Source organism: Anabrus simplex, chromosome 2 (genome assembly GCF_040414725.1).
Source record: "Anabrus simplex isolate iqAnaSimp1 chromosome 2, ASM4041472v1, whole genome shotgun sequence".
Classification (NCBI taxonomy): domain Eukaryota; kingdom Metazoa; phylum Arthropoda; class Insecta; order Orthoptera; family Tettigoniidae; genus Anabrus; species Anabrus simplex.
This window is the reverse complement of record NC_090266.1, coordinates 241,906,083-242,194,440: the sequence shown is the minus strand read 5'-3', so window position 1 is coordinate 242,194,440 and position 288,358 is coordinate 241,906,083. Positions and strand designations below refer to the sequence as shown.

Below are 288,358 nucleotides of genomic sequence, written 5' to 3'. Positions count from 1 at the left end.
GGTACTTTTCATCACAATATTTTAAATATGTAGCCTATCATTATTATATTTATTATTATTATTATTATTATTATTATTATTATTACTAATTTTGAATAAGTTCTTATAATAAAAATACCGCAAGTTAAATACCAATACAGGTGGTATATGCCAATAAATTAGGCCATCCTTCCAGTATTGAGGCACATACACCTAATACACTGGGTAATATCGTCCCAAAACTTTCCACATGAATCCTAACTTACTGCCACTTAACAATAAACACTAAAGGCCTGAGGTCACCTTTACCTACCGTGAAACACTAACACAAATTTAATAAATGATTCACTATGAGTAATGAGGCCTGTTACAACCAGTACCTCCTGACAAGTACCCATGAATACGATTACCTGAAGGGTATCGATATTCATTTTTCCTCAGATTTGGGAAAAACATTTTATTGTTTCCCGGGATTTAATTAAATCCCTACATGATTTTGGGTACCTCAATTACTATGAATGACTGTCCTGGTTATCGTCACTTAGACTATAACCACGACTATGTTTTCATTTTGCCATAAATATCACATTAATTTTAATCTGTCATTCACTTCTCATACTGATCCAATTATCAGCATCCCATAAATTGAACAACTATCGTGTTCCTTCATATAATAATTGGTCAGTCCTATATTCCTAAATATGGCATTACCATGCCTGACGCCCATTTTCGCAAAAGTTATCATTTGAAATTATCTCTATCGAAAACATCGAAAAATTCTGAAAATGCCGAAAAATTCAAAAAATTCCGAAAATGCCGAAAATGCCTAACATTGTAAATGCCTAAAAATGCCGAAAAAGCCCCACGTTGGGCGCCAAATGGAACCTGTCCACCCCACGCCATTCGCCGCATAGAACCAAATGACTGCATGATAATCCCTAAAAAATCGGGATACCGCCATATAGCACCATACGCCAAAGCGCCTGATGGAAAGGGACCTTTTTAGTCTAGAGTCAAATGCCACCTCATCAGGAAGGAACAAAAAAATTCAGAATGATGGGTGAGCAAATGCTCTTCCGACCGTGCAAGGGTCTACTGCACCCTTCCGTTCCAAAGAATCAAACCACCGACCTCCCAAGGCCATGGTGCGTTCGCGGCAGAAGATCAAAGAAAATATCACATAACTAGCTTAAAGGCATAAATGAACGGAAGGAAACCTGGGATACAATGTTATTCGGCAAAATGACAGGCAGACAAAAGTTTAAATACCTATTTATTGAGCCTTGATAAATCAAATTAATTAAAGGTTGATCCTGAATATTTATAGTATATCAATGTTGAATATGCAATGTCCAACGGACTAAATACAAATTGTAAAGTGTCAAAAAAAAAATTATTTCTCCTTTACCTCTTTCTTCTTCCCGACATGATGATAAATATTACATTATAATTTGTATAACATACATTATTTTAAAAAGTCAGAAATATCCTTATAAATGCGACGGTTATCATTAATAACTTTCTTCACTATCAGAAGAAGCAATTATTTATACAACAAATTAAATTGAAGATAACTTGAAGTGGTCACCTAGCTAAATTAATTATATTACAAAAATAAACAAAGAATAAATGAATGCTAGTCGATATAATCCTAATCAAAATAAAATGACTGATGTCGGGTCCAGAAATCGAACCCACATCCCAATGAATCCAATGACAAAAATTACGAAAATAAAACTCGATTTGTCATCCACATAAAGAGTGAAACACGACTAAAAGAATGTATAAAAAAGGAAAATATGTACACAATATGAAAAATAATCAATAACAATATACACATGCAATTGGCTGTATATATTAAAAAAATGTGACAACAAAAATCCATGGTTGCCTCAGAACTCGAACCAATGATATCCAAGATGGCATCGACAAACGGGACTAATAAAACTGCCTTTCTTAATTAATCATATGGTCAACAAATAAATGATAATACTGGCGTTCCAGTTAGTTAAATATTATTATAAGATCATACATGAAAAAGTCAAAGAACCCTTTAAACAATAATCGGTATCGCACAGCTTTCATTCTAAGTGGAATAGCTCGAACAATACAGCATACGGTAACCCTCTACAAGAGCCAAGCCCCTTTTCACTCTCCCCTCATCGTAAATCTCTGGACGTCAAAGCCCGGCTAATAATGGCTCGGTGTGGCAGAAATATCCTTTCAACATCTCAAGGTGAAAGCAAATCGTTTCCCTTGGAACACATATTTGTTAAATAATCTTATTTCATTATATATTCTCATATCATATTTCCTAAGCTCCACTGGCTTATAAATTCACTGTCCTGCCACAATTATATAATACAATATCAATCCACTGTTCATTGTCTCATATTCACATCCATCAACTCAGAATGACCAGCTTCGATTCCATCCGATTACAGAATACAGCCTAGGTTTTTCCTACATTTTAAAATCAAATCAATAAAATCAAATATGGATTTTAAACATATCCATAAGGATATTCTCATATTCAGAAAGGGAAATTATTCGACATTAAAGGAAAACGCTAATCTCAATAGGAAGGCGTCTGTTCGATGTCTAGGCATGTCACAAGTTACGCATATAATTAATACAGCCATCTACAAATATATCATCATGCGAATTACATGAAAATAAGAGTGCCTTGCTATCCTAATGTTAACAGTCGATAATCCATTTTTACAAGCATAATCACCATGCATTATCATAATAAACTTGGATATCACGTAAATAAATTATACAAAATTACGGCTCGGCTCAGTGCCAAAAACAAATCCACTATCTATTACATTTACCTAATCTAAGCACTCTGACTAACTAATATTTTATCATCACGTCAAATACATGCATTACGTTAATTATATATATATTTAAGCCCATGGAGTAGACTATAAATTCCATGAAATGAACATAAATGAATATGAAGACCACTCACAAGTTCTCTTTCTAATTAAAAAAATACATGCAATTTACATGTCTAACCTAATTTACGTGATCTGCATAATGAATAACCGCGCATTTATTAAAACATTATTTCATTTTAGTACTTATCATCATGTCGTAACAATCCAAGGTTCGGGTCCCGGGTAAGACCCTCATTCTTTCCTTTTAAGCTTCCATGGTGTTGACGTTGGTCACGGGTTCATGTCCGTTGCTACTCCCGCTGAGCACGTTCATATTCCAATGGTAATCTTCTACACTTATAACAGTTTTTATGAGATTAAGACTTGTTGCGTCACTTTAACACACAAAATACAATTAATTGCACTATAATGAAATTAATACTTGTTGCATCACTTAAAAAGTTACAATTATACCGTTCTTGCGATCACATAACTTCAACCTGTTTTTAAATACTATTGTTTGTAGACAATTACAATATTCTCGAAGATATAAACTGTACATTTACAGCCTGAAACACTAAATAGATCAGAACACCATCAAACCGTGGTTCTGCTTTGGATCCTTCGCGTGAAATGGATACTGTTGTCATCATCTGATTCCTTTTATAAACTTTCCCCCTTCCATGCAAGAGACAATGGATAGTCCCCACTACTTTTTTTAATTAATAGTTCCACGTGTCGTATGACATCGGTGATACACTCAAACGTGTGACTCAGATTCTTAAGTAGTCTGGTTATGTGCGGAACCTGAAATGTTCGGCCATTTATTTAAAATTAATTATCAAAATAATGCCCCAACAATGTCTTCCATGAGGGTGCTGCGTACAAGGGACGCTTAGCTTGTTATATAATGCAACGATTGCGTATTCTTCCACACGTTAATATATTATAAAGAATTAGAATTTTGGCAGATGTCTATAATTAAATCATATCACATCCCGAGGTTTCCCATATTAAATATTATGCATGTCTCGAAATCTCATCATAATAATGCGATTCGCGAGCTGGCAACATCGTGTTCGGCCATTTTTTCTACGGGTGACGGTATCATTATCGATTTTTCTGGCTTGAGATTTTCTTCCCTCTCTCTCTATCTGTGTATCCTTTTAGTTAAGACGGAGTGGTGTTTAGCAGGTTACAAAGGTTGTGTAAGCATGTGCAACCTAATGCAACTTTTTGTAACAAGTACGAGGGAGCTTTACAAAGGTTTTTCACTGCCAAATAATTAATAAATAAATATGTACATGACCGATAAGGTCACAATACTATCACAAAATATTTTTATCCCTAATATTTCATCCCTTTCATCGGTAAACCATTCATGTGGACAATAAGTTTCCTTCACCAGAATTAACACCTCCCCTCCCATTTTATCTCCTCGGTCTCTAAGATAGACTGTATACCCTTCTGGAAATACTTCTCTATTACTCACCCCTTTTCTTAATCACGATTCCAATCCTATCACCAAATCAGTCTCATAAGATTCCATCAATGTACCAAATTGTAATAATTTATTTACTACATTCTGACAGTTTACCAAGAACAATCTCAGACCCCTTCCTCCCTAAAACTTGACTGTTGCAATTGGGTAACATTTTACTCATTAGTTGAAAACTTCCCTGGAACCCAGATCTTTGTACCTAGATCTTGATTTAAGGATCTGTTTTCTGGAAAGTTTCCCTATAAATGCCAGTTGAGTGGTGTGGGGTTTCTTAAGTGCAGATTAGTTTGCAAATCTCTGTTGATAATTGTAGCAATTTGTCTACAGAGAGTTGCTTTTCCATTTCCATTCAGATGTAACCCATGACTAGTGAACATTTGCCTGCCAAGACCTAAAATATCTACTACATAGACATTTCAAAAACTCTTACATAATCTCTTGATTATTATATTTACATTATGCACAGCTTTGTTCACACATGAGTCCTCTAATAGGTCATACCTGAGTGGCACATTAACTACAATTACTTTTGAGTCAGGTAGTTTGGAAATTTACCTCTAAGGGTCGTAATTATTTCCTCACCTTCATTTGCCGGAATGACATTTGTACCACTCATATTCACCTCATAATTGTCCTTCTCTAACACAGGATCACAACTTGAAAGGACGTCCTCAGTTTGGCACCTAGTATTATTAGTCCTAAAACCTCAGTCTTTGGATTCTGCAGCTCATCCTTGGTGCCTTCTGCCATACCCCGCCCTTGACTGTCTGCGTAGAGATGAACTTTTGGTGATCTTGACTTTCGGTTGGTTTTCTTCTTCTGTAGGTTACCTCCACTGGATTTAAAATTATTCGGAAAACTTGATGTGTCTTCTTCTGGAACTTGTTGCAATGACTGAAATCTATTTTGGCACTGCAAAGAGTTTTTTCCGGTTTTAAGTTGTACGTACTTTCTCCCATATGTTTAACACTAGGCCTAAAATGGCTACGCGTCACTTTCGTCCACGGCGATCTTTCTTCTCCAATGTCTTCTATATCTTCCAGTTTCTTTATTCTGTCCTTTAAGCTTTCATTTTCAAGTTTCAGAGCACATAAGTCTTCTTGTAGCACTCCTAAAATCTTAAGTATAGTTTCGTCTCTCTTTCTTGTTGTTCTGCCTCACTATCAGTTTGTTTACACTCGGGACACGGCCACACACTTTCTTCAATATCAGTCCTATTTACAATATTTGCACAACGAAAATGGTGCCGCCGGGCTGAGTGGCTCAGACGGTTGAGGCGCTGGCCTTCTGACCTCAACTTGGCAGGTTCGATCCTGGCTCAGTCCGGTGGTATTTGAAGGTGCTCAAATACGTCAGCCGTGTGTCGGTAGATTTACTGGCACAAAAGGAAACTACTGCGGGACTAAATTCCGGCACCTCGGCGTCTCCGAAAACCGTAAAGGAGAAGTTAGTGGAACGTAAAGCAAATAGCATTATTAAATTAAAATAGGACCATTCATCACACTTGCGACACTGAATCCCATTTTTAACTACTCTTCTGCATTTGCCACATTTTCACTGCATCTTACACTATTATCCACTACGGATATCACAGACTCACACATAGTAGTCGCCATCTTGTTACCAGATGTTGAAGAAAGTAGAAGAGAAGGAGGAGGAAAGGAGAAGATGGTAGTGTTACCCTTTGGCATCAACAACGTAAGGCAAGAAGGTATAAGTACCAAAATAGCTGGGGGTGTGTTCGATCTGGTAAATGTAGCACGGGTGAAGTTTAAGGAAGCGGAGATTGTTATCAGTGGAAAACTGTGTAGGAGGGATACTGACCAGAAGGTGGTTGGATATTTAAATAGGACTATGTAGTGGGTAGGTGGGAAGCTGGGAGTGAGTTTTCTAGATTCTAATTTGTGTGTGAGAGATAGTGGTACATATAAGTTAGGAATTTTGTTTAGAACTGTTATAGGAAGGTACATTCTCTGAAACGGGGTGGTCTAGGGAGCGGTGATATGGGTACAGGGATCTGGAAGTTAAATAGGGATGACATAAAAATGTTAGTGTTGTAATAGGAGTTGAATAATGGCAGAAAAATTATATAATGGGTGCAGAACTTTTCTCACGGAACTGGAGTGTATCTTAGGATGGGAATGGTAATAGGGGAGTATTGTTCCCATCAATTTAGTGCATAAATAAGCATTTATTTGTGTGTCCGCAATGGCAAGTATCATTTACTTCATTGTGAGTGGCATGTTAAATTTTATTCAATAGTGAGCTGTGTTATCATTCAAAAGTGGTTTGACATGTTTCTGACAAGTGCAGAGTATTGATTTTCTGCTAGCTCGTCGATCGCTATCATGTGTCAACCACGTGACAAGGTATAATTTTTCAAGGATGCTCCGCCCGCTCGCTGCGCGTGTCCCAGCTCACTTTAAGTCGAGTAACTTCTAGCATGATTTTGAGAAATAACAAAATATAATTACGGGCCAATTAAGAGTTAAGTTTGTGCCACACCTCCAGACGGGAGGATATAAAATCTCGGGACATTTATTAATCACCCCCTTTGTAGCTGCAATTCTACGAGAGCCTACAAGTTAAGTTTTCCCTTCGACATAATTATTCAGCGTGTTCTGGCTTGAACCGATATTAAAGATACTTGTGTTAATTTCAGCTATCATCTAACTCTTCAAGCAGGAAGAGGACCTTAACAGTTGTGACTGCAGTGACTGAGAGTTATGTGTCGCCAGTTCGTCGTTGCTTGCCGTGCGGTACACTACCTCGGTCGTGAGTGTCAGTTGAGTGCGGCAGTGGTGATTAATTGTGCTTAGTGAGTGTGTGGTGAGGGAGTAGTAAGCCATGGCTGCCGCTAGTGGAGGGCCATTGACGGTGACAGGGGCTAAATTAATAGTGGAAAGTGAAATTGGGCTTCCCATCGAAGAGGAATCCATGTCCGATACCTCTATAAATGCTGAGCAACAGCAGGTATCCCATTCAACTAAGAGTGACCAGCGACGACTCAATACAGAAGTCTCAACTCGTTTCCATAATGAACAATCTAATCACGATCTAGCAGTGCAGCAAGCAGTACCTACACCGGAGTATTATAACAGGTTTCATCATGGACCATATTTCGTATTTGTAGAATCTACGACCGATCAGATTGTTGGCAGTTTGCATCCCATGGCCCTTGGTCGCCGTTTCTATGAACAACAGTTAAATGCTGCAGTCGCTTAAGTGCGGCCAGTATCCAGTATTCGGGAGATAGTAGGTTCGTATCCCACTGTCGCCAGCCCTGAAAATGGTTTTCCGTGGTTTCCCATTTTCACACAAGGCAAATGCTGGGGCTGTACCTTAATTAAGGCCACGGACGATTCCTTCCCACTCCTAGCCCTTCCCTGCCCCATCGTCGCCATAAGACCTATCTGTGTCGGTGCGACGTAAAGCAACTAGCAAAAACATTCAATTCAGCGAAAAGGCCGAAACCGAATACAGGTGACCTTTAATACTGCTGCGCAAGCCAATGCTTTTTTGAACAATCCCATCTTAGAAACTTTGAAAATTAAAGTCTATATTCCCTCCTCCCAAGTTCTGCGAGTGGGAATAATACGCGGGGTTGATAAGGGTATTTCAAATCAGGAAACTCTTCAGCATCTCGAATCTGTGGCTCCAGTTAAATTCGTGCGAAGGCTAAATCGCAGGGTTGTCCAAGACGGTGAAACACAGTATCTCCCTACGGGTTCCATTAAGATAGTGTTTCGTGCGCAAATGCTCCCTCAACAAGTTGCTTTATATAAAGTTTATGTGGAGGTTGAGCCTTTTATTTTCTCTCCTATCCGCTGCCGAGAATGTCAGCGATATGGACATACTATCAGACAATGTCAGGCAAAAAATTCCCGATGTGGCAAATGTTCCCAACAACATGAAACTAATACCTGTACTGAACAATTCCTGCAATGTGTATATTGCAAGAAAGACCATATTACGGGCTCTCAGGATTGTCCTGAGCTTAAATACCAAGTCAAAATCAAACGGCTTATGAGTACGGAATATCTGTCATTTCCGGAGGCAAAGGCTAGAACAGCGCTTCCAGTTTATTACCCTGACCAACAGGCAAACCAATTTCCCCCCTTACCAACAAATACTCAATCTCCACCCACCAACAACCCACGAAAGCGCAAGTTTACCCAAGTTATTTTACAATCTCCACACCCCCACACCCGAACCTGGATACGATAACCAGGGATATTTAGCCATTCTTAAGAATGAGCACGCCGCTTCAGAACGTCCTACTCAATCATCGAGTTCAACGATAACAGCTGAACCAGTGTTACATACACAAACTTCGCCACAACAACGTGGAGCAGCGGAATCCTTTGGCCCCCCAAGCCACAAGTTCTATCTCCATGAAGGAATACCTTCAACATGAAATTCAACGTATCCTCGTGATGTTAATTCAACATTTAGGTCACACGAGCCACAATTAAGTAATGTAATCTATAAATTGAGGGATCACATTATGCATATTACTACATGATCAGATTATTGAAATGGAACTGTAGAAGTGCCACTCCCAAGCAACACGAATTACACCTTTTAATAAATGCGACGCAGGCTAATCTTATTTTTCTGCAGGAAACCTGGCTTCAAACACATTTTTCCTTTCGATTACGAGGTTATCACGTTATACGCCATGATGGTAACGGTTATGATGGTGTAGCCACGTGCATTCAAAAGACTTCAAGTTATACCACGATAACTCTACAATATCTTATCCCACATACTTATGCGGTAGGGATAGTCTATAATAATATTTGTTTTCTGAATATATATTGCCCCCCCTCAAATTTATATTACCCAAGGACAATGGGCACAATTTTTTGAACAATTTACACACTTTCAGCATCTCTTCGTTGTCGCCGACTTCAATTGTCACCTCACCGAGTGGGGTTGTACAACTGATACAATAAAAGGATCAAATTTACTTGTCACGTAAAATAATCACGACCTTTTTATTTTAAATGATGGCTCACCAACACGTCTTACACCTCCCGGATCTCCACCAAGCGCGGTGGACCTCACGCTGTGCCGTCTGAACATGGTTCCGTTTACCACGTGGCATACCGTACCAGACACTTACACCAGTGATCATTTTCCCATCATTATAACGTATGGTAGTAGCCCATCTGTCTCCAAATCATATGCCACACACCTAGCAAGTAACGTACGTTCATACAAAAATTTTAATATCCAAACTTATCAAGCATATATTAATCATATTCTCCAGCATGAATGTGGCACCCCTATTACATTTACAACTTTGGTTACTTATTTAACCCATTACTTGAACATGTTTCACCCGTGCAGGCCTATCAAAGCATCGAGTCCTCCCCACGTTCACGAAATTAAATGGTGGGATAAGGAATGTCATGAACTAATCAATAAGAGGAAACAGTTATTTAAGCAATATCGTCAATCCATGACACAACATCATTACCTACTCTTACGCAAGCATATCGCAAAAACAAAGCTCATTTTTAACTCCAAGAAACGTAAGGCTTGGCAATCTTTTATTTCATCCTTAACCAATCAGCTACCTGCCGCGAAATTCTGGAATGTTATTCGTATGATAACTAGAATGCGTCAATATCAACCTCAATATTCTTTTTCTCGAACGGTTTTAGAATAATTACTCAAAACAATCACCCCAGACTCAGCAATTCCTCCCTTTCTACCCTCATCAACTGGTGATTCTCGCCAATTTACTATTTTGTTACAACCAATCAACTATAATGAACTTCAACCTGTTCTACATAATGTCAACAGTTCCTCGCCAGGACCAGATGCTATCATGTATATTATGCAAGTAAGTAAAGTAAGTAAGTAAATGACTTCATTTTCCTCCGATCTACAGCACTGAAGCCTTATTTATCTACTAAGGAGAAAAATAATAATGCCCAACCTAGGCAGCTTAATCTAACATACACATATTATAATTCCTGTAAAATAAACATATCTGACACCAAAGGAAGCAAAAAAGCCATATTGATATAAATAATAATAATAATAATCAAATGGCAACGAGGCTGAATGGTCTGTTGTCCCTGGTATAAGACAGTATGGCAGTACGGCAATGAAAAACTAACTGGTAACATATTGCTATGTAGAGTACGATGTTGTGTCAGATTTGCATCTGCACTTTAAACAAGACAGTATGACAGTATGGCAATGAGAAGCTAAACTGGTAGCATATTGCTATGTAGAGAACGATGTTGTGTCAGATTTGCATCTGCACTTTAAACAAAGAGTATATCATTTCCGGCCGGGTTCGCACTCAGCATATTCTTTCTTGAACACAGACCTCTCTGGTTCTCTACTTAAGTTGCAAACCTGGCTTCGTATTTCCTCCACTGTAGTGCCGGTGTGCAATTTTTCACCTTACGTTTCGTTACTGTTGACCACTATTTGAACTCTATTGTCTCACTATATTTATTATATTTAGAATCCAGACAAATCACTACCTCAACTGAAAAAATATTCGCTCACCATTAACTTGGACACTCAGCTCACATACCAACCATCTCCACATATTAGCTTTATCCTTAACACCTATCCAATTTACAATCACTCTCTTCCTCATTCACTGCACACTTTACCGCCTACGAATTTAGCTATTTAATCACTCTTGTCGTAGTTACGAATAACACACAAACTCCGCAATCCTCGTGTGCACACCAATTTACTTTCTACTGCAAATTGCCTTTTTTGCTTCTTGTCACTATGCCTTCGTCCAATTTGTTCTTCTTACCCCATATCTCCCTTAGGCTCAAACTTCTCCCTTTCGCCAGGTTACCCCTTGCTTCTTCTTCCTGTCTCCCAGCCGTAATTTCATTTCCTTTGTGTGCTCTTGTCACATCTTGTGTTTCCGCCCCCACAATCACTTCCTGTATCTTCCTATCTTCTCTAGCACAGGCCTTCGTCCTCTGCTCCTTAAATAATGCCCTGGTCTCGCTTGTTTCCTTCCTTATTTCCCTCCTCATCTCAGCTGTTACCTCTCTCGCTCCTTCTTCGATTGATTTGTAAATAGCTTCTATCAAGTTAATTTCTTCTTGCTGCGAGCTTTGGTCCAGTGTCTTATTTTCTTTGGTTCTTTCGTTATCTCCAGGTCCGTCTTCACCTACTTTACTGTCTCTGACTTGCCTTTCTTCCACTCTCTTCCCCACTACCCCTTCGTTCTTCCTATTTTCTTACATTTCCTGTAATTTCTTCGCTGTCCACACTCTGGTCCATAGTCCATTGGATACTACTAACTGTTGCCCCTTAATGTAGGCTCTTAACCCTTGTATTTTAGCCCTAACTAAATGTTTTTCAGGGTGTTTATATTCTTTACCCCTTCTCTTCGCATGTCCCTTTTAATCCATATTTTTGTGCTACGTATATTATCTGCGCCTCTTATCACTACTTCCGCCATCAGGGTGGAAAACAACTTCAGTTTTATCGGCCTATCACCCCCTTTTTTATCTATCCTTTCCACATCATCAATATCAACTTCACTAAAGTTAATTTTCATCATTTTCTGAATAACTTCCACAACTTTGTAGGTTGTCAGCACTTTGTCTTCCCCTTTGTCTTCCGGCACTCCATATATAAATAAGCATTTCTTCCTGCGTTCTCGGTTGCTGTCTTCAATTTCTGCTTTCAGCTTCACCACCTCTTCCTCCATCTCCTTTATTTTTGCCTTTAGTAATATCATTTCTCTCTCGCTGTTTTCCACTTTGTTCATTGTCTCGCCTGTTCTTTATTCTGTATCTAACGCCTCATATGTTCAAATTCCTTCATTTGTTCTTTCATCATATTTTTAATCTGCTCAAACGGGCATACTTCTTCCACCACTTCTTTCACCACTCTTCTTATGACCTCCACGTCTTCCCAGTTCATGTTGCCACTGGAAGTCGGGCCGGGGTTCGCCTCCACACGTCCTATGGCTAACAATACCATAATCACCGCTGCCACCAGTATCATCTCGCCCATCATTCTTGTTTCCACTTTACCTCCTTTATTTCTAACTGTTTCCTTTTTCCATCTCCCCTGCCATCTTCCAATAGCTGCACGATATTGATCCACACCAATCATCTTCCTCTTCCCTCCCGTCTTACTTTTCCACTCACCGGTCACACTCCACACCGGCTCTACCGGCACCTCACTCAGCACGTCCGTCACCGAACGCTGACTAGGTTAGACTGCACGTATATTATGCTGAAATCACTTCCTTCGTAAGCGCAAGTTTATTTACTACACTACTATAATGATATTCTTACGTCTCTACAAGTGCCAATACAATGGAACAACTTTTTTATAACCCCCATATTAAAACCCACCAAACGACCGAATGCACCCGAAAAGTTTCGAGGAATTGTATTAGGATCATGTATACGTAAAATATTTTGCAAAATCCTAATGAAAAGAATTGCGTGGATTTTAAAATATTATTCCTTGTTCCCTAAGTACCAATTTGCTTTTATGCGCGGCCGCAGTACGCAAGAACCCCTTACCATCCTAATACTTGATATTTTATTAGCTAAATGGCGGAAGCAATCTGCTCTTGCAGATTTTGGGACATTAATGGTGCTTATGGTTCGGTTTTATTACATATCTTATGGGAAAAATTTTCTACTTATGGCTTCCCCTCCCATTTCATTTCTATTTTACACCAATTATTCACCAGCCGCATTTTAACAATTAAATCAACCCAACATCAAATTGACAGTCTACATACTTCACAGGGTTTACCGCAGGGATCTATACTGAGTGGAATCTTGTTTTCTCTCTATATGAAGGATCTCGAATCTATTGTAACACCGTATGCCCGGATATTAGCTTTTGCAGATGATTATGTCATTTATTGTTCACATCCTAACATTGACAATTGCAGAAACACAATATCCCATGTTCTGAGTATTGTTTTTTGGTGGCTAATGTCTCATGGCCTTCATCTTTCCTTACCTAAGTGTGCGGCAATGGTTTTCACTCATAAAAGAGTTTTTGATAAAAGTCCTATCATCTTCGATGATTACAGCATCCCCCATGTCCCTCAACATTTATATTTAGGCATATACATAGATCAAAGGTTAACATGGAATCATCAAATTCAGCGTTTAATTAGACAGTCCGATCGCTATATCAACATTTTGAAAACAGTAACGAAACGTACGTGGGGTGCTGATCCCTTGTCAGCGTTACAGTTATACCGTGCTACCGTTCGCTCTACCTTACATTACAGTGCACACATAATAGATTTAGCTTCCAAACAAAATCTTTTAACATTAGATCGCATGCAATTTTCCGCTTTACGTATAAGTGTTGGTGCTCTCAAAACACCACCGACTAACGCTTTGTTAGTTGAAGCCACAGAAGAGCCTCTTCATATTCGCCGGTTAAAAATTGCGAAAAAAATTCTTCTCAAGCACATCAGTAGATCGAAGTCTATTATATTTCCTAAATTGAAATTACTATATGAATACTACCAACAGCGTCCTCCAAAGAATCACCGATACCCTTCAATATATACGGCATACGTTGAAATGCAAAATATTCACGATTCCATTCTACGAACACCGCGTTTCATCATGTATTCATACATTTATGACATTATCATATTCCGTCCATCCATAATTATAGCTTCTTCTTGTCCACCTACCCAATCTTCACGTGAAATTAACTCGCAAAATTTTCTTCATAAGAGATTTAAAGGTTTATTACATTCCCAAGATTATCATATATTTACCGATGGAGCAAAGTCGTCTACTGGCGAAGGGGCAGCATTCTTTGATCCCCAAACCCACACAAGTTTTAAATATCCGTTGCCGAATATTCTAACTATATTTACAGCGGAACTCTATGCCATATATCAAGCACTTGTATATGTTCAACAACTGAATTCCCGAAGAATAAATATTTTTACCGATTCCCAAAGTGTGCTTCAGGCTCTACAGTCTTTTTCACAAAGTTACAATATGTATGTATACGAGGTTAAATACCTTCTTTTTCAACTCGGGAAGTCTGGTTTTTCTATAACGTTACTTTGGATAAAAGGACATAGTAACCACGTAGGTAATGATACAGCCGATTTAGCACCCAAAGAGGCAAGTACTGATATCGCACATTTATTGCAAATTAAAATCCCGGTTTCCGATTTCTTCTCACGTATAAAAAGGGATGCTCAACAAGCGTGGAATACACTATGGCGACTTTCTGCCGGTATGAAGGGACAACACTATTATCAATTGCAGCCCACCATTCCGAAACAACCATGGTTTGTCAATGGTACGTACACGCGACGCCATATTATTAATATTATAAAATTACGCTTTAATCATTCGCTCACCCCTGTTTATCAACATCGGTTTAACATAGCAAATAGCCCATCTTGTTCTTGTGGATATAATAATGGAGACAGTGAACATTTAATTTTTCAGTGTCCCCAATATGCGCCTCAACAGAGACTCTTAGTGAGGAAATTAATCAGACTTCACGTACCTTTGCCCACGCGAGTTTCAGTCTTGCTATTCCAACCTTCACCACAAATCATCACTATTCTTAACGATTATATTGATTCCACTCAAATAAGGTTGTAATTACGCTATAGTCATTCAGTTGTTTCACGACTACCTGGAAGTGACACATCTATAAGTTGCCAGTGCATTCCTCACATTTCCTTTTTGTAGGTCATATAGCGTTTTCTTCTGTTGCATGCTATTACGTAATTTAGTGGTTCTAAAGACTATTAGTGATGCGTGTGTAACCTAAAAGTGAATTAAGTGCAATATTAATAACGGCTTGTGACTGGAAGACAGAACATTCAATCCCAACCAATCTCCTCAAGAAAAGAAAGAAAAGACCTCAACAGTTCGAGACCATCGTACACTCCGGGATGCTTCGCCTACCTTCAAGAGGAGCAGCTTATTCACCATTGGAAATAGACTTTGCTGTCATCATGCCCTGCTAAATGTAGGCATTTTCTAATATGAGAGGAATCACAGGAAGGGCGATCTTCGAGATGAGAGCAAAATAGACCGCTCCACGAGATCGAGTTCCATCACAAATGTAATAAAATATTTATGATAGTTTTCTGTTCATCTATGTAGAAAATAATACGATTCTCTTCATTTGATAGACATTTCTGTTAGGATAGTGTAATTTTGCAATATTTACATACTTTCCTCTTGTGGGATCATGGTATTTTTGAACATGTGAAAGAATGTGATTTGAAATCTATTAGAGTAGTTTGCTGTAGATTGTCTTCCGAGTTAATTTCCATTTTCTAGGCAATTATTTAGACATGATATTTAAAAATAATTGACCTCTCGGATAAAACAAAATGTAATAATAATAAATTCAGACTTGTGAAACATAGTGGGACAGAATTTGGGTTGCGTCTCACTTAATGGACTTTAGATTGTGTTTCATCTAAATGCATTACTTTGCAATTATGGAGGATTGTGTCATCTAATTCAAAGATAAATTCAGATTGATTGTGGATTTAAAAAATCGATAATAATAATAATAATAATAATAATAATAATAATAATAATAATAATAATAATAATAATAATAATAATAATAATAAATTTTGAGATCGGGTTAATACGAATTTAATGGTCATGGGTGATAAATGATATTAGATTATATTCTTGTGAAATACTTAATGTGTGATCTGTTATTGTATGATGGGCCTGGAATATGGCTATCCTGCGGGATATTTATGGAATTATTGGGAGCATGTGTCTTGGGTTACCATGCGTTCCGTGATAATTTGGAGTACGTATTGAGTTGTATTCAAGATTTTTAGGGATAATAATAATTTATCGGCGCTCATTGACCACGTGTCCGATGACATTAAATCTTTAACACAGTTCCTCTGACTGTAAAATTTTGAATTTCGACATATTGACGTTGTAATGCTCACACGATGTTCTTTAAAGTGACTGCTCTGATTCAGTCACAAGCCACTTATTTGTTGGACTTTACAACTGATAACAGAAGGTCATCTGCCTACTCCATTTGAAACGACGTTGCGATAAAAATCATAAGAAAAATATAAGTCATAGATTCCGTCTGTGAAAATTGTAGATAAAATTCGTGTACCCTATATATGTGTGTGTGGAGTGTATGATATAGTTAGCAATGTTTTTCACATGTTATTTTTGAAATGTGGTTTTGACCTGACCGCGTGTTCCCCACGGTGCATTCAAGTTATTTCAGCGTTGTTTGTGTTGGTTTATTTTGTTGAAATGATTACACTTAGTGAAATTTATGCCTGATTTAAATATAATTAAACTATGAGTTTCGAGTCCCCCCCCCCCCCCATTATTTTATCTGTTTTGTCAGCTCCATCTTCTGTAAACAGTATGAGCTACCTCTCCTTGCGCATCTGTGGTTATTACACCTGCTAACGGATGTCTCGCTTACTACGCTATCTAGGCATTGAACCATAAACTACTGTTTTCCTCCTTTCCCCATAGATTGCTCTGGAGTAAAGGGACGATTTTTTCTCTATTGAGTAATACTTCGCCAGAGGTTGGCCATCATGTAAAAAACATCGTTTGCCTTCATTCCTTCATAGCAACAAGCTACGCCTACCCTTAGTTATAAATAAGAGCCCTTCCCTGGGTCTATGTAAACTGATGCAGTTTCCCCTGAAACTTTGTCTTGGAATCATCATTAGGGGCTAGAAGGACTTCCTGTGATTTTAATGCGGGCTTGCCCGCCTGAGGCTTGCATTGCGGGCCACTGAGTCATGAAGGTAAGACTCTAAAGTCAACTCGGGAGTTTTAAAAGGGGATGATGGGAGGTGCTTCATTTTATGGAACGTAAGGTTGTGCATGAGTGTACCTTCGAAACCCCTTCTGCAATTTGATTTCTCAGTGACTAGATTTCAAATTTCGTTGTCACCTTTCAGTAGTTAATTACCCTAGTTACTCTGTAGTATGGATTAGTCACTGCTTCAAGGGCGTTCTGTCGTTCAAGTTTTAACCGGCCTTATTTCTAATAGGATAGCCTAGTTGCATCGGCATTCTAGCCTTCTGTGATTTACGGCTTATTAAAATAACCCTTTCTAGTTTCTATTCTTATGGCCGCTTAGCATGGGTTTGTGCCCCTGTAATATAGATCTGTGAGCCGAGAAAGTTAAAAAGGACCAATGTCGTTTATTGTAAAGTGCCAGTGCATTCTGGAACTCTTCCGGTTCTTTTCTTATTTTCAAAGTTTGGCCGTGCGGAACGGAAGCCCTGTGCTTGCTGTGGTTTCCTTTTCTTTCGCTGATTACCTCCCTTATGAGTTTAAGTACCTTATAAAGGTTTTCTATTTTGTAACTTTTTTGGCCTTCACGTTTGATTTGTATGTGTATACTGTCCAGAACTATCTGGTACTGTTTTGAGTTAGCTTCAATCCCTGTACTCTAAAAATTTTGGGTCTTTCTAAATTTTGTTTTATTTTCCTATTCAACTTTATTTATATTATGGCTACTCGTGACATGTCATATCCAGGGTCCTTACGAAAGGAGGAGATACTTTACGAGTTGGTTATTCGTAATTTAGAATCAAAGGAGACCCTAAAGGTGATGAAGTTCTACTTAGATCTAATTTATGCATAACTAATTCCGTGCCCCGTTATACCGAGAGCGCGGTTGGTAATTCGGTGTCTCTGATTGAGGCAAACCTAACTGAAATTGTATCTGTCTTGGATTTCTTAGAAAGTGACGTAGCTTCTCTTCACCAGCTGAGAAGAGTCCAGGATCGATTGACACATTATTTACAGCGAACCGTAGATCTGCTAACTTTAGAGCTTAAGGAAGACCTTAAGAACAATTTGAGGCCCTCAGAGCTAAATCTTCTAAATTATTGGAAAATATATATTCTTGGTTTTTAGGGTTACTACTAAATTTTAGTCCGTGCCTCCTTCTACCGTCCAAGTAGAAGAAGAGTTAATTAAGTCTGCCTGTAGTACCGAGTTAAATGGGTAGAAAGCTTTGCCCAAAAATGAATAATTTATACCATTAAATCCTCTCCAGTGGCTCAGCGTAATGTTCAACAGCCTAGTTTTATTCCTCATAGTCCTTGTTTTTATAATTTTCCCCATCAGTTAAATTTAATGTTGAAAGGTGCCCCCGTTACTCAGTAAATTCAGCGAGTGATGTTGTTTCATTTCTTCATTTTCTTGTTGAGTTTCAAGATCATGCTTTTTTTGTCACATGCTCAGATTTTTCAATGTATTTACCCTTATGCAATTGGAGTGCTTTCTGATAAAATAGTTAGTGCTATGACCGATCAAACATCCTTACACTATTTTCACGCCCATTTGTTAACACACTTTATTCCTGTTCGCGCCTTCGACTTTCTAATCCAAAAATATTATATCAGGGTCCAACGCCTAGATGAAAGTCTATCCGAATTCTTCTTAGACATTAAATTTTATCCCAGAGATTTTTCCCTCCATTATACGGAGGAGCAAATGGTTTCCACTATTGTAGAGGGTATCTCTCCGCCCTACCGGTCTTATTTGTGTTTCGCTGCCCAGCCCCGTAATTTTTCTGAATTGGAGGCAATGGTAGTATCCGCTGAGGGAGTTCGCCACGCCTATTCTCTTCGGGTGGCTAGTGTACATCCCCCTGTTAGGGCAACTGACCGTCCTCTTGCTAGAAAACCTGCATCCTCAAGAAAGTACTATGCCTGAGGGTTGCCTGATCATCTGCGTAACCGGTGCTCCTTTCTATCTTCTAGCACGCCACAGCCTTGTGTCCGTTCTAGCACTAAGTGTAATCCCAGGCCTGCTATTAACGCGTGTTTTCGGAGTGGGCCCATAGGTCATCTGGCAAGGTATTGCCCTAGAGCGTCTAGTAACATCTGACTAGACAGGGAGATAATGTCAGCTGGTGCCACCGACCCAGTCCTTCCTGAAAACTGTGAAAGTTATTTCTTTACTAGTCAACCTCTATCTACTTGCCGCGCAGAATATTTAAAAATATCCGCTGATATTAATGCCCTCGCCCCTTTCAATAAAATAGAAGTAAATAATGAACATGTTTCGGCCCTGTTACACTCAGGAAGTATAGTCTCTCTTATTAGTGAAACCTGGTTTGCAAATTTGCAAGTTTGTAAATTTTCTGATTTTGAGCCCGTCTCCCTCTCCTGTGTTCCGGCCACCTCATCCTAAATTGGGATCGTGGGCGTTGTTAAGTGGAAAATCCGTATTTTCAATTTTTCTTGGAAATTCTCCCTACATGTAACTAAAAATTTGTCTTGTCCCGTTATTTTTGGGTCTAATTTCTTCGCTCATATGCAGAATAGACTCTGCTGGTTTAAATTTTGTGACTCCGTAAAAAATCCTTTCCTTATGAGTAATTCTGCGTTATCATGTGCTGTGTCGCCCCCTCAGAGTGAAATGGTGTCAGACCATAGTCATTTACCTGAGGACCAGGCTGTGTGTGTTCGGAATATTTGTAATGATTTCCCAAAAGTTTTCACCGAAAAATAAGGAATAACTAATATTTTATGTTATAAGATTGACGTCACTGATTCTATCCCTGTTAGATTTCCACCTTATCGTCTGTCACCTCCAAAATGCAGGCATTGAAGGAGATTATTAATAAAATGGTAGACGATGGGATTTCACGTCCTGCTACATCTGCCTATTCTTCTCCTATTTTATGTGCCCAAACCACAAGGCGGTTTCCGCCCGGTGCTGGATTATAGGGTCTTAAATAAGAAAGTATTATTACAATCCGTACCGCTTCCGGATTTGCACACTTGTTTTTTGTGGTTTAAAAGGGCTAGGTACTTTATTTCATTAGATTTATACCAGGGCTATTACCAGATCCTCCTAGCTGAATAATCTCGTGATCTGACAGTTTTGCTACTGACTAGAACCTATACGAATTTTGTCGCGTGCCCTTGGTACTTTCTACGGGAGCCGCGGTGCATACCATACTTCTAGACCACTTATTTTCTGACGTCAACTTCAACTATGTCTATCATTACATAGACGACGTCGTCGTTCATTCAGAGACCTTCGCAGATCATTTTCAACACATCAATGAAGTTCTGTCGCGCCTTCGTAAAGCCGGCCTCACTGTTAAATTGTCTAAGGTATCTTTTGCTAAGCCCCAAATGTCATTTCTTGGGCACATTATGTCATCCAGTGGCGTCTTAGTCGACCAGTCCCGAACTCAGGTTATTCGAGATTTTAGACCACCTAAGGACGTTAAAGGTGTTGCCCGTTTCAAAGGAATGACTAACCTTTTCAGAAAGTTTATTCCTAATTTTGCAGTCGTGCTTCCCTTTTTAACTTACTTCGTCGTAAGAGTGTTAAGATTGAGAAGGGTACTTCTCAGCAAACTGCTTTGAGGATTTGAAGCTAGCAAAATCTAAAGCGCCTGTGCTGGCTATGCCAGATTTTCCCCAGACCTTTATAGTCCAAACGGACGACTCTTCGTCCACTGTTGCAGCTGTCCTATTGCAGGACTCTGGATAAGGAAGTTGTCCCATTGCATTTGCTTATAGGTCTCTTTCCCCTCAGGAGTCAAAATACTCGGTATATGAGCTCGAGGATTTAGAAGTTTTGTTTGCCCTAGAGAAATTTCGCATGTACCTACAGCATGTTAAGTTTCAGCTTGAGACTGATAATCAGGCATTGAGCTGGGTCCTAGGAAAACCTAGGGGAACTGGTCGTCTAGCCCGATGGGCAATTAGGATTTCAGCTTTTCAATTTTATGTTCGCCACACTCGCGGATCAGAGAATGTGATGGCCGATTTTCTCAGCAGAATGATTTCTGGCGATACTACTCATAATTGTGTCCGCCTCCGTAGCGTAACGGTTAGTGTTATTAGCTGCCGTTCTCGGGGGCCCTGGTTCGATTCCCGGTACTGCCAGAAATTTAAGAATGGCAGGAGGGCTGGTAAGTGGTCAAAATGGTACATGCAGCTCACCTCCATTGGGGGTGTGCCTGAAAAGAGCTTCACCACCTCGGGATGAGGACTCGATTATATATATAGGTAGTTTACTACTCATAATAGTAACTTTCCTGTTTCTGAACCTTCTGTCCCGTTACCCTTGTCCAATGCTATTCTTTCTGATGCCCCTTTTTGTTCCATGACATTGCTAAATTTCAAAAGGAAGATCCTGAATTAAGACATACTATTCAAGATTTAAATAATGGGAAGATCATTGCCCCTTATGTTTTAAGAAATGGTGTTCTTTGTTGCCGTTCTCTTCATGACCAGAAGATGAAGATGGTCTTACATTCCGCACTAGTACCCATGATTTTCAAGTATTATCATAAAATTCCTCTCGTTGGCCATCAAGGATTCTTTAAGACTAGAGAAAAAAATCAGGGAAAGTTTTATCTGGAAGGGGCTCGATGGAGAAGTTCGTGTGCTTGTCAAAGCATGCAAGACCTGCATGATCAGTAAACCACTGTTAAACGCCAGGTTAGGTTGCTGTCTTCCAACCAAGCTACTGGCCCAATGGAGCGGTTATATATAGACTATGTGGATCCCTTCTGTAAATCGAAAGGAGATGGAAATAAGTTAATACTATTGTGTGTTGACGGGTTTACCCGATTTTCTTGGTTATTCCCTATTAAGTTAGCCACTGCTGAAACTACTATCAGGTGCTTGAAATCTATATTTTAATCCTTTGTTCCATGTCAGTTTTTCGTATCAGATAACGCTAAAGCCTTTACTTCAAATCTATTTAGAAAGTTCTGTTTTAATATCTCTATTTCCCATGTAACGACGTCAGCATACTATCCCCAGCTTTCGTATGCTATGAGAGTAAACCGTAACCTCCGCCCCGCCCTTATCGCCTTTCATCATTATGACGTCTCGAGGTGGGACACCTCATTGCCTTGGCTAGCGTTTGCTTTTAATTCAGCTATGCATGAAGCTCATAAATGTTCTATTTCTCTTATGTTTTCTTCTGTTCCGAACTCCCCTCTTTCCAACTTGCGGAATATTAACAAACTCCTGCCCGAAACATAGATCCCCCTAACATTAGGGCTATATAGAAGAAAGCCAAATATAATCTAAAAGGTGTCATATGAGAAGAAGAGAGAATGCTATGATCAAGGGCGCCGGCCTCCCAACTTGGCAGTATAAAGTTTTTATAAAAAATCTTTGTTGCATCTGGGAAAATAGCGCCCCGCTTTTGTGGTCCTTGTACCGTTGTTGATTTCATTACTCCGGTCACCTTGCTGGTGAGTGATCCTGCGACCGAGAAAATTTTTAGTGTTCATCTCTCTCAAATTAAATCCGTTTAATGGTCTGCTTATTTGGTGATGCCCATAACAGCATATTTGTTTAATATTTCAAGTTATTCAAATTTCTGTTTGGTTATTTCCCTTCTTAGAATTAGTTTGTATTTCCATTAATTGTTTGGGGCGCTAAGCCTCTATTGGTACAGTTCTACAGTATCTATTTGTTTTTTCTCTTTATTATATGAATCCTTGTGGATTCCCCTCTTGCCTTCATGACTCCCTCACCCGTGGCCCTGCCTCTGCACAGTCCTTGAGCCTATTTCATGCCACTGATCTCCGAGCTAAAATAGTTGTCATAATATTAGACGCTTTTTCTGGCTCTCTCCGTTTGGCTTGCAGCTCTTAAAAGAAATTTAGCTCCGCCTGCAGCCCCGTAGTGGGCCCGTCATCGGAGCTAGCCCCTCGGCATACATCGTCTCCTCGAGCCAATCCCCCTCGGCTGATGGCTGCATATGATCAACGGACGGTGAGCGCTCCGCTCGCCTTCATGGATTCCAGACTGTCATCTGGCTTCTCTCTTTGGTAGCAAGCGTAAGGCTTGCTTTCTCACTGTCTACTACCATACCAGTAGGATGGTATCGTATTGAACGTTGGGGATCCGACCACGCTGGATCACGAGCTCGGACGCCTTGGCCGGACTTGCAGCCACCATCTTACTATGGACTTCTGCATCTACCTTCACGTCTTGTGTTATACCGGGATACATCTCATCAAGATTATATATTAATGGACACATTATTTTAAGAGAAGCATATATACTTAATACTGTAATATTTAACATTTCGTCAGGATGTATTTATCCTCTTCAATATGTATCAAGTCAACCCAGAAAAGTAGATATGAACTCTTGAATCGAAGAAGATTTCCACTTTTGGGAAAAAGCTTTTTGTTGTAACCCCAAGTGTGTGTTTTGGGGGGATCTGAGCCATGAGTTTCGAATCTCTCCCTCATTATTTTATCTGTTTGGTCAGCTCCATGAACTCTAAACAGTATGAGGTACCTCTACTTGCTAATCTGTAGTTATTACACCTGCTAACGGATGTCTCGCCTACTAAGCTATCTACTGTTTCCCTCCTTTCCCCATGGATGGCTCTGGAGTAAAGGGAAGACTTTTCCTTTTATTGAGTAATAGTTTGCCATAGGTTGGCCATCGTGCAATAAATATTGTTTGCCTCCATTCCTTCATAGCAACAAGCCAGCCTCCCCTTAGTTACAAATACGAGCCCTTCACTGGGTCTATATAAACTGAGGCAGCTTCTCCTGGAAAGCGTAAAAACACTAAAATTTTAACAATGCAAAATCAAAGGTAAAATTGGCATACAATCACCATCAACTCTCTAAAGGTCAACGTAAAAGTCAAAATCGTATTGTAAACCTGTCAAATCAAATTGTAAAAACATATATGTCAACCAAAAACACAACTGTAAAATTTAAAATCCAATAAAGAACTTAGCCAAGAGGTCGGGGACCCCCCCCCAAGCTCCTTCACCGAAACAAACCCCCAGCCCCCTCCTCCAACTTCATCAATCCACCAAACTCCCCAATTCTCCTAGCCAGAGTGAAGGCGTCACCTTGTAATTGGCCCGCCCCTCCCTTTCCGGAAGGGGAACGAAAAGCTTTCCTAGGTCCTGGAACTTTGTCTTGAAATCGCCGTTAGGGGCTAGAAGTACTTGCTGTAATTGTAATGCGGGATTCCCCACCTGATGCTTGTATAGAGGGACACTGAGTCATGGAGGTAAGACTCTAAAGTCAACTCGGGTGTTTAAAAAGGGAATGATGGGAGGACTTAAATTTTCTTAGCGTGTGAATTCATAGGCGGTGCTTCATTTTATGGAATGTAAGGTGGTGCGTGTGTGTGCCTTCGAAACCCCTTCTGCAATTTGATTTTTCAGTGACTAGATTTCAAATTTCATTGTCACCCTTTTTAGTTAAGTATCCTAGTCACTCGGCAGTATGAATTAGCCACTGCTTCACAGGCGTTCTGCCGTTTAAGTTTTAACCGGCCTTATTTCTAATAGGATAGCCTAGTTGTACCGGCTTCCTAGCCTTTTGTGATTTACGGCCTATTGAAATAGCCTTTTCTAGTTTCTAGTTTCTATTGTGGGGCCGATGACCTTCGATGTTAGGCCCCTTTAAACAACAAGCATCATCATCATCAGTTTCTATTGTTATGGCCGCTTAGCATTGGTTAGCGCCCCTGTATTATAGATCTGTGAGCCGAGAAAGTTAAAAAGGACCAATGCCGTTTATTGTAAAGTTCCAGTGAATTCTGGAACCCTTCCGGTTCTTTTCTTATTTTGAAGTTAGGCCGTGCGGAAACCGAAGTCCTGTGCTTGCTGTGGTTCCTTCCCTTTTGCTAATTACCTCCTTTGTGAGTTTAATTACCTTCTAAGGCTTATCCATCATGTAATCTTTAATGGCCCTTGCGCTTGATTTAAATGTTAGAGACGCGTCTCCCTGTATTAATTAGAAGCCCAAAAAGCTTCATCCTGTTAATTGTTATTAAATAGAAGCCTAAAAGCTTTATCTTGTTAATTGGGATTGGTCCCTGCTGAATTCTGAACACTGATAGCTTAAAGATATTTATATTATTATATTCGATTACCTTAATGTTTTCGTATTTATATTTTTGAAAGCAAAAACGAAAAAAGGAAACTTGAATTAAAATTAAGGTGAAACTTGTAATACTTGCGCTTTCTGTGTCCAGATCCAGGCCCGCACCCATTTTTTCCTGCTACCCGGTAATAGCCGGAAAAATAGTTATGGGTTGGCGTGATTTCAAAATTCAATAGGATCATATCATTTTCAAACCAAGCACGAACAAGATTAAGAAATGCAAACTTTAAGAGATTTTTGTAACATGAATTCAAACGACATGAATTATTCCCAGTCATACAGTTATCATTTTTCGGGAATAATAATTAGAAAATCTTAAACGACATAATTATCAGTGATTGCATTAATTAATGTATTTTTCATGAGTATGAGGCACTCGAATTTTCAAATGAATTATGTCAAAATTGTCAAAAATATTATCGGTGATTAAATAAAGAAAGTAATGTAAATATTGTTTAGTGAGAATTTTAAAGTGGTGACCATTATTCACCAATTTTAATTAAAGGAAAATTTTCATTTTGATTTTTTGATTTCTTACTCGTGTCAGAAGTATACTTAATCAAACAGTTAAAATAAAATTATAATTACACTATTTACAAAACTTACAAAAATGAACAAACAAAGGAAAATTGACCAAATTTACTATACATCTAGATGGTGTTTTTCCAAAACTGAGCCACACCTATGGTATTGTCATCAGCAGGCATTAAATCTTGCTCTGAGCAATAAAATGGGCAGAGAGGACATTTATACACGTGATTCACTGTTTGTTCTTCACCGCAGTCGCACTTGCTGTCCTCTGATGTGAAGCCCTATAACTTAAGTGAGGACTTAGCCTTGCCGACACCAGTTCTTAATCGGTTAAATGACCTCCAAACACTCCAGTCTTCATTGTAGCCAGCTGGAAAATGTTCACGCGGCTCCATCCATTCTTGCTGCTTAGATTTCCACAAGGAAAGTCTTGCCTTATCTGGTGGTCCTTTCAAGTGTTTTGATGTCTGGAGGAAACTTTTCCTGGATTTCAGCCTAGATTGAGATTGATGATGACCAAACAACGGGTGAGCTTCAACGTTCTCAACCTTCAGTCGCTCTTGATCAGCAGCGATTTTTCGATGAATACTTGGAGGCTCAACGCCAGCCAGCTTCTCAACAGGGGTAGGTTTCAGGAATCCTGTGATTAATCTACAAGCTTCATTCAGGGCAGAGTCCACAGTCTTGGCGTAGGATGATCTATACCACACAGGGGATGCGTATTCTGCAGCAGAGTAACACAGAGCCAATGCAGTGGTTCTAAGAACTTGTGCCTTTGCACCCCAGTTTGTACCTCTCAGCTTCCTCAGGACGCTGTTTCTGGCACTGACTTTGTGTTTGATTTTGGAACAGTGTTTTCTGAAAGTGAGAGAGCGGTCCAGCGTTACCCCTAGGTACTTTGGGGTGAAAGAATATTCCAAGAGTGTTCCATTCCAGGAGACATGTAATTTCCTTGATGCTTCTCTATTTTTGAGGTGGAAAGCACAAAGCAGAAATTTTGACGGATTGGGCTTTAGGTGGTTAGCCTTGTAATATAGACCTAATTCCTTCAGAGCGTCGTCAAGAGTGAGTTCTACCTCTTCAAAAGATGCTCACTGGCAGGCTAGTGCAAGGTCGTCTGCATATATGAAACTTTTTGTTTTGTTAGGGAGTGGTTGGTCATTGGTATAAATATTAAATAGCAATGGAGCCAGTACGCTTCCTTGGGGCAATCCATTTTTCTGTGATCTCCATCAGCTTCTTTGTCCTTGAAAGTCAACAAAAACCTGCGGTTCTGCAACAAGGTTGACATCAATCTGGTAAATTTCGAATATTTCGTGAGTGTAAATACCTTCTGAAGCAGTATACGGTGGTTCACTGTATGATATGCAGCACTGAGGTCAATGAAAGCTACCTCTGTAATTTGTCGATTTTCAAAACCATCCTCAATGTACTGCGTGAGGTTGAGAATTTGTGCAACAACATTCTTGCCTGATCTAAAGTTTGCCTGTTGTGGAATGAGGTTCTTGTTGATAGTCTGGATGAGTCTGTTGAGTATCATCATTTCGAAAATCTTATACATGTGGCACAGGAGAGATATTGGTCTATAGTTCCTGGGGATTCTGCTGTCCTTTCCAGGTTTTAGAACAGCAATTACACGTGCTTTTCTCCACAACTTTGGAATCTTGTACATCTGTAGGCAGTTATTATAAAACTGTAGCAACAATTCTTTCGTGTTTCTTCCTAAGTTCTTTATTTGCTCAAATCGCATATCATCCAAACTCGAAGCTTAAAATGGTACAAACGAAACCCAAGCTTCAGTTATGATTAAAGCTCAAGATGAATTAGGATGAGGTTAACCCTGTGTAATTTCTTATTTATGAACCAGCAGGAGGCTCATGTTGGATTTATTTTGTTATTCCAGATTAAATTCAATTGTCCAGATGTAGAAGATCAAGATTAATACAATTTTTTAAAAATAATTTAATCTCGCGAGGAACGAGAAACAACAGCAAGAGATCTTTTGTTAAATAATTTTTAATTTTGTTGTGCTTAATATGGTAATAAATGTCAAGCCTTTGTTTTAAATTGTTCCTTTCTCTATTGTCGTCAGTCCTTATCCTTTAAATGCCTCTAAAATTAAGAGAGCCATCTAACGAACGGTCCACCTCTGGATCTCCCGTGCAATGGCTGAGCTTATCCGGGAAATAAGGGGACAGTATTCATTCTCGTGAAAGAAGAATTTGTAAGCTACTAAAGTGATAAAGACGACAAATATGGAATTCTAGGTGTAAGGCTCTTATCTAAGGAAAATAGGCAAATTGATGTCTTTGGAGTGTACAGATGGGAAAAGGATAGCGCTGACACTGTTAGAATTATTTGATAAGATAATCATCTATGTGAAAACGACATGGAAAGGAATGTGATTGTAGCCAGAGATCTCAATTTACCAAATGACAGTTGGGAAGGTAATGCGAACGACAGGAAGCATGACCAACAAATGACAAGTAAGTTAATACGGGAAGGACAGCTGATTCAGAAAGTGATGGAACCAACAAGAGGGAAGAACATACTGGACGAGGTGCTAGTGAAACCAGATGAGCTCTATAGAGAAACCGATGTAATAGGTGGTATTAGTGATCACGAAGCTGTTTTGATCGTAGTTAACAATAAATGTGATAGAAATGAAGGTCATTGAAGTAGGACTATCAGCCAGTACCATATGGCTGATAAAACAGGCATGAGCGAGTTTAAAAAAAGTAAATATGATCGATGGAAAGCGATAAATAAAAATGTAACCAGACTCAGGGATGGGTTTAAAGCAATTGATGTGGAACGTGAAAACAGGTTTGTACCTTAAAGGTGGTAAGGAATGGTAAAGACTCACTTTATTATAACAGAGAAATAAAGAGACTAAGAAAGAGGTGCAGATTGGAAAGAAATAGAGTAAGAAATGGCTGTGGAAGTAAGGAGAAATTGAAGGAACTTACTAGGAAATTGAATCAGGCAAAGAATTCAGCTAAGGATAAAATGATAAATGGCAGTCACATAAATTATAATTAAAAATGGTAGGGTACGTACAGGTACTTTAAGGCAGAAACAGGTTCCAGGAAGGACATTCCATGAATCATTAATGGACAATGAGAGTGTATGTGAGGATCTTCAAAAGGCAGACGTATTCAGTCAGCAGTATGTAAAGAGTTTTAGTTACAAGGATAAGGTACAGATAGATGGGGTGACTAATACTAAAGAAGTATTAAAGTTTACCTATGATAACAATGACCTTTACAATAAGACACAAAATTTGAAAACTAGAAAAGAGGATGGAATTGATAAGATATCTATCGATATACTAAAGACAATGGATACCATATCTGAAGTACGTATTTGATTACTGTTTGCATGACGGAGCTGTACCAAATGAATGGAGAGTTGCTATAGTAGCCCCTGTGTACAAACGAAAGGGTGATAGACATACAGCTGAAAATTACAGGCCAGTCAGTTTGACATGCATTGCATGTACACTTTGGGAAAGCATTCGTTCTGATTATATTAGACATGTTTGCGAAATTACACTTAAGAAAATGAAAATTGCAACACCATGAAGGCATTGGTCGTTTGTGTTGATTTTCAAGATATGGAACGACGCCATGTAGGTATGTAAAACAATCAAAGTTTCAGACCCATTGGATTGTTGCTACAGGTCTCCCCACATGATTGGTCGCGGGGAATCAACTCCAGAATACGGACTCTGGTGTAGCGTAGTTGACTTGCAGTCTGTGCAGTGAAGTGTTCGCCGTGAATCATGCCTCGACGGCAGAGAAGAGCACGCTATCAACAATTGTCGCCGTTAGAGAGGGCTCGGATAATTGGGCTGTGTGAGGGCTGGATTATCGCTAAGGACTGTCGCTGCACGTGTTGGCCGACAGGCATCTACGGTACAACGTGTATGGCAGCAGTGGTCAAATGAAGGTACCCACACTCGTAGACCTGGCACAGGCTCAGCGCGACAGACAACTGTGAAAGAGGATCGCCGCATCATTCGGATGGCCCGGATGGATCCCCATGGAACAGTAGCGCAAATTCTAGCAGCTGTGGCACCCCACGTTACACAACAAACACTTGGTAATCGCCTTCGTGCACCTGGCTTACGAGCCCGTGTCCCTGCAGAAGGTGTTCCATTGACCCCACAACAGCGACGTGGAAGGCTGGCCTGGTTTCGAGAAAGATCGACGTGGGTCGACGAATGGCATAGGGTCGTCTTTAGTGATGAATCGCGCTTCTGTCTTGCCCGCAGTGATCGCCGAAATCGTGTGCGCCGACGTACCGGGGTGAGGGGCGCCCAGATCTTATTGTCGAGAGGCACACATGGCCAACACCAAGCATGATGGTCTGGGGAGCTATTGGCTTTAATGTGAAATCACAATTAGTGCTTGTTGAGGGCACTATGACTGCTCGACAGTACGTTGATAGGGTACTCAATCCTGTGGTTGTCCCTATGATGGCGAACATTGCCAATGGGTTGTTTCAGCAGGACAATGCCCGGGTTCACACTGCACGCATCTCCAGAGAAGCTCTCCACGACATCACAACCTTAAAATGGCCCGCCAGATCCCCGGACCTCAGTCCTATTGAGCATGTGTGGGACATGATGTGTCGACAACTAGCCAACCGTCCTCAGCCCCCCACAACTCTGGAAAACTGACCCCAGCAGTGGAGGAGCATGGGCCACAATACCTCAGGAAGCGATCCAGGGCCTTATTGACTCCATGCCTCGACGAATTCATCAATGTATTGCAGCTCGTGGTGAGCACATCCTGTATTGATTGTTGTCCAAACTTCCGGTCAGACGGACCTGAAAGTATAATAATCGAATCAAAACCGAACACTCGTCCTGCATGTTCAATTGCAGCAACGTAGCACCACTCCTTCTGGGTGTTGCAATGTCCATTTTCTTCAGTGTAATAACTGGTTCAATAGAAGGCATTTCGGGTTTAGGAAAGATTATTCCACTGAAACTCAATTTGTAGGTTTCCAGCAAGATATAGCAGATATCTTGGATTCAGGACGTCAAATGGTGTGTATCGCGATTGACCTGTCTATGACTCATATCAAAAATGAGTGTAATTGGACTAGACAAAAGAGTGACTGAATGGGTTGCTATATTTCTAGAAAATAGATCTCAGAGAATTAGAGTAGGCGAAGTTTTATCTGACCCTGTAATAATTAACAGGGTAATTACTCAAGACTGTATTATTGGACTTTTATGTCTTCTTATCAGTGGCGGCTCGTGACAAAATTTTTAGGGGGTTCACAACAACATTTTTGTTCATGCCTCAAATCAGCAAAAAAGTAACATAGATACATAAATCACTTCACTAAAAGTTCCTTGTACGGTTCCTTTTTCACAGATTATATGGTAGAACCTCTGTAACCGAGGATACATAAAATTTTTATACTAGACTAATCTGTTAGTGTAGAACAAAAGTAAAATTCATAATAACTTTACTACACTGAGAATATCGAAGGATGAAGCACTATTCTTGGTTTTTAAATAGCACGAAGTTCACCTGTGTGTTAGTGTAGAACAAAACCAAACCCCATGGCCTACCAAGCGCCCCCTGGTCAGCCCGGTGGCCTGTAGATTATGAGGTGTCGGGTGGTCAGCACGACGAATCCTCTAGTCCGTCATTCTTGGCTTTCTAGACCGGGGCCGCTATCTCGCCTTCAGACAGCTCCTCAGTTGTAATCACGTAGGCTGAGTGGACCTCGAACCAGCCCTCAAATCCAGGTAAAAATCTCTGACCAGACCGGGAATCGAACCCGGGGCATCCGGGTAAGAGGCAGGTGCGCTACTCCCACACCACGGGGCCGGCTGTGTTAGTGTAGAACAAAAGAAAAATTCATAATAACTTTACTGCACTGCGAACATTGAAGCATTTGATAGGGTGGATCACGGGAGACTACCGGCAAAAATGAGTGCAATTGGACTAGACAAAAGAGTGACTGAATGGGTTGCTATATTTCTAGAAAATAAATCTCAGAGAATTAGAGTACGTCAAGCTTTATCTGACCCTGTACTAATTAAGAAGGGAATTCTTCAAGGCAGTATTATTGGACCTTTATGTTTTCTTATATATATAAATGATTTGAGTAAAAGAGTGGAATCAGAGCTAAGGCTTTTTGCGGATGATGTTATTCTTTATAGAGTAATAAATAAGTTACAAGATTGTGAGCAACTGCAAAATGACCTCGAAAATGTTGTGAGATGGACAGTAGGCAATGGTATGATGATAAGCGGGGTTAAAGGTCAGGTTGTGAGTTTTACAAATAGGAAAAGTCCTCTGAGTTTTCATTACTGCGTTGATGGGGTGAAAGTTCCTTTTTTGGGCATCATTGTAAGTATCTGGATGTTAATATAAGGACAGATCTTCATTGGGGTATTCACATAAATGGGATTGTAAATAAAGGATACAGATCTCTGCATATGGTTATGAGAGTGTTTAGGGGTTGTAGTAAGGATGTAAAGGAGAGGGCTTATAAGTCTCTGGTAAGAGTCCAACTAGAGTATGGTTCCAGTGTATGGGACCCTCACCAGGATTACTTGATTCAAGAACTGGAAAAAATCCAAGTAAACGCAGCTCGATTTGTTCTGGGTGATTTCGACAAAAGAGTAGCATTACAAAAATGTTGCAGAGTTTGGGCTGGGAAGAACTGGGAGAAAGGAGACGAGCTGCTCGACTGAAGGGTATGTTCCGAGCTGTCAGCGGAGAAATGGCGTGGAATGACATTAGTAGACGAATAAGTTTGAGTTGCGTCTTTAAAAGTAGGGAAGATCACACTATGAAGATAAACTTGGAATACAAGAGGACAAATTGGGGCAAATATTCTTTTATAGGAAGGGGAGTTAGGGATTGGAATGACTTACCAAGGGAGATGTTCAATAAATTCCGTATGTCATTGAAATCATTTAAGAAAAGGCTAGGAAAACAACAGGTAGGGAATTTGCCACCTGGGCGATCGCCCAAAATGCAGAACAGTAGTGATTGGTTGAGGATGCGAGAACTATTCTTGGTTTTTAAATAGCACGAAGTTCACCTGGGTATGACGAGAAGCGTAGAAATAATGTGTACTTCATTTACCGGTCGATTTCTTAAAATAATTGTTTCCGTATTGACCCCAATAGTCTCCATATTATCTCGGTTTATCAGGGTTCTACTGTATCACATGTTAAATATTCTCGTCTTGGAAATTATAGCACTAGCATAGGGAATTCAATAGTCACGTTTTTGTGTGCATGAGCATTTTCATGTTAATTTGTTTTTGCACTCAAAGGAGCAAGGTCTGTGCACCCAGCTAAATTCCATACACTTCTTTTTTTTTTTTTTTTTTTGTTGAACAACAAACAGGGCGAACAAAAGAGCGCACTCCTAGACCTACATCTACAGCCACTTGCGTGTTTCGTACACTTCTCTCTTAAACTTACGCCTATACTCGTGTTTGTCAGTTTTTGTTGCGTTTCCGATAACCAAATCTGGTCCGTCGGGTCCATGCCTTTTAATTTCTAACTTATCCTGATAGGTTAATAATTCTTTCTTAATCTGTTTGCCTTCCAGGATTGGTTTCTCCCTCGGTTTCAGCGAGGGATCCCACCTCTACCGCCTCAAGGGCAGTGTCCTGGAGCGTGAGCCATTAGGTCGGGGATACAACTGGGGAGGATGACCAGTACCTCGACCAGGCGGCCTCACCTGCTATGCTGAACAGGGATGGGGCCTTTGGTGGGGGAGGGGAAGATTGGAAGGGATAGACAAGGAAGAGGGAAGGACGCAGCGTGGCCTTAAGTTAGTTACCATACCGGCATTTGCCTGTAGAAGAAGTGCGGAAACCACGGAAAACCACTTCCTGGGTGGCTGTGGTGGGAATCGAACCCACCTCTACTCAGTTGACCTCCCGAGGCTGAGTGGACCCCGTTCCAGCCCTCGTACCACTCTTCAAATTTCGTGGCAGAGCCGGGAATCGAACCCGGGCCTCCGGGGGTGGCAGCTAATCACACTAACCGCTAAGACCTGCACCACAGAGGCGGACGGTTAATATTTCGCTGGTTAAAATTACCTGAACTGAATTCATTTCCTTTTACACAAAGAATACCATGGTTACAAACCATACAAACAAAGAAGCAAAACACAACACTCAAATAAATTTCACTTGAAAAGATTTTCCAATCACATGGTAAAGCAAACTTCGTCCCGCGATTGCGAACACCTGTTTACAACGAGCTAGAAAATGCCTATTCAGGATTACTAGCGAAATCTGCCGGTAATGTAATGCAATAATAGCTCCTGCGAGGCTGAGGCTAACCGTAATAGGGGAGGTGGCGGACCCTTGTGTAATACTGCCACTGGTTTGAGGATTGCTCTAGCCGGCAAGGCACGTACCTTACCGTGCTCCTCGCTAATGGAAATATCAGTGCATAAACTAAGGCTCTATAAGATGGGTATGCTTAGCCGCCATTTTGATTCATACATGAACAATTGGCCATGTGATCAAACTCTAGTTTCTCCTACGTGCGCTCGCTTCGTCACGTTGAACGTATTGCTTTAATCACCGCGTGCAGGAACAGAATAGTGCTATATTTGTGTGGATGTTTACTACATAATGGTGGGTTGTTCTGCAGCTAATTGTAGTAATGTCTCTACTGCGGTATACAGGTTGTTTAGACTCTCTTCTGGCCTGCATTATGCCTCCACTGCCTCTTCTACACCTTCTACTTCAACTGCTGACTTAAACCTGCTTCCAGCTCCCGCTGACGTTACTACATCCCTTAATTCAGACACATTGATCATTCAATCTTCAGTTCTGCCCCTAAAGTCCGGCAATAGGAGTTCAACATCCAAACACCACAGTTACAATATTTGTCAAAACTAACTTCATATGGAAGAAATAATTTTTCTAACGTTGGTGGTAATACAATAAATGGATTTTTGTAAACCAAGATCTGTGGTAGGCCTAAACTATAAGCTTTCTGAGTCAAGCTCTGAAATATTCGTCTTTTTTAACATTGGGGTGATCTAAAGAAACGAAATTGTGAATTTATGAAATTAATTTGTAACTGTGAGGTCTACCGGTACTATAGGGACTATAAGCATTATATAATGCAAAATGGTGCAAATCCTGTAACGGAGAAAAATTTGAATGATAAATGTAGCAGTACATATTCTTCAACATGCTGTAACTTAAAAGAAAAAAATGTTAGACACTTCTTCAAAATTCTATCCTATATTGTTGTGGACTTTAAAAAAAGTATGGAAACGAGGTAAAATGTATGGAACTGCTTCGGAAAAGAATAAAAAATGTAAGCAAGGAATGGAATGTTATTGTTTTGTAAATACTGTAATAAAAAGAAGACAGTAAATTTGTAAAATATTACTCAAATAACTTTTTTATGTGCTGCCTGAGCAAGTTAACCAATGTTGCAACCCTTTCTTTCTTTTTCTTTCTTTCTTTCTTTCTTTTCTAATCTGCTTACCCTCCAGGGTTGGTTTTCCCTCGGACCCAGCGAGGGATCCCACCTCTACCGTCTCAAGAGCAGTGTCTTGGAGTGTGAGGCATTGGGTCGGGGGATACTACTGGGAGGATGACCAGTATCTCGCAAGGCGGCCTCTGGGTGGGGGATGGGAAGATTGGAAGGGATAGACAAGGAAGCGGCCGTGGTCTTAAGTTAGGTACCATCCCGGCATTTGCCTAGAGGAGAAGTGGGAAACCACGGATGGCTGAGGTAGGAATCGAACCCACCTCTACCGAGGCTGAGTGGACCCCGTTCCAGCCCTCGTACCACTTTTCAAATTTCACGGCAGAGCCGGGAATCGAACCTGGGCCTCCGAGGGTGGCAGCACACTAATCACTGCACCACAGAGGCGGAATGTTGCAACCCTTTGAAATTTAATAAGGTGAGTCTTCTTGAGAAATCATACTATTACTCCTCAAAGAAGAGGAATATCTGTAATAAAGTACTGTTAACTTTGCCAAAGTCAAAAATTTTCAATATTCTCCACAGCTCGTAGGCCACTCCCCTTACAAGTCACTGGTAACTGATTATCAGTGCAATACTTCAGGTTGGGGGAGAAGATTCAGCTAGAGAAGTACTTATCTATTCCTATTTTCTTCCCGAATGTAATTATTTGTTTCATGAATGTTCGGTTAAACAAACTAAAATCCTCTGTTCGTTACAACTGCATAAGCTGATGAGATTAATAACACTCACCAAAACCGAGCTCGATAGTTGCAGTCGCTTAAGTGCGGCCAGTATCCGGTATTCGGGAGATAGTGAGTTCGAACCCCGCTATCCGCAGCCCTGAAGACATTATTCCGTGGTTTCCCATTTTCACACCAGGAAAATGCTGGGGCTGTATTTTAATTAAGGCCACGGCTGCTTCCTTCCCACTCCTATCCCTTCCCTGTCCCATCGTCGCCATAAGACCTATCTGTATCGGTGCGACGTAAAGCAACTTGTAAAAAAAACACTCACCAAAAATAAAGTTTATTTTGCACAGAATGTTTTTAAATACTCGTAAATAAGAAAACGGACTGAATTTTAGAAGAAAGAAATAAATTTTAAAAATCCCAGGTACTTGGGGGTGTGTTCGTCTTCATACATCACATTTCAGCGTTGTTTTTGTTCGAAGAATATTTTTCTTATTATTTCGACAACATTGAAAATAACGCTGAACCAATTTTACGCAAGTATGAAATACCGACTGAGATCATGTGGTACCAAATCTTCTATCACAATTTATATATCTTCAACACTGACCGATTCCCACTTCAAATTCCACGATTTAAGAATGACAGTAGCCTATATCAATACCACGATGTCCCTCATTTGATTAGACGGTACCGCGGCGCATAGCTTACGAACAACCTATCTACTTATCAATAATATAATTGTTGGGAATGCACTTCGAAAACGATAAAACACGGGTACAATTCCACAATAATCGAACACATTTATTTTAATACACATATATACATGAAGCCATCTTGAAAACAACAAAAATGATACCAAACTAACTTGAAGTGTGTTTCTTTGCTTATTTCAAAGCTCACGTAAACAAATCTCAGGAGTAACAAGAATCAAAGAGGTTACACTAACTGATCTCACACAACATCCTCCCACCTAAGTCAAATGAATGTTAACATGAATTGACTTACACCCTTTATGCACAAATTGCCACTTTCATAAAATAGTCCTGAAACAATTACAAAATGATAAAATTCAACAATATAAACACAAATAAATATGTTAATTGACACATATCACAAATTTAACTTTTCTGGCTTGTGAATCAATCGTCCTAGACGAGTTATTTTCACTGTCTGCTTTGAAACTTGAGGACCATCTTCAGCAGGAGTAGAAGAGTCACATGCTCCGGCCTCGTGATTATCCTTTATATTTTCCTCACTTGGAACAAAGTCTTTCCTTAGGTGGTTTCGGATTTCCTGGGTATCCTCAGGTGGTTGAAACTCGAGTTCTAGTGGGTATATTCTTTGAACTGGCCTTATAAGCTCGCCTGAAGCAGTGACGACACGAACTACTCTAACATTGCCATCCTTTCCCTTAGCAAGCTCGACAACTCGTCCCAATGGCCAATCCATTCTTCTAGTGTCATCATTGCCAACCAAAACAATTTCTCCCAGTTTGAGATCATGTGGCTTATCCTTACTGGCGAATAACTTCAACTGACCTAAATACTCAGTACGAAATCCTTCTCTAAGATTCTTTTTCAACTGAAGGCGATACTGCAGTCTTTTCCGAAGGTCAGTTGCTTCGAACAGGTCATACTCAGGTACTCCTACTTCTTCTATGTCGTGTAGAAACATGTTTGGAGTTAGAGCAGCCAGATCTGATGGGTCGTCAGACAAATAGGTTAATGACCGAGAATTTTTGACGGTTTCGCAGTCACAGAGGATTGTCTGCATCTTTTCATAGTTGACAGATGATCAACCAAGCACTCGACGGAGAAGAGTTTTGAGCATTCCTACTAGTCGTTCCCACCAACCTCCCCACCATGGCGAAGCTGGAGGATTAAAACGCCAATCTATCTTCCGCGCTGAACTGTATTGTGAGATTGCATTCCAGTCCAGTTTGTGACAGGAGTTCTTAAACCCAACAAAATTTGTTCCCTGGTCACTGTAGACAATGACAGGTCTTCCTTGTTTGCTGCAGAAACGTCTGAAAGCTTGTAGAAAGCTATCTGTTGATAACGAAGATACCAGTTCCAATCGAACTGCACGGTAAACTCCAAAAGTGAATAAGCAAACCCATGCCTTCTTCGAGGTTCCATCATCGGCTTTGATGTAGAAAGGACCAGCAAAATCAACTCCAGTAACTTCAAAAATTCTTGCGTCACGCACTCTACTCTCAGGTAAAGGTGAAGGATGAGCTGCCAACTTCTTTGAACTATGACGTTTACAAATCATGCAGGAGTTAATAACAGCTCTAATTGTTTGTCTACCTCCTAGAATCCAATACTGTTGCCTCAGAAGTGACAAAAGCATCTGCGTACCAGCATGACAGTTGCTAAGATGGGCATCCATAATCAGTCGCTGAACGACTGGGTGATCAGCCTTTGGGAGCACAATGGGATGACAAAAGTCCCTGACATCATCCCGGTTTGATATCTTGGTCATCAAACGAATCAATCCCTGTTCGTCAACAAACGGAAGTAAGCTCTTTAGTTTGGAATTGAAAACATCTATGAACACTTCCTCCTGCACCCACCATAAAATCTTCCTTTCTGCCGTGACAAATTCCTCACTTGTCAGGTCACAATGTATGCGTTGAGCTTTGCTGATGCGACAGTTGGTCAGAAAGCGGAACATCCAGCCTACCATCCTTACAATTTTCTTGTACTGAGAAAAGTGTTGGTAATACCAATCTTTACCGATGTCTTCTGAATTACTTGATATCAATGAAACGACATTCTTCCTTCTCTCCGAATTTATCTCTTCCTCATTATAAGAAAAGTCAGTTTGTGGCCAGCAGTCTGGATTTTCTCTCAACCAACCAGGGCCTTCCCACCAACGGCATTGTATCAACTTCTTCACAGAACATCCGCGTGATGGAAGATCTGATGGGTTTTCTTTTCCAGGAACATGTCGCCATTCGCAACCAACTGACAGTTCTCGTATCTCTTTAATCCGGCTCATGACAAAAGCATCCCATGCTTCACTTCGCTGAATCCAAGCGAGAACAGTTGAAGCATCTGTCCAAAAAATTGCCTTAATATCGGGAATACAATAATCCTTTACAATCGATGCATATAATCTCGTTGCTATTGAAGCTGCTAAAAGTTCTAACCTGGGAATGGTCAATCCCTTGCCTGATTTTCCAGTTGGTGCAACTCTTGACTTGGCAGCCACCAAGTGAACACTCACTTCACCCCCTTGCTCAACACGCAGGAATACAGCTGCTGCATATGATGTCTGACAGGCATCTGAAAAAATGTGAAGTGTCCAGGAGTCGTCTGGGCTGTTGCAGTTAGACAACCAACGAGGAATCTTGACTTGAGCTAAAAGAGGAACTTCTTCAAGCCAACTCAAGAATTTCATTTTGATCTCTTCATTGACTTCTTCATCCCATGTCAAACCTTCTCTCCAAGTCTGTTGAAGCATCAATTTTGGTATTAATGCTACACTACATGTGACACCCACCGGATCAAAAATTCTATGGGCAGCACTCAAAATAACTCTCTTTGTTATTTTCTCGAAGCTAATCGAAAGAAGGTTATCTATGTTGATTGCTAGGGAATCGTCGGACTTGTTCCATAGGAGTCCTAACACATTGGTAGGTCCGGAAACATCATTACTTCCGGTCAACTCCCACCCTCGAAGACAAAATTGCCGTTCCCTCATGACACCTGAAGCTACATCAATAAACTGTTTAGCTTGTTCTTCATCGTCCAAACTGGCAAGGCAATTATCAACATAGAAGCTATGGGTAAGAAGTTCCACAAATGACTTGGGCTATGGTGACTTACCTTCCTAACACAGTACTAATGTATTTTCAAGGTGAAGTTTGATGCATGATTCTAATAGAAAAGGACTTGGAGAGACTCCAAATACAACACGACAATGTCTGTATGTCTTGAGACTTCCATTTCTGTCTAACCACAAGAATCTCAAAAAATTTCTTGCATCCGGGAGATAGTAGGTTCGAATCCCACTATCGGCAGCCCTGAAAATGGTTTTCCGTGGTTTCCCATTTTCACACCAGGCAAATGCTGGGGCTGTACCTTAATTAAGGCCACGGCCGCTTCCTTCCAACTCCTAGGCCTTTCCTATTCCATCGTCGCCATAAGACCTATCTGTGTCGGTGCGACGTAAAGCCCCTAGCAAAAAAAAAAAAAAATTCTGTCTCTCTCACGAATGCTGATCTGGAGAAAAGCTCTTCTTATGTCTCCAATAACTCCCACCTTCTTCAGTCGGAAACGAGCCAACACGGAAGGTATTTTCGCAATTAAATTAGGGCCTTTCTCAAGACATTGATTGAGGCTGGGCTGTTTATCTTCTTTAGACGAGGCATCGAACACGGGGCGCACTGGTGTTGTTGATCCAGGTTTCACAACGTGACGATGAGGCAAATAGTGGCAATGAACATCCATTTCCTGAGGAGGCACTTCTTCTATCACCCCTTCCCTCAGCCAATCATCAAGTATTTCCTGATAAGCATCATAGTAACCTTCAGTCTTCAATCTCTTAACAGTAGACATCAGTCTCTTCAGTGATAATTGGTAATTATCAGGCAGTGGAGGATGGTTCTCAACCCATGGGAGGTGAACTTCAAACCGCTCTTCTTCATTGACTGATACTGTATCAAGGAAATGTTGCTGTGTAGTAGACTCAATCTCAGATCTGCTGCGTTTCTCAGATGGATCGCTAATCCCTAAAGTATCTAGAATCCACAAATCTGTGATGGTGGCTTCTCTTGTTACCATAGCAGTCACCACCATAGCCATACTTTCCTCATTCCTATGTTCTGAAGGTACTTTGCCCATTAAAATCCATCCCAAACGAGTTTCCATGGCCACTAGTCCAGTACTTAGTATCTTGTGGCCTCCTGTAAACAATTTGCCTGCAACAACAGCTCCAATTAATATTTCTATTGGTCCATAAGATTCGATGTCACTCAAAACAATGTTCTGACTACTTAGTTCTTCAATCCAAGGACCTTGCTGTACTGAAGGTATGGCACCACAAATTCTTGTTTGGTCTAATGCTTCAAAGTGACAGTTGTAGCTACCATCCAGACTAGAGAGATAAACAGTCTACACACAATGATGGTATACTCCAGTGGTTGTACCTCCAAATAGCGAGTGTTGGATATTTTCCTGTCTGCCAGTTTGATATCCCATTTCCGTGGCTGTACTCTTCAAAATGTAGGAACGTTGTGATGCTGAATCAATTAATGCTCTTACAGTCCGCTCAATTCCTTGGCCCCGAACCTTGACAACTAGTGTTTGCATCAGCACCCCACAATGGTTCGACAAACTAGCTAAAGCTTCATCTTTCTGGACTTGCACACTAGAAGCCATCTTGTCTCCTGTTGAGTTCGGTCTCTCTACGGCTGAGTCTACCTGGGTTTGTGGCAACTTATCACACATAACCACAAAGTATCCTCGACTACAAATGATGCACCTAGGCCTATTTCTACATTTCTTCGCTGGATGCCCGACCTTGAGACAAGAAAAACAGCATCTTTTAGTCTCAAGTGCAAGACGACGTTCTTGCAAAGTCATCTTCTGGGCCTTAATACAGTCTTGAGACTTGTGATTAGACGAACAAAAGACACACCCTGCTGTTTCTCTACCAGATGCAGTAAGGAGACCTGCTGCTGTGGGAATGTTCTCATTCGGATTAGTGGTGTAATTCACGCTCTTTTCCTTCTTCTTTGCACCTCCCTTGACAGCTACCGAAGACAAAACACCAAACCCTGACATAGCCAAAGTAATCTTCTGTTCCTGTTCTACTTCACATCTAAGAAATTGCATCAAACTGTCTAAACGATTCTTGGAATTCACACTCTGGTCACCGACACTAGCCCCCCCCTGGTTCAACAGCTGAATTTGAAGAGGACTGGCCAATGAACGCGATTGAAGAAGTTCTCTCCCAAGTTCTTAGAATGTCCTCAGGCAAACATGACTCTACTAGTGGTAAAAGCATGGAATTACACTTGTCCGTTGTGACACCTAAGGTTCCTAGGGCTCCTATATGGCTCTGAAGCTTATCATAGAGGGATGATGAACACACCTTATTAGGGCTCACAGCATTCTGTAAGATTAAACTTAACAACTCCCTAATGTACACTTCTACCAGCAAATCATCCTTCCCTTAGCGTGCTTTGAGACTTGATATAGCTTTACAATAATTTTCTCCGGTAGCAGGAAAGCTCTCAACTAAATCTCTTGGTCTGGATCCAGAAGTGGTGGCCTGTATGAGGTATTGGAATTTATCACTAGGGTCTAAAAGAGGGTCCTCATCTATTTTCTTAAATTGTGACCAGAAAGGAAGCCAATCTTTTAGTTCACCTCCGAACTTTTTCAATTCCAACAAAGGCAGTTTGTATGAACGCTTAACTTGGAGTGACGAGTTAGAATTAACTGATACTGCAGTAGCTTCTGAGTCCGGTCTTCATTTAATAATTTCGTAACAACAGTCTTAACCTTATAAAATTTGAACTTATACTCGTCAGCCATACTGATTTCTTTGTCTAACTCGTCATCCCTAACCTCTACGTTCTCAATTATATTAGTGAAGATAAGAGTATCCATACCTGTTAATTCATGAAATTTTGTTTCTAATAGATCCATATGTGCACTAATACTTTCCGTATCTTTCTCCGGCATCTGTAGTAACGCGTCGAGCTCATTGTAGATCTTGGTTATTGATCGCCGTAATACCGCTCTTGATTTCTTTGTCACAGCTATATTCACTTCCATGCTTGAAATACTACGTATGAAACTGTTTATATGATTATATTACTGTCTAATGTCCTGTCACGGTCGCCAAATGTTGGGAATGCACTTCGAAAACGATAAAACACGGGTACAATTCCACAATAATCGAACACATTTATTTTAATACACATATATACATGGAAGCCATCTTGAGAACAACAAAAATGATACCAAACTAACTTGAAGTGTGTTTCTTTGCTTATTTCAAAGCTCTCGTAAATAAATCTCAGGAGTAACAAGAATCAAAGAGGTTACACTAACTGATCTCACACAACAATAATAATAAAACACCGATTTATTGTTAAACTATTTTTTCTAAGATTTCTCCGGTGAGAGTACAACCCTAGTTTGTTTGTTTATTAAAAGGAAAATTATCAACGGCGTTGCTTTTACAATCACCGTCTCGAGTAAAATTACACAGTAAGGTACGAAATATACTAATATTTATGTTGAGTAATCGTTTGAGTAATACTGAGAATGAGTATTTTTACAGTATGTTAGTTTAGCATTATTTTCTAGCGTCGAGAACAGTAAAAAAGAGGGATATATAAGGCTGGAGCGGCAAACTGCCTTAGCAACGTAGTACAGGAATGAACCATAATGGCGGGCGAGCATGCATAAACCATGACGTCATCTGCTTTGCGCATGCGTAAAGTCTTCCGCACAATAGCGCATTATCCAGTGTGCTCGCTGCACTGTCAGTCAAAACGATCAACTGTCGGTGAAACGGAGCTTCGATATGAGTGGAATGCTTTCGATCGATTGTTGAAATCAGGTCGAAAGAAAGGAAAGTTTTGAATTATCCATGAATGCGTAAAGTTGTATTAAAACTAGCTGTTCATGTGCTCCTAAGAGCCCACCGCCACTGCTTCTTTTATATATATATATAAATTATATGAGTAAAGAAGTGGAAACGAGGATAAGGTATTTCGCGGATGATGGTATTCTGTATAGAGTAATAAATAACTTACAAGTTTGTGAGCAACTGTAAAATGACCTCGATAATATTGTGGGATGGACAGCAGGCAATGGTATGGTGATAAACTGGGTTAAAAGTCAGGTTGTGAGTTTTACAAATAGGAAAAGTCCTCTTCGTTTTAATTCCTGCGTTGATGGGGTGAAGGTCCCTTATGGTGATTACTCTAAGTACCTAGGTTTTAATATAAAGAAAGATCTCCATTGCGGTAATCACAAAAATGGGGCTGTAAATAAAGGGTACAGATCTATGCACATGGTTATGAGGGTGTTTAGGTTTTGTAGTAAGGATGTAAAGGTCAGGGCATACAAGCCTCTGGTAGGATCTCATATAAAGTATGGTTCCAGTGTATGGGACCCTCACCAGGATTACTTGATTCAAGAACTGAAAAAATCCAAAGAAATGCAGCTCTATTTGTTCTGGGTGATTTCCGACAAAAGAGTAGCGTTAAAAAAATGTTGCGAAGTTTTGGGCTGCGAAGACTTGCGAGAAAGAAAATGAGCTGCTCGGCTATGTGGTATGTTCCGAGCTGTCAGTGGAGTGATGGCGTGGAATGACAGTAGTAAGCAAATACCGTTGTAAGTTTGAGTGATGACTTTAAATGTAGGAAAGATCACGTTATGAAGATAAAGTTGGAATTCAAGAGGACAAATTGGAGCAAATATTCGTTTATAGGAAGGGGAGTTAGGGAATGGAATAACTTACCAAGGGAGATGTCCATTAAATTTCTAATTTCCTTGAAAGCATTCAAGAAAATTCTAGGAAACAACAAACAGGAAATCTGCCAGCAGGGTGACTGCGCTAAGTGCAGATCAGTGTTGATTGATTGATTGATTGATTGATTGATTGATTGATTGATTGATTGATTGATTGATTGATTGATTGATTGATTGATTGATTGATTGATTGATCGATTGATTGAGCGCTGGAAAGCAATCAGCTGGCCGTTAGGATGGAAAGTTAACACGTGACTTATTTGAGTTGCGTGTGAATTCGTCGCTGTTTTACTCAATTTTTGACGTTGGCCGCATGTTTACATATATATATTAGACTGAGTGGTCATCGACTGAATTATTGACTGAAAAGTCCGTAAATAGTGAAGAAAAGGTAGTGTGAGCGTTTATTCGTGTGCGGCTATAGGTTAAGAAGATCGCTCTGCAATGTTTTAATTGCGTAGTTTCTTTCTTTCCTTTCTTTCTTTCTTTCTTTCTTAATCTGTTTATTGTCCAGGGTTGGCTTTTCCCTCGGACTTAGCGAAGGATCCCACCTCTACCGCCTCAAGGGCAGTGTCCTGGAGCTTCAGACATCGGATCGGGGGATACAACTGGGGAGAATGATCAGTACCTCGCCTCACCTGCTATACTGAACAGGGGCCTCCAATATTTGTGATTCCTTCTGACGAAGAAATAGTTAGATTATGGAAGAAGGCTTTTCCTAGAGATAATTTAATAGGTTTTTTCTATTTGTTCGGGGCGTAGACCCATGTGGATCTTTTGCCCCTACTGGCCACATATTGTATCAACCTGGGTGCAATTGGAAAGGCGGTAGTGTGGAATGTTGTGTGTGAGGAAAGGAACATTAAGGACGTCACAAACACCCAGTCCGCAGGCCAGGGATACTAATCATTAGTGTACCGGGCGGTACACCTCCACGCCGCTAATTCAAAATGTGCGCCAGTTGAAACTCCTCTGCTGGAGGAAGTCTGAACTTTATTGACGGTATTAATTTTCTACTTTCTCAGAAGATGTCACTACCTGGAAATTTTGGAGTTTTTGAACTGTGTCATTTTCGACGTATTTTGTTTTGCTTGTAGTAAGAAGTGTGAACTTTCTCTTCTAGAGGACACTACTGAAGATCAACAATAGTGCACCCTGGTGGGAAGTGAAAGAACTGGTTTTTTTGGAGAAAATGTAATTTCAAAAGTTTGTTCTTTGCTAAATTTCTTTCAGTCATTGGTTAAGTTGGCAATATTAACCCTTTCTTTCCCCTTGTTTTAAATCTAGCCAATCCCGAATTTCTTAACTTAATTTTCCACCAATAATGTGTTTCTTCTTCATATGGTGTAGGGGTTTTATTTATCCACCAATAAAGTGATTTTGGGAGGGTGTTCTCATTCCCCTAACGCCTCGAACCTTCCGCGACAGGATATAAACTGCTGATTTTAGGGTCTTCGGGTCACTTCTGTTCCATCTTTCAGTGTGTAAAGTACCTAGCAGGGGGCGGGAAGCGCCTCTTTCTTCGGCGGCGGTCAACAACCAGGTAATGGCCGATTAATTACTTCTTTTCTTGCTTGCTCAGCAGTTTAACTCTCGGGGCGGGTCCGAAGTTTTTCCATTATGTAACCTTCCTTAAAATGTAAAGAAACTTGTATCTATTCCATCTTTTAAACTGCATATCGGGATAGAGAGTGCTTAACCCTCTCGAGCTCCCAATCATATTGTTTTGAGGTGAACTTATTTTTCTCAACCTATTCTTCGTTAATGTAATGTAAATTGGTCTTCTCTAAGTCACCTCTGTAGTATGGGATTAGCCCTTGTATTAGCGGCCTAGAGCCCGATCATGTTTTAAACGAATGTATTAGGAGAGCAGATCGCCTCCTCCCAAATTGTTATTTTAGAGGCCATGTAATTTTCCTTTTTTTAATTAATAGGCCTCAGTAGGTTGGGTTTTTTACCCCTGTGTCTAGGTCCGTAGAGGACAACTTGAAGGTGGAGTTTGGTGGGGCCTTTGACAGGCTTAAAGTTGAGAGCCAGTGGCTCTTTTTTGAAAACTGAGTGTTGTATGCCTCGAGGAGGCTTTACTGTGTAATTTGGAGCAAGTGCTCCAGGGTTCGATTGGGGTCTTCTGCCCCGTTGTTGAAATTTGTATATCGTAAAGTTGGGCTAGTTGCTCAAGAATTGTGTTTTCAGGGCTCGAAGCCCAAATCCTGTAAATACTGTAATGGTACTTTGTTGCCTTGCTACTCCGTACCTGCCATTCTTGTTATTTCTGAATTTTGAAAAGAAAATATAACCTTGTTAAATTTTCAAACAATTTTACTTTAGTAGCTTGAGACCTGTTCACCACCCCGCACCTTCTTTCACCTCTAACTACCGCTAAAACACGGTAACAATTAGAATAAAAAACGCCTGACCCGGCCGGGAAGATTGAAAGGGATAGACAAGGAAGAGGGAAGGAAGCGGCCGTGGCCTTAAGTTAGGTACCATCCCGGCATTTGCCTGGAGGAGAAGTGGGAAACCACGGAAAACCACTTCCACTCCAATATTTGTGATTCCTTCTGACGAAGAAATAGTTAGATTATGGAAGAAGGCTATTCCTAGAGATAATTTAATAGGTTTTTTCTATTTGTTCGGGGAGTAGACCCATGTGGATCTTTTGCCCCTACTGGCAACATATTGTATCAACCTGCGTGCAGTTGGAAAGGTGGTAGTGTGGAATGTTGTGTGTGAGGAAAGGAACATTAAGGACGCCACAAACACCCAGTACGCAGGCCAGGGATATTAATCATTAAAATAAAAAAGCCTGACCCGGCCGGGAATCGAACCCGGGGCCGCCGGGTGACAGACCGACGCGTTGCCCCCCTACACAGCGCGGCCGGAGTAATTTAATAATTAATCACCATACAATTGTGTGTATCAACCGCTTTCCTGAAGACCAAATTCTGAAGGAAATAAGTGTGTCTCGTCTAGATGGTGAGTTCAAATTTCTTATTATGTCATAAACATGGGTAACATTATGTATATTTTATGTAATCAGACTTACGGTTTATTTCAATCCGGTGTATTTGTAAATTCTACTTTTTCTAGTTGCTTTACGTCGCACCGACACAGATAGGTCTTATGGCGACGATGGGACAGGGAAGAGCTAGGAGTGGAAAGGAAGCGGCCGTGGCCTTAATTAAGGTACAGCCCCAGCATTTGCCTGGTGTGAAAATGGGAAACCACGGAAGACCATTTTCAGGGCTGTCGACAGTGTGGTTCGAACCTACTATCTCCCGAATACTTGATACTGGCCGCACTTAAGCGACGGCAGCTATCGAGCTCGGTATTTGTAAATTCCAGTCGAATTTATTAATTTCAGAAATGTAATTTTTCCTATCAAACTTCATATCGTCCGCCTCTGTGGTGTAGTGGTTAGTGTGATTAGCTGCCACCCCCGGAGGCCCGGGTTCGATTCCCGGCTTTGCCACGAAATTTGAAAAGTGGTACGTGGGCTGGAACGGTGTCCACTCAGCCTCGGGAGGTCAACTGAGTTGAGGTGGGTTCGAATCCCACCTCAGCCATTCTGGAAGTAGTTTTCCGTGGTTTCCCACTTCTCCTCCAGGCAAATGCCGAGATGGTACCTAACTTATGGCCAAGGCCCCTTCCTTCCCTCTCCTTTCCAATCTTCCTATCCCCGGCCAAGGCCCCTGTTCAGCATAGCAGGTGAGGCCGCCTGGGCGAGGTACTGGTCATACTCCCCGGTTGTATCCCCCGACCAAGAGTCTGAAGCTCCAGGACACTGCCCTTGAGGCGGTAAGGTGGGGTCCCTCGCTGAGTCCGAGGGAAAAACCAACCCTGGAGGGTAAGCAGATTAAGAAAGAAAGAAATTTCATGAAATCAATCAATCAATCAATCAATACTGATCTGCATTTAGGGCAGTCGCCCAGGTGGCAGATTCCCTATCTGTTGCTTTCCTAGTCTCAAGCATAATATCTAACAAGCAGAGGCCAGACCCAGCGGTTAACCTGCTTCAATGTACCTGTGAGGGGACACTCAACTCGTGTATGAGGTCAAATGTCATGACACAGAATCCGCTTCGGACAAAGTAGGCTACAGGTGATAGAAATGTTGTGTAGTGCTCCTTGTAATTTTCGCCCAATACAGGTGATAGAACACTAAGAGGCGAACAAATTTTACTTAAACATGCCAGGTCCGCTACCTAATAATTTCTGAATAATTGATGAATCCGGAATTCCAATGCAACGCATATATAGGGGCTACTGGGCGTTACATCACAGATGTGAGTTCGAGTTTCGTCGCAGCTGTAATTCTTGTAAAAAGTAAATTCATATTTGAGGTAACGGGAAGATAAAAATGGGAAAAAATGTTACGCAAATTGCAGTTAACTGTAATTTTCTACCTCTAATTCATATAGACCTAAACGTTCTCACAGTTATTGCTTGATCTCTCTCTCTCTCTCTGTATATATTAATTTGAGGTAGAAAAATGAAGTTCACTGCAGTTTGCCTAATATTTTACTCGCGTTTTTACCTTCACGTTCCCTCAAATAATAATTAATGTGTATAAAAAGTATAGCTATGGCGAGAGTCGAACATACGTCGTCACATTCCGTAGAAAAGTACGCCAACCACTCAGCCACCGGTCCGCTTTACTTTGTTGTAGCTCTTCAAGGAAATACGCGTTGGATTGGAATCTGCGGATTCATAAATTTCTCGGGAATTATTAGGTTGTGGACATTTTAGTTCGCCTTTTAGTGTTCTATCACCACCACTTGGTCTGAAGCGGATCGTGCCTTACGACATTTGTCCTTAATTATTTCGAAAACGAAAGCGTATTAACCTAAACCCCCAACACGTACATTAATTAGCTCGTTGAAATCGATTGGACACAGGGTCTGACCTCTCCTTATAAAAACTATAAGCTACTGCTGCACTGGGGACACTGATGAGTTTCAATCTGATGGAAACTCTAACCTATTTTCTTCTTCTTATTCTACTTATCCTCCAGGTTTGGTTTTTCCCTCGGACTCGGCGAAGGATACCGCCTCAAGGGCAGTGTCCTGTAGCGTGAGACATTGGGTCGGGGTATACGACTGGGGAGGATGACCAGTACCTCGCTCAGGCGGCCTCACCTGCTATGCTGAACAGGGGCCTTGGTGGAGGATGGGAAGATTGGAAGAATATATATGTAAACACAATATTACTTACATTTTCTTGTCACGAGTTAAACGAAAGAAAGACCGCGCGTTCTTGTCTACTTCATAGTTGAGAGGAGATATCAAGGAATGATACGCGCTACTATTTAATTATGTCAACTCACTGAAAACGCATAAATAACACCAAGAACTACACCCACAAATACATGTGCTCTTATGTCAGAATCAGTAGTTCTCAGGTCCATCCGCTAGAGAGCTCTAATAGCTGTCCCTCGATATCTCGCTGAGTGTCGCGTATTGTCTCTACTGTTTTTTTTTTAGATAGTAACATTTCATTTCAATAAAACAAATAACACAATGCATGATTAATTTTTTATTCGTAGTATATCCACATTCACTTCATCTCCGTGATCGTCAGATTTTATGACTATTCTTTTGATACTAATATATTGGCAGACTTGTTAATACATATGAAGCTTTGACAAAGGAACTGAAATGGCCGTGACTGAATGACTGGCGTTTGCTTTCTGTAGCATAGGACATAACCTTTTACCTGTGTGTTCTCGTTTGTTACATTGAACTGCTATCATGAATGAAAACAAGAAAAATGATACAAAATCCAAGAAAACGGAGGAAGAGAGTACAGAATTGGTAAGCAGAATTGTATTGTTTGTTTTCTGATATATACGTTATGTATTAATTGTAAATATACCAACTGGACATTCGGCTGCAATAAGATTTTGCGAATTTGCGATTAATCGGTGAAAAATGATTGTAATGGAGTACATGTTTCATTGATGAATCTGTATCTAATTAACACAACATCATAAAACTACTTGAAGCTCGGAAATTTCTCATTTATCTTGCGAGTTGATTCCTTTGTAATTAGGGATGCGTGTGGTTTGATAAGTAATTATTGCATTCTTCAGTGTAGAAATGAAATGGCGTATGTCTTTTAGTACCGGGAGTGTTCGAGGACATGTTTGGAACGCCAGGTGCAGTTCTTTTGATTTGACGGCCGTAGGCGACCTGCCCGCCTTTGCTGGCGGGACGTAGTGTTTACAGTGCACTCTGTCTTCTGGTATAGGCTAGAGTAATTTTGTTACTTTCCTTGACCTGTCTGTCTTATCCTTGGCTTTGAATATTTGAAAGTGACTTGAGTTATCAATGCTAGTAATGCCATTCCTTATGTAGCCAGTCCCCGGTATGAATGATGTGAAAATGTTGCTCATAGGGTCGGATGATGCATGCATTTCAGTGGGCTTGGCAGACTGATATGTAATAGCAACTTGTGGCTCGGTGGGGAAAGCAACGGGAAACTACCTCACTCCTCATTTCTCTAGTATGCCTCTTCAGTGATGCCTAGGCCATCTATGACAGCTGATGGCAGAGCTGTTGAGGATCCAACCAGCCTTAGGGCTGAGGACCGAACATGCAGGCGACCTGCGCGTCGTCATGATGAAATGATGAAGAAGACGACATCTACACCCAGCCCCTGTGCCAGCGGAATTAACCATTGATGGTTAAAATTCCTGACCCTGCCGGGAATTGAACCTGGGACTCTTGTGACCAAAGGCCCGCCATAGAGCCGAACTTTATTATTATTATTATTATTATTATTATTATTATTATTATTATTATTATTATTATCATCATCATCATCATCTGTTTACCCTCCAGGTTCGGTTTTCCCCTCGGACTTAGCGAGGGATCCCACCTCTACCGCCTCAAGGGCAGTGTCCTGGAGCTTCAGACTCTTGGTTGGGGGATACAACCGGGGAGTATGACCAGTACCTCGCCCAGGCGGCCTCACCTGCTATGCTGAACAGGGGCCCTGTGGAGGGATGGGAAGATTGGAAGGGATAGGCAAGGAAGAGGGAAGGAAGCGGCCATGGCCTGGAGGAGAAGTGGGAAACCACGGAAAACCACTTCCAGGATGGCTGAGGTGGGAATCGAACCCACCTCTACTCATTTGACCTCCCGAGGCTGAGTGGACCCCGTTCCAGCCCTCGTACCACTTTTCAAATTTCGTGGCAGAGCCGGGAATCAAACCCGGGCCTCCGGGGGTGGCAGCTAATCACGCTAACCACTACACCACAGAGGCGGACTATTATTATTATATGGAATTAAACATAATAATGTCATTGTTTTTACATCCCACTAACTACATTTGACGATTTTTGGGGGCTCATAGGTGCTGGAATTTTATCACGCAAGAGTTCTTTTACGTACCAGTAAATCTATCGACACAAGGATGACGTATCTGAGCACCTTCAAATACCACCAGGATCAAACCTCTCAAGTTGGTGTCAAAAGGCCAATGCTTCAACCATCTGAGCCTCTCATTAAAAAAATTTTTTTACAAGTAGCTTTACATTGCACCGACACACATAGGTCTTACGGCGATGACGGGGCAGGAAAGGGCTAGGAATGGAAAGAAAGTAGCCTTGGGCTTAATTAAGGTACAGCCCCAGCATTTGCCTGGTGTGAAATTGGGAAACCACGGAAAACCATCTTCAGGACTGCCAACAGTGGGGTTCGAACCCGCCATCTCCCAAATACTGGATACTGGCTGTACATAAGCGACTACAAGTATTAAGCTGTCTGAGCCACTCAGCCCGACATGGAATTAGATGACATTGTTTTAATACATATTTTTGTAGTTGTAGGTACCATATTTCCATTGCATTGCCTTCACCTATCAGTAAACATAAATTACAACATAAATTACAGAATTTATGTTGTTTTCACTCTACCAGTGGGTGTGATTGTACTGACACTACTTCATAGATTTATTTAAAGACAAGTGTTGCCTGATAACTTATTGTTTATCAGCAGAAGGAACTCGTACATTATGTTGCACCTTCATACCTACACTAGACATGAACTGAAGCGTTGGGACGATGGCACCTTTGAGCTAGATGCTTGTCACTTCTAGCATACATCCTATCATTTGAGAGTTGGGGACTTTCTTAGGAGTAGAATTGATGTTTGTAGACAGAATTTGTTTCTGTCCATTTCATGTTTCAGTAGATACGTTGCTTCATCTAGCTTTTAATGCAGGTGTGAGGAAGGTAATGTTGTTTGCTTTCATTTCCAAATCAAATCAAAATATTGCTTGATTCCTGTACAAGGGTCTAGCATGCAGTTGAGTTATTGGACACGTTGGATATTGAGGATATGTGAACAGTTTGGAGTATCATGTATGTATGTACGTAGAGATGTGGAGAGTTCTCATTCTGAAGACTGGTTTTGTTGAACATAATTTGTTTCTTTGCGTTCTTTTGCATTGTATCACTGTAGGGGGGGGGGGAGGTTTGGGACACAAGCGTTATTTTGGATTTGGTGTGCAGTTGGATGTTCTTTCCACTTAGAGATATCACTAGGACACGCTTTTCTTTCATGTAATACGGTAGCACTTAGTAACTTATGTACTATGCATATTTTACATTTTTTCACTTTCAGAAGTAATATTTTGGTTGTGATTATAAGTCATTGTTGAGTCTTAGTTCTAAAGGTATGTATTTTATATTATGCACAAGGATGACTTTTTATTTATGATTAAATATAACTTAACCACATACCAAGCAAGTTGGCCGTGCGATTAGGGTCTCTCAACTGTGAGCTTGCATTCGGGAGATAGTGGGTTTGAATTCCTTTTTTGGCAGCCCTGAAGATGGTTTTGTGTAGTTTCCCATTTTGATGATGATGCTTGTTGTTTAAAGGGGCCTAACATAAAAGGTCATCGGTCCCAGTTTCCTATTTTTCCACCTTAATCAAGGCCATGGCCGCATCCTTCCCTCTCTTAGCCCTTTGCTATCCCATTGTTGCCAAAAGACGTGTCTGTGCAACGCTAAACAAATGGTAAAAACTTAACTTCATGATCATCTTTTACATCTCTGACAGTTTTTTTTTTCTTTCTTTCTTTCTTTTGGCATGTGTTGGAGGAATGAGTCATGTTCCAAACCAACTGCAGTGATTTAATGTAAAGTGTGTCTTTGTTTAAATTTTAAGCTAAGATTCAGATTTTAAGTGAGGTGTTTATATGCCCAGAATTTGGTCTACGGTACATCAGATTATAGATGACTCTAGATCATTTCAAAGCATGCCACAAGAAATTTATACTGCAAAGTTATCTAATAATCTTTACTAGCTTGGCATGTGATTGCATTCAGTTGATTAAGGTCTAGAAGATAACAGTGATTTGCAAAATTTATGTTAGCAGTAGTCAATAGGTTGCATAATCGTACATCATGACAGAGCACTTAAGCCACGGAATGGACATACATCACCCACTATGGTTGGGGATGCAGACGCAGAATACACCCCAGTATCCTCTGCCTGTCGTGAGAGGCGACTAAAAGGGGCCCCACAGGCTTTCATCTTGGGATCGTGGGATGGCGACCATTGGGACCCTTAACTGAGTTCAGGCATTGCTTCCACTCACTTTGGCCAGGTTCCTCACTTTCATCTATCCTGTCTGACCTCTCGTGGTCACCTCTTGTTCTTTTTCTGGCCCTGACTGTTAGAGCATTCAAGGTCTAGGGAGTCTTTCATTTTTACTCCGTTCATAGCCCTTGTCTTTTCTTCATTTTCTGAAGTGTCAGATCCCTTCCATTTTCTCTCTCTGACCCCTGTGGGTGGGGGACACATGACGAAAACACCCACAGTATCCCCTGCCAGTTGTAACAGGTGGCTAAAAGGAGCGACCAAGGGATGGTGAAATTAGAACCATGAGACCACTTGTTATTAGTACCACCATGTGAGGAACACCATGGATCTATGTTACCTAGGAGCAGTACCATTTTGTGCGGAACACCGCGGGTCTGGGCGTTGCATGTGATTAATACCATCGTGTACCTCGGCGGTGGGGCAGCGGGCGTGCGGCTGTAAAGACTAGCATCTAGCAGGAATGTGTGCCAAGCGCTGCGCTCGAATGGGTTGGTTCCACTGTGTTCAGAATGGGTCTGCGTTACCTATGAGTGGTAGTATCCTTATGTGAGGGACAGCATGGGTCTGTGTTGCCTGTGGATGGTACCATAATGTGTGATACACTGTGGGTCTATATTGCCTATGATTAGTACCACTATGTGAGGAACACAATAGATCTAGCCAGCGCCCGTGATTAATCCCAGTATGTGAGGAACACCATGTGTCTGCTTTGCTTGTGAGTTGTACCTTGTACGTGCCCTTATGTGAGGAACACCATGGGTCTGTGTTACCTGTGAATGGTGCCATTATGCGTGACATACCATGGTCTACATTACCTGTGATTAGTACCACCGTGTGAGGAACTCCATGAGCCTATGTTACCTGCGGTTAGTACCACTATAGGAGGAACACAATGGTTCTGCTTTACCAGTGATTAGTACTATTGTAAGGGGCCAGTGACCTGGATTTTGGACCCCCTAAGAATACAAGCATCATCCCAGAAAAACAACGCATTGTGAATTGGATCCACTGATTGTTTTGGATTGGTCATTTTGAAACATTGTTTGTAGATCCTAGTCAGTAGATACATTTTAAAGTTTTAATTATAGTTTCATTTCATTGCAGCTTGTACCATTAGAGGCCAATGACCTAGCTTTTAGGCCCCTTAAACAACAAACATCATCATCATGGACACACATCAGTGATCTCAGTAGGATGCAGGAGCTGAACATCTTCCCACTTAACATCATATTAACATCACCTTTGATTAATTCTGATGATTGATGGATTAAGTTTGACAGCGTTACCCTATTTGTAATCATTTCAACCTCCTGCACAAAGATATTTGTCCATACTGTGATGGAGGTGCTAGACAAGAAAATTCAGCATGTGGAAGAAAATGGGTGAGAACATTGCTTCTTTTACACTCCAGACAAGTAATCCATTGAGGAATCAGCCTTACTCAAGGAAAGAAAGAAATTATAAATACCAAAAATGATTCTAAGAAATATCTGAAATCTGACAGTGATAAATTCAGTTCTGAAGAGGCAGAATATATTGGTCTCTTAGATGATAACCATTTTGAAGTAGAGGATGTAGATGAATGTTGGGTATAACAGCAAAGATTTTGAAATTAGTGACTTAGGGCTTGTTGGATTTCAGGGTAAAAGGTCTCTTATTATGTTGGCAGGGTGGAAGATGTAGAAAATGATTGAGCTGTAAATGATGATGAGGAAAAAAATACTAGACTTGAAGGAATTAATATATCCAGAAATAGTTATGTCAGTAGTGCACCAGTGATTGATGTAATTCTTAAGTTGCTACCACCAGCTAAAAGCATAGATTCTCAAAGAACCAGGTATGTATACTCATCTGGAGTGAGCTTTTGTATGTTTAATGACGTCCATTAGTTGATGTCCCGAAGTTCCTACACCCTGTCCCTTACCCCTTACTCTGTGGGAGGAATGGGACAGCAAACACTAGGGGAGAACATGCTAATTTAAAGAAATTTTTGTGTCAGGTAATTCTTACTCTGCAGGAAGTGAAGAAAGTGAAGTTTAAATTGTAATACAAATAAATCTACATTCTGTTTATTTTCTTTGATGTACACAGTATTCCAAAAGACGTTACAATTCTACCCACTCTCCCATATTCCGATCTGTCATGAAAACAAGAAAAATTATACAAAATCCAAGAAAACAGGAGGGGAGAGTGTTGAAATGGTAAGCGGAATGCCATTCTATGATTAGAGTATGATAAGTTGTACTGTTGTGGATTCAGGTTTTCTGTAGCTTTGAGATGTATTAAGGACTTACTTCCCATTGGAGAAATTCTTTCTGATAATGTATCTGTGTTTTTTCCTTTCCTGATAATATGAATTGGGCTAGGTGATTTTTTTATTTATATTTTTATAAACATTTGTTAGGTTTCTTAAACAGTATGTGGCATGGAGTTATAGTTATGCTTTGTTGTGAGTTTACCAAGCATGGTGGCAACGCGATATGGGTCACGTAGCTATTAGTTTACGTTTGGGAGATAGTGGGTTCGAACCCCACTGTTTGCAGCGCTGAAGATTGTTTTCCATTGTTTCCCGTTTTCACACCAAGCTGCACAGTAATGAAGGCCACGGACACATCCTCCTCACTCCTAGCCCTTTCCTTTCCCAGTGTTGCCATAAGACATGTGTCAGTGCAATGTAAAGCAAATTGGAAAAAAAAAATCTATCTTCAATGGGGAAATCACATTAACGAGGTGGTAAATAAAGATCACAGATCTTTTTATATGGTTATGAGGTTACTAGGTGTTGTAATAAGGATGTGTAAAGCAGGGGTGTCACTGATAAGACCCCAATTAAAGTATGGTTTCAGTGTATGTGACCCTCATCAGGATTATTTTATTCAGGAACTGTAAAGATCCCAAAGGAAAGCTTGTTAAGAAGAAAGCCATACTTTCCAATGTCGACTCGATTAAATGTAACTAAAATATACCTGTAAAATAATACTGTTAAACAAGGAATAAAAATATACACTATTAAACAAAGAATGACATGTTTTTTCCTTAAAAGATCACCAGATTCTATCAAATCACACTTATTATTATTTATGTTTATTTCTGTCCAAACACCTAGTAATTTGAAATTTGGAACTTACCTTAACCCGCGAGTGGTCGCTGTATTCGATTTTCTCTCACATTATTTTGTGTTGTGAGTTTACCTCTCAGTGATGCAAGGTAGGTGGCTGTTCCCTCTTCTAGCTGAGTTGATAACTGTTGTGAGTAAGGTGATTCACATTTGAAGGGTAAGCATCCCCTCCTCTTGTCGGAACAACGATTCGTATGAGTTTGTGCGCCCTGTGTGAGAGTTTCTCTCATCGCGCGACCAGTGGCGTTGGTGTTATGTTGAAGTCGAGAGGGGGAACTTATCCTGATGTAAGCAGTAGTATTTGATTAAGTCACATGCGAAACGTTCTCCATTTCCAGTTACTGATAAATGAGTCTTCAAAAATTATGAGACGAGGAAGAGTGCTGTTACAAACTCCAGCTAACTCAAATGTTACGAGAGAAGACCTATTGTACTTTAATCTTGCATTCGTATTGCGTCTGTCAGAAAGTTCTAAATTAATAACAATGTTATTGGTCTTACGTCCCAGTAAATACTTTTTACAGTTTTCGCAGATGCTGAGGTGCCGGAATGTTGTCCCACAGGAGATCTGTTATTTTTTTTTACTTTTTTTTTTTTTTTTTTTTTTTTTTTTTTACATGGTGATGTATCTGAGCACCTTCATATACCACCGGACTGAGCCAGGATTGAACCTGCCAACTTGGGCTCAGAAAACCAGCACCTTAACCATCTGAGCCATTCAGCTTGACACTCTTGTGAATATTACGTACTGACATGTGACTGAACTAATTACTAATTTCCATTGAATAGTAATTTATTTCTGCAATATACAGCTAATCATTTCATTTAAAAAAAATCTAAAATGTATAACACAGACTTTGCATCTCATTTCAGTAATTCATTTCACTCTTATGTGTGGAAGATATATTTATTTTAAATGAAGTTTAATGTGAGAGAAAGTCTCACGTGCAACCACTCGTGTTGCATTACGGCTAGCGACCACTCGTGGGTTAATGAAATCCTGCTTGGTCTCCACTCAAGCGTACAATGTGAGGTGTTTGAAAAACCGTTGCTCTTTCATTCGCTGGAATCCAACTGGCTGTCAGTCCGTTAACCTTCATTTACATCACTTCCCCACCCTGGTCGGGTCAATGACATGCTGCACTTCCCTTTCACATATTTTACCCCTAGTGTTCCCTTAGTATTATTATAATTGTTGTTGGTGTTGTTTTTATTATTATTATTTTGGCTCCATGCCTAAATGGTTGGCGTGCTGGCCTTTGGTCACAGGGGTCCCGGGTGGGTGTATGTGTCGTCCTCATCATCATTTCATCCTCATCACGACACCTACGTGCATCAAATCAAAGAACTGCACCTGGTGAGCCGAAGTCGTCGGACATCTCCTGGCACTAAATGCTGTACGCCATTTCATTTCATTATTATTATTATTATTATTATTATTATTATTATTATTATATCTCGTGTTATAGTTCTTTTTTCAGAATATGTGAGTTTAAAGATCTGTGTATCATACTGGTAATATTTTTATTACTACTACATTTTCTTTAGCCGGGCTGAGTGACTCAGACGGTTGAGGCACTGGCCTTCTGACCCCAACTTGACAGGTTTGATCCTGGCTCAGTCCGCTGGTAAGGTCAACCTCTTGTCGGTAGATTGTGGCACGTAAAAGAACTCCTGCATGACTAAATTCTGGCACCTCGGCGTTTCCGAAAACCGTAAAGGTAGTTAGTCAGACGTAAAGCCAATAACAGTATTATTACTTTTTCTTTAAATTAGACAGTTCTTGTAATGATACAGATGTTGACTCCCATAAGGAATGGTGTTCAGGAACCCACCACAACCCCCCCCTCCCCCCGCTCAGAAATACATCTACTTTTGTAACTTAATGAAGAGCGGTACACACCATTTTCTGGTGCCATGGTGCATTGGCGCTGCTGGTGGCTCCAAGTGGCCTACACGGTATGCACTAGTCAGGGTCTTGGTGTCTGTGCTATGTACCAACTGATGAGCCCAGCATAGCACACGGGGGCGAAACACTGGCAACCAGGAATGAGTTAGCTAGAAAATTTATTATAATGTCCAATAAATGAAGATTTATGTTGGTATTATCAGTTCTTGTAGGATATTATTAATTTTAGTGATAAGATTGTCTTGAGTGGCAAAATTCAGATAGTTTACTGCAGGTAAGAATATCCTAACTCACATTCCAGACCTTAAGTTACAGATTACCTCCTGTGGGATTCATTAAGTGCTAATGGAAAAAATATAAATGTTGTCCAGATGTTAAGTAGGGTGATTAAGGTTTTTTTTTTTTTTTAAATTGTATGGTAATTTTCAAAAATTATGTAAGGGTTCTTAATGAGCATTTAATGGTCTACCTATTAGACTTTCATTAGATACCAGTAATACATAGACTGGGTAAAAATGGGCATCTCACTACCGTAGGTTTCTAACATTATAAGGAAGTAGAAATTAATGAAATCTTACTTGGAATGAGTGTTGGAGAGACGTGTTCGTTGTGGTGTCCAGGAACCCACCATACCACCCCCAGAAGTACATTTACTTTTGTAACCTAATGAAGAGCAGTACACACCATTTTCCGTTGTTGAAATAGCTACTTTCATTCCTACTGGCCAACTTAAAATGGGATGTGATGTCATTCCGTCATTCATGATAATTAGATTCCGTTATCAACCCCGGCAGAATAAAAACACAAATAGAACATGTAAAGGAAACAATGCTGTATACAGAACAGCAATAATATTAGATCAAGCTTACCTTAATGTAGTGGTGGGTACAGGGCTGCCGCAGCCTTAAGGAATTAGTTTATCCTGGCGTTTAAGGGGAAGGAGCTCTTAACATAATTGAAGAGGCTTTATCGATGGCCACAACGGGTACTGTCCGCACGACAAGAAAAAAGTTGTAATTCACCTTACCACTACTAGCCCACATAGAATGCGCTGCTATTGCCCTAATCCTACCCTAACCAGTGCAGACCAATGGTGTACATAGGAAACTAGAGGTCTTAGGCAACTTTACAGCTCTAACCTGAGGGCTTACGCTTCTCCCAATATCACTAGTCTTGTCTAGGCACTACCCTAACCTATCCAGACCAGTGGTCTTGTCCAGCACCTACCGTAACCAATCCAGAGCAATAACATGTACTCTTCGCACGGCAAGAAAAAATTTCATTCACGGCAAGAAAAAATTTCATTCACCTCTCCACCACTAGCCCCTTAGTTCCTAAGTAGACAGGTTGGCAGCCTTGTGCACCTTCCCACCACATCTTCTGCGAAAAGTAAACAAAGGACAGTCATTCCGCATGTATTTGTATGTGGTGAAAGTTTGGTATTGAGGGAGCAAGTATTGGATTTCCCTCATGTTTGGGTTAAAGCGTGTTATGTCTACCTTGAGTGCATTGAAAGGACCATTAAGTACATAGCTCACCTTTCAATACCATACAGTATGTTACCTGAACAATGAATTTCTTTTTTGTTTCCATCAAAATACTAATACAAGTACAGATTAGATGTACTGTAGAAGCCAACTCAAGACTACATAAAATTGATCAAGAGTCAACCTTACGATTTATCAGCATATCAACTGATCTCTTGCTAAGGTGCAAGCAAGCTTAAGCACACCATTAATAATACAGTTTGTCCTTTGTAGTTGTATGTATGTATGTATGTATGTATGAGCATGATTAAATTGTTTTTAACATTAGCGATATTTGTCTTTTGTCTTTATGCTGTATAACATAAGTGAACATTGTTAAATTGTTTTTCTGTACCGTGTATGATGCTTCACCTTTAGTTTCATCCCTCTGATATACTTGGTGTTATGGTGGGACTGGAAATTGTCAAAGCATGGGAGGTGATACTTCATGAGAAAAGGGTTGGGAAACTCAGATCTAGAATGTATAATTTTAGTGCTTGTCAATTTGTGTTCTGAGCTCTTCATTTTTTGTCAGTATTCCTTGTGTGATGTCGGTAGTTTACATACTGCTTATTATTTTATTCCATTCTCCTTGGTTTTTATTAATGGAATTTATATCTTTCCAGTCAGAAGAGGACAGGTTGCTGCAAGAGGAGCTCAATCTTCTTGTGGAGCGCTTACTGGTGAGTGCCTATTTAGATGCAATGTTTTTAGGCAATGGAATGATTAATAACTGAAACACACTTGGAATTTCATTATGGTCTGTATTGACAATGGATCACTGTCAAAGAGTAGAGAAGATTAATGTTGGTTTTATTAATGTTGGTACTAGCTTCGAACTTGTTATATTAGGTCATCTTCAGCCATGATCAAAATTGGAAATAGCATGCATATATATGAATACCAATAAAATATTACAATGATATGTTTAATATGTATTACATTATGTTGAGAACACCCATAAGCTCTGTCCAAACTGATGTTGTTATACACATGTCTGAAGTCCAATGGGGTAATGATATCTTGTCTTCATTGGTAAGTAAGGTCTTAAAACAGTGTGGATGAAATGTCAGACTACACATTTAAAAATATGGAATTAAATAACTCTTGAGTTGATCTTGGAGCTGATAATTCCATCTTTTGTGTGTATTGTGGACCCATTTGATTCACAAATTGTGCCTTAACAAATAGAATATACAAATAACATTTTATATAGCATTAGACATTCACAACTTGAATAAGTGGCCTTTCCATCCAATTAAATGATCATCAGTGTGAAGTGAATGTCCCCGTGCTCCTCGTAGTTTATGCCACAGACACGGATGGATCATCCAAGAACATTGATGTTGCAGCAATAGTCGGGTCTGTCGACAAGAAGTCATTGTTACGTGGTTGTGCTTTCTACATATGCCATCAACACACAAAATTTGTGTAGTAGCTTAGCTTTTGAAGAACACTCGTTAAGAAGAACAGCACAGGAGAACATTAATTTACGGGTCGAAACTTGCTACTCAGTTAGCAACGCATACATGGGGGATTTAATCTTTCAGCCATGCTGTTCAAGAACTTTAGAGCATGTACACTGTTATTCTTATGCCTCATTGACTTTCTAGGGTTAAACCTTCATTGATCATTCTAACCTAGGCAATTGCATTCATAAGTCTCTATTCCCAGGTATAAAATTTATGAGCCATTTTCCATAAGTCAAACTTGCGCATGCCTTCCAATATTCCAACTTTTCTGTTAAAATCCTGTGAATAGTGCTTTGGGAAATCTCAGGAACCAAAATACAGAGATCATCCAGAGTGGTCCGCCAATCTTCACGCATCGTTTGCTCAGCCTTCGTGACTGTCTCGTCAGAAATGGATGATCTCCCACTCCTTGGTTCGTCATGAATTTCAGTACGACTGGCTGTAACTCTCTACCGCATTTGCAAACATTTTTAATGTCCATGCCTTTTGAGTAAAATGAAACAATGAATAACTGTGTGAACTTCGCACTTGGTGGTGGCGTCTAACAGGAGCTCCATTCTCAAGGGCTGCCAAGACGGAGTGTTCCAGGTAGGCGCGCGCATGCTTATTTGGGAGTGCAGGGAAACACTCATCACAGCAGTGTGGCCAAAAGCTGCACAAATTTTTTTTGTGTTTATAAATGGTTAATATATGGTTCATGTTTGTGGGTTACTGTAGTCACGTCCTAGTTCGTGAACCATGGGCAACGGCTGAGTGGCCTAGTAAGTGGTCCTGAGAGTCGGGATACCAGTTGCTATGGAATGGGAGTGGGCATCTCGGACATATTCTGAGTCGTGGCCCTCCTTGTGCTCAGGCGGCTAGGACTACACAATTCACCGGTGGTCCATAACCCGTTAGAGGAGAGATCCTCACTTGGACTATGTACAAGTAGGGCAGCATCCTGCTTCATGAATTTACCGAGCTCAGAACACTTTAAGCAAGCCTCGGACCTATGGGAGTAATGGAGTCCCACTCCCATTTGACAGGCGAGGGACTCCTTGGAAACAACTTGGCGAACGAAATGGAATTCGATGGGAAGCTATCAATATTAATGGGGCTTATGGAAGAAAGAAGGTAGAACTTGCTGAGTCAGCAAAGAGGATGCATCTGGATGTGCTAGGAGTAAGTGATATTCGGGTAAGGGGAGATAAGGAGGAAGAGATAGGAGATTATAAAGTGTACTTGACGGGTGTTAGAAACGGAAGGGCAGAGTCTGGGGTAGGGCTCTTTATCAGGAATACCATTGCACGCAACATAGTTTCTGTTAGGCACGTAAGTGAGCGAATGATGTGGGTAGATTTGTCAGTGGGAGGAATTAAGACAAGAATTGTGTCCGTGTATTCACCATGTGAGGGTGCAGATGAGGATGAAGTTGACAAGTTTTATGAAGCATTGAGTGACATCGTGGTCAGGGTCAACAGCAAGGATAGAAGAGTGCTAATGGGCGATTTCAATGCGAGAGTTGGGAATAGAACTGAAGGATACGAAAGGGTGATTGGTAAATGTGGGGAAGATATGGAAGCTAATGGGAATGCGAAGCGTTTGCTGGACTTCTGTGCTAGTATGGGTTTAGCTGTTACGAATACATTCTTCAAGCATAAGGCTATTCACCGCTACACATGGGAGGCTAGGGGACCAGATCCATAATAGACTATATCTTTGAATTCAGGAAATCTTTTAGGAATGTACGAGTTTTTCGGGGATTTTTCGATGATACAGAGCATTATCTGATCTGTAGTGAACTAAGTATCTCTAGGCCTAGGGTAGAGAAAGTGAAATCTGTCTGCAGACGAATAAGGGTAGAAAATCTCCAGGACGAGGAAATTAGACAGAAGTACATGGATATGATTAGTGAGAAGTTTCGAACAGTAGACAGTAAGCAGGTTCAGGATATAGAAAGTGAATGGGTGGCATACAGGGATGCTGTAGTAGAAACAGCAAGGGAATGCCTAGGAACAACTGTGTGTAAAGATGGGAAAAGGCGAACATCTTGGTGGAATGATGAAGTGAGAGCAGCCTGTAAACGTAAAAAGAAGGCTTACCAGAAATGGCTCCAAACAAGGGCCGAGGGAGACAGGGATTTGTACGTAGATGAAAGAAACAGAGCGAAACAAATAGTTGTTGAATCCAAAAAGAAGTCATGGGAAGATTTTGGTAATAACCTGGAAAGGCTAGGTCAAGCAGCAGGGAAACCTTTCTGGACAGTAATAAAGAATCTTAGGAAGGGAGGGAAAAAGGAAATGAACAGTGTTTTGAGTAATTCAGGTGAACTCATAACAGATCCCAGGGAATCACTGGAGAGGTGGAGGGAATATTTTGAACATCTTCTCAATGTAAAAGGAAATCATCATGGTGGTGTTGCAAACAGTCAAGCTCATGGGGAGGAGGAAAATGATGTTGGTGAAATTATGCTTGAGGAAGTGGAAAGGATAGTAAATAAACTCCATTTTCATAAGGCAGCAGGAATAGATGAAATTAGACCTGAAATGGTGAAGTATAGTGGGGAGGCAGGGATGAAATGGCTTCATAGTCAAATTAGCGTGGAGTGTTGGTAAGGTACCTTCAGATTGGACAAAAGCAGTAATTGCACCTATCTGTAAGCAAGGGAACAGGAAGGATTGCAACAACTATCGAGGTATCTCATTGATTAGTATACCAGGCAAAGTATTCACAGGCATCTTGGAAGAGAGGGTGCGATCAGTCGTTGAGAGGAAGTTGGATGAAAACGAGTGTGGTTTCAGACCACAGAGAGGCTGTCAGGATCAGATTTTCAGTATGCGCCAGGTAATTGAAAAATGCTACGAGAGGAATAGGCAGTTGTGTTTATGTTTCGTAGATCTAGAGAAAGCATATGACAGGGTACCGAGGGAAAAGATGTTCGCTATACTGGGGGACTATGGAATTAAAGGTAGATTATTAAAATCATTCAAAGGCATTTATGTTGACAATTGGGCTTCAGTGAGAATTGATGGTAGAATGAGTTCTTGGTTCAGGGTACTTACAGGAGTTAGACAAGGCTGTAATCTTTCACCTTTGCTGTTTGTAGTTTACATGGATCATATGCTGAAAGGTATAAAATGGCAGGGAGGGATTCAGTTAGGTGGAAATGTAGTAAGCAGCCTGACCTATGCTGACGACTTGGTCTTAATGGCAGACTGTGCCGAAAGCCTGCAGTCTAACATCTTGGAACTTGAAAATAGGTGCAATGAGTATGGTATGAAAATTAGCCTCTTGAAGACTAAATTGATGTCAGTAGGTAAGAAATCCAACAGAATTGAATGTCAGATTGGTGATACAAAGCTAGAACAGGTCGATAATTTCAAGTATTTAGGTTGTGTGTTTTCCCAGGATGGTAATATAGTAAGTGAGATTGAATCAAGGTGTAGTAAAGCTAATGCAGTGAGCTCGCAGTTGCGATCAGCAGTATTCTGTAAGAAGGAAGTCAGCTCCCAGACGAAACTATCTTTACATCGGTCTGTTTTCAGACCAACTTTGCTTTATGGGAGCGAAAGCTGGGTGGACTCACAGGATATCTTATTCATAAGTTAGAAGTAACAGACATGAAAGTAGCAAGAATGATTGGTGGTACAAACAGGTGGGAACAATGGCAGGAGGGAACTCGGAATGAGGAGATAAAGGCTAATTTAGGAATGAACTCGATGGATGAAGCTGTACGCATAAACCGGCTTCGGTGGTGGGGTCATGTGAGGTGAATGGAAGAGGATAGGTTACCTAGGAGAATAATGGACTCTGTTATGGAGGGTAAGAGAAGTAGAGGGAGACAAAGACGACGATGGTTAGACTCTGTTTCTAACGATTTAAAGATAAGAGGTATAGAACTAAATGAGGCCACAACACTAGTTGCAAATCGAGGATTGTGGCGACGTTTAGTAAATTCTCAGAGGCTTGCAGACTGGACGCTGAAAGGCATAACAGTCTATAATGATAATGTATGTGACCGAGCTCGATAGCTGTAATCGCTTAAGTGCGGCCAGTATCCAGTATTCGGGAGATAGTAGGTTCGAGCCCCACTGTCGGCAGCCCTGAAAATGGTTTTCCGTGGTTTCCCATTTTCACACCAGGCAAATGCTGGGGCTGTACCTTAATTAAGGCCACGGCCGCTTCCTTCCTACTCCTAGCCATTTCCTGTCCCATCGTCGCCATAAGACCTATCTGTGTCGGTGCAACGTAAAGCAACTAGAAAAAAAAAAAGATAATGTATGTGTGTAATGTTATAAAAAATAGGAGACCTTATTTTTGGGATTACCCTCGTACGTAAAGCACTCTGCAGTCCTGATTTTATCAAGCCTTGTTCATCATGCTCTGGACTAATCTCACCACGTACTCAGTTGTGTACATAGAAATAGTTGCTGAATTGAGAGAGAGTTTACCAAGATTTTGAAAACTGGAAGAGGGAGAGAGATGGGAGCACATATTGTATACAAAGTTTTACACAGTTTGTGTAATTTTCTGTATGTATATTGAGTACTCAGCCTGACAGCTCGGTGATCAGCAGTTAAAGATGGTGTAGGCGTTCTGGGGAAATAATGAGTGAGGTAGTGTAGTTCCCACTGAGCTCGATAGATGCAGTTGCTTAAGTGCGGCGAGTATCCAGTATTTGGGAGATAGTGGGTTCGAACCCCACTGTCGGCAGCCCTGAAGATGGTTTTCTGTGGTTTCCCGTTTTTACATCAGGCTGTATCTTAATTAAGGCCATGGCCGCTTCCGTCCTATTCCTAGGCCTTTCCTATCCCATTGTCGCCGTAAGTCCTATCTGTGTCGGTGTGACATAAAGCAAATAGCAAAAAAAAAAGAAAAAAATGTGTAGTTCCCTTTGCCTTCCTCGCTCAGCCAGAAGTTGCTATTAGTTATCAGTTTGCCAAGCCCACTGAAGTTCACGAACCGACCAACCCTATGAACAACATTTTCGTACCCTTCATAACGGAGTGGCAGTATAAGGAATGGCTTACTAGCATCGCTCATACCTCTGTATTTTTTTTTTTTCCTAGAGGCCAAAAGAAAAATAACATGTTCATTTAATAGTCCTACCCTGTACTGGGTACAGTAGCATTGCTAAGTTTTAATATCTCCAGGGGTTACACATGTTGAACCATTCTGTTCTTCCATAATACACATCTGATTTTCAGTTGAGCCTTTTATTTTCCCTGAAGCACTTGAGATTTAATTTGGGTCATTAAGACCAGCGCAGTTAGAACGTGACATTTCTTCACCTTTCTTATACAAATTAAATATGTAAGCAGTTTTCTACTCCAGGGATATCTTCACCAGTATGAAAGCATGTAGACATATTGACAAATAGCTGAAATAATAGATACTTGCAATACTTGAACAGTTCAATGAGAAGTCTTTTTGAACTTGGGATCTGAGCAGATCCACTTTCATGTTCACCAATGTGGCCACGATTCGAATCTCCTATGATCATGATGTCATGTCATGAAAAATTACAAACTCACTTGCTTTACTTTCATGCTCATCAACACGTTGAATGCCAAAACCAAAATTCCTGGGATTGTCGTGTGGTATCATGAGCTAGTAGCTTCGAATTACTGCCTGGTGCTACAGTAAAATGTTCAGAGGAATTTCCTCATTTTGTCCAGCCTTATGTCCACCCATTCATTAAGCCGGCTTGATCTACTCGAATGCTTAGCCATTAAAACTTGCTGAGAATTACGGTTTGCTTCCTCTACCATTAAATTTATTACTTCATCTGTAACAAATAAATCATCATCATCATTCTTTCATGTATTAGTCCTATAGAAGAACTGTTACGGTCTATACAAAAGATTTGCATTTTCACGCCATCTCTTCCTGGGGCGTCCCAGAGATCTCTTCCCCACCGGGGCAGTAGTTTGACTGCTTTGGGGATCCTGCTTCTGTCCATCCTGTTTAGGTGTTCTAGCCAATTTCTCTGGTATTCATAGATGTATTCCAATATAGGTTTGCTTTTAAGGTCATTGCACACTTCTGTTCACCTCATCGTCGGTGCTGAATCGCTTTCCAGCCAAATGTTCTTTCAACGTAGGGAACAAGCGATAGTCGCTGGGCGCCAAGTTGGGGCTATAGGGTGGATGGGTGGTGATGATCCACTGAAACTGTTGCAGGAGTGCAACTGTTTGCCGGGCAACGCGCGGGTGAGTGTTGTCATGGAGAATCTTTACGCACTTCCTCAACATTCCTCTTCTCCGGTTCTGAATTGCCCGTCTTGAGATTTTTCAGGGTCTCGCAGTTCCTGTCAGCGTTAATTGAGGTCCCAGCGGGCATAAAGTCTACCAACAATACCCCTTTTCGTTCCCAAAACACAGTTGTCATGACTTTACCGGCAGACTAAGTTTGCTTGAATTTCCGCAGCTTTGGTGAAGAGGGATGCCGCCACTGGCATGATTGTTGCTTGGTCTCAGGTGTAAAGTGGAACACCCATGACAATAGGGATGTATAGAACTAGCACCGATAGAGCGCACTGCTGTTTTACTGGGTAAGCGCAATGCGCTCTTCATTTGTCTCCTGTGTACTCATGCCGCTAAATATCCACGAATTTAAGTTGCTTAAATTATTATTTTCGTGACTATGTCGAGCTGTTGCAGTGTTCCTCTTTGAAAATATCAGGGAAGCCCATTTTCGTTTCACCAGTTTCCACAAAATAAAGAAATGAGGAAGAAATTGTTACATGCTATTAGAAGGAAAATTTTCGGTGAGAAGAATCTGACCGAAAGTCTTAAAGGGTGTTCCCATTATTTTTAACCCGGTGACTTCATGAAAATTTTGTTTGGCAAGTCCCATTTACGAAGGGGAATAATTCCTATTTTCTACCGATAAACTGATTAGGCATTTCGATAACAACCACCGAATTTATGCGTTTGAATTTAAAGGTGAGAGAGCAAGATTAAAACCGGGCGCTGTTCCATCGCTTTTTCCGTCAACCACGAACACAACGAAAACAGTGAAGAGGCAATGCACCAAAAATTTGCCTGATTACCACGATAAGCCTACAATATCGGAATATGCAGAAATAACCTCCCTTGATGTACGGGAAGAAATGGTAAATATACCCAAAGAAGTGAATGTTACATTTGTGATTCCCATTTTCAAAGACACCAGCACTCAAAAAATTCTACAGGTAATTTGGTTGTTGAGCAAGCACTGCATCATCGTGATGCCATATTGCTTTATACAGGATTTGTAGACGTCCAACATCGTAATTTGGTGTTTGCTGTTCTGGGAGAAAACAGATAGAATTTACAGATAATCCCTCCTGAACCCAGACTGTGTTTCTTCTTGACTGTTATGAAGCTTAAGGACAACAAATCTGACAAAGAACTAGGCCTTAAATTCGGAATCCATAAAACTACTGTTGGGAGAAATTTAATGTTTGGATTAATTTCATGCACTGCCAATTTAAAGAGTTGAACATTTGACCTGATAGAGAAAATATCCTTGAAAACAGCCCCCTTGCTTTTAGACAGAAATGCCCCTCGACTAGAGTTATAACTGGTGCATTGAGATTATACATAGCAAAACTTGTTCCAAGTAATAATAATAATAATAATCATAATAATGTTATTTGCTTTACGTCCCACTAACTACTTTTACGGTCTTTGGAGACGCCGAGGTGCCGGAATTTAGTCCCGCAGGAGTTCTTTTACGTACCAGTAAATCAACCGACACGAGGCTGTCGTATTTGAGCACCTTCAAAGACCACCGGACTGAGCCAGGATCGAACCTGCCAAGTTGGGGTTAGAAGGCCAGCGCCTTAACCGTCTGAGCCACTCAGCCCGGCACTTGTTCCAAGGGCAAACATTCCACTTTCACAGGGCTAACTGGCCTCAACCGTTTGGTAGGGGGATGCTGAAAAGTTTATACATTTTGGCTGCATGTTTCTGAACACTGAATAATGTTAGTCTTGGACAAGTGCTCTAATGCGTAGCTTACAGCACCAATATGCTTACAACATGCCTTGGAGCCTGCTCCAGCAAAACGTTCACATTCCCCTCCTATAATATCACAACGTAATCCTAAAATAAGCTTCACATCATAGGTCTTATGGTTTGTGTACTCGGATTTCACAGCACTGCATTTTAGAATTTCAACCTTTTATAAACTAAACGAACATTCCACTGAAAAGTCTGTATCCAACATAACACAATGATTTGTAGTTGGAAACAGGTGTTCTATTTCCGATTTTCTAAATGCGAAATAATCCATCAGATGCAAATTTGTGATAGTGATCTTCACCTTAAGGCTGATGGTCAAATATTCAAAGGAACCGGCACTGGGAAACTCAAGAATATTTACATGCCTTTGGTGGTGTACAGAGGCTGTATCTGCAGTTTCATGTAAGCCATCAACCTTAAAAAAATACACGAATCGAAGTCTATAAGCAAGGGGGGGCAAATGGATGTTTAAATATCTATTTATGATTTAAGTCTTGTGGAGGTATATTTATATATTTATCAGTGTACAATACTCAAGCAAGTGTTATCTTAAGGAAAAGGCATGCCGACTCCTATCTAATTACCGCTGTACCGGTACTAATTCTTCCTTCCTTCCGCTACTTTTAGCGTTTCTGGTCCGTAGCTCATTTTGCAGCTGTTCAAGGCTTAAACGCTGAAAATCGTCCGTAACATACCAGGGGATATACCTATACAATTAATTAATATAGTCTTGTAGTAAAACTAGAGAAGATACAATCGGCTTTAGCTCAGAAAAGTCGGTCACATTCAACGACATTAAAGATATAATGTGGTTGGTCACATTCTATACATTACTCGCAGCTGACTGGGATAAACATAAGACAATCGCCTTGCGCTTACCCAGTAGTACACGAGCGCTATCTGGCGCGAACTTTCTCTGCCTACATCCCTATTGAGTCCAAAAAGTTGTCCTTTTCGGCTGCAAAGCATTGAAGAAATGCGCGGGAAGAATCAAGTCGTTGCTGCATGTGGTCTTCAGTCAGCATGGAAGTTGTGAACCTCATCTTTCACCTCATCGTCGGTGCTGAATCGCTTTCCACCCATCTTGCACACACCTTCTGGTATTTCAACTTTTCCATTAAAATTCTGTGAGCGGCCCTTCGGGAAATCTCAGGAACCAAAGTGCAGAGATCATCCAGGGTGATCCGCCGATCTTCACGCATGATTTGCTCAACCTTCGTGACTGTCTCAACGGAAATTGGCGGTCTCCCGCTCCTTTGTTCGTCGTGAATTTCAGTCCGACCGGCTGCAAACTCTCTACACCACCTACGAACATTTTTGACATCCATGCATGACTCACTATACACTTCCGTCAATTGGCGATGGATTTCAATCGGTTCAGTACCTTTTGCGTTCAAAAACCGAATAACTGCGCGCGAATGATAATTCTAAATTCCCATAGAGGGAATCAGATATTTTTCCACCAATAGAGCATATCAAACTTCGCAGTTGGCGGTAACATCCAATGATAGCTCCATTCTCAACGGCTGCCAAGCTGAGACCGAGTGCCTCAGCGCAGCGTGCGCATGTTTATATGCAAGCGTGGGAAACACTCTTTACAATATTGTGACCAACAGCCACATGAACAGAATTCTCTATTTATAAAAAAAATAGGAGACCTTATTTTTGGGATTACTCTCGTAATTGGTTTAATTTTTCAGTAGCTACAGACTCTGTAACAGACACCAAAGTCTCGGTTATAATAATTTATTCGGTTAAAACACAGACAAAATATATGAACAAAATTAAATAAAAAACTGTTTAAATAAAGCTTGAAAAATATAAAATCACACAACTGACAAGCAAAGAGAGCTTGTTGGAAGCCGAGTTGATTCATTCTTACGACACCAACTTCTTATTGGCATTATACACTGATGTGGAATAAATGTGTGACAAAAGGTTAATGTTCTGCAAAATTTGTGCATAATACTATTTTGCGTCCACTACACATCAAGGAAGTATCATTTCCTAGCTAAAATATATTTTTGTATTAATTTTCATTGTTGTAATTATTTTAAAATAATTCGGTGCAGCTATTTTCTGAGGAACCTGTCACAGTGCTGGGAGAAAAGGCAAGGACAAGTACTTTTCACAGCTGTGCTGTGTTACACTCAACACAATAAACTGCTACTAGATGCAATCAAGTTGGCAATGCCTGTGTGTAAAAATTATAAAAATACAAATTATTTCAACTGATTCTACAAGACCTCCCAGACCATTTCCGTGCAGGGTGACATTAGGCTAGGTTTTTTTTTTTCTTTGCGAGGAATCTGCAGGGCCGTTTAAAGACCCGAGCCTTCCTGCATTACAGGCTGTGACGTTATGCCCCTGGTCTTTACCATTTCCACACCAATTTCATCTATCCCCGGTGTCTTCCCCATTTTCATTTTACAGACTGCAAATTCCACCTCTAACATAGTTTTACATACCATCATCTACTGTTGATTCATCACACCATATTACTACAGTCTCCTCTCCACAAAACCTCACATTCAGCAATTTATCAAATTACTCCTTCCATCTTCTCTTTATTTCTTCTGGATGTGTTATCAGCTCTCCACCTTCCACTTTCATAAGCTTTGTATACCTCTTCCTTTCCTATTACTTCGTATAATTCCTACAACATTCTTTTACTGCACGCTTCATCTGTTTCCATCTTTTGTGTAAATTCTTCCCAACTTTTCTTCTCTTACCAATTTCTTACATTTCCTTTTATTATCAATATACTTCCTTTTGCTGTCTTCTTTGTTTATTTCTTTTTCCGTTCTTGCCATGCTTTCTTCTTTTCTTTCACTGTTTCTCTCACCTTCTCATTTCGCCACGGTGTCTCCTTTTCTTCAACTCGCATCAGATGTTCTACCACAAGCACTTTCTGCCCCAGTTACAAATGCCCTTTAGAAATTGGACCACTCATCTTCCGCATTTCCTACTTCAGTAACTGGAATTGCCGGACTGAGTGGCTAAGACGGTGGAGGCGCTGGACTTCTGACTCCAACTTGGCAGGTTTGATCCTGGCTCAGTCGGTCGTATTTGAAGGTGCCTTATGTCGGTAGATTTACTGGCATGTAAAAGAACTCCTACGGGACTACTGTAAATTCCAGCACCTTGGCATCTCCGAAAACCATAAAAGTAGTTAGTGGGACGTAAAGCAATTAATATTATTATTTAGTAACTGGAATTTGCTGTTTCAGTCTTTCCAGAAATTCTTCCTGTGCATTCTTTTCTTTTAATTTCCACACTTTTATTTTACTATTTCTTATTTCCTTTTATTTTTCCATTTTTGTCACTCTCATTTTTACTATCACAACTCTATGATCTCCATTGAATGCTTCTCCTGGTAAAGCTGCTATATCCATCAACTTTCTGTGATTTGTCCTTTCCACCAGGAATGACTGATTTTATTCTTCTGTCACCGAGCCATATCTTGTAATTTTCATGCTCTTTTTCTTCCAAAACCATGTGTTGTGCTCAATCATACCATTCCTCTCACAAAACTGAACTAGTTTCTCTCCTTCATTCTTATTCCCATAACCATATGGTCCAATCACTTTTTCCTTTTATTCCTGACTTACATTTGTGGCAAAGTTAGGGCTCACAGCCCTCTCTTACACTTAACCACTATAAACAATCAAATTTAAAAATGTAAACATAAAAGTAAGATATAGTAATTCTACAAAGAAATAATACTACAGACAGATACACTAAGACTAGGTTATAAATCAGTACAAAATTACTGTGACAGTACTAATAATATAAATAGGAATAATAATAATAATAATAATAATAATAATAATAATAATAATAATAATAATAATGATTTGAGTGCATAATAGATAAAAGAAAACTCATTCACACAACATACACACAGTGACTCGCACATCTCAGTTATATGTTCCCTGGAAAATCTTTCGGCAGGCAGATTTGAATTTTTGACAGGAAGTAACATGCCGAATGTCCATTGGGAGTGTATTCCAGCTAGATGCAGTGACTAAAAAGTAATGATTGTAGGAATTTGTTCAGTTTAGAGGAATTTCAAATAGGGAACCGGAACGGGTACTAATTTCATGGAATGAGGAAAGGAATCGAATAATAAAAGATAGGTAAGTAGGGGTGTTCGTCGAGAGTATTTGGTAAACAAGTGTCATTAGGTGAAAATTCCTTCATTCACTTATGCATAGCCATCCCAATGTTTTGAAATATGGTGTAACATGAGCGTCATGTCACAGTTGGAAGGCATATCGTATGCATGAGTTTTGTGCTCGTTGAAGTCTCAAAGTTTATTTAGCATTTAGATTGACTAGTACTGTATCACAGTAGTCTAAAATTGGGAATAGTAGTGCTTGGATTAACTTTAATTTAAGGTTTTGAGGAAAAGCATTCTTGTGACATTTCAGGGGATATAGAGCTGCATGAACCTTTTTACATACATTAGTTACGTGTTCATTCCAGGTCAGATTCTCATTGATGGAGATTCCAAGATTAATTACATTTTTAAGGTACGGTACAGCAATGTCATTGATGATTATTGCAGGAGGATTGATATTGCTTATTACATGTACGGTAACAATTTAGAGTTTCCTATGATAATACTTTGTGTTTTACGAGGATTTAGGATTAAGTGGTTGTTTTTAGAATAGGCGGTAAGCCTTTCAGTATCTGAATTAATATGCTGAATTGTTTCATATAAATTGTTAATAGTGGTGTGTTTGTATATCTGCAGATCATCAGCATATAAGTGGTAGTTACAATACTGAAGTGGGGAGGATATGTCATTAATATGCAGGACGAACAATAGGGGCCCTAGAACAGACCCTTGAGGGACACCGGATGATTTTACAGCCCATTGGGATCTTCGATTGTTTACCACTACGCACTAGCGACGATTTGTAAGGTACGGCTTAAAACAAATTAGGTTTGTCGGGCTGATATGCAGAGAGCAGAGCTCGGATAATAGTATGTCTATATTTACCATGTCAAATGCACTACTAAAATCAAGGGGTGTCAGCCATTTGTCCATTGCTAGTCTTATGTCATCTGTTACCTGAAGAAGGGATACACTGCTGGACGTAGATATCCTGGAATCTACTGATTTCTTCGACGAGGCGTATCAGAAGTTGTCGGACATCGACCATTACCCAACCGCTCATGGTTCTGGGTACAACTTCGTTGGCATCCATCGCTGGTGGTTTACGATGGCACCCTGTCAACCCAACAATGCTGTGCTGTGCCTAGCTGTATTGCCCTTTACTATATTCCTGAGAAACAATTGAATGCTCATCAGGTATGCCGTAGGATCGTGGCGTGGCTAGCGGACAAGAGGTATTTGATTTTAGACGTTAAGGTGACTGAATAACATAAGGGAATGGCATACACAAATTAATAGATTTAATTTACAGATATTTAATAAGCGCGGAAACGTTATTTATCAGGCACGAAAGGAACGTGACATTAAAGAGTATATATGCATCTTCCACTCCGATGACAAATTTTCGTTAATATCACGGTTAGATGCATTTCTCAGGGACAAGACTTGAGTAGGGATTCTTGTGCTTTGTAATACTTGCTGTCGCTACCATAATCCCAGAAAATGTTCCCGGAAAGTTTTCTCTTTACAGGGTGATAATACTGTCACCGTATGGGACAAGCTCGGAAGAATGCATAGTATAGTAATATATTAAAAGTAATAAACTTCATTGTTAGGTTCCGTATTGAGCTGAGACTATGCTTAAAGTAAATACAAAATTTTAATATTCCACCTACTCAATACTAAAAAATCATGTGATGTTTTTACAAAAACATTACAATGACATTAAAAGGTACTAGTTTCGGTCCACTGTGGACCATCATCAGCCTAGCCAAATTACAACAGTAAAAGACATAGTGATAAAAATAGTATGGAGAAATGAGAGGATCTAAAAGGATGGGATGGTGGTGGAATGACAGATAAAAGTGAAAAAACCGTATTTGCGAATAATGATAAAAGTAACAGAAGTGTTCACAATGACAAGTAAAATCTTGTGAAGTCACAGTAAAAACTCTTGATGAGATAGTCAGGTTGGCAGTTGCTCCTCTGTTGCACGATTGACATATATAACTACGTATATGCTTCTAGAAAGTTGTAGATGTAAGTTCCACTTTTGCGTAGAGGGAAGAATTGTCCAATGAGACTAGCACCAGATTAAAATTGACAAAGTTGAACCTGTTCTATGGTGGAATTAAAGGCTTTCTGTGTTGAACCCTCCACCACTTACGTCATTCCTCCCCTCCGTATTCACCTACCCCTTTCCTGCTGATCTACTCCGCGCCATGCTCACTCCGTAAGTTGCATTCAATCCAGCAAGTTTGTTCCACGCAGCGCAAGGTGAGTCATCGTTTATATTTTCCGGTGCCTCGCTTGTTCTCCATTCGATTACCCGCGTTAATACTATTTTCTTTCCCCAGGTTCATTGGGGTCCCGATTGATCTGAGACTTCTGTTCAACACAGAAAGCCTTTAATTCCACCATAGAACAGGTTCAACTTTGTCAATTTTAATCTGGTGCTAGTCTCATTGGACAATTCTTCCCTCTACGCAAAAGTGGAACTTACATCTACAACTTTCTAGAAGCATATACGTAGTTATATATGTCAATCGTGCAACAGAGGAGCAACTGCCAACCTGACTATCTCATCAAGAGTTTTTACTGTGACTTCACAAGATTTTACTTGTCATTGTGAACACTTCTGTTACTTTTATCATTATTCGCAAATACGGTTTTTTCACTTTTATCTGTCATTCCACCACCATCCCATCCTTTTAGATCCTCTCATTTCTCCATACTATTTTTATCACTATGTCTTTTACTGTTGTAATTTGGCTAGGCTGATGATGGTCCACAGTGGACCGAAACTAGTACCTTTTAATGTCATTGTAATGTTTTTGTAAAAACATCACATGATTTTTTAGTATTGAGTAGGTGGAATATTAAAATTTTGTATTTACTTTAAGCATAGTAATATATGCTGACTTTGAATCGTATATTGATGAGACGAAGCAGCATGGCCCTTTTGGGGAAGTGATACATAAAGAATTACAAACTCTGAGCATGGTTAATGACGTAGCCACCAAATTTGTTGAGTCTGTTAGGCTGTGGACGAATGACTGGTTGTCGTCACCTGGTGTGACGTCATCTGTCTAATATGCGGCAACGAGATATCAGGAACGTGATCCTGTGATCCACTATAGTAAAAATACTATAGACGGAAGTGGGGTCTCCTACCACGCACATTGTTGGCGTTGTACGGAAAATTGCATTCCGATATTCTTTCATAATCTTAAGGGGTACAATTCACATTTATTGCTAAGGGATGTAATTCGACCCTTCGGTGAATCGGTACAGATACGGGTGAAAGGGTTTGAAAAAATTGATATCCAATAGTATTGACGGATCATGTGAGATTCAAAATTTGTGATAGTTATAATTTCCTATCTACGTCCTTGTCTAACCTTGCTAAAAATGTTGAACACCGAAGGTATGCTGTACATGCAGATGAAAAAGCTGTATTTCCATATGAATGGTTTGATACAGCTGAGAAACTAAACATGCTGTATGGTTTTTCTCTTTAACAGGACAGGGACAAGATAAAACTAAAGCTTTTGCTGTTGGGATGCAAAAGCAAAAATTCGAAGAATATAATTATCTCAACCTTGATGTTGCTATATTGGCTGATGTGTTTCAACAATTCCGCACACTCTCATATCAGGCGTACGGACTAGGTTCAGTTTATTTTCAGGGAGCACCTGGTTATACATGGTACTGTGCGGTGAGCCGGAATAACCGCGATTTCAAAATTATTTGTGATGCAAACGTGTATACATCGATTCAAGACAGCATGCGCGGTGGTGTGTCTCAATGTATACACTGTTATGCGAATGTTGAAAACAAACTGGATGAGTATCTATTGTATCTCAATATTAATTTGCTGTACTCTAAATGTATGTTACATAAACTTCCAATTGAGCTTTTGTCAACAAAGACAGAGTGGACTGGGAAAGCTGGACTGACTAATCGGATAAATGCTTTTTAGTGGTTGTGAATCTTGAGCATCCTGTAGATAAGCACCATAGTCATCGTCAAATGCCTCTTGCCCCGCATCACTATCTCAAGAGACTGTGCACAACGTTGTTAAATGACAGATATATGGTGCACAATATTGCACTGAAATTCTACGTTGATAAAGGTCTGAAGATATCCCGTGTACACGAAGTATATATATTTTCCCAAGGTTTTGTCTTAAAAGGGTACGTTTAGGATAATATTGTAAAACAACGAAATGCTTGTACAAAACCGTACAGTGATTTGTACAAGCTTATGAATAATGCATTGCATGGGAAAACTTGTGAAAATGTCTTTAAATATAAGAAGTTCAGTGTTTTAAAAGCCAAGGTGAACACTAACAGTGGACGGGAAAACTCATTTTTAGTAGGGACTAAGAAGTTCCTCAAAATTGATTACTACTTTTGTGAGTTTGAGAACACAAAGATCCATTTAAACAAACCTATACAATTAGGGTTTGCGATCTTAAAATTTGCAAAATTGGAAATGTATTCTTTCATATTTCACACTTTGCAAGTATCTGGCGAGAACGCCCACTTATTATATACTGATACTAGCTTACTGTGCCATTTTCAGTCTCAACGCACGCATCCATTGCTAACTATGATGCGAAACCCATGGTTCAGCTCCAAACTGGACTTCGAAAATGCACCACCTGGCTATGTTATTAAAACATTCAGAACTCACAAAGTAGAAGGATTATGGGCAGATGTGGTAAAGTACAAAGAAATTGTAGTGTTTGTGAGGTTACGAGCGAAAACGTACGCCCTTCGTTTCCATGATGCTTCATCTACACAGAAACATAAGGGGGTACGAACAAACGCTCGCACTATTAACAGCAACTCTGAAGTATACTTCAAAGGTTATTTAAATTGTCTCTTTGACGATAAGGAATTGTTTGTGGATCAGTATCACATACGGTCTCGGCAACACATCCCTAGAACAATAAAAGAACGTTGGTTGGCACTATCATCCACCGACAAGAAGCGGATCGTGTTACCAGATCGTATAAGTACCTTGCCACATGGATATGAAAGAGCAGAGAAATAAATACAACAAATTTATGTAAATATATTTTATTACAGTGTCTGTGCAAATAAGTACAAGAAATTATATATATTTTATATATATATATATATATATTATACGAGGCATGTTTTTTAAGTAAGTACTGTTTTAAAATAAATGAAAAACAAAACAGAGATTTTTTAACAATTTTATTTTTATATGAAAGCCTGTACATTACTCTACTTTTCAACATAATTCCCACCAATATTGAGGCACTTGTCATATCATACAACGAGCTTTTGCATACCATCCTCGTAGAAGTTGGCCGCCTGATTTGTCAGCCACTGCAACACGGCCATCTTGAAACCATCGTCGTCGTGGCGTTTGCCGGCCATATATTTCTTCAAATGCAGGAACAAGTGGTAATCACTGGGCGCAAGATCGGGACTGTATGGAGGGTGATCGAGTTGTTCCCAGCGAAATGATGTGATGAGGTCTTGGGCTCAATGAGCCGCATGTGGGCGTGCATTGTCATGAAGCAAAACGACGCCCTTACTGAGCATGCCATGCCTGTTGTTCTGAATTGAGCGTCGCAATTTGTTTAACTTCTCATAATACGTTGCTGAATTGATTGTCTCACCGCGGGGCAAAAAGTCCACCAGTAACACCCCCTTTCTGTCCCAAAACACGGTACACATGATTTTCCGGGCTGACGTTTGCTTAAACTTCACTTTCTTGGGTGAAGTTGAATGTCGCCATTCCATAGACTGCTGTTTTGTTTCAGGTGTAACGTAGGCCACCCAGGTTTCATCCCCTTTTACAATTTGACTAAAAACAATCATCACCTTCCTTGTGGTAACGCTCCAGGAAAGTTAAGGCACTGCCCAAATGTTTGCTTTTGTGCTTCTCCGTCAACATTTTCAGTACCCAGCGTGAGCACACCTTTCGGTAATTTAATCGTTCACTCACAATTTCATAAAGAACACTTCGAGAAACTTGAGGAAACATGTCAGATAATGGCGTAATTGTAAAGCGTCTGTTTTCTCTCACTGCTCGGTCAACTGCCTGCACCAAATCTTCACTAATGACTGAAGGTCGCCCACTCCGTTCTTCATCATGCACATCTTTGCGGCCACCTTTAAATGCTCGAACCCATTTCCTAACCATTCCATCGCTCATAATGTTTGGTCCGTAAACTGCACAGATCTCACAATGAATATCGATAGCTTTCAAACCTTTTGCACTCAGAAAACAAACAAACCGGACTTCACATTCGGCGGGACTCTGGATCGGCGAGGCCGTTTCAAATGTTTGCCAACAAACGTACATGAGGGCGACTATTGCCGTAATGGCGTCTCGACCTTGCCAATAGATGCAGGTACACAGCGCGCATGCACGGAATGCCGACCGCAGCGCTGCATCGGCGGAATATCAAAACGGTACTTACTTAAAAAGCATGCCTCGTATATATTATATATTTCAGATCATTTAATATGTATCCTTGATAACGACTGACATGATTCTCCAAGTTCCTGTGAATGTGAGAGGGAATTTCATACAACTTCAGTTTTTCAAAGTTAACTGTCTTTGGTACGGTATATAGAAAATTGGAACGCCCACTCGCCATAAAATCTTTCCATTTTATCGCACTGACACTATCACTGTCGGAAATGGTGTACCGGTAGTTGACTGATAATTCTGCATGAAATTAATTATCTTACTCTGTTGCACAAACGAAGCCATCTCAATGGGTGTATTATTATTATTATTATTATTATTATTATTATTATTATTATTATTATTATTATTTATTTTCCTTAAATTGTACACTTAGGGGTGGTAGATGGAGAAAGGGCAAGCCCCACATACACGGAAGTGCCTCCATCTCCATATGTGTACATAACCTCTACTGAATATTTACATATAAACTTATGTAGACAATTTTAAATTTACATATTTACACTCCAAGCACTGTACCCTTAGAATAATAATTATCTTGTTTTTTCCTGAAATTATTAGAGTAAGAAGACTCAGCCATTTATACTCTCATTCATACCCCTGTATACCCACTCATTCACAACCACACCCACACGCGCACGCATACACATTCACCCACATACACCTGTACTTGCACCCATCCTTGTTGCAATTATACTTTATACAAGTTATATAAATCACTTATGGGTTTCTATTTACATATACATTTTCTTTACTTCATGGAGGAAGAGGAAGCAGCTTTACCTCAGATGGTAGAAGGTTCCAGGTACGAGCAGCCCTTGCGTAAAACCCATTTAAATATGAGGTGGTTCTAGCGAAGGGAGGGACAAGAGTAACTCCTTGGCCTCTTTTAACAGAGCGGTAATTAAGCTGCAGGCAGTGGAAAGGGGAGAGGTGTGTGTTGTCTGTCAGGGATTTCCTAAGGAAGGCTACGTCTATTTGTTTACATAACGAGTTCACTGGTGGCAATGTCCTGACTGTGTTTAAGGGGATGTGTTTGTTAATTAAACGTTTTGCTCATCGCTGAATACCCTTTAGTTTCCTCATATTTTCGGTTGTCGTTGGATGCCAGGAAGGAAGGCCATATAGTAGTAGGGGCCGCACTAGGGAAATATAAGCTGTTCGTAGGGCTTTACTTCTTCCTCCCGAGAGACATCTACGGATGAAACCTAACGCTCTGTATGCCTTACACCTCACTTCCTCCACGTGTTTATTCCATTTCAGATTGTCCGTAATGTGAATACCTAGCAGTCTGATGGAGTTAGAAGTCGGCAGTTGGATTCCACATAGAGTAGGTTGGTTCTGGAGTGTGGTTTAGCTCTGCTTACACTTCTTAATATTCATACACATTTTATTTACCTCACACCACAGAGCTATACTATCCAGATCCGATTGGAATTGTACAATATCATCACTGTTTTTCATGGCTCTGTAAATGACTGTGTCATCGGCATACTGCGCCATGGTCGAATTTACACAATTCGGTAAGTCGAGAGCATAAATCGTGTACAGGAGGGGCCCTATCACACTGCTCTGAATTACTCTAGTAGTAATTGCGGTTTGGGCTGATTTGGCTCCTCCGTACACAACACATTGCGTTCGACCCACCAAAAATAACCTCAACCATGACAGCAGTTTACCCTGAATGCCGTAGTTGCTAAGTTTTAACAGAAGTCTTTGATGTGACACCTGGTCAAAAGCTTTGCTCCAGTCCAGAGTCACACAGTCTATTTGTAAGACATCAGTCTACTCCAAAGAGAACTGCCATTCATCAATGACTTTTGTTAAAAGTGTTGTGCAGGATTTTCCCGGAATGAAGCCGTGCTGGTTTGAGTTCAACAGGTTTCTCTCCTTGAGAAAATCCAACATACATTTAGCAACTAGACGTTCCATACATTTACAGATCCCTGATGTTATAGAAACTGGGTGGTAATCATCTATGTTTTCCTTATCTCCATCTTTGAAAACCAGCAATACGTTGGCTTCTTTCCACTCGACAGGTACGGACCCGGTATTAATGGAATAGTTGAAGAGAGCGCAAAGAGATGGCGCCAAGGTGACTGCACAGTTCTTGAGAATTCTTGGTGGCACTCGGTCCGGCCCGGTCGCGGGATGAGGTCTTGTTTTCAGAAGGTTCTCCTTTACTTCATTTGTTAAGAAATACAGGTTGGTTAGAGGGAAGAGAGGGGTAGATGTTGTCCTTGAATATAGCATGTTCTCTTCCTCAGTAGGGACGGAGAAGTTCATCTAACCTTCGGCTTATGAATAAGATAGCCTAGACAGCACGGCATGATGTGCTTTATGACACTTAACATTTCGTCGTCTAACATAGCCATTAAGCCGATGGTTAATGGCAGCGTCGACAACTCTGTCGACAGTTCCTCCCATGACCGTTGGGTAAATGTGAATGTGACGTGCTTAAATGGGAGAGGCCGTTCTACCGGCGATTCACTCTCCCCAGGTATTATACCAGCCTGTCCTGAATTGCCTGTACCACCAGTGGATCCAGCTTCTCGTTTCACCCGTTGTGCCGATGGTTCCTCAACGTTGCCTTCGTCGATTGATCGTTTCCTAGCCAAAGTTCCACCCGATTTCAACATTGTGAGGTCCCGAGGATATAAACAACCCAATCAGCAGATTGGTTCGGTGTGATTTGTTTCACACACGAAAAAGGCACATGTAAATTGTATTTCACCATGGAATTAGCCAAGGCTTGCTCGTCACGTTTACCTAAGTAACCTTTACCAGAAATTCGGAATTGTTCGATATTAACACAGGTGTGCGAAGCAAATCCTGTTTTGTTGAATACTATTTGGAAATCTGAATGGGAGCACCAGCAAGAACAGATTTCATATCCTCACAAGTAGATTAGACTAAAAATGGTTCTTAAATTACAATAACAGATTTATTAAGAAAATTTTCAAATGCAAACTCTGACAGTGAACCTACACTAGAGGCATAACCAGTCACGAGGTGTGTGGCAATGCTCTGCTCTATAAAACTCTTTCCGGTGTTACTTGGTCCATAGAGAAATAGCAAATTAATCTGGGGTTGTTCCTCATTAAGAATTTTCTTAAGGTTGCAGACAAAATCAATAGGAACAATATTATTTCTGTAAAACAATTCAGATATTGTATCTCTGCTAAAGCTGGTGCCATCAGCTGCACAATTTAACAGATGTTGAAACCTATTTTTCCTTTAAGACCAAAGTTTTTCTTTAATATATTATGAAATTTTATTTTGAATTTCCCTCGCTAACACCTGGGAATAATGTCTAGTAAGGAGTGTCCATTCGTCCGGTATACATAAATCGTATAATAAACTGTGCGAGGTAGCCTTGTACTTCCTAATTAATGACTCAAGAATATTGTTTGAACCTTTTTGATGGCGAAGTACTCCCAGCTCATTGTGACGGTCCAGGGTGATGGTTGTCCAAGGGTGGTTCAGGTGATGTGATAATCCTCCTCTTCCAGGTCAGCTCCAGGAACCGCCGAGAGTCCTCCTTTTGAAGATGGATCGATTGTGGCACCACTCTGACGAACTCAGCCCATTCCCCAAATTTGTGGTAAATAGACTCACATTTTGTAGAGTACGGAAGGTGCAGAAGTATGGTATTGTCGCCCTTCAGGTCGAACTTGCAATTTGGTTGATGAAAAATACTTCGCAGAAGAATTGAGAGGTCGTCAACCAAGAGCTCTGCTAAGTTGGCACTTTGAACGAACCAGCTCGAAGGTGTCGTTAATGCAGACATAATTTAGCCGATGAGAGTCTGATGTCCTTATATACCTATGCGGGGTATTTATACTCCTTAAATTATGCAAGAAAGCTTTCTAGAAGCGTCGTTTTTACTCCGCCCATTTTTCCCTACTTTATACTACAACTGAAATCGGTCTGCGAGCAAGGCTAACGTTAGCGCAGCCCGTCGCGAGCCAGGCCAATGTCAGCGGTGACCCCAGTAGCGAGCTCGGCCCCTGTCGCCAACTGTGCCAATTATATGTATGAAATAGCCGAGAGAATGTCTTTCCCTTACCTGTTGAACAATACTGTGCGCTAGGGTCACCTCATTCCCGCTTCCGGCTGGAGGTCCCGTGTCATACCTGGTTCCCCGGGTGGCCGCATTCCTCTTGTCTCTTCCCATAATAAAATTCTGTTCATACTTACAAAAATCCACTGCACAGCACTGAGTGATTTCATGAAACAAACAACACATACTTTTAAAGTTGAGAGTCACTATTTTCGTAATGGCTTACGCCTTTACTACACCTGCTAATCAACTAAAACTAAGAGCACACTCACACACAGAGCACTAACAGCGTTCTGCCATGTTGGACTTTGTTGTTTACCACCTGTGCATTGAATTCTCTCATTATAATCATTTTTACATCAGTTATCACCTTTTCTAGTTTCTCCAGGAATTCCTCAATATCCTCCACTTTGTTCCCTGTTTGTGGTCCATACACTTGTATGAAGTCCTTCACTTCATTCCTCATTCTCAGTCTAATTTTCATTATCCTGTCGCTGATGTACTCTACCATATCCACATATTCCTACAACTGTTCTGAAATTATCAGGCCCACTCCATTTTTTGCCTCTCGGCTACCACTCCAGTATAATGTATATCTTTTCCTCATTCTCTTCTTTCCTTTCCCTTTCCATTTAACTTCACTCAATGCCATCATTCCTATACCCTCGTTCTTTATAAAATCACCACTTCTTCTGCCTTTCCTGTCAGGGTCATAAGATTATACCCACCTTCATGATGTTGGCTACTGGTCGTTTATTTTTCACAGTTCCCCCATTGCTCAAGGAGCTGCACATTGCTTGCAGGTATGCCCTAACTTTTATTTCATCCAGGGAAAATTATGGTTCATTGTTCCCAAGTTTTGCTTTGTGTCAACAAAGAACATTAGACAACAGCACCCTTTCCAGTTTTGCACTAATTGTATCAGCCATTTCACATTTTGCTTGCTTTTGATCATCCTCTGTTTGCTTTACAATTTCCAATGCATCGCAAAGTGGCAGCCCTGATCGAGCTATTAGGAGAAATCAAATCTTGTACAATTAGAAAGATCAAACTCTTGAATTAACCCTCTCAAAGGAATCGTAACTTCTGCAATAGTATTGAATATCATTGAGCTATGTCCCCCAGTGAGTAAGGCTGGGTTGAGGAGGAGGAGGTAGAGCACGGGCTGTTTCTTTCATTTTCTGTACTCAAGGTGGTGTTTTGAGGAACATTTTCTTTCCATTTGAAATTAGCCTGTTTATGTTGCAGTAGTTGATTCGAACGTCTTCTGCCACTATGCCAGCCATGTGTGAGACATGTAACATCGATCATTTTGGGGGTAAAGTACTTTAGGTTCCTTCCCTGGCTTGGTCATATATGGGGCTACATCTGTTACATACAGTAGAATATTTTCCATCTTTTCACCATCTAGTCAAGGTAGCTTTATAGCATCATCAAACAACGTTGCAATGGCAGAATGATTTACTTTCTCTAGACTTCACATGTTGAAAGAAACCCTTCCCAGGCCTGTCCTCTTTCAGTATACCAATAGCAATGTTTGCTACATACTTCTTATTTACATCAGTTGTTTCACCCATCTAAACCTATGTATTTTTGTTAGGAATTTCCAATAAGCCTCCTTTGCCCATGCTTTTACTGCTACCTGCTAAAAACAGACTAAAACTGAGCAATATTACTGCTGCAAGGAGACAACCTACCTGTTGCAGTAGTAATATATGAAAGTTTGCAACAGAAACTTGTATACAGGTGATTTAAAATTCTATAGACTATGACAAAAATATAACAATATAGAATTGAATCGGTTGGTGGAGAAAGGAACTAAGTCACATTTTCTCATTTCTTCAGGGAAAGGGAAAAATCTGTTTCCCCATTAAAGTACAACAGTTGTGTCGTCCTAATTTTGTATGCGGCAACTACTTTCCTGTTTTAATATAACAAACTGTTTTAAATAAAAATATAGTGCAACACATTTGAAAAATAACATTTTTGAAAAAGTGGACTTAGTTCCTTTCTCCACTCACTGCCAGTTTTCAAAAAAGAATTACATTCCTTTATTTTTAAGTAATACCAAAATATGTAAGTTACTGTACAGTTAGTTTCAACATGAGTCCTATTAACTAATCCTGATATATAAGATACAAAATAAACAGAATAATAATACTAAGAGTTCCATTTCAGAGGTCGCTATTTTACGACTTGTCATTGAAAGTGTCTTAGTAACTATTTTGGGCTAGAAAAAAAACCACATCTTATTTCAGCAATATTATCCCTGCAGTAATCAAACATAGATACTGAAAGATTAATGAAAATCCAACGTAACATTCAAGGTTCATTTCAGCAATAGTTATGCAAAGAGTCAGTTTCTTGATCAACTTCAGTTTACGAGTCATCCCTCTTGTGGCTCTTCGTAACTGGTCTCAGCACTCATAGTAGGCCACTTCATCATTTCATCATAAAATAACCTTGCTTCTTCACCTTGTTTGTATTTTAAAAGTTTCTTTATGTCCTCCATTTTCTTGTTAATGGGAACCTTTCCAGCAGGATATGAGTTTTTGAGGTTGATGGACAAGATTATATGTTTCTTATCTGAGTGAAATGGGTGACTAACAAAACTGTTAATGTATGGAAGAGCTTTATCTACGCCCGGCTTGTCACTGCAATACTGAAATTTCTTGAACTGGGATATGCTGAAACACTGTTTCTGAATGCGAGGAATGTCACTCTTTGCAGTTTCTTGTAGCGATGAGGCGGTGACCCTGGGCATGCTGTTGACTATTATATCCACATATTCCTTTGGAGCATATATTCGATCAGTTTTCTGGATTTTTTCTTCAATACTCCAAACACCCCTCTCATGGAAGAAAGGAATGGCCTCTTATGGAAATCGCTGAAAGATTATTTTTTTTTTTAATATTACTGACCTATGTCATCTTCAGGCACATTCTTATCAAAGTATGATTTTTGTTTTGCCCAGGTACTCCATCTGAAAAAAAGCAAAGTTCAGTTGTTTCTGTGGACAAAACTCGGGTACAATAATGTTGTATGATTGAACAAACCTAGTTTGCTCCCTTTTTGGCCTCACCCTCATGGTACAAATAAATAGTGGAATGCTTAGTTTTGAGGTCATAAGTGCAAAAGCTGTTCGCCCACTACTGCTGTATGTAAAATGCTTCCTATGCAGGCACTTTGGGTAGGGACAAATTCTGCATGAAATCAAAACATGATTTTCTGTCATACACTTAGTCTGAATTTGTTTCAGAGAATTTAAAATTTCTTGCTCCGTCTTTTGTGAACATCAAGATCTGCCTGGATTGCCCTTTTGCTGCTGTCCGATATATGGGGAGATTTATGTTTTGTTTCCAGTTCCTCACGTTTACTACATACGTCAGTCTGAGGGCAACCGAAATAGTAGTTGAAATTTTCTCTCAAGTATGACCTGTAGAAGTCATACTTAGAAAATCATGTCTTTGTATCTAAATATTATGCGTCCAAGTACTTAACTTCCTTCCCACCATAATACATACTTTTTAATGGGAAAGAGTCACTGCTCATGTATCATATTTAAGATATTTACAAGAATTTTAGACGTACATGGATTTTTTCCACGTAGATCGTTTGTAATTTTACCTTCAGTATGCATTTTCAACAAACTGAATAACTGCTTCTATGCAACAGCGTGAAAGTTTAAGTTGTTTGCTGACACTAATACGCTTACCAACAACCGTTACGAGATACTCAGATCAGTGTAGCATGCTCTTAACATTGTTTTCCCCAGTTTTCCTAGGTCTTCGTCATTTTACAATCTTAGCAACAATCAGTCCTTGTAAATACAGATCCTGGTAATCTTTTTTTGCAATATTAAAGAAATTAGCCAGAATTCCTGCCTGCTCCGTCTCACCAATATGGGAAAAACATTTCATTCGACATCTAAAAGCGAAAGACACATTATGAAGCCTACATAAATATGATTAATTGACAAAGAATGTTTGAAGCAGTTTGAAATAGAACCTGGTTACTTTTCTGCTTACCCACAGTTACTGCCAACAGCCTTTCTAGATACATAATTTGCTGCATAATTAATGTGGGGCAAACCGCGTACTCGTGCTACTTTTACTTTTTGACATTTGTGTTCACTCGCATCACATTTCCTTTTAGGAGGCATCCTTATCAAAATACATCACTACCACTTCCAAGAATAACACCAACAGAAATGCCATCAATTCGTTCCCCTTCTCAATGTACATGCTGCAACCAAACGGCAGGGAGTGCAATCACATCCTTGACCCAATTCCTGCTGCCACGGCATGGTGGAGAAAGGGACCAAGTCCATGACTTGATTCCTTTCTCCTCAGAATATACAAAATAAATTGACAAGAGGGTCCATCTTTTCAATACAATATATCAAGTAAATAATATTACACCAGTCTTGGGACTAGTTTCAGCCACTTAGTAGCCATCTTTAGCTAAAATAAAAATTAAACCGATCATGTGATAACTAAAACATATGTATACAAGATAACGACATTGTTGCAGGAATAATTATAACATTAAAATACATGTAATAACAAAAATTATGCTTGTGATCTTCTTGCCATAATATGATGTCTTTAAGTTGAATTAGGACCTTAGGCAATGAAGTAAATCTGGAAATGATAGCCAGAATTAAGAATGAATAAACAAACAGGAAAGAAATTAAAAAGGAGAAAAATTGTTTATGAGAATCACCTCTATAGTGAAATGTACTCCTCAGTCCGGAGTGAAGCTCTCTCCATTTTAACCCATAAGGAGCTGGCAGACACAGTTCCTTTCACCTCAGTAAGGTGTATCTTGCCCAGAACAACACATTTACATGAAAAAAAAAAAAAAGGTATAAAATGGACAACAGATTAAAAATGGTGAATTTCTTTCTTGAAGTTCACTTCAGTCTTACATTCTATTAATTAACTTATTAGATTAAATTACCACCTAATCGATACTTTATTACATGCCTTTGGCAAAATTATAAAAACATTAACAGTTACAGTACATGTTTCGACCACTTAGTGGTCATCTGTAGCAGTGTCCAAAAAAAAAACCTTAGATGATAATACAAGAATAGTAAGCACGTTAAAATCCTTGGATCCTTTTTCCCATGGGAACTTTAAAAACTATTGTTATTTGATATTGAAAGAGGAAAAGAATTGGGGGGGGTGGTGTTAAGAGTTGGGTAAGGAAGGATAAATAGAGCATACTTAAAATTAAACTACGTGTCTACAATATATTAAAACATATTCTTTTATTAAACATTTTTAAGAACGTCTTTTAAAATTCTATTGTGAAGCTCTTCTATACGATCACTGAGTATACAGGAAAAGCTGATCCGTATTACAGTTTAGTGTTTGTATAGTGTGTTGAAAATCTTCCTTGAAGGCTTCATTTAAACTGTACTAGAAGGCTGTGAGAAGCTGTTTGGTTTACTGTTGGCTCAAGGTAACTTCATTGTTTTGTTAGGTGGAATAACGGTCTTCTAATTGGCAGCTTGCCTCACGATCTCTTTCTAGAATGGTGTCTCTTATTCCCCGCTACCTTGGATGTGTCTGTGTACTCGATCTGGTGTCAGTGTAAGTGGACAGCTTGCAAATCTAGGTTGTTTTTTTTTGCTTTACGTCGTACTGACACAGATAGGTCTTATGGCGACGATGGGATAGGAAAGGCCTAGGCATGGGAAGGAAGCGGCCGTGGCCTTAATTAAGGAACAGCCCCAGCATTTGCCTGGTGTGAAAATGGGAAACCTTGGAAAACCATCTTCAGGGCAATTCTAGTAATTAAGTTGCACTAAATATTCTTCCACTTGAAGTTTACATGTGTGGTCTTATATTCTAATGTTAATAGTAAAAACTTCATCTATATGGCTTTTTGTTTGTGTCAGTAAGATGGGCACACATTAATCAAATATTTAGATTGGAATCTATAGTAAAATATATGTGGTTAAAATTGGTAAATGAACAATGTTATTGTGATATTTCGGTAAAATGGGTTAAAATGTACTCCACTACAAAACAGATGCTCATTGGTATAAAAGTGAGTCTGGCATCTTGTTGATACATTATCTCTTATGGTCTATTGTGGCAGGATTAGGTGAGAACATCCCTTGATATATGTGCCTTAATTGTGAGCTGTTGTCACATTTTATCTTTAGTAGTTTGAACAGTACATACATCTTAGAATAAGTAATGTTATAAAATCTTCAGTGCCGGGCTGAGTGGCTCAGACGGTTAAGGCGCTGGCCTTCTAACCCCAACTTGGCAGGTTCGATTCTGGCTCAGTCCGGTGGTATTTGAAGGTGCTCAGATACGACAGCCCCGTGTCGGTAGATTTACTGGCACGTAAAAGAACTCCTGCGGGACTAAATTCCGGCACCTCGGCGTCTCCAAAGACCTTAAAAAGTAGTTAGTGGGACGTAAAGCAAATAACATTATTATTAAAATCTTCAGTGGCTGAGGATAATATTTTATGAGATCAAAATTAGTACTGTGATATAAGGTAACCGCATACACTTCTAACTATATTAGATGGAAACTTCTAACCATATAATTCTGACTGCTGAACTATCAATATGGACATGAAAATATCATTTGATATGTAACTAGCAAAAAAAAAAATTCTTATTTGACTTCCTTGTGTAAGAGTTTTTCTTTTGTATCAGAATAATTAATGTATTTTCAGATCACAGAGCTACTATTATACAGGTATTCTCCATTGTTTATACATAATCATGTAAAACATTGTTTTACCCAACCAATTTGATCTTCAAAACTACCTTTGACCTAACCTTTCGAATATGTATGCATTGAATGATCGGTACAGATTGTATAAACTACCACAATATAATTATTCTTTGATATATTCTCTCCCAATAGCAGTATTGTTTCCCCAGGAAAACAGACAGCCTGAATACTTAAAATGATGATCTGTTATATTTTTATTGGAATATGTGGAAGATAATTTCTAAATATTCCCACTTATTCAGTTGATCGTGTGTTTTATAAACCTAGGAAGATAGAAGAATAATGTTCATTGTTCAGATATTTGTTTTCTATGAGTACTATTAAGTGTAAATTTCAATGGAATTTGTGTTGTGCAGAATTGGTTATAGAGGAAGGCATGGCAACATTTTTGAGTTTCAGCCTTGGTTATATGTTACAAAGAATAACTAATTACAAGGACTTTATTTATTGTGTGACTCAAATCTACTGTATAGTTTACATTTGTACAGTGATGAGAGCAGTGTCTGTAGAGCAAGTCTGGTAGCACAGCACTGCTTTTTGCTTGTTCTGGTTGTCATGGAAAGTATGTGGACAGTGTTTTCAGTCTGATATGTGCCTTAGCTTGAGAGTCATTTGTAGGCTTATTTCTGGATTCTTTGTTTAATGATGAGGCAAAATGTCATTGGTACTGAGAGATGTAATTAATGAATCCTTTCAAATAAACAGATATGGCTTAATGGAACCAAGGTGCTCTTATTTCAGAATAGTAGTTAGGCTTTGTGGTTGCTATTCTTTAGTGCTGCAGGAACAGATTTACAGCAATTGTTCGTTGGTGTTCTGTTCCATAATCCACATTCAATACTGATGAAAGCTGTCCTAGTAACATAGTTGAGCACTTACTTTGCTCTAAAATGTTAATAGGATTGTTGTACTGAATGCTTTATACAAGAAGTTATTCTTGTACTAGAATAATGAAAATAGTCCAGTGAGTATTCTAGGGTATAATTACTCACTCTTTTCATTTATGAACTGTAATAATGTGTATATTTTTTAAAATCTAAACACTTTAAGAAATGCAAATCTCAGTACTTGTACATAATTTTACTTTGGAGTATGGTACAGAGTTGTGTTACAAAAATATTTCTCTAGAATTCGTTGATTTTTCTAGTTTCTCCTAAACAGGGTTGTGAAGAGAACATGTTGAAGACAGTTTTAAAAATGTGTATTGTATAATATGGTGCTGTACAAATCAGCAGCCTAACATTCAATTGAATTTGTGTTCTTTTAGAAAATTTTCATTTAGAATCCAATTCATTGAGTTTACCAAAAGGGCTTTATTTATGTAGGTAAATTTCAGTTTGATTCAAATTGGATTATTTATAATTGCAAGTCCAGATTAAATCAAACTCGTTGAGTATCTACAGAACTTTAAAAAAGTTGAGATGCACGTGAATAGTCCTCAAGTTGGAGGTGTACCAGACTAAAACTTATCAATGCTCTGATCAGTGGATAGGGTTTTTCAGTTGATACTTAGCATGAAATTAAATATATCCAGATTTATGTAAAAAAAAATATCTTAATAGTTTTTCAGGATAAGACAGTCAACTTACATATCTGTTTTCGAAGGACTGTATTTCTTCAAAAAAGTATCCACCCGGTTTTATTCTGCCAAGTTGCAATATTCTGCCCTTCCTGCAGTGTAACATTTTTCTGACTAGAGGATTCTTCTCTCCACTTACAGATTGGTATCTTAAATTCTGAAGGCTCTTTTTAGGAGTGTAGTTGTCAGTGCATAAGAGACTGGCCTGCTTGGTAATGTGATTTTTTCCTTAGTGTTTATTCCAAAAATATAGAAGTACACTTTCTGACACAGAAAGTAATCGGTTTGAAATTTCCAATTCCCTGAGTACAAGTACAGTTGAAAAGGAGTGTTCATAGAGATTTATCTACACTTTGCCAGTGCCAGGCTGAGTGGTTCAGATGGTTGAAACGCTGGCCTTGTGACCCCAACGTGGCAGGTTCAATCCTGGCTCAGTTCGGTGGTATTTCAAGGTGCTCTTGATACGTCAGCCTCATGTTGTAGATTTACTGGCATGTAAAAGAACTCCTGTGGGACTATATTCCGGCACCTTGGTGGTTCTGGAAACGTAAAAAGGTAGTATTTGGGATGTAATGCAAATAACATTTTAAAAAGTTATACAATAAATGTTTTGTGTGTACATTATTCAGAATTTTAGGAAAATTTTATTTCCGTATCTGCTGTGTCCACAGCAAGAAGGGAATGCATTTTGTAATTTTCCGTCATGTCTCTCTCTGTATGTATATGCATCACAAGAAGATGTCATTGCTATGGAGAGAAAGAAATTCTTGGTCATGTCCTGGGATTCTGCACATGCGGGACGATCCTAAGAAACACGCGGCACCACCAGATCAGATCCTTCATTGCCAAAGAACTGAGAAAGAAGGGATTCAATGTACATGAGAAGGTACACGGACTGGCCATAAATGGTAGTTGGCAGAGAATTGACATCATAGCCTTTAAGGACAACAGTTCTCAAGGATTCATCTTAAGGCCGGTCTCCACTGATTAACATTTAACAATAACATGTTAAATGTTAACTGGTGACACCATCGTGTGTTGTATCAAAATGTGAAATACTGTTTCATTTAACATTGTGTCCACACGTAATAAACATGTTAAACTTGACTTCCTTTGTCTGTACACAGGTAGTTCATTATATCATTTTGTGGTAATACATTTAGTTGGTGTCTACTATTTTCAAACAAGGACAATGGACTCAGATGAAGAGGATTACCGGGCGAGTTGGCCGTGCGGTTAGAGGCATGAGGCTGTGAGCTTGCATCCAGGAGATAGTGGGTTCGAATCCCACTGCCGGCAGCCCTGAAGATGGTTTTCCGTGGTTTCTCATTTTCATACAAGGAAAATGCTGGGGCTGTACCTTAATTAAGGCCATAGTCGCTTCCTTCCAAATCCTAGGCCTTTCCTATCTCATCGTCGCCATAAGACCTATCTGTGTTGGTGCGATGTAAAGCCACTAGCAGTAAGAAAAAATATGCAGAGGATATGGCCTTTGTTATTGTCACTGTTGCTTCTTGTTAAGATTTAGAAATGCAGTTTTATTAGGCATATTTCCTGTCCTCGTCCTGCTCATTGCTTCAAAAGCAAACCACTTTGAAGTATAAACTTCGTCCGCCCCCGACTTCTGACTTTTCTGAACTTTTTGCAATTCCCGACTGTACTGAGAGCGGAGGGATGCTAGTTTTTTTTCAGTGCACTCGCAGGAACAATAGATAATTTCGAGCTCCCGTTGGCTTTCTTCTCTTTATCTCTGTATTCCTTTGATGAGACATTCCACAAGCAAGGCCTTTCTACTATATCTCCTTGTAATCTTGCTACACTCCATTTCTGACTATAAATTTTAGTACCGGTATAGTGCAGAGAGAATGGCATACATACGCGTACTGTATTTGTAGCTTATAACGAAGAGATTGAGTTTTGTAGAGTGTTGTAACTATAATCCTACTTCACGAGAAGCACGTCGTTTGCGTCGTTTAGGCAATCTGTTGCATGGAAACAACACGGAAGTTGTCGAAACTGTGCCAGCATCTCTCGAACAACTAATTGACTTGACATGTTTTCCACTTACAGCGGAAAACACGCCAACATTTAGTGTTAACGTCAACATTCTGAGTTAACATGCACAGTCAATTGGAAGACACAATCACAATATACATGTCAATTGTAACATATTGTTAACATGGTGTTTAATGTTAATCAGTGGAGTCCGGCCTTTAGATCAGACTGTCAGGTTCGAGCACCAGCCAGAGGAAGTAAATCTAGAAAATATTAAAAAATACAAACCCACTATCCCTTACTACAAATCTAAATACCACTTTCAGGAAATTGAAATAATAGGGATAATGGTCGGAATTCGCGGTACCTTACCTCGTCACTTTGCCACCACGAGGAAGTGCTTCCAACTTCCAATGAAGCTCATACCCGATATTGCGACTCTCATCCTCTGAGGCTCCATCAAGATCCTAAGACACTACCTCTATGCTACAGCTCTGAAATGCTGCACTAATTATACTGTTTCTTTATAATTTCGAATTTTCTTCAATTAATAGAACTGTACAGAAAATTTGATATGTTTTACCTTGTACCTAGTGGCAGCCTGTAAATACAGGAGGTTGTTCCTACGTAAATGGAAATGTATATGAAAATATTTATGTAAAGTAAGGAAATAAGGCACTACATTTTAGGCTATAAATAAATTTATTCATGCTTAGTGAAGTGGTAGTTTATAGGAAGGCCTTAAATTTAATTGTCAAGTATTCACGTTATTAATCGTCCTACTGATAAATACTACATAACAAAAGTTATAGAGAATACAGTTTCTGATCATGTATGTCTTACGAAGTTTTACCATACCGGCAACAATAACAGAGATATTCATGAATACAGACTTTTCTTGCTTAGTCCATAACAACATGAAAGCTGAGAAAATGGGTGTATAGAATTTAATGAAACTCTGTATGTTAAGTCTGCGAATAAGTCACTACAGTTTTACTCACTGTGAATGAAATAGTTTAGGGAAAGGCCTAAAACTTAATTCTCAATTATCCATGTTGTTATTGGTCTTGTCCATAAACACTACCGGGTGTCCACTAGCCCTTGCAATCCAATTTTATGCATCCCTTCACATTTACTACAATTCTGAAAGACATCGGTCCCTCTCCCTAAACCGGGGCGATATAACGAGACGTGTGTTTATGGGCTAGAAGACAGCAGGAATCATGGGCGCCACTATTAATTCATAATGGGTACCTCGAATGAACCCATGAAACTTGTACAGATATGCAGAACACTTACTTTAAAACAGGAGGTGGACGCACAGACCAGGAGCAGGGTACTGTATAGGCTTGGAAGTGGATGCTGTAGGTCAAGTGTTCCAGTAGCTCACATGGCAAGCGGGCGTGGAGATATGTGATAGTTGACAGTGCTCGATATAGAAGGTCCGAGTCCCACATAAATTCTTTTAACAGCCAGTTGCCTGGGACGTGGTAAGGTTGCATATTTGGTAGCTTCCAAGGACTGATTGACCCTGTAAAAGATCGTATGTATTGTTGGATTGGGTATGGGTCTGGGTTGGACGAGGTGTGGAGATGATGGTCTGAGGCCATTATTGGGTGGGAAGTGGGCATCTTAGGTCAAGTGTTGCAGTAGCTCACATGGCTAGCGCGTGGTAGGATGTGTGATAGTTGAAAGTGCTTGAGGTTGAGAAGGTTCAAGTCCCGTGCAAGTAGTTTTTTAAGCCAGTTGCCTGGGATGTGGCAAGGTTGTATACTTAATACCAGTATTTTTCACAGACTGATCTGTTTATTTGGCCCTAAAAAGGGCCATTGGTACGGAACTGGGTTGATAGTGGCTAGGAAACATGTGACAGGATTTCAATTATCCACGTCTTTTAATGCAGCACCTGCTCAATACTGACAACCTCCGTGGTCGATACAGATTTGCGCGCGATGTTGTAAGAACCGTCTTGCCCGTTGCAACATCTCTGGCGAAACAGATCGGCATGCCTCTGTGATGAGCTGTCTGAGGTGACAAGGACTGGCCGGTTCCTGTGCATACACCAGTTGTTTTACATGGCCCTACAGAAAAATTCAGGGGCGTTAGATCGAGCAATCTGGCAGACCGGGGGACAGGTCCTCCCTTTCCTTTCCATTTATTAAGATACGTCGCATGGAGTTGGTTCTGGACGACCACCGCCATGTGCGGTGGAGCTCCGTCATGTTGAAACCACATCCTGCAGTGGTCAAGGAGTGGCACATGTTCAAAAATGGTGGTTTATCTTAGACCGGGTGAGTTGGCCGTGTGGTTAGGGGCGCGCAGCTGTGAGCTTGCATCTGGGAGATAGTGGTTTCAAATCGCACTGTCGGCAGCCCTGAAGATGGTTTTAAGTGGTTTCCCATTTTTGCACCAGACAAATGTTGGGGCTGTACTTTAATTAAGGCCACGGTTGCTTCATTCTAAATCCTAGGCCTTTCCTATCCCATCGTCACCGTAAGACCTATCTCTGTCGGTGCAACATAAAGCCACTAACAAAAGAAATTTCATCTTGGAGAAACCGCAGATAGTGTTGTCTGGTCAGATGGCCCTTAAAGAAATGGGGACCGACGAGGTGATCACCCATGATTCCACACCATACATTCACGCCCCACTGTACCTGAAAAGCTGTCTGTCGCACCCAGTGGGGATTATCCACACTCCGGTAATGCATGTTATGGTGATTAACAGTTCCATTGTTGTTGAATCGTGCTTCATCCATAAATAGGAGAGTTGCTAGAAAAGCAGGATCAATGTCCACATGCTGTAGGATCCATTGACAGAACGCCACCCGGGTATCAAAATAATGAGCATGGAGCTCCTGGTGTAAGTGCAGATGGTACAGGTGAGGTATAAGTGCAGATGGTATGGGTGAAACCGGTGGGTATGTATAGTCCTGACCCTCAACGCATACCCAGGCGGTATCTTCTGATCTCAAAACTTGGCCCACCCTGGTAATAATGAGGGTTGTCAGTCTACCCGCCCTAGTGATAATGAGGGTTGACAGTCGGCTCCTTTCCTCTGGACACAAGAGGCGCATGTCGTTTAAAAGGCAAGTGAGCTCTGTCAAAAGCAAGGTTGTCATATTTTGCGTCGATTATTTAAACATGTTAACATTTAATTTATTCTCAAGTCAAAATATAAATATAAAAACTTGATAATGAACCACAGCACAAACCAATATCGCAGAATAATTTATTTCGTGCTTAACCCGTGCGGTGGTCGCAGATGTTGAAAGAAAGAAAGAAAGAAAGAAAGAAAGTAAAAACAGGAAGAAGGCATTGGCAAATAAACTCGACAAAGACTAAACTTAAATTGGTACCAAAGTAGGCCCATTAAAATATTAATTTTATGCTGCTAATATCAGTGTCTCGCTTTCAGTAAAGAAACGAAAAGTGCAACAATTTTTTACAATTTGTTTTATGTCGCACCGACACAGATAGGTGTTATGGCGACTATGGGCTAGGAAAGGTCTAGGAGTGGGGAGGAAGTGCCCGTGGCCTTAATTAAGGTACTTCCCCAGCATTTCCCTGGTGTGAAAATGGGAAACCACAGAGATCCATCTTCAGAGCTGCCGACAGTGGAGCTTGAACCCATGATCTCCCCGATGCAAGCTCACAGCTACGCGCCCCTAACCGCACGGCCAACTCGCCTGGCAAAGGAAAAGTAAAATCACGAACTAGGGACTGGAATAATAATAATAATAATAATAAAAATAATAATTATTATTATTATTATTATTATTATTATTGCCCGCCTCTGTGGTGTAGTGGTTAGTGTGATTAGCTGCCACCCCCGGAGGCCCGGGTTCGATTCCCGGCTCTGCCACGAAATTTGAAAAGTGGTACGAGGGATGGAACGGTGTCCACTGAGCCTCGGGAGGTCAACTGAGTAGAGGTGGGTTCGATTCCCACCTCAGCCATCCTGGAAGTGGTTTTCCGTGTTTTCCTTCTTCTCCTCCAGGCAAATGCTGGGATGGTACCTAACTTAAGGCCACAGCCGCTTCCTTCCCTCTTCCTTGCCTATCCTTTCCAATCTTCCCATCCCCCACCAAGGCCCCTGTTCCGCATAGCAGATGAGGCCGCCTGGGCGAGGTACTTGTCATTCTCCCAGTTATATACCCCGACTCAGTGTCTCACGCTCCAGGTCACTGCCCTTGAGACGGTAGAGGTAGGATCCCTCACTGAATCAGAGGGGAAAACCAACCCTGGAGGGTAAGCAGATTAATAATAATAATAATAATAATAAATATCGGAGTATGTATTTCGGACAAAAAATAGCCAGCAAACTTAGCTACTTTTAAAACAAATGCAGTATTAACCTTACCTCTATTCGTCGTCCTCATCATTGTCTGCTAGGTGAATTACAAATCTATCTTGGTTGCTATCCGTGTCGTGTTTCATGTACTTCTCTTCTGTCTTAATGGTGCTTCGAACACAATCAGACCACCTCTCAGGACCGATCGTTCCAGCTCCTTCACGCAGAAGTTGACACACACTAGCACTCAAAGTTGGCGTAACATTATTTTTCCTAACATACGCCTTCATTCATGTTTGTGGGTTACTGTAGTCACGTCCTAGTTCGTGAACCATGGGCAACGGCTGAGTGGCCTAGTAAGTGGTCCTGAGAGTCGGGATACCAGTTGCTATGGAATGGGAGTGGGCATCTCGGACATATTCTGAGTCGTGGCCCTCCTTGTGCTCAGGCGGCTAGGACTATACAATTCACTGGCGGTCCATAACGCGTTAGAGGAGAGATCCTCACTTGGACTATGTGCAAGTAGGGCAGCATCCTGCTTCATGAATTTACCGAGCTCAGAACACTTTAAGCAAGCCTCGGACCTATGGGAGTAATGGAGTCCCACTCCCATTTGACAGACGAGGGACTCCTTGGAAACAACTTGGCGAACGAAATGGAATTCGACGGGGAGCTATCAATATTAATGGGGCTTATGGAAGAAAGAAGATAGAACTGGCTGAGTCAGCAAAGAGGATGCATCTGGATGTGCTAGGAGTAAGTGATATTTGGGTAAGGGGAGATAATGAGGAAGAGATAGGAGATTATAAGGTGTACTTGACTGGTGTTAGAAGGGGAAGGGCAGAGTCTGGGGTAGGGCTCCTTATCAGGAATACCATTGCACGCAACATAGTTTCTGTTAGGCACGTAAATGAGCGAATGATGTGGGTAGATTTGTCAGTGGGAGGAATTAAGACAAGAATTGTGTCCGTGTATTCACCATGTGAGGATGCAGATGAGGATGAAGTTGACAAGTTTTATGAAGCATTGAGTGACATCGTGGTCAGGGTCAACAGCAAGGATAGAATAGTGCTAATGGGCGATTTCAATGCGAGAGTTGGGAATAGAACTGAAGGATACGAAAGGGTGATTGGTGAATGTGGGGAAGATATGGAAGCTAATGGGAATGGAAAGCGTTTGCTGGACTTCTGTGCTAGTATGGGTTTAGCTGTTACGAATACATTCTTTAAGCATAAGACTGTTCACCGCTACACATGGGAGGCTAGGGGTACCAGATCCATAATAGACTATATCTTAACAGACTTTGAATTCAGGAAATCTGTTAGGAATGTAAGAGTTTTTCGGGGATTTTTCGTTTATACAGACCACTATCTGATCTGTAGTGAACTAAGTATCTCTAGGCCTAGGGTAGAGAAAGTGAAATCTGTCTGCAAACGAATAAGGGTAGAAAATCTCCAGTACGAGGAAATTAGACAGAAGTACATGGATATGATTAGTGAGAAGTTTCGAACAGTAGACAGTAAGCAGGTTCAGGATATAGAAAGTGAATGGGTGGCATACAGGGATGCTGTAGTAGAAACAGCAAGGGAATGCCTAGGAACAACTGTGTGTAAAGATGGGAAAAGGCGAACATTTTGGTGGAATGATGAAGTGAGAGCAGCCTGTAAACGTAAAAAGAAGGCTTATAAGAAATGGCTCCAAACAAGGGCCGAGGCAGACGGGGATTTGTACGTAGATGAAAGAAACAGAGCGAAACAAATAGTTGTTGAATCCAAAAAGAAGTCGTGGGAAGATTTTGGTAATAACCTGGAAAGGCTAGGTCAAGCAGCAGTGAAACCTTTCTGGACAGTAATAAAAAATCTTAGGAAGGGAGGGAAAAAGGAAATGAACAGTGCTTTGAGTAATTCAGGTGAACTCATAATAGACCCCAGGGAATCACTGGAGAGGTGGAGGGAATATTTTGAACATCTTCTCAATGTAAAAGGAAATCATCATGGTGGTGTTGCAAACAGCCAAGCTCATGGGGAGGAGGAAAATGATGTTGGTGAAATTATGCTTGAGGAAGTGGAAAGGATAGTAAATAAACTCCATTGTCATAAGGCAGCAGGAATAGATGAAATTAGACCTGAAATGGTGAAGTATAGTGGGAAGGCAGGGATGAAATGGCTTCATAGAGTAGTCAAATTAGCGTGGAGTGTTGGTAAGGTACCTTCAGATTGGACAAAAGCAGTAATTGCACCTATATCTACAAGCAAGGAAACAGGAAGGATTGCAACAACTATCGAGGTATCCCATCGATTAGTATACCAGGCAACAAAGTATTCACTGGCATCTTGGAAGGGAGGATGCGATCAGTTGTTGAGAGGAAGTTGGATGAAAACGAGTGTGGTTTCAGACCACAGAGAGGCTGTCAGGATCAGATTTTCAGTATGCGCCAGGTAATTGAAAAATGCTACGAGAGGAATAGGCAGTTGTGTTTATGTTTCGTAGATCTAGAGAAAGCATATGACAGGGTACCGAGGGAAAAGATGTTCGCCATACTGGGGGACTATGGAATTAAAGGTAGATTATTAAAATCAATGAAAGGCATTTATGTTGACAATTGGGCTTCAGTGAGAATTGATGGTAGAATGACTTCTTGGTTCAGGGTACTTACAGGAGTTAGACAAGGCTGTAATCTTTCACCTTTGGTGTTCATAGTTTACATGGATCATCTGCTGAAAGGTATAAAATGGCAGGGAGGGATTCAGTTAGGTGGAAATGTAGTAAGCAGTTTGGCCTATGCTGATGACTTGGTCTCAATGGCAGACTGGGCCGAAAGCCTGCAGTCTAACATCTTGGAACTTGAAAATAGGTGCAATGAGTATGGTATGAAAATTAGCCTCTCGAAGACTAAATTGATGTCAGTAGGTAAGAAATTCAACAGAATTGAATGTCAGATTGGTGATACAGAGCTAGAACAGGTTGATAATGTCAAGTATTTAGGTTGTGTGTTCTCCCAGGATGGTAATATAGTAAGTGTGATTGAATCAAGGTGTAGTAAAGCTAATGCAGTGAGCTCGCAGTTGCGATCAGCAGTATTCTGTAAGAAGGAAGTCAGCTCCCAGACGAAACTATCTTTACATCGGTCTGTTTTCAGACCAACTTTGCTTTACGGGAACGAAAGCTGGGTGGACTCAGGATATCTTATTCATACGTTAGAAGTAACAGACATGAAAGTAGCAAGAATGAATGCTGGTACAAATAGGTGGGAACAATGTCAGGAGGGTACTCGGAATGAGGAGATAAAGGCTAATTTAGGAATGAACTCGATGGATGAAGCTGTACGCGTAAACCGGCTTCGGTGGTGGGGTCATCTGAGGCGAATGGAGGAGGATAGGTTACCTAGGAGAATAATGGACTCTGTTATGGAGGGTAAGAGAAGTAGAGGGAGACCAAGACGACGATGGTTAGACTCAGTTTCTAACGATTTAAAGATAAGAGGTATAGAACTAAATGAGGCCACAACACTAGTTGCAAATCGAGGATTGTGGTGACGTTTAGTAAATTCTCAGAGGCTTGCAGACTGAACGCTGAAAGGCATAACAGTCTATAATGATAATGTATGTATGTATGTATGTATGTATGTATGTATGTATGTATGTATGTATGTATGTATGTATGTATGTATGTATGTAACATACGCCTTCAGCTGAGACCAGATCGTTTCTGTGGGGGTTTAAAATACAGTGATATGGAGGGAGTCGCAAAACTTTGTGTCCACATGAGGCTGCGATCTCCTCTACAGCTCATCTTTTACTGATATTGGCTGATTTGATTTCCTGCAACATAAGTGCCTTGATGGGTACAGGTTTTGGCACGGGAATGTTATTGTACTCCATAAACTTAATGTCCTTAATAGCTTGCATTGTCCATCACGATTACACATTTTCGGTCACGTGGTAGGTTCTGTAGAAGATGAGACCTAAACCAGTTTTCGAAAACTTGAGCTGTCATTTCGTCATGGATATCAGCTTTGCAGTCTCCAATGTTTTTAGCCGATAAATAAAGGCAATTCTCAACCCAGCCCTCACTGCCTCCAGCATGCAATACCATAATACGCTTGCCTCGCGACGTTGGTGCTTTCAGTATGCAATTACAAGTTCCATCATCCCACCCTTTCTTCACAATGTCATGAGTATCGTACCAAGTTTCATCTAGATAGACAATTCTGCACCCCTCGGAATGTAATTTCCGGAGACGGTCTATTAATTCATATCACCAAGCTACTATTCTAGCAGATTCCATTACAATCTGTTTTTTCCTCAGAACACGGAAACAAAACCCAAGTTTTATCAACAGCTGTCGTAGCGTAGTTTTTTCATAAGGAAAGCCACACACATTTTTCAAATGTTTTAACAGTTCCTGTACAGTTTTGACTTACCTTTAGTAAAGAATGTATATACCTCGCGTCTCACAAAGTCACAGCAAAAATCATCAATTTTATTAAAGATAACCCTATTATTATCATACTTTTTTGGAGTTGTAGGTCCCCTCTTTACTATTTTACGTATAGTTTTCCTGTTAAGTTTCAACATTTTAGCTGTCTCAGAAATATAACCCCTGCGAACGTTGTTCTTCATAACGTATTCGTATGCGTTACATACAAGCCGTTGACTTTGCCTACTTAAAGTTTAGTCGCCCTTCTTTTCTCCGCGGAACGACTACTACCCGGCTGAATATCACTCGCGGGCGCGGAACCACTGCTACCCGGCTGAGTATCACTCGCGGGCGCGGAACCAGTACTACTCGGTCGAATATCACTGTTACTGGTGCTCGGTTGAACGTTTGCTTCCACTGGCATTTCTGATGCGATAATTTCCAGGTGTGATTCCCACGGCCTCCACATTACTGCATGAAGCGAAGTGAAAAGCAACACACTTCACGAATATTAATTAACGAAGCAAAGAAATAATCCAAAACTTTCAAACAGCGAACAAAGCAAGTGTGAATTGTCTTAGCTGAAAGAAGAGACTGACGACTATTTAACAAGAGGTGCATTGGCAACAGAGCTGTGAGGATTTCTGAAGGGGAATGCGAACTTGCGTTTTAAAGCCCACTGCCGTCATAAATCACCCCCTGCTAGGACAGTGAGTGGCCAGGGGGATCAAACGTTTGCCGAACTGTTTGAATGCCACTGGGTACGGGTTGCCCGTCTCAGCTATAATATCCACATAACAGACGCTCCGCTGATGTTCGTCTCCTGTGTGGTGGCCTATATGCTAGTATGAGAGTTATGCTGGACAGCATCAAACACGACCTCTTCATTGTCAGCAGACATCACGGGATGATCTCCAAAAGGCACTGTCCATCCCAGGGATGCAGTATTCCACAGGCGTCGTTCCATACTCGAAATGTCATGCCCGTCAGTTGTCTATCCGGATAGCGTTCTTGGTACCGGTGTTGTGCGTGGCATGCATTCTGTCTAGCTTCTCAATAGATAAGTAACATATCCACATACTCGCTGCTGGAATACATCTCGAGGCAGTGAATAAACTTAGTGTTGTGAATTCCTTCGAAGGAGGGGAGTTCGCGCAGCTACATACTTACCTGTCCTACCTGTGGTCTACGAAGCTTGGAACATCTCAAATACCAACATGGCCAACATGATAATGTTTTACACAAACTTCCAATTATCTCTGGAAATGTTTCATGTATCTTTTATGTCTCACACCTTTTTACCTTACGAGTTGTAATAATAGAGATATTCACAAATTTAACATTTTATTGTCCAGTCTATCTACAGCGAGAATTGCCAATAGGGAAACCTCTATTGGTCAGCAGTCATACTGGTCAACTAGTTAATGATGATGGCAATTGTTAAGATTGTTTTAAAAAGCTGCAAGTATTCTCGGTTATTGGCCAGTATTGATCAGCAGATAAAGATTGTTTTAAAAAGCTGCAAATCTTCTCGGTTATCGGCCAGTATTGATCAGCAGAAATGAAGATGACTATTGAAATGAGAAGAGAACACGATCACTCAGAGAATGGATGGGAAAGGGAATCGTAAGGGAGTTGGTTGAAAACCGAAGCCTTGAATGCTCTAATATCACTGAGCTGGAATTAAACAAAATGTGATGCCCCCATTGTCATAAGTCTGTAAAACTTATCAGCTAGAACATTACATTCACTATCGGTAGTTGAGATGCTCTGCCACTCACCTGCACTAAATGGTATTACTGCCTCAGTTATACAAACAGTAACCCATCAGTGACAGGTATGACTTCTAGTTATTTACTGTAGTTCCCTCAAATTGATTATTTTAATTTTTTTATGTGAGTTCTTACAGTTTCAACCCAGTTTGTGAACTGTGACAGTAACAAACAAAAACAAAAAAAAATCATGTAGAGGAAATGGTAACTCAGTGACAGTCATTAACTTCTAACCAAGGTGACCATGGTTCATATCTTTGCCAAAGTGACAGTTATATTTCTGTTATTTGGATTCCACATAAAACTGTTGATCCCATCGCTAATGGTCACTAGATTAATGCTGGCATATAACTGCAAACATTCTTACAAAACATGTTATGAAATTAGAAAACTTACCTGAAGGGAAGGAAAACTTTTTCTTTAATAAGTTCTCTGTTGTGCCTCCGCCTCTGAAAATTTCACATATTAGTCATCTGGTTTAATTCTCCAGGGCTTCAAGAGTATGTGAATTGTTCTTATACACTTCCTGTTTTTAAAGTTCTTGAAGGAATTGCAGCACTACGGAAATTATGTAGAGATGAGTTCGGGAGAATGGGCTAATCATATATTATCTATTATAATCTATTCTCTATTTGAAGATGGTAGGAAGAGATTTGGCTTAAGAGATGAGATTTTAGTGAGGTGCTGAAGACCCATCTCAATCCAAATATTTGAGAGCAAAATTTGCTATAGCTGTTATATGAGAGTTCTGTTTGTGAGTAAACTCTATGGGGCTACCTTCATTTTGTAAAATAAAAAAAATACCATAAAACGGGGTAACTTCAGCCCCTTTTTCGTGTATTTTGAAAATATAAACATCGAATTTTCCCTCTAATTTTCTGAAAAATATAATATAAGTTCTGCCGTATTTTTTCTTCATTGTTATGTATGTACATAATAGTAATTATAATTCAGTAATGAATTATGATTATCGAAAAAGCGGCCAGAGTTACCCCGTGTTTTGGGATAACTTCGGCCACCGTATAAATAACTCAAAAAACGAAGTTTCCTCCGACTTAGTATTACTTCGGCCACCGTAAAAGTTTTTTTAAAACTTGTAAAAAGCCCGATATCAGTAATCGGCAAACAAATTAAAACCATTCAGGGTAAAACAGACGTACAGTGATCAAATTTACAAGATATTTCCAAATAACTCACATTTTCACCCAAAGAAGAAACAAGTTTATTTAACTTAAGCCTATAAGCACTCAGTGATATAAAAATTATGCATTATATACATACATACATACATACATACATACATACATACATACATACATTATCATTATAGACTGTTATGCCTTTCAGCGTTCAGTCTGCAAGCCTCTGAGAATTTACTAAACGTCGCCACAATCCTCGATTTGCAACTAGTGTTGTGGCTTCATTTAGTTCTATACCTCTTATCTTTAAATCGTTAGAAACCGAGTCTAACCATCGTCGTCTTGGTCTCCCTCTACTCTTACCCTCCATTGCATTATATTACTCATTATATTACGTCACTAATTTTACTGGCATGAAAGATAATGAAGATAGCAAAATCATATTCTCTAGAGTCCAATGTATGAAGAAAGAAACAAGTTGAAAAAATAAAATATTTTTCGATTGTTCTCACAATACACTGGCGTCTACATTAAAATATATCTGGCCTGTCAATTAAGCACTTGAATTTGTATCGCCCACGTCTGACTGGATCCCGAACTTCCAATTTCCTCACAATATCATCTTTCTGGATGTCACATTCATCATCAATAACTGGGAAAGTGAAGTACACATCCTTTCCAGCTTTCTTCCTCAAAAACTTCACTAACAAGTGCTCTCCAGTTTCTTTAACTTCTCCAGCATAAAATCGCTGAATTTTGTCCTTGGAAAATTTTACAAGTACGAAGTTTCCTACTTCATATTCATCAGTCCCATCTACTTGCATTTCCAAACTTGCCGTCCTGTCCTCGGTTAAAATTCTCTCTCCTTGGCTGCAAAGTTCATCTGTTCCTGTTCATCTTGGGGTTGCTCTGATATGTGGTTTGTGGTTACACTTCGTCCAGGCCTCACATTCAGTCGTTTTCCTTTGAATCTGGAATTATTCTTCTCTCCTAATCGAGATGTTTCAGGAGATTCGTGAACGATTCGCACCATGACTTTTCCGAACTCTGATTTTCGGTAAAGTCAGGAAGTCTTTCTAGGACAGCATCTCTATTTAGAGGACAAAGTCCTGCAGTTCTGAAGCCAGATTTCAGGCTACTTTTCAACCTTTCATCCCCTATATCCTCCAGGGCCGCCTTGAAAACTCTGGGAAATTCTGTTTTAGGTAGGGTTCCTCTATTCTTATTCTTCCATTTGTTCAGGTGTTTCCTCCAAGACATTTTAAAGTGGACGGAAAAGTGCAACATCCAATGGCTGCGTTAGATGAGTTGAATTTGGTGGCAGGAGCACAAACGATACATTGTTGTTCTCACACTGATTACTTCCATTGACAGATGGCTGGACAGGTTGTCACCTATTATTACTTTTTCACCAGGTAACTTCTTGAGATACGGCAGGCAAATTGTAGAAAACCATTCCTCAAAAATAGCCATATCAAACCGACCACTTTCATTTCTGTTATAATGTGCACCAGTGACACCACCTTCCGTCCAGCCTGGGTACAAATGTTTGGCTCGATAGAGCACATATGGAGGCAACAACTCTCCTGAGCCTGTTCCTGCCAACATGACAGAAGGTCCACTCTTTGGTGAGTCAGTAATCCTCTCAGGGTGTTTACTTCCTCTTTTTACAATCACTTTAACTTTACCCGGATCATCTATAAAATTAGTCTCATCGTAGTTTATAATATTTTCTGGACGAATTCGGTCCAGTGTTGTTTCACTAACAAGTGCTCTTCAGTTTCTTTAACTTCTCCAGCATAAAATCGCTGAATTCTACCGATCCTACAGAGGCTGTAGCATGTTTGATATTTTCCGCAAAGCGAAACGATAAATCTCGATGTCTATCAAGAAAACTTTTGAGCCAGTCTGCACCAGGCACGTTATCTTTGAAGATGGAAGTTGTTTTTCCCTCTCTGTCTAGATAATCCTTCACCACAATTCTGATGTCTCCAGGTGTTAACTGATATCCCTATATAGCAAACGTAGTAAGTCCATGAATGAGATCGGCTTCTTCCTGAAAACAAACACCAGAGATAATAGGTAAATAAAATTTCTCGGTTAGCAATACCTCGGGGGTATAAATGAAGCAGTTACATACAAGCGTCAACGCAAACCTCAGCTGAAAGAATGCTTGGACGTCCTATTTTTCCCGTGTGCTTCTTGTTCAGCTTGTCTTGCAGGGTCGATCGCAGAACAGCATATTTCTCCGAGGCTTGCCGAATCGTTATAGTGCCTTTCCTTATCTCTTCTAATGCATTTTTAAGGTAAACGGGATTGTAATTGCAATACCCGCGGCCACCTAAAACTTTCTTGTATCTTCTTGGCATGGCCGAAGTTACCCTGGAAGAGGACAACATTTATCACAATGCTATCCATGAAAAACCTATTCGAATAAATTGCATCAAATTCAGTTAATCAGTTACCAGACATACTTACTTTCTAACACCATAAACAGCTGGAGTAGAGAATCAGATGCTGGGGCTGGAGAACAGTTTGTTTTTCAATGTGACCCAACAAGACAATAATCGGTGCTGAGAAACAAATCGCTTTACTCGACAATGAGCCCGCCTATATTCTTTGAACCAGCGAGTGTTGATAGAGCATACTATTGCGCGCGTATTTTAGTTGTTGCAAATGATTAATCTTTTATAGTATAGGGGGCAGGAGAAAATCAGTGTTGCCATGCGTCTCTGGCCGAATTTACCCTGGATGGCCGAAGTTACCCCGTTTTATGGTATGTTAGCTGATTAAAGAAAGGTTACAACATTTTACTAATGTACCTATAATAGTTAATTGTATTCAACAAGATGAAAATCTTCCACTTATTAATTATATTCTGAAGAATAGAGCAGTATTCACCCAGGTTTATAACATGAAGTCCAATGTCATGTTAGTCTGGGATTCATAAATGGCTAGTTGCTATTGTTTTTTGAGTTCAGTGTCCTCCTTAGACCTAACTAGACATCAACAAAATAAGGAAGAAAGCTGTGGGTCTGTTTCACTATCATGAACCAACTGTATACTCCCATTACAGATATGAAGTCTGGTTGCTGGATCATGTGGCTTCAGCCCATGCTCTTACCTGTTTTTGTATAGTTTTAGCTCTGTTAATTTTGTGATGATTTGAACAGATGTCTGTCCAATGCCAGTTTTCAGACCTACATATGACTGAGATTTCTGAGGTGAATGTTCCAGGTTTGTACAGATCTTGTAAACCTCCTCCACTAGAACTAGATGTTTTAAATGTTTGTCAAAAAATATTTCTCTTTCTCTTACTATAAAATGTGCTTCTGGGTAGAACTTGAATACTGAGAATTTATGCATATATCATTGTTGTATCTTGAAAAACCACTATGTGATAATATTTCAGCTTAGAGTTCTGACCAGAAAGCTTCTCTAAGGTTCAGTATTGCATGAACTATATCAAAGAATTTTTGTTCTGTGTGTGTATTTCTCCCCTCAACATTGTCACATAACTGTATTTTGAGGTGCAATTACGATATAATCATTGCTAGTTATATCAAGCATTTTACAGCTACTACAAAAATTTTGTCTCTCGTGATTAAACATATATAGCATTAGGGGAAATAGCTCAGGAAGTACCAGCACCTTACACCACATTTGTTGAGCCAGATTGTGTGCTGCTGTAGCTTAACAGACTGTTCTGCACTGAGCATGTTTGCTGAAATGAACGTAGAGCCTATAAGTGTTTTATACTGCATTGTCATATTGAGATGTTTTCTTTTGTGTTGTAGAGAGTTATCTTAACAAATGAAACATTTATACCCTATGAATTAGTGTATTTTCTGGGATGATAGCTGATAATTCTTTGTATCTCTCTCTGATATATTCCTATACTTTTTTCATTTATATAGGAGGACAATCAACAGCTGTATGCACCTGCCTTGGAGAGCTTACGCAGTCAAATTCGAGCCTCAACAACATCAATGACAAGTGTGCCTAAGCCGCTTAAGTTTATGAGATCTCACTATGATACAATGAAAGAAATTTATAAAAAGATTGATGACCCAAAAACTAGAGAGTTATGTGCAGATGTGGTATCAGTTTTGGCTATGACAATGAGTGATAGCAGGGATTGCTTAAAATTCAGGCTTGTGGGATCTCAGTGTGAAATTGGAGCCTGGGGCCATGAATATGTAAGGTGATGTATATTGTGTTTTATATTTTTATACAAGAAGTATTCAGTAAGAATACTCTTATTCATCACAGTCTTACAGATAGTTCATTACATAGTTTCTGTGCTATTGAAACTTACATGTATTTCAAGATAACCTAAAGATTGTGCTACCGAGCTTGATAGCTGCAGTCGCTTAAGTGTGGCCAGTATCCAGTATTCGGGAGATAGTAGGTTCTAACCCCACTGTCGGCAGTGCTGAAAATGGTTTTCCGTGGTTTCCCATTTTCACATCAGGCACACCTTATTTAAGGCCATGGCCACTTCCTTCCCACTCCTAGCCCTTTCCTGTCCCATCGTCGCCATAAGACCTATCTGTGTCAGTGCGACGTAAAGCAACTAACAAAGAAAAAAAAGATTGTGCTAAATTAGAATTGCCTATTGTGTGTTCTATTGGAATTGTAGAGTTATATTTCATCCTCAAGCATGGACAATGAATGTGACCTCTTGGGAAGTTACTGTGTAATGCTTTGGATTTTGGCTCTGCTACCAATCTGTAATACTCAAATGTGACACTCTCCAGATTTACTGTACAAAGAATTGTGAAGCTGTTAAGTTGGCGGTCCCTAGAAAAAGTTGCATATAGTTGACAGGATGATGACCACAAGCAGCATTTGTGTGTCTGGAGGGTCCTTAAACAAATCTCATTAACAAAGGAAAATGACGGTCGCTAAATATAAATGAGTGTAAGGATGTGAAAAACAAGACACTGAGGAGCAGCGGAAAGGCATATACAAGGAGGAATGTTGTAAAACCAGGACTGAAGCCTCCAAATATAGTAAGTATGGAAACATTGCATATCCATGAAGAAAATTAGTCCGTGTCATATCCTACGTCATCATTAATGTAGAACAGAATTTATTATTTTAGGAACTTATCTGCTCTTGCATACATAATGAGTGTCAAAAGGTTACTCTTGATGGGCGACAGCCTCTTTTTATAGAATTTTATAAGATGAACTAAAATGCTCAAAGCAAGTATCTTGCCGAAAATATGGAGATCATTGAGGCTGTGCGTCGCCATGTTGCAGCAGCGGATATCACCAGAAAGACTTGTTCATTTCAGTACTATGTGGTGAAAGTTATACGAAATTTGGTGTGTCAAAAGACATTGGCGGTAATCATCGGTGGTTCAAACGACATAGCTCACGACGACACCAAGAATGTAGGGTCACAACTTAAATATACACTAGGGAAGCTGACTCACACTAACGTCTTTGTACTGAACGTACCCACAGGCATGAATTGAGTAGAGACTCGTGTGTGAACATTGAAGTGGACAAAGTTAATAGAGATATTGTTAAAATTTGTAAACATTTTTGTAATACTCAGGTTATTGAATGCAGCAGTTTCGAGAGACACTGTTACACAAAACATGGCCTCCATCTAAACCATTCAGGTAAACGAAAGATTGCTAATATTTTTCTCGATTTTATTAATCATAAGATATGTACTTTGAAAAATGCAACTCCCTTAGGTTATAAAACCCACCAGGAAAACTAGTAGAAAGAGCCAGCTGTTCTTCAAGCTGGCTCAGTCAACTAGAAAATGTTATGAATTTTAATAGGCCATGTAAACCAAAATTAGCATCTGTGACCAAATCAAACCATTATCAAAGATAGTATAGTAAGTAACCAAACTCAGGAATGTCATTCTCCTATTCATAAAATACCAGTACATGAAACATCAGGTCAGAAATCTCCACCAGTAATGAGTGATACAAAAAGTAGTTGCTGAGAGGTAAATGGCATCCAAAAGAAGGATAGCAAGGGTAAATCTCTCAATTTATTGCAAGTGAATATCCAGTGCATTAGAAATAAGTTGTTAGAATGAGAACATTTATGCCAGGCCAGGAAAGTTGATGTGATTTGTGTATTAAAGCATTGGCTTTCTGAAAATCAAGTAGAATATTTTGTGCCCCATGGATATACTGTTGCAGATATATTTTGTAGGAGTAAAAAAGAAAAATGGGAGAGCCGGGATTGTAGTTAGAGAGTGTTTTAAATTTGTAAAGATTGATTTCAGGCAGTATTGTGTGGAATTAAAGGGAGAATTTAGTTGTGTGAAGCTGGTTGATCATAATTTGATAATTATTAGTTTGTATAGATCTCCGAATGCTGATGCTTGTGTATTTCTTAAGAATTTTGAATCAGAAATGGAAAAAATTTTGAAGTTTAAGGCAAAAGTTGCTGTTTGTGAGGATTTTAACATAGAGATGGCGTATTCAGATGGGCACATTTCTTGAAATTTTCTGAATTTACTATGAATTTTAAATTTAACTTGCACAAATAAGCTACCTACACGTAATAATGCATGGTTTGATAATATTATTTTAAATTTTTCGAGAGATTTGTATAAACTTAGTCTTGTTGGTGGGGGTTTCGCAGATCATGACACCTTGCTTATATCTTAACCAGCCTGACATAATTTACAATGACGAACCTGTTCTGATGCAGGTAAAAAGTCAGGGTGATGATTATATTAACATATTTATTGAAAATCTGAAACAAATTAACTGGGGCTTTGTGTTGGAATTTTGAATGGGAGAAAATGATATTGAAACTGTATTTGGAAACTTTAGATAAATTGGTTGAATTGTGGCATTTATGTTCACCATTTTTTAAAATTAGTTTTAATGGTAAACTTAAAAGCAAGAAGTTGAACTGGTATACTGATGAATTGACTCAGTATAGAGAAATATGTTTATGTTGTATAGAATTTATAAAAACTCTTCTCGAAGAGGAACCAAGCAGAATGGCATGAATAAAGCTTATCTTAATTGTAAAAAGTTATATAAAAGAAAACTTATCCATGCCAAAACTTTAGCTTGTGAAAAATATATTGAGAATGCAGCCAGCAAATGCAAAGTGGCATGGGATGTTATAGTACATGAAAACATCCCTACTCGTACTCAAGACACATTCCTTGATTCTGAAGAACTGAATAATTTTTCTTAAACACTGTAAAAGAAATCAGAGATCAAATTAAGGCAATAGGTACAGCTGCGAGTGACTTTCTTCATAATCAACCCCCCTGCCGAAACACTTTCCATTGGGTTGAAATCACACCTGAAGAAGTAATTAAAGTTAGCTTAAATTTTTCAAACTCCAAGAGTATGGATTGTTATTGGTTATCTAATTACATCATAATAATACATTCAATTTCTGAGCCTCTAGCTTTTATTTTTAATAAGTGGTTAGAGTGTGGGGTTTTTCTGTATTTACTCAAAATTTCTAAAGTTATTCCAATATTTAAAAGTGGGGACAAACAATTTCTCCAGAACTATCGTGCAGTCTCAATTGTTCCAATAATTTCTAAAATATTTGAATCACTTTTGTACACTCAACTTAGCAACTATTTTGAAACTTACAATCTCCTATCCAAAAGTCAGTTTGAAATTGTTAATCAGATATTAACAGATTTAGAAAGCAAGCAGGCCATCTCTTTGGTGTTACGTGATCTAAGTAAAGCTTTCGATTGTATTAATCATGAAATTTTATTTGCAAAGCTTGAGATGTATGGTGTCGAGTATCCCTCACTGCACATAATTAATTAAGTCATACTTAAATAACAGATATCAGTTTGTCTTGATTAAAAATAGGTATTCCACTTTGAAGAAAGGTACAACTGGTGTGCCACAGGGCTCTGTCTCGGTCCATTTTTATTCATCCCGGCAATCAATGATTTACACAGCTCATGCTCTTGCACCCTATGCGAACGATAAAACGTTAATTACAAAACACCGGAGCATCTTAGGTTTGCATCAGATGCCGCAGGAAGCTCTTGCAACTGCAATGCATTTTCATCCAATAGGCTGTTGTGCAATCAGAATAAAACTCAATTTCTCACACTAGGATTATCCAAAGATATTGTAAATCAGTCAGTCAAACTTTTGGGTTTTCATATTGATGCCAAATTGAACTGGGAAAAACATATTGATCTTGTTTGTAAAAAAAATATCACGAGTGGCCTATTTGATATGTGGAAATTGAGGGACTTAGTTAGCAGTGACTACCTAAGGATGACATATTTTGGTCTCTTCCAGTCACACATTACTTATGGACTGTTATTATGGGGGCATTCTTCTTATGTATATAATATTCTTCTAATACAGAAAAAGTTTGTCCGAACAGTGTGTAGGGCTGGTGCAATTGACCATTGTCGATCTCTCTTCATTAAACTTAAAATACTGACAATTATGAACTTGTATATTTATATACCATTGACATATGTTAAAAACAACATTAATGAAGTCCATAAGTAGGGAAAACATTCACATGCATGTTACTCGGGGTAAAGCAGACATTGACATCCCAATTCATAGGCTGTCAAAAACTGCTCACTCACATAAAATCAGTTGTTTAAGATTATTTAATAAATTACCACATTCTGCATGGCCCACTCCTTTAAGTAATTTTAAAAGGAAAATGTATGACTGGTTACTAGAAAATCCATTTTATAATACCTCTGAATTCTTAGAAATGCATAATGTTAGTATTAAGTTTTAATAAAAGGTATGCCGGGCTGAGTGGCTCAGACGATTAAGGCGCTGGCCTTCTAACCCCAACTTGGCAGGTTCGATCCTGGCTCAGTCCGGTGGTATTTGAAGGTGCTCAAATACGACAGCCCCGTGTCGGTAGATTTACTGGCACGTAAAAGAACTCCTGCGGGACTAAATTCCGGCACCTCGGCGTCTCCGAAGACCTTAAAAAGTAGGTAGTGGGACGTAAAGCAAATAACATTATTTATTATTATTATTAATAAAAGGTATATGTTTATTTAGCCTTAGTAATATTAAGTACTAAATTATTATCAGTTGGCAAAGCCTATTTCATTGTATATGGTCAATGGCGAATAAGGATTCTTGATTCTTGTGTACTATTTTTCGAATTTCACGTCGTCGCGTGCAGATGCTACAGAAAAAAATAAAGAATGGTGTGACTGATTTTGATGATGGACGTGGCACTCGCAGCAACAGACCACGAAAATTAAGTGATGATTTAGAAGAGGGTGTCCGTGAGCATATAAACTATTTCCTGAGGCAGTCTACTCATTATTAGCTGCCATTCCAATTCCAAAGACTGTTTACATCCCGACTTAAGCGTCACTAGAATGCATGCAGTGTACTGCGATCAGCATCCCAATTCAACAGTTATGCTTCAATATTGCAGTAAAATCTCTAATAAAGATTTTAAACTAAGATTCGGTGTGCCACGCTCAGATTCTTGTTTTACTTGTGATAAACTGTATATCCAGTTCATATCTGCAGAAAATGACGACGAACAATACTGTGAATGTACAAACTGAGTTGCACCACAGGAGAGCAGAGAAAGCATACGAAGCATTATATCAAGGCATGGCCTGTCACCTATGGAAAATCCTTCAGTCATTGTATTCTGTGTCGACCTGGAACATGTTCTGTATTGTCCTACACCGAGTCCAACATCTTCTACCAGCATCAATATTCAACTTACAGTTTTGCAGTACGATGAACATCTGGCATGAATATGTTGCAAAAAAGGGGTTCAACTGAAATAGCTTCGTGCTTATTCACGTATAACACGAACATTATCAACTTTTGACTGCTACAGTAGGTCAGGAAAGGATTCTTATATTGTGGTCCGACCGCTGTAGAGGCCAGGACACCAACTGGCGAATGGTTGTGATGTTGCATTACTTGATAGAATTAAAGCTTTTCACAGAAGTTAATCAAAAGTTCCTGTGCAGTGATCATAGTTTTCCGCCATGCGACAGAAATTTTGCACTGGTCGAAGAAAGAAAGCGAGTGTGTCCAGTATACATTCCTCAGCAATGGAAAAGTGTTATTGAGACTGCTCGTCCAAGCAGTCCATTTGTGGTGTAGGAGATGGATAGGGAGGGGACATTTTCTGGACTTTTCTATTTTTAAACAAAATGTGCAGAAAGATTCAAATTGTAAAGTCACCTCGGCACTATGGTTGCAGATATCTTCAGATAACCCTACTGTTGTTCAGTTGAGGAGAGGACACAACATACAAGAACACTGGAGTATGTTCAGTAATACTAAGTGCCAAAGAGGAATAGGGAACTTGCATGCACCACATCGTATTGTTGCAGTTGAAGAACTCCGTCCAGTGTATAGCGACAGTCTTTCCAGTCAGTAAGGAAAAGAAGGCTGATCTGATAGCCATGAGTGACTTTCTAGAACCGCATTACAGGGATTTTATCGCAGTGTGAATATCTAATCTGCTTGTCATATTCATACCTTGGTCTATCCCTACCGTTCTTACCACCTACACTTCCTTCAAAAGCCAACTGCACAAGTCCTGGATTTCTTAAGATTTGTCCTATCATTCTATCCCTTCTTCTGGTCAAATTTAACCAAATCGATCTTCTCTCACCAATTCGATTCAGTATCTTTTCATTCATGATTCGATCTATCCATCTCACCTTCAGCATTCTTCTGTAACACCACATTTCAAAAGCTCCTATTCTCTTTCTTTCTGAGCTAGTTATCATCCTTGTTTCACTTCCATACAATGCCACGCTCCAGACAAAAGACCAAGATTATATAAGGGAATTTGATGTTCAATGGTACTGGGCATCACTTTAGTGAGATATTGCATTTTAAGCTTGGTTTCGATAACACTGTTAACTTAGTAACAAGCTATTTAGGGAATCTGTACCTTGACCTGTATTCTATTACTGTGTCTAATGCCGGAAGCTGCTGCCTTGCAGATGTGGCAGGGGACTGGTAAAGGCTAAGAGAGATAACCCTGACAGAAAATCTTCTCTAACGTTAGGCCTAGCAAGTCAGTTGGAGAGTAACTGCAATCGCTTTCAACACTTAAACGATCCTAGGATGCAAACAAAGAACTCGGAGTAGACAACAGCATCCGCAGTCCCACGCCTGGTATGATGGCTTACAGCCTGATGATAAGCCAAGCCTTGCAATTGTCCAACAACCCCGGAGAAGACAACACACTCTAATAGGAACAATCAATGTATTGAGTTTGACTGGGAAGTGTGAAGAGTTAGTGGACATCATGAGAGAAGGAATATATCAATCCTAGGACTGAGTGAAATTAAATGGAAAGGTAAAGGGAAGAAAGAGTTGAGGAAAAACTTTACCCACTACTGGAATGGTAACAACATAGAGATGGGCAGTCGCCCAGGTGGCAGATTCCCTATCTGTTGTTTTCCTAGCCTTTTCTTAAATGATTGTAAAGAAATTGGAAATTTATCGAACATCTCCCTTGTAAGTTATTTCAATCCCTAACTCCCCTTCCTATAAACGAATATTTGCTCCAATTTGTCCTCTTGAATTCCAACTTTATCTTCATATTGTGATCTTTCCTACTTTTTTCTTGTTTTTTGCTAGGGGCTTTACGTCGCACCGACACAGATAGGTCTTTTGGCGACGATGGGATAGGAAAGGCCTAGGGGTTGGAAGGAAGCAGCCGTGACCTCAATTAAGGTACAGCTCCAGCATTTGCCTGGTGTGAAAATGGAAAACCACAAAAAACCATCTTCAGGGCTGCCGACAGTGGGATTCGAACCCACTATTTCCCGGATGCAAACTCACAGGCGCACGCCTCTAACCAGATGGCCAACTTGCCTGGTTTTCCTACTTTTAAAGACACTACTCAAACTTATTCGTCTATTGATGTCCTCCCACGCCATCTCTCCACTGACAGCTCGGAACATACCACTTACTTTTTTGCATACGATATTTATTATTGTTTTCCACCTGTTCTTCTTCTTTTCCGTTTCACCCTCTTTGGGGTACGATAGATCTATTATAATCTATTAGCTTCATGTTCATTTTATGTTACGATAGATCTATCAATGGTTAGTGAGTCGTGTTTTCCTGTCCTCCCAGTACTTTTTCATCCTTTCGGATCTTGCCTTCCTCTCTTCTTCAGAAACTCTGTATAGTCGTTTGGGCTTCACCCTGTCCTGAAACCTCTTTATTTTATCTTTGGTTATTTTCTTTGGAGATCCATCTACAAGCATCTCTTCTGTAATTTGGAATTCTCCTAGGTCCTTCTCAGTTTCCTTAAACCAGTTCGGCTTGGTTTTCTTATTACGGAATTCTTTTAGTTATCCTTCTCGGATCCATTCTTAGGATGTGGCCATAGAAGTCAGTTCTTCTTTTCCTTATTGTGTCGGAAATCCTTTCTGATTTCCTATACAGGTTTTCATTGCTGATGTGTGAAAGTTCGTTATTATGGAATTTGGGGCCTAGAATTTTTCGTAGTATTTTCCTTTCCTTTATCTCCAACTTTTCCATTGGATCATGTGTAGTTATAGATAGAGTTTCTGCAGCATAAAGGGCTTCAGGCTTGACTACTGTATTATAATGTCTGATCTTGGGATTCCACCAGAGGGATTTTTTGTTATAGGTGTCTTTCGTAAGCTGGAAGGCTGTTTCTATTTTGGTTCGTCGAGATTCCATTGCTTTCTTCTCAAGACCATTCCAACTGATCCATTCACCAAAGTATTTGAAATCTGTGACAATCTCTATTTTCTGTTCCCCCACTTTCAAACATTTTGGAGGATTCTTAATGTTGGTTATTATTTTGGTCTTTCCAAAGGCAATTTTGAGACCTATCTTCTCTGCTTGCTTCAGCAGTTCGAAGGACTGCTCCTTGGTTTCCTCCCACGTCTCAGGTAGTAAGGCCATGTCGTCTGCGAAAGCTAAACATTTGATCTTGATTCCCTTGTTTATCAATCCCAACCGAATTCCACCACTAGTTGTCTTATCCCATTCTCTGACTACTTTCTCCAAGGCACAATTGAACAGTATGGGGGACAGTCCGTCACCCTGTCGGACACCAGTTTTGATCTCAAAAGGAGCCGACAATTCTCCCATGAATTTGACTTTGGAAAATGTATTGGTGAGAGTTTCCCTGATGAGGTTTGTTGTTTTGTTGTCTAGACCGAATTCTCTGAGTACAAAAAGGAGACTTTCCCGGTTTAGTGAGTCATACGCCTTTTGGAAGTCAATAAAGGTTATGACGTATGTTTTTGCCCTAGATTTCTGGTATGCTATGAGATTTTTAAGGTTCAGGATTTGTTCCGGACAGGATCTCCCCTTTCTGAATCCCGCTTGATATTCACCCAGCTGATGATCTAACTGTGGTTCTGTCCTATTAAGTAAGGCCTTTGAGAATATCTTATATGTAATATCCAAACGTGATATGCCTCTATAGTTGTTAGGGTTCATTTTATCCCCCTTCTTGTGGATCGGGTGGATGAGGGCCATCTTCCATTCTTTTAGAATTCTTTCTTTGACCCAGATTTCTTCAAAAACTTTTTGTAGGGATTCTATTGCTTCCTTGTTGGCATTCTTCCAAAGTTCGGCTGTGATCGGGTTTTCTCCCGATGCTTTGTTGTTTTTAAGGCTCGAAATGATCTTTTCTAGTTCCTCAAAGGTTGGCGGCTGTGAGTCAGGATTGGTATTTGTTGGGACATTAAATGTCATTTTTTCTACTGGCTTTTCACAGTTGAGATTTTCAAAGTAGTCGGTTAGTATCCTGCAGTTATCAGTGTTGTTATGTGCTATATTTCCATTCTTGTCCCGTAACTGTAGAGTCAGTGGCTTGTACTTCGTTGTTCTCTGTTTAAAGATTTTGTAGAAACTTCTTGTCTTGTTTTTGGTAAAGTCGTCATCTATTTGAATAAGCATCTGGTTTTCATAAGCCTTTTTAATTGTTTTGAATTTTTTATTGACCATCTTTCTGATATTCAAGAAATTTTTTTCTATTGCTTTCCGTTCATTGCGACTGCCATTTGTGCCGTGCTTCCTTCCTTTGTTTCAATAGATCGTCACATTCTTCCGACCACCAAGCATGTTTTTTAACTTTTGTTATAGGGGCAAATTTTTCAGCTTTTGATAATAAGTTCTGTTTTATTTGATCCCAATTTTGTTTGTGTATATCCTTTGTGGCAAGATGGTATTCTTTTGAATTTAAAATTTTATCCGGGTCATATCGTTTGCTTGTGTGTTTTAGGACCTTGTCTCTCTTTTTGGGGATTATTTTGATTTTTATCTTCGACACGTAATGGTCCGAGTCTAAATTAGCTCCCCTGAGGACTTTGACATTTTGTATTTCCCTATTGAACTTCCGTCTAATAGCCACATGGTCCAGTTGAAATTCACCCAAGTTAGGATTTGGTGAGATCCACGTTTTTTGTTTTCTAGGAAGCTTTTTAAAGGCTGTGGATTTCAGTATCGTACCGTGGGCTTGGCACAACTCTATAAGTCTGACACCATTTTGATTGGTCCTGTTATGCACTGGGTATTTCCCGACTACATGTCGATACTTTCTCTCCTTCCCTATCTGGGCGTTGAAGTCTCCCATTAGTATGATGTGTTTTTCAGGTACCCTATGGATGACATCGTCCAACTGGTCCCAAAAGAGTTCCACTTTCTCCTTGTTCTTTCTGTTGTTCTCATTTATGGGGGCATGGGCATTCACAATAGTGTATATTCTATTGGTAGATTTGAAAACCAAAGTTGATAGTCTTTCAGATTGGGACTCAAACTGGACTATGGAATCCAGGACATTCTTGTTTATTATGAAGCCAGTTCCTAGGTGTGGCATGTTTTTCATGACTCTTTGACCAACTTTTCCCTTGTATATCCTGAACCCTTCAGAGTCGAAGTTGTTTTCATCTATATATCTGGTCTCCTGAAGTGCCGTTGTGATAATTCGATGATTTCTGAGAGTGTCCGTAAGTTGTTTTAACTTTCCAGTTTTAAGAAGAGAATTGTTTGAGGTTTCAAGACGCTCCGACTCGTCTTTGTGTAATGCTGCAGACTCCCCAGAATCTGAATGTCTCCTTGTGCACAACGGTGCACCTGAGGTAATTTGTTTCACATTACACTTTCCCATGAACGATAAACATGAGTATGGGGTAACTACTTGAGTCACCAGTTTACAACCAAGGTTGTGAGCCCTGGAGGTTTCTTCCAGCCGCCCCTAACCTGGGGTACAGACGCTGACCTCAGGCCGTCCAATCTGGGAACAGACGCCTGGGGAATTTCATGTTCTTAAACCAAGATTCGATTCTTGGAGGTAGCTCATCCGCCCTCTCTGCCGTTGGGAGATTCTTCTCTTCATTCGCCATCGAGACCGTTGACCAGTTTTCACCTAGTAACCCTAGGCAAGGTTTGCCCCTTCCGGCATCTCCACCGTACCGAAGGTCATCTTCTCCACCGTAAATGCCGTTGAGGACTTCACCTATAACCCAGGCTAAGGGCCCTCCATATTTATGACCCCTGGAGAGAGGGTGTCCCAGTTCCACCTGTTCAATACTTTTTTTTTGCTAGAAAATCATTTTACTCCAATACTACATTAACAGGGACATGTTTCGCTTGACTTCCAAGCATCCTCAGCATTATAACTTTTCTCAAGGCTAAGACATAACATTAACTTTACTTATAACTAATTTGTACTTAATTATAATCTTAATATTAAGTAGAACAATACATAAACAAAAAGGCATTTGTGAACACAGTGAACAAATTAACATTTAAAATAACAGTGTTAAAATTGGAATAGACATTAATTCTATTAACACTGATATCCAAAACATGGTAAATCCCAATAACAATGAAAATTTACTAGATTAGATGAAAAAGATAGATCATTACACTTCTTCAACATTAATGTAACACACACAGATTCAAAATTTGATTTTCAAAAATTCAGAAAACCGACACACACTTTGGTGACAATAAGAAATTATTCACTTCACCCGAAATCCCACAAACAGGCAACCTTTTTTAACATGGTTTACAGAGCCTTCAAAATACCCCTATCACCCGTTAATTTAACGAAGGAACTCAAATTCATAAAAAAACTAGCACTAGTTAATGGTTGCTGTGGAGTGCGTAGCGGGTTTGCGACGTAACGTGAAATCGAGTGCTTGCATGCGATTCCATGCTAATCCAGACACCGCTCGTGCACACTATGTGATAATCGAACTGAACGTTTGAACTCCAGTGTAATTGATGCAGTTATGTTGACAATAATGAATGTTTATCATTTAAATAAACAGTTTTGCAGTATATATGTTAATTCGGAATACCCAATGACTCAAATATGTACTAATATTATGTAACTAGCACAAATCTAGTTCATGTTAGCTGGGTGGTTTGTAAAAATGGCAGGGCAGTGCACCCATTGAAAAGGTCCTGGGGAGAAATTAATATCTTATAAGAACACTGAAGGATATGAATTTTTTCCGTCAAGAACAGTTCGCCCTCAGTTATTCTATGCTTATAATCTTCCCTGATCTAAGGGTGGACTCCCATGACTTCAGAATACACTACTCGTACATTTTCTTTAGGCCACATTCCAGTTAACTAATTCAAAGTTCATAAGTAGTCAAATCTTCAAGTCACATTTTCGTACTTAAATCAGATGAACTTGTAATCGTTGTACATCCCCCCATCTTTCACTTGTTTCATGTGATTTACAAGCCCTAAAATTCTGCCTGTTTCATGAATTGAAATTTAAACCTTTTAGCTATGAAAAACATGTCATAGAAGGTAGTTAATTAAAATGTGTCTGTTTTATGTCTGTTTTCAGGCATTTAGCAGGAGAGATTGCTGGCGAATGGGCTGATATGTCTGACGATGATGCAGTTTTACGCCAGAAGCTAGTTGGTTTAGCTTCTCAAATTGTTCCATACAATATGGGACATAATGCTGAGGCTGAAGCTTGTGATTTACTAATGGAGATTGAACGATTAGATCTTCTAGAACAGTATGTGGATGAAAGTGCTTATCCACGGGTGTGTTTGTATCTTACTAGGTAAGTCTACATTTCTTAGGAATAAAAAGATGAGACCATTGTTTCTGTCTTTTTTTAATATGTATTGTAAACATGATGTATCAAGGGCACGTGTCTGTGAAGACTATATAGCATACCTGCCAAGTATTCCGGTTTTTCCGTAAAATGTACGGATTTTGAGGGCATTTTACGGTTGTACGGATGAACAACGTTATTGTACTGATTTTGAATATCCGCTCTTGTTTTCAGTTTCTGCGGTCAAATAGGATTTGTTTGACTTTCAATAGTAGCTGGTAATAAGAGATACAGTGTTTGAAATTCGACTGATAAATGTATCGATAACCACATTATCGATTATCACTATGATTTTGTCACCTGTTCGACCTCAGCTGCTACTTCGTTCACTGAGATGTTCCCAAACAAGTAGCAGGCTGTGATTTTGACGAAAAGAAATCAGTGAAAAGTAGCAGACTGTGAATTTCAACAAGCTAGAATAACATAAAGAGGCGGAAGCGCTGCCTGGGTGAAGCTAATAGAACGAAAGTCCGCCATGTTTCCTGTTGTCACACAAGCAAGGGGGCATGGCCTTTAAATGATGAAAAGTGTAGAAAATACGCATTTTAGAATCACTGGGGGAGAATTAAAGACCGTTGCCGATAGCTTGAAGCATTAAAGCGAATACCGCTACTTCATCATATTGCGGCACGAGGCCAACATCACGATCAGTTGATTGTAGGGTAGTTCGAAATCATCGCACAGTGACATACGAATAGGCCTCAAAATCGGAACAAGAGCGTTACCCTGCTTGGCTGTTGTGGTTAAGCGTAAATTAGAATAAAAACGATGGACATAAATATTTATGACAGGAAGCCTTAAAATCATAGCGACCTACAATAGGTTACAACCTCATTTTGTTCATATTTTTTAAAATTATTGCATCCTCATGAGTACTGTGTTTCTTTCTTAATCTGTTTACCCTCCCGGGTTGGTTTTTCCCACGGACTCAGCGACGGATCCCACCTCTACCACCTCAAGGACAGTGTTCTGGAGCGTGAGACATTGGGTCGGGGGATACAACTGTGAGGGAGGGCTGCACCTACTATGCTGAACAGGGGCCTCGTGGAGGAGGGGGTGGGGGGGGGAAGGAAGCGGCCGTGGCCTTAAGATAGGTACCATCCCGGCATTTGCCTGGATGAGAAGTGGGAAACCTCGGAAAATCACTTCGAGGATGGCTGAAGTGGGAGTCGAACCCACTTCTACTCATTTGACCTCCCCAGGCTGATAGAATCCCGTTCCAGCCCTCGTGCCCCTTTTCAAATTTCGTGGCGGAGCCGGGAATTGAACCCGGGCTTCCAGGGGTGGCAGCTGCTCACGCTAACCAGTACACCACAGAGGCGGCCCATGAATACTTTACCACAATAATCGTTTAGTGTAAATATTTATTATAATATAGGGGGGATATCATGTTTCTCCCATTACCATATCATACTGGGATTACTAGCTGAAAGGTAAGCTTGAAAGTTGTCCATTATGAAGTGTGGCATAGTTTTAAAAACCAAGGCAACAGACATCTACAATAAAGGCTCTATACATTTCAAAAATAGCAGTAAAATACTGTATTTACCATACTTAGTGTACGTTTGAACGAAATAAGTGGTTTTTTTTTTGTGGTTACGTTTTCTTGGTGGTGGGCGCTCCATTTCCTTTATTTGTAAATGTGAATGAAAATTAAATAGGGCTGGAAATGTACAGAGCATAAGCAACTGAATTGAGTGGGATACGGTACCATTTATCTCTTTTCGCCCTCACAACGCATTATTCCGTTAATTCCTTGTTCTTTAAACAAAATTCGACAAATAATTACCGTGGCTATCCGTACTTTTGCTAAGTAAACAATAAAATGGATTTAATTACAAACAGAAATTACAAAAAGGAATCTCGGCTATAATTCAGTAATACTTACTTAAAGTACGATATATCCTTGGTTTTATTACTCCGATTAGAACAACATACGCTGAGCTTACGGCTGGCATTCTTGAAAGTGAGAATCTATGTTTTCACTTCTTAAAACTTAGGGAATTAAATTGGCATGCACGATCTCCCTGTCACCTCAACATATGCTCTCGTGCCAATTCGCTTTGTTTTGACAACCGTTAACATGGCTCCCCCTTATCAACTTGCTTCAGGCAGGGAGCGCTGATGACAGGCCTACAGCCCCTCTATGTTATTCTAGCTCGTTGGTGAATTTATATATAACAACTTTAGCAACTGCGTTGTGCTTCGTAGCAGCTGAAAGGCTTTCTATGTGTGTGGGTATGAGTAACATTGGCAGTAGTTCTGAAACTTGTGGAATCGTGTGACGAATTTGTAAGTGATGTAGTATTTTTAGTGGTGTTCGTAATGAGTTCAACTAAGAAATGATATAAATCTTTTAGGGAGGCATATTCTGTTGAATTTCCTTGTTTTATATGATCACAGAAAGGCGGAACATTCGCATTATGTTCTGTGTGCTTGTGTGATATAAACGTTTCTCATGGAGGAAGAACAAAGTTAGTAAATCACATTAAATCTGTTAAACATATCTCCAGTACAAAATATAAGGATGGCAGTCAGAAAATTAATTCATTTTTTACCTCTTCTGGAGCCGACCTTGATATAATAAGAGTGGAATGCTTGTTCACTTCATTTTTAATTGAACATAATATCCCGTTAGCTGCTGCCGATCGTGCTTGCACCTTTCTCAGCAGCCGAGTTAATCAAATGGCATGAGCAACCCAATATAAAGACAGATGACTGTGCTTCCCTTAAAACAACAGCAACTCCATTCTTCTTTCCAATCATGACTGGAGCATTGTCGGTACAGAACGCTACACAATTTTGAATTGGTATTTTGTTAATACTGTGAAATTACCAAATTACAAATATTATGTCCCGTTGAATCACCTACCAAAGATGAGGTGCTTGTTAGCGCTCAGTGTGCATCAACTACTAGCTTAACATCATTTACAATCCCAAAAGCCAAGCCTGGTAGTTCCAAAGACCATGAAAAGTGGAAAGCTACTGGGTCATCAGAATTTGTCGCTCCCAAAAGATTTGCATGTGTCTCAAAATGTGACACTCCTCTGCTAAAGAATAAGGACATTATTCAAAATCGTGAAGAAATATTTTTTTATATGGTTCTTTCTTCAGGCTTAAATAAGGCATACTGTGCCTTCCTGTACGCTGTAATTCCTTTATTTGCGAATCTCAATTCTACACTGCACAGTGCTTCCGCTCACATTTTTAAACTATAAGAACTAATGACGAACCTGTTAAAGCAGCCGCTTTCTACATTCTTGTCATCTGCCAGGGGTTACTTCTGTACAGCATGTGATTATATTATTAACAAGTTCCCTCTCAATGATGAAGTACTGAAACATGCAATGATTGCAGATGTTTCAAAAATTAAAGATGTCCAGTTTTCTTTTGTACAATTCTTTATAGAAAGATTTCCATCATTGCTGCCGAGGAAGGACAGCGAGTCGGATGAGGATGCAATGAATGTGCTTCAGAACCAATTTCAGATTCATGACTGTACTACTGTTGAAAGTGAGAATCTGACAGATGACACCAAATGGGCTCGTTTGATGAACATTCGTGGAGCTGGTGGTGTTCCTAAGTATGATAGGATATCCAAGCTAATGCTTTCTGTTCTGACTATACTGCACAGTAATGCTGAGTGTGAACGTGTGTTCAGCTTGGTGAAAAAGAACCAAAATCAGTTTAGGTCCTCAATGACAAATGAAATTCTGGATTCTATTTCTGTTTTGAAAACCAAAGAAAGCAACTCATCTCCATCTGTCTCCTCCAACCTGTGATGGATAATAGCCTGCATACTGTGAACTTGATAGAATTTTATAAATAAGTATACATGTTTAGTTTAATTTTGACAGTGACGTTCATATTGTGACCCGCTAGTTTAAAGTGCAGAAAAACACTGTTTGTGTACTGTATGAACTGTTCCGAGAGTTAAGTGGAAACAGATGAGCACTCATCAGGATGTAACTTTCTGTAAGTATTTAATCCTTAGAGTGCCGAGGAGTGCAATCTCGCTCTTCCCGACTCCCACTAAAATTGCTGGGAGCACAATAGCTCTCTTCTCGCTAGTGCCTTAATAAAAATAAACACTAATAAATGAGTATTGTTTCATTGATGGGTGGAAAAATTGGTTGTTGTAGGATAATAAAGGTGCAGAATTTTCATTATTGCATGCAGATTGTAACTACATTTGCTTGTTGGAGTTTTATGGTACTTGGTGTATGTTTTATGAAGTGTTGCTGAGTAGCTAGTGAAAATGGCTGCAGGGCATGATGCTGACGGTGATATCTTCACGAACAATGACGAGTTAGTGGAGTATTTGAACACTTCACCCTTTAATGGAAATGATTTTGATAATAATGACTTGAACAGTGACAGTGAGAGTAGTGAGGTTATGGCAGGAACCACACAAGTAAGTGCTGCGAATATATCTGAGAGCTTGGAGAATTCCGGACTTAGTGATGGAGCAAATGATAGTCCTGGCAATGTGGATAACGATGATGATGATGATGATGATGATGATAGCAGTAATGCTTCCCAAAGATCTGTATTTCGGGAGGTTTTCGTAGGAAGTGATACTCGTTATCACCCTGCACCTGTCTACTTGGAAAATCCAGTTCCAAAGCATGTCCCGCCTTGCAACGCGAAACCTATTTTGTATTTTTATCTCTTCTTTACTCAGGCTCTGAGGCAGCTAATGATGACAGAAACTAATAGATATGCTACTCAATTCTTGAGATCGGCACAACAATTGAAGCCAAATTCCCGTGTAAAGCAGTAAAGTAAACTCGTGTCCTCCTCCCGAGGTGGTGCAGCTCTTTTCAGGCACACCCCCATTGGAGGTGAGCTGCATGTACCATTTCAACCACATACCACCCCTCCTGCCATTCTTAAATTTCTGGCAGTACCGGGAATCAAACCCGGGCCCCCGAGGACGGCAGCTAATAACACTAACCGTTACGCTACGGAGGCGGACGTGTAAAGCAGTGATGGCCTGTTACTCTAAAGGAAATGAAAGATTTTATTGCTGTATTGTTAGAGATGGGAATTACATGCAGACCAACAATATCTTCATACTGGAACACTTAATTCTCGAGTCATCCCATGGTTTTCAAAGATGTTCTCAAGGAACAGATTCCAGCTAATACTGAAATTCTTCCACCTAGTGAATAATGATTCGTTGTTTCCACCAGGCCATGAGAAATATGACTCATGTGCTCGCTTCAGTCCTCTTGTGGATCACTCCAACAATTTGTTCAGATACCATTACACTCCCCACCAACACGTTAGCATAGACGAGTCACCTGTTGGAACAAAATGTCATCCCTCTTTCTAAACAAAAAATATCACAAATGGGGGATAAAATTCTGGATGCTGTGCCACTCAGTGTCACATCATTGTTTGGGTTTCTTCTGCTACTGCGGAACAAAGAGCAATTTCGATAGGAAAAATATACAGAAATATGGACTAACATTTCTTGTTGTGACTATAGGGCTATCATGTGGTAACGGACAATTCCTTTACTACGATTAGTCTGGCCCAGCATTTGTTTTCTAAGGGAACATACTTCACAGGTACTCTCTGGCAAAACAGGAAGGATATCCCTCCAGAACTGAAAGGTAAATTTGCCATTGGTGAGGCTAGGTACTTTAGAAAGGACGAGGTCCTGCTAGCTGGCTACTGGGAGAAAAAAATCTAAAAAACATCTAGTTTTGCTCTTGTCTACGCATTCCATTGCCAAAAGCAAAACTACCAACAAACCAAGAACAGACCTCCTAAGTAGGTAACGAAACCAACAATTATACTCCAGTACAAAGAATTTTTGGGGATTGGGGTGGGGGTGATGGTTCAGGTATGATGCTATACACTTACCTAGATGAGCGCCGGACACTCAAGTTTTGGAAGAAGGTTGTCTTTTCAATTTTTGCGAGAATGGTGCTGAATGCATATATTATCTATAAGGAAAACTCTTCTACCAAGAAAATGACGAGGTTAAAATTTACATCTTCCATTATTATTGAACTCAAAAATGAGTGGATGTCAGGAAAGAACCTCTTATCTCCAGCACAACATCCGACAGATCAAAGTCCTCCCGGAACGCTACTGAAAAAACTTCCGGGACGTAACCTAAAACGATGTGTCGTGTGTAGCAAGAGAGATGGTGGACCAGTAAAGAGATCCCATTTACAGTGCGTAAAGTGCAAACGGGGGCTCCACCCATTATGCTTGGGAGTCCACAAGTGTTAAAAGTGGTAGTGACTGAAAAAGTGTAAATACGTACATGATTTTCTTGTAGATAGTATTAAAATAATTTCAATAAATACTAGGCAGAATATTCCGGGTTTCTATTTCATCTGACGATGAGCAAGTACACATCATATGACTTCCTGACACATCTTTCTTAGGTGAGTACCTATGTATTTCAGGTAACTTTTCTAGATCTGAACTTGTAAAAATATAATCTCCTCCATGTTAATTTCCCAGGGGAAAAAATTTTCTTCCCCAAATGTGACCTTAGTTGGTATTATTTGCTATCGATATCAATACAGTCAAACTTTCTGAGCAACTTGGGACAATAATCAATTATCTGGATTTAGAATTAGGAGAATTATGGTTCATCTTTGTCCAGCCTTGCAGTTTGGTTGTGAAGCGGGTGGCATTTTTAGCATACCCACTGTAAATGTGCGCGGCACTAAGAGGGTTAATTTCGGGGGTGATCATAACATGTATTTGACTTGTATTAGTATTGTTTATAATCTCCCCCCCCCCCCCCCCCTGCCATCCTTTTTCACAATGTCTCAAGACTTTGCGACGCATGCGCGTGTTGTTAAAAAATTTCCGCTTTAGGATCATCTGGATTTCTCTTTTTGAAAGGTGGCAGGTATGCCATAGTAAAATAGTGGAAAATCACTATATTTGCCATCATAATTTGGCCAGATACACTTCTTCTAGGTGGACAAAAATTATTATGTGCACTGAATGAACATTGTAGATTGTTGTTATGTTATTAGTTATTGGTAAAATTCATGGTTAATTTTTTATGAGAGTTTATTTCTTGTGATGTTTCTTAAGACTGCAAAATCACTCCAAGCTGTCGGAAGGGTAAACTCGGAAACTACTCGTATGATATGAATGATATTTTTACAGATGGTACCCACAGCATAAATTTTGTTGAATATTTTATGGTCCGTTCTTCATAAATAAAGAGCTACGTTCATGATTGTAGTCTACTTTTCGGATAATTGCACACTCAAACTGTGTGCCAAATTTCAGTGGTCTATCATTAACGGTTACTGAGATAGTAAAGTAAATATTCTAAAAAATACCATTTTACGGGAGAGCCATTCGAAGAAAGATTTAAGTTTGTGACCAACCTGTACAGTTTCAATGCATTCCAGCTTCATATTCCTCATGATTGAGGACACACTCATCATCCTGCTGTCTTTTCCTAATCCTCCTCTTGGTTCTGGCTTCTTTAGAGCTTTCAAATACAGCCCTCTCAGCATCAATTACCCTACAACGATTAATAGCAGCTAATACTGAGGCCATAATTTCCCCTGGAGACATTCCTAAAGACTCCAGTACCTTACATCTGGATGCAGCACCTTTATTGAAGCAGATAACTGCATCCAATACACCCACTTTTTGACAATGATGGAAACTCTCATTAGGGTTCTGTGTTCGTCCATGTAAACATTTTTCCAACAGATTTTTGTCACTAAGATTTCTAGAAATAGGTTTTATGGCTTCAATAACAGCATAAGGTAATGAATGTTTATGAGAATATTTTTTACCCTCAGTCTTTGCCTTTTGGTACCCACACCAGGAGTCTGGACCTGGAGGACATAACACATTGTGGGTGGTCATCAGTTGATGCTTTGTGAAGTAAACTAGCCCATATAGATTTTATCATAGCTTCCAAATTACCCTGGTTTCTCCTTATAGCTAAGCCATAGTATAGTTGTAATTAGTCTATTTCTGTATCAGTGACATGGCCTCGTCCAGTAATCAGTTTTCCACGTGATAGTTTTACATACTTCAGATCTTTCCGAAGCCTACCTAAACGACTACCTAATCTCTTCTGAACATGCCCTACGCATTCCAGCTTGACTATTGACATATTTTCTCCATATGGTTTAGCATTTACAACATTCTGGAAATCCCTAGAATCACCATCCTCAAGGTATTTTGTGTACTAAATACCAACATTTTCCACTGACCTTCTAAAAATACTCAAGACACCCTGTGACTCCATTCCCCCACTGTAACCTTCAAAATTAATGGCACATTCATGCTTTTCATTATCTGACTGGCAACCTTGGCAATATTTTGTCAGACACTCCACATCAATAATTTTTCCATTATCGAGAGATGTTGCAGTGACAACCCCATTTAGGGATTATGCCCCCTTTTTTGCCAACTCCCATCAAAGGCTGCAACAATTTAGATTCCCTTTATTCAGTTCAGTTGCTTCTTGCACAGCGTTTTTCATAGTCATATTCCCTACAATCGTTAGGCCATCAAGAAGTACCTTGTCAAATCTAGGAGGAGGAGGTAAATTCATGACAGCACAGAAAGTTTGTGCAGCTGCCCTGAATCCCTTTCCAATGCCCATGCATGGAATATGCTAGTCTTATATTTGTATTATAATGTGACCTTCCATGGATTTCTGATTTAGGGTTCAAGTTATCATACTATGCTGCGGCTGGTGTCATGCGGAGATGCAAGAGACTCCACTCAAAGGATGTGCAAGTTCGACGAGTCAGGTCACATTTCCACGCCGTTAAACTTTGAGATGTTATTGACGTACGAGACCGCATATCCTACAATTACTTACGTCTATACCATACTATTATACTAAACTTAGCCTATAAATAAGAATTCCGAGAATTATTTTTACTCTGGAAGAATATTCCGTTTTAATGAATATAATTTTTAACGAAACTTAATTACAAAATAATTGAAATAGCAACATGACTGGACAGCTAGTCAAAATTGAACATGATCATTGACTGTAAATAGCCAAAATTCCCAACTTTTGTTGGTTACGATGAATCATAATAACAAGCTTTCATAATATAATTTAAATATGTTGGCATTATTATTACATTAAATTCAAAGATCCAAAGATTCCATCAAAAGAAAAGAAAACCAATGTAAAAGATGCTGAAGGTTTAATTTTAACGTTACAGATTCCATTATTTACATAATTTACTTCCTGGTTACCAAAAAAAAATTGAAATATGTATTCTTTGGCACTTGTATTCGTTGACCGCAAAAATTCATGTCTTTCAATATTCCGTCATTTCTTTAAATCATCACACGATTCAGTAAAATTTAATAAAACAACTTGGGTACTCCAATGACATGCTTACAACGTTGTCACTTATACCAACCATACGATCAAGGAAATAGAAATAAACTGTGGCCCCTCTTTAAATATTAAGATTACATAGTGATATTAGGAATCAGCATCCTCTGGAAGTCTGCAACAGCTGCATCTAGACAATAAATTTTCGAAAATGATGTCATCAAGAATAATAAATGGTCAAGAACTCCAATGACTCCGCAACCTCTAGTGTCCTCGATGAGAATTCTGAAAATCTACGTCGTATGTTAACTACCAATTCTGTAGGCTACTAGAAGAATATCACTAGCAGGAAATCAAGCTACATATTGCCTTAAATAAGATTACCTATCTCAACTGTGACATGGTTCACTTCTACATGGTCTCATTCAGTATCGAAGATTCTATTCCACCCCTTCACATCCGCATATAACTCGCTTACATTAAGTCCCGGGTTATCGTACTTGACGACTGTCACATTGTTAACCTCAGTATTCTTGGAAAAGTCATCAAGAAAATCACCTATCAGTGCCTAAGTGCTTCGCTATTACCACCACCATTAAATCCATATGCTTGACGAGCATCAATGTCATTACTTCATTAACATATCATCAGGACTTTTTCGAAGATTGCACCATATCATTCAATGCACAACTTCCAATTAACTATTCTCCAATAATATCGCACATCAATCATTCACTTTATTTCGACGACCCTACTTCAAATCTCTCTCATTCCACATGCGAGTCATGCTTGAGTAAAATCAAACTCATCTTCCAAATATTCAGGCACATTATTATCGCAGACTACCTCATTCTTACATACGCATACAATCATAATCGATAAGATAATACCATTATTCCTCTCGTGAAAACTACGTATACGATGTGAAATTATAATCTTAAACGACTCCAATTGAAACACGTTAACTATCTTATGGTCACTTCAAATAAATATGCCTATGCAATAAATAATACATTGAAGTTAAGTTACGATGAGAGCATTCTACTAAATTTAACGACCAAGTTTTAGAAAATTTCCTGCGTAATATCTTCTGTTAGACGATCGAATTCAAAAAATAGCACACGACAAATTATGATTTCTCCTGGATTATTCATGATGAAATTTACAACACACTATATCTGTTACGAAATAATGAGTGATGATCGCACGGTATCACTCAAGTTGTTTACCTACACGTCATATTCTGACACCATAAAGTGATCTACTCTACTTTAAGCAACTACATAGCAGAATAAATGAAAGACACTTATTTTTGGTACTTATAATACTGATGGCTTCGGGAGGATGGCATCTCCGATCTCTCGGGTGTTAATTTCATCACCTGGCCCCTATCTCAACATTCTCCAGACCCCTCAAGACCCCATCCCAAGTTTAGGCCTGCATTGTTTGGTTGTTAGGCATCACATAATCTTTCATCATGTATGGCGATATCATAGTACCTGAAACTCATAATATGGAATTAGCAAAATATCATGTACATAAACAATATTTTGCAATGTTTTGAATTAACACTCGCCTTATTATTTGAGAGAGCAAGATATATGTTATCTCTTTACAAATCAGTTCATACTATCTGTACAATAGTTATTCAATTTTAACAAATTTTAGATTCAATTTCTTTCTCTGCGCAACGATTCTGATATCTTTTAGTCTCTCTCCATTATCTGCATTGTTCATACAAAAACAAAATCCTATTCTAAAACACAATGACAAAAATCGGCTTGCATTTCATAAATCCTCAGAATTCAGTAGCCTGTAATCTCCCTTCCAGATGATTTTGACGTTTTAAGCATAACCTCTGATACAGAACGCTCTTTTAGTCAATGTTCTTGGTAAAGGAACATATTTAACAATCCTTCGCCTTCTTAGCTTTACGCACTAATCGATTATTTTATAGTTGGTCTCTCGACTCTCAAATTATATCGTAATTTATAGACAATGCATGACCATTGTATGTGAATTAAACTTGGCCCATATGATTTAATCCATTCCATGGCCTCCATTATATACTTTCCCCATTGAAGTTTCATGCCATCTATCAATATTTGGTCCTCTTCCGTTGAAATACAATACAGCATTTATTCAATATTATCTTCTCACACAAGGACATTTCATTACCGACCGTGACTTATTGAATACCACGGGGCTCTGAACCTATGAATCCACCTGTGCCTTCAATTCGTTAGGTGATATTTATTCAACCGAGCAAGTTATTTCATTTATTGATGTACCTGGACGTATGACAACTGGACGTGTACTTTCATATGATTTCATTAACTTTATATTACCATAAACTTCCAATGTTCTCTTTAATTCCGATTTAGCAACCATTGGAAGTTTATAATACGTTTCTCCATAACTCCAGATGTATAACCTTCTTCCTGGCTATTACACACATTGCATGCAATGCTAAGTTTTGAAGCTAAACCTTTTCTTCCCTGGATATTTTCTGTAACTTTTTTAAACACCCACCACTCTTACATGATTTACAGACTACAGTCTTATGTAGGAGTTTAGAAAGAGCACTCAACTCAACTACTACACAACCAGATACAATATGATTTAGGCCTATATCAACACTTTCACAAGTCTCTTCTAAGTAGCAAAGCTTTTTCTTTGATACACTTGTAAGTGTCCTAACCTCATGTGGTAGAATGTGAGGTGAAGAAATCCTACCTGGTTCATTGTTTTGTTTCTTTGCGAATCGATTGCCGTAAAACATATGTCTACCGATACCAAATGCCTTCTTACCCGGCATTATTACAGACCTCCAAACATTCACACACACACACACACACGCGCGTGCGCACTAAATGGATCTGAATAACGAGGAGATGTTTACAAATAGAGAATTTCATTCACACTACTAGCTTCTTTTTACAACCTGGCACATTGCAACTGGCAGGTCTAAGAGCAATCGGTTCTTATGCAGGGCAGCCAATCGATAAAATGCAACTTACTGCTTTCCGATATCTTTATTGGTGGGAAGGTTATGACTCTTTCGAATGTTTGACATTTAAAGGGGCGTGGCTGGTTAATAGAGACAATTTTAAAAGCAACAATTAGGACAAAATATGCTTCCTAACATTTATAAACTATATATATATTCTGAAAGAGAGAATTCCAAAGAATAATACACAAAAATCAAAAATGCAATTTTTTCAAAAATAATTCACGTACACGTGCCCTTAAAATTTTCCACTAAAGGTTGTGTGGGACCTTCTAAGATCCTACTTAACTCAGTGCTCGTTGAAATTGAATTTTTTACTTGCAGGGTTTTGATTACATTACCTTGAGCATGAAGTGTGTTCGCTGTAAAAATGTACTCTTGTTTCTGCATTGTACTGTAAAATATGCTCCAATTTCTCATATGGACTTCTTAAGTGCCCAGTACTAATTAGTATAAAGTTTCTCTGTATGCCTGAAATTCATGACCTGGTAAGGTTTAGTAAGCGGGGCTGAGTGGCTCAGATGTTTAAGATGCTGGCCTTCTGACCCCAACTTGGCAGGTTCGATCCTGGCTCAGTCCGGTGGTATTTGAAGGTGCTCAAATATGTCAGCCTTGTGTCGGTAGATTTACTGGCATGTAAAATAAATCCTGCGGGGCTAAATTCCTGCACCTTGGCGTCTCCGTAAACCGTAAAAGTGGTTAGTGGGACGTAAAGTAACTAAACATCATTATTATTAAGGGTTAGTAATTCTGGTACCACGATTACATCAATATGGATTCCAAATTTGCTTCAGGAATAATGCAATGAAGTGACAGAAAATGCTTGCAAAGGAAGTTGTAACTTAGCTCACTACTGTGTATGGTATCTACCAGCTCACTGTGCTCTCTTTTCCAATATACTATTCAATTTGGTGTCAAAACAAACAATAAACTGAGGTCAGTTGAAGGAAGAATGTAGGTCTAGAGGATTTCTTATCCGTATTCCCAGGGGGAAGAAAAAAAAGAAAAATAAGATTGTGGTTTCAAGAATGAAGTCCTGCATCTCTTATTGTATGTGCACTTGCATAGAAAAACTGGGTTTTATATCCTTGCAATTTTTTACCCAAGATGAGTTGCTTTTCAGTCACTTTATGACTAGTAAACAGGCTGGGTGGTTGGAGCAGTCGCCTTCTGTGTAGAAGGTTATAAGATCTTTCATTGTTTGCTTTTAGGTAGTACAATATGTTCTCGCATAATTAACATCCTTGCATAATTAATGCATCCCAATATTTTGGGGTCCAAAGTGGAGAAAAAGAACTTTGAACATCCACCACGCAGCTCCGGATACATTTCGAAATATAGAACTCAACTACTCAGTTAGCAGCCTTCCTATTGCGAAACCGGGCATTCCGAATACTGGGCAGCCTGCTGTTACCATCTGGTAGGAAAAACCACTGCGCTAGTTCAGTAAGAGAATCAGCGCAGAAGTGACTAGTGACGCTCTATTCCAGTCTGGTACAAACATATTTTGCGAGTATTTCGGGTACGGGACATGCGTTTTCTGTGATCTCAAAATTGTTTTTTAGTCCACAGTGAGCAAGTATTCAAATAATACTGAGTCATATATACTCACGGTGATCAGTTACGCCGAAACATGTATGGGAATAGTGCAGCGAGCGGCAAGTATTCAGTGTTTTGAATGCAACATGCGCTACCGCAGTAACAGTGTGTGCACTTCAAGCGACCAACAAGTCTCGCAAAGCATTTCATGGACCAAAAACTGGCAAGTTTCTGCAAGTAGAGGAGGATCTGCTTAAATATGATTTCATTATGCAACTTTGGATATGCAAATGCTGGGGCTGTACCTTAATTAAGGCCACGGCCGCTTCCTTCCCATCCCTAGGCCTTTCCTATCCCATCGTCGCCATAAGACCTATCTGTGTCGCTGCAAATAGCAAAAAAAAAAAACTATGGATATGTTGTTTCTCACGAAATGCTGTATTTTGAAGGACGAGTAATAGCTGCTGCACATGGAATCAGTGTCTCGGATATGAAGTTAAGCCGCGCCTGGGTGATTAATTTTATGAAGAGAAATGGACTTTCTCTTCAACAAAGAACAACATTTTGCAAAAAAGAAAAAAACGAATGATTCAACCGAAAGTAATTGATTTTCATCGCTTTGTGATTGAGAAGCATAAAGTGACGGAAAATTCGATCTCCCAAACAGGAACCGCAGATCAGACGCCAATCAGTTTCCATGTGCCACAAAGTCGATCAGTCGATTAAAAAAAGGGACATCAAGTGTTATAGTATGCACTACCGGAAGCGAAAGACAACTGTGTACTGCAGTGCTTGCTGTAACAGCTGATGGCAGAAAGCTTGCACCTTTCGTTGTTCTAAAATGAAAAACAATGCCTAAAGTAAAATTTCCACGAGGGATCCACGTTCGTATCCAGGAAAAAGGGTGGTGGTCACGTCACTCATACAAGATTGGATACGAACGGTTTGGAGTAATCTAGCAGGGTCCCTCCTTCAATGCCTGGCCCTTCTTGTGTTGGACTTTTTTTTTTGCCAATATGTCATTATTATGTACTTCCGTGAATTATACTCTTATTAGTTCATGTTTATTTCACTTCATGTCATATTGTCAGCTTGTAACGGGAAGACTATTTTCCAACTTCCTTGAATTATACTCTTATTAGTTCATGTTTATTTCACTTCATGTCATATTGTCAGCTTGTAACGGGAAGACTATTTTCCAGTGTCGGTACGTCAAGCCCACGTGTCCAACTTACCGGATATATCCTATGTGACTTTTCAGAAAAAATCTCACGCCTGAATTTTACGCCAAGTGGCGATAACCGCAAATGAGTTGAACCAGTTGTGTTTATATTATATTATTTTGATGTATCTTTTAAATGTAAATGAGTTGTAAATAATTTTTAAATATCTGAATTCCTTCAATCAATCAATCAATCAATCAGTCAGTCAGTACTGATCTGCATTTAGGGCAGTCGCCCAGGTGGCAGATTCCCTATCTGTTGTTTTCCTAGCCTTTACTTAAATGATTGCAAGAAAATTGGAAATTTATTGAACATCTCCCTTGGTAAATTATTCCAATCCCTAACTCCCCTTCCTATAAACGAATATTTGCCCCAATTTGTCCTCTTGAATTCCAGCTTTACCTTCATATTGTGATCTTTCCTACTTTTAAAGACACCACTCAAACTTATTCGTCTACTGATGTCGTTCCACGCCATCCCTCCACTGGCAGCTCGGAACATACCCCTTATTACACGTGGTAAAAATCGTTTTTGGATCCATATTGAAATTATTTGTATTAAATAATACTAGTTTATTTTTATTGTTTACCCACCTGTTCAATACAATACAATATTAAAAATTAGGACTTCGTCCTTATTAGATTGTCAACATAAAAATGAATACATTAGATGGTACATGTTTCGCCTATCAATAGTAGGAATCATCAGCCATAATATCACCTTGGGAATAAATTAGGTACCTGATTGGAAATGACTTATGAATACTATTGATATATAACTATGTCTTGTCAAATGGATGAGAGGTCATCATACAATTATTACAATATAAGCTGTGGTATGCTATTGGCTTAACAAAGATTGTAGCAATATTTGAGTCTAAAAAACATAACAATTATTTGAGAAATTATGATATAAGGTTGATTCTTGATATTAAAAGTTATTACAATACGGTTAATATGGTTAAAAATCAAAAAGCACATTCCAGTTAATTATCAAATGGAGTGTTGTTAAAAACTTGTGCAGTGTTGAATATTAAAATTTTATCTGGTGATAGTCATCGTTTCTTGAAGTTGATATGTATTAATTTTGCATTTATGTGCGTATAAATTTGAAGAATTTTCATATGGCATAGTTCATTTTGCGGTAGTATTCTTCTTCTTCTTTTCTTCTTCATGGGGCCTCTAAATATTAGTTCCTAATTAGCGTCAACCTCTAAGATCTTTTGCTACCATGTTTTCCCTTCATTCCCACCTAGATATACCTGCTCCCTTCACAAGGCTGCAGGTTGTTCTTATTGGCTCTTGGATTTTTCTCTCTCTTCACCCTGTAGTCCTAGAGTGGAGAGAGTGATTCTACCCTGTGCCTCACATTCGAAAAGTATGTGTTCAGCTGATTCCTTTGCTTCATTGCATTTCCTACATATATTGTCTCTTATTATTCCAATTCTATGTAGGTGTTTTTTCAGATGGCAGTGTCCTGTCAACAGTCCTACTACCCATCTTATATTTTCTCTGCTGAGTTTCAACAGTTCTTTAGTATGCTTCTTGTTTGGTCCTTTTATCAGTTCCTTTGCAAGCCTGCGTCCTGGATTATTTCTCTAGTTCTCCTTTTGTTTCTTTTGTACCCATTTTCCTTTGCAGTGTCGGGCTTGTCCATAGGAAATCCTGCATACAGGTTCAGGGCCTACAAAATGTGTTTCTAGCCCTTTCATGGCCAATTTATCTGCCTTTTCATTTCCTTCAATACCTGCATGCCCTGGTACCTAATATTTTGACAATGTTGTACTTTGGGAGCTTCAGGAGAAGTGAATGGCAATACCAGATAATTCTGGATATTATCCGGACTGCTTCTAGTGCCTTAATGGCCGCTTGGCTGTCCATAAAAATTAAAATGTACTTATTCCTATAGTTCATTTTCAGATTTTCTTCAAGACATGATAGCTATCACTTCAGCTTGAAAGACTGTAGTGTGTATGCCCAGGCTCATCTGGATTGATCTCTCAGGTCTTCACCCATTGTCCTGTGCCATCGCCAGTCTTTGAGCCATCAGTCCACCACACCATATCTTCTTTTTCAGTATTCCATTTGTTGATATCCCAGTCTTCTTTTTTTATTATCTGGGTCTCAGACGGTTTTTCAGAGTTGTACTTTGGTATCGTATGGTAAGAAGGCATGTGTAGAACCTCCTCTGTTATTATTCTGTTAATTTTACAGTGTCCTGGATTGGGTCTTTGTGCATTCCAGCACTCTGATTGTGCCAATCTATATGAACTCATTCTAGCCTGTCCTTTTATGAAATTGCATAATGATGGAAGGTCTAGTAAAGTATTCAAGGCTTCTCTCTGTGTAGTTCTCATAGCATCAATTATGGCTACACATGTCATTCTCTGTAGGCTATCCAATCTACTGCTGACTTTTCCTTGACTTATTTTCTGTCACCAGATGATTGCAGCATAAGCCATCAATGGTCTAATGATCATTGTGTATATCCACATTACCATTGATGGTCTTAGGCCCCATGTCTTCCCGGCAGCTGTTTTAGATGCATACAGCAAGTTCTTGGCCCAGGTTATGTTCCTTTCTATATGTGGATTCCAGTTTAGATTTTTATCTTAACACTAGACCTAGGTGCAGTGCCTGTTCTTCCATATATATATATATAAATCTTGCCCAAAGAGCTTCAGTGATCTCTTTCCCTCTAATTTTCTCCTTCTTGTAAGAGGGACGGGTTGACTGATAGTTGTTCTTCCTGACACAAGTTCTCCACAAGGTTAAGTGATCTTTGCATGAGGTCCTAGATAACGCTCATCACCTTACCTCGTACCACAATCACTAGGTCATCTGCGTATCCTTGTATATAGAAACCCTGTTTGTTGAGCATAGCTATGATTTTGTTCACCATGAGGTTCCACAACAGAGGCGAAAGAACTCCTCCCTGAGCACAGCCTCGGGTGGCCCTAACCGTCAGCGTTTCTTCAAACAGGGTTGCTTTTGTCTTCCTTCCATCTAACATGGATTTAATCCATTTGACAATGGTTTTACTCACCTTGCTCTTTTCCAATGCTTTGATCATAGAGTAATAGGTTGTATTGCTGAAGGCTCCTTCTATATCTAGACATTCCGTCAGTGCAATTTCTTTATATTCTAGGCTTTCCTCTAGTTTACAAACCAACTGGTGGAGTGCTACTTCAATGGATCTGCCAGGTCTATATGCAAACTGATTTTCATGTAACATTGAGTTCAGTTGCACTGTTCTTCTGATATATTTATCCAGAATTTTCTCTGTTGCTTTCAGCATGAAGGAGGTTAAACATAATGGTCTGTATGCTTTGGCTTGGGCATAATTTGCCCTTCCAGGCTTAGGTATGAATACTGCTTTAGCTTCAGACCATGATTTCGGCACGTACCCTAAAACTAGACTAGCTCTGAAAAGGTCCGTCAGGGCATTGACCAGTTTCTCTCATCCCTCCTGTAGGAGTATCGCAAGTATCTCGTCTGGCCCCGGAGCCTTTAAAGGATGAAACATGTCGATTGTCCATTTAACATGGTTGTTTTATTATTCTGTTGGCACAGTTCCAGTCTGCTCTTCGAGCTCTGGTCTCTGTTCAAACCGTTTCTTCTTCTGTCATCTCCTCAGCCTCAGGAAAGTGACACGCCATTAGTATCTCCAGCGTGTCCCTCCCCGCCTGAGTAAATGACCCATCTGGTTTTTCCAGTGCCCCACTTGATTTATATGGGTTGCTTTCAGAACCTTCTGGAGCTGTGCTGTTTCAGTGTGTGATTCCACTTTCTCACAGAACTGTCTCCAAGATTTTCTTATTGCTTTCCGTATCTCTAGGTTATATTCAATGAGTTTCCTATGATATACGTCCCACATACCATTTCTAGATGATAATACAACATCCTAACCTCTTTTTTTCAATTTGGCTAGTTTGTTGTTCCACCACCTTACTTTTTTTTGGAGTTTTTTTGTGAGAGGACAGTTTTCATGGAATGAGTCTGTATAATGGCCTTTGCTAATAATTCCACTGCCTCATTCAATTTTTTCTGTCCTCTCACGTTAGTTGGAATTTTGTACAGCCTTCCCTAGAACTTCTCTGTATCTGTCCCAGTAAGTTATTTTTGGGACCCTGTACATCTCAGTCCCACATAGTCGCACATCTATTGCAAATTTGATGTGCTGGCGGTCTGCCGATGATGGTTCCTCCAGCACCTTCCAGTCTTTAATAAAGTTTGCAGTATGTGTAGTGCTTAGTGTAACGTCTATTACCTCCCTACTATTTTTATTTATAAATGTAGGCTTGTTTCCTAGGTTTAGTATCGTCAACTCATTTCCAATAATACACTCTAATAAAGAGACACCTCTTGCGTTGCAGTTCGTACTGCCCCATGCCGTGTGGTGTGAATTTGCATCTGCTCCATGGACTAGGTGTTCGCCTTTCCTCTTTTCGTTGCAAATTAGGTTCTCGACTTCTTCTGATGGGGGCAGATTAGTTGAGTTATATGGGAGGTATGCAGAGCGTATGGTTATTTCTCTGGGTCCCTCCCAATTTCCAAGTTAAATCTTGGCCACGGTTAAGTCCCGTGAACAGTGTTCCTACAACACAAGACATTTTAAATTCCTGTTCACAAGAAGACATGTTCTGGGTATTTCCGATGTTGTATTGTACATCAGCTTATCGCCAGATTCGGCCAGTCCTGCTACTCTGCCCTTCACTACCCATGGCTCTTGAATAAGGGCCACGTCAATAGCCTTGGACTTGAACTTCCTGCCGAAATTGGCCACAGCTGCTTTTTATGCTGAAGTTTGGCCTGAAGGACCTTCAGCTCCATCTTCATCAACACTTCCCTGATGAACTGAAACTTGATCTGCCCAAGGCCAAGCTTAGCCTTAAGGCTTCTTTTTTTGAGCTCTTCAAAGTCTGTTTCACCAAGGGCTAAAACGACTGTCCTTCCCGTCTTGTCGATTGAAGTGGCATTCAGCACTCTCTGACAAGAACATCCTCCAATTTCATCTTGTCAAAAGGAGGTGGGAACTTGGTGATGACCTTGATCGTGTTCAGCACCTTTTTTTGCGTCTGCCACCTCTAGGGTCTCCCCTTTCCCTGGGTTACAATTTGATACTGTCTGTTCCAGCCAACTTTTCATTTCTGGATTTGCACAGATCAGTATCATAGCTCCACTTTCCAGCCTTGGTGATTCAAGGAAGCCTGGCAAACATCCGCCTGACAGCAGCTCATTTGTACTATTAGAGCAGATGATAATTCAGTTACGTTTTCCTCCTTGAGTTTTCCATCTGGATAGGTCTTAGATATTATTACGACCTTAACTGAGGATAGTCTTTCCGAAAAGGACGACTTTTTTTCCTTCTGTTTCTTGGAGGGTGGTTTTATAGCCGAACTTGACGGCGTGCTTTCCTCCGACCTTGGCCTTTTGGGCGTAGTCATTGGCAGGGCGTCTCGCCGATCCCTGTTTCTTGGCTTCTTCTCCACCCAAATCCCAGCCACTATCTTGGCTTCTTTCCTCGCCTTCTTCTTTTTTTTGTAGTAGGCACTTGTGCGAAGTGGTCCATCTATATGCATCATATTTAGTTTCAATGCCAATATCTTCAGGTCCTTCTCAGTGGAATCTCCTGTTTCCTGTTGTCCAGAAGTCTGTTTTCCTGTTTCTTCTTCTGATTTGGATTCAGCCTCCCATACTGGGAATTCTGTCTCCATACTCTCCTCTTGGGCCTGCCGCTGGACCTGCTCTTATGGAGCTTCCGTAGCTTCCCTTGGTATTTTTTTAGGTGGTTCATTTGGAATGTCCATATGACGTAGGGTTTTTGCACCTTCTAGGGTCCTGAGCGGCGTTCTCACCATCCGTGATGAGGCATTCCGCCAGCCATTGTCCTCCCGCAACTCAGGCTCTCCGTAGCAGGCACCACGCTCCTCAGCCGTCCATCCACCAGTCCGCCCCTGGCCCGAACCCGACCAGGTTTGTTCCACCTTCAGTACACCTACTCACGTGGTTCCCACTTGGCATTCCCATGACAGTTCACAGCCATGGGTTCCCCCTAGGTTGGATTCACCCCGTTCCCAACCCGCGGCTCGTTCAGGTTATGTAGGGCAAAGTGATGTGTTGGTTCCAGTATACCGCAGTGAGCTTTCACCTCAATCACCAGCACCCACTTCACACGTACCACCGTATCACCCATGTGGAGGTAACATGGATGCCTCTCTAGCATGTGCGGGCGAGGTTTGCACTTCCAAGCCTTGGCTTGGGCTAGTAACAATCACACTGCCTCAAGATGTTTTCTGGCATTACCTGTTTTTGGTCCACTAGAGGGTATTTTATTTCCCTCAGACCCTCCAGACAAGTCCGGAGGGCCCCCCTATCCGCCACCTGGGACGCGCCCGATAGGGGAACAGGCAAAAAAAAAACCACGGGTGAGATAGTATTAGTTTAAATGCTGGACACTAGCTTGAAAGATCTCAACACAATACCAATATAAATGGTCCATTATAACGAGTTAACATCTTAGCGGTCGAGGGGATAAGTGTCAGCATTTTTCATTGAATTTCCACTATTAGCCCCCTCATTCCAATTATGGCTCTTCAACAAGTTTCATAAAAAAACTTTTTAATTACAGACTTTCATCACACACTTAGCTATCTACTGTTTGACTACAACTTTTACAACAACAACGTTCCTTTTTTGACTAGCATGCTTACTCCAACATATCCAACAACAAAGAGCTACACCAATTCCAAACTCTTCCCATAAACACCATATCAAAGGAGATGACCCAATGACGTCTACAGCAAACTTTAATATGGCCTACGGCATTCAGCATTCAAACTAATACTATCTCAAAATGAACTACGCCATATCAAAATTCTTCAAATTTATACATAAATGCAAAATTAATACATATCAACTTCAAGAAACGACGACTATCACCAGATGAAATTTTAATGTTCAACATTGCTGAAGTTTTTAACAACACGCCATTTGATAATTAATTGGAATGTGCTTTCCGATTTTTAACCATATTGTAATAACTTTTAATATCAAGAATCAACCACCTTATATCATAATTTCTCAAATAATTATGTTGTTAGACTCAAATATTGCTACAATCTTTGTTAAGCCAATAGTGTACCACAGCTTATATTGTAATAATTGTACAATGACCTCTCATTCATTTGACAAGACATAGTTATATATCAATAGTATTCATAAGTCATTTCCAATCAGGTACCTGATTTATTCCTAAGGTGATACTATGGCTGATGATACCTACTATTGATAGGCGAAACATGTACCATCTAATGTATTAATTTTTATGTTGACAATTTAATAAGGAAAAAGTTCTAATTTTTAATATTGTAGTGTATTGAATGAGTGGATAAACAATAAAAATAAACTAGTTTTATTTAATACATACCACTTAGCCGAGCAGCTTGTCTCTTTATTCCAAGTCTTTCCGGCCCAAACTTTGCAACATTTTTGTAACGCTACTCTGAACTCAACGCTGAAAGGCATAACAGTCTATATTGATAATGTATGTATGTATGTATGTATGTTTGTGCTCTTTTATCGAAAATCATCCGGAACAAATTGAGCTGCTTTTCTTTCGATTTTTTCCACTTCTTGAGTAAAGTAATCCTGGTGAGGGTCCCATACGCTGGAAACATATTTTAGTTTGGGTCTTATCAGAGACTTACATGCCCTGTCCTTTACATCCTTACTACAATGCCTAAATATCCTCAGAACCATGTGCAGAGATCTGCACCCTTTTTTACAATCATATTTATGTGAAAACCCCAATGAAGATCTTTCCTTATATTATATTGAATAATTTACGCATCAAAAATTTTTGCCTGTATTTTTCATTAAAACAGCGCGTTAATTACGCAAGAAAATAGGTAATACTAGTGATGATGCGATGATGATCATCATCATCATCATTCTACGAACTCAGCTTACCAGTTGCAGGCCTTCTAAAGTTGTGGCGTGGCATCTAGGCACACCGCATACCAGCTTAGACGTTCAGATTTGCCCCCATCTAAGAGTGAAGTGGAATTCTAACGAGTGGTTCATATATGAGTAGATTTTTTTTGTTTGGTATCAAAGTACAGCACCAGTCATCTTTAACTTACCAGCAGTTACATCCTTGCCCACACTTCGATGAAAACTGTGAACATGGAATAATGAATTGGACACTCTACTCCTAGTCATCGAAGGCTGTGCAGTAAATAAAGAAAGGTTTCTATCAGTTTATTTATGGCACTTAATAAAACTTTCAGAATGAAAGATACAAATGTTCTGCATCTCTTGTGACTGATAGCTGTTGAAGAAATGTAAAATGTTTGGTGGTTGTAGCAGCAGCAGTATCTGTTGTAATAGCAGTCAGTACGTCCAGATATGTCCAGATAATATTCCCTCAATCAAATCAGAAACAGAAAATAAAAATAAAAATACTGTGTGTGTCCTGTCTGTTCGATGTATTTCAAGTAAACATTTTTGGTAGTGCACAAGTTTAATTTACTTATGTTATCAGTGTGTTGATTTTATTCAGGTGTGGCATTTCTTGTAGAGCTCAGAAAATTAAATATTTATGATACAATAATTAACAACTTTGCAGTTGTGTGCCGTATGTTCCTGATCCTGAAAATACAACCCTGCTTCAAGCTGCCCTACGTCTCTTCAAGAAATTCAATCAGTATCCTCAGGCTCTACGTTTAGCCATGCAGTTAAACAACCAGCAACTTATTGAAGAGATATTCACTTCTTGCAAAGATTTGTAAGTATTATCACTAATTAATTTAATTATATTCTTACTCCAGTTCAGCAGCAATAGTTACACTTCATAACTGTAATTAGTAGGGATACATAGTTTTTGCAATCATCAGATTTGCAAAACATGGTTATAATGTACATAATGCAAGAGTATTCTGTTTTTAGCCCTCCCAGGGCAAAACTTCATCATTATATGCTCGTAGAATAATACAGAATGTTGAGTATTTTTTACAGTACTTTGCATTTTAATGTGAAATTAACATTTTCTGGCAAAATTTCATTTTTTTAGGGGGGGAAGTATTACATTTTTGGATAACAAAAGAAGAGCAGTCAGATTATACACTTTAGTGCTGTGAATTAATGGCCAAACTGGCTCTAGACTTGATTGGGTTAGCTGTGACACCATGGTATGTAATCATATTGCACTTATTGTACTGCATGATGTAGGAAGCATGCTCCTGGGGCCCAGAACATGTTCAAATATCATACCAATGTGTACTTCTCTAACAGTATGTTGGTGGGAGACAGTGAAGTGAGACACGTACCACACCAGGGTCAGTGAATTTCCATGAAATTGGAACACAGACATATGCTCAATTTTTATTTATTTTATTTTTTAAATAATTTTTTCAGGATACTCCATTTTTAAACAGTAGGTTAATTTTTTTCAGCGTGGATGGTAAATGAGAACTTGCCACATTCCACAAAAGTATTAATATGTCGCAGCTATTTGCATAATGGTGCTAGGGATATCAGAGCCCTCTCTTGATAGTGCTTTGACTTACAAGGTATTAAAATCATTCCGTATTGACGATTTTCACTTTACAAAGGTAAAATTAAGTGTATTCTCCTAATTCAATGCATCATATAATTCCATCATTAGATGGAGTAATCAAATTCAAAAATGTTTCGACTCGTTTGAGCCATCTTCAGTGAAAGGGGGGGGGGGGAATTGAAATAATTTACATAATACAAGCTAAAAATGTGCCTAAAAACAGAATGAAGGAACAAATGGAAAAACAAAAGAGAGACATGATGGAAATAAAAACAGCACAATATACAATATTTACATCATATGGAGCAAAAACAATATCGCTGTGATAAAATTCATTGAAAACAGGGGTTAATACAAAACATAATTGAATCTAAAAACTGTGTTAACCGAAGAAGAAAAGAAATGAAAACAAATGATACAGATGGAAATGAACAATTAGTGCACATAGCGAGGTTGCGGACCTCTTAGTCTACAAAATTTGGGTTTTATAACAATTCAAAACAGGATGAAATCACTGTGTCGAAAATTCAGGCCGAAAGTCTGCCTTTGTAGAAACACCACCACATCGAATGGCTAGGAGGGGAGCGGGAGCAAAAAAGTTTGAGAAACCAAGCCTGAGATAATGTGCAGGCAAAATGCATGTGACAGTTGATGGAAAAACATCAATGAAATTTAAAACTTGAGAACAGCAGCATTCTTAATTTCTTCTCAATCTAGCGGTCCCATTCTGGATTATTGTTTCACAATGTTGGCTGGTTTGTTGCCTTATTTTAAAAGGCCGGGAGGGCCCCATCAAAAATTGAGAAGCTGTATTAGAGAAGATGACAGATGCATGGTAAGCTGTAAGTGACCACAGTGGAAACCGTCAATGAAGTTCCAATCTGTAATGGAAAAAATGAGGTTGTGTGAGAAACTTGGGCTGATAAGTAAAAAGTGTAAAATGGCCTAGCCTTCTCAAAGTGAACAGTCCCGTCCGTACGATTGAGTCTATTGGCTCAGCTGTGTTTGCAAGGATGGAAGGAGGGGAGGGGGAAGGAGTGGTGCAATGCTGGTGGGGAGGGGCGAGTGGTGGTGAGTTGGAAGAGATGGAGGTGGCGTTTGTTTATATTATGGAAGTTCTGACAAATGTATGTAATGAATGTTTCAAGTAAAATGTTCTTTTTTTTTTTTTTTTCTTTTTTTTCCATTGATTTCATTTGAGTTGTGAGAGGGTTCATAAACTGATCTAAATCGATGTGGATGCACTCGAGAACGTTGAGCAAGGTGCCTTTTTTCTCGTAATGCAAGATCTTAAGATCTTTATCTATTGAAGTGTATTCGTGGCTGGAAGCTTTATGATGTTCACTCATAGCTGAAAAACAGTTATATCTGAGAGTGTTGCGATGTTCAGCATATTTTATGATGAAACTGTGGCCTGTTTGACCTATATAGCTGGAATTACAGGATTGGCATTCTAATTTGTAAACTCCGGAGTTCAAATATCTATCATTAACGTTGTTATTGTTGACAGTGTGCACTGTGGATTTGCATTTCCTACTATTAGTACCATTGTGTGAGCGACCCCATGAGTATACGTGACCTTTGATTAGTTCCACCAAGTGACGAACACCACGGGAATACCGGCGCCCATGAATAGTACACCTAGGTGAGGAGCACCATGGGTCTGCCTTACTTATGAGTGGTGCTCTTATGTGCGAAACTCCATGGGTTTGTGCTGCATGTGAGTGGTGCCATTGTGTGTGACATACCATGGGTTTACATTACCTGATTAGTACCACTGTAGGAGGAACACCATGGTTCTGTTTTACTAGTACAGTTGTGAGGGGCCGGTGACTTGGATTTTGGACCCCTTTAGACAATAAACATCATCCCAGTAATTAATTTCATGTCGTTACACCTCTTACTATTAGGGGTCGATGACCTAGCTGTTAGGCCTCTTTAAACAACAATCATCATCATCAAGATTCCTTCCAGCGAAAGAGTAACATAGGCATAAACATTTCATATCACTCCTCGAGTTCCACGTGGTCTTTACGCAAATATGAACATGACGGATATAGCTACTTTGCCTGAATATATTTAAGATGATAAAAATGCATTATCACTGCTATAAAATATATTTGTCATGAAAATTAGCAAGTAGGCCTTTGAACTTGCAGTAGGCTCGATTCGCTATAGATCGGAAGATTCTTTGTCTCTTGCATCACTAGAATCCTCTCCTAAATTACTTACAAGTTCGTCACACTCCACGTCTAAAACACTTCTCTCACGCGATCTCGTTTTGCTCGGAGAGTAACAAGACTAGTGGTGGACAATTCTTTTCGTGCAATGTAAACAGTTGAAGCAGACACACCTGCGAACTTGTTTGTTAGTTTTGCGATCCAGTAAAACCTCGTTAATTCGAAGTCGTAGGGACGCAAAAATGTGTCCTTGAATTAACCGCCACATCACAAAATATAAATATTTGCCAGGAATATATTTTAAGCTTAATGAATACTTCAGTTATTTCAATCCAAGATGCTGCAGCCTTACTGATCCTATTTTACATATGGGTTTCTTTATGATGGAATCCAAGGGACGATGATCCGTCTGGACCATAATGTTTTGCACCATAGATAAATTCATGAAAACTTCTTTGCCCCAAATGTAATGCTTGGTAGCTCTTTTTACAGTCTGGCTGTAGTTAACCTCAAAGCTATTTAGCTTTCATGATACACACACCACCGATTTCAATTTTGAATCCTGGTGATCCTGAAAAAATACAACACCCTAGCCCATATTCTGAGGCATCACATTGCTTGATAATTTGTTTTTGGGGATCAAATGGTACCAGTGATGGAGCATTTGACACTTTTTCTTTTATTTGCCTTAATGCTTTACCATGCACTGGCAACCATTGAAATTCCCTATCCAATTTCGTTAGTTCATTTAAGGGTCACATTAACTGTGCTATTTCTGGAAGATACTTTCTAACATAATTGAATGATGCAATGAGATGTAATAACTCTTTCCTATCCTTAGGTGCCTGCAGAGCATTCAGAACTTTGACATTCTCTGTGTCAGTACTTACGCCATCAGCTAATACTATTTGACCCATGAATTTGACAGCAGGTTGTTTGTATTGCAATTTATCAACATTAACTTTTGCATTAACATCCTTTGCTTTTTTGACTATCGCCTCAACAGCTTTATCATGTTCCTCCTCTGTCACTCCTACTCCAAGGATATTGTCTCTGCAAATAATCACATTCAGAATTTGGCCAAAGAATTCCTCTACTTTTTCATCAAATGAGTCTCCCGAGCAATTTAATGTGAATGGTAAGACTACATATCTGTAAACTCCAAAGGAGTAGCAAAACACAACCAAGAAGAGTCAATATCAAGGGTTAAATGATTGAATCCTTCCAACAAATCAAATGTTGTGAAATGTTTTTTACCCATGCACCTAGCAGCTATATCTTTCAATTTATTGGTCAGTTTTGGCTTTCTAACTGTTATTTCATTTAGAACAGCTGGATCAAGACACAATCTTATTTTTATGTTTGGGTTTTCAATTACTACAATTCTATTTATCCATGCTTCACTATCTACCTCTGTTGATATAGATGTTGATTCCCATAGGGAACCTGAAATATTTGTCCCGAATGAGTAAATTTATAATACCAGTATAAATGGTCCGTTATCGGACATTATAAATTTTCCAGCTAACTCATTCCTGGTTGCCAGCATTTCGCCCCCGTGTGCTAGGTTGGGCTCATCAGTTGGTACCTAGCACACCTACCAAGACTCATGGCTTGTGCATACCATAGAGGCCACTGCGTAGGCTACTTGGAGCCACCGGCAGTGCCAATGCACTATGGGAGACTTTGTCTCATTACCAAAAATTGATGCCTGCTTGGCCATCAGATGATATAGGTGTTGATTCCCATAGGGAACTCATTCGGGACAAATATTTCAGGTTGATAAGACAGTCGCTGCCGCAACAGACAGGTCCATCTAGTATGAACTGAACAAATAATCTTGAGATCCCTCCCAAAGACCAAGCAACACATCAACGGGAGTGATATTCATACAAGACTGTATCAAGTGTCTAGGATGTTCCTTCTCAATTAACCAGCAGCCTAAAACTAAGAAACAGCTTAATATTGTACTCTTGACAATTCCTTGACGTTACATGAGACCCGAAGTCAAGACGCTTACAGTTTCTTTCACAACAAGTTCCTGACCACTCTATTTATAACAATCGTTTTTAAATCTCCACTAGTGTTTGACAACACATTTCAATATCAGTTACATCAAGAACATGAAAATGAAATATGTGGGTCAAATAAGCCCCAGCATCAATATCCTCTTTTCTCAAGACTTATGATAGAGAAGAAGATCCATTTTAGTTTTGAACATATTTTAAAGTTAAATAGAATAGAACTGTCAAGTTAAAACACAGTTAATTTAAATTTAAACTTTCAATCTTGATCAGCCTACAATTAACAGTCAGTTCAAAATCTCCACATGTTGTTGACAACATATCCTGACATCAGTTACGGTACGTCAAGAACATAATACGATATAGGGGTCAAATGAACCCCGGTATGTAATATCCTCTTTACCCTAGACTTATGATAGAGAAAGAAGATCCATTTTGGTTTTGGACATATTTTCAAATTAGATAGAATAGGACCGACAAGTTTTAATGTGTTAAAACACCATTAACTTATGTTACCCACAGTTATGTTTAGTTCACATTTTTTAAATCATTATCCTGGCATGTTAGACTTAAGAGATTATTAATGTTTGTATATATTGTATATATTGGTTAAAATTGTCCCAAACCTTGACCTAAAGTTTATTTACAGGCTGAAGATACCCAAAATAATGAGTGAAACATGTACCTGACTTGATAAGTGTACATAAATTCATGTAGATTCAAACCACATTAAACGTGGAAAGTATTGAATAGGTGGTTTTTATTAAATTGTCCTTGAAATTCTATGCCTACCGTCATCTTCAATACGGAACAATAATGAGAGTTGTTACTTGTAACATACTACTTAGTCGAGCAGCTCGTCTTCTTTTCCCCAATTCTTCCCAGCCCAAACTTTGTAGCCGTGCGGTTAGGAGCGCACAGCTGTGAGCTCGTATCCAGGAGATAATGGGTTTTAATCCCACTGTTGGCAGCCCTGAAAATGGTTTTCTGTGGTTTCCCATTTTCACACCAGGCAAATGCTGGGGCTGTACCTTAATTAAGGCCACGGCCGCTTCCTCCCTATTCCTAGGCCTTTCCCGTCCCATCGTCGCCATAAGACCTATCTGTGTCGGTGTGACGTAAAGCAAAAAAATAAATAGCGAACTTTGCAACATTTTTGTAACGCTACTCTTTTGTCGGAAATCACCCAGAACAAATTGAGCTGCTTTTCTTTGGATTTTTTCCAGTTCTTGAATCAGGTATTCCTGGTGAGGGTCCCATACACTGGAACCATACTCCAGTTGGGGTCTTACCAGAGATTTATATGCCCACTCCTTTACATCCTTACAACAACCCCTAAACACCCTCATAACCATTTGCAGAGATCCGTACCCTTTATTTACAATCCATACCTGCCAATCCTTCCGATTTACTTGCAAACTTTCCGTTTTTAACTCTTCTTCCGATTTTTTATTTATTTTTATTTCTTCCTATTTTTGACCAGTATAACCTCCAGTACGGTCAATACTCTTCCCCTAGGATAAAGGATAAATTCTTATGTGCTTGTGTAATTTACCCAGCCTCATTTTCAAGCGTATTTTTTGATGCTTTATTTTGCGAGTGTATCGTCCGTCGCCTTAGTGTATCGTGTTTATGCTCGCTACAGCAGCTGGTGTGCTTTACGGCTGGGGATTTGGGACGGCAATCGTCCTACATGAGGTGAACAATCGAATCAATAAGGCAGCACAATTTTACCACCAGGTAAGACACCTGCTGTGGGATGAGCAAATACCCATGAAAACAAAAATGACATTGTACAAGTCCTATTATACACCAATTCTTACATACAGTCTCGAAACCACAACACTGACCAATAGAGATAATTCCAAACTTCAGGCAGCTGAAATGAAATTCCTACGCACTATGATCCAGAAAACCAGGAAAGACAAGATTAGGAATGAGAAAATTAGAGAAGAAGTAGGAATAGACAATTCTCTCCTAAATAAGATTCAGATATCAAGACTGAAGTGGTTTGGTCACATGAAGAGGATGCCAGTAAACAGAACTGCAAGGAAGGAATTTGACAGAAAGGTAGAAGGAAGACGACCCGTGGGAAGGCCACAAAGGAAATGGATAGATTTAGTTAAGAGCGATGTAATGCTGAGAGGTCATGATTGGGACAAGTTGGTGGAGGAAGAATGGTACAAGGACAGGATGAGATGGAGGAGGCTCATATACCACACCCGGGAAACTGGAGATGGTTTAGGATGATGATGAATCGTCCTACAAGCAAGAGAGGCAAGCGCGCGCTAGCGACTCAGTTAATCGGGACGAAAGAATGAATTTCTTATTGTGTGGTTCGCACATATTAACATTTCTGTGAGTAATTTCGTTAGAGTTGTAGGCGGCGTGTTTTTGTAGCGGTTCTGTGCTTTTCCCCGTGTCAAAGTCTTATGTTAATAATGTATGAGATATACCGATCTGTTTTGCATGTGGTAGTTTCACATATTTCAGTGCATTTTTATAATTTTAATGAGTTGAATGTAATTCAGGAAGCTGTTTCGGTGACAGTTTCTGGTATTTTCTCTTCACATCATGTCCTAAAAAAGTAACAAACGTTATTTCTAAGTGTTCGGAGATGGGCCTACCTATAAAATTAAATTTCCATTCATTTTACAGTCTAATAAAGGAAACTATATGCATTTTGTTGTGTGTGTCGTCGTGATATAAATACAGTGGAACCTCGATATCTTGAATCACCTCAGGGATCAATTTTATTTCGAGTTATTGAAATTTCGAGATGTAGAGAATACCGTTTTTGAGCATGTATAGCACATAGTAACTACGGGCTTTTACTGAATACATTTTTTTTTTTTTAACAGTACTTAAAAATATACAAAGAAACTCTACTTTACGGTGCCACTTTAATTATAACACTTATTATAGTAACTTTTTAGAAGACAGGATACAGTACATACAGCAGTGAAACAAGGAACATAGCTCCGTTAACACCTTTGGGAAAAAAAAAAGTGGAATGTAGCTCCGTTAACAAATTTGGAAAAAAAATCTGTTAGTCTCTTCTGTTTATTGTGGTTAAACTTTACTCCCTTCATGTTGAAACATCTCGTAATACCACGCAGCCAGGTTTCGTAAATGGAGCTTGTCATCCGCGACTTCTGGGCTTACTTTCGTACGTGACCGGTAATTGACACCCGAGAAACAGCAAGGCCTTGCCGATTTTCCGATCACCAGAAGTTCGAGTTTACCGGGCGAGTTGGTCGTGCTCATAGAGGCGCGCGGCTGTGAGCTTGCATCCAGAGATAGTGCGTTCGAATCCCACTGTCGGCAGCCCTGAAGATGGTTTTCCGTGGTTTCCGATTTTCACACCAGGCAAATGCTGGGACTGTACGTTAATTAAGGCCACGGCCGCTTAATTCCAAATCCTAGGCCTTTCCTATCCCATAGTCGCCATAAGACCTATCTGTGTTGGTGCTGCGTAAAGCCCCTAGCAAAAAAAAAAAAAGAAGTTTGAGTTTTTTCGGTTGCCGTCATATTAGTTCCCAACTTCACTGTAACCCTTTTTTTACTTGTTAACTGTTCCTCACATACCTCAAATGCCATATTGCACAGTTAATGTTGCACATAATTCGAGTTACGGAGTATTTTTTGCTTCAAAGGAGGAAATGTTTGCTTCGAGAAATGTAGAAATTTGTGTAACCGAATTTCGAGTAATAAAGAAATACATACACGTGAAGAATAGGACAGTCAACCGGAAAATTTAAATTACTTCGAGATACTAACAATTCGAGTAATGTAGGTTTGAGATGTCGAGGTTCGACTGTATTAATATTCGTATGTATGTGTCATAAAGGAGAGTGATTAGGTACATTTTCTTGTAACCATTTTTATGGTTTTTTTTTGTTTAAGATTTTAAATTTAATGGTCAATTCACATTGTAACTGTAGATATGTATACCTTTCATCCTGTCCTTTTTCCACTTACAAGGGAACATCGGCAATGGCTAAATCTTACAAGTGATGAAAATCATCTTTCTGTCCATATTGAAAATTTTGCTAAGTATATAGGAAAAAAAATGTTTTTTAAATTTTACTTCCACCTATTCAATACAATACAATATATTGACATCCAACTTAAAACATTTTTCAGAAGTGAGACATGTTTCGCCTCATATTTTGAGGCGTCTTCAGTCACTAATCAAAACCTTATTTTGTCAGATAACATTTCAAACATTCTATAGCTGTTATACAAATGTTCATGAAATAACTAAAACTCAATTGTAATGATAAAAACATGTGTTGTTCACTTGATGAAAAAGACGTCATAGGATGGTACAGTGGTACAGAAGATGGCTTAGTCAAAATTAAATTTTAAATACCGGTATATAGTGGAAAGCATATAAAATCATTTCATTAAAAATATACAGTGCATTCAAATGATATTAAAATAGTAGGATCTTAAGTGGTACATTCAAAAATGGAGGTGTCTTACAATTATGAGTGGCAGCTGATGGTTTAAAGCCGTAGTCAGAGTTTGATGCATAAGTAGAATAACACCTAAATATGAGGTAAAAGAATATGGAAAGGATTACATTAATAAATATAAAAGGTAAGGAAAAACATTCCAAAATGCTAGGCAAATGTTGAAGATGCCAGCGTATATTTGCCCGTAATGTTTGAAGGTCAAACAGTTCAAAGGTTGTTTATAGTTCAAAGGTTGTTTCTAGAATAGTTCAGTAAGATTGTGTAGACATAAAGTTTAAAGTTGGCTTGAATTTATTTCGAGTCATCGGAGTAAGTTTGTAGAGAATGATGCTGTGCAGTTATTCTCTACGTTGGTAAAATTTGACTTGAGGTTGAATGGCTGTTGTTTTCATAACTGATTGACAATATATTTTTTCAAAGTGTTGAAATTGGAAATTTTTATCTTATTGATGAATGCTGTGAAGGTTTGATGTGGCTGTTGAAAATGAAGTTGTAGATTGGTTGGTTCTGAAATGAAGAAAGGAAAAACTGTATTAATTTTAATGAGAATGGAAGAAAAAACTTGGGAAGGTTTTTAAAAAGTGTTGATGAAGAGAGGATGTTGGTGCTTACCTATGGCGTTGTTGGCCTGTTTGACTTCTTGTGTGAATCGTTGTTAGGATACTAGTGGTCGCTAACGTTTTTACTCCTGGTGTACGCATGTCGTCTGTGAGGAGGGGAATGGTTTGGAGGGGGCGGGGCTATAGGTTTGTGATTTTTCGCACGGAAGGGAGTTGTGTATGGTGGGGGAAGTGGAGGGGTGTGAAGCATTTTTGAGCTTAAGATTGGCTCGTGGAGGTGAGTTACGTAAATTAAAAAAAAAAAAAAAAATTCTATATACTTAATGGCTAAATCGCCGATCGCGATGAAATCGGGAAAACACATTGAGGTCCACGTAAAAACGATGTCGGCATCAATTTTGCGCGCCAACATTCATTAGGGCGTTAACTACGGGGCCTAAAAGTTTCGACATTTCAAATTCCGTGCGATCAGCGATGAATACCTGCTGGCCAATGCTAAGCCGGCACACTGTGTGCCTCGAGACACGCCTCTGCACCTCCTTCCCTCCCTACTCCAACTGGTTCACCACCGCACGTTTCCCTTCTCCCCGGGCTGGCCGACTGCTTAGCTGTTGAATGGGACTGGCTCTATACTTTGCTTCTTTTCGTACTATAATTATTGAAATCCTTTAAATAATGTTCCGTTTCAGACATAATGATAATAAATAACTTAAACTAATATAACCATATTTTATTCAAATGTTATATTTTCATTCCTGCTAATTCCGGTGAGTTGTCACATTCGTGGGTACAACTCCGAGTTAAGTACCACCGGGCGTAGTCAAATGTCGGATGGGGTACCGCATCCTACCTACGCTTAAATTATTATTTACTTCTAAAACGCCTTAAAGCTGTTGGTAGTGTACTTTAGAGTGGACATACATATGGAATAAATCACCCACCACTAAATAAATCTTCCACCTTTAAACAACGTTAAATACTGTTACGTGTTGGCGGGGTAAATAAATGAATAAATGAGTACAGAACCTGGTAGCAACCTATTTCTAAGATTTATTAACTAAGCACTATAGTTACAGATTTACACACACACAGACGATAGCCAAGCCACAACTTACACAAGTACATGGTTCGCGCTCTCTCTCTTAGTTTCTCATGTCCCATCTACAATGACACACACACACACACACACACACACACACACACACACACACACAGAGTCATCGATTATTTACAGTACACTCTCTCTGCCACTCAGTCACACTCGTTAGCGCTGTCACGGTCCACAGCCTACACGTCAGTCTCGCAGGTCGGGATAGTATCCGCTGTTCGCTCAATCCGTCGGACCCCGCTCGCAGTCCGCACACGTCTGCACCCAGTGTTCCCTTCGCGCTGCTCCACGACATCAGGGAAACAGGAACGGGTCCTCGGCTCCAACAGGCAGATACTCGATCAGGCTGACATCTCAGCCCAGGCTACCACTGACTGCGCTCTTCGCTCATTCATTCTCTAACTAACCCTCACTCTGACTGTCACTCCAAGTTACTCCTCTCCTTATATACCTGCTCTGGGCCTTCCAGAACAGTCAGGATGCTAGATGTATCCAGGAACCTCGCGAGATAGAGGACTCCTGATTAATAGTCAAGTAATTTCCGTCGTCCTCTGCTGTGGGGCCGCGGACGGAGGCGAGAGGGCCGGTCTAGCACCAAGTGTTGCTCGGGATTGGCGCGCTCGAGCGTAAGGGGGGTGGGGCAATGGGTGACTGTCCCGGCGCATAGCGAGTTGGCATGGCGGACTCTATAACCATTACAGTACCTTGTTATTTAAAGAAATTACCTGCCCGGGTAGAGGATCTCAATAAATGTAATGAGATTCAGTACCTCGGGATATCAAAACCTGGTTATAGGTCCAGATCTTCTTTTTATGTCCCCTTTCCCCCACCCATTTTGTGTACGCTATCAGTTGTGTCATAACGAAACGACAACACGGACGACAACAACAATTATAAACTCCGAGTTTGAAACTACTGGTATTTTCCGTATTGCGTACTCTGGTATAAGGAATAGTCCTATAGGTAGAATGATTTTATTTGTGCTTGTACTGAACGATTTATTTATGTTTTGCAGTGACAGGCACAACACATTTCAATTGCAGCGATGGTTGTTGAATGTAAATGTTGCATAGGCAACTTTGATATGAGTATGACATGGAATGTAGTGAAGTTTGACGTAATAAGAAAAGCCTTGAAAAATAAAAAAGATATGCATTTATATATGGAGTAGATATACAGTAATCACAGGCAGACCTGTAGTCTTACTGTACTGGTACTTTTGCGTTACAGCTGACGAAGGTCTATGTATTCAACAAGTACCGATATTAAAAGTATCACACTACAGTCTTCTGGGTATAATGGCAGTTACATACGCAAAACGTTAAATGGCTATTGTAATACCAATATAAATGGTCCGTTATTGGACATTATAAATTTTCCAGCTAACTCATTCCTGGTTGCCAGCGTTTCGCCCCCGTTTGCTAGGCTGGGCTCATCAGTTGGTACCTAGCACACGGGGGCGAAACGCTGGCAACCAGGAATGAGTTAGCTGGAAAATTTATAATGTCCAATAATGGACCATTTATATTGGTATTATAAATTTACTCATTCAGAACAAATATTTCAGATTCCCTATGGGAATCAACATCTATATCATCAAATGGCTATTGTACGAACTGGTACAAAAACAAAGAATTACAAGGCAACACAATAAATGACTCCGTATACATTACATCGGGCAAACTCCCTGTCAATAACTGATAGTAAACAAAAACAATCTTTGGTCTATTCGAAACATTAAAAAATAATGAAAATAAAACCGAAACAAAACACAATTAACAACAGGCACCATACTTTTTTTTTGCTAATTGCTTTACGTCGCACCGACACAGATAGGTCTTATGGCAACGATGGGATAAGAAAGGCCTAGGAGTTGGAAGGAAGCGGTTGTGGCCTTAATTAAGGTACAACCCCAGCATTTTCCTGGTGTGAAAATGGGAAATCACAGAAAACCATCTTCAGGGCTGCCGACAGTGGGATTCGAACCCACTATCTCCCAGGTGCAAGCTCACAGCCGCGCGCCTCTAACCGCACGGCCAACTCGCCCAGTGCAAAAGTTTTCATAAACATTTCAGAAAACGTAAACCGACTAATACAATGTGGAAATTACAAAGGAGAGATATGAGGAAGGCTGATAGAGTACGCAAAGTGTAGCACCGGTTCTCTTCGACAGCTACGAAGACGGGCAGGCACGGGGAGAAGGGAAACTTGCGGTGGCGAACCAGTTGAAGTGGGGAGAGGAGGAGGTGCAGAGGCGTGTCTCCTGGCATGCAGTGTGCCGGCTTAGCATTGGCCAGCAGGTATTCCTCGCTAATCGCACGGAATTTGAAATGTCGCAACTTTTAGGCCTCGTAGTTAACGCCCTAATGAATGTTGGCACCCAAAATTGATGCCGATGTCGATTTAACGTGTACATCAATGTGTTTTCATAGTTTCATTGCGATCGGCGACTTAACCATTGCCGATGTTCCCTTGTTACACCGTGGCGCAATATGTGTGATGAAAAAAATGGCGTATGGCTTTTCAGTGCCGGGAGATCCCAGGATGGGTTCGGCCCGCCAGGTGCAGATCTTTTGATTTGACTCCCTTAGGCGACCTGCGCGTCGTGATGAGGATGAAATGATGATGAAGACAACACATACACCCAGCCCCCGTGCCAGGGATATTAACCAATGATGGTTAAAATTCCCAACCCTGCCGGGAATCAAACCCGGGACCCCTGTGACCAAAGGCCAGCACGCTAACCATTTAGCCATGGAGCCCGACAATATATGAGATGAAATCCAAGAATTAAAAAATCTTCCTATTTTTGATTTTGAAAAGTTGGCAGCTATGACAATCCCATTTATGTGATTACTCCAATGATGATCTTTCCTTATATTAACACCTAGATACTTACAATGATCCCCAAAAGGAACTTTCACCCCGTCAACGCAGTACTTAAAACTGAGAGGACTTTTCCTATCAGTTGCTCACAATCTTGTAACTTATTTATTACTCTATACAGAATAACATCATCCGCAAAAAGCCTTACCACTGATTCCACTTGTTTGTTCATTGTTTATGTTCATAACCTGTTTGATTTTTAGTTCAATTTACCTGGTGTATTTAACATCGTTTAGGGGCTGTCTGGCCAAGGCGGTAAAGGCGTGCTCGGTTCGTCCGGAAGGACGTGGGTTTGAATCCCCGTCAGGAAGTCGTAAAATTTAAGAAACGATATTTCCATTTCCGGAGGTGGATATGGTCCTGAGGTTTACTCAGCCTACACCAAAAATGAGTACCAGGTTAATTCCTGGGGTCAAAGGCGGCCGGGCGTAGAGCTAACCACTCTACCCCATCACGTGCCGCGGTTAACAAGGGTGGAAGCCTTTACCTTCCACTCCTCCAAGGGCCTTCATGGCCTGTACGGAGGTGACTTTGTCTTTGTTATTTAACATCATTCCAATCTCTTCCCAGGCTTTCCTTGTCATTGATAGGTTTTTGAAGTTCTTCTCTTTGTCATTCCATAGGAAAGTGCGGTTTGAACTTCAGAAATTAACACTTCCTTCTCTGCTCTTGTTAACTCACGAACATTCATTGTGAGCGGCGCAGCTGAAATCTCAAACAGGAGTGAGCGGCTGGCGGCAGGCAGCGTTGTCCTTGAGCCAACTTCCCCTCCAGAATGACGCGCCGCTCGCACTATGGCCACATGCATTTGCTAATGCAGGTTTGGGTTTCATCCGCGCCATTACACAAAGCAACGCTCCGCCCACCGCCTGCACTGTGACCGAAGCCTAATAATTACTTACATACCCCCCTGTTGGTGGGGGACGCAGATGAATATTACACCCACGGTATCCCCTGCCTGTCGTAAGAGGTGACTAAAAGGGGCGATCAACTGATTGAGACTACTTGTGATCAGTACCACCACGTGGGGAACACCATGGGTCGCTTTTACTTGTGTATTATACCACTACGTTAGGTGCCAAATAGGTTTGTGATTAGTAGCAATAGAGTACGGTGCTGGCTTCTCCAGTACCTATGATTCGTACCCCTATATGAGCAACACCATGGGATGAGCGACACCATGGTTCTGCCCTGCCTATGCTTAGTACACACTACGTGAGGAACACCCCGGGATAGTGCGGGTCCCTGTGGTTAGTCCACTTATGTGAGGAACACGGTAGGTTTGCGTTGCCTGTAAATAGCACCACACTGTGCGAAACACCATAGGTCTGTGTTCCATGTGCGAATTTCATTACCTGTGAGTGGTACCATACTGCGTGGAATGCCACGAGTCTACGCTACTTTTGATTAGTACCGCAACTTGACAAATACCATGGTTCTGCTTTCCTAACAATAAGTACCATTATGAGGGGCCGATAACTTGGATTTTGGACCCCTTTACCGTCTTACTAATAAAAAGTCCTTATACAGTTGTTTAACTCTTGTTTAGTTATACAGTGAATAAACCCTGTATAAGTGGTTTTCATTTTTCTTACTAATAAACGAGGTATACGCATTGTATTAGTATACAGCAAGTATACACTTGTTCCAAGGCATAGGAATCTCTTCCTGCAGTTCACTGGCGTATTTCACACATTCACCGCCTTTATGATCGCTTCTGCCGGTTATGTACGAGCAAAACTTTCTGGGAAGTCGCACAGTAGCACGGCATATCTAAAAGGCAGTGGCAACACTAAGTGAGACAGCTGGAAATTGGCTTATACTGATATCAACTTTTCTTCAGCTTGCTTGTGTAATGAATGCCAAAAAAGAAATGGAAAAGCTAAGAAAAGATCAAAAGCTCCTAACTGGGGTGGTACGGAAAACGTAGGCAATTGTAATTGAATCGGCGAGTTGAGAAGGGTACACATTCCAAAATCCTTACTTTTCAGGAGAAAGGAAAAAGTGTTTTGTAGCTTAAAAGAAAGGTTTGATCAAAAAAGTTTCTGTTAGGCATTTATACATCATATTTCTGCGTATTCAACTACAAAGTATGGAAATCATATTACGTATGGTTTTCAAGTTATGCCATTTTTTATCTCGAGGAATATGTCCCATTTTATAGGTACTCAAATTTGAGAAAGATCTTTGTAGGGGCAGATAATGTATAATAAACTCACAATATCAAAAGTAACACGTTATTACACAAAAATACGCCCAACCATAATTTCTTTTATAGTTATTGTCATTCCATCTCTTCAAAGTGTTTTACTTTACGAAGATGTCTAGCCTCCATAACCTCTGAATGGTGTATGTCTTCTATGTTTAAAATATCGTGAAGATCATCGTTATCGTCCATTCTTTCAATGTGTGTTCAATGTTAAATGGATAAGTCGAATATTTCACCATGATTATATTACTGTAGACAATAATTATCACGAAAATAAACTGCTCACTCGTTTCTTTTTCCGTTACTCACTGTTATACAACGCTTACACAAGGGTCCTTGTCTGTATAAGCAATTCAATGAATAACTATAACAGATGTATACACAGGAGGCTTATACACGGTTTATTAGTAACGAATTTCACATAAACGGTGTATAAACCTTGTATAAAAGTTATACACCGTTTATTAGTAAGACGGTTAGACTAAAAGCATTATCAATTCAGTATTATGCTATACACGCAGTCCCTTGGTCGGTAATACTATTGTTTCACGTCAGTTTCTGTGAATGCGAGACATTGCGGGTCGGATCCACTGATTGTTCTAAATTCATATCCATCTATTCATTCTTCGTCCTCACGTTTTGAATTCTGGTCAGTGTAGGATTTTGGACTTTTAATTTGTCATTCCATTTCGTCTCATTTCGTACCATTAGGGGCTGATGACCTCGATATTAGGCTCCTTTAAACAACAAGCATTATCATCATCAGTTAGTTATATGCACTACTACAGTCACAACATAAACACAGGTTTGTCAGTAACTTACAGGGGGATTAAACAACAATGTAAAAATGAATTACAGTATATGAACTTTAATTCTAATAATACATCTTACCTTGCAGTCGAACACACACATTTACACTGGTTTGAAATACAATAGTATGGTTGATTGCTTTCTTGGGTTTAATTTTTAAATTATACTCTCCATCCTGTTTAATAAAGTCACTACTTTGTCATCAACTTCAAAACTACACACGTATCTCTTCAGTATGTCCATTGCCTCCATCACTTTTGTTGCCATGGGAACTGGCTCAGGATCGGGCTTGTCATCAATTTCAACCTGCACTGACGGTTTTCCCATCTTCTGTTCTTCAAGTATTTCATGTACTGTCATAGTTTCATACACTGGAACATTGTCACCAACGTTGACGTATGTTTCGAAAGTGACCTCTCATGCTATTCAGCGCCATTCTTCACATCCAGAAAAATCATTTGGAGTAATGTCATCAGCACATCATCATCATCATCATCGGTTTGCCCTTCCAGCGAGCCGGGTAGGGTGTTTGAAAACGAGCGTCTTCCAAAGTTGCCTATTCAAAAACATTTCGTTGTCCAAGACAGATTCCCAATTCCATCCTCTTCTCTCCACGTCTTCCCTCAGTTGGTCCATCCATCTTCTTCTCGGTCTTCCAGCTGGTCTTCTACCTGTTATTCTCTTTTCCAAATAAGCACATGGTAACCTTGTGCTATTCATTCGTTTAACATGCCCAAACCATTTAAGTCTAGATGACCTAAGTCTTTCCTCCATCGATTCATTTAGACCTAGGTTAGATCGGATCTCATCATTTTTCACATGATCAAGTCGGGTCTTTTGGAGGGCAGTTCTAAGAAATTTCATTTCACAGGCTTGAATCCTACTATAATCCTTTGATGTTAGTGTGCAGGTTTCCAGAGAATATGTAAGGATAGGAATGAAATATGACTTGTACAGGGTCATTTTTGTTCTTTGTGGGACTTTCTGATCCCATAGTAGGTGTCTAACGATGCTGTAAAAGTTAGAGCCTTTGGTTACTCTGTTTGTTATTTCTATCTCAGCTCTGTTATTACTAGCGATTACGCTTCCTAAATAACTGAATTGGTGTACTACTTCAACTTGGTGGTCCTGTATTTTTATGTTGCATTCTGTATAATGTCTGCTGATTTTTAATGCTACTGTTTTTGATGGGTTCAATTTCATTCCATAATCATCAAACTTCTTACACCATGCATTCAGATTATTTTGCACTCCCTCCTCTGTTTCATCCCATATTGCCACATCATCTGCAAACACCAGAGCCTGAAGATCTTTATTACCTTTTCCTTTTAGTTCCTTTAAAATGGTATCCATAACTGCTATGAATAGAAGTGGTGACAAGGCACTTCCCTGTTGTACTCCTTTGGTTGTATTGAACCATTCAGAGTGACCATCTCCAATTCTGACACAGCTTTTACAATTACTATATAGCATTTGGATCTTCCTAATAAGGTACTCCGGTACACCAAGTTTTCTAAGACTTTTCCAAATAGTTGATCTAGGAACATTATCATACGCCTTTTCAAGGTCCATAAACACAATAATTAGGTCTTTTCCTCTTTCCCAGTGTTTCTCTGCCAACATCCTCAAAGCAAATATCAGATCTGTTGTGCTTCTTCCAGCCCTAAAGCCATGTTGTTCCTCTTCTAAGATAGGCTCTAGTATATCCCTTACTCTGGCTTCAATGATCTTCTCCATAATTTTAAGGCCGTGTGATAGGAGGGTAATGCCTCTGTAATTTTCACTTTTCCTTCTACTACCTTTCTTAAAGATAGGAACTATCACCCCTTTTGTCCAATCTTCAGGTATTTCATTATCCTTCCATATTGTTCTGAGAACTCTATACAGCCACTGTATTCCTGGTGGACCAGCAGCTTTAATCATGTCAGCTGTAATTTCATCAGCTCCTGCTGACTTACCACTTCTCATCCTGTGGAGAGCTTGCTCTACTTCTGTCCATGTAATTGGGATATCTTCCTCTATTGTTTTCTGTCCTACATCCTCAAGAGAGATCTCTTTAGGGCCATTTAGGAGCTTGTCAAAATACTGCCCCATTGTATCCGTGATATCTTTCATATTGCGAACTATATTCCCATCTGCTGTCTCCAGAGCTGTAATTGCTTCTTTATCTGATCTTTTACTTTTAACTATTCCATATATCATTTTCATATTCCCTTTACTGTCTTCTTCCAGTTTAGTTGTAAATTCTTTCCAACTTTTCTCTTTTTCTTCCCGTACAATTCTCTTGACTTCCAGCTTTCTGTATCTAAATTCCTTTGCTATCTCTTCCAATTTATTGTTGTCTATTTGGTCACTGTTGATTCTTCTGTCAGACTTAGCCACATCAAGAAGTTTTTTGGCTTTATTCCTTTTCATTATGGCTTCTTTCACTTTATCATTCCACCAAGATGTTCTTTTCTCTCTCACTCTTCTGCTTGTTCTTCCACATATTTTATCTGCACTACCAACCAGACTTTCCTTAAAATCATTCCATTCTTCATTACCTTTCTTTGTGTCTGTTATTGGTATTTTAGCTCTGATTTCCTCTTGAAACTGCTGTTTGACTTCCACATCTTTCAATTTCCAGTCTTTAATTCGTGGTTTTTTCTTCTTGTCTACTTTAATGATAGGTTTGGTGACTTTTAGGTCTGCAATGAGGAGTCTATGGTCACTATCAAGGCTCTCACTAGGTATCACTTTTACATCATGCACCTTTTCTCCACTTGACCTATCTGTGATGATAAGGTCTATCACTGATCTATACTGACCGTCCCAACTGTATCTCGTTATCTTGTGGCTATCCCGTTTCTGAAACCACGAGTTCTTCACCAGGAGTTGGTTTCGTGTACATAGATCAAGCAGAAGTTCACCCTCCTCATTTCTATTACCAAATCCATATGGACCAATAATGCCTTCATAACCTGACCTATCAGTTCCTACCTGGGCATTAAAATCCCCAATTATCATTATGTTCTCTTCATCAATGATGTCCTCTAGTTTTTCTAGGAAGCTTGCTTTTTGGTCATCGCTACAACCCTGCTGGGGAGCATAAACTTGGATTACAGTTTGAGTTTCTCCATTTAGGTATATTTTAGCTTTGATTAATCTCTCATTGATGAAGGAGACATCTGTTACACTATCAATGTCTTTATGGAGTATAAAACCAACTCCATTCCTCGCCACTGCACGATTACCACTCCAGTATAATTTATATCCGTCCTCTAACATTCTTGTGTTGCAACCTTTCCATTTGGTTTCACTTAGCCCTAGGATGTGAATATGTCTACGGTTCATTAAATCCGTGATTTCGTTGCATTTTCCTGTTAGAGTCATAACGTTTAAGGTTCCAATCCGAAGCTTGTTTCTATGATCGGGTCTTCTCGTGCATCTTGAATGAACATCGGACATGACGTCGTCATTAGTTCCAAGAGTACTTGAAGTATTGTCAACATTCAGAATATGTTTCTTTCCGAGGCTCGTTTTCATTTTGAAAGCAACTGCATTGTACTCCTGTACTGACTTGCTAGGCCTAACGTACTAGAGGATTTTCTTTCAGGGTGGTCTCCCTTAGCCTTTGGCAGTCCCCTGCCTCACTGCAAGGCAGCAGCTGATGAATTTATGTGTTATTTCCCACACAAAGGTCTCATCTTATCCAATCTTCTAAGGGAAAACTCCTCTGCTCGCAGCTATTGGTTTTCCCCTTAGTTTGCCTGGTTTGGTATCGGCCGCCAGACCCTCGGCCAGACAGTCGCAGGTAGTACCGTCTACTGTCGCATACGATAGCAGAATATATTCTGACCTGACACCAACTATCCCAAAAAGCAAGGATGCCTCTTCCGCCAGTTCCGCCGTACCAATGATCTTCATCTCCGCCTTCACTGCCGTTGAGGTCTTCACCCGTAACCCTGAGCTGGGACCCTTACCAGATGATACACACCGGGTCAGTGTGCTCTGGGACTCACATAGGCAGGGGCGCCACTCCCTGGGTAGGGCTGCCCCCGCAGAGGGTCCCTACCTGCTACCTGTTCATCAGCACAAACTCGACAAAATCTGGCTACATTGAAGCGGTTCCAAATAGTATTTTGCTCCACAGAGTCCCAGGCAGCCTTAATGAAATGCACGGCATCTAAGACGTTGATTTTTCTCATAGTTGATTCTGCTGCAGCCAGTCTTCTCTGTAACAGCCTTTTACAATACTTTTGCTTCATGCATCGTATTATGTCTTGGTCTAAAGGCTGTGGCTTATTCGTGCAGTTCGCTGGGAGGAAAATGATTTTTATGTTTCTCAAACTATAAATATTTTGGGGATGATCGAGGCTCTGATCAATGAAGAGTGCAGTTTTCCTGTTTCTTACCTCAAGCCTTGCATCCCATACGCGTAAGAAATTTTTGAATACTCCAGAAGTTATCCATGCTTTTGTGTTAGAAGTGTACTTGAATGGAAAAGATTGCACATTCTTAAAATATCTCAGATTGTATGCATTTCCAATAATCAGTGGTACTAACTTCTCGGTTCCACTTTCACTACAGCACAGGAGAACTGTAAGCCTTTCCTTCTTAAGTTAGCCACCATGACACTTCGCACCCTTAAAATCCAGGGTTTTATATCTGGAAGATGATGAAAAAACAGCCCCGTTTCATTTGCATTAAAAATATAGTCAGGAGTATAAGTGTTTCAAAATTGCAGGAAGGGTTGTAGTTTTCCATGTTTCAATAGTTTTGTACAATGTAGTGTCATTATACAGGGCAGCAGATTCACCTTGCACACATCTATAAACTAGGTCATGTCGATTCATGAATCTGTCAATCCAGATATTAGATACTTTATTTTGAAGTCCCATATTTTGTGCAGCACGTGTTGCCTGAGCTCAAACCACAGTCCCGTCTACCGGCACATTTGAAGTTTGCGCTTCCACAAACCACTTCAGAACAGCTTCTTCTAATTCTGGAAACTGACCCTGGGGATTATGTTTTCTTAGAGCATTTTTCCCGTCTTCAAAAGCAGTTTCAATCAGTTTACGTTTGCTAACATTTCTATTTATAAAGTTGACGGAGATTGTTTAACTTCTACGCTACATTCACATGCTTTATATTTGGATTGCGATCCACTTCTTGAAGGATTTGTAGTTTTTCACTGTTTGTTATTTGTTTCACTTCCTCTTCATTGCAAACACGTAAATAATGCCCAGATAAAAATAGCCAAGAACAGGATATCACCGTATGGCAAGCTATCATTACTGAATGAATAGATGACACTACAGGGAGCTTACTCATTGCTAAACGGAACAGAGCTCTCGACTGCTATCTTGCCAAGCTTAGGCAATCACTTAACCTGGGCCCAAGTGACATGATCTGAACCAACGCTGCTTGAATGAGGTGGTTGGCTTTTACAGGATGATTCATACTGTTGGAGTGAAACAGAAATCAAACTCATAGTACTTAATGAGCAATACCGATGTCTGTATGATCTTAGAAGTGATCACTATCACAACAGAATTCAACGAGATGATGCTTTAAACAGCAATTAAATGCCAATCTCTCTAATACTGTGCAGTACGAAGTATGTGAAGGTAGACCATGGCCGTTCTCTCAACTCGTTTCCGAATGCGAGGGGAGAAAAGTGAATATGTGTGACGTCATGAAACGAGTCTGTCAGTGCTCCAGGGCATGTTCCAATGTGGTACAACATGTGTGGATGTCAGTAGCTGCATGTCCAACTGCACTATCAAATGTACAAGGACTGGCAAAAATATTGAATGAAGAACATCAAAATTTGAACGTAGTAAGCGGGAACACAAAAACTTGCTAAAGCAATATTTTGCATAAAAATTTAGTGCTTTGAGACCGGGTCTTTTATAATTTGATGTGATTAACGGGAAAATATGTTACTGAGGAACATAATAATGAGATTCCACTGTATTATTACTCCTTTACTCCAGTCATAAGTCAGTATAATTTGTTTTGAATGAGAGATTATGAGAAACTGGATCTTCCTGCACCTGTGAAACTGCTTCCAGCCCTACAAGCCTAGGTATCTCTCCAAGTTCTACCTGTAGTTAATTTGACTAAATGCAAAGTGTGTCCACAGTCCAGGAGGTATTTAGATTCTGAAATCTTACATCCACTTGCTTGTTACTAGTTCTTCTTTAGGTAGGATTACATTTCACTGTGCTCCCATCTCTGCTCATTTGTGTAAAAAAGAATGAATAATGAAGCATCTAATGACAAATGGTTTGCTTGTATTTCAGATCTGTTCAGAAGCAATTGGCTTTCATGTTGGGAAGACAGCAAAAGTTCCTGGAGTTAAATGAAAACATGGCAGAATATGATGACTTAGTTGAAATTATGTCAAATGCACACCTAAATAACCACTTCCTGAATTTGGCTCGTGAGGTGAGTTTTATCATGAGTGGGCTAACATTATTGATATTAGTAGAATTTATGAAGTATTTTAAATAGTTTTGGGGGTTCCGTTCCTCTTTATATATTTTGTAAAATATTTGAATCTAAGAACAGTGATTTAAAAAGTATTTACTCTACTTCGAAGGATAGTTCTACAGAAGATATCGGTAATACCTTGGAGTCTTCAATTAGGAATGATAGGAATGAAGATAATAAATAGGATAGTGGTCAAAGGTAGTGGTTTGTAATGAATGTGTAATGCAGTTATTGTTCCTTTGCTTCTATTTCTCTTCTCAATCCTGTCCTCTTGATGCAGCTGGGAAGCAGAAAAGATTTCATCAATGGCTGAGAAGTGGAGAACGTGGAGGAGCTGGGATTTATGATGAGAGAGCCTATCTATTTGAAGACAGCAGAGTATGAAGATAATGAGATTGTCTTTGTCCTTTTGTGGTTTTATATTAGTCCTTATCTAGTCTTTTTGATGCTCCCTGTTCCTATACCGAACTGTCATTTTGTTTATTGTGTTATGTGTTCCTTTGTGTAGATGACTATAATTATTTATTGCAGCGTATCACATTGCCATCTATTCTGCCATCACACCTAGTTTTCCAACCAGGCGGAATACTTTCATATTTGATGTATCTGGTATGAAAAACAGTATGGATTTATACAGAAATGTAATTGACCCTAGTGGCTATTCCATGCAGATTATTCAGTATGACACCGAGTAAGTGGCCGTGCGGTTAAGTTCGCGCAGTTTTCAGTTCATCAACATCATCATCATCATCATCATCATCATCATCATCAATCTCCCACTCCAGTCGCCCGGGTGTGGTTAACAAGCCACCTCCACTCCTTTCTGTCCTTCCACTTTTCCTGCTCCATTACTTCCGCCACATCCAATCCAGCTTCTCTAATGTCCTTTCAAATCTGATACATCCACCTACTTCTCGATCTTCCAACTGGTCTCTTTCATTTAACTTCTCTTTCGAATTCCCTTCTTGATACCCGTTCCTTTCACATTCTTTTTACATATCTGAACCATCTCGGTCTTGATTTCTGTATCTTTGTACTAATGGTTCTATATTTAGCTCTTCTCTGATTTTAATATTTTGAATTCTATCTCTTCTTGGGTGGCGTGCACCATCTTGGAGTAAATTACTACGGAAGTAGCGTTTACTAAAGAAGTCCATACTACAGAAGTAAATTACTACGGGAGTTATTTACTCCGGAAGTAACGTCGGAGAGTTGAAGTACAATTTACTCTTTTAGTTACTACTACAGAAGTAGCGTTCGTTACTCGCGGAGTAGTGCTGTGTTCGTGTACCTTCTTTAAAGAAATCTAAATACATAAGGTTATGTGCGATAGGAAACGGGGAAAAAACGTAAGCGAAAAAGATAAATGCGTGTTAATAGAGATAATGACGATCTATGCAAAGGATATAAGGTGTAAGAAACACAACACAGAGGTGCCAACTATTACGGATTGTCCGTAATGATTACGGATTTCACTTCGCGATTACGGCATTACGGTCGAAGGGGAAATTATTACGGAAAAGCAACCTTGTCACGATAAAAATTAATTTCTGCGAAAAAAAGGAAAGAAGTAAAAAATGTTCAATCTCTTAGAGCATTACTGGTCAACCCGCCTCGTTTCAATGCTTGTACGTTGGCTACCAAACATATTTGGCAGTTATTTGGTCGTCACTTCCTTTTGTTTCCCGCGAGCGTTTGGTTCAATGAGAGATACGAAGGTGGGCTGTGCGTTCGTTGTCGACACTTCTAAGTTTTCACCAGCCTCCTCTCCATCAAACATGCGACTAAGCCCATCAGCGATTACATTTTCAGTTCCACGAATGTGCCGAACATTAAAATTGAAGGCAGAAATTCTCAGCGCCCACCTCGTTAGTCTTCCCGTTCTTTTGGGTCTTTTCAGAACCCAGGAAAGAGCCTCATTATCAGTTCAGTTATATTATTATCTTGACAAGAGTTCTAAAAGACAAAACACGTTGAAAGTTTATCAGGCTGTTTGTGGCACAGAGGGTCACAAAATTTTGAAATATGTTAGTACCCGTTGGCTCCCGCTTCTTCACTCTATTGATAGAGTTCTTGAGCAGTGGGAAGCTTTGACATCATGTTTTGTAGTGAGACCCACCATAAAAGTGAGACCACCAAGCAATTTGAAACTGTGAAATCTTTCATACAAGACCCACACACAAAACTGTTTTGCTACTTTCTTCAGAGTACACTTCCTGTTTTTAACTCTGTGAATATATTTCTTCAACAAGATGCTCCAGCATCTTCTTAGGAGGAAACTTACTGGTCTTTTAACTGACCTATTGGTCAGATTTGTTCAGCCATGTTCTCTTCAGTCAGAATCTACCTCCCTTTTGAGTGTTGAATTCAAGAGGAGGAAATACCAGAAAGCCAATGAGGACTTGGTAATTGGAGCAAAAGCTAGGGCATACTTGAAAGATAATGACTGTGATGAAGAGATGTTTTATAATTCTGTAAGAGAGTTTTATATGGCAGCTTGCAGTTACATTACCAGGAAATTTCCCCTTGATGATGAATTTCTTCATCATGCCGAAGTTGTAGACATCTCTCTCAGAACGAAGGTTTCCTATTCATCTCTTGAATACTTTGTTCGACGATTCCCAACTTTGGTCAAAGAAAGTGAACATGACAAACTTGAAGAGGAATTTGCAGTTTACCAGTGTGATACTTTCCCGGAATATATTGTACATGGACCTAACATTGATGTGAATTGGGGCAAGATTGCAGAGCTTAAAAATGAAAGTGGACAGATTAAGTATAAAACCTTAAGTAATGTTGTATTTGCAGTACTAAGTGTACCTCATAGTAACTCTCTCACAGAAAGCGTTTTCAGTGTTGTTAGGAAAAATCAGACAGAATTCAGGCCTACACTAAGTACATCTACACTGGAATCGCTTATGCTTCTGAAGACGAAAATGTCATCTCAGGGGGAAGTATGTTACAAGAAAACCTACACCGAAAAGCAGCTGCTGGGTGCGAAAAAAGTTTTTGGCGGGGGGGGGTTAAAAATGGGATTACTGATAACCCACTTCAAAGGTTGGCACCTCTGACAACATAAACATGCTTGATAAGAAAAGAAATTCATGGAAAGTCGTGACGAAAGAATTCGATGCTTCGAGTGATGGAAAACGCAGTGAAAAGCAAGTTAAGATTCTGTAGAAGGACTTAAAAGCGAAGACGGAAGCAAAGCAGAAAGTCATGGACACGCGGGAAAAATTAAAACTGATGGCGGTTTCTTCATACAGATGGCCTACATCCACAGCGAAATTTTCCCATTTTCACACCAGGCAAATGCTGGGTCTGTAGGCCTTACCTTAAGGCCATGGCCGCTTCCTAATCCCTAGGCCTTTCCTGCCCTATCGTTGCCATAAGACCTATTCTGTGCCGGTGCGACGTTAAGCAAGTTGAAAAAAAAATACCTCTTCCAATTTCTGAAAAGTTCACCGTTGTCACCGAGAGGGCAATAAATGGGAATATGCGCACAGTCACAGTCAATTGCACCCACGATGTGTGGAAACCTGCCAACGTGAAGAATATCCTTTTATTTTCCGAACGATCATCATCATTTGCAGGCGTACCTCCCTCTTAGCTTCAACGAGTGCTTTAACTACGCGATGAAAGATACGGCTAGCAGTTGTGCGGTAAACGTTAATTAGATCACCGGCAACTGTACTGAAATGTTCCGGTACGAAACACTCGTAGGGCACACAGCAACTGTAATTTGAGAGATACAACAAAATTAAGACAAGAATTCAGCTGTAAGTGATCTCCAAGTAGATTTAGAAGGAAAGTAATGGATTCCTTCCTAAGGCCGAAAACATTCCTGAAACTCGCCATGTTCACATTACACGGCTCTCGCCTTTCACGCACTGTAGGCCTACGCGCTATTACATTTCCCATCGTTCACTGCGTCAAGATCGTCAATATAATCTAAGTAATCCATAAACACGTTTGAAACATCTTTCCTCTCATATACGGCACGATATTATCATTAGTCAACAAGTCTAAACTTAGCTTACTCCATGCACGACGTGAGAGTAAATTCTAACTTATATTTGTACGTTATTTACTTCTTTAGTAATATACTACAAGATGGAGCTCTTCAACATTTTACTCTTGTAGTAATTTAGTCCAGGAGTATCCGAATGGACTAAAATACTTCAGAATTAATTTACTCTCATATGGAAGTCGCCGAATGCTGACTTCAAGAGTACTTTACTACGGAAGTAGAATTTACTCTTGGTTGGTGCACGCCATCCCTTGTCTTTTGAACCGATGTTCTTGAAAATTTAATTTCTACTTCTTGGATCTTACTATCTTGTCTCTTATTAGTTACCAGCGTTTCTAGTCCATTTGTTACAATTGGTATGAAGTACTGTTTATATAATGTTAATTTCGTTCTCTTGGGTACTTTGTCATCCCATATAAGCTCTCTGACTTGATGATAAAATATTGTACCTTTACTTAGTCTGTTATTAATTTCAGGGTTGATTTCATTCCTTCCATTAACAATGCTACCCAGATATGTAAACTGTTCTACATTCTCTAACCGTTCTCCGTCTATGTTCACTTGGCTACTCTTTTTCCCTTTTCCACAGTGCATGACTAGAGATTTTTTTTTTACTAATAACCATTCCAAACTACTTCAGATTTTCATTACAAACGTCCAGTATCCTTTGTACTTCCCTTTCTCCCTTTCCCCAAATCACCACATCATCTGCAAATAACAAAGCATTCACTCCATCACTACTGATACTCTATTTTACACTTTTTATGATTTCATCCATCAATATCATAAACAATAATGGCGATAGTTCACTTCCTTGCTTGAGACCTTTTATTGTATAAAATGTTTCAGAGTCACCACTCCCCACTTGTACACTGCTTTTACTCTCATGATACAACATTTTTATCTTGTTAATTAATGTTGCCATTGATGCTTTCACGGCCCGTACTTATAGACATGATACTGTATAGGCTTTTGGGCTTATGCCGTGACAAGAAAATAAGGCAAAATTCTGTACATTTTGCAGAGAACTGTGCTCTGCACCATCAAGAAGAAATCTCAACTGTTCAGGAGATAGGCTTCTTAAACAATGACTCTTAAAATTTAGACATTATAATAGAAGTGGAAATGGTACGTTCATTCGCCATAATTAACAATAATAATAATAATAATAATAATTAATGATTGATAGGATGACGTGAAATGATATTGGAGTTTGTTGCTGGAATGAAAGATGACAGGGAAAACTGGAGTACCCAGAGAAAAACCTGTCCTGCCTCTGCTTTGTCCAGTACAAATCTCACTTGGAGTGACCGGGATTTGAATCATGGAACCCAGCTGTGAGAGGCCGGTGCACTGCCGCCTGAGCCACGGGGGCTCAGTGCATTAATTAATAGATATGATAAATCGGTGAGTCATTTGGTACAAATTTTTCTTTCCAAAATCAGGTGTAAGGCTTTTCTGGCATTTGCTCTATAAAGTCAGCATTAGACCTTACCCACTGACACTCTGTTGTATGCAGTTGTATTTATCAGAAGTCAATTAGTAGGGACACAATCCGATAACTGCATATGGGAGATAAATCTCCACAATGAAATTATTGTCCGCCCAGCAATTCCTAATGGAAAACCTAAGTTTCCGATGAGGGAATTAGTTTTTTTCTTTCCAAATACGTATAAATAGCTTGTGCAGCCATTGTAGACACATGGGTCCTGCTGGTGTTATCATATTCGCTCACAACTCATCCAGTGCAGCTGCTTATCCCAATTTCATTCATTGGACAGCAGTACCCACCTCTTCCATTGTTATTTCACTCTCGGTTTCTACAATATCAGTCACTATTGATCTGCATTTAAGGCAGTTGCCCAGGTGGCAGATTCTCTATCTGCTGTTTTCCTAGCCTTTTAAAAGAAATTAGAAATTTATTGAACATCTCCTTTGGTAAGTTATTCCAATCCCTAACTCCCCTTCCTATAAACAAATATTTCCCCCAATTTGTCGTCTTGAAATCCAAATTTATCTTCATATTATGATAGTTCCTACTTTTAAAGACACCACTCAAACTTATTCGTCTACTAATGTCATTCCACTCCATCTCTCCACTGACAGCTCGGAACATACCACTTACTTACAAGTAATGAAAATCATAGCGAATCCGTATTGAAAATAATCTTATGAAAAATATGAGAAATTTATTTTTCTTCTGCCTATTCATTACAACTCAATATTTAAGTTAGTTAAATCCTCATTAAAATAAGATCTTTCCTTATATTTATACCTAGGTACCGCAAAACGGGGTAACTTCGTCCACTTTCTCATATCATTTAAAATTAATATGTAAAATATTCCCTATAATTTTCTGAAAAATATAAGTTCTGCCATGTTTGTTCTTCCTTTTTTAAATATGAACATAATTCTAATTGTTATTCAGTAGTGAATTATGATTATCGAAGGAGTGGCCGGAGTTACCCATATAAATAACTCAAGAAATGAAGTTTTCTTCGATGTAGTGTTACTTCGGCCACCGTGAATGTTTTCTAAAAGCCTGCAGAACGTCCAGTATCAACAGTCACAAACAAATTAAAATGATTTGTGGTGAAACAGATGTATAGCGATCAAATTAACATTTTCCCCAAAGAAGAAACTATTTTATTTAGCCTAAGAATACCAGCATTGTATGATATTACAAATTACATGTTGCATTGCATAAATATTTGTAATGGTATGTAATATAATAAATAAAAGGTGTGAAAATCATAAAGCCCAATTGTATGGAGAGAAAAGGATGTCGGAAAATAAGCAATCTTTTAGACTGTCCTCACAATATACTGTCTTCTAAATTAGAAAATATCTCGGCCGTCAATTAAGTTCTTAAATGTGTATCATCCATGTCAACTGATATGTGTCTCTATCATTGAAAGTGGGAACTGTCTTTCACCCCCCATGTCGGGATAAACTTCCCCGTTTATTGTTCCTTTATTAATCTCCTCTAATGTGTTCTTGAAGTAAACAGGATTGTAATTACAATAAACGCGGCTGCGTAATGTTTTCCTGTATCTTCTTGGCATGGCCGAAGTTACCCTGGAAGAGGACAACTTTTATCACAAGACTATTCCCTGAAAAACCTATTTGAATAAAATGCATCAAATTGTGTTGATCAGTTACCAGACATACTTACATTTAGATCCCATAAACAACTGGAATGGAGAATTGAATGCTGGGGCTAGGGAACAGTATGTTTTCTACTCTTACCAGACAAGACAGTAGTCGGGGCTGCGAAAAAAATCTATTGACTCAACAATGAGTCCGCCTGTGTTCTTTGGACTACTGAGTGTTGATAGAGCATTCTATTGTATGTGCATTTTAGTTGTTACAAGTGGTTCATATTTTTCAGTATAGGAGGCAGGAGAAAATAAGTGTTGCTATTCGTCAGTGGCCAAAATTACCCTGTATGGCCGAAGTTGTCCGGACCCGCGGTGTAGGGAGCAACGCATCTGCCTGTCACCCGGCAGCCCCGGGTTCGATTCCCAGCTGGGTCATGGGATTTCAATTGTAAATGATTAATATCCCTGGTCTGGGGACTGGGTGTTTGTGTCGTCCTTAGCGTTCCATTCCTCACATTCAAAACACTACACTTCCTCCATTCCAATTACACGCAGGTTCATATTACATGTTGCAATTAGGGGCAAAAGATCTCTATAGGTCGATGCCCCGAACAAATAGCATTTTTTTTTTTAATGGCTGAAGTTACCCCATTTTACAGTACTTGCAGTGATCCCCATAAGGAATTTTCACCCCATCAACGCAGTAATTAAAACTGAGAGGACTTTTCCTATTTGTGAAACTCACAACCTGACTTTTAACTCCGTTATCATCATGCCATTGCCTGCTACCCATCTCACAACATTATTGAGGTAATTTTGCCGTTGCTCACAATCTTGTAACTTATTTATTACTCTATACAGAATAACATCAACCGCAAAAAGCCTTATCTCTGATTCCACTTTTTTACTCATATCATTTATATACAGAATCTGCCTGGAACCATACTCTAGTTGGGGCCTTACCCGAGACTTCTAAGCCCTATCTTTTACATTCTTACTACAACTCCTAAATACCCTCATAACCATGTGCAGAGATCTGTACCCTTTATTTACAATCATATTTATGTGATTACCCCAATGAAGATCTTTCCTTATATTAACACCTGGGTACTTACAATGATCCTCAAAAGGAACTTTCATGCCATCAGTGCAGTAATTAAAACTGACAGGACTTACCCTGTTTGTGAAACTCACAATGTGACTTATAATCCAGTTTATCATCATACACTTGCCTACTGTCCATCTCACAACATTATAGAGATCATTTTGCAGTTGCTCACATCTTGTAACTTATTTATTAATCTGTATAGAATAACATCATCTGCAAAAAGCCTTATCTCTGATTCCACTTCTTTACTCATATCTTTTATATATATAAGAAAACATAAAGGTCCAATAATACTGCCCTGAGGAATTCCTGTCTTAATTGTTACAGGGTCAGATAAAACCTCGCCTACTCTTAATTCTCGGAGTTCTAATTTCTAGAAATATAACCACCCATTCAGTCACTCTTTTGTCTAGCCCAGTCACTGCCTTCTGTTGAACCAGTTATTAATTTCGCGAACATGTCTAATATAATCAGAAAGAATGCTTTCCCAAAGCTTACATGCAATGCATGTCAAACTGACTGGCCTGTAATTTTCAGCCATATATCTGTCACGCATTCCTTTATACACAGGGGCTGCTATAGCAACTCCCCTTGTTCATTAATGATTCCTGGAATGTCCTTCGTGGAACCTGTTTCTGCCGTAAAGTACCTATACATAGCCTTCCATTTTTCACTAAAATTTGTATGACTGCGAATTATGCTTGCCATCATGTTAGCTGGCTTCTTTGCTAGATTCAGTTTCCTAGTAACTTCTTTCAATTTCTCCTTACTTCCACAGCCATTTCTAACTCTCTTTATTTCCAACCTGCACCGCCTTCTTAGTCTCTTTATTTCTCTGTTATAATATAGTGGATCTATACCATTCCTTACCACCTTCAAAGGTACAAACCTGTTTTCACATTCCTCAACAATTGCTTAAAACCCTTCCCAGAGTTGGTTTGCATTTTTATTTACCATTTTCCACCAATCATATGGTTTGTTTTTTTCTTGTTTTTTATGCAAATTATTCGGGGTGTCGACCTAAGAAGATCTTTTGCCCCTACTTTGCAGCATTTGTTGTGAACCAGCGTGCATTTGGAAATGGCGGAAGTGTAAAGTATTGAATGTGAGGAAAGGAACTTTAAGGACGACATAAACACCCAGTCCCCAGGCCAGGGATATTTATCATTTACAATTTAAAACCCCTGACCTGGCCGGGAATCAAACCCTGAGCCGCCGTTTGACAGGCGGACGCGTTGTCCCCTACACCGCGAGGCCAGAAGCCGATCATAGTTACTTTTTAAAAACTCCCTCGTGCCTGTTTTATCAGCCATATGGTACTGCCTAATAGTCTTATATTTAATACCTTCCTTTCTATCACATTTATTTTTAACTACAACAAAAACAGCTTTGTGATCACTAATACCCTCTATTAGTTTGGTTTTTCTATAGAGCTCATTTGGTTTTCATCAGCACCACATCTAGAATGTTCTTCCCTCTAGTTGGTTCCATCACTTTCTGAATCAGCTGCCATGCTCATATTACCTTATTTGTTATATGTTGGTCATGCTTCCTGCTGTTCGCATCACGTTCCCAGTTGACATTTTGTAAATTGAGATCACCCGCTACAATCATGTTCCTTTCCATATCGTTTCCCACATAGCTGATTATCTTATCAAATAATTCTGAATCAGCGTTGGCGCTACCCTTTCCCAGTCTGTACACTCCAAAGACATCCAGTTGTCTATTATCTTTAGATGGGAGCTTTACGCCTAGAATTTCATGTTTGTCATGTTAAACTGTTTCGTAGCTTAGAAATTCTTCTTTCGCCAAAATGAATACTCTCCCTCCTATCATTCCTATCCTATCTCTATGATACACATTCCAGGTCCGTGAGAATATTTCTGCATTCATTATATCATTTCTCAGCCATAATTCTACTCCTGTTACAATATGAAGGGGTTAAAGTCAAAGTGGTGTAAGTCAATTTTCGGTAGAAGTTGACTTAGGCACAGAAAGGCGATGTAGAAATAAAAAACTGTTCATAGAAAAAGTGGAGTAAGTCAGAGCTTCACTCATTTCGTCGTTAGATGGCAGCACAAGTTAGACTGGTAATGGATCATCTGTTTTGCTGATAACTGAAGTGGTGTGAGTCAGACTTACACCAGTGTGGTTGTAATTGTTCCGCGATTTTCATCGAGTGTTGAATGCATGCGTGAATACTCAAAGAAACGATGGATTCTGAAATAAGTTTAAGTGATCCGTTGGATGAGCTGGAGTCCAGTGATGAATGGGAGCGTGAACAAGGAGAAAACACATCAGAAACAGATGATGGTAAGTACTATTCACTTTCTAACCTCTCAGTTACTCACCTACTAACCTATTTTGTTGCAACGTTTTTAGCAAGTACTTACATTAGATTATGCCTTAGGTCCTTTTGGTCTACTATTCCCTGAATAATACACCTTTGTAATCGGTTCGGAAAAAAAGAAAGGAAAAATGGAGAAAAATGCATGAAGAGTGATGTTTTTAGTGAATTTTCTGTGATTATTGAAAATGGTCGTGTTGAGTATCGTTTTTCACGTAATTTTGAATGCTGAATCGAAGCTTCCCCTGCAGTTTTTTATTTCGGTAGTAAGTGTAACAAGATGTTTGTTGTTTCAGAATCAGAAGGAGATGAAGAGGTAGACGGCGGACGCCAGCACAACCATTCCAGCGAATTTCCTACTGCTGGAACTTCTGAGAATCGAGAAAACGCTCACCCGAGAACGAGGAAAAGACAAAAACATGAAAGTAAAGCTCAAAAGCGAAAGCGAGCACGAAATTCAGGGCTCCCGTACGTGTCCTCTAGAGGAAAAGAAGTGGCCGGTAAGCTGTATCAGAACTTTGATTGTAAATGTAAAAAAAAGTGTGTGGAGAACGTACCTGAAGTGGCGAGGCGAGAAATTTTCAACACCTTTTGGAAGCTAAGCAGTGTTTCTGAACAAAACGTATTTTTATGTGGTTTGATTGTGCAACAGAAACCTAATGTAAGACGCCCACGAAATTCAACGAGAAATGCAAAGTCTGTTTCAAACAGCTTCAGATTCCAAGTCAGAGGCAATAGCGTTACTGTGTGCAAGCGTTTTTTCTTACAAACACTCCAAGTTTCGGATGGGCGAATGACAAGGGCAATACAAAAAGTACGAGAGGGTCAACAACCAGGAAGTGATGGCCGAGGACGCCATCCCCCCAAAAATAAAACACCGGAGGCTGCCATGAATGGTGTGCGTGACCACATAGCATCTTTCCCATCGTATCAATCGCACTACAGTAGATCAGAGAACCCTAACAGGAAATACCTTCCTCCTGACATGAATGTACGTACAATGTATGAACTGTACAAAGAAAAGTGCACGGAAAAAGGTGATATTCCTGTTTCTGAAGCCATCTACCGTCGAACCTTTAGCAATGAGTTCAACTTGCATTTCCACCGGCCTCTTAAAGATACGTGCACCAGATGCGATGTGCTTGACAAGAAGATTGAAGTGTGTGAAGATGAAGACGAATCTACAAAGCTGAAGGCTGAAAAAGAATTACACCTCAGAAATGCCGAAAAGGTGAGAGAGGCTAGAGATCGGGACAAAGTGAAAGCACGGGAAGACGAATCTTTCTATGGTCTGACATTCGACCTCGAAAAGGCTTTGCCATTTCCTGTTTTGACGACGTCCGTGGCTTACTATAAGCGGAATATGTATTGTTATAACCTTGGCTGCCATGAACTTGGAACAGGTTTAGGCTTCATGTTCTGCTGGGATGAAACGATCGCTTCTCGTGGGTCTCAAGAGATTGGTTCCTGTATCGTCAAACATCTTGCAGCAAGAGTGTCATCTGCTAGGCACATAGTGTTGTACAGTGACGCATGCACGGGCCAAAACCGTAATATTAAGTTTTCCTTGTACCTCATGAAGTACATACAGGGCCCTCAAAGCAATGCAGAAATTATCGATCACAAATTTATGGTAAGTGGCCACTCTTTTCTACCCAACGACGCTGAATTTGGATCAATTGAATCGTACGCAAAGAACAAGTCCATTTATACTGCAGACGACTGGTACAGTATCATAATGAAGTGCCGAAGGAACAATCCATTCATGGTGACGAAAATGAGCCGAGAGGATTTCAAATCTGTTGCAAAGTTGGAAAGTTGTATCACGCGACGAAAGAAAAATGAGAACAACATTGCTGTTAATTGGTTGAAAATTCAATGGATACGAATTTTGAAAGATCAACCTTACACTCTCTTCTACAAAGAAACTGTGAATGAGGATATCCCGTTTTCTAAAATAAATCTAAAGGCAGCAAAGCCCGGTAGGCGACATTCTCTGGTCAACGTTTCTCAAGATGTTTTGTACCCAAGGGGAAGGCCTGTTACCGAGGCTAAAAAGAAAGATATGCTTGATCTTCTGCCATACATTCCACCAGTGAAACATGAATTCTTCGTTTCCCTGCGAACCACTATTGAAGAAGGTGAGGAGCTTGTAGATGTTGGACCTCTGGAAATTGTGGAAACCACATATCCTGATGAAATAGACTGAATCCGTATTGCCATGTTAAAAACATTAAGACTCCATTCGTGATAAAAAATTAAATTGTTTGTATTATTCTTATACTTTGTGTAATGTTCAATAAAAATGTGTTTGAGAAGTGCAAGTCAACGTTACATCATTTTGTTGATGTCCATAGTGGTGTAAGTCTTTGGTTTTAGGTCATACAGTGGTGTATGTCACAGGCTTTGGTAAGGCACAGTGGTGCAAGTGACTTTGGTTAGTGCGTGAGGTACAACTTTTGAGCAAAAAAAATTTCAAATCAAGCCTAATCCCTAAGTTTGGACCTACGTAGTACCTCTAAAACAATACCATCACAAAAACTTGTCTACTGAATTAACTACAATACCTTTCGCATTATGCTCATTTCCTAAAAACGATGATAAAGTGACTTACACCACTATAACTTTAACCCCTTCATATATAGTAAGTATATTGTCGCTGCCAGGACAAAACCTCCTATGTGAAATATTTTAGCTTAGAAATTTGGCCGGAAAGTTCGTGTCATCTAAGGTGCAATATTGTGTGAATATTGTCAAGGCAATCTCACTCTTCATAATGCATGTGCTGCGGGTCAGTATATCTTCAAAAATATTATTACATGGGAGGTTTTTACCTCGGCAACGATGATATATCTATTAAATTAGTTAATTCTATTCCTTTCTTTACAATACTTCTACAGTCCAGCATTAACATTTTTATGTCATCCCTACTTGACTTCCAGATCCCTGTACCTTTATCACCACTCCCTACACCACCCCGTTTCTCTGAATGTACCTCCCTATAACTCTTCTAAACATATTACCTAACTTGTATGTACCACTGCGATTTAAGTGAAGGCCATCTGAGCGCAGATCCCTATCTCCTACCCACCCATTAGGATCTAGAAACCTCTCTCCCAGTTTCCCACATACCCACTTCATAGCCTCATTTAAATCCCAGTCACCTTCCAGTCAGTAGGTATCCCTCCTACATAGTATTCCACTGATAACACTTTCCACTTCCTTAAACTGCACCCGTGCTGCATTTACCAGACCCCACACATACCCAACTATGATGGTATCTATACCTGCTTGCCTTGCGTTGTTGGTACCAACGTGAAACACTGCCACCTTCTCCTTTCCATCCACCTTCTCTTCTACTTTCCTCAACATCTGCCTTAACCTATTTCCTGGATAACACACTATCCAGGTTCCCTTTCTCCACACACTTTCCCCACATGTCTAACAATGGAATTTCCCATGACCAGAGCCTCAATCCTACCCACCTCATTTGATCCCCTTCCCTCCTGGTCAGCCCTATCTTTCCTCACTGCTCAGAAGCTACTTCCTCCTCCCTTTTCTCCCTCCCATGACACTTTTCCACCTGTCTTTTCATATCCTCTGTTCTACATTTCCATTTCCTACCTTTTCCCTTCCTCCTGCTTCCACACTTCCCAGCAACAGTTCCCTGTTCCTCATTTTCCCTCTGTTGTTCTGCCTGCAGTGACTCATACTGATTTTTCACAGACACCTGTCCTGAATTCTGATCCTGAATAGAGCCCTTAGCCTGCATTCTCCTTCCCCTTAAAACATTAGACCATCTGCCTTCTAAAATTCCCCACTTTCCTACCCATCTCTCCTTTACACCTACTGTATCCTGTACATTTTTTGAGGGAGGCCTACTTTCCTTCGTGTCGTTTGAGAGAATCCTAATTATCTCCCTCAAACTCTCCAACTCCTCCCTCATACTCCTTTATGCCTGTCTAGACCCACAGTTTCTACACTTATACTCCTTAGCCATTCTTTACAGAATAATGAAAAGAAAAGGGGAAAAAATAACTTATTCTGTGCAAAATAAAAATGAAGGAAAGAAATATTGTCTAGGATAGTATCGGTACATAAAAATCTCACGACATTAAGGTAATTAATGTAGGCTACTACTACACTACAATACTACTTAATTGTACTAAATTTTTGTCCTACAGCACCCTAACAGGATGAGAACTGCTGTTAATTACTGAAAACCGAAAGGAATACATAAGAATTAGGCAATTCAAACTGCAGTTAAATCTACCCTAATTACTACAACAGAATTCTAGTAAGAGAGTTACTACAGTTACTTCTACTATACTGCACAAATATTTCACAGTAATAGAATAAGCACACTCATTTCTAATAAGATACTACAATAAAAAACAACCCCCCCCCCCAAAAAAAAAACCACGGCACGTAATGCCCTCGAAAGGGCCTTGGCCTGCCCAGCGACCGCTGCTCAGCCCGAAGGCCTGCAGATTACGAGGGGTCGTGTGCTCAGCACGACGCATCCTCGCGGCCGTTATTCTGGGCTTTTAAGACCAGGGCCGCCATTTCATCGTCAGATGGCTCCTCAATTCTAATCACGTAGGCTGAGTGGACCTCCAACCATCCCTCAGGTTGAGAGAAAAATCCCTGACCTGGCCAGGAATCGAACCCGGGGCCTCCGGGCGAGAGGCAGGCATGCTACCCCTACACCACAGGGCCAGCAAGATACTACAATTCACTACAATCATTTTAAACTACGTTCAGACATCCTTATTATAATAGGTTATTACTAAGCACAAACAGAAATTGAAATTACAATTAAAGTTTGAAATTCTCAAAGATTACCAATGAAGCCTAATTGCGTACCTGCCAAACCTTCCGCTTTACCCGGAAACCTTCCGCTTTTTAACTCTTCTTCCGATTTTCCGATTTATTTTTACTTCTTCCTATTTCTGACCAATATAACCTCCAGTATGGTCAGTACTCTTCTCCTGGAATATATTATTTTGTGCTTGCGTAATCTACATGCAACGTCATTTTCAAGCGTATTTATTTGATGCTTTATTTGGCGAGTGTATCGTCCGTTGCAGTTATAGGCCGCATGTTTTTTCTTGCGGTTCTTTGATTTTCCCCCTGTCGAAGTCGTATGTTAATAATGTATGAGATATGCTGATCTGTTTTGTATGTGGTAGTTTTGTGTATTACAGTGTATTTTTGTTCGTTCTTAGTTCATGATTTTAATTAGCTGAATATATTTCAGAAAGCTGTGTCGGTGACAGTTTCTGATTTTTTCTCTTCACATTATGGCCACAAAACTTAACAAATGTTATCTCCAAGTGTTCAGAGATACCTATAAAACTGAATTTCCGTTCATGTTAGTCTAATAAAGGAAACTATTGTGCATTTTTTTCTGTGTTTGTTACATTTTCTTGTAACCATTTTTATGTTTTCTTAGTTTAAGATTTTAAATGTAATGGTCAATTCACCTTGTAACTGTAGATATGGATGCTTTTTATGTTGTCTTCTTTTCATCGAGACTGTGGCGCAATATATGTGATGAAATGCAAGAATTAAAAAATTCTTCCTATTTTTGATTTCTAAAAGTTGGCAGGTATGTAATTGGATTTTGAGGAACACCACAATATCACGTAGCAGGCACTGCGGAGAAGCAAAATCCGTGAACACAGGCGATGCCCACATTTGGTGAACAGGTGTTGCTCATATAATCAATCCGTACGCACCGAACAATATTGTCAGTGCCGATGAAACTGCATTGGTTTTTAATACCGAACCCGAATGGACTTAGCTTTTTAAAGGAGAGAAGTGCCATCCAGGAAATCATACAAGCGTGGGGTTCATTGTACTGCATTGCAATGCAGTCGGAAGCGAGAGACTTCTTCCCCTTGTCATAGGGAAGTTTGATAAACAACGACTTTTCAAGGGCATCAGGCACTTTCACAAGGCATCTAAAAAATGCAAACAGTACCGTAATCCAAAAATGAAGCATTTGCACAGGGGAGCTGGCGTAGATTTCTCCTCATCTTTTATTCATGCTTTTTTTCTTTCATTGCGTGAGGTTATGTATGTCAGTGAGTTATGCAAGTGCATTAATTATTTGAATACTCTAAATGCACCTTCTTGTTGGTTACATTTTGGAAGTCGTTTTTTTCCATGGCATTTGAAAGGTTTAAACTGTGAATCAAGGTTAATTGCATACAGTAATTGGTCTTAGAATATTTTGTGACGCAGCAAGGGTTGGCATTTCTGAATTACGAGTTGGCGGTTAGTCAAAATCACGTAATTCAAAGTTCAATGTTTGCATCCCAACAACTTTGAATTAACGAGGTTTTACTGTATAAGAAAATATAAAGGTCCGATAATACTGCCTTAAGGAATTCCCCTCGTAATTATTACAGGGTCAGATAAAGCTTCGCCTACTCTAATTCTCAGAGATCTATTTTTTAGAAATATAGCAATCCATTCAGTCACTCTTTTGTCTAGCCCAGTTGCACTCATTTTTGCCAGTAGTCTCCCATGATCCACCCTCTCATATGCCTTAGACTACTGTCGGATTTTTTATTATGGACACTCGAGTTTAGGCTTTAATTACAAACGAACCAATAGGCCTATTGCAATGTGAGTTATACCAATATTTTCCTTGTTTAATTCTACATTGGTGTATATAAAACACATTGTTTTTGACGTTCATTAAATATTTTTTATTTGTGGTTGTAATAAATATTGTCTGGGTTTTTGGCTTCTTCTCTACGAAGCGCTCACTTAGGAATATATACAAGGAAAACTACTTGTCTGATGGTAATGAAATTTTTATATGTTATAACCACATGTATTTGTAGTGTAATACTCAAGTTACAATTTATTTTCAACCACCCCGAAAAAAGTTATCATTTTTCTAAAGCAACTCTTTCTCAGCCCAGGATAAATGTTTCAGCAGCAAACTTGAGCTTGTTTTGAAGCACTCAGTCATGGTTATCAGAAACTACAACAACTGTAACCGTACAGTGTGGTACCAAATTTATGAAGAGTAATATTGAAAGGAGGTTTTGTGTACGCCGGACCGTGCGATTAACAGCTGGCCGGGTGGTGAAATCGGGCGCAGTGTTGCTGCGTTCAGTAGTAATCAGGCGCGCAACGAACACAGCTTTTCGTTTACTTTCAACCTTTAATTTTATTTCCTCTTATAAATTCCACAGTTGCTGCATCCCGACATACCTACCTTAGACGAATTAGAGATTTAAGAGCACAGGGCTACAAGATCATCTTTACAGACGAGACCTGGTGCGGACACAACAGTACTATTAAATATGGGTGGCAAGAAAGCGTGGTTGAAGCTTTAGGAAACAACTTTGACAACTATAAACTATACAGAAGGGTACATTCAGCAAATTTATGGATGGCGTGCAGGGTTCAAAACACCGTCTGGAGCTGCGAAATGCTTCATAATTTTACACATCGGAAGTGAAGAAGGATTTCTTGACGGTGCAGAACTTTGTTTTATTGGCAAGATAGGAAGTGGTGATTACCACAATGAGATGAACTTGACTCATTATGAAGAATGGTTCACGAAAGTCCTGAGTTTATTGCCTCAAAGGTCGGCTGTCATTATAGATCAAACTCCATATCATACGAAGATCGATCCTTCATCTAAAAACCCGAACATGTCATGGCTGAAACCTGAAATTATATCTGGGATAACATTAAAGAATATTTCACTACCACCTGGAAATGACAATTATAACAAATTAACTAAATCAGAGCCGATTGTCCTTGCCAGGCCTTATTTTCATACACCGGTAAAGAAGCTGAAACAAGTGCCTAAACGACTTCGACCAGATGTACAGCTTGTTTGGGTACCAGTGGCCCATTGCGAGCGTAATCCAGTCGAGCTCATTTGGGCTTACGTAAAAGGGAAAATAAAAAAAAAAATATGGCTAACACATTAGAAAATGGTAGAGGTATGGAAGCAATTAACGCTTTATGCTTAGAAGCCTTACGTACCGTGATCCCTGAACTCTGGAAACAATGTATTAAACACGCTAAAAAAGGGAAAAATATTGATTGTCTGAAAATGTCCCTTATTTCAAGCCAGTACTATTATTACTACATGAATGACAACAGCACCGATTCATCGGAACACAGTGATTTTTCAGGTGAAGAAAATTGATAGAATTAAATGTAGTAAATATATGTAAATAATAATGCAAATAACTCTTGTAAAAATTGTACAGTGTGATATTTCTAAATTAGGAAGTCAACCATTTTTAAACCTGCCACTGAAGGTCCAAAGCCCTTATGAGAAAAGGTGATGGGAAGTGGAATTCATAGGAGGAAATAAAATTAAAGGTTGAAAGTAAACGAAAAGCTATGTTCGTTGCGCACGTGATTACTACTGAACGCGGCAACACTGCGCCCGATTTCACCACCCGGCCTGCTGTTAATCACGCGGTCCGGCGTTCACAAAATCTCCTTTCAATATTACTCTTCATAAATTCGGTACCACACTGTACGGTTACAGTTGTTGTAGTTTTTTATAACCATGATTGAGTGCTTCAAAACAAGCCCAAGTTTGCTGCTGTACGTTTATCCTGGGCTGAGAAAGAGTTGCTTTAGAAAAATAAGAACTTTTTTCGGGATGGTTGAAAATAAATTGTAACTTGAGTATTACACTACAAATACATGTGGTTATAACATATAAAAATTTCATTACCATCGGACAAGTAGTTTTCCTTGTATATATTCCTAAGTGAGCGCTTCCTAGAGAAGAAGCCAAAAACCTGGGCAATATTTATTACAACCACAAATAAAAAATATTTAATAAACGTCGAAAACAATGTATCTTATATACGCTAACGTAGAATTAAACAAGGAAAATATTGGTATAACTCGCATTGCAATAGGCCTATTGGTTCGTTTGTAATTAAAGCCTAAACTCGAGTATCCATAATAAAACATCCGACAGTAGTCAATCGCAGTACAGTCCTTTTGACCTCCTGAATCCAGGTTTCTGTGCCCTCAGTCTCTACTTTCATAAATCTCATCTACACCCTTGTTCACATTCAGGAGTTCGTCAAAGTAATCCTTCCATCTTTTTCTTATCTCTTCTGCTTGCGATATTCTTTCCCCTACTTTTCTTTTCACTTTAGTGCAGGCTCTTTTTTTCTTTTCCTCCTAACAAGCCCATGTAGCATCCTTTTAATGCTATATTCATTCTCTTCTAACTCTCGCGTAAATCCTTTGCAACTTTTTTCTTCTTATCACCACCTACTACTTTCTTGCACCTTCTTTTTCATTTCCTCATACTTCCTTCCATTTTATTCCTATTCCATACTTACCATGCTTTCTTCTTATATTTTACTGCTTCCTTTACCGTCTTATTCAACCATGAGGTCTCTTTACTTTTCACTCCCTGGCCATGTGGTTAGGGGCGCGCAGCTGTAAGCTTGCATCCGTGAGATAGTGGGTTCGAACCCCACTGTTGGCATCCCTGAAAATGATTTTCCGTGGTTTCTCATTTTCACACCAGGCAAATACTGGAGCTGTACCTTAATTAAGGCCACGGCCACTTCTTCCCTGCCCTAGCCTTCTTGACACATTGTCGCCTTAAGACCAAGAAACCAACTTTTCACTCTTTTAGCTATTCTGCCACAAGCACTCTCTGCACAGCGTACAGATAACTTCTTAAAAATATCCCATTATATTTCCGCAGTCTCTACCTCAGTTGTGGATATGTGTTGTTTCCGTTTATGTTGTAATTTTTCTTTTACTACCATATCTTTTAATTTCCATACTTTTTATCATCGTCTCTCTCATTTCTTTCTTTTTCTCTTATTTTTCCTACTTTCATTTTTGCTACCACTACTCTATGGTCTCCTTCAAAGGCCACTTCTAGCAAGGCTGTTACATCTAACAACCGTCTACAATGTGCTCTTTCCACCAAGTAGTAGTTGATTACTGTCTTTTTCATTCTGTTTCCGCATGGGTTTAACTATCATAAAGTGTATGTACATCATTAAAAATTTCAAGAGGCATGGTAGCCAACTGACATAATGGCAGGCTTCTCACCAAGGCAGCTTTAGTTCAGATTTCTCATAAGACTGGAAGTCCTGTGGCTATCTATGATTATGACATCAGCTGTCTTGAAAATTTTTATAAAAGTAATTCCCCAGAAACTTCTTGAACTTTGTGGGCCGATTGCAGAAACGGCATTTAAACAATGTCTACGGTTAAACAATGCCTAAGAATGGTTGCCGCATTGCAGAGACGTTATTTATCACTTAGACACTGTCTAAAACCGATGTTCAACCGGTCATGTTTAAACACTGCCGAGAGCACTGTTTAACCTCAAATGACAGGAGTGAATCACAATCAGAGGTTATGTACCGTGAAATATGTAATTTGTATTATCATGTTGAGACGATTCCGGGAAGAAAGGTTAGTCCGACGGCCTCTCGGTGGGTCGCCCGGTGCTAAATCGCAGCAATTCGTTTGACATGCACAGGGAGATAATCATAAAATAACGTTTTGCTTTACGAGAGACTTGTTTCTTGAGACTGACAAAGTGACAGTCCGGTAACTGTCAACTTGAATACAATTCTTGGCAATCGATATATTTTATTATATACATGGGGTAATTTCCATGGAATTATAGGTCACTTCGACTACATACATATCACAATTACGTGTCCCAATCATCTGAGGGCTGTCACATACATCAACCGGGAGAGATTCACTTATATTTACTGCCAAGTAAACACACATAATAGTGAAAACTAAAAAGTAGGTTGTATGGGGTTTTTATATATAATCGTATAAGTTTTCGGCAAGTATCAGATAGGAAAAGGCAAGTGATGGTGATTATCGTTTAAAGAGGACTGGGGAAGAAGAGCCGTGGCCATAGTAACAGCCCTAGTATTTGCCTGATGTCAAAATAGGGAAACCACGGAAAGCAATCTTCGCGGCTACCGATGATGCGTTTCGAACCTACGATTTCCAGAATGCAAGCTACATCTATATGGCCCGTACAACACACTCGGTTACACATTACTACTGCTTCATCTTCTCTTTGTCGAAGCTACCGTCTTTATGAGTAGATTACACTCACTGTAACAACGCTATAATGAAAGCTACACTTCCCCGTACGGTGGCGTGTCGCTTTAGTGTCGATAATATTATGAGATTTAATTTGCACCAAAAGCGATACTCTTATCTGTGGGCAAGTCATGCTCAGCCATATTTGAGTAATGTGTAGGAAGTCAAACAGCTGACTAGCGTTCGGCGCGCGCACCGACGAATTTAATTGGTTGTGACAAGCAAAGAGTTGCATGAAAGATACTTCTGTCTCCATTTTCAAACCAAAATTGAAACTTTAAGGGATGTCTAGTTAAATATCGATTGAACATTGTTTATGCAATGGAAGATCATGAATGATTTAGATGTTGTTTAGGTAGACGATGTCTAAGGCTTAAAAATAGTCATCGTTTCTGCAATCGGCCCTGTGTGTTTTGCATTTATATATTTTGTTCTTATAGCTGTTTTAACTATGAACTCTCTATACTTATAGTTGGATATTATGGAGCCTAAAACCCCTGAAGATGTTTACAAATCACACTTGGAGAATTCGAGGCCCCCTTTTGGTGGTGGACAGGTAGATTCAGCTAGGCAGAACTTGGCTGCAAGTTTTGTGAATGGTTTTGTGAATGCTGCTTTTGGACATGACAAATTGCTGATGGAAGATGGAAATAAATGGCTGTACAAAAACAAAGAACATGGTAAAGAAGTTTATCAATTTTTGTTTGTAAAGTATTGTCTTGTTTATAATCGTTAAACTGAAAAGATATGAAACTTTGTTCCTTTTTGTTTAGGAGTTATTTTATTCAGTAAGATTAAAAATAGATTTTAAGCTCAGCATTTAAGACGAGAAGCATGTTGCTAATATCTCACTCGCTTAACATGAGGATTCCGGGTGGTGCTACCACCATGGCATGTGCAATATTAGCACTAACATTTCACATACCGGTAACTTCTTCATACCATCCAGCAGGCTGCTTATTTGGGGCTTGGTTAACCCGGAAGGAAATAGATTTGATTCCACACCACAAAAAGTTGAGTGATAAAAGAATATATATCCTACCACTTTTGGTGAGACACATGGCTCTGGGGTTCACTCAATTTGCAACAGAAATGATTTCCACATTGTTACGGCCACATGTCTTTCTTGGTGTCATACCATATCAGAAATGTATACCGGGTTATATTCTGTAGACGAAGGCAGCCAGGCATACAACTAACCACACTATTCCACATAATGTTGTAGTTATATTAGTAAAAGCCTTTACCTTCTATTACTCTGGGGCATTCATGACTTGTTCAGAAGTGAATTTGCCTACTTTTTTACCTTAAAATATTTCCTCGTATTTCATCCTAGGATGGCAGTCCGTTGCAAGAAATATAATCAAGGTGCAGTTAAAATAAATTCAGGAAACTCAATTATAAAAGGACAGAGTGGTTTTGTAATGAATCTAGACAACAACAAGGGAGTGTGCTGTCACCATTGTTAATCATTGTGAATGAGACAAAGGTAAAATATGGGGACAGGGAGATGAAGGTGATACTGCAGTGTAGGGAGCAAACAGAGAGGTAAGTACAAGGACAACTCAACATGTTGAATGTGATTATTGAAAATTATGGAATTAAAGTGAGCGTGAAAAAGAGTAAGGCAGTGATGTTGACCACTGGAGAACCGAAAGGGAAAGGAATTGTAAAAATAAAGGAACAAAACCATGAGATTGTGGAGAGCTTCAAATACTTCAGAAACGAAAGGATGCAGGATGCAGAGCTGGGTATAGAGATCACTGAAAGGATCCAACAGGGAAATGCATTCAGTATGAAGACAAAATATTATTTTTGGATCTAATTGCCGCCATAAATGATGTACCAAAATATAGTGTGTTCCCTACTATTTCTTAATTTTTCTTCCATGTAATTAATTTTTAAATATTTGTGTACAATCTACCAATAGACAAGCAGCAGTTGGCACTTCAGGCCAGTAGTAGTAGTAGTTCTTGTTATTTCTTATGTGAAATCTAACAAACTTGTAGATCATCTCCTTATGATTCATACTACCACTACATTATTCCTATGTTCTAGGGATGTTGAGTGCTACTGCGTCTCTGGGACTAGTTTTGTTGTGGGATGTGGATGGTGGACTGACACCGATTGACAAATACTTATACTCATCAGAAGATTACATCAAGGTTAGTGATATTCAGTAGCTGCCGGTTTATTGACTGCTTTGTTTTTAAAAAAATATCACTGATGTCTTGCAAGTACTCATAAAATTTTGATGTTGACCTGAAAATAAGCTCCTTTTTCCTCTCTTTCTCTTTAAGGCACTCTTGCTTTGATTTATGCTTTCACAAGGCTTATGTTCTATATCTCTGGACGAACTGAAGGAAAAATTGTTTTGTGAAGATGTGTCTAAGATACTTTCGCTAGTTATTTTTCTTAGTGTGTTCTAACCCCACTGTCAGCAGCCCTGAAAATTGTTTTCCGTGGTTTCCCATTTTCATACCAGGCAGATGCTGAGGCTGTTCCTTAATTAAGGCCACAGTTGCTTCCTTCCCACTCCTAGCTCTTTCCTATTTCATTGTCACTGTAAGATCTATCTGTGTCGGTGCAATGTAAAGCAATTTTTTTTTTTTTTTTTTTAAATTCTGAGTGACATTGTCACTGGCTTCTCATCAAGGGAGCTGCAGTCCAAATCCCAAATAATATATATGGGATACTTGATTCTGATTTCAAGTAACTGAAGGTCTTCAGGGTATATTTACAACATTAAGTGTTTTCCAAAACGACGAGCTTTATCTTGTTCTGTGGGTCAGGATAATAGAATTAATCACAGATACTTTTGATATTGCTTCTTAATCACAAAACTTTATTAATTTTAACATTTTTAAGTAGTGATGATACAAAAAGCTTTACCTTCTTTCCATGAGTTATATTTTAACCTGTTTGAATTGTAAGGTAAATTCTTTGGAGGATAACTTCTGGTGTATAAATCATGATGGACTGATCTTGTAATGATGCATTGCTCCATTTATATTTTAGTGTCCTGCTCTCTTCACCATGTAAATTGTAAAAGACTTGGACTGTAGGTATTAATAATAATTGTGTGTAGTTATTACTAGCTTGGTGCAGTTCTTGTAAAGCAGACCCTTTGACGTGGGTGGGCAGCATTAGCTATGTATACAAAATTGTGTTACTGTGGTGTGCAAGTCACGGAAATCTTCAGGTAACACAAACACTCTGTCCCCAAGCCAAGGGAATTAACCATTCACAGTTGAAATTCTTCAACCCTGAGGTACAAGGAATATTCCTATTCATCTTCCTATATGTGACTAGATTTGTTACCTGTTCATTCCTTTCCATTACTTATATTGATTGACCTATTTGGCTCCTTTTCTCCCTCCATATTTGTTCTGTCATCCTAGTCTTTTACCATCTCCATTCTTCCGCATCTTTGTTGTTCCCTTTTGCTGTGTTTGTTCAGCTTTTTCCTTATCCTACACTCCCGTATCAAAACTAAAAATCTGTTGAAATGGCCCATCTATGGTCCCATTGATGGAAAAATAGATGCAGAAAAACTGATATGGGTAAGGGGAGAGATTGTTATTGCAAAGACTGCTCTACCTCAATGGGTGTTTAAGCCCCCTTCCCCCACTGATGAAAAAATAGATATTCCTATAGAAAAACTGGTATCGGCGAGGGGAGAATTTGTTATTGCAAAGACTGCTGTACACGAAGATGCAAAGATTGTCCTTGTCCTTTCATGTATTTATATTTGTCCTCATCTCTCGTCCCATTGCTCCTTCCCACATCGACTTATAATTGTGTTTATCCTATTATGTGTTCAATCAATCAGTCACTACTGACCTGCATTTAGGGCAGTAGCCCAGGTGGCAGATTCCCTATCTGTTGTATGTTGATCTTTCCTACTTTTAAAGACATCACTCAAACATATTTGTCTACTGATGTCATTCCACGCCATCTCTCCACTGACAGCTCGGAACATACCACTTATGACTTTAAAAAAACATTGAAGGTATTTATTAATCCACCTATTCAGTACTTCTTGTAAAGTCATAACAACTTCCAATACAGATTAATCATGTGGTTTATAACATGTAACATACCATTTATTCCAGGAGACTATCCTCATTTTTTTCGTATTGAAAGTCTGTTAAAAGAAGAACAATAAAACCATAAGTGTAAGTTCTAGAACAATGTTATCAATTTAACCTTGTAAGAATATTTATAGCTGAACATGTTCAAAACTTGAACGAAACATGTCCTATGTTTTAACAATTAAGCAATAAAATAAGGATGAGATCCTAATTTTATAATTGCTTTTAATGTATTGAATAGGTGGAAGTCAAATTTTTATTGTTCGCCTTTTAATATATACTTAGTCGAGCAGCTCATCTCCTTTCTCTAACTCTTCCCAGCTCAAAATTTGCAGCATTTTTGTAACACTACTCTTTTGTCAGAAATCACCAGAACAAATCGAGCTGCTTTTATTTGGATTTTTTCCAGTTCTTGAATCAAGTAATCCTGGTGAGGGTCCCATACACTGGAACCATACTCTAGTTGGGGTCTTACCAGAGACTTATATGCTCTCTCCTTTGCATCCTTACTACAACCCCTAAATGCCCTTATAACCATGTGCAGAGATCTGTACCCTTTATTAACAATCATATTTATGTGATTACCCCAATGAGGGTCATTTCTTATATTAACACCTAGGTACTCACAATGATCCCCAAAAGGAACTTTCACCCCATCAACGCAATAACTAAAACTGAGAGGACTTTTCATATTTGTGAAACTCACAACCCGACTTTTAACCCCGTTTATCATCATACCATTGCCCACCGTCCATCTCGCAACACTATCGAAGTCACCCTGCAGCCGCTCACAATCTTGTAACTTATTTATTACTCTGTACAGAATAACATCATCTGCAAACAGCCTTATCTTTGATTCCACTTCTTCACACATATCATTGATATATATAAGAAAACATAAAGGATACTGCCTTGAGGAATTCCCCTCTTAATCGTTACAGGGTCAGATAAAGCTTCGCCTACTTTAATTGTCTGAGTACTATTTTCTAGAAATATAGCCACCCATTCAGTAACTCTTTTTTCTAGTCCAGTTGCACTCATTATTGCCAGTTGTCTCCCATGATCTACCCTATCAAATGCCTTAGATAGGTCAATCGCAATACACTCCATTTGGCCTCCTGAATCTAGGATATCTGCTATATCTTGCTGGAATCCTACAAGTTGAACTTCAGTGGAATAAACTTTCCTAAACCCGAACTGAATTCTGCCAAACCAGTTCTTAATTTCGCAAATATGTCTAATATAATCAGAAAGAATGCTTTCCCAGAGCTTACATGCATTGCATGTTGAACAGATTGGCCTATAATTTTCAGCTTTATGTCTGTCACCCTTTCCTTTATACACAGGGGCTGCTATAGCAACTCTCCATTCATTTGGTATAGTTCCTTCGTGCAAACAATCAAATAAGTACTTCAGATGTGGTATTTATCCCAACCCATTGCCTTTAGTATACCCCCAGAAATCTTATCAATTTCAGCCACTTTTCTAGTTTTCAACTTTTGTATCTTACTATAAATGTCATTGTTATCATAGGTAAATTTTAATACTTCTTTAGTATTAATCACCTCCTCCATCTGGACACTATCCTTGTAACCAACAATCTTTACATAATGTTGACTGAATACTTCAGCCTTTTGAAGATCCTCACATTCACACTCCCCTTGTTCATTAATAATTCCTGGAATGTCCTTCTTGGAACCTGTTTCTGCTTTAAAGTACCTATAAATACTCTTCCATTTTTCACTAAAATTTGTATGACCACCAATTATGCTTGCCATCATGTTATCCTTATTTGACTTCTTTGCTAGAGTCAATTTCCTAGTAAGTTCCTTCAATTTCTCCTTACTTCCACAGCCATTTCTAACTCTATTTATTTCCAACCTGCACCTCCTTCTTAGTCTCTTTACTTTTCTGTTATAATATAGTGGATCTTTACCATTCCTTACAACCCTTAAACGTACAAACCTATTTTCACATTCCTCAATAATTGCTTTAAACCCATCCCAGAGTCTGTTTACATTTTTATTTACCGTTTTCCACCCATCATAGTTACTTTTTAAAAACTCCCTCATGCCTGTTTTATCAGCCATATGGTACTGCCAAATAGTCCTAATTTTAATACCTTCCTTTCTTTCACATTTATTTTTAACTACCACAAAAACAGCTTCGTGATCGCTAATACAATCTATTACTTTGGTTCCCGTATAGAGCTCATCTGGTTTTACCAGCACCACATCCAGGATATTCTTCCCTTTAGTTGGTTCCGTACCGTGCGAGTTGGCTGTGCGGTCAGGGGCACGCGGCTGTGAGTTTGTATCCGGGAGATAGTGGGTTCGAATCCCACTGTCGGCAGCCCTGAAGATGGTTTTCCGTGGTTTCCCATTTTCACACCAGGCAAATGTACCTTAATGAAGGCCACGGCCGCTTCCTTCCAACTCCCAGGCCTTTCCTATCCCATCGTCGCCATAAGACCTGTCTGTGTCGGTGCGACGTAATGCAACCAGCAAAGAAAAAAAAAGTTCCATCACTTTCTGAATCAGCTGCCCTTCCCATATTAACTTATTTGCCATTTGTTGTTCATGCTTCCTGTGGTTCGCATTACATTCTCAATTGACATTTGGTAATTTGAGATCACCTGCTACTATCACATTCCTTTCCATATCGTTTCCAACATAGCTGATTATCTTATCAAATAATTCTGAATCAGCGTCAGTTCTACCCTTTCCCAGTCTGTACACTGCAAAGACATCAAGTTGCCTATTATCTTTAGCCCTTACCACTCGTCTGTCGGGTGAGGCCCGACATTTCGATATTCCCGTTCTGGTCAAAAATTAGTTGTAGGGTTTTTTCCCGGCGTTTGCTCTATTAACCAGCGTTTCGTCTTAGGTCTGATACTAGACTCGTCAGAGTGGGATGTGTCAGACCCTACCCACTGACGCTGGGGTGTATGCAGGTGAACTTATCAGAAGCCTATTTAAGAGGCGTAGTCTGATAACTGCATACGGGAGATAAAACTCCACAATTGAATTAATGCCCGCCTAGCAATTCCAAATGGAAATTCTAAGTTCCCATAGAGGGAACTAGATATATTTCCACCAATAGAGCATATCAAAAATTAGATATAGGTTTTTTTCCCGGCGTTTGCTCTATTAACCAGCGTTTCGTCTTAGGTCTGACACTAGACTCGTCAGAGTGGGATGTGTCAGACCCTACCCACTGACGCTGGGGTGTATGCAGGTGAACTTATCAGAAGCCTATTTAAGAGGCACAGTCTGATAACTGCATACGGGAGATAAAACTCCACAATGGAATTAATGCCCGCCTAGCAATTCCAAATGGAGAGCACACGCCGGGAAAAAACCCTACATCTAATTTTTGATCTGATTTTTTATATGCTCTATTTGTGGAAATATATCTAGTTCCCTCTGTGGGAACTTAGAATTTCCATTTGGAATTGCTAGGTGGGCATTAATTCTATTATGGAGTTTTATCTCCCGTATGCAGTTATCAGACTGTGCCTCTTAAATAGGCTTCTGATAAGTTCGCCTGCATACACCCCAGCATCAGTGGGTAGGGTCTGACACATCCCACTCTGACGAGTCTAGTGTCAGACCTAAGATGAAACGCTCGTTAATAGAGCAAACGCTGGGGAAAAAAACCTACATCTAATTTTTGATCTGATTTTTGATATGCTCTATTGGTGGAAATATATCTAGTTCCCCCTATGGGTACTTAGAATTTCCATTCCCGTTCCGGTCGCATGTCGGGGGAGACCCGACTTGACATTTTATCGTCTGCCGTCTCTTAACCGACAAAATACACGATGATCCTACTGCCATCTTTTGGTTCCGCGTGGAACATTGTATCCAGATACTATTAGACAGTCAGTCAAAAATCTATTATTTAGATGGCAGTGTAGCCGCCAGCTGTCCACTCACGCACACGAAAGCTTGAGCGATAGTAAACAAACATGGTCGCCATGTGCTCTTCTAGACATATGTATGTTGTATATGTCAGGCAACACACGAAACCACAGTATTTTCGCAGCTCTGCTCCTAATGAATATAACTAATAGCATTTCACGATGCCTACAAGTGAACTAATGATGATCGGTTTGTGTACCGTAACCCAACATGTACCTGATGCTGACGGCTGGCACAATTGGGAACATGCATCATTTTCAGAAATATTTTTTTTGAAAAGTACACCAATGAAATAGTACGTAAACGTATTACATTGTGGTATGTTGCCTTGTTTTCTACCATTAAAAAAATATTTAATAGTGCCTTTCCGCAAGGCGAGTGAAACGGCCTCTGACGTAAGCGGCGCGCTGTGACGTCACGATCCCGTATCGCATGGAGCTCTACCAGCAGTTGTGCATCAGCCGTTGCTAAAAGCCGATTGTTTATTATTCATGATCGCGAATAACTTCAGAATGACAGAAGAAAGGTTCAAAACAGCACAATCAGACAATCTATCATGTGTAGATGTCATCATTCTTGAAAAATAGTGACTTTTGTGGCCGCAGAATTTCGCGGATAAAAAGCAAGTTTGTAAGTGGCATCTTTTATATACGTGCAATGTACTGTAACCCATAGTATTAGGATAACAACTGAACCTGGATAGATATCACATCACTTTCAACATTTCCTTCTAGACAGATTCCCCTATTAAAGAATAACATTACATTTTCGGGCTTTCAGCATTAGTAAAGTAAGAAATCGTATATCAGCACTAACATAAACATATAGGTAGCATTATAGTACTAGTCCGCTTCTGTGGTGTAGTGGTTAATGTGTGCCATTCCCGGAGGCCCGGTTTCGATTCTCGGCTCTGCCATGAAAGTTGAAAACAAATAGTACGAGGGCTGGAACGGGGTCTACTCAGCCTCGGGAGGTCAACCGAGTAGAAGGGTTTCGAATCCCACCTCAGCCATCCTCGAAGTGGTTTTTAGTATTTTCCTACTTCTCCTCCAGGCACCTAAGGCCACGGCCGTTTCCTTCCCTCTTCCTTGTCTATCCCTTCCGATCCTCCCATCCTCCAACAAGGCCCCTGTTGAGCATAACAGGTGAGGCCTCCTGGGCGAGGTAATGGCCCTCCTCACCAGTTTCATCACTATACTCAAAGTCTCACGTTCCAGGACACTGCCCTTGAAGTGGTAGAGGTGAAATCCCTCGCTGAGTCCGAGAGAAAACCAACCCTGAAGGATAAACTGATTAAGAAAGAAAGAAAGAAGGAAAGAAAGAAAGATCATAGTACTATAGGGCTATAATCTATCATTCCCAAAAAAATATATATTTATGGTTGGGACAACTGGCCTACCCACTTCCGGGGCCCATGAAAGAGAATTAAATATCTTTGTGGAGGGAAAAAGTTAAACATGATAAAGGTAAATATGACTTCATCTAGTTTTCACAAGTCGGGCTGAGTGGTTCAGACTGTTGAGGTGCTGGCCTTCTGACCCCAACTTGGCAGGTTCGATCCTGGTTCAGTCCGGTGGTAGTTGAAGGTGCTCAAATACGTCAGCCTCGTGTCGGTAGATTTACTGGCACGTAAAATAACTCCTGCAGGACTAAATTTCTGCACATCGGCGTCTCCGAAAATCGTAGAAGTAGTTAGCGGGGCGTGAAGCCAATAACATTAATTACATTTGGCTTTTAACAAGCTGAGCATATCAGGAAAGAAAAGTGTCCTGGTGACATTTTAGTCGTTCAATACAGGAATGTCTTTGGGTGCTGTTACTTTAATTTTTTTTCTGTTTGCTTTACGTCACACCGTCACATAATGGCGACGATGGGACAGGAAAGGCCTAGGAATGGGAACAAAGCGGCCGTGGCCTTAGGTACAGCCTCAGCATTTGCCTGGTGTGAAAATGGGAAACCACGGAAAACCATCTTCAGGGCTGCCGGCAGTGGGGTTCAAAACCCACTATCTCCCGGATGCGAGCTCACAGCTGCGCGCTCCTAACCGCACGGCCAACTCGCGCGGTATTTTTACCCTTCGGTTTATTGACTTGGCTTGTATAACCTAAAACTTAGGCTAAGTTGGATTATATTTTAAACACCTACATCACTATTTTCACCTGTGTGCAATTATGTTATTTATTTCATTAATATTATGATAATTATTATAATTGAGCATTGTTAACTTATAAGACTCCAACAGACAAGCATTGGTTTTGTGTAGAGTTATACATTTGTTAAATTCACGTCGTTTCCTTTCATGATGTACACGCCTATTCTTTGCTACATTATAGGGTATTTAGATATAGCCTAAATTTCTTTACCAATTAAGCTCTTCAATAAAGACATACATAACTGTCCCATGCCAAGATATATTGGTAGAATTATAGCTGTCAAAATGGTTCATAACCCCTTTGATTTATTATCTTGACATGGATCACCCAAAACATAGGTTAGGTTTGGAGAATACTTTAATAATCAGCATTATTTAATGCACCGTTTATTACTTTCATATTCCAAGATGTAATTGAAGCATTTAAATAAAGCATCATACATTAAAATTTAAAGTTTTACCACTAGAACAGCTGACATGGAAAAGTGATTTGAAAATTCAAACAAATTCATCTTACGTTAAAATTTTCAAAAAAATAAACTGTAGACTTTTCCGATATATCACCAGCATTTCTCCAGCTCGCCAAAATCCATTTCTCCCTAGTTTTAGCGTCTTTGGAACGTTTATAAACAATTTGTTTGGGATGGTATGCGATGTGCTATTGCACATCGGAACTCTACACCATTTATAAGTTTTCTGCCTCACTGTCTGCGCAGGATTCATTTTAAGTCTAAAATATACCACTCAGATTATTATCCAATGTATAGACCTCGAATTTAACCATACTAGACACTAACGTAAAGTAGAAATACGCGAAGTGTATCCTGCTTCTCACAGCACACTACGTGTTATTTCCTCTGCTAATTCAGTCAACCTGTACGATGACGTCAGGCCAATGAGATCGCGTACTTGCGTGACGTGACATTTTCGTAGATTTTTATCATGTTTGGAGTTATTATTTGTACATTCTGATCACATTTTTGAATTCTGCATGCAATTTTGTATCAGATTAGCATATTTTTAATTAAAACCCCGGATCATGCATGTTCCCTATTGTAAATCAACAGATTCAGATTTCAAGAAATCGCCGTTTTCAGTGGTTTCAGGCTACAAACTACCGCGAGGTATGAAACTAGAGACAATAGAGTTTTTCAGTCGCTTTTTAGCGATAATTTGTACACTGAAATTAACGAAACCAATCGGTATGCAATAACGATAATAATAAAAATGCAAAATAACTTGTCTTAAATTCCACATATTGCTTTTATTTGCTCCAGTATAGCTTGCTGTAAATGTGTATAGCCTAACTACAACATTTAAAAGTAAATGCTATCTCCAAAATCGTGAAAGATGAATACAGGTCATATAAGACGTGATAGTACATACATCACACCCTTGCACTATATGTAGAATTGAGAGATATTATTGTCAGTATTCGATTTGTTGTTATTATTACTATTATTATTATTATCATCATCATCATCATCATCTGTATTTCAGTCTCCGAATGTGGTATGAGTAATGTGTTTTGTACTATGGCTGGGAAAACATTGCTATATTGAACTTGGAAACTTTTCATGAGTCATGTGTATATACCAGTGTTCGATGAGATGGACTTCTTGTTATAGTTGGGAACTTCTATGAATCATGCGAATAGCCCAGAATCACATGAGCTTGTTGATGTTGTAGTCGGAAATCTCCAATGAGTCATGTGAAACACCCCAGAGTTTGTTTATGTCTTGGGACCAAGAAGTAATTCAGGGCGTGGTCATGACTAGAGGATCCACTCATGATTGCCTGGCTAGGATCAATCTAGGCGTATGATGTTAGAGGAAGGGGTATGCTGATGTCTATTTAGCATGTGATAAAATGGCGGGAATTAACACACACTGTACGGGAGTGAAATAGTGCGGACACACGATACGGGAGTGAAAAAGGATATACGGTACTGGAGTGACACGGCTGCATTATACTGGACTGGACTTCAAAAGTTTGTGAAAAATAGTATTATTATGTTTGTGAAATGTGACTTATCTACAATTGTGGAGTGCTTACGCATTGGGTATTGTATCACTTTGTGGCAGTCTGGTATTATATGTTGGTGCAAGCTATCTCAGACTTTCCATACTTTATGTTCAGGAATGAGAAGCATGTGTTGCTCAAGTGAATATATGTTTAAAACAAGTGTTAAAGTCAGTGAACACAGTATTATGAGGTACAGTATCTGTGTGAAATAAGTGCTAATTATGAGAATCGGCAAGTCGTGTTGATACAGTCACAGTGAAGGGTTCTTATCTACGTATACTGTATGTACATTGTTCAACGAACCAACTACAAATGGTGGCTTAGTTCTCGCTTTCGTTTTCCCACTGTTTTCTTTGTTGTTGTAAATATGAAGTCTTCCAGTAATATTTTGTTTGTGTGTTATAAGTGTATTTTGGTGTGTTGATGAGCTGCTTATGCACAGATTTTTTTGAGAATATAGTTAGTTATTTTAGAATCAGTGGAGTGATTGATAAACCTAGGTGCAGTTCCTACCTATTTAGTCGTTTTCAGAAGGTTAAATAAGGTCTGAAGCAGATGTACCAGTACGCAGCATTATGTACACACCCTGGGAGGTAAAGAATTGTCATGCTCAATCTAAATTCGAGGGATCCATTCTGGTGAACTCTGGCGCCCATACTGCGGACATTTCGATTAATTATTGTTATTAACTATGTTTATTAATTTATTTATTTCTGTTATTTTATTAAGTTTTTGAGTAATTTTCTTTATGATCATTTATGAACAGTAAAATTAGAAATTGCACCCAAGTGTTGGCAATGGTTATGATATTTTATTATAATTTATTACTAATCACAAATTATTACAAGGATAAAAACTTACATTAAAAGTACGAGTAGTAGGGACAACACAGAGAACTTTAATTTGAGGGGTAAGGGATGGAGATGAGCCTTACACCTAGAATTTGATTTTTGTTATCTTTAACTTTTTCGTAGCTTACAAATTCTTCTTTCACCAGAATGAATACTCCCCCTCCTACCATTCCTATCCTATCTCTACGATACACACTCCAGTTCCGTGAAAATATTTCTGCATCCACTATATAATTTCTCAGCCATGATTCAACTCCTATTACAATATCTGGTAAGTATATATCTATTAAATTACTGAATTTGATTCCTTTCTTTACAATACTTCTACAGTTAAGCACTAACATTTTTATGTCATTCCTACTTGACTTAAATTTCCCTGTACCCTTATCACCGCTCCCTAGGCCACACAGTTTCCCTGAATGTACCTGTCTATAACTCTTCTAAACAAATTTCCTAACTTATATGTACCACTGCAGTTTAAGTGAAGGCCATCTAAGCGCAGATCCTAATCTCCTACTCACCCATTAGGATCTAGAAATTTCACTCCCAGTTTCTCACATACCCACTCCATAGTCTCATTTAAATCCCCAATCACCTTCCAGTCAGTATCCCTCCTACACAGTATTCCACTGATTACAATTTCTCCTTCCTTAAACTTCACCCATGCTGCATTTACCAGATCCCACACATCCCCAACTATGTTGGTACTGCTTGTCTTACATTGTTAGTACCAACGTGAAACACTACCACCTTCTCCTTTCCCTCTTCCTTCTCTTCTACTTTCCTCAACATCTGCCTAAACTTAATTCCTGGATAACACTCTACCCTGGTTCCCTTTCCTCCACACACCTTCCCCACATGTCTAACCCTGGAATCCCCCATGACCAGAGCCTCAACCCTTCCCACCTCATTTGATCCCCTCCCCTCCTGGTCAGCCCTATCTTCTCTCACCACTGCAGAAGCTACTTCCTCCTCCCTTTTCTCCCTCCCATGACCCTGTTTCACCTGTCTTTTCCTATCCACTACTCCACATTTCTGTTTCCTACCTTTTCCCTTCCTCCTACTTCCACACATCTCAGCAACCCTCAGTTGTTCTACCTGCAGTGACTTGTACAGATTTCTCACAGACACCTGTCCTGAATTCTGATCCTGAATAGAGCCCTTAGCCTGCAATCTCCTTCCCCTTGAAACATTTGACCACCTGTCTTCTATAGTTCCCCCTTTCCTTCCCATTCCTGTTTTACACCTACTGTTTCCTGTACATTTTTTTTAGGGCGGCATACTTTCGTTCCTGTCCTCTGAGAGAATCCTAATTATCCCCCTCAAACTCTCCAACTCCTCCATTTAATGCCTGGCCACACCCACAGTTCCTACACTTGCACTCCTTAGCCATTCTTCACGGAATAATGAGAAGAAAAGCAAAAATAAAACAACTTATTCTGTGCAAAATAAAAATGAAAGGAAAGAAGTATTGTCGAGGGTAGTTCACAAAGATCACACAACAAGGTAATTAATATAAGCTACCTACTACTACACTACAATACTTCTTAGTTGTACGAATTTTTTTTCTACAACACTCTGACAGAATGAAAATTGCTGTTAATTTCTGAAAACCAAAAGTAATGCACAAGAATTAGCCTACACAATTCTAAACTGCAGTTAAGTCTACCCTAATTACTACAACAGAATTCTAGTAAGAGAATTAATACAGATACCACAGATACTATACTACACAAATATATCACAGTAATAGAACAAACACACTAATTTATAATAAGATACCTACTATAATACATTACAATAATTTTAAACTATGTTCAGACGTATCCTAATTATAATGCAACAGGTTATTACTAAGCCAGAGGTGCCAACTTTGAAGTGGATTATCAGTAATCGCCCTTCACCCTTGAGAAAAATTTAAAGTCCAAAGCATACGCCTTCCTTCTTGATAACGACACCCCTTTTGCCCTTCCCTCTAGCAATCTATCCAAAATTATATCATATTACACAATAACATTTGCACGCAACCTGTTCGTTCTATGATAAAACATTCCTTGTAGCTTGTTTCTCATGCAGCAGCTGCTTTTCAGTGTAGTTTTTCTTGAAGCATCCTTCCGACTGTGATGAGTCTGATGACATTTTCATTTTCTGAACCATAAGCGATACCAGTGCAGATGTGCTTAATGTAGGCCTCACTTCTTTCTCAATCTTTCTGTCAACTGTCAGGCACACTTAACACAGCAAATACAACATTACTGAAGGATTTGTAGTGGAGAAAAGTAGCGCCTGAGCTCCTTCATTCACAATGAATTTTACAACACTTATGGGTAGCAAAAGGAAGTCACGATCGAATAAGTATCATTGCCAACTCACAAGCATTGAAATAAAGTCGATTTAGGAGAAAGGCTCGAAAGGACTCAACATTTTTCCTTTTCTTTTGTTTCCGTAGAAAATGTTTTCGTGATAATGTCAGCTTTCCCGTAATAATTTCCCCTTTGACCGTAACTCCGTAATCGTGAGGTGAAATCCGTAATAATTACGGATAATCCATAATAGTTGGCACCTCTGCTAAGCACAAACTGAAATTGAAATTGCAATTAAATTTTGAAATTTGCAAGACTACTCAGAATAATAGAATAAGCACTATAATTTCTAATAAGTTACTACAATACACTACAATAGTTATTAAACTACGTTCTATTCCTGTTCATATCTTTATATATGCGACTTCATTCGTCACATGTTTGTTCTTTTCCGGTACTTATATGTTAGATAAGATGCGCACTTGACGGGTAACACGGTATGCCCAGCAGGCAAGTGCCAGACTCTCATTCTGCTAACTCGTATTCATATCCAAGTCTGTTCAGTTGCAAATAATTATTAAATAAATTACAGACATGATACAGGCCTATGGGCTTATGCCGTGTCCAGAAAATAAGGTGTAATTCTCTATGTTTCGCTGAGATTTTCACCTGATTTTCTTAACACGACATGAGCCCAAAATGCCTATATCATATCTATAACTACGGGCCATGAAAGCATCAGTGGTAACAAATAAATTACAATTTACTGATATAATTGAATTATTTGAATTACAGTGTAAATCATCATTCACCGGGCGAGTTGGCTGTGCGGTCAGGGGTGCGCGGCTGTGAGCTTGCATCCGGGAGATAGTGGGTTTGAATCCCACTGTTGGTAGCCGTGAATATGGTTTTCCGTGGTTTCCTATTTTCACACCAGCAAATGCTGGGGCTGTACCCTAATTAAGGCCACGGCTGCATTCTTCCAACTCCTAGGCCTTTCCTATCCCACTGTCGCCATAAGACCTATCTGTGTCGGTGCGACGTAAAGCCACTAGCAAAAAAATCATCATTCTGTTGTTCAACAGCATTTTTCTGGTCTAGTAGCAGGGTCTATTATGTGGCTCTACTGCCTCCGTGTTAGGGTGCACATTGTCCCATTATGGCATAGATCATTCCTTGGGTCTCTTTCCTGTGACTTCCAGTGAGTAGCCCATCTTTGCAGTTGTTTTGACCTCTGCTCCCAGCACATATCCAAACCAGCGTTGATAACTATCGTGCTCTTTCTTCTGAACCAGCACATTGTTTCCTGATGGCTACGTCAGGAACTTGATCCAATCCTGTGACACTGGTAGACACCATTCTGCCTCTTTTGTAGTCAGCCAACTGTGGAGTGCAACAGTATGAAATATGGTGGGATGTTTCTTTGATTTTTGGTTTTTCTATCATCTGCCCTCTGGAGAGGACTGGTTCTGGTCTTTCGAGATGATTCCCTATAGATGACCTGTGGGTGTGTCAGGATGGGGCCCTACCTGAGATGAATTCTAATGCTGGAAACGGCGCAAACACCCTACCCCCAAACCAGAAAATTACCATGTTTTCTTGCTAATTAATGCATTTTTTGACAAAAAAAAAAATACAATTAATTGAAGGAGCAAGAATCCACCTGATTGATACTTTCACTTTTATTTAGCCTTAGGCTATTTCAATAGACATTCAATTTGAAATTTGAAAAGTATACTCAAACAAAGTACCTTTCTTCTTAGTGAGCAGGAATCACAAAAGCTGATTAATATGAACCCAGGACTCCCTACTGCAAGAGCTTTGCCCAAATTGCATAAAAAAGATATACCTATTAGACCGATAATCAACTTTCGTAAGAGCCCTACATATAAAACATCGCAATACATTCATAGATTCTTAACACAAAATTACGTCTACTACGCCAACACAGCCGTAAAAAATTCTAGCAATTTCTGCAAGAGAATTAAGGACTTCAAACTCAAATCCTCTCACACAGTATGTTCCTTCGATATAAAAGATATGTACACCAATATCCCCATAGAGAAGGCTATTAAAATCATAAAAACCAACCTATTAGAATATAAAAAGGTAAGCATACCCGAAATAGAAGAGTTTATGGTTATCCTTGAATTCGTACTTAGTCAGAACTATTTTATGTTTAACGGTAAGATTTATCGGCAGGATGGCCTCCCCATGGGCGCTCCAGCCTCGGGCATACTAGCAAACATTTACTTGGATTACTTGGAACATTCCTACATTATAGACCATATCAAAGGACTTGATTTATGGGTACGCTACGTTGATGATACGTACGCCATAATTGACAAGGATCATAATGACAGTTCTAGCATTTTACACATGTTGAACACCTTAGACCCCAATATACAGTTTACGGTTGAAGAAGAAGAAAATGATTCGATTAATTTTTTAGACGTGACCACAACTAAAAAAGACAACCAATTTCACTTTAGTATTTATAGAAAACCTACATTCACCCCAACAACCATTCATAGTAACTCCCTACACCCTGATTCACACAAAAAATCAGCGTACCACAGTTTTATCAACAGAGCTTTTGAAATCCTGTTAAACAACAAAGAGAGAAATAAAGAATTAGCCTTCATTCGACAGCAGGCCCTTATTAATGGTTTTAATTTAAAAACCATTAACGGATTAATTGCCAAACGCAAGCATGAACTACAAACAAACTTAACAAAACAATCAGAGCATACAAAAAAGTACGTAAGGTTCACCTTTAACAATCCCAACATTTATGCAATTACCAATTTATTCAAGAAGCATGACATCAAAATAGCGTTCTCAACAAATAACAATACAAGACATAAATTTTTCAACCACAATATGGTCAATCGAAATAGCGAGGAGCGGTTCCAGGATTCAGGTGTTTATAAACTAACATGGAATCAGTGCAAGGCCACATACATAGGGCAATCTGGACGTAACTTCACAATAAGGTACTTAGAACACGTCAATGCGGAGAAACATAAAAGATTCTCTGCAATGGGAGTACACACGAGTGAAACAGGCCATAGATTCACAGACATTAAACAAGACCTAGTAATTCTCAATAGGCTAAACAAGGGAAGGTTAATGAGCAGTCTAGAAAATATTCATATACTTCTAGACAAGTCATTTAATAAGGACAAGAATTTGAATGAAGTAAACGAACAGAGAATCCCCTTATTTGAATGCATATCGAGATATATTGAGTTATTACGAAGGAAGCAAACACGCCCAGCGCACACTTCAAGCAATCACAAGGCCGACACGTCACAAGCAGAAACCTCCTCCCCGCCCGATATAACAAATGACGACGCGTCCGCATTTCCCCTCCCTCCTAACCAGGCTAACTCACGAACTACAGCACACAGTTACAATACAAGGTTGAAGGCAGCCGGATTAAACCCACTCCCGTAGTACGGGAAGTTAAACTAACATGCAAGACAAGGGTAAGTTTACACTTTTATACTTTCCTACACTCAAAGACTTATTATCCGTTACGTTTTTCAAACTCCAACTAATAGCCGCATTTTTCCTGCCAGTTACAGGTCGTGATACAGACGATCCAACTGTTTTCATTCAAACTACAAATTAGCAAACTTCATATTCGAAACAAGCCACACCTCTCCACCCAACAGGAGATAAGAGACGTGATAACACCGGATGCCTTCTTAAGGAAACTTTTTACCAATAGCTCAACAGAAATACTTCACATAGTGCACACAAGTTCTTCAGTAATCAACGAACTTATGGAAAATTCACAAGACTTATAGTGAACTATATTTTAGTCCACCAGTGTTTTTAACATTAAGATTTTTAATAATAAGTCATAGTTTAACTAACAATCGCCTTCAATGCATTCCCCCCCCCCTCTACCCCCCCCCCTCCACATCCATTCACACACGCACTACTAACACTTGTTTTTAAGGTTTTAAGAAAATTGTGAGACTGTTTTTAGCTAATTTTACTTTTGCCAAATGTAAGCAGCTGATGATGAATGCAATGCATTCGAAACATGTTCTGAACTTTTAATTTAATGTCTATTGAAATAGCCTATGTATGTATGTTTAGTCCTCAGCCCGAAGGCTTGTTGGATCCTCAACAGCTCCGCCATCAGCTGTCGTAGATGGCCTAGGCATCACTGAAGAGGCGTACTAGGGAAATGAGGAGTGAGGTAGTTTCCCGTTGCTTTCCTCACTGAGCCAGCAGTTGCTATTACATATCAGTCTGCCAAGCCCACTGAAATGCATGCACCAACTGACCCTATGAGCAATATTTTCACACCATTCATAGCAGGGACTGGCTGCAGAAGGAATGGCATTACTAGCATCACTCATACCACAGTCACTTTCATTTTGTCAAAGCCAAGGATAAAGCTGAGACAGATCAATGAAAGTAATAAGATTGCTCTAGCCCATACCAGAAGACATAGTGCACTGTAAACACTAGGTCCCGCCAGCAAAGGCATGAAATAGCCTAAGGCTAAATAAAAGTGAAAGTATCGATCAGGTGGATTCTTGCTCCTTCAATTAATTGGATCATATAGTCGATACGGATATGAAGTGGATAGTATGTAAAAAAAAATACAGGCGAAAACTCCGGATGCATAAATTATTCAAGGAATTCAGATATTTAAAAATTATTTACATTTAAAAGATACATCAAATATAATATAAACACAAGTGGTTCAACTCATTTACAGTTATCATCATTTGGCATAAAATTCTGTCCAAATTCCTACTCCATTAACGCATCACGGCACCAGTAGGAATTTCTTTTCAGTACAACACTTTTATCACAATTGTCTAGTTTTACCTTCTATGACTGTGAGCGAGGTTTACCTGAAGTTTGGACTTTACTTCTGTCCTTATCCTTATTGTATGCACAAAGACGCACACACGAGATGCTGTCAGTTGTGTTCACTGTTTTATTTACAAATTATATTCACATTAATAGTTACACGTCAAATGAACCACCATCTTGAACTCAATCGACTACGGAACACTTGACAAAATCACATGTGGTACCAATACAACATAACCATTTCAAAAGCAAAATCACAACATGAGTTCACATACTTAACTCGACTAACAACTCTCACTAACAACTCAACTAAACAACCCAAGACTGTCCTTTATATACCTTGCCTGGGCAGGCTTCCAGAAAAGTATAACACAGCATGCTTCCCATGTCTCCAATAACCTATATACAAATGAATAGAATATTCTATAAAATCGAGTGACATCAGGACAAATGTGTGTTGTTCTAGACCCTTACCCTGTGTTGCACAACATTAAATCGGATTTATACATCATATTTACAGGTAATAATAAATTATATACTATTAATTACATGTTCTTACATTAAATAAAGTCGTATTAATAAACATACAACAGAAGTATCGTGACATAACCTCACATGTTCTGTTACACAAGACAGATCGATCATACAACACAGAAATAATAAATGATACAACCATGATTTATACCAAATAAAGTCCATACACAACTATGTAGATTATAATAATAGATGTAAACAGCTTCATAAATCAAAATACCAGCATATATAGCCACAAGTCATAATAATAATAATAATAATAATAATAATAATAATGGCCTGGTGGCCATGATCGTTCAGGTGTTGAAGTCTAAACGCTCTGACACTGAGGTTAGTCGGTACGAGTTCAGTTGGTCGAAAAATTTTCACCATCAGAATGTTGGCCGGCAGGGTAGGGGAAGTATGTATGTATGTATGTATGTATGTATGTATGTATGTATGTATGTGTGTGTGTGTGTGTGTATGTTCAGTCCGTCAGCGATGCCGCTGGTGGGATCCTCAACAGCTCTGCCATCAGCTGTCTTAGATGGCCTAGGCATCACTGAAGAGGAGTACTAGGGAAATGAGGAGTGAGGTAGTTTTCCGTTGCTTTCCTCACCGAGCCAGAGTTGCTATTACATATCAGTATGCCAAGCCCACTGAAATGCATACACCAACCGACCCTATGACCAACATTTTCACACCACTCATAGCAAGGACTGGCTGCATAAGGATTGGCATTACTAGCATCGCTCATACCTCAGTCACTTTCATGTTGTCAAAGTCAAGGATAAGACAGAGACAGATCTATGAAAGTAACAAAGTTGCTCTAGCCTATACCAGAAGACATAGTGCACTGTAAACACAAGGTCCTGCCAGCAAGGCAGGTAGGAGAAGTGGTGGTGTACAATTTCTAATCACTAGATTGCGTGCCAGAAGCCTGGATTAAATTCCAAACCTCTCCGCAATGCTCATGGAGTGAGGGCATATGACGCTGTTGATGGTGTTGTCCATATTTCAAATGACTTTGTAGTTTTAGTTTTACATTGTTAATTGTCTGCTTTCTTGTTTCACATTTTTATCTAATATTTAAGTTTACCATTTTAAGTTTGACTAAAGGCTGAAGCTGCCCTCTAGAAAGGGTGAAACATGTACCATTAATCTATATAGTTGTTTATAAATGTAACCACAGAACAGTGGATTGTATTGAATAGGTGGAACAGTAAAAATACCTTTGTTATTTCTTATATAACTGGTATGTTCCGAGCTGTCAGCGGAGAGATGGCGTGGAATGACCTTATTAATCGCATAAGTTTGAGTGGTGTCTTTAAAAGTAGGAAAGATCACAATATGAAGATAAAGTCGGAATTTAAGAGGGCAAATTGGGGCAGATATTTGTGTACAGGAAGGTGAGTTAGGGATTGGAATAACTTACCAAGGGAGATGTTCAGTAATTTTTCAATTTCTTTGCAATCGTTTAAGAAAAGGCTAGGAAAACAACAGATAGTGAATCTGCCACCTGGGCAACTGCCCTAAATGCAGTTCAGTATTTATTGATTGATTGATTGATTGATTGATTGATTGATTGATTGATTGATTGATTGATTGATTGATTGATTGATTGATTGATTGATATCTTGTCTGCCATTGTTGATACATCATCAGTTCTAGTTTACTAGCAAATACTTCTAGAAGAAGTTGTGAATTTGTTTGGTGGCAGTATCCATCAGGCGTGTTTTCTCCTTGGAATGTGGAATGCTTTTGTACTAAATACATCCCTTTACTTGTGACATTTGGAGCAAATTAACATAATAATTTGTAATAGGTTTGAACCATTTCCTTGTTGTGACTTGTTTCCCTTATTTACTGTTTGGTTACTGACATATGATGGCTAAATTTTTGCAGTTAAATGATGAAGATATTGTCATTGAATGAAATACACTAGGCTAAGTGGTTAGTGTCCTGGCCTTTTGGTCCAAGAGGTCCTGGTTCGATTCCCAGGCAGGTCAAGGATTTTAACCCTTATTGGTTAATTCCAGTGGCTAAGGGTGGGTGTGTGTCTCTCTCTCTCTCTCTCTCTCTCTCTCTCTCTCTCTCTCTCTGCACGCGCGAGTCATCTTCGTCCATTAGATTTAATCACAGGTAGGTCCCCATCCTCACAGATGCAAAGTTGCCTCTATGGTGTCAGTTCAGGTGACGAGTCTGATCTAGATGATAGTCGTTTAGGTGGAGTGATGAATGTAGTGAACTAGCGTAAATGGTTAGTGTGCTGTCCTTTTGGTCCAAGAGGTCCCAGGTTCAATTCCCAGCCAGATCGGGGATTTTAAACTTTATGGGTTAATTCTAGAGGTTGCCTCTCTGGTGTCAATTCAAGTGACCTGCACCAGGCCTCTCCAGAGGCCACACTTTATTATAGTGTGTAATTAGTAAAGTACTATCCACCGAATATTCACAGGCATATAATCAAAATTAATTTCTCTATGAAATGTATATTTTCCAAAAAATTCAGAGAAACTAATTACAGTATTAATTTTTCTTTGACGTTGTAAATACAATATAATTTTTGAAAAAATACTCTGCAGTTTAAAGGGGCAGAATAAAAAAAATTTAAACTGAAGCTAAATGCAAATACTTCTCTAATATTTAGTTTCCCTGATGAATATTTTGGTGTATTGTATGTGCATATTATTTGAATAAGAACAGAGTGACATACAACAGGTACTGCAAACGTATGATGCACATCAGCTGGTTAGAGATATATTAACTGCTGGCTCAAATGTTAAGAATGTCACTGGCCACTCCAAAAACATATTTATGCATATCACATTAAGTTTGGTGTCCATTGAGAAAGGTTTTGGATCTCCTTTCTTGTGGTTATTTATTTTCATTATACCCTGTGTGGTTTTTCTGTTGTAAATTGTACATATTAGCTTACGAGAGAAGACCCTACATTTTGAAGCATTATTAGTGAGAGAATTTCACTTTTGTGGAAGCATTGTGTGGATAACTGTGTATTACATTTAACGTGCTTTGTATAATATGGAATGTTTATTCACAAATTTTATTATTAACATCTAGTTTCCTCTTTCAGTCTGGAGCTCTCCTTGCCTGTGGTATTGTGAACTGCGGAGTTAGAAATGAATGTGATCCTGCGCTTGCTTTGCTTTCTGATTATGTTCTACACAACAGTAATGTTATGAGACTTGGAGCAATTGTTGGTAGGTATTACTTCAGAATTTGTTGTTATATTAGTGTACACTGTTGTATGTATAATTAGATGACATTGGTAACATACAAACATCACATTTATAAAAATTCCTTTGTTCGCCTATTTGTAAAGGCCTCCCTCTTTTCTTTATTCTTCATTGACCTGTATAGATATATGAAATTGCCTGGGGCTTTATGGTCATTTGATATATATTAAAACCCCTATTAAGCATTTTTATAGGGACTTTTAATTTTTTTATTTATTTTATTTTTACAGCTTGCTTTATGTCGCGCCGACGCAGATAGATCTTATGGCGATGATGGGATAGGAAAAGCCTAGGAGTGGGAAGGAAGCGGCCGTGGACAGCCCAGCATTTGCCTCGTGTGAAAATGGGAAACCACGGAAAACCATCTTCAGGGCTGCCGACAGTGGGGTTCAAACCCACTGTCTCCTGGATGCAAGCTCACAGCTGCGTGTCCCTAACCGCATGGCTAACTTGCCCTTTTTTTTTTTTTTTTTTCTCTCCTCTCCTTAAATGGGGTTTACCTTAAATCAAGGTTCCAGTAGAAAGCAAACCTTTATCTAAACCTTTGCCTTTATTAACATAAATTGCACTATACACATTATTTACACAATGACAGCAATAAAACAAGGAGACCAAGCAAGTTGGTCATGCAGTTAAGGGCGTGCAGCTGTCGCTTGCATTCGGGAGATAGTGAGTTTGAATCCCACCGTCGGCAGCCTTGAAGATGGTTTCCATTTTCACACCAGGCAAGTGCTGGGGCTGCACCTTAATTAAGGCCATGGCCGCTACCTTCCCAACCCTAGTCCTTTCCAGTCATTCCGTCACCGAAAACCTTCGCTGTGTTAGTGCAACATTAAACAAGTAGCAAAAAAGAGAAAACTATGGAGATATCTACCCTACACACTATACTGTAATTATAACTTTGTTACCGTTTATGGTGATGAATAATCTTGTGTTAAACCGCCTCTGCTATCTATGCAGGAGACCTGTAGTGCACCATAACTAATTTTGGCTCAGGTTCTTCTTTGAAAATATATAACTTAAATAATAAATAAGAATGTTTGGGTAGAAACTGTTTGAGTGCCTAACAACTTTTTCCCCTTTGCACTGTCATCAGATTAACAGACCTATGGGTATGCTACTTGCTGATCCCAAATGAATATAGTTATTTGGTTGGTAAATTGTTTTCAGTGTTATTTAGGAATGTGTTTGCTATTATTCGTGATAATGGTGAGCCGATGGTTAACCCTTCCTTTTGACAATAGATTTAGTTGTTGAATGCAAATCTATTTTGGTTTAAGGTTGTTCTTAGAAGATTATATCCAATTTTCTGTAAAAGTCTGAAAATATACCAAAAAATAAACATTAAAATCAGTATGAAACAGCAATCAATTTGTTCAAAACTTTTCGTGGATGTTTTCCATACAGTAGCTTACTCATTAGTATGGTATTTTCTAATTCTGATACTCTGTGAGCATACACCACATGTTCAGTTTCATTCCTAAAAATTGTAATAGAATCACTCGAGAGGCTTCTGTGGCAAACATTTCAATTTTCTTACTTCTAACAGTGTTGTCTAACCTAAGCTTTCTGTGCATGTATTAAAAAAACATATTTCAAGCCCCCTGAGTAATGATACCCTTTTCTCCATAAATTTAAATGGAATTCAACGATGCATATTGCTGTATCTTGAATTCCATCATATTCTTATTTAATTTTAGTACCTGGTATTAAAATTAATCAGTTGTTTCCTTTGGCCTTTATTTCTAAAGAGTGAACAACTGCTGTCAACTGTGTTATTCATGCGCTTATTGCAAAAGCATGTTCTCCCAGTGTTTGTTTACACCTGTCAGTCTTGAGTCAACGGGTATTATTAATTAACGTCGACAGCACCTTTGAATGTTGGCGAGAGCTTGCCCGTGTATGTAATGAGGAATCGATACGGAAGATGATGAGTCGTTTTCAATGTAAACGCTGGAGTGTATGAATATCGTTAATGGAAAAAATTAACGCACCCTAATTTACTTGTAATAACAAATCAGTGAATGAGTTCACAATGCAACCCAAGAATATTACACAGATAAATACAGAAATTTCTTAGGGGCTTAAGAAAACATGTCGTTAAAACGAGGTTCTCAGTATATGCTGTACTAGCTATTGCAGACTTCTACTGCACTATGACGGCTGCGGTCGACTAAGTTCAGACGTATATGTACCTTGACATCTCTCTTTAGCACACTCCACATTCTTCTTCTGCCTCGAATCATCTTTAGCAAGCTTACGGCGTCTTTTACGTGGGTTCTTAATCTTTTACATAGGCTCTTAACGTCCCATAACTATAACGAATAGAAATAAATCTTTGAGAATTTTAACATTTCGTTATGCTAAATGCGAGTTCTACCCTAAAGGAAATTATGTTAAATCGATTGTAAAATGACATTGCTCTTAATGGAATAATTTTCAGGACTCTGAATTTCTTCCATTTAAATGCCATTTTACACTAAATCGAGGTAATACTGTATTGTGAAATTTGAATCGTGATGCTTTCTTGTTTCCTAGAGTCTGTCCCATCGCACAGGGTCTGCTGTCTTGCTATGTCTTCTCCATTTTACTCAATCCTGCACGTCCTCTAGGCTGAGGTCCACAACCCGCATGTCTTCTGTGATGAAATCCATCCACTGTTTCACTGGTCTCCTCCAGGCTTGAGCTAAAGGGTGGCTTTTTTTGCTACAGAACTGTTGTCTTGGCGCATGACATGACCATACCATCGGAACGTAGCCCCTCCCACTTTCTCTACAATTCGGGCCACGCCTAGCCATTGTTGCACCTCGTCATTTGTCATATATTTGTGGCATCAGGCTGAGGGTCAGTCGGAGTATTTCCATCTCAGTGGTGTGGATGATTTGGCCTTGTTTCCTTGCTGTTAGGCGATATTCTGATTGATAAGAAGCTACAGGGCGCATTACTGTTTTATGTACAATCTCGCTGATATATTCAGGCATGTACTTGTCACAGAGAATGCCAGTGACTTGCCTCCATGTGAGCCATGCTGCATTTACTTTTGACTAGACATCGTTGGTGGCATCACTGCAGTGACCCAAGGCGTTTGTACTGTGTGGTCATTTTCAGGTCGTAATTGTTGATTCTGGTGCTGCCATTTGTTTGGGGGGCACACTCCAGATGCTCTTTATTTTTTGAGCCTTAGTCTATTTTCAGCCAGTCCGTACTTCCAATTTTGCATCTGGTGTTTGAGCACGAGGCATATTTGCTGTAAGAATATCACATTGTCCACATATAGCAGAGACCAGGAAGATGGTGCTTGTATGTCAGCAGTCACTGTATCCCTACAGAGGAATAGTAGAAGCAGTAGTGCTGAATCTTGATGGACCGAGCTCGATAGCTGCAGTCGCTTAAGTGTGGCCAGTATCCAGTAATCGGGAGATAGTGGGTTCGAGCCCCACTGTCGGCAGCCCTGAAGATGGTTTTCCGTGGTTTCCCATTTTCACACCAGGCAAATGCCGGGGCTGTACCTTAATTAAGGCCACGGCCGTTTCCTTCCAATTCCTAGGCCTTTCCTCTCCCATTGTCGCCATAAGACGTATCTGTGTCGGTGCGACGTAAAGCAAATAGCAAAAAAAAAAAAAATCTTGATGGACACTGACTGATGTTGAAAGGTGGTGAAATTATAGCCAGGCATTACTTCATACTTGCGACGATGATGTGGTAATTGGACCCGGCTCAGAAACACCACTGAACTCCATAGCCACAGACGAGTTGATGAGGAACTCATCAGAAGCTTTTCCAGGTCCAGAAATGCTCGGTGCAACATTATCTGCTTTTCTTTGTGTTTTTCCTTTATCAGTCGTGTGGCATGGATTGCATCTATGGTACCAGGTCCTCTAACAAAGTCACGTTGGTTTGAAGATATGGTAACAATACTGCTAAGCCTGTTGTCCAACACTCGCTTGAATATCTTCAGACTATGGCATATTTCCAAATTTGTAAGGTTGTACTGGTTGTACACACTTTGGGAGGCTTGATCTCAGATATGACCTGGTTGAAAAGTGTGGCAAGGAACTCCACTCCAGACTTGCCAAGGATCATCCAAATTTCAGCTGGTATATCATTGTGGTCGGAGACCTTCCCATTCTTAATTTTCCTGATGTCTTCCATTACCTCCTTTGGTGTAATTAATGGTATGGTCCAGGAATAGGCTCAAGGGTTTGGCAGTGGTTGGTGGGGTAATTGCTCATTGCAGGCACCAGTGTAGTGGGTTGACCATCGTTCAAGGATGGCTAGTGGCGGCGCTCGTAGAATGGTATTGTCACATCCTTTAATATGCATCCTGAGTTGAACGATTATGGGATTTGGCGAGGTGGTAGATACTGGTTGTTCTTCCTGGCTCATCCAACTGACTACAGTGGAACCTCGATTCTCCATTTCTCGAGGGACCACGGAAAAAAAAAAGTACAACACGGGAAAACGCAAAATCCGGGAATGAATGAACCATCAACAATTTGGCTAAACATCACAAAAATAAAATATGTATACTTATAATCTTACAAGCACCCTTAAACCAAACCAAACTACAGCCCCAATGGGCCTTCTGCCTACCAAGTGACCGCTGCTCGGTCCGAAGGCCTGCAGATTATGTGGTGACGCATGGTCAGTGTGACGAATCCTCTCGGCCGTTATTCCTGGCTCTATAGACCGGAATCGCCATCTCACCATTAAATAGCTCCTCAATTAAAGGTAATCATAGAATGAGTGAACCTGGAACCAGACCTCATATCCAGGTAAAAATGCCTGACCTGGCCGGGAATTGAACCCGGGCCCTCCGGGTTAGAGGCAGGCAAGTTAGACCGCGGGGCCGGCTTCAAACATCAATTACTGGTACGTGACTTAAAAATCTCGAAACTTTACATTCGCTTTTACCGGGAAAGCTTTGTTAGTTTCCCCTAAAAACTTCTTTCAGTTCAGCAACTTTGATCAGCCAAACTCTTCGAAAAATCTAATACCTGTAACGCCAAGCCAAACAACAATCGACCACAAGTAGTTTTTCATTCTCTAATCTAATAAAACAAAGATACCAAAGCGCCTAACATGATGGCAAAATCCCTTTTTTGTATCTTCCATTGTAATTTGGTCACCGGTATACTGTTCGTAATCAGTTTATGGAAATCATGTACCGCGTAAATTAGGCCTACATCGACTTTTAAAGGTTATGTTGAACTCGAGAATATGGTTTCGAATGCAAGCATCGATCCTCAAGTTCTCGAATGCATTATATTCAATTCTGCCCGTCGCTAATCACAATCAAATTGGAAAGAGAAAAAATATCATTAACACTTCCAAAATTACGGTCATTCGCAACCTTGAGCTCAGCTGGAGATCGTGCTCGCTATACAAATCAGTACGACTGCAAAATGATACAAAGTTTCTGAAAGTAACGTGTGCAAATATAGTTTATATAACGTTTTAACACAAAAACATGAAATTCCCAGTCTTATATTAGGAACAAAATAGTAAAAGGCAATCCCAAAACCTCCCAAGGCTTTATGTATGTAAGGTGCAACATCTGTTCTGGTCTCGATAACATAATCGTATACGATAATATTAAAATACTAAATTTGTGTTACTTAAGAGAGAGCAGTTTCGATTCCTGCCTAAAAACCCAGTGACTGTACAGTGCCCTGAGAGAAGTGTCAAAAACCTGTTCGGCAATACATTCGGGGAAAAAAAATGTAACCCTGGACATAATGTAGACGTTTTGCAAGTATGAACATTTGACGAAACTCGTTCCGTTTTCAAATAGAGCTGTCGAAATGCGCTCTGTCTCCCTCCAATTGTTGTGGACACACTCTGCTTTATAATTTCCAAGGATTCTCTAAACAATACCACCCGAATGCGATGCTAAGATGGTCCCTAATGCAAGTTCACTGCCGATCGCTTTTCCAGTACGATACAGTACTACTTCAAATTACCGCATTGACAGGACATTAACACCAAGATCCATAGGTATGCCATAGCCTTCCTTTCGTGAGATACAATTTCTTGAAAAACGTGTGGTCGAGGATTTAGCGTTGATGGAACTGAAATTTCTGGGCGGTTGATCCGGGAAATAGTTTCTTCGAGGAACGGATAATGCAGGATATAAATATGATGCTCACGGGACCACATAATTTGAATGAATAATGCGGGAAAACGTTTCCGGGAACGTATAATCTAGGTTGTCGAGTAACATCAGTGAAGTTGAGATATTGTAACTTATTTGAGGCTATAAGGTCGTTCTGTTGAGTTAATTCATCACTGTGAGATTATCGTATTCACAAAGACTCACACATTAGATGGTGTCATTTGTGTACACTGTTTTATTTACAAATTATATACGCATTATACGCACACATTAATGAACCACCATCAAAACACTAGCATGTCAACCAACTCAACAGAATCACAACATGAGTTCACACACTTGACTAACGACTTTCACTAGCATCTCAACTCAACTCCCAAGGCGGTCCTTTATATATCTTGCGTGGCCAGGCTTGTTGAAAAGGATGACACAACATGCTTTCTCGTATCTTCTCGAGTCTCCAATAACCTGTGTACAAATGAATAGAACATTCTCTGAAACAAGAGTGACAAAGGTGCGTTGTTTTGGAGTCTTAACCTGTGTTGCACAACATTACATCAGATTTATACATCATATTTACAGGTAATAAATTATATACTATTAATTACATATTCTTACATTAAATAAAGTCTTTCCATGGTTGACATTTGAAGGTAGTTAACCTTGGGTGGAGCAAGCTCCGATTTACAACTGCGGTTGTTAACCACAGAGGGACAACCCCAGATGTTCAGGGTTCTGGCTTGGCATTTCCTCCTAACCCAATGAGGTATGGTTTTCCCGCTAATACTCAGGTGGCTGATTGCAGTGGGTTCCCACTGGGCGATGTGGTCGCCATGTCCCTACGCCAAGATTTTCTCCAGAATCCTATACAGCAGGATCAGAGAGCAACTAGAGGAAGAATTAGATGAATACCAAGGAGGCTTCAGACCTTGGAGAAGTTGTGCTGAACAAATCATCACTTTAAAATTAGCCATAGCATATTACAAGAAGCAAAACAAACCTCTTGCAATAACCTTTGTGGACTTCATAAAAGCTTACGACTGTATCCATAGACCTTCAATGTTGAAAATTTTAAGAAAATTCGGGCTCTATCCAAAATTAATCATATTGATTGAACTCGCCTTAACCAACACTAAATCAAAAGTCAAGTTCAGAGGGGAATTCTCCGAGCCATTCACCATAAAAACAGGCTTAAGACAAGGAGATTGCTTGTCACCACTGCTGTTCAACTGTGCCTTGGAATATATAATGAGGGAATGGTACAAGAATAACCTAAAGAACATCCGAATTGGAAGACCCAAAGACAACATAAGTTTAAATTGCCTGGGTTTTGCCGATGACCTTGCTCTCTTATCCAACAATATTCAGGAAACCAGACGAATTATATCACTACAGGAAATAGTACAGAAAATTGGTCTTGGAATATCTTTTGAAAAGACAGTAATCATGTTTACTGACCCACCACTCATAAACAAAATTGCCATAGGAAACCAGAAATCAAAATTGTAGATAAATTTAAATATCCGGGAGAAATCATAACATATAACCTCAATGAAAAGCCAGCACGGCATAACAGAATAAATAAACTGACCAGAGCACAATACGTCGCCAAGAATACCTACAACAAAAAGGGCCTGTCAATAGCAACAAAATTAAAACATTACAAAACAGTCACTCAACCAGAAATAACATACGCAAGCGAAACCATCTTCAAAACAACTAACACTGCACAAATAGACAAAATGCTCAAGATAGAGAGAAATATCATTAGAACATGCATCTACAAATCATACCAAAAAGATGGACACTGGACAGTAGCTTCTAATGAAACAGTTCACAAGGAAATAGAACCAGTAATGAGCACAATCCGGAAGAAACGAATTTCATTTTTTGGACATCTAATCAGGACACCAGAGAACAGGATCATCAGGAAAAAAATAGAAAAATTATGGAATAGTAAGTGCAACATTAAGTGGATTACAGAAATCAGTGAAGATATGGATGAACTACAAATTACAGTGGAAGACGTCAGAAACAAAACCGACAAAATCAAGAAACTCACAAACAAACCAGACTACAAATCAGAATCAACAAACAGACAATAGGAAGGGTGATTTCCGATGAAGAAAGAAGGATAAGATCAGAGAGAATGAAGATGTACTGGGCTGACAGGAAACTGAAAAATTCTTTGTATAAAGTTGGCTAGAGTGGTCCAAGGAAGGCCATAAAATGTAAATAATAATAATAATAATAATAATAATAATGTCTTAATATGTTTTGTTACTCAAGACAGTTCATACAACACACAAATAATAAATTATATGACCACGATTAATACCAAATAAAGTCTGTACATAACTACATAAATAATAATAATTATAACAACAACACCTACTAATCGAGCTCGATATTTTCTATTTATTTACCCTTGGGTTTAGAAAATTGTTTCCAAGATATACTAGCCCATTACACTTGCATCAAGATGAAGAGTATTGTTACATGGAAAAGGGATAATTTATTTAGCAGTTTATTCCACTAAGAGAGCTGGTGCAGTATTCAAAGTCACATTGAAGATCAGTTTGATAAATTTTCTATTTTGTGAATGACCAACCCATACAAATTAAAAAATAATTGAGTAAAATTGAAATTGGCCACTAACCTCACTCCGATCAGAACTACAAAACCTAAGATTTGCAACATTTACATTCACTAATCCAACTATACATCAAATCACTAATCCTATTAAAAAATGAGAAATGAATATTGCATTTAAAACTCTAGAACACATTTAAATTGAAAACTGCATTTTCCCGTATTGAACTGAGATTCACAATTAGAATTAAGGAAGGTTCAACCTTTTCAATACAAAATGTGTTGCACAAGATGTTCACAACATATTATTTATTATATAATTAGTACCGGTTTCGACGCTTATTGCGTCTTCATCAGCTAAAAAATCACAAGTGGGCAAAGTACATATCACAAAAGTTGTATAAATAATTCTTGCATAGCAAACTACAAATGATTGACTGCTTTTCTCCTTAAAGGCTAAAAGAAAAATGGGTAAACTCTTCTCACACTGCACACACAGCACGCTGAACAAGATTCACCACCCTTGTTGAGCTGAGACAACTTAAAGATCAACCTTATTCAATCGCTTAACATCAGGTGTCCCGGCCTTAGACTAAAAACCTTTTGATGGTCTTGCCAACCTCACATAACATCGGACCCGGACTTATTTGTCTCCATTGAATAACAACAGAAGAGTGGACAATTTTACTACATCGTTTTATTATCACATTCAGACTTTTATGTTCAATCATCAGACCAATTTTATTGCATAATACTCACCCATCTCATTAGACTATAACGCTTTTATACGTCATATTATATCATCATATTTTACCCATTTTTCTTTTAGCCTTTAAGGAGAAAAGCAGTCTATCATTTGTAGTTTGCCATGCAAGAATTATTTATACAACTTTTGTGATACGTACTTTGCCCACGTGTGATTTTTTAGCTGATGATGACGCAATAAGCGTCGAAACCGGTACTAATAATATAATAAATAATATGTTGTGAACATCTTGTGCAACACATTTTGTATTGAAAAGGTTGAACCTTCCTTAATTCTAATTGTGATTCTAAAACACAAATCGAAATAATTTTTTCAACCCTAACATAGTAAATTTACGTAATAACCAATACCAATGTTCAGGAATCTATAAACTCACTTGCTCAGAGTGCGGATTTTCGTATATAGGCCAAACTGGCAGAAGTTTTATAACTAGATACCTAGAACATGTAAATGCCGCTAAACATAATAAATATTCAGCTATGAGTAATCACATGTAAAAAAAAAAAGGGCACCATTTTACGACTATAGAAAGAGATTTTAAAATAATTAGAAAGATTGGAAAAGGAAAACTGATGAATGAACTGGAAAATATATACATCCACTTAGATAAACACGTCAACAAAGATAAAAACTTGAATGATGAAATCGATGTTAAAAACCCTTTAATTGAACAATTACCGAATTTAATAGAAACATTTAAACTTGATACACAAAAATTTTCAAATATTTTCATTCCTGACAATATAAATAGTCAATCAAAGAGAACAAGCACCCCCTCCTATACTACTTCTGGATATTCCACTGCACAAACCACTCCATTCGTTATGATGCCACCCACTGCTACTTCCCCATCCCCACTCCCTGCGGTTACGTACCCACACATACAACACAAGGATAACAGCAAATGTTCAATTTAACAAGTTTCAACAAATGTTATTTTCAAAGTGTGCAACCTATAATAAACCACGGCACATTAGAGTTTCAAGTGTTTTGATGACGAACACAATAATAATTGCACCTGATCTCATAATTTGTTTTGAGAGTGTAATATAGTTCATTTCTCAAGTTTATATGAAGTGACAATAATTATTCAAGATTTTAATAAAACATTTAAGTTCAGACAACAAACTTTTAAGAAAACTAAGGGTCGATTGCAGAAACGGTATTTAGACGATTTCTACGGGTAAACAATGCCTAAGTGTGGCTGCCGCATTGCAGAGACGTTATTTATCACTTAGACACTGTCTAAAACCGATGTTCAACCGGTCATGTTTAAACACTGCCGAGAGCACTGTTTAACCTCAAATGAGAGGAGTGAATCACAATCAGAGGTTATGTACATTGAAATGTGTAATTTGCATTATCATGTTGAGACGATTCCGGGAAGAAAGGTTAGTCCAACGGCCTCTCTGTGGGTCGACCGCTGCTAAATCGCAGCAATTCTTTTTGACATGCACAGGGAGATGGATCTTAAAATAAGGTTTCGCTTTTCGAGATTTGTTTCTTGAGACTCACAAGTGACAGTCCGGTAACTGTCAACTTGAATACAATTCTTGGCAACCAATATATTTTATTATATACATGGGGTAATTTCCATGGAATTATAGGTCACTTCGACTACATACTTACCAGAATTGTGTGCCCAGATCGTCAGAGGGCTCACATACATTGACCGGGAGGGATTCACTTACATTTACTGCCAAGTAAATACACATAATAGTGAAAACTAAAAAGTAGGTTGTATGAGTTTTTTATATATATAATCGTATAAGTTTTCGGCAATTATCAGATAGGAAAAGGTGGTGATTATTGTTTAAAGAGGACTGGGGAAGAAGTGCCGTGGTCATAATAACAGCCCTAGTATTTGCCTGATGTAAAAATAGGGAAACTACGGAAAACAATTTTTGCGGCTGCCGATGATGCGTTTCGAACCTACGATCTCCAGAATGCAAGCTACATCTATATCCCATACAGCACACTTGGTTACACATGACTATTGTTTCATCTTGCCTTCGTCAAAGCTACCGTATTTATGAGCAGATTACACTCACTCTAAGAACGCTATAATGAAAGCTACACTTCTCCGTATGGTGGAGTGTCACTTTAGTGTCTATACTATTATATTTAATTTCCACCGAAAGCGATACTCTTATCTGTGGGCAAGTCATGCTCAGCCATATTTGAGTAATGTGTAGGAAGATAAACAGCTGACTGGCGTTCGGCGTGCGCACCGACGAATTTCATTGGTTGCGACAAGCAAAGAGTTGCATGAAAGATACTTCTGTCTCCATTTTCAAACCAAAATTGAAACTTTAAGGGATGTCTAGTTAAACATCGACTGAACATTGTTTATGCAATGGAAGGTCGTGCTTGATTTAGACGTTGTTTAGGTAGACGATGTCTAAGGCTTAAAACTAGTCATCGTTTCTGCAATCGGCCCTAATAGTTTTAATAGAATGTGAAAATTTTTTACACTTGGACCAACTAATTGACGTCACATACAGGAATATTGTAATAGTTTTAATTTCAGTGTTAATAATTGTTATATCCTATATCACAGCCAAACGACGTAATATATAAGACAATTATATTTAATCAGGTTTCTTAAAAATTGTATTTAAGTTTGCTAATGACAAATCATGTATATAAATTCAAGATCAATGTTCTTAATTAACCTTGTGATGACAATATGGCTGAAGATGCTTAGAAAATGAGCGAAACATGTACCACGTTTTTAATAATTTGGCAACAAAATAAAGATGAAATCCTAATTTTGTATGCTAGTTAAGTATTGAATAGGTGAAAAACAAAGTTTTATTATTCTCCTTTCAATTGATTTTCAATTCGGGATCTAAAATGAGAATAGTTTCTTGCAACATACAGATTAAGTTGTTAGTAAATGTTTTTATAGGCCACTCATCAATAAATTACACTCAAGTCAGCTGGGCATAGATTTATTGTGAAGTCACTAACACTAAAGCTATATGATTAAATTCAGCACTATGTGAGTGCTTGATGTTAGCAGTAGTTGTATGTTTTGATATCATTCTTTAAACAGTGTTGTTTAACATAGTTATAGCTCTGTGGATCATGTTGGCAAGTGTTACATTTTTGTACAGTTAGGTTGAGTTCTTGTGAAGAATTATGAGTCAGAGTTGGTGAAAACATGTCTTTTAGGTTGGATACAGATCTGCTAGCAAATAATAATTACGTAGGAAACTTAGTCAAGAGATGGATAGCACAACTGGATGAAACCCTAACCAACCACCTGTGGTATTAACTGCAGCATGTACAGTTTCTTCAATTCTTTAAAAATTAATTTTTCCTAGTCATCGGTCACAGTTCACAGTTCGCAGCCCGTGCATGAGTCTTGTATTTCAGGAAGATGTTCGCTGTCCACACTCTGGTAGAACTCAGTTTACAGCCCCATGCTGACATTCCAGTGTTCTCTTCCTCAACTGCATTAGAACATGCGCAATGCTCTCCTCCAGCAGCTGGCCACAAGAGACACAACTCATAGTGACAGGTGTACCAAACACGTATTCAGCTCCAAAACGCGAACACTCCAACAGACCGGCATGCTAAGCTCAGACTGTAAATCACGCTGACTGGCAACCTAACTGTCACGATACTCACTGGTGAGCTCACACTGAGCACCTCGCTAACTCACAGTCCTCTCACCGAACTGACTTTGCAGGTCACTCCTGCCTTATGTACATGCGGTCAGCCCTTCGAGATACGTTGGCGACTCGAAGCTTGTGTAAGCCTCCAGATATAGAGGGCTCTGACCTGCGGGTCTAGTCGTTTTTGAGGCCGCCAACCACGCAGCGGCCAATGACGGCACTTACAGTGTGCCTGACCTCCCCAACAAAGTTCAGGCCTGGTGAAATTATACAGCTTATGTGCACTGGCCCTGCCTAATGTCTGAGATTGAGAATTCATTATTTTAACCATAATGATCAATTAATTAGGTCCGTATTGACTTCAGCTTAATCTTACATTCAATATACAGTGGAACCTTGGATTGCGATTATAATTCGTTCCAGCAACATGCTTGTAATCCAAAGCGCTCGTATATCAGAGTAAGTTTTTCCATAAGAAACAATTGAAATGCCAATGATTCGTCCACAACACAAAAATATTTATTCGCATACCATTTGTGAAACAAAATATAACTTAAAACAAATTAAACTGCACTCTACCTTACAATAGAATCATTGTTGGTGTGAGGGAGACGAGAGATGACATGAGAAGATTTACTGTGTAGCACGAATTTCACTATCGGAATCACTGCTATCTGTTGGCTCACTGGAATTGTTTTCTTTTCATGCAACTTTAACGAGGAACCTGTCCAATGACTGTTGCTTTTGCCCCTTTATGAGGATTTCACGAAAATGTGACATTGCATTGTCATTGAACTGATTCATCGCTCGCACTGCTACAGCCTTATTTGGGTGGTGTTTCTCTACAAAATTTTGCACCGTTTCCCACATTTTGCACTTCTCCTGAATCTCAGTTGAAGTGAGAGATTCCATTGACTTTTCCTCCTCCTCTTCCCCGGATGAGATCTCCTCCATAACCTCCTGCCATTGTTCGCGATGCAGGTCCATCAGTTCGTTGGTGGTTAGTTCCTGGCTATGTTCTTCCACCAGCTCTTGAATATCCACATCATTCACCTCCAACCCCATAATCTTCCCTAAGGACACAATTTCATCGACAATCAGCGGCTCATTTTCACCAACAATCCCCTCAAAGTCACGTCCAAGAACACAGTCAGGCCACAGCTTTCCACAAGCGGAAGTGAGAGTTCTCTTGGTGACTCCATCCCAGGCTTTATCGATGATATTCAGGCAGTTCACGATGGAGAGATGATTTCTCCTAAACTCTCGAGGGTAAGGATTGTTCCTTCCGTCACTTTGAAGCATCGCTGAAATAGTGCTTTGGTGTATAGCTTCTTGAAGTTCGAAATGACTTGTTGATCCATAGGCTGGAGTAGTGTAGTAGTGTTCGTAGGAAGGAACTTACCTTTAATGAAGTTGAATTCCTCCAGTAAGTCGTCCTCAAGGCCTGGAGGATGAGCAGGAGCATTGTCCATAACCAAGAAGACTTTGAGCTGCAAATTATTTTCTGAAAGGTATTTCTTCACTCAGGACCAAAGACCTCGTTCATCCATTCAACAAAGGCACAGGGGAGGAGAAAACGTAGGCACACATGATGCTCGTATTGCGGAACCTCACTCGCTTATCAAGATACAATTCATTTAATATGTTTGCTCGTCTTGCAAAACACTTGTAGACCAAGTTACTCGCATTTCGAGGTTTCACTGTATAACACTTTATTCCACCCTGTCAATACTTGACAGTTTATTTTACCACCATGCGTGCATGTTTTGCGAGTTCCAAATGCTCTCTTCTTCAGCAATACAAAACATCAAAATACTTCAGACTTGTTACAGTGCATGATTCTTAATCCTACCTCATTAACATCATTTACACATCCATAACACTATTAAGATATTGATCAATTCTCTAAACCTCCAAAATGTGTCTCCTTATAAGATCACCGTCAATCTTGTACAAAATCTATAATGAAAAATGATATCTCGAAATGTTAAACATATTTCTTGTCCAAAACCGTTCATTAGTTTACAAACTTTAGGAGTGTCATCTTGTAAGAACAATATTAAAAATCTAAAATATATACAATAAAATAATAATGTTATAATATTAATTGTTGTCAGCTATTTTTTCTCGAAACTTCTCGTTTTCTTTATTCCTACTCGATTTTTCTGTGTATTTACACCTATAACGAAAAAGACACTAACATAATTTCACAGTCTACTATTGAAATTATTTTGATATTTTATTACAATATTGTCAAATAATTTAATGTTATGGCTGTTTGTTCACTCGTACATAAACCAGAAATTTGATCATATTGGTATGGACGATCATACGAGCCAGAACTGTTTTATTCCTTTAAAATAAAACACAAAATTTTAAAATTAGAGAAACATTCTACGAAAAATGAAAACTAAAAACCCAGATTAAATAGTAACTATTACTCACTTATCGTTTCTGCTGGACAAAGCGGAGGCAGGACAGGTTTTTCTCCGGGTATTCCAGTTTTCCCTGTCATCTTTCATTCCAGCAAAACTCTCCATTAACATTTCATGTCATATGTCAGTCATTTATCATTGCCCCAGGGGAGTGCGACAGGCTTCTGCAGCTGGCACATTTCCTATCCTCGCTTCTAGTTGGGGGCTCCATTCCTTCCATTCCTGACTCGGTTGAATGACTGGAAACAGGCTGTGGACTTTCATTTTCACTCACTTATCGTGCTAGTTGTAGCTGGAACACAATAACTTATCGTGTGCACTATTACACTAGGCCTCATTGGGGAGGTCAGACACACTGCAAGTGCCGTCATTGTCCACTACACGGTTGGAGACCTCAGGACATGTTTTAGCTGCATTAGGCCATCTTCAGTTGTCTAGAATTAACTTAAAATTAACATATTAAAAGTTACAAAACAAGAATAAAATTTACATTCATATGATAAAAATTAAAATAAGTGCATGTTGAATCATCATCAACCTCGCAAGTGGCCATGCGGTTAGGGTCGCACAGCTGGAAGCTTGCATTCGGGAGATAGTGGGTTCGAACCCCACTTTCGGCAGTCCTGAAGATGTTTTTCCGTGGTTTCCTATTTTCACACCAGGCAAATGCTGGGGCTGTACCTTAATGAAGGCCACGGCCGCTACCTTCCCAATCTCCCACCCTTCCGTCGCCAAAAACCTTCAATGTGTTAGTGCGACGTTAAACAAATAGAAAAAAAAAATCATCCTCGGATGAAGAAGTCGCTTGATGTAATGTGATGAAGTCAGAACACTTCTACGTAATAAGTGATGATGATGATGTAATTAAAAGTTTCTTCTCTTCCTTAAAATTTGTTTCACATAAAATGAATTATTTGATTGAATATATTTTTGCATTTGTTCCAGGTCTTGGGTTAGCTTATGCTGGGTCCAATAGAGAAGCAGTTCTTAGTTTACTTGCACCTGTATTTAGCGACCCAAAATCCAGCATGGAAGTTATCGGGATGGCTGGTTTAGCATGCGGAATGATAGCTGTTGGATCATGCAATCCTGATGTCACAGCCACGATTGTACAAACTTTGATGGAAAAATCCGAGGTTGATTTGCATGATACTTATGCGAGGTTCTTGCCTTTAGGTCTTGGGCTATGCCATCTAGGTAAGTATTCACATAAGAAATATTACCTGCAATTTCAAGCACACTTTTATGTTAGCGACTCCTGTACCTTATTAGTACCTGTGATTTATTTGGTGGGGATAAATGTTCTGTTGTCTGGCATCAGATTTAGAAGACACATGTAAACTGCAATATATATTTTTGTTAGGTCGACAAGAAGCTGTTGAAGCAATAATTGCTGCCCTTGAGGTTATACCTGAGCCATTTAGATCCATGTCGATGACTATGGTAGAAGTGTGTGCATATGCTGGAACTGGAAATGTACTCAAGATTCAACATTTGCTTCACATATGTAGTGAACATTATGATGTTGCAGAAAAGGTATGTTTTCTCTTTTTTTTAGCTACTTTAGCTAGACACAGATAAAATGATCAAAGCTATTCCAGTGAAATGATTCATTTACCATTATTACACAGTTGTAAGGTGTCTCAGTCTTGCTTTCTGTATGTTCTGTGCTAATGGTTCTACATTTAGTTCTTCTCTGATTTTAATATTTTGAATTTTATCTGTTATTGTCTTTTTAACCTATGTTCTTAAAAATTTAATTTCTACTGCTTGGATCTCCCAGTCCAGGTTTCTTTCTATAATACTGCGTTGGATTGTGTCCTTCCATCTCAATCGTGGTCGTCCACAGCCTCTCCTTCCTTGCATTTGCAGTTCACTCATTCGCTTTATGTGCCCAAACCATCTTAGTCGGCTCTTCTCTATTCTATCATTCATTTTTTCCACTCCGATTTCTTCCCGGATTTTCTCATTCCTTATTTTGTTTCTTCTACTCTTCTGTATCGTACTCCTCAAGAACTTCATTTCAGCTGCCTGTATTCGACTCTCATCCTTCTTTGTCATTGTCCAAGTTTCTGCTCTAGAAGTTGTTATGGGTACGTAATACATCTTGTACATAGTTTCCTTTGCTTCCATTGGCACATCTTTGTCCCATAACATGTTTCTTACACTATGATAGAAACAGCTTCAAGCTTGAATCCTCTTACTTATCTCAGCATCCAGTCGAGCATTCTTCATTAATTCACTCCCCAAGTATTTGAACGTCTCTACTACTTCCAGGGGCTTGTCTGCAAGTGTAATCTGACCTTTAACTTCTATCCCTCCTCTAGTCATAACAAGAGTTTTACTTTTTTCTACACTTATTTTCAATCCACATTCTTTGAGCTTCCCACTCACCACATCCAACTGTTTTTTAACCTTCATGTCCTCTTCTCTCCAAATCACAATATCATCAGCAAATAACATTATGTTAATTTCTTATCCACCATATGTTGCTTTTGCTGTTCTCATGATAGTCATCCATTGCTGTTGTAAACAAGATTGGTGATAGAACACTTCCCTGTCTCAGCCCACTAGTTATTTTGAACCAGGTTGTCCTGCCAACTTGTGTTTGCATGCAACTACAACATTCCTTGTACATTGCCATGAGTATTTTTATTAATCCCTGTCCAATTCCTTTTTGCACCAGACTGTTATCTCCTTTAATCTGAAAAGCATTTTGCCAATTTTGCTCAGTTATAATGTTCTTTGTCAACTGTGTAACAACCGTTACATTCAAAATAGTGAAATAACAAGAAAAGGTTGATTTTTTAATTATATGTTTAGTTTTTCTAGGGATTCTTTTGTCTGCAATAAGATTTGCAAGTTTCTATTAGCTGTCATCCCATAGAGTTTATTGATTTTCACCATCTGCCTCAACAAGTGGGTTGCATTCATGTAACACCCGTTACAGTACTTTTATTAATATTTAAAATAGTGGAAAAACTTTTATTTCAGAAAATAATAGCCCATAGTACACACAAAAGTAAGAGCTATCTTTTGCAATAGATGAGGTTTTGATTAGTTTTTATTTCATTGTCTAAATTTCCCTTTTTAACTGTTCATCTGTAATACACGTTACAGTGGAATGACTGAACTGCAAAAGAATTTAAAACCTAAATTAGGAACACTGTGCATTCCATCATTGTTCATGAACTGCAGAGTGTATTTTGAAATGTCATAAAGTAAAGCTCCCCACCCCCACCTCACCCCAAACCACCCCCACTCCTCCTAACCCCCTCCTAACCCGCACGCGCCTGCCCTCCTGTCTGCCCATACTTCTCTCTCCACCACCAATCGCACACCATCAGCTATACTACACACACCGCAGCGCGAGGTAAGCGTCCTTTCACTTTATGTTAACCTTTTCCTATCTCCATTTTTTGTTTTTACCGACTTTCTCCATTTAAACAGGTCCAATTTGGTTTCCGCTAAGAACCGAGAATCAATATATCCACGCGCAGTTTCCACCTTCTTCTCAACCAGAACTTCAAAAATAACTTCACGTCCAACAATCAACAACGCAACCGATCAACACAGCTTTAATACACCAAATGCCTAATTTCTCCGCTTAAGTGATCAGTACAAGTAATGAAAATCATTTTATTTTCCGTATTGAAAGAATCTCAATAATAATATAAGAGAATTTATTGGACTCCAACCTATTCAATACATTACAGGATGTTAACATTTTTAGTTAAACATCGTTAAAATGGAGACATGTTTCGCCCTCCATGTGGGGCATCATCAGTCATATCAAAGCACCTCAAAATTAAACCAGACGTCTGGTTGGAAATTATGAACATAATATGCAAGAAAGAATACATTAAAAAACACGTACAAAGTCCTATCCTAAACGAAATAACAATAGACTAGTTACACATAGTAAAATACGCTAGTGGTTTCTTAATATTAAAATGAGGTCATCATATGCACAGTATAAAAATGAAAGTAATCAAAGTCTATATGATATTGAGTTCGATGGTAGTTCTACGTAGTATATACAAATGTTGGCAAAATAAAACACAATTTATAATTACTGTACACTTATTTATAATTGTTACAATTGATGTGGTAAAACATTCCAATTTGTCTATTTGTAATTTGGCTCCAACCAAAATAATTCGCCGTAGGATTCATGAGGTAGTCAACTCCGTTGGTCACTCTCTATTTGAATGGAGTGCACAGTGCAAGTGAACAGCTTTTGTTGATTATAAACTGAGGCTGTGCTAAGACAGAGTTAAAACAACACCGGCTTCAAATGAAGATAGTTAAAAACATCATTAGGTTCTTCCTAGTTGACTAAAGGTTTGCGTATATTTTGTTGTTGAAGTGTGGGAAAGTCAGTTGTTGGTTGAATGGGCAACGGTCGAAAATGTTGTGCAGTGCAATCAGTGTTTGAGCTGTCCTACATGTGAGGGAAATCTGAAAATGGAGGATTTGTCTTAATTAGTTAAGTGAAATGACGGAAAAAGAGAAGAAAAGGGGAAATCATTGAGAAATGAAAAATGTGAAAGTTAAAACTTACCTTGAAAGCTGTTGAGCTGTTACCTAATTGTTAGGAGGTTTGTGGAGCACTGGCTGTCGCTAATGTCCTGCTCTTCGTGTTGTACGTGTGACGTCTTAGAGGAGGGGAGTGGATTTGAGAAGGCGGGGCTGTGGGTATGTGATTGGCGCTTGGGGAGGAGTTGTGTGTATTGGAGGGAGAATAGGGGCGTGATGAGTTGAGCGGCTTAGTGGGGGTGCTTGGAGAGCTTGTTTTGAGGACGTTAACAAGTCTTTTGTCTTTCAGATTTAAACTATTGAGCGAAAATATTAATTGTTCGTAAAGAGGGCTTCGGTTGTCTATTGGATCATTTAAATTTTTATTCTTATTATATTTTTGGTCCAAAAAAATGTATAAATTTTCGAACTCGGTCATGAGCCTGCCTTTATCTAGTCTTTTTAAAATTTGGAGATCCTGTTCGATTGTGGTAAAGCTATGTCCGGTGTCTTTCATATGGATGCTCATGGCTGAGTGTTTATTGTGCTTTTGGGCATTGAAATGTTCTGCATATCTAATTGCAAAGCTTCTACCAGTTTGACCGATATATGAACTGTTACATTCAGCACATTTCAGTCTATAAATGCCAGAGCCCGAAAATTTATTGTTGTCCGAGTTTATCTTATTGTGGTTGAAAAATAGCTTTTGATTAGAATTATGGGTCTTATAGGCTACCCTAATATCGTGTTTTTTTTAAAGGGGTAGCGATTTGATGTATAATGGGGTTAATGTAGGTGAATGATGCATATTTAGGCTTATTAATTTTTATTGGGGAGAGGTTTGTGGTCAATTTCAATTTCACTTTATTGATTATTTTCTGTATTATTGAGGGATTGTATCCATTGAAAACAGCTATTTCTTTTATGGTACTTATTTCTTTTTTTTAAATTGGCGGTTGACATGGGAATTTTTAACGCTCTGTACACTAAACTGTAAAATGAGGCTTGTTTGTGCGATTGTGGGTGAAGAGAATTTTGTTTTATGGTTGTGGGAGTGAATGAAGGTTTTCTGTGAATCTGGAAATCGAAATTGTTTAAGGTCCTGGTGATTGTAATGTCTAAAAAATTGATGAAATTATTGTCCTCATCTTCTTTAGTAAACTTGATGCAATTATCAAGGCTGTTTAAGTAAGTTAGTATGTCTTCACTATTGTTGCAGCTTTTGTCTATTATTGCTAGTGTGTCATCGACATAGCGTAGCCAAAGACACAAACCATTAATGCTGTTTGTTATTTTACTATTTTCGAGGTTGTCCATATAAATTTCGGCGAGTATTCCTGAAATGGGATCACCCATGGCTAGACCTTCTTGTTTGTATATCTTATTATTGAACGTAAAATAATTGTTATGAAGGACGAAAGTTAGTAATTGTAAGCATTCTTCTATTTCTAACTGACTAAAGGTGTCGAATCCTAAAACATGTTATTTTTAACTGTAATAATCGTATGGATTTATAATTTATAAAGTGAAGTGTGGTAATGAGATGAGATGAGAATGATGTTTTTAACTATCTTCATTTGAAGCCGGTGTTGTTTTAACTCTGTCTTAGCACAGCCTCAGTTTATAATCAACAAAAGCTGTTCACTTGCACTGTGCACTCCATTCAAATAGAGAGTGACCAACGGAGTTGACTACCTCATGAATCCTACGGCGAATTATTTTGGTTGGAGCCAAATTACAAATAGACAAATTGGAATGTTTTACCTCATCAATTTTAACAATTATAAATAAGTGTACAGTAATTATAAATTGTGTTTTATTTTGCCAACATTTGTATATACTACGTAGAACTACCATCGAACTCAATATCATATAGACTTTGATTACTTTCATTTTTATACTGTGCATATGATGGCCTCATTTTAATATTAAGAAACCACTAGCGTATTTTACTATGTGTAACTAGTCTATTGTTATTTCGTTTAGGATAGGACTTTGTACATGTTTTTTAATGTATTCTTTCTTGCATATTATGTTCATGATTTCCAACCAGACGTCTGGTTTAATTTTGAGGTGCTTTGATATGACTGATGATGCCCCACATGGAGGGCGAAACATGTCTCCATTTTAACGATGTTTAACTAAAAAATGTTAACATCCTGTAATGTATTGAATAGGTTGGAGTCCAATAAATTCTCTTATATTATTATTAAGTGATCAGTGTCAAGCCGACTCGACATCAAAAAGAGTATCACTCTTTACTCTCCAGACTTTGTACATACTTGTATATATGTTTTATATGTGTTATTTTACATTGATTCTTTAGTACGAGGACTACTGACATCCACGAGGTTATATTTTTACAACTCTAAGCACCCCACTTGTACCTTGTTCCAAACTTGTTTGTATATATATTATTATTTACTACTCACCTGTACCATACTAACATTTCTCATCTCATTACCACACTTCACTTTATAAATTATAAATCCATACGATTATTACAGTTAAAAATAACATGTTTTAGGATTCGACAAAAACTTATGTATGCTTTAATATGGCTGATGATGACCCCTAGGTGGGTCGAAACTAGTTCCATGTAATTTATAACATTGTAAATACATATTAGTACTGAATAGGTGGAAACCTTTACTGTGTTACTATTCATATGTTATTCTCAGTTCAGTACGGACCAACAACATGAAATTCATAACCCTTGGTGTGAAACTAGCTTCGCAGCTCAAGGAGATAACTTTCAACATCATCTGTAGATACTGTGTGTTCAGTTTCATTGACTAGTTTATTTATTTATTTATTTATTTATATATATTTATTTATTTATTTATTTATTTATTTATTTATTTATTTATTTATTTATTTATTTATTTATTTATTTATTTATTTATTTATTTATTTATTTAACCTGAGCATGTATATAGTTGGTGAGTTCAGTTTCATTTGGTTTCTATAGGTGTAATCATGCTGCTTCTCTGAGCGGACTATGCACGCTCGCCATTGCGAGTACTGCACTCGCTCTTACCGCTTCTCTCCGCTCTTATGCCTCGGTACTCCACTATGCAGTCTTAAATTATATTCCCTGGAAATGCTGTACAAATAGATCATACAAACATTTGCATACCTGATTCTTAGACTATTTTTTTTAGTAGGTTCATCACATCCCTCTAAGTGCAATTCCCATTATTACAGAATTGAACAAATTGTAGCATTTTAATTTCAGGAGGATAAGAAAGAGGACAAAAAGGATAAAAAGGAGGAAAAGAAGGAGGATAAGGACCTCTCCTCTAGACAAGCAATTGCAGTATTAGGTATAGCCCTCATTGCAATGGGAGAAGAAATAGGATCAGAAATGGCATTTCGGACATTTGGTCACTTGGTAAGTAACAGAAATGTATTTTCATGTATAGTTTTTGTTTAATTTACTTCCTGCAAGTTTCTTTTTTTTTAGCCTTGCAGGGAACATCTATGTGGTAATAAGGCAGAACCTGATATGTCAAAAAAATAAATTTTCAAATTTAATATCATTTGCTTTGCTTTAATGCAGTATTGAAGATTTTCCAATGAAGAGTATGATGGCAAAGCACGGTATGATTCTGGTGGCCCTGGAATACGCTGTTTCCAAAATAAGGATTCCAGTATATTTGCTACATGGATTTAAGGCAACAGAGTGTTTTGTTCCCTTAACTTGCTAAATAGATCAGAATAAAACTTGTTCCTTCTTATTATTACATTCACAATTTAGAGGTCATTGAAATACAATATGAATTTCAGCAAACTCGCCAACTTTTAAAAGGACCTCCGGAAAAATCAAGTTCTTCGATATATCAGGTCAAATAATAAACAAAATATGTTATAAATATTGTATACGAATTCAGTGTGGGAGGTTATTAGACTGTATGCACCAGCATGCAATACTGCACTGGTTTCTGTGAGGTGACAATATACCTTAGCGTGTGCATTCATCCCGCATTTCCTGGAGGCAAGGAAATGCCTCCCTTTTTTTTTTTTTTTGGCAAAATGTCCCGAAAGTTATATTGGGGTGCTCAAATCTGCTTTTTTGTGATTCATCTTGGCCGATGTATTTTACGCTACATTATTTTGTTTCATAGTTTACTGTGCCTGTATGTATATATATACATATATATATATGCTAGGAAGTGCCACTTGTACAACTTGCTCAATACTCTTTATCTTCTACTGACACTGTTTTGTGTTATTGGTAACACTGGTGCGGTTTTAAGTTGTATTTTTCAACATTTTTCACAAGAGTTTAGTTTTGAATTTAATATCATTTGCTTTTGACAGAGCATCTAATATGCTGGGGAGTGTGTATCAGGACTGGCAGTAAGGGGCAGCAAGAATTCCTCCAGGTTCTTTTATAGCTGTGTGCAAATTACCACCTTGAACTAATGGTTGGTGATGTTTCGAAGACAATACCGATCAACCATATGAGGAACTTCTTTGATAAACTTGATTCCCTTTAGCATGCATCACCAGAAAATAGGGACCAATTGGAGGAATGTGCTGCAAGTATGAGTGTCAAAATGCAGGCACAGGAAGGATTTTTACCACTGTAGGTGGGGGGACGCAGATGAAGAATATACCTACCATATCCCCTGCCTCTCGTAAGAGGTGACTAAAAGGGGGCGACCTAGGTGCAAAAATGTATTGTGGCTTTGGTACCATGTGTTGTACCCCATATGGATGGGAAGGGCCGAATGCATCCACACCTACTTCCTGCGTTTCATAGAAGGCGACTAAAAGGGTCTTGGGGCCATTGGTCCCCTCTTCATTTTTTCTTGAGATTTAGTTGTAGACTGAATCAAAATTTGGTGTGCATGCTGCTTGGGAAAGGGCCTCTTCCGTGTGCGATTACGCTCGACAACCCAGCCGGTATCCCCAGTCCAATCGGGTGGGAGCGCCATCTACTCAGCAGTAGTATTCGTCTGATAATGCAGGTCCCCGCATAGCTGAATGCCAGAAGGACTACTATTATTAATTATTTTTATATCTTTTATAAATCTTATACTTAGCAGTCTCTATACGCTATGGGGCACGTGCTATTGTGGGTGATTTGAGGAAGGGGGTCCTAGTACTCATAGCCTCAGTCAGCCCGTATTAGGCAAAATCGGACCCCAGACAATACCTGCTCCAACCAGGCAGATATTGCTTTGGCTGCTTGGTTCAGCTACAGAGGCCCCTTATCGGAGTGGATGGCATTCGGGGAGGATGTTTTCAGGCTTGGCTGCAAACAATCATCTCAAGTCTGCCCTGGGTGGTCCTCCGCCCAAGTCTTTAAATTTTGATTCCCTCAGAGGGTGAATCCACTGGGAACAAGTACAGCGTGAAACCCTGGTATCCAGCTTCCCTAGGTTCCTGGATGCTACCAGAACCGATGGACAAAATGTTAAGCTGGTGGAGTCTATCTCATTCAGTACACACATTGAAGGTGAATATGTGTAATACATTACCTGCTACTGCCCTGAGAATGCCTTTTTGCCATGCAATTTTTTTTTAAAGCTCTGTGAGGAACACCACGGAAATACCGGCGTCCGTGATTACTACACCTAGGTGAGGAACACCATGCATTTGTGGTACCATTATGTGAGAAACATGATAGGACCGAGTTACCTGTATGCCCCTGTGTGACGTACAGTACTTGTGAGTAGTACCATAATGTATGGAACACCAGGAGTCTACGCTACTTTTCATTAGTACTGCAACATGACAAATACTATGGTTCTACTTTACTAGCAATAAGTACCATTATGAGGGGCCGTTGACCTAGATTTTGGACCCCTTTAGACAACAAGCATCCTCAATTCAGGATTGTGCTGTAGAAGCAGTCCCTTGGTCAGTAAAACTATTGTTTCTGATGGGTTCTGGGAAAGTGGGGCATTGCAGGTCGGATCCACTGATTGTTTTAAATTCATATCCATCCATTCATTAATCATCATCACTTTTCTGTAATCTGGTCAGTGGATGATTTTGAATTTTTGAATTGCCATTACATTTCATTTCGTTTGGTGCCATTAGGGGCCGATGATCTAGATGTTAGGCCCCTTTAAACAACAAGGATCATAATCATTTTTATAAATTTACACAAATATCCTTCATATCTGCATCGTTATAACACAGATTCCTTATTTCCGCAATTAGCTGTTTGTTGGTAATGTTCATTTTCATCATTTTATGTTTTATGAAGCCCCATAAGTTTTCTATTGGATTCATGTCCGGGCTGTTGCCCAACCATGGAAGAATACTAACATCCTTGTCCTTCAAACATTTTATGACAGTTTTGTCCATGTGACAGGGTGCCCCAATATGCGTAAATATGAAAGGGCCATCACCAATCCAGTCTTCGATCTCAAGAAGAAGTTGTTCTTAGAGAACCCGCTTGTATAGTACTGTTTCATTGCTCCCTGTAAAACGTCAGTTCTTCCAGGTTCAAAGATGGACGTTATACCCCATACCATCTCTGAGGTAGGGTGCTGCACGGTCTGTTGTATGCACTCCAGCATGAACTCCTCTCCATGCCAAAGTGTATGTATCTTGAACAAACTTCAGAAATACTGAAATACAATTCATCACTAAAACACACTTTCTCCCATTCATAAGATGACCTGCCCTTAAGTCCCATTGCACATTCCAAGCCCTTCTGTGCCATTGATGGGGTGATCTTCCCTTTTTTCCTTGGTAATTTAATGCAAAGGGTACCATACAAAGTATTAAAATGTTGACTTGTAGGCAGGAATTTAAATGTAATAAATTTTGTGTGTTGGTTATGTTATTCGTATAAAGTACAAACGTTTAACTGGAGACAATTCAAAACAGCAAGCAACTTATCCAAGGGAATATTTTTTTTTAACTGTTAGGTTCTTCAGTCTGCCAAAACTAATTTTGAGTAATGAATTTAGAAACTACCTAAAAATAAAAACATGTAGTAACACTATTATCCTTGAAAAAGAAATTAAAATTTACAAAAAAAGTTTAAAATTTGTTTTAAAATCCTTCAGAAAATAATAGGTTAGACACAAACTTACAAAGTACATGACATAGTCAGAGGTGCCAACTGTTTAGGATTATCCGTAATTATTACGGATTTGCCCTGACGATTACGGCATTAAGGTCCAAGGGTAAATTATTACGGAAAAGCGACATTATAATGAAATTATAATTTCTACGGAAAAAATAAGGAAACAAGGAGAATTAAATCTTTAGAGCATTGGTACTCGACTCTCTTCGTTTCAAATTTTGTGAGTTGGCAGCAATACTTACTCGATCGTAATCTTGTATTATTGCAGTATTAAGTGTACCTGACATTAAGTCTCCCACAGAAAGAGTTTTCAGTGTTAATAGGAAAAAACAGAATGACTTCAGGCCTACAATAATCACATCTACACTGGAATCGCTTATTGTTCATGAGGTGAAAATGTCCTCCCAGGGGGGGAAGATTGCTACAAGAAAAATCCCACACAAAAGCACCTGCTGCATGGGGAAACAAGTTAGGTACTAAGAATGTTTTATGACAGAACTCGTAATGTGAAAATTTATGGTGTAATAGGATATATCTTAGAATAGATTGTTGTTGGGAAGGGCAAAGAGGGTGTCATTATCCAGAAGGGATGAGTGTGCTTTGGATTTGACTCCAAAATTTTTTCGGAGGGTAGAGGAGGGGAATTACGGAAAATCCATTTCAAAGGTTGGCACCTCTGCATAGTCCTTTATTTGGAGGCTGCTCAAAGACAAAGAATATTGGTTAAAAAAGAAACAATTTTAAAAGAACTCAAAATAATAAAAGATGATTTGTGAAAAGTCTACAAAAACATTTTTTTAAATATAAGAAACAACTGGAGAAATTAATTTCTAAACATTTAAAATGTAAATATGATTCAGAAACAAAGACTCAAAAGAACAAGAATGAGGCTACTTATTTATATGTTCTTTTTAATTCACCTTAGTCTGAGTTGCACTGAACTACAAACATCATTTTCAAGTTCTGGAAAGTGAAGGTTCTGCAGTTATCTGTCAACAAGATTTGTGTACCACAAGAAGCTGCATTCTTCATCAGCTGATGTGATTGGAGCATACTTGAAGTGGGGAAGATCATTGGCTGTTAAATCTTCCTCAATCCCATCCATGCAATAGTTTTTGTCACAGAGTAATATCCGAGATTTGACACAAAGTTTTATATCCGGTATTTTTGTCCAGCACTTTTTTTCATTTCAAATGTGATAGCTGCAGCAATTTCACCAAGTGTGTTCTTAATTTTGACTCTGGCTGTTTAATTAGTGAAATGGAATCTAATACAGTATTGCCTCACCTTTCTTTTCTTGTGAAGTGATAGTTGTCCACAACAATACAAAGTTCAGCATTACACATTTTGCTACAGTGACGGGTACAACCGTCAAGAGTTCCGCATTCGATAACGTGCAGTGATGAGTGCAACCATCCGAAGGCCATTTCATCCGTGTATATTTTGCTTCTAAAGTTGGTCATCTTGTTCATGAAATAAATGCTACTGAATGTTGTGTAAACATCGTGAGAAGGAAGAGGAAAGAATTCTGTAATTTCTTCTTAATAGTGGTGACGAAGATAACTCAGAATTATCTGATGGTAGTTTTGCTGTGATAGTGCGTCTGAAAACTGTGGCTCTGCTCGTAAAAGCGATAGTGAGGATGAAGAAAACTCCGTACATAACCTCACCACATCGAACAATTGGATCTGGAATTTGGCAAGTAAAGTTTTGAAAGGCAATGCATGGGTAGTTGTTGAGGATCTGAATACTATAGTCAGGAGGCATCTGGGTGATAATGTTACAGAACGTGAAGTTTTGAGTTATTTCCTTATTTGACACTTTTCGGAAGGTAATTTGTAAGGAAACCAATGCCTATAGAAATAAAATAGTTGATTCTGTTGAAAACAACCCAATGAAAAAAAAGTCGTATGATGAAGCTTTGCTGGTTTCCAGTCACTCCAGATGGGCTAGAAGCTCATTTTGCTCTCTGTACATTGAAGTCACAGTCAAAGAAATCAACACAGAAAAGTTATTGGATTAAACAAAGGGTTGTGGAGTCTCTTATATTTGGAGAAACAGAAACCTACAGAAGATTTTCAGCAATATCAATGTGTCTACACTTTGCCATAGATTCACAAGAAACAGAAAGGGATAAATTGATTTTTTTTTTTCTATTTGTTTTACGCCGCACCAGCACAGATAGGTCTTATTACATGTCATAAATCTCATTTTTGGTCCGTATTGAAAATTTACAGTTCAAAAATAATAAAGGTGTTCTTTAATCCACCTAATCAATACTTTAATTTCCACTTATAGTGGTTACATAAACAGACTTATCAGTTAAATGGGACATGTTTCGCCCTCAATTTAGGGCATCTTCAGCCTAAAAACAATCTTCAAGAGTACACCTTATATTAATATGGAAGCTAAAAGTTTAACCAGTTACTAAAATTCAGTACATAAGAATGTGAAAAATGATACATTATACAAACATGTTAATGGAAACACTGTCAGTGATTAAACCATAACCTATTTTGTCAGAGACTAAAACTTATTCTGTTAAAAATTTCTAATTAAAATGGTTCATTTAAAATTGTTAGTGGAATACCAAAGTGACAATGACATAATGCCAACGACATGGGGGCGTGAAACACAAGCAAAATGAATGTCATAAATACATGTTCAAGGCCGCTGATGAAATCGTGAGCATAAGGTGAAACAGAAGCATCAGTTGAATTATTGCAGAAAGAGCCCTTAGCACCGGTAGGCAATATTATTGTCTGAGACCTTGTCAGGAAATGTCAGTAGATACTGGAAAATGTTCTATGTTTGTTGAAAGCTGTCATTTGCTATCTACTGTTGCATTGGTAGCCGCCCTTCTGTTGGCTCTGAGTTATAATATGAGACCTTCATTGTGTTCGTGCAACGTTAAACCATTAGCAAAAAAAATTATGTTAATCACTTGCGAGGAGACCACCATGCGTCATATCTGCAGGGAAATTCGTACAGGAGCCTGAACTGCAAGGAAATTTAGACAGGAGAAGAAGAAAATTCTTCTACACTGTCCTGCACTGGGGCAAGCATCTACCTCGAACAACTGAGGTGGTTTGTGGAAGGTGCATCTAGTGTGCCACAGAACACATGATAAGCAGTGCTGGAAATGGAGAGGTTTATACAGCAGGACAGCAGTAAAAGTCGCAGTCAACTAACCCTGGACAATTTCTTCAAGTACGAGTCAAGGAATTTGTGTAATGTCGAATAGAGTACTGCTTATACTTACTGTACATTTACTATCTAGCATTTGAATGGTTATGGTATTTCTTCTCATCTCTTATGCAAGTGTTTATATACCATACCTAATATGTCCAGATCTCTTATCAAATATTTTTATAGCTTGCATCAGGGAGATAGTGGATTCAAACCCCACTGTCGGCAGTCCTGAAGATGGTTTTCTGTGGTTTGCCATTTTCACACCAGGCAAATGCTGCGGCTGTACCTTAATTAAGACAATGGCCACATCCTTCCCATTCCTATCCCATCGTCGCCATAAGACCTATCTGTGCCGGTGCTATGTAAAGCCAATTGTAAAAATAAATAATACATTAAGTCCTATAATCTTATTTTATCTTTAGAAATACACTGCTGGAAAAAAAAATGTGCAACATCCTCAAGGACAAGATCATTTTATTCACAAGAATTGTGACAGGTAGTTCATCATTGCATGAGTATAAGATAACAAATTCAGACAAATTGAAACACACATCACAGTAAAGGGTGCCCAAACAGTCGCATCAGTACACAGGGAAACCCCCCATCTGGCGGCAATGCAGGCATGTATTTGCTCATGCAAATGATCATGAAGGTGCCGAATGGCATCCTGCGATAGATTGTCCCGAGCATCTTGCACCTTTTGATACAATTCGGCAATGGTACTTGCAGGTCCTGGAGAGTGCGTGAGTTCCAGCGTCGTCATATCCCATACATGTTCAATTGACGAGAGATCCGGTGATCTTGCTGGCCAGGGCAGCGGCTGTATACAATGTAGAGCATGTTGTGTCACAGCAGCTGTATGTGGACATGCACTGTCCTGCTGAAACAGCACATCACCCTCCTGTCAAACAAATGGCATTAGCATGGCGACAACGACCTGTGCAGTGTAGCTGACGCTGGTTACGTTACCCTGCAGAAACACCAACTGTGTCTGCGAGTTGTATCTGATGGTCCCCACACCATGAAGCTTGGAGTGGGACCTAGTTGTCCTGGGCGAATGCACTCTGGAATAGGCTGCTCACCAGGTCTGTGCCATACACGTGTTCGTCCATTACTTGCATACAGGCAGAACCTAGTCTCGTCACTGAAGACAACAGAGTGCCATTCCCCTCTGCAATTGGCCCTTTCACGACGCCAGAGTAGCAATGCTTCGCGGTATCATGGTGTCGGTGGTAGAGGCACACTTGATCGTAATTCTGCTGCAAGCAGACGGTTTCCAATGGTCCTCGGTGTCACGAGCAGGTGCAACATGTGACCAGATTTCATTCCTGGATGATGTTCGGTGGGCCACCGCTGCTCGCTGAGTGTGTATATCTTGATGTGTGTGTCTGTACTACGTGGACGTTCGAAGCCTGGTCTACGGGTGTGGGAATGTTCTACATACCACTGCTGAAAGCAGCGATACACCACAAAGACATTGTGCCCAACATGTACAGCAATCCATCGATGCGTCCATCCAGCTCCCCGCATGCCCACAATGCGACCCCATTCAAATGGCTGCAGTTGTTCAACAGGAGCATGTACTCATCGGCAGGGCACGGTTGTACCTTAGAATGAATGTTGCAAACACTGTTCCCCTCTAACCTCAGCACAGTTGTTGTCTGCAGAGTCAAAACAGGGTGCGCACGGATGGGCCTTCTGAGCACCATCTGATCACCGATGTCCGTGACAAATTAATCACGAACACAACCCCTCAGAATGCACATATTATACCCTGGCGCCACTAAACACAGTCCTTGAGGATGTTGCATGGTTGGTGGTGTTTTTTTTTCAGCATTTTACATATCGTGATAATCAAATTTTTAAAATGTGGCTTTTCTTTTGACAGCCCGTGTATATCGACCAAATTTGGTATATTTCACAAACAAGGAATTCTGTCAGCCTTCTTGGCACAGGTCAGAGCAGAGTATAGCTTCCACTGAAGTCTCATCCGTGGCTGTGACCATGTGGAAGCTGCTGGGGTATGGGTGGTGCTGAATAATGTCATTCGGAGCACAACCGGTGCATCTGAGTGTTATGAAAGGTGTTGCTCATAGGATTAGTCGTACTACAATAGCGCTGTCTGGCCCAGTGAGGAAAGCAGTGGCAAAGTACCAGTACCTCACTCCTCGTCTTGCCTAGTATGCCTTATTTTGGTTTTGCCATTGGTTTTTTTGTTTTCCTATAACTGCATAGCCTGTTGTGGTGCTATTTGAGGATCCAACCAGCCTTTGGGCTGATGACCTAATGGACACAGACAAGTTTCACATGTATTTCAGAGTATAAGTTTTCAAGCATTACATCTTTTAAGAAGTTTTTTAGTGGCCCCTTGAAAAACCTTTTTAACAGAGTTTTATGGTAATTAACAAATGTTTTAAAAACTAATCTTTTAAACCATTGCATAACCTGGGTTTGTTTTGAATGTTGCAGTACAAATTACATACAGATAATACCTCCGCACATTGAGCTGTCTGAACATATTTATTCAAATGGCAACCAGTATTTTTAAGCAAACCTGAGTTTTCATTACCTATGTTCACTTAGTACATTCTGTGTACTGTGATATGCAGTACTTCATTCACTTGCAGACTACTGCAAAATAAGCTTATTTGGAATAGAAACATTCATTTTGTCCTTTGTTCTTATTTTCGCAGCTAAGGTATTGCGAGCCCATCATAAGGAGATCTGTCCCACTTGCCTTAGGTCTCATCTCTGTATCTAATCCTAAACTCAGCATTTTGGATACACTGAGCAAGTTTTCTCATGACAGTGACTCTGAAGTCGCCCACAATGCTATTTTTGCAATGGGTTTGGTAGGTGCTGGAACAAACAATGCCAGGTAAGTAACCTTGCTATAACTTTTGTCATTGAATTTTATTTGACACCTTAGGAAGATAACTGTATACTGTATTGACCTGTATATAAGCTGAACATAAATTTTTGGAGGGTATTTAGAAGAAAAATTGAATATTGAATGTAATTACGACATACAAGCTATTTATTTAGGATCGGTGACAGCCTAGGGCCGAATTACAAAGATCTGTAATGTTGAACTTAATTATTAATCTAAAATGAAGAATATACAAACATATCCTAAGGACACAAAAATCAACCCTGTATTTTACATATTTACATAAACAATGACATAAACAAACAAAAATTTACTGAATACAAAAGAAGAGACAGGAATGAACTGGAAGGAAAAATGAAGCTAAGTTATGTAAGAAATATGACAAAAGGAAGGATATGATGAGAAGATATATAGGCTCTTGATAAGAGGATAAGGTGTTAATCAGTGCAATACACTTACACATGGAATAGGGTCTTCATTCTGGTACTATGGAAAAGAATGTAGAAGGGGCAGAAGGAAACTAATTCAGGTGACCTAAATATACCATTAGCTGCTTTGTAGCTTTTTTTTTTTTTTTTTTCGTCGCACCGACACAGATAGGTTTTACGGCGACGATGGGACAGGAAGGGGCTAGGAGTGGGAAGGAAGCGGCCGTGGCCTTAATTCTTTGTAGCTTTAGGTCAGCTATTTTTTTTCTCTGAGCAGAAAGAGTTCTGAGGTTTAATTAGTGCTCATGTTGCAACAGGCAGGGACCCTGGCCCTATTGATTGCTCAGAAGAAAGATTGTACGCATCAAGGTGCCTGAGATTTGAAGAAGAAGAAGAAGAAGTTGACCAGACTGGAGAGGCATATTCGACAACCATAAGACACAGGAAACTTAGAATGCTCTGAGAGCATTTATATCTGTGATGTTAGAAAACCTTAAGAGTAAACCATGAAGTGCCAAAGCATGTGAGGCAACCTTGTTTATGTAGGAAACAAACAGTAGTTTATTATCAAAATGCACTCCCAAGTCTTTTTGATTATCAGTAACGTAAATTGGTTCGCTCAGCAGGTGATATTCTTGAAACACGGGGGTTTTACAAAGGGTGAATGAAATGGTGGACCACTAAGATAAGCCCTATATTAAATCTAATAACAAAAATTCTATATTTAAAATATTTTGTGCTTTACTCAGCTGTGATGCTGATAGGTAACGAGATTTATCAGTGTAATATGCTGGTAGGCATTGCACATTAGTAGTGTGATGTCCAAATACAGTCCTGAATGCTACATCATTTATTTTTAACTCGTGTGCCACCTCCCTTTCCTTCATTCTAATGTCTTTATGAGTTATTGGATAACCCCAGTTTTGTTTCTTCTACACAAATCCAGTATTAAGCCTACCACTTACATTATATTTTTCTGTCTTTGTGTCAGCTTGCATTTGGAAGACAGCGGGACCGAACACCACTGTCAGTAGCCCTGAAGATAGTTTTCTGTGGTTTCCCATTTTCACACTAGACGGATGCTAGGGCTGTAACTTAATTAAGGCCACGGATGCTTCCTACCCGCTCCTAGCCCTGTCCTATCCTGTCATTGCTATAAGACCTATCTGTGTTGATGCGACATAAAGCAAATTGTAAAAAAAATAATCCTCTCTTTGAGCCTCGTAGTGCTTCTCTTTATGTGCCGGCATTCTTGTACTTTTGTTGTTTTTCCACTAACATCATATGTTACACTTGGAAACACCCAAACTTTTTCACAGTCTGTACATTATTAGTATGGTTTGGCTTGCCTAAAACCCACTCTAGTAGAAGTCCATTATAGCGAGAATTCATAACGGCGAAAAATTTACTCGCTATAACAGATTGTTATTTTATCAGATTTTTTGTAAAAGTCGGGAAAACCCCATGCACAATAAAATCTGTATGAAACTGCAGTCAGTTTGTTCATAACTTGAGTTTTCGCTGATGATATCCACACTACGGCTTGCTCTTTGTTATTTTAGAAAAGCCGATACTACATGAAAGTACATGTTTAATTTCATTCTGAAAAAATTATAGTATCACTCCAGAGGCCTCTGTGGCAAACGTTCCAGTTTTCTTCTTCAAACAGCATCACCTAACCTATCCGTATATGTATCATGAAAACTTATTTCGAGCAAACTTAGAGAAATTATAACCCCCTCACTACAAATCTACATGGAAACAGCCTTTCCGAAATTTAACTAGACGCGAGAAAATATATACTATCCTCTGAATCAGTGATGTACTGTGCCATATCTTGAGGTGTATCCCATTCTTACTTAATTTCAGTATATAACATTAAAAATTAAGCGATCATTTACTTCAGCCTTTATTTCTAACGAGTTAACAAATGTTATCAACCACGTTATTTACATATTTGTTATGAAAACATTGTCCTCCTCTTTCATTTCTAGTTGTCTTTACAGAACAGCAGTTGGGCATAAAATCACAAGGATAATTTAATAAAACCACCTATTGAATACTTTCCACGTTTAATGTGGTTTGAATGTACATGAATTTATGTAGACTTACCAGGTACATGTTTCACCCATTATTTGGGCATCTTCTGCCTTTATACAACCTTTAGGTCAAGGTTCGGGACCTTATTTCACCATATATAGTATAATAAATGAACGTTAATAATCTCTTATGACTAACATGCCAGGATAATAATTTTTTAAATGTGAACAATACAATACATAAATACAATAAATGTAACATAAATTAATGGTGTTTTAACACAAAACTTGTCGGTCCTATTCTATCTAACTTAAAAATATGTCCAAAACTAAAATGGATCTTCTTCCTCTAACATAAGTCTTAGATAAAGAGGATATTCATACGGGGGCTCATTTGACCCACCTATATCATTTTCATGTTCTTGACGTAACTAATGTTGAAATGTGTTGTCAACCACAATTGGAGACTTAGAATTGATTGTTATGTGTAGACTGGTCAAGATTGTTGTGAATGAAAATATAAGAGTCTTAGCTTTGGTTCTACATAACAAGGAATTGTAAAGTGTACAATCTTAGGCTGTTTCTTAGTTTTAGGCTGCTGTTTAATTGGAAAGGAACATCCGAGACACTTACTACAATCTTGTATGAATATCATTCCCATTGATATGTTGCTTGGCCTTTGGGAGGGATCTTACTGTTATTTGTTCATGTTAGTAAGGCAGGCGCTGCCAGAACAGACAGATCCACCTAGTATGAATTGAAAAAATAATCTTAAGATCCCTCCCAAAGGCCAAGCAACACGTCAACGGGAATGATATTCATACAAGATTGTATTAAGTGTCTAGGATGTTCCTTCCCAATTAAGCAGCAGCCTAAAACTAAGAAACAGCCTAACTACACCATTGCTAAGGCTTTATGCCTCTATCCGACGAATGAAGAAAATCTCTTAACACATGCAGCAAAAAAATATATAACAGATATAGATTCTAACTCTGATCTCTCTGATTTAGTCACTGTAACAGAAAAAAAAAATCATAGATTCGAACCCTGATTACTCTTGATTAATAGTAGAATAAAAATACCAACACATAACCATCCCTTTCTATTACTGTAATAGATTCGAACACTGATCGCACTGTTGAATGTCAGATTGTAAAAGAAAATCTCTCGAAAAATCATGAATTCGAACCCCCGTTCTCTCTCTTTTGGAATCGAACCCTGATCACTCTGATTAATTGTAGAATAAAAATACCAACACATAACTGCTATTAAAAATTTTTTTTCTATTACTGTAATGGATTCGAACACTGAACACTCTGTTGAATGTCAGATTAAGAAAGAAAATCTCTAGGAAAAAATCACAGATTTGAACCCCGGTTCTCTCTGTTTATCGATAGATTCTTTAATGTTATACACATGCAACACTCTCTATCGTAAAACTGAACACACACAAAAATATGGAATTGATTGTAGGACAAGCAAATGCTGTGAGGTAGCCCTTACACACGTACATTTTATAACTACCCACAAACACACACTTTATTTAGCAGTTACATTTTGATTATCCGAGATACTTCCATGTGAAAAAGGAAGATGGTAGTAACACATACTCCTTTTTTTTTCTATCGAATAGCATTGTGAGGTTAGCATAAGGCTTTTATTCCCCATCCGACAAACAACTATGAACAGCATCCTCTCGCTGCGGAGAGGATTTTGTTTACACACACACAGAATGGTATACACTTACTCTGTTGCGCTGAATGGCTTGGACTGCGCTGTCCTTCTTGTCGCAAAAAAAATGTATTTATATATTGTCTGTTGCTAACTTACCTTGTTTATAAAATGATTTTACCCTTTTAGTCACTACTTTTGTCGGGCAGGGGGATACCGCAAAAAAAAATGCATAGCCAATTCGCTCGGTATAGATGTGTTGCAATGGCATTATCACATAATGCTACTGGAACTTGACAGTATAAAAATATGATTATTATTATTACCCTACAGCTATGCATCCCTAACTGCATGGTTAATTTGCTCAGTATAGGTGTGTTGGTATGGAATTAACACAATGCTACTAGAACTTTACAGTATAAAAATATTATTATTATTATTATTATTATTACACTAAATGCAAAGCTTACAGCTACACATCTCTAACCATGAGGACGATTCGCATGGGGTATACCATAAAATAAATCTCTGACCTGGCTATAAATCGAAAAGCACACAGCATCTCTTTCGACTACACAATTACAAAGCTACTGAACTTGAATTTAAAAAATCTCAATCACAAAACCTTGAAGAAAAACAACGGGGGAAACTACCTTACTGATTTTTCTTTGTATGCATCTTCTGTGTTGCTTACACAATAAAACAACATTTTACTAACACAGCTTGCAACCGTGAGCTATTTATAACAACCACAGCCATGTGCAATAAAAAATGGGTTAGCATGCTGACCTTTAGTCATAGATGTCCCGGGTTTGATTCCCGACAGTGGCTGGCATTTTAGCAAAAGCCTACAGTATTTAAAAAATTACTACGATCACAGAACATATTTTAATCACAATTATATTGAAGAAATTATACATACACTTACCTTTGAAAAAAACAATAATCACTACTATCATTATTAGCAGATAGATGTAAGCTCGAAGGATTTACTTCTGGTAACCTGTCTAGGAATCGAATCCAGCCTCACAAACTAGGTCATAGTAAATACCAAGCAAATGCTAGGACTGTATCAATTTTTTTTTTCGTCACTGCAGCGTACTAGTTAATGTGAATATCTGTTATTGCTAACCCCCCAACACTAAACTTCAGAGCCCCTACTGGATGCCTTTTAGTCAACACTTACAACAGGTGTTTAGTGTTTAGAACACTGAATGTTTGATTGTAACATTTCAAGCTTATAGATTTGAACACTAGAGACATTTAATTGTCTACTGTAATGTTCACATCACTAGAATTGAAAGAGATAGGCTCGCCTAGTTGTGAGCGTAAGATAAGGGATCTATCTCTTTCGACTACACAGTCACAGAACCTTAAACTCTCTTTGAAGAAAACAACTGGAAACTACTTTACTGATTTTTTCTTCGTATGCCTCTTCTATGTTGCCTACACAATAAGAAATAATTTCATTACACAGCTTGCAACCGCCAGCTATTTACAACAACCACAGTCGTGTGCAATAAAAAATAGGTTAGCATGCTGACTTTTAGTAATAGAAGTCACGGGGATGCCATGGTGCCAAAATACAAAGCAAATTCTAGGACTATATGACACATCACCCCAACAATATTGATGCCGTCTTCTCGGTAAAATGATTAGCGATGTTACGGATAAAGAAATGGAGAAGTGCAGTTGTCTGATAACCTGGCTAAGAATCAAACTCAGCCGTTCTAGTAAATAACAGTTGTAAGGATTTAATATGCTGACTACACATTACCTCTTAATCTGCAGGCCATTGAGGCTGAGCAGCAGCGTTGCCTACGAGTTACACAAGGCCGGGAAATACAGCACACTAAACTTGTCCTCGAGATACTTCCGACAAGCGCCGCTAGAGTTCTCTTTACTATTCTGTCTCGCCCGCTCATTACAACACGTTCGAATATGAAAAACTATAAAAGTGGTACAAGGGCTGGAACGGGGTGCACTCAGCCTCGGGAGGTCAACTGAGTAGAGGTGGGTTCGATTCCCACTTCATCCATCCTCGAAGTGGTTTTCCGTGGTTTCCCACTTCTCCTCCAGGCAAATGCCAGGATAGTACCTAACTTAAGGCCACGGCCGCTTCCTTCCCTCTTCCCTGTCTGTCTTTTCCAATCTTCCCATCCCTCCACAAGGCCCCTGTTCAGCATAGCAGGTGAGGCTGCCTGGGCAACATCCTCCCCAGCTGTATCCCCAACCCAAAGTCTGGTGCTCCAGGACACTACCCTTGAGCGGTAGAGGTGGCATCCCTCGTTGAGTCCGAGGGATAAACCAACCCTGGAGGGTAAACAGAAGAAGAAAGAAGAAGAAAGAAGAAGAAAATAAAATTTGTTCTAACAGGAATAAAGCTCCTAAATGACCAATTTTAGCACGCTTTTCAATTTGGTTTGCTTTTTGGTCAAGTTCAGACATCGTAAAACTTTTTTTCTCATTTCATGACCCGTGTCCTACTTCTCAATTTACAGATTATTTTCTGTAATCTGGTATTTAATTTTCTAATCCATATATTTTTTAGATTTAACAGAGATACTCGTAGACTTTCCTTGATATAGAAACGAGACTTGTACATCTTTTTCGTTTGTGGCTGGTGTATGAAGATATGGTATGTTCATCATTATCTGAATCAGAACTTTTACTAAATTTTGATGGCAATACATCATTTTTTGGAGCTGGACACTTCCTGCGTTTGACATTTTCCTGTTTGTGAACAGGATACACAATTAAAACAGAAGGAAATTTGATTGATGTGCTTACAGTCACATCTGTTTTATGAGAAGAATTGCTAGGTACCTAAAGAGATCCTACTATATCACCTTGCCTAGAAACAGTTTGCTTCCATTTCTCCCTTAAACCGCACTCGGAAGGGAAACTATGGAACGTCAATTTTCATGCTTTTTTAGTGTCATCCGAAATACAGAGAGGTACACAACAGTGCATCTTCTTCTCAACCTCACAGACACTCACCGACAGAAACAATATTCACAATAAATTGCACAAAATCAACACAGCATCACAATTACTCCGCATATTACAATGTTAAAATCCGCCAAGAACAGAACGGAAACCTGACATCTAGCGGCCAAACCGTGAACACGGTCGGGCCGCTTTTTCAGCGACAAATTAGTAGCTATATCCCGGCCTTGTATATCTCGTAGGCAACGGCAGCAGTCACTTGGTAGACTATGTCCCTTCGGAGGCTTTAAGCCACACATACTAATGTCTGCCTCTTAGGTGTTAACGATTTTTTGACAAAGGGGTCTCTACACATACACTTTTTAAGCTGTTGACAGTGGGATTCACACCTACTATTTTCCTAATGCAAGCTTACAAGCCGTAAGCTCCTAACCGCACGGCCAACTCGCCTAGTACTATAAAATTAATAGTCAATCGGCAAGCAAGTTGCCAGTGCGGTTATACACGTGTAGCGTGTCGCTATTTTTCTATTAGTCGATAAATCTATAGCTATGTAGTGTACTCTTGCGCGACAACATTCCAACACCTCAGATGATGATGATAAAATATACGAAACCACGGAAATCTATCTTCAGTGCTAGCGACAGTGGGATTCGAACCTACTATCTCGTGCGTGTGCTGCACAACGGAAAACTAGACACACACACATTGATCTATATAACATCAAACTTCATAGCACAAGTAAGCTGCCCTCCCTCGCACACATACGTTTTTTATCACACCGCACAGTAAAAACATAGATATTTTAATCACACACTCGCATACACATTATTTACATTTATTAGCTTACCTGAAGTTATCAATACTTACATATAAGAAATAAAGGGAATTAATCATGTTTAAAATTTATTTGCATTCACTGCACGAGGGGAGAGAGCTCTGCTCTTAGCGCAATGTTCATCAGAAGTAGGCCGAGACTCGCTGCAAAGTCTGCTTTCTGCAGCGGAAACCAATGTCGACTCGGCGTTTATATGTATGCGTGTACATTGTCCTTCAGTTATCTCTGCTACATGCGTTAAGTCCTGCAGCTTGTTAACCATATAACATTCTCTTTTATACTGTTGAAGTGAATTATATAATTAGATATGATTTTAAAATGATGCACCGGCTATGTAGTGTAAGGGATGAGATCATTACCTAGACTGCTCGGGGCTCGTTTCCCGGTCAGGTTAGAGTTTTTCTTTTAAAACCTGCATCTAAGGATTGTTCATAGTCGGGAGTTCGTTTCCCCGGTCAGGTTATGAATTTTTCTGAGTAATCGTCTCCTCTAGGCAAATTCTCTGTTGTGATTAGCTGGTGCAGCTTCCTAGTGCTAGGGCCTATATAGCGGCTATATATAGGCTCTTATGAGACGGCCTAGGGGCGATTGCACAAGATGGCGACTATATGCAACTTTAGGAATTTTTCTGAGTAGTCTTTTCCTCTTGGCAAATGCTATACGTTCAGAGAGCCTCCGTAGCTCGGGCGGCAACACCTATACCGAGCGAATTGGCTACGCGTTTAGGGATGTGTAGCTGTAAGCTGTGCAATTAGAGTAGTAATAATAATAATAATATTTTTATACTGTAAAGTTCTAGTAGCATTGTGTTAATGCCATTCCAACACACCTATTACATGTAATAAATATCATTTTTGGTCCGTATTGATGATATTAGATTGAAATAATAACATTATTATTGTTATTATTATTATTATTATTGTTATTATTTCAATCAACACACCTATACCGAGCAAATTGACCACGCGGTTAGGGATGCATAGCTGTAGGGTAATAATAATATTTTTATACTGCAACACATCTATACTCAGCGAATTGGCTACGCATTTATTTATTTTTTTATATATATATTTTTTTTTTTTTTTTTTTTTTTTTTGCGGTATCCCCCTGCCTGAGATAAGTTGTGACTAAAAGGGTTCAATGATTATATAAACAAGGTAAGTTAACAACAGACAGTATATAAATACATTTCTAGTCCCTCTCCCTGTACCCACACAGCTGAAAACAGAATTGAAACAGTTTTTTTTTGCAATTAGACGTACAGCGCAGTCCAAGCCATTCACCGCAACAGAGTAAGTGTATACCATTCTGTGTGTGTAAACAAAATCCTCTCTGCTGCGAGAGGACGCTGTTCATAGTTGTTTGTCGGATGGGGAATAAAAGCCTTATGCTAACCTCACAATGCTATTCAATGGAAAAAAAAAAAAGGGTATGTGTTACTACCATCTCCCTTTTTCACATGTAAGTATCTCAGATAATCAAAATGTAATTGCTAAATAAAGTGTGTGCTTCTGCGTAGTGATAAAATGTATGTGTGTAAGGGCTACCTCACAGCATTTGCTTGTCCTACAATCAATTCCATATATTTGCGTGTGTTCAGTTTTACGATGGAGAGTGTTGCGTGTGTATAGCATTAAATAATCTATCGATAAACGGAGAGAATGGGGTTTGATCCATGATTTTTTCTAGAGATTTTCTTTTTTAATCTTGACATTGAACAGTGTGTTCGAATCCATTACAGTAATAGAAAGAGATTTTTTTTTAATAGCTGTTATGTGTTGGTATTTTTACTCTACTATTAATCAAAGTGATCGGGGTTCAATTCCAGAACAGAAAGGGGTTCGAGTCCATGATGTTTTTTCTAGAGATTTTTTTAAAATCTGACATTCAACAGAGTGATGAGTGTTCGAATCTATTACAGTAATAGAAAGAAATGGTTTTGTGTTGGTATTTTTTTTCTACTATTAATCGGAGTAATCAGGGTTCGATTCAGTGTATTACAGATTTTTTATTCTAACGATAAACGAAGAGAACGGGGGTTCTAATCTATGATTTTTTTCTGTTACAGTGACTAAATCAGAGAGATCAGAGTTGGAATCTATATCTGTAATACAGTTTTTTTTGCATGTGTTAGAGATTTTCTTCAGGCGTCGGATAGAGGCGTAAAGCCTTAGCAACGGTGTAGTTAGGCTTCCTCCAGGGTAAGGGCATCTGTCTGTAAAACTGTGAGGAGGAGGGATTGAGCTCACCTCCGTAACGTTACGCTGCCGAGAAGAGGAGGAGTAATTGTGCTGACCTCTGTAACTGTAAGGAGGAGGAGGGATTGAGCTGACGTCCGTAACATTACGCTGTCGAGAAGAGGAGGAGGAGGGAATATGCTGACCTCTGTAACTGTAAGGAGGAGGAGGAGGGATTGAGCTGATCTCCATAACGTTACGCTGTCGACAAGAGGTGGAGGAGGAATTGTGCTGACCTCTGTAACTGTAAGGAGGAGGAGGGATTGAGCTGACCTCCGTAACGTTACAGTGTCGAGAAGGGTAGCTAGCCTTAAATTTAGAATTCTTAAGGCTCGCTCCCACCTAGTGGAATCGAATCGAACCGAACAGCCGAAATTTCCACTCGACCGCTCACATCTAGCGGAACAGAATCGAACGGGATTATACGGGAATCTTCAGGCTTGCAATGGACGGTCTGATAGGAGTGAGGAGGCAGAGATCGGAGAAGTTTCTGGGTGCATGAAATTAACAGGAGAGCCGAAAGAAGACTATTCAAACTTATTTGAATGTTTATTGCGCGATGAAGCTAACTCTCGACGGTAGCTCAGAGTTATTGTATTGCAATTTCAATAACTATTTCAGATAGCAGAATTTAACAGAAAAGTTCAAATTTACAGGAGGAAATGCTACCTCAGATGCAATGGGACTCCGTGATCATTTTTAAAACAACTATAATATACCAGATTGTGTCCTGTGGCAGGATGAAATCATTAATCGAGGTAGCCTCACCATTATTTTTTTACAATCTGCTTGACGTCGTACCGACACACATAGGTCTTATGGCGACGATGGGATAGGAAAGGGCTAGGACCATGACCTTAATTAAGGTACGGGACGAGCATTTGCCTGGTGTGTAAAATGGGGAAAACACGGAAAACTATTTTCAGGTCTGCCGACAGTGGTTTTCGAACTCACTATCTCCCGAATGAAAACTCACATCTGCGCCACCCTAAACGCACGGCCAACTCTCTGTAACATTAATCAAAGACAGTGAAGTGTAGTTATTGTCTACAACAGAGCAATTTAGTATACAGTAGTCTACTATTTGTTAGGAACACATATACGACAGTTTGAAACCTAGGGAATGCGGCTTAGAAATCGTTCACTGTAAATATAATAAACACTTAAATATAGATCCCATATGAGATGTGGTGTCAATTATCGTACTGATATACCGTATGTGGACTCCAACATAACATGATTTTGTGAGGAAGTCAACAAAATTTATGAAGTAAATTGTATATAGACTACAGTAACCTACCACAAAATTTAGTATTCTAGTAAGTTTGGTTTTTCATAGCCTTGCTTATTTCCTCCCAGACATTATTTTTACGTTGTTGTAGTAATGCTCGTGGGTCTTGTAGTAGAGGAAATTATATTTTTGAATTAAACTGGTAAGTTTTCCGTGTCTTGTATTAATAAATTAAATTAACTAACACAAAACAGAACGTTCCCGACCGTATCCAAGAAACAGCTGACTTTCCAGCTGAAGGTGATACACATTTGCCGCCAAATGTTCGTCCGAAATATCTCGACCCGACCGTCTACGAAGTTGCACGAATCTTGATAATTCTGTTCGATTCCACGCCGCTATGTAGGATGTTAAAAGGTTTGTTTTTTTCACCTATTCAATACATATAAATTTTATAAATTAGGAATTTATTGTAGATTCCACTTGAGACATGTTTCGCCCTTCATTGAGGGCATCATCAGTCAAAATATCACCTCAAGGTAAAAAATCAGGTAACTGGTTAGTAGTAGACATGTACAAATTAATACATATTATTAACAACATATAAAAATTAAGTATGGGAAAAAATTTGCACAAAATCATTTTGTCTCACCGGCATTTCACACCGATGTCTCCACATCACAATCGAAGCTACAGAAGTCAACTAAAAGAATAAGCAGAAGTTTCAACCCACAACATTTTTCCTAATTAGCAATTACCCACTTTAACTGTCACCATTGTTGTCGTTCAAACGCACGGATTACCCATGAATCTCCAGCCACACTGACCAGTCTCCGTCCCGATCTCGGCGCTTCAACTGGAAAACTTTCAGCTTGATGCCTATAAAACCTCATTTGGCTATAAAAATTTCCCCTACCCCCGGTGATTTTTAACTAAAATAATCTGCTCTACATATTTCTGAAATGTCAATGCTAATTCTTTCTTCCAACCTCTAAAACATCAGGACGCACTTGGTACTAAAATTTTTTTATCCTTGCGCACCAGCTGCTCTTGTGTAAATATGTATATAATTGTAAATTCTCAACTTTCAATTAGATAATGTAATTACTATATAGTTACCAATCATTAACATTAGTTTTTATTACAAACATTTACGCTGAATGTTAAATGTAAATATTTTTAAAAAACTTTATCTCAACTGTTCAATTGAACTATGTAAATACTGTATAGTTACCAACCTTTGACATCAATTTTTGGTTACTAACATTGATGCCAAACACTACACCTTTTCTCCCTTAATTGTTTTATTGTAAATATTTTTTAAACTTTTTATTTTCATATGATTGCGTCAACTGTTTCTCCAGAGCACCACTGCAGAACTCTACTTTGTTATTTTTAGGCATTGGTGCTGACTTTTCATCTAAACCTACATGTTCAACCATCACTTTTGTGCAAATTTTTTCCCATACTTAATTTTTATATGTTGTTAATAATATGTATTAATTTGTACATGTCTACTACTAACCAGTTACCTGATTTTTTACCTTGAGGTGATATTTTGACTGATGATGCCCTCAATGAAGGGCGAAACATGTCTCAAGTGGAATCTACAATAAATTCCTAATTTATAAAATTTATATGTATTGAATAGGTGAAAAAAACAAACCTTTTAACATCCTACATTCAGTATCTTCAATACGGATAACAATGATTTTTATCACTTCCACTCCGCTAGTCGAAAAATATTCTTGGCAGAGAATCCTGTTCCGTTCGATTCGATTCGACTCGTGGCGATCGCCAGCTCTATCTCCCATTTAAACACATGTTAAAAACAAATTCTGTTCGGTTTGATTCGATTCCATTCCACTAGGTGGGAGCGGGCCTTTAGGCACCCCTGTGTCAGGAAGACACATGTCGAGAAGGGGCAGCTAGCCTTTAAACTTTAATCCACTGAGGTTAGGTCCCCCTCTAAGATGCTGTTGGGGAAGGGGAAGTCAAGAAGAGCAGCTAGCCTTAACACTTTAATCCTTCAATGTTAGACCCTCTCCAAGAAGGTGTCGAGAAGGCAGCTACGCTTTAAACTATAAACCTCTGTAATTAAGCCCTCTGGCTGTCAACAGCAGTGAGGTTAGCCACGTTCAAAAATTCCACGCCGAAAACAAGTGCACGTGGTTATGATCTGTCAAGATAGCAGCTGTCATCTTAACAGCTTTTTAAATTCCACACCCCTACGTCGTTAAGATGGCAGCATTGAGGTTAGGCCCTGTCATGATGGTAGCAGTGAGTTTAGCGACATTCACTTCTTCAAAATTCCGCGCCCACGTGATTAGAGCCCGTCAAGATGGCAGCAGTGAGGTTTGCAACATTCTCTTGTCGAAAAAAGTGGGGTTATGACAGTTATCAAAAGCACGTGGCTTTGTTTACAAACAATAGCACGTGACCGGTCATGGGGGTCAATGGCCTTGGCCGGGGTCAATGACCTTGGGTGCTGACTCAGCAGAAAAAATGCTGACGAGGTGGTTCTGAACCGGCCTAGCCCTACTACTGTGTATAGACAAGAAAAGTGTTCCACCGATCAATACTTATTTATTGTAAATGGATTTTACACTAGTACCGGTTTCGGCCTTTCATGGCCATCATCAGCTAGTACATAATTATATTACAGCCATTAGACAAAATCACAAAGATGTTATGTTAGAACATCCGAATGTCAAATGGGGAATGGAAATAAAATATATTGCAGTAGTATGAGGTTAAAATATCTGTGATCAAACCTGATGGTGAAGGTTACAATAAACTAAAACCTATTGAGTGTACATTGGACATGAGTACATTAAACACATTAAAACATATAGGCCACAGTATAAAACACTTTAAAAAATCTCTTAAACACATTAAAATATATATATGTATGTTAAAACGCTCATTAAAATTTGAGTTTGTGTTGCGTGGATTTCATTTTTCAATCTTCTTTCCACAATAGCCACTCCTCCTTCCCCTCCACCTACATCCCTCTCCACAGCTAACATGAGCCCCAGACGCACTCGTAGTAGAACACAGCAAGTCTCCAAACACATCGGTACACGACCTCCACAACAACAATAGCATGTACTCTTTTCATTTTCATACATACACCGGGCATTCCTTCATACGCACACTATACTTATATTAGCTTATCTTTACAGATAACAACCACATAACGAGCATAGACGAGAAGGGTGTCGCTACCAACAGCTCCTAAATTTAAACTCAGTTCTTGCAGTTTATCATAAACTTACTGAAGTACATCAACAGTTGGATTACATAGTACTCAAAAAAAATTTCATGACAAGGGTTCTTACCACGTATCAATATGACGTATATCAGCCATAGAACAATCTCGTATATCACCTTATACAACTAAATCAACATGATACAGAAGCACAAGAATCGCAAAGAAGATTGAAGAATGAAATCCACGCAACACGAACTCAAATTTTAATAAGCATTTTAACATATATATACTTTAATGTGTTTAAGAGATTTTTTTAAGTGTTTTATACTGTGGCCTATATGTTTTAATGTGTTTAATGTACTCATGTCCAGTGTACACTCAATAGGTTTTAGTTTATTGTAACCTTCACCACCACCTTTGATCACAGATATTTTAACCTCATACTACTGCAATATATTTTATTTCCATTCCCCATTAGACATCCGGATGATCTAACATAACATCTTTGTGATTTTGTCTAATGGCTGTAATATAATTATGTACTAGCGGATGATGGCCATGAAAGGCCAAAACCGGTACTAGTATAAAATCCATTTACAATAAATAAGTATTGATCGGTGGAACACTTTTCTTTTCTATACATTGAATCCAATCAATACGGAAAATGAAACTTATAAATAATAATAGCCCTACTACTGTTGAGGTTTCTGTTATGTCATGCTCTGGTCACGTCATTGGCTTTCGTGTTACTGTAATAAATTATAGTTGTTATAATTATAATAAGTTGGTTTGTAATGATTTCGGAGATGTGTTTTTTGGCATTATGGAATGATAAATTATAAAATATGCTGGAGTTTGAATTGTTGTGCTTTGCGGATATGCAATTTAATTTAGTAGTTTGAAGAGTTGTGAATCTTTTTTGGTGTGTGTAATTGTTGAGGTTATTCTGCTTGGCTATTTTTGCAGTATGTATATCTATTTCCTTCTTTATATTTTGCGTGTTTCTGTTATTTTTGATGTGTAATATTTTAAGATGTCTGCTGATGTCCATTAAGTGGTGGGCCTTGTCATGTGTGTATTTGCAGAAGGCTGCTGTATCTAATTGCATTTTTGTCCAGTACAGTTTGGTTCTTAGCATATGAGTTCATATTTTCATGATTAGGGAAAAACGGTTTTTTTTAATGCTTATTAAATATGTTTTTGTAATATGTGTTTCTTAATGCTATTCTAAAGCCTTGCTTTTTTAATATGTTAGCTATTTTGTATGTGTTTTTGTTCAAGATATTGAGAACTACATGTATTTGTCATTTTCAGTTGGGGTTTATTTAAACTTTTGTTGCTGTTGTTTTCTTAATAAATTGTTTATTGTGTTGGTTGGATGGTTGTTTTCTGCTGTGATTTGTTTTATTATTTGCATTTTGTTATTAAAATCTGTTTTTTGCTCATTGGTATAGTTATAGCTCTATGTATCATTGTGTTCAGTCCTGCTGATTTGTGTATGGTCGGGCAGTTGGAATCATTTTCTATTGTGTGTGATGTTTGAGTGGGTTTCCTGTACATTTCCTGCTGATACTGATATCTAAACTGTTGATCTTCCCAGTTATTTCTGGTTACATTGTGAACATAATTGAACTGTTTAAATGAGTTTAGTGTGTCAAGTAATACTTGTGCATTTATGGTGTCATCACAAATGCATATTACATCATCAACATGTCTACTCCAGTGCAGTATTCCTGTGGATTGTTGATTGGTTAGGAGTTTGATTTCATTGTTATTTGAGAATGTGTTTGTTATTATTCCTGGTAATGGTGATTCCATAGCTAATCCTTCTTTATGAGAATATATTTTCTTGAACATCAACATGTTTCGTTTAAGAGTATTTTTATCAAGTTGATTGTTTCTTGTTTTGAATTGTTTTCATTTAGATGTTGTTCTATAATTTAAACTGATTTCTTTTATTGTTATATTAGCATACATGCTGGTTATGTAAGGATATCATTCTTGTGCTTTCTGTTATAACAGTTTATTTTGTTCATTTGTTATTTGTAATGTGTTTTCAATCAACCTTTCATTTTTTATTGATATCTTTGAGCCTTTTGTTGAGTAATTTGTTTACATTGTAACTTGATGTAAAGGGTGTCCGAGAAGTCCCCGTACCCCTAGTTTCATACGTTTCATATTATAGTGGAGTACTTACATATAAAAACTATGAATCCAGGAAATCTGTATGTGCACCATCATGCCTTACACAGAGTTCTATCCGTCTCCAAGTCCTCATTGATATCTTGCGGAGCATTTCAGGAGTTATGAAACGAGAGGCTTCCTCCACACTTTGGCGCAATTCTTCATTAGTCGTGTACCGACGTTGAGCCACATTGGACTTGATTATTCGCCATAACGAGTTGTCTGGCATGGTAAGGTCCGGGCTTCGTGGTGGCCATTTCAACGGGGCTGGAGATGTTGGTGAGCCACGGCCAATCCAGCGGCCTTGAAAAAATTTGTTCATCAAGGAACTCGTGCACCTGAATAGCAAAATGTGCTGGAGCCCCATCCTGCTGTAACCACACATCACCCATGATTCCCTTGTCTTGAATCTGAGGTATTAACCAAGATTGTAATATGTGCAAATAAGATTTTCCATTCACATACCCATTAAAAAAAATACGGTCCGCACAAGTGACGTGATGATATCCCAGTCCATACCATAACATGAGCGGGGTTCCTTTCCAACTCTTGCACATAATGAGGATTTTCCTTAGACTAGAAAACCACATTCCTCCTATGTGAACTGCGATATATTGCACATTCATCAGAAAATAACACTCTTGAGCGAGACATGGCAGTTGGAAATTGTTCCAACAAAGCACGGCAGGCTGTAAATCGTTGCTCCATGTCATTGTCAGATAATTCATTCACATGCATCGGTCTAAATCCCTTCATTTTCAAATCTCTTTAAATGTGGTCATGCATTGTTGACCGCGGTACTTGGAAGTTCAGCTGCTCTTTTGTGAATGGATTTCAATGGAGACTGCTCAATTGATTGAGCGACGGTGGCACACGTTTCTTCCCGCGTCTTCTTACGTCCACTACGTGGCCTGTCTTTGGCACTGCCTGAAGCAAACGCACATTTCTCCCAGTCAAGCAGAGTAGCTTTACGAGGTGTGTGTTTGCCAAAGTGATCTCTAAATACACTCATCATCACTGTCATTGTTTGCCCCGTATGTGCTCGTTCATGCACCCACACAGACGCCACTAATCGCTCCTCAACAGTGTAGCTGTGTCCACTCATGTCCGCCATGACTTAACAACTGAAATAAGACTGACAAAGTCGTTAGCAGCAGGGATACCAATAAAACAACTATTGAATTCCCCAGTTATACAAACTCAATTGTCCATGCCATAATATAACAAAATAATAATATGAAACGTATGAAACTAGGGGTACGGGGACTTCTCGGACACTCTGTACAGTATTATTGAAATTTACTGTTGGACTGATGGGAAAAGAGTATTTGCGTATTTTGGGAGTGCCCTTAGTTTTTGGATCTTGGTATTTGTGATGATAATTTTTCCTTTTTCATTTTTGGTGAGGATGAATATTGTTTTTGTGATTGCGTGTTTTATATTGCTAATGAATTTATTAATTTTTTTGTATGTATTTGTATATTTTCATTATGACTGTTAATACAACCCTCCCTGGACAAATTTTGTTCTTGTTAACCGAGTGTTTATGGTAGGAGAATTCACATTAATGAGGTTTTATTGTATATGTCTCTGAACTGGGAATTTGGTTTGTGCTACAACTAATTGTGACTTTGTGTTAATAGGTTGAGTGCCATGCTGCGTCAGCTTGCGCAGTTCCATGCCAAGGATCCCAACAATTTGTTCATGGTACGGATAGCACAAGGTCTAACACATTTAGGCAAAGGCACTCTTACTTTATGTCCTTATCACAGTGACCGTCAGCTACTTAGTCCTGTTGCTTTGGCTGGCCTGCTTGCTACGCTTATTGGATTCTTGGATGTTAAGAACAGTAAGTATTTGGCTGCTTCTACCTACTTTGGAAAGCACTTCGTGTACATTTTGATTATATGCCATTGATTCATTGTTTAAATCGGTCACCATTGATATGTATTTAAGGCTGTCGCCCAGGTGGCAGATTACCTAACAGTCCTTTACTTAGCCCGTACTTAATTTCAAAGAAATGGGAAATTTATCACACATCTCCCTTGATAAATTATTCAGATCCCTATATTCCTCTTCCTATAAGTGAACATTTGCCGCACTTTGTCTTTTGAAATCCAAATTTATCTTCATTTTTTGATCTTTCCTACTCTTAAAAACCCCACTGAAGCTTATTCATCTACTAATGTCATTCCAAGCCATCTCACCACTGACAGCTCGAAACATACCACTTATATTAAATTAAAAACAATAAATGTTCATTATTCGACCACCTTTTCAATACATTAAAGTCATAAAATTAGGATATTATCCTTGATAAATAGAAAGAATGGTACATGTTTCACCTCTCTTAGTAGGCATCATCAGCCAGTTGTATCATCTCAAGAATAAATCGGGTACCTGATTGAAATTAACATGTAAAGGGGTAAAAAAAAAACATCTGTGGACTTAAACTAAATAAGCAGTCGTATTACAAAAATTAAAAATATTATTTGTAGTACAATATTGAATTCACATTGTATGGTTCTGTTGCGTAATGTAAAAAACTATTACATTTCCTCAATTTGACGATAGGAAACACATTCCAACTAGGGCATAAATTACATATTATTTAAAAAATTATAAAAATAGCATTAAAACATATAGAACAATCTGGCTGTAAAGTCCTTGGTTCGAGGAATTGATATGTGTTCTAAAATTTTATATACAAATGTAATTAAAGTTCTTATGTGACGTAGTCTTTGGAAAAAGTTCACATTTTACATATTTCAACTAACAATTATAGAATTGAAGTATATAGCGGACTTCATTGGGCCATCTTCTTTTAATGTGTGGTGTTTGTAGAGAAGTTTGATACTATTAGCATGATTCGTTGTTAGAACATACTGAATAACAAGCGGGCTGGTCTAAAGGGAACGATCAAATTGTAGCAGATGTTATGAAGAATGAGAAGCTGAGTGTATGTTGAAAGTCTGTAAAAAGGCAAAAGTTCTTATTTATTGAGCGTTCAGTATTGAAACTTAGGAAATTGACAAGTGGAACTAATTCAATAATAGCACATACCCCGTAGACTGCTGAGATGTTAACTTCTCGTGTTTAGTGTTTTAGGATAACTGGCGATCGTCAAGGTCCTACTTCTCGTGTTGTAACTATGAGGTTTTATTGGAGGGGACAGACCTGGGAAGGTGGAGCTAAGGGCTTGCTGGTTGCGTGTGGGGGAGAGGTATTGGTGTTAAAGGGAGAGGAGAGGAGTCACGTGTTTGTTGATTTAATGGGAGTGTTAACTGATTTTGCGTTAAAATTTATTAGGAATTTATTATCTTGTAGATTTAAGTTTTGAAGTAAGATTGGAATCTGTTCGTAAAGAGGGCTTTTTTTTTTAATCTATAACCACGTTTAGGTTTTGGTTTTTATTGATCTGTTGATCCAAGAAAATATGTAAGTTTTCATACTCTGTCATAAGCCTACCTTTTTTATTCTTTTTTATAATTTTTAGGCCTCGCTCTATTGTAGTAAAATGGTGACCCGTGTCTCTCATCTGGTTGCCCATCGCAGAGAATTTATTATGTTTTAGCGCATTAAAATGTTCAGCGTATCTAGTAAAAAAACTTTGCACAGTTTGACCAACGTATGAAAATTCGCAATCTGAACACTTGAGTCTGTAAACACCTGATCCAGAATAACAATTATTAGTTAACTGAGTTGTGATTGAAAACTAAATTTCAATTAGTATTTTGCGTTTTGAAAGCGATTTTGATTTCGTGCTTTTTCAAAGGGTTAACAATTTGATGAATAATTCGGTTTGTGTATGTGAATGTTGCGCATTTTGGTTTTCTGGGTTTATCCGGGAAAACATTAGTGGCTAATTTAAGTTTTACCTTGTTAATGATTTTATTGATCATGTTGGGATTAAACCCATTGAAACTAGCTATTTCTTTTATTAAATCCAATTCTTTTTTTAAATTAACTGCCGAAAGAGGAATCTTCAAAGCCCTGCAAACTAAACTATAAAAGGTGGCCTGTTTGTGAGATTTAGGGTGTAATGAACTTTGTTTTATAGTTATCGGAGTGAAGGAAGGTTTTCTGTATATTTGGAAATCAAATTTATCTAAGAATTGTGTAATTTTAATGTCTAAAATGTTTATTGAATTATGTTTATCTTCTTTTGTGAATTTTATACAGTCATCCAAACTATTAAGGAATACCATGATGTTGTCACTATTATTTTATTGCATATCATTTATTGCTAGAGTATCATATATATTTATTAAAGTAAAATTTACGACTCCACCTACTCAATACAATATACTTTTGCAATGCAGTTTTTGACATTACAGTTTAAAATTTATTTGGTACCAGTTTCGACCCTGTTCGGGGTCGTCATCAGCCATAAACATTCAATTATACAATTCAGTTGTAAGATCCTAAAACAATATGTTTTTAACATGATATTTTAGTTAAAATAAATGAATATGACATTGTCAAGCTTAAAAGTTATATGATAATGAGGCACAGAGATGATAAAAGCACACATATTTTAGTATTATGGCAAATTGAATGCCGTTACTGTGCATTTCTAGGTACTAATTGGTCTAAAAAGTGTATCTTTTACATAAGTTCTGGTGATTGTATGACCTTGCTTAACGCTGTTAAGTTATACACATGACGTAAACAAGCACAAATACTTCAGAGTATGGCATTTATATGCCACTAAAGTAAAAACGAATAGGTTTTAGATACTAGTTGTCTTTAAATGTGTGTCTTTCACATAAGTTCTTACAGTTGTATGGCCTTGCTGACACTAAAGAAATAAGTCCTACACATAATGTAAGCAAATGAAAAACATATCATTGGATGAACTTCAAGTAGAGGTCTGAAATACTGAAGGCAAGCGCTGTGCGTAAAGGTAGAGTAAGAGTTTGTAAGAAGATTGATGAAGATTTCTCAGTTTATTGCGGAGCAATTGGACCTGATAAAGAATAAGAAAAAAAGCCAATGTTAGCGCGAAGATTAAGGAAGAAAGGGGAGGATTGAACAACAAAGTAAAGGTTACTCACCTTGCATAGCAGTGTGCGGAGCGTGGCTGATAGTGTATGACTGATATGTGGGAACATGAGTGAGGAAGATCTGGAATGTAGGGAAAGGGTAGGGTAGGCGGGATGGATGAAGCGGGGAAGGGAGGGGGAGAAGGAGGGACTACGTTAAGGGCGGGGCTGAAGGGTGTGGGAACAGGGGTAATAGCTTCAGAAAAGTGCCTTGGATTGAACATAAAATCGATTTCTGATTTGTTAGGTTAGTATTTCTGAGAATAAGAATAAATCAAATAAAATACTAGATTTATCCGAGATGTCATTAAGATTATAATTAGAATTAAAGTACTGGTCTAAGTGTATAAAACAGTTTTCCATTATATTAAGTAAAGGGTCTGTATTTAATATTTTGAGGATATCTATATCTTGCCCTATGCTGGTGAAGCTATGGTTGTAATCATGCATATGCTGGCAGACTGCTGAAAATTTATAGTATCTTATGGCGTTAGTATGTTCCAAATATCTTATGCTGAAATTCCTACTGGTCTGCCCCACATACAAAAAATTACAGGCATTACACTTAATCCTGCAGACTTCTGATTTTAAAAGATCTGTTAATCCTATTGATAGAAATAGTATTATGTAAAATATATTTTTCTTTCTTAACTGTGGTTTTTGGACGGTGTTTGTATTTGTTGATTATTCTTTCTACAAAATGACTATTTAAAACATTGAATTTTGCGATACTGCGTATTGTGTTCAGTTCGTTTTTTAAATCTTTCTTAGACATTGGTATATTAAATGCCCGATGAACTAGGCTATTGTAAGTCGCTCGTTCGTGGGTCTGGGGATGTATTAAATCTTGGCGAATAGCGGAGGCAGTTTGAGTTGGTTTCCTGAAAATCTTATAAGTTAAAAAGTTTGGGTGTCTGGTGATGGTCAAATCTAAAAAGTTTATTTTTTGATCTATCTATCTCAGTTTCTAATGTAAATTTAATGTTAGGATCAATGTTGTTAAGTCTGAGGAGAGTGGTAGCAGCGTCGACTGATTTTTCATCCATAATTACAAAAACGTCATCAATATACATAGCCCAAAAGTGAATATTGTCAAATTTTTTGTCATTTTCAATTTAATTGTGTTAAAAGAAAGTCTAGGTAGATTTCTGCTAAAATACCCGAGGCCGGCGATCCTTCTTGTTGGTATATCAATCAATCACTACTGATCTGCATTTAGGGCAGTCGCCCAGGTGGCAGATTCCCTATCTATTGTTTTCCTAGCCTTTTCTTAAATTATCGCAAAAAAATTGGAAAATTATTGAATATTTCCCTTGGTAAGTTATTCCAATCCCTAACTCCCCTTCCTGTAAATGAATATTTGCCCCAATTTGTTCTCTTGAATTCCAACTTTATCTTCATAATGTGATCTTTCCTACTTTTAAAGACACCACTCAAACTTATTCGTCTACTGATGTCCTCCCACGCCATCTGTCCACTGACAGCTCGGAACATACCACTTAATCGAGCAGCTCGTCTCCTTTCTCCCAAATCTTCCCAGCCCGAACTTTGCAACATTTTTGTAACGCTACTCTTTTGTCGGAAATCACCCAGAACAAATAGAGCTGCTTTTCTTTTGATTTTTTCCAGTTCTTGAATCAAGTAATCCTGGCGAGGGTCCCATACACTGGAACCATACTCTAGTTGGGGTCTTACCAGAGACTTATATGCCCTCTCCTTTACATCCTTACTACAACCCCTAAATACCCTCATAACCATATCCAGAGATCTGTACCCTTTATTAACAATCATATTTATGTGATTACCCCAATGAGGGTCATTTCTTATATTAACACCTAGGTACTTACAATGATCCCCAAAAGGAACTTTCACCCCATTAACGCAGTAATTAAAACTGAGAAGACTTTTCATATTTGTGAAACTCACAACCTGACTTTTAACCCCGTTTATCATCATACCATTGCCCACCATCCATCTCGCAACACTATCGAGGTCACCCTGCAGCCGCTCACAATCTTGTAACTTATTTATTACTCTGTACAGAATAACATCATCTGCAAACAGCCTTATCTTTGATTCCACTTCTTTACACATATCATTGATATATATAAGAAAACATAAAGGTCCTATAATACTGCCTTGAGGAATTCCCCCCTTAATTATTACAGGGACAGATAAAGCTTCGCCTACTCTAATTCTCTGGGTTCCATTTTCTAGAAAAATAGCCACCCATTCAGTCACTCTGTTTTCTAGTCCAGTTGCACTCATTTTTGCCAGTAGTCTTCCATGATCTACCCTATCAAAGTCCTTAGATAGGTCAATCGCAATACAGACCATTTGGCCTCCTGAATCCAGGATATCTGCTATATCTTACTGAAATCCTACAAGCTGAGCTTCAGTCGAATAATAACCTTTCCTAAACCCAAACTGCCTTCTGTCAAACCAGTTATTAATTTTGCAAACATGTCTAATATAATTGGAAAGAATGCTTTCCCAAAGCTTACATACAATGCATGTCAAACTGACTGGCCTGTAATTTTCAGCTTTATGTTTATCACCCTTTCCTTTATACACAGGGGCTACTATAGCAAATCTCCATTCATTTGGTATAGCTCCTTCAACCAAACAATAATCAACTAAGTATTTCAGATATGGTACTATATCCCAACCCATTGTATTTAGTATATCCCCAGAAATCTGATCAATTCCAGCTGCTTTTCTAGTTTTCAACTTTTGTATCTTATTGTAAATGTCATTGTTATCATAGGTAAATTTTAATACTTCTTTAGTATTACTCACGTCCCCTATCTGGACATTATCCTTGTAACCAACAATCTTTACATACTGCTGACTGAATACTTCTGCCTTTTGAAGATCCTCGCATATACACTCCCCTTGTTCATTAATGATTCTTGGAATGTCCTTCTTTGAACCTGTTTCTGCCTTAAAGTACCTATACATACCCTTCCACTTTTCACTCAAATTTGTATGACCACCAATTACGCTTGCCATCATGTTATCCTTAGCTGACTTCTTTGCTTGATTCAATTTCCTAGTAAGTTCCTTCATTTTCTCCTTACTTCCATAACCATTTCTAACTCAATTTCTTTCCAGTCTGCACCTCCTTCTTAGTGTCTTTACTTCTCTGTTACAATATAGTGGATCCTTACCACTCCTTACCACCTTTAAAGGAACAAACCTATTTTCACATTCCTCAACAATTGCTTTAAACCCATCCCAGAGTCTGTTTACATTGTTATTTACTATTTTCCAGCGATCATAGTTACTTTTTAAAAACTCCCTCATGCCTGTTTTATCAGCCATATGATACTGCCTAATACTCCTAATTTTAATACCTTCCTTTCTTTCACAATTTTTTTAACTACAACAAAAACAGCTTCGTGATCACTAATACCATCTATTATTTCGGTTTCTCTATAGAGCTCATCTGGTTTTATCAGCACCACATCCAAAATATTCTTCCCTTTAGTTGGTTCCATCACTTTCTGAATCAGCTACCCTTCCCATATTAACTTATTTGCCATTTGTTGTTCATGCTTCCTGTCGTTCGCATTACCTTCCCAATGGACATTTGGTAAATTGAGATCACCTGCTACTATCACATTCCTTTCCATATCATTTCCAACATAGCTGATTATCTTATCAAATAATTCTGAATCAGCGTCAGCGCTACCCTTTCCTGGTCTGTACGCTCCAAAGACATCAAGTTGCCTATTATCCTTTGAGAAGAGCCTTACACCCAGAATTTCATGTTTTTCATCCTTAACTTTTTCGTAGCTTACAAATTCTTCTTTCTCGAGAATGAATACTCCCCCTCCTGCCATTCCTATCCTATCTCTACGATACACACTCCAGTTCCGTGAGAATATTTCTGCATCCATTATATCATTTCTCAGCCATGGTTCAACTCCTATTACAATATCTGCTAAGTATATATCTATTAAATTACTTAATTCGATTCCTTTGTTTACAATGCTTCTACAGTTGAGCACTAACATTTTTATGTCATCCCTACTTGATTTCCAGTTCCCTGTTCGCTTAACACCGCTCCCTAGGCCACCCCATTTCCCTGAATGTACCTGCCTATAACCCTTCTAACCAAGTTTCCTAACTTATATGTACCACTAAGGTTTAAGTGAAGGCCATCTGGGCGCAGATCCCTGTCTCCTACCCACCCATTAGGATCTAGAAATCTCACTCCCAGTTTCCCACATACCCACTCCATAGTCTCATTTAAATCCCCAATCACCTTCCTGTCAGTATCCCTCCTACACAGTATTCCACTGATAATAATCTCCGCTTCCTTAGACTTCATCCGTGCTGCATTTACCAGATCCCACACATCCCCAACTATGTTGGTACTTATACCTGCTTGCCTTACGTTGTTAGTACCAACGTGAAACACTACCACCTTCTCCTTTCCCTCATCCTTCTCTTCTACTTTCCTCAACATCTGCCTCAACCTAATTCCTGGATAACACTCTACCCTGGTTCCCTTTCCTCCACACACTTTCCCCACATGTCTAATGATGGAATCCCCCATGACCAGAGCCTCAACCCTACCCACCTCATTTGATCCCCTCCCCTCCTGGTCTGCCCTATCTTCTCTCACTGCTGCAGAAGCTATTTCCTCCTCCCTTCTCTCCCTCCCATGACCTTGTTCCGGCTGTCTTTTCCTTTCCACTACACTACATTTCCCTTTCCTATCTTTTCCCTTCCTCCTACTTCCACACATCTCAGCAACAGTTCCCTGTTCCTCATCTTCCCTCGGTTGTTCTACCTGCGGTGACTCGTACCGATTTCTAACAGACACCTGTCCTGAATTTTGATCCTGAACAGAGCCCTTAGCCTGCAGTCTCCTTCCCCTTAAAACATTAGACCACCTATCTTCTGCAATTCCCCCATTTCCTTCCCATCCCTCCTTTACACCTACTGTATCCTGTACATTATTTGAGGGAGGCCTACTTTCCTTCCTGTCCTCTGAGAGAATCCTAATTATCTCCCTCAAACTCTCCAACTCCTCCCTCATACTCCTTAACGCCTGGCCATACCCACAGTCCCTACAGTTGCACTGCTTACCCATTATTTACAGAAGAATGGGAAGATGATATATGATATTATCGAAAGTGAAGAAGTTATTGTTTACGACTAATTAAAAAAAAAAATTGAATGTTGTACCTATTTAACTTATCTGTTAGTTCAGATGTGTTTGTACTGGATTTTTTAGACAGAAGTTGGTAATTTTTCTTAAAAATTTTGGATGAGTTGAGACATGTTGTATAAGGGGTGTGCTCTGTAATTGATGATTGGGCGAATGGGAACGCTGACCTTGTGTATTTTAGGAAGGGCTTTTGCAGTAGGAGGACCTGGGTTCATGCTTATGAGTTCAGCTTTTTCTTGGTCTGTAAACAGGTAAGGAATGTTCTTAAGGGTCTGTTTTAAGTAGTCGATGAATTTTTTGGGTGGGTTCTTTTATGAATATGGAAAAGGAACTGTCTGTAAATAAATTCTGTTTTGCTAATGTATTCCTTTTTGTCCATGGCCACAGTTGTGTTGCCTTTGTCGGCCTTAGTGACAATAATATCATTGTCATTAATCTTCTTTTTAAGGGCGTATAAACTTCGGCTTTAGATCCTTGTTGTTGTTGTAATTAGTGGTATTGGTTAGATTATTTCGGAAGATGATGATGTTCAATTCTTTTTATGTCGATTCTTAGTTCATCTTGTTTGTCTACTGGCATTTTGTTGATAGCTAACTCTGATTCTGTAATCATGGTGGTGGCTATGTTAAGTGCGTTCATATTGGGCCAGTTGGGCCCTTTGGCTAAGATTGAGTGTTCGTCTTCACTCAAGAATATCCCAGATGAATTTATGACAGGTGGGTGAAATTGCTTACAGTCGTTTGTGATTTTATTGCTACCTTTAGTCTGGCTAGTTTGGGGCTTAGAGTTTTTTAATTTGTCCAGTTTTTTCTCCAAGTTTTGCTGCATTTGGATAATTTGTGGAATAATTTATTATCTACTTGGTTTTGAAAAAGATTCCATTGTGCGTTTGAGAGTAATTTAGTCGCCGCAAGGTGAGTTTCGTATAACCTATGATTTAAGAAAGATTTTTCTTTATATAAAAATCTAATTTCTTCTCTTAACCAAATTTTATTAGTTTTGTTATGGGTTTTAGTAGTTTGAGGTGAAATACGATGTTTCATCACATTGCTTTTGAGGAAATTTGGTGTTAAATCAAGAGAAATACATTGTTTTAGGAAAAAAACATCCTTGTGCAATTTGGCTATCTTTAGTTTTAGGCCTAAATATTGATAGGCTCTTAGTTTTGCCTGGTGGGCTGTATTATTAAGGGTTACAAACTACATTTTGATTGGTCCATATTGAACTGAGAACACATATATATTTATTAAAGTAAAATTTATGACTCCACCTATTCAATACAATATACTTTTGCAAAGCAGTTTTTTACATTACAGTTTAAAATTTATTTGGTATCAGTTTTGACCCTGTTTGGGGTCTTCATCGGCCATAAACATTCATTTATACAATTCTGTTGAAAGTCAGGGAATAAATCATCATCAGTAAATGACTTGTGTTTGTACCTTATATCCTATACCTTATTTTGAATATTTGTATGACTTGATCTGCATATTCATGTGAACCATTGAGTATATACTATACGGTACTAGTCTTCCTTACATCCATCTATAGGGCTTACTCCATTGTAGGTTCTTTTAAATTATGATTAGTGAAATATTTGCACGGAAACCTATTGAAGCATATTTAATTTTACAGTAATCCTGGGCAGATCCCATTACCTCTTGTTCACTCTCGCTGCTGCAATGCAGCCTCGAATGTTGGTAACATTTGATGAGGAACTTAATCCTTTGGCCGTACCTGTACGTGTTGGTTTGGTAAGTGTGTGTTCTGTTTGTCTTTCTCATTTTATGTTAATAAAGAATTCCATCTTGCGAGTTAAGTGTAATTTACATGGGATCCATTAATATTGGGTTTTTTCATTTTTTTTCAGGCTGTAGATGTTGTTGGGCAGGCAGGAAAACCAAAAACTATTACAGGTTTTCAGACACATACAACTCCAGTCTTATTGGCATTTGGAGAACGTGCTGAATTAGCTACTGAAGAATATGTACCTCTTACACCTATCATGGAGGGATTTGTGATTCTAAGGAAAAACCCTGAATTTAATCCTTAAGTGTTTTTGTGTTCAGGAAGATTTAATCTGATCTGGAGACTTAAATTAGGCTGTAGACTTAAGTGAAGGTTGTTTATAAGTTTCATTTCCGTATTAATAGATATTACTTTACAAAAAACAATATATATATATGAGTCTCCACCTTATCAATACAAATTTATTTTACATTAAGCAGGTAAATATAGTCAAGACTAGTTTCGACCCCTAGGGGGTCATCCTCAGTTGACATGCATTAAAAATATATTATTTACAAAAACATCACATGTAGTGGTAAAAGCTTAAATTAATTTAAACCGATCATTAATGTTGGTATGTCTGGTAGGTGGTTGATTGACTAGTGTGCATCATGAAGACACATATTATTTTTATGCTACTACCATCCAATTTTTGGGTTATACAATGTGGAATATACATACATTTGTGCAAATCAACAGTGGCAAGTTTAACAATGTACATGTAAAGTTGGTTCATAAATTACACAAATTGGCTATTGATTAGTCATATGAAAATGTAGGAAATTGGTTTGAACACTTTTGACTAAAATATCAATGTACCACCTTACTGGCATATATCTCAGATACTAAAATCAGTTTATAAAGTCTGTCACTCTTGGTTGAGTCCTGGAATAGGGCTAAAATTTTTTAGATAAAAACTATTTGCTTAGTATAGGCATTAAGTAATGCTGTTAAAATGGACATATAGCCAAAACAGTGGTATATGTATGCCATATATGCCTGGTTAAAAACACATTACATTAATGTTATTGATATGTGCCACATGTACACTGTTTTGGAATAAATGGAGTTGACGAATTTTCCACAACAGTCTTAGATATAGTGTTCCAATAAAATGGGTCCGTAAAAATATTTATATGTAAAACGGTTAGGTAAGTATTTGAATAATCCACTGCAGATCAGGTAATACTTAATTATGTATCTGGAGATATTTTAGGCAGCTACTAATGTTGGAGTTATTAGAAATCTTGAATATATAAATGGAGCATGTTTTTCATCCGTATGTCGTGTTGTTTTAAGTCGGTGACATTTGTCAGAACGTGTTGAAATTATGCGTCTTGATGCACGTTGATTTTATCATAGAAGCGTATATGTTGTGAAAACAAGGTACAGTATGTAAGGTGTTGGAACCGTGCATTCTTTGTAGCTGCCTGCTCAACAGCATTCTTTGTAGCTGTTGAGCAGGCAGCTACAAAGAATGCACGGTTCCAACACCTTACATACTGTACCTTGTTTTCACAACATATACGCTTCTATGATAAAATCAACGTGCATCAAGACGCATAATTTCAACACGTTCTGACAAATGTCACCGACTTAAAACAACACGACATACGGATGAAAAACATGCTCCATTTATATATTCAAGATTTCTAATAACTCCAACATTAGTAGCTGCCTAAAATATCTCCAGATACATAATTAAGTATTACCTGATCTGCAGTGGATTATTCAAATACTTACCTAACCGTTTTACATATAAATATTTTTACGGACCCATTTTATTGGAACACTATATCTAAGACTGTTGTGGAAAATTCGTCAACTCCATTTATTCCAAAACAGTGTACATGTGGCACATATCAATAACATTAATGTAATGTGTTTTTAACCAGGCATATATGGCATACATATACCACTGTTTTGGCTATATGTCCATTTTAACAGCATTACTTAATGCCTATACTAAGCAAATAGTTTTTATCTAAAAAATTTTAGCCCTATTCCAGGACTCAACCAAGAGTGACAGACTTTATAAACTGATTTTAGTATCTGAGATATATGCCAGTAAGGTGGTACATTGATATTTTAGTCAAAAGTGTTCAAACCAATTTCCTACATTTTCATATGACTAATCAATAGCCAATTTGTGTAATTTATGAACCAACTTTACATGTACATTGTTAAACTTGCCACTGTTGATTTGCACAAATGTATGTATATTCCACATTGTATAACCCAAAAATTGGATGGTAGTAGCATAAAAATAATATGTGTCTTCATGATGCACACTAGTCAATCAACCACCTACCAGACATACCAACATTAATGATCGGTTTAAATTAATTTAAGCTTTTACCACTACATGTGATGTTTTTGTAAATAATATATTTTTAATGCATGTCAACTGAGGATGACCCCCTAGGGGTCGAAACTAGTCTTGACTATATTTACCTGCTTAATGTAAAATAAATTTGTATTGATAAGGTGGAGACTCATATATATATATTGTTTTTTGTTAAGTGAAGGTTAACTAAATTTTGCTGTAAATGGCGTGAGAATTAATTCAAGTTGTTGGTTAAATTATGCCATAAATGCCACTTAGAAATCGTTCAAGTTCTTCACTAAATTATGGTCTATAGATCATTCCATGCTAAAAAACAGTATTGCTCGTATGGACCTACAAGGAGCGAACACACCCCGTCATAGTCACCCATAATTCCTCGCGACGAAAGAGTATTATAGATTACTTTATATTGTATTATGAAATAAAAAATTGAGGCTTTTCTTTGCACGTGCATTATTAAAATAATTACTGTAATAATAAATACATTCACAGGGAGAAAGCACAGTAGCAGGAACAACCATCGCTTTGTTGCCTTCCTTAATTTTCTTTCTGTGCCGCTCTGGTACATGTAACGCGTTGTCCATTACTCTGTCAATCCTGACAGTTTGTTACTGTAAAAAAGAAATATTCTATTTATGTGTTGCATATGTTTTTTGGTCTCTATATCAGTGTGTACTTGTATGGAGTGAATGTTATGTGTTATTTCATGGATGAGGCTGAGGAAGAAACAAAAGTAAACTGTGCTTAATTTGCATTTTGTTTGCTGTTGAGCAGAGGTGTTGATATGGCAACCCTGTTGTCGTAAGACATGGAATAATCTATAGTTTGCAGTGAAGAAATAATTGGAAGTTCAGGATTGATGGCTATTAACAAATGATTATCATATCCCTCTCTGAGGCTTTTAATCTTTGAATGCGGAGTGGGCTTGTGTTTGGTCCATGTGTAACCTATGAATGTATATTTCGTACTCTGGACAATAAATTTATAGTAAACCTGTGAACAGTGTACAGATTCTAAATCCTGTATTCAGTAATTATTTTTAGTGATATGTTGTTCATTAATTGGAAAAATCTTTTGTTATTTTGTAATTACTTTTTAAGAGCATTTTTCAGTAAGTATTACTTTGCTTTACAAATGGAAGAAACATTACTTTGTACGGTCTGCTCATTATGAAAAGGCAAAAAGAAGGGCAGTTTTTCTGATTCTCAAATTAAGATTTGAAAATAAACTCAAAGATTGTCAAATTGATCTATAAAGACTGAAATGTGACCTGACTATTGTTTTCTTATCTAGGAGCCAACCCTCATATTTAAGGGCCAGATAATTTCCTTTGTATTAGCAGATCATATTATTGATATGCTTATTTGCAGGTACTGTATGTATAAAATGTTATTTTCAGGTACTGTACATGCACATGAACTAATATGGTAGAACCCCTTTTTAACGAATCTCAGGGGGATTTTAAATTTCTTCCTTAAAAAGGGGTTTTCAAAGAAAATAGGCTATATATCACAAGAAATAATAATACATTTATGTCTTTAAGTACGAAGCGTGTATTTTTAGTAAGGTCCGTTTTGTTTTAGACACTAGTAGTTCGCGCGCATATTGCAACGAGCGTGTGCGTCGTGTACCGGCATGCCTCGGGAACAACTGTGCTCAGTTTCTGTTTTGTGCTTTCAAAATGTTTAAGACTATCAACTCGCCCGCCGCATGTGAGGTTCGGTCAGTGATACGGTTTTAGTTAGCAAGGAACCTGTCTGCTGCAGAAATTTATCGACAGATTTGCGAAGTGTACGGTGATACTGTTATGAGTGAAAGCAAAGAGCGTAAGTGGGTACGACAGTTCAAAGATGGCCGTGACGTCCATGATGAGGACCGCTCCGGTCGCCCTTCTTTGATTACAGATGATTTGGTGGCTTCAGTTGAAGTGAAGATTCGTGAGAACAGGTGCTTCAAAATAACATGTCTCTCAAACTAATTTCCTGATGTGTCGAGATCAGTGCTTTACAGCATTGTTTCTGAACACCTGAAGTTTAGGAAGCTTTGCTCCCGTTGGGTCCCGAAACTCCTAACAGAGGACCACAAAAAACAAAGATTTGAGTGTGCGATGAAGTTCTTGACTCGTTATGATGAAGAAGGTGACGGCTTCTTGAGTCAGATCGTAACTGGAGACGAAACATGGGTTTCGCATATCACGCCCGAATCGAAGCAACAGAGCATGCAATGGAGACACACACACTCGCCTGTAAAGGTGAAGGCCAAACAGACTCTGTCCCAACGCAAAATCATGGCATCGGTGTTTTGGGATAGGCATGGTGTTTTGTTGGTCGACTTCATGCAACGAGGAACCACTATCAATGCAGAAGCATACTGCCAAACCCTGAGAAAGCTACGCAGAGCGATTCAAAACAAAAGATGCGGCATGCTGACAAAGGGAATTGTCCTTCTCCTTGACAATGCAAGACCTCACAGTGCAGGTCAAACCCGCGATTTATTGGACAGTTTTGGCTGGGAAGTTTTAGACCACCCACCCTACAGTCCTGATCTTGCGCCGAGCGATTACCATCTGTTCCTCCACCTCAAACATCACCTCAGTGGCAACCATTACAATGACGACGACGTGAAAACGGCAGTGAACTCGATTATCGGAGCAGGCGGCAAGTTTCTATGAAGAGAGCATTTTAAAATTGGTTACGAGGTATGATAAGGGTTTGAACAAACTAGGCAACTATGTCGAAAAATACAGTGAAGTATGTACTTTCTGAAAATAAATTTACTTTTTTGAAATGACCTTTCGTTGTGTACTTATTTTCAAACGGACCCTACTTATAAAACACGCCTTGTAATATAATGTCAAGAAATAATAAATTAACATTTTAAGAAATACTAAAAACTCAAATTAACACAAGAATGACAGAAAATATTTACAAAATGGCAGACATTAAAAATTCCTTAGTGAACCTTGGGAAAAGCAAGGAAAAGAGAAATAGGTATTACTGACTTGCAATATTATTAAATTGAAGGAACAGAGGCCTAACATGATTTTAAAGAGGTTTGTGGAAAATAGACCATGAGAACCGTGAGGATAAGCATATTAACCTCCTCCTCGAGATGGAGTCAGACGGATGCCTTCCTTTCTTAGGCGTTCTAGTAAGAAAGAAACCGGACAGCTCCTTGGGACATACAGTCTGTCGTAAGCCTACCCGACACAAATCACTATCTTCATGCAGATTCTCACCACCATCCAGCACAAAAACAAGGCATTCTCACGACACTCACCAAGAGGGCGAGACGAATTTGTGAGCAATCAAACATCCAGGTGGAGATAGACACACTCTAAGTCACGTTCAAGGGTAATGGTTACAGCGATTTGCAAATTCATAGAGCCCTGCATCCCAAAGAAACGACCAAGCAAAGGTCACAAAAGGAAGAAGTGACGGGAATTGCCTACCTGCCTTACACTCATAACACCACAGATCGAATTGCCAAGGTTCTCAGCAAACACAATATAAAAACAGTGTTTGGCACCGTCACTAAAATTGCTCATAGTCTGGTTAAAACAAAGGACAAATTGTCCCCACTTTTACATTCTAGGGCATACGAAATTCCCTGTACATGCGGCAAGGTATACATTGGCCAAACATGCCGGTCCATTGGTACTTGCATCAAGGAACATGAGCGTAATATTCGTCTCAACCAGCCAGACAAATTAGCAATAACTGAGCACGCTCTATCGTCGGGTCATGGTGTCATGTTCCAAGATGCTCGAACTGTTACTCACAAGCCACTACAGGTCCAGGATTATACGGGAAGCTGTGGAAATGCGTAGAAATCCGAACAATTTCAACAGGGACACTGGCTATCAATTAATACCTGCTTGCCAGCCATTAAGGATTTACGTAGGTAGTTCCCTTCCCTGTCCCTTCACTATTATTTCGATTCGGTGTTTTCCAAATTCGTACGTTCCTCATCGCCAGATGTGTAGAAGCCTTTCTCGAGGACAGTCGAGATTTTCTTCTGATGACGCAGAGCATAGTTCTCTGCGAAACGTAAAGAATTTTGCCTTATTTTCTTGACACGGCATAAGCCCATTTAACTATTGTTCGTGAAGAGTCTCTTTTTTCAGATAATGATTGGACATAGGATATTTAATTTCATAACGGGATTATTTATACATTTTTAAACTTATTATATTAATATTATTATTGATTGCCATTATTATGGATGCTGTAAAATATGATGGTAGAAATGTCACAGGCTTGATGTACAATATGAAATTTATCATTTTTATGGATATATTAAGGTTAACTAGCGACCCACCTTGACTAAAACAGCCCTAACTCCCGATCCGTTTTTGCAAATTTAATGATTACTTTAATCCTTAACGAGTCTTAGAGGAAGTTAAAACACTTTATTTGGATGTAAAATTTGAGGAAAATGTCTATTTATTTAATGATTGAAATTTTTTCATATACCACAGACTATGAACTAAAATTGCTCTAAAGGGCAAATGGTTGGAGATAAGTATATGCCCTCCGAGACTTTTTTGTAGAGCTTGAACAGCTTTACATTTTGTACACTTACACTTGAGGTCTATCAATGACAGTTCAGGCAGCATAAACTGTAATTATTCCGTAAATATTTTCTAGAATATATTTTCATTTTATTCAATATCCATAGCTACTTTCTGTTTGTAATCTTTTTCAATCATCTGAAATATATCTTTCACTATAAATCACGAGAAGTTTGCGAGAGATCTTGCGCCTAAATGTTTATATTTTGTGAAGTTACTTGTGTCTTGCGGCATGTAAGCATACGTTAGTCATGCCTCTAGGCCATACAGGTATCGCCGGAAACGGCACTTCGCTCCCATACAGTCGTCATTCCAGTACTACCTACAGTTCAATGGACATAACTAATCAACAGCATCTAGCATGACAGTGAATGGTGCTCGCTGGTAACAGTGATTTCCAGAAGCCGCGGCAATTTATCTTGGTTCCACACATCGCTAAAAGAGCACTTTCATTTAGCACGTTAACTTCAGACTGAGATACGTGAAAACTAAAGTTAATTAACATTTAAAACAAATTTTAAAATAGTATCTTATCACAAATGTTTGTTACAACGGAATGTGCGATCGTAATTTATGTGAAATATTTTACTTAAAAGCAGACATTTCCTTATGTTGGGGTTCTTTAGAACGGGGTTCAAATGACATTGTGCTTATGGCGATTTGGCTGGACCTTACGAAAATCTTTGTTGAAAAGGGGAATTCCTTAAAATCGGGCACTTTAAAACGGGGCTCTACTATATTTACTATGTATAAAACACTATTTGCAGGTACTATTACTATCTTAATTAAACAGTAGTACATTAAAACCTGTCCACCAGAACTGATCGGGACTCGAAAATTTTTCCGTTAAAGATAGGTTTCAATCAGTTGCTACTGATCTGCATTTAGGCCAGTTGCCCAGTTGGAAGATTCCCTATCTGTTGTATCCTAGCCTTTTCTTAAATGATTGCAGAGAAATTGGAAATTTATTGAACATCTCCCTTGGTAAGTTATTCCAATCCCAAACTCTCCTTCCTATAAACAAATATTTGCCCCAATTAATCTTCTTAAATTCTACCTTTATCTTCATATTCTGATCTTTCCTACTTTTTTAAAGACTTCACTAAAACTTATTCGTCTATTATGTCATTCCACGCCATCTCTCCACTGACAGCTCGGAACATACCACTTATACTTATAAGATTACTAGTTAATTTATTATTTAACCACCTATTCAATACAGAACTACAATGATATTTATTACTTGCAACATACCACTTAGTCGAGCAGCTCGTCTCCTTTCTCCCAAGTCTTCCCAGCCAAAACTTTGCAACATTTTTGTAACACTACTCTTTTGTCGGAAATCACCCAGAACAAATTGAGCTGCTTTTCTTTCGATTTTTTCCAGTTCTTGAATGAAGTAATCCTGGTGAGGGTCCCATACACTAGAACCGTACTCTAGCTGGGAACTTACCAGAGTCTTATATGCCCTCTCCTTTACATCTTTACTACAACCCCTAAGTACCCTCATAACCATGTGCAGAGATCTGTACCCTTTATATACAATCATATTAACATGGTTACCCCAATGAAGATCTTTCGTTATATTAACACCTACGTACTTACAATGATCCCCAAAAGGAACTTTCACCCCATCAATGCAGTAAGTAAAACTGAGAGGACTTTTCCTATTTGTGAAACACACAACCTAACTTTTACCCCAGTTTATCATCATACCGTTGCCAACTGTCGTTCTCACAGTAATATCAAGGTCATTTTGCAGTTGTTCACAATGTTTTAACTTATTTATTACTCTTTACAGAATAACATCATCTGCTAAAAGCCTTACCTCTGATTCCACTTTACTCATATCACTGATATATATAAGAAAACATAAAGGTCCAATAATACTACCTTGAGGAATTCCCCTCTTAATTATTACAGGGTCAGGTAAAGCCTCGCCGACTCTAATTCTCCGAGTTCTATTTTCTAGAAATGTAGCCACCCATTCAGTCACTCTTTTGTCTCGTCCAATTGCACTCATTTTTGTCAATGGTCTCCCATGATCTACTCTATCAAATGCCTTAGAGTACTTACATAGGTCAATCACGATACAGTCCATTTGACCTGTTCCAAGATATCTGCTATATCTTGCCGGAATCCTACAAGTTGAGCTTCAATGGAATAACCCTTCCTAAACCCGAACTGCCCTCTATCGAAGCAGTTATTAATTTTGCAATCTGTCTAATATAATCAGAAGGAATGCTTTCCCAAAGCTTACATGCAATACATGTCAAACTGACTGGCCTGTAATTTTCTGCCTTATATCTATCATCCTGACCTTTATACACAGGGGCTACTACATTAACTCTCCATTCATTTGGTATAGCTCCTTCATGCAAATAATAATCAAATAAATACTTCAGATATGGTAATATACTGAAAAAAATGGAAATTGCAACACCCAGAAGGAGTGGTGCTACATTGCAGCAATTCAACATGCAGGACGAGTGTTTGGTTGTGCTTCGATGATTACACTTTCAGGTCACTCTGACCGCAAGTGTGGACAACAATCAATACAGGATGTGCCCAC

At 39.1% G+C, this 288,358-nt stretch overlaps 1 protein-coding gene across 1 annotated transcript; it reads left to right on the top strand.

The window, feature by feature from the left end:
• The first annotated feature begins 50,144 nt into the window (after positions 1-50,144).
• On the top strand, positions 50,145-282,213 carry Rpn1 (regulatory particle non-ATPase 1). Its single transcript, XM_067140525.2, has 16 exons — positions 50,145-50,305; positions 61,286-61,342; positions 110,664-110,950; positions 123,564-123,788; positions 147,556-147,714; positions 171,031-171,175; positions 193,388-193,595; positions 194,974-195,080; positions 216,713-216,839; positions 233,352-233,603; positions 233,770-233,942; positions 240,163-240,318; positions 249,864-250,048; positions 268,495-268,700; positions 278,714-278,832; positions 278,949-282,213. Exons 1-16 carry the CDS (start codon positions 50,243-50,245, stop codon positions 279,129-279,131), a joined length of 2,652 nt encoding a protein of 883 aa, XP_066996626.1. The 5' UTR covers positions 50,145-50,242; the 3' UTR covers positions 279,132-282,213.
• The last annotated feature ends 6,145 nt before the right edge of the window (positions 282,214-288,358 follow it).

What these genes read in the sequence shown, in the direction of transcription:
- Rpn1 (XM_067140525.2), top strand. Translation starts at nt 50,243, where the DNA reads ATGAATGAAAACAAGAAAAATGATACAAAATCCAAGAAAACGGAGGAA. An exon ending in TTCACTTCTTGCAAAGATTT is followed by an intron (nt 147,715 to 171,030) that starts GTAAGTATTATC and finishes CTTGTATTTCAG; the next exon opens with ATCTGTTCAGAAGCAATTGG. An exon ending in TCCTGAATTTGGCTCGTGAG is followed by an intron (nt 171,176 to 193,387) that starts GTGAGTTTTATC and finishes CTATACTTATAG; the next exon opens with TTGGATATTATGGAGCCTAA.